General features: G+C 33.2%; 5 protein-coding genes across 11 annotated transcripts; 2 read left to right on the top strand and 3 right to left on the bottom strand.

The window, feature by feature from the left end:
- Positions 1 to 1,003: 1,003 nt before the first annotated feature.
- On the bottom strand, positions 1,004 to 7,762 carry LOC140437524 (uncharacterized). The gene is made up of 2 exons (XM_072527098.1): positions 7,258 to 7,762; positions 1,004 to 2,944 (listed from the first exon to the last, which is right to left on the bottom strand). Exons 1-2 carry the CDS (start codon positions 7,505 to 7,507, stop codon positions 1,632 to 1,634), a joined length of 1,563 nt encoding a protein of 520 aa, XP_072383199.1. The 5' UTR covers positions 7,508 to 7,762; the 3' UTR covers positions 1,004 to 1,631.
- Positions 7,763 to 8,204: 442 nt separating this feature from the next.
- Slu7 (Pre-mRNA-splicing factor Slu7) lies at positions 8,205 to 17,849 on the top strand. Its single transcript, XM_072527097.1, has 6 exons — positions 8,205 to 8,657; positions 9,412 to 9,602; positions 15,420 to 15,731; positions 15,907 to 16,188; positions 16,461 to 16,608; positions 17,367 to 17,849. The coding sequence occupies exons 1-6, from the start codon at positions 8,340 to 8,342 to the stop codon at positions 17,781 to 17,783; spliced, it is 1,668 nt and encodes a 555-aa protein (XP_072383198.1). The 5' UTR covers positions 8,205 to 8,339; the 3' UTR covers positions 17,784 to 17,849.
- Positions 17,850 to 28,446: 10,597 nt separating this feature from the next.
- Positions 28,447 to 40,415, bottom strand: LOC140437525 (poly [ADP-ribose] polymerase-like). Of its 2 annotated transcripts, XR_011950388.1 has the most exons (6): positions 38,975 to 40,415; positions 37,165 to 37,687; positions 35,912 to 36,726; positions 34,042 to 34,278; positions 32,503 to 32,753; positions 28,447 to 28,824 (listed from the first exon to the last, which is right to left on the bottom strand). XR_011950388.1 is itself a non-coding variant. In XM_072527099.1 (5 exons), the coding sequence occupies exons 1-5, from the start codon at positions 40,272 to 40,274 to the stop codon at positions 32,554 to 32,556; spliced, it is 3,075 nt and encodes a 1,024-aa protein (XP_072383200.1). In that variant the 5' UTR covers positions 40,275 to 40,415; the 3' UTR covers positions 30,017 to 32,553. The 2 variants fall into 2 exon arrangements, 1 of the variants encoding a protein (XP_072383200.1); XM_072527099.1 differs by lacking the exon at positions 28,447 to 28,824 and having other exon boundaries at positions 30,017 to 32,753.
- Positions 40,416 to 48,710: 8,295 nt separating this feature from the next.
- Positions 48,711 to 173,058, bottom strand: Vha100-1 (V-type ATPase subunit a family protein Vha100-1). 5 transcript variants are annotated; one of them, XM_072527100.1, is made up of 15 exons: positions 172,793 to 173,058; positions 167,932 to 168,108; positions 160,674 to 160,802; positions 77,159 to 77,256; positions 68,646 to 68,687; positions 68,194 to 68,320; positions 63,797 to 63,973; positions 63,351 to 63,563; positions 60,903 to 61,193; positions 60,445 to 60,791; positions 57,185 to 57,318; positions 51,883 to 52,118; positions 50,485 to 50,719; positions 49,842 to 50,013; positions 48,711 to 49,542 (listed from the first exon to the last, which is right to left on the bottom strand). In XM_072527100.1, the coding sequence occupies exons 1-15, from the start codon at positions 172,907 to 172,909 to the stop codon at positions 49,437 to 49,439; spliced, it is 2,601 nt and encodes an 866-aa protein (XP_072383201.1). In that variant the 5' UTR covers positions 172,910 to 173,058; the 3' UTR covers positions 48,711 to 49,436. The 5 variants fall into 5 exon arrangements, with proteins under 5 accessions (XP_072383201.1, XP_072383204.1, XP_072383202.1 ...); XM_072527103.1 differs by lacking the exon at positions 68,646 to 68,687; XM_072527101.1 differs by lacking the exons at positions 68,646 to 68,687; positions 77,159 to 77,256 and adding an exon at positions 122,604 to 122,728.
- Positions 173,059 to 173,817: 759 nt separating this feature from the next.
- Positions 173,818 to 209,354, top strand: LOC140436213 (uncharacterized). 2 transcript variants are annotated; one of them, XM_072524909.1, is made up of 8 exons: positions 173,818 to 174,407; positions 177,081 to 177,376; positions 186,473 to 186,754; positions 191,111 to 191,515; positions 195,306 to 195,449; positions 199,522 to 199,682; positions 203,203 to 203,565; positions 209,221 to 209,354. In XM_072524909.1, exons 1-7 carry the CDS (start codon positions 173,918 to 173,920, stop codon positions 203,423 to 203,425), a joined length of 2,001 nt encoding a protein of 666 aa, XP_072381010.1. In that variant the 5' UTR covers positions 173,818 to 173,917; the 3' UTR covers positions 203,426 to 203,565; positions 209,221 to 209,354. The 2 variants fall into 2 exon arrangements, with proteins under 2 accessions (XP_072381010.1, XP_072381011.1); XM_072524910.1 differs by lacking the exons at positions 203,203 to 203,565; positions 209,221 to 209,354 and having other exon boundaries at positions 199,526 to 199,665.
- The last annotated feature ends 31,031 nt before the right edge of the window (positions 209,355 to 240,385 follow it).

Here is a 240,385-nt window from a genome sequence, read left to right on the forward strand (position 1 = left end):
ACAGCATTTATATTTATTCTTCTTTTCAATATACCAATATCCAATCACCAAATATATTATTTAATTTTAATATTCAATTAATACTTCTTCCATTATCCAATCATCATTTATACATAACATAATTTTTAATCTTCAATAATATTTTCTTTATACTGTTTCTTAATCTTGATTTAACTCACTATATTGAACAATTGTAACTGATTGACTGACTCTAACTAACTTTCATACTAAAACTGGCCTCATAGTAACTGTAACTCATAACTGATGCCTTGAATCCAAATCACCGGGTATTTATATCTTTTTCCATGTTCCAGAATCATCTAGCAAGAAATCATATTCGATTTTGTTCTATATATGAATGTTTGAATTTTCTGGAACAATCCATTTCGCAACAAGGCCATCTTTGGTGATCTAGAGAATTCCTTACTTTTTTATCGAGAATTTTGTCGACATTTAGGCTTTTCAGATCAGAATATACACTTAAATCAGTAACTTAACATTCTAATTTAATAAACTACACATTTTAAACAACATATTATTATAACCCCACTTTATATTCGCAACCATTCCTTAAACGTCACTTTATAGAGTATTTTTGGTTGCCTAATCACATGGCTCACTTAAATATATCTACAACATTATAATTACTAAAAAAAAAGTCTTACACTTATTACATGCTAATTTCTTAAAAATGCCCTCACATAAATAATTTTTATTAAATTCTCTAGTATATAACTTCTTAAAATAACCAAATACTTTTTATATCTAATATTATCTAGTATATAATTTATAAATTATTTTCTTTAAACACCAATCATCTCAATATATATATATATATATATATATATATATATATATATATATATATATATATATATATATATATATATATATATACATATATATATATACATATATATATGTATATATATATATATATATATATATATATATAAATAATATACATAAATATTAATCCTAATAATCCTAATAATCCTTTTCAAATAACTTGCTTGACTAAAATGCTTAAAACAAATTTCACACTTATAAGATTTTTCTCCAGTGTGCGCTCCCAAATGTCTTTTCAAATAATTTGCTTGACTAAATTGCTTAAAACAAATTTCACACTTGTAAGATTTTTCCCCAGTGTGTACTCCCAAACGTATTTCCAAATAACTTGATTGACTAAATTGCTTAAAACAAATTTCACACTTGTAAGATTTTTCCCCAGTGTGTACTCCCAAACGTATTTCCAAATAACTTGCTTGACTAAATTGCTTATAACAAATTTCACACGTAAGATTTTCCCCAGTGTGTACTCTCAAATGTTTTTTCAAATTACTTGATTGACTAAATCGCTGCAAACAAATTTCACACTTATAAGATTTTTCTCCAGTGTGTACTCTCAAATGTTTTTTCAAATAACTTGCTTGACTAAATTGATTAAAACAAATTTCACACTTGTAAGATTTTTCTCCAGTGTGTACTCTCATATGTGTTTTCAAATAACTTGCTTGACTAAATTGCTTAAAACAAATTTCACACTTGTAAGATTTTTCTCCAGTGTGTACTCTCATATGTGTTTTCAAACTACTTGATTGACTAAATTGCTTAAAACAAATTTCACACTTTTAAGATTTTTCTCCAGTGTGTACTCTCAAATGTTTTTTCAAATTACTTGCTTGACTAAATTGCTTAAAACAAATTTCACACTTGTAAGATTTTTCCCCAGTGTGTACTCTCAAATGTTTTTTCAAATAACTTGCTTGACTAAATTGCTTAAAACAAATTTCACACTTAAAAGATTTTTCTCCAGTGTGTACTCTCAAATGTGTTTTCAAATTACTCGCTTGACTAAATTGCTTAAAACAAATTTCACACTTAAAAGATTTTTCTCCAGTGTGTACTCTCAAATGTGTTTTCAAAGAACTTGTTTGACTAAATTGCTTAAAACAAATTTCACACTTGTAAGATTTTTCTCCAGTGTGTACTCTCAAATGTTTTTTCAAATTACTTGCATGACTAAATTGCTTAAAACAAATTTCACACTTATAAGATTTTTCCCCAGTGTGTACTCTCAAATGTTTTTTCAAATTACTTGATTGAATAAATCGCTGCAAACAAATTTCACACTTATAAGATTTTTCTCCAGTGTGTACTCTCAAATGTGTTTTCAAATAACTTGCTTGACTAAATTGCTTAAAACAAATTTCACACTTATAAGATTTTTCTCCAGTGTGTGCTCTCAAATGTGTTTTCAAATTACTCGCTTGACTAAATTGCTTACAACAAATTTCACACTTGTAAGATTTTTCTCCAGTGTGTACTCTCATATGTGTTTTCAAATAACTTGCTTGACTAAATTGCTTAAAACAAATTTCACACTTGTAAGATTTTTCCCCAGTGTGTACTCTCAAATGTGTTTTCAAAGAACTTGTTTGACTAAATTGCTTAAAACAAATTTCACACTTGTAAGATTTTTCTCCAGTGTGTACTCTCAAATGTTTTTTCAAATTACTTGCTTGACTAAATTGCTTAAAACAAATTTCACACTTATAAGATTTTTCCCCAGTGTGTACTCTCAAATGTTTTTTCAAATTACTTGATTGAATAAATCGCTGCAAACAAATTTCACACTTATAAGATTTTTCTCCAGTGTGTACTCTCAAATGTGTTTTCAAATAACTTGCTTGACTAAATTGCTTAAAACAAATTTCACACTTATAAGATTTTTCTCCAGTGTGTGCTCTCAAATGTGTTTTCAAATTACTCGCTTGACTAAATTGCTTACAACAAATTTCACACTTGTAAGGTCTTTGTCCAGTCGCAACTTTCATATCGTTATTTAATATTTTTACTTCAGAGAGTTGATAATTTCCTTCATAAGATGAATATTCAATTAGTGTGTCCATAATTTCCATTTTGTGTTCGTCTTGGAGATAACCTAAAATACAAACCAACTATAATATAAATATTTGAGTGTAAGGGAAAATGAATGAAACAATCAAATTAAAGCATAATATAATTTAAGACAGCAGAAGTAGTAAAGCATATAAATATGTTTTAGAAACCTGTGTTTCTGCTATATATATATATATATATATATATATATATATATATATATATATATATATATATATATTATTTATATATAGTTTTGAGTTTCTTGAACCGTACTATATTTAATATAAAATTAGTTTTTTTTTGGGTTTAGGTTCAATAATTTATATTACATGTGGAACTAGATTTTATTTTCCATAGAAATCAACTTTTCGGTAGGAAACCCTTGCCTTTGTCAAGATTCTAAAATGTACGAGATTAAGAACAAACAGTTATTGTAAAATATGTATTTATAACTTACCAAAACGTAAAACGGGACACTGACATTAATGAAATGACAAATAAAGGTTGATATCTGATATCTCATTGTTTACTGTCATTAGTGTATAATTTATTGAACCTAAACCCAAGAAAAACTAATTTTAGCCCTAACTAATAGTTAGCCCTATTGTCTTTTAATGTGTACCTTAACACATTCAATATTTAGTTGAAAAACGGTCTGTATAACCGCCAAGATTGTTGACAAGGTTATGGCACGTCGACTACATAAAAACGAAAGTATTCTATACAGTTGAACTGGTATTGAAGTGGAGATTTCACTAAAGGTACAATCAAATGTAAAAAAAGTCTATCTCAATGTTTATCGTCTTGAATTTTACCTCATTATTGTCTTATCCCCATCTAGGTATTTTATAACAGGGCATCAGAGGCGGACTTCAAGTAAAAATAATAATATAGCAATTTCTTTTCGAGGTATCTATTTTATTGTAAAGAAAATTACATTATTTTAAAACTTATATTCAATACTGAGTGATAACAATAAGATATTTAAACTACACTGTAAAAGTTAAAAATTAATGATTATTAAATATCTATGTTGTTATTCTAATACTTATATTATTTATATTCGAAACATAAAAATACGAGATTTAAACTAAATTAATAATGATAATTATTCTGTGTTGTTATTCTAAGATCAATTCTGTTTCACTGTCGGAGTCATCATTTAGATTAATCACAATGGGCTGTATATTAAAACTTTTCGTAGACAAACAGGAATGTTCAACTTTTACAATATGCTGTACTGAATTTTTCCAGCTTTCAACCAATATATTAGTAACGACTGATACTAAGTAATGATTATAATTCTCATGGCACTGGCTGACGCATACCTGACCCAGCCCTGGGTGGATAGGTATTTAGCAGAACAGATTTAAAAACGTGTTTAATCAGTCATTAATAATCCTTGTTACTGTGCCTTTTATAATAAGAGTATAATTATGTTTCGTCCTTGGGAAAATAATCGCTTGACGGCTATTAGTCATAATCGAAAGCATTTGTCATTAGACGCAAAACAAATAGTTAAAAATGTGTATGATACTTTAATAAGTAGAGGCTTAATCAAACAAGCTGCTGTGGAAGAAACCTGTATACTTACAAAAACGTCAATATCGTCGATAAAGGATATTGTAAACAGTAAAACACTGCCAGGCAGAAAAAAACGTAGTGATTTCCGGTCTCATCGTTTGGACAGAACTCAACAAGATATAAGAAGAAAACTATATTCCCTCTATGAAAACCAGATTGTTCCTACTTTGGATAAACTTAAATTGAAGTTAGAGGAAGATGAAACAAATATACATATTAGCCGTGCCACCCTCCATAGAGTCATTTCTACAATGGGTTTTAAATATCGTAAGATAGACAAAAAACAAGTTTTAATGGAATCACAAAGATTGCGTACTTGGAGATATAGTTATCTCTCTGACATTAGGAAATATAGATTAGAAAACAGATCTATCATTTATCTGGATGAAACATGGTTCGATACATACGATACAGTACAAAAAGGATGGATCGATTCTAGTAGAAACTGACAGACAAAAGCACCTTCAAATAAAGGAGAATGCACAACAATAATTCACGCTAAGACGGATGGCTCCCAAACTGCTTAAGTACTGTTATCTGCGAAGAATATCAAAGACTCTAGCTTGGACTACCACCAAGATACAAGTGGAGAACTTAAAAACTGGTTTCAAAATTATCTTTTAAAAAATATCCCTAACAATAGTGTCATTGTAATGGATAACGCAAGCTATCACAGTCGTCAGCTTCAAAAAGCGCCAAACAGAGCAAGTACTAAAAGTGAAATTCAGGAGTATTTGTTAGAAAATGATATTTATTTTGAATTTAGTTACAAGAAAGAGCAACTACTGGAAGTATTAAATACTTTTGCTATTAAAAAGCAATATGTATGTGACAACTTAGCAGAACAGATGGGACATACTGTGTTATGTCTTCCTCCATACCATTGTGTATTCACCCCATTGAACATATGTGGCACCAAGTAAAAGCAAAGGCAAGAGCGGAAAATGTCTCTCCTACCCTGAGTGCGACTGTCATGGAGTTGATTAAAACTGTTATAAATAATATATCGGTTGAAAGCTGGAAAAATTCAGTACAGCATATTGTAAAAGTTGAACATTCTTATTTGTCTACGCGCGAACCGCCATTGAATCTTCGGAGAAGATTTCTATCTGACAAATTCGTGTTAAAGTTAAGAAGTCAGAAATCCAAGTTATTTGTTAAAATATCCAGTTTAGCTGGTTTGGTTTTAACATCTAAATATTGGGATAAGAAAAAAAATACCATTATTAGTTGAAAGTTGTATTACCAATGTACACAGATATGAAGAACTTTATAAATCCAGTGGAATCCCTTTATGGAATTATTCTTATGAAATGTTTCTTTCTCCAGTTAAGACCCATATTAACGTTCGCTATTTGTGTCAAAACAATATTATTATATAAAAAGAATATTATCGAGATTGTATAGTAAAATGGAAAGAGTATGAAAAAGTTTACACTGATGGATCTAAATCGGAACATGGAGTTGGCTGTGCAGTTTATTATCCTTCCAAAAATATTAAGCTAATATACAAACTGCCAGATATGATGTCAATTTTCAGTGCTGAGGTTATTGCCATAAAATTAGCAATTAATCTGTGTTTAGAACAAGAAGAGGATAAATTTGTCATATTTACAGACTCTAAAAGTTCGGTAGAAAAACTTAATAATATGTGTTTGAATCCTAATTTAAATTACATCCTTCTTGATATTTTGGAATTGTACCAAAAAGTATCAAGTAGAGGAAAACAAATTTATATATCATGGATAAAAGCTCATTTAGGTATAAAAGAAAATGAAGAAGTGGACTCTTTAGCAAAAGATGGTGCGAAAAATGGAAGAATACTTAGATTAAAAATACCAGAGTCTGATTTTATTCCAATTTTTCGAAAGGAACTTAAGGAAAAGTAGCAGATAAAATATAAATGTGGAGACAAAGGGCAGTTTTTTTAAGAATATATAACCAAAAATAAGGGACAAACCATGGTTTGAGAATACACGTAATCGTTCAATTATTCGGATAATAAGTCGAATGCGCTGCAATCATGCACCATTTCCAGCGTATAAACATAAAATAGGTTTTTTAGATAATAATAAATGCCTATGTGATGAAATTGCCGATTTACAACATATTCTTTTAGAATGCCCGTTAAAAAAAACCCGTTTCAAGTCTATTGACCTTAGAGGATAATAGTAATAGTATGTAAAATCTACTAATATTACTTTGTAAACAGTAAATTATTACTTTGTAAAAAAAAGGCTGGCCAGTGCCATTCACTTAGGAAAAAAAAATATTTGTCTACGCAAAGTTTTATTATACAGCCCATTGTGATTAATCTAAATGATGACTCCGACAGTGAAACAGATTTGATCTTAGAATAATAGCACAGCATAATAATCATTATTAATTTAGTTTAAATCTCGTATTGTTATGTTTTGAATATAAATAATATAAGTATTAGAATAACACAACATAGATATTTAATAATCATTAATTTTTAACTTTTACAGTGTAGTTTAAATATCTTATTGTTATCACTAAGTATTGAATATAAGTTTTAAAATATCAGTAAATAGATGTAATTTTCTATACAAAAAAATAGATGCCTCGAAAATAAATTGCTATATTATTTTTACTTGGAGTCCGCCTCTGATGCACTGCCCTGTCATAAAATACCTAGATGGCGATAAGACAATAATGAGGTAAAATTTAAGACGATAAACATTGAGATAGACTTTACAAGGTGTTGTACTTAAAAACCAAAATGACCAATGTATTATATTGCATTACCTTCTTTGATGGTAAGTGTATTTCCATCTTGATCTATTTCAGTCTTTATGAGAAATTCATTTAAAGCTGAACAATCAAAAGTATCATCGCTACTTTCTAGATTTGATTCTTCCTTAACTTCACATTTAAATCTATCCAAAAGAGCATCATCCAAGTTACTATTCTCTATTTCTACTTCACAGGTCTCCTCACTGATTTCTTGTTTTATTACTTCCATTGTTCCATTTGATTTGATTAAACTTAATTTCATATCATAATTTCATTATTTCCACAACAGTGTGTCAAGTCAACCACTGTCAACACAAACAGAAGCTGACAGTTAACCTAAATCAGTAAAAATGCGTCTTTTGAGAGTGGGCAGAGGGCACTCTGATTGTTTTTATTTATTCTGTGCTTTTGGTTCAGTGTTTCATTCAAAGGTCCCTTGTTCCCCTCACAGTTCTGTCAATCTGTCGGTTGTCAATCAGAGATTAAATGTCAAATGTCATTATCACATTTATTTTATATGTTTATAAACTCGGTTCGCTAATCCCAGTCCGAACTGTCTAGTGAATTTAGTAATTATTTTTTTGCGAAGTTAGTTACTTTTTGACAGACTAAAAGTGGCTGGAAATTACTATACAACCAAGCACCCGTACTCATAGCCAATATTAATAGTAAACAAACTAAATAGTAAATAAAATAGAACTTTGCGAATTACCGACAATCAATATTTATTTATCTGCACCATATAATAAATAGTTATGTTAAATTATAACAACTAAATATATATTTTTTAAATATATACTACCCAAAATTTGATGGGTTTAGTATACACTTCGACTATTTAGAATAATTCTTCTTTTTTTAAAGAAAGAAGTCTGTAATAGCAGGATACTTGAGCTATTAATACTGAGAAGTAGGAATTGTTGTGTTGTAGGTTTCCGACAATGAATCTGTCAAAATTTGTCCGAGCTAAGCGAATGGAGTTTATCACTTATTGAATTGTCAAAACTCAATAAGAATGATAAGAATAAATAAAAACAGATGTAGGAAATAAAATTTGTAAACATTTAATAAAACAAATTAACATTGTAGTTATAATGGCTACCAACCACCAAAACCTTCCAATTTCGAGTATTCTTAAATCAAAAAGTGAAGTTGATGATGAACCAAAGAAAAAATCAAGAGAAGATTGGCGTAAAGCCAAGGAACTTGAAGAAGCCCGAAAAGCTGGTACAGCTCCGGCTGCAGTCGATGAAGAAGGAAAAGATATCAACCCTCATATTCCACAGTACATTTCTAATGCACCTTGGTATTATGGAACATCTGGACCTACTCTTAAACATCAAAGACCCCAAGAAGAGAAACAGAAGGAGTACTCGAGCATCGACGAATGGTACAAGCGTGGTGTTGACACTGTAAGTTTAATTTTATATCCAAATAATGATAAAATGTGATATATTTTTAATCTAATAATTTTAGTTTATTTCAAAAGAAAATTTTTAATCCCAATGTTTACAGTATTATACTACTTGTTTTAGTAATATATAAACATTCGGACGATTTTCACATTTGGTCCCATTGAAGATAGCTATAATTGAGCTGTCAATCAAGTTCATAGAACGAAATGTTGGCGCTTGACTGTGTTGCCATGTTTTTTTAATAAATCGGGAAATAGCATGTGATTTATAATTAATAAAAATCCAATAGAACGTTAACAAACTAACAGTAAAAAAGAAATTCTTTTAAAGAATAATAAGAATAATATTCAGGTACTTTCCACAGACATCTGTAACAATCTGGCAACTGGTGGTTTGAGGATTGCCAAATCTATTAGCTTATTATCAAAGGCAAATGCCAAAAAAATGTTGTAATAATTAACTGCAATTAATATGAGAAGAAACGAGTATTTATTCGTTCGTGTTGTATATAAAAAAATAAAAAATTGCATAATTCATATAATAATATAATAAAAATGTATTTTTGAAAGCTTCTCTATTTGTAATTGAAGCCTACAACATATACATTATAAAGACATGACAACACAGTCAAACGTCAAAAATTTGTTTTGTGAATTTAATTCACAGCTCCTTTGTAGCTATCTTCAATGGGACCAAATGTGAAAATCGTCCTAAACATTCCAAAAATTAATTTTTTATTTGTTTGTTGCAGTCAAAAATAGTTACTAAATATCGTAAAGGTGCATGTGAAAATTGTGGAGCTATGACTCATAAAAAGAAAGATTGTATGGAAAGACCTCGCAAAGTTGGAGCCAAATTTTCTGGAGCAAATATTGCACCAGATGAATTCGCCCAGAAAAACTTAGCATTGAGCTTTGATGGAAAAAGAGATAGATGGAGTGGGTAGGTGTTCATTTAAAATTTTTTTTGTTCATAGTATATAAATTATAGTACACTACACATCACAAATAACTCTCTGGTCATATACCATAACAGAGACAATTTGTCACAGTTCTAGTCATTTGTTAATATTAGCATGAAAAGTGAATGCATTAACAGTTTTTCTGCTTAGAGTGACTTCTCCTATCAAAAATCTGCAATGACAATGCATTGTGGAGGAGACGATACAACTTCGAACTTTATAGAATATACTTATAGATATACTTTATAGAATAACCACATATGGTAAAATATATTATTGTAAAATGTATAGGATGTGTAGGATTTTCTCTACCATATGACCATTGCTGTGCTTCTTCATTTCTTTCTAGGCTGGCATCACAACTCCAGGAACATGATTTAGTCTTACTGTTCCCAAAGGTAAAATGCCCTCTTTGATCAGATATATCATAAGAGGTATACTGGTGAACCAACTGCCAAAAACAACTTGTGATATTGATGTTTTGGTATCGAATCTGCTAATTTGACAACCATGTTGCTGCTCATACTAAGATGTGTTGCTGCTGGAGGTACAATATTACTTTGGGAACCAGCAAACAAATTAACCAGGTTTTTTTGGGTTTGTGCTTTTGTTGGTATAATCTGTCTACAGGTAGAAATTCTTCTTTCAAAACCATTTGTAGCCATTATTTGATTTGATTTAGAACAGGTCTGATTTTGAATAATCTGTAATGTCCAGGCTGATCATTTTCAATCATGTTATCATTGTTATTGAAATGCAAGAAACATTTTATTTCTTTGAATCTGTTACAGCTCATCACAGTGCTAACTTTTGGGTGACCAATATTAGCATTCCAATAGTGTCTTATTAATAGAAGTTAAATTATTGACATGTAAATATTAATTCCTATAAATTGTTTTACTTTGTATTTATTTATATTAGCTGGTTTATCTGAACATTGTTGCACTGAGTATAAATTTGATTATTCTGTGATATGCTCTATAAGACTACCAGGAAAGAGAAAATATTGGACCCTAGTTTCTAATTGTAAAATCGAAGAAGGTAAATTTTCAGAACCAGTAAATTTTGTATCATTTTCTGATCTTCTCAGATTACCTTTCACCCAATTATGAGATTTCATTTTATATCAGTCTTTCAGACAAAGGGGTATCATCATTTGAGGAATCTGAGAATGTGGCAGGAATGACAGTTTCCTTGATATTGCTTGGTAAATCTTCACGCTCCTCATTGTCACTATCTTGACACAATATCATCTGTGCCATCTTCATCAGAGGATCTCATTCTTCACAATTAGTACTGTCTGGTAATCGAACTGCACTTATGGTACCATAAAAGAGTTTCGGATCGATATACACAAAAACAATCAATGAGTTCCTAACTTAACGTATCATATATAGGACAAACCCTTTTTGGTTTTTTCAAGAGACGTTTAACATTCATAATTTTTAGTACTTATTCACCTAAGAAGATATATAATATTACAATACAATGAATTTCAATTTTTTTCTCTCTAAAAAAAACGATTTTACCATGAATAACCTCAAGCTTAGAACAATATTTCACGTTGTTTAGAATTTCAACGAGAATGAACTAGAAACTGGGCACGGCTGCCTATCTCGCCGTCAGAATATCTTAAATTCAAATTCATTTATTGATGTAATTCTGCCAGTATCCTAACACACTTTAGTAGCCTAACTTTACTCACGTAAACTATTAGTATGTGCCAGATATGGGCTGCCATACAGCTACAACTAAAATTGAATTAAAACATTAAAAAAAATGATTTGATTTGTTCCATCTATCGCACATAAGGCGGTAAAGTCTTAAAATGTAAGTTATAAGTATTTAAGTATCATCTGGAAAACAGACAACTTCTCCTTCATTGAGTACATAAAAGATGATTCTTCTTTTTATGGTGCCTATCTGTTACAGATGTTGGACACTAACATGGCTATTCTGACTTTGTTGACTGCTGCCCTGAAAAGTCCAGTAGTGGTTAAGTTAAACCATTTTCGCAGGTTATGCAGCCAGGATATTCTTCTTCGTCCTGGACCTCTTTTCCCATGCACTTTACCTTGAAGTATGGTCCAAAATAGGTCATATCATTGTTCATAGAGCCTTATATGGCCCAGGTATTCTAGTTTGTGAAGTTTTATGGTTACGACTAGTTCGCGCTTTGGACCCATTCTATGTAGTACTTCTTCGTTGGTAACTCTGTCTATCCAGGTAATCCTCAACATGCGTCTATAGCACCACATCTCAAATGCTTCGAGTCTCTTCAGTGATGCTTCAGTTAAGGTCCATGACTCCACGCAATATAAAAGAACGGAGAATACGTAACATTATAGTAAAGAGCTTTTATTTCCAATTTTATATCGTGGTTGTTAAAGATTGTTTTCATTTTGACGAAAGCTGATCTTGCCTTCTCGATCCTTATCTTAATTTCTGTCGATTGGTTCCACTGTTCATTTAAGTTTGCACCCAGATAACAAAAGTTGGTGATTTGTGTTATAGGTTGTTGGTTAACTAGTAATTGACCAGTTGGTATCCTATTTTTGCTTATAACCATGTATTTGGTTTTTTTGATGTTAAAATCAAGCCCAATCTTGCTACTTTTTATCTGCCACCCTGGAGACAAGTGTCTGCAGACCTTCAAGACTCTCTGCAAAATGACAGTATCATCAGCGTATCTTATGTTGTTCAATCTTTCTCCGTTTATAAGTATTCCCTCGTCTATGTCCGTTAGCGCTAGGTTCGTAATGTGCTCCGAATATGTATTGAACAATAATGGGGACAATATACATCCCTGTCGCACACCTCTTTTTATCTTTATGTCGTCTGTTAACTGATCCCCAACTCTAACAGCTGCAGTTTGTTCATAATAGATATTGTTTATCATACGGCGATCTCTGCTATCTAGACCAATTGAATTTAATATTTTCATCAGTTCGTCATGTTTTATTCTATCAAACGCTTTCTGGTAATCAACAAAACACACATATATATCACAATTCACGTCTCTACATCTTTGAAAGAGAACTTGTATTGCAAAAAGTGCCTCTCGAGTACCCAATGTATCCCTGAAGCCGAATTGTGTGTTTGTCATGTGTTCTTCACACTTTTTATATATTCTTTTATGTATAATTTTTAAAAAAGTTTTCAGGAGATGAATCATAAGGCTTTTTATTCGATAATCTTCACATTTTTTGGCATTGGGTTTTTTAGGGATTGTTATAAAAGTTGATCTTAGCCACTGTTGGGGTATTTTTTCACTTTGGTATATACTGTTGAAGATCAAGGTAAGTCTTTTTACTTCGTCTTTATCCATAATTTTCAAAAATTCTGAGTAGAACTCGTCTGGTCCTGCGGCTTTTCCTTCCTTAGTGTTGTTTATAGCAGCTTCTACTTCCGCTTCGAGAATAGGTGGTCCGGTATCGTCATTTTTATTTTGTGTGATGGTGACATTCCTATCGTCTTCAAATGTTGTTGTCACATAGTTCATCCATGTTGTTTTTGTTTCTTCAATATCAACTATTGGATTTCCTTGAGCGTTTGTTAAGTGTCCCGGCCTTTTTGATTTATAGATGCCTGCTGCTTCTTTGATCTTTTTGTGGAGGTTGAAGGAATCATGTTTACATTCCAATATCTCGATTTCTTCACACTGCTCTTCCAGATTTCTATTTTTAGCTTCTCTGGCAGCTTTTATATCTCTTTGTCTAGAAATTGATATGCAACGTAGTCTTTCCGCTTGGATTCTCTTCTTCTGTCCATCATCTGTAATATACCGTCGGTCATCCATGGTTTTTTCTTCTCTGTCTTTTTCGGTCGCAGGTATTGGTCTAATATTTCCTTTCCAATGTTTTCTAAGTGGTTTATTTCTGTGTCAACATCATTAACTACTTCTGACTTAGATATGTTGTTTTTCAGATATTCCCGTACTTCTTGCTTTATGTCATCATCTCTTAGTTGTTTGAGATCGTATCTTATAGGATTAGGTTTGTGTTTTTTTTTTAAATTTCAGACGAAACTTAGCGACAAGTGGGTTATGGTCTGACCTGCACCAGAGTAGTTTTTCACTGATGTTATTGTTTTTGAATCTTTTATTTATTGAAATATAGTCAATCTGGTTTCTTATGAAATTTTCTGGCGTGTCACCGGGTGAGCGCCATGTGTACAACCTTCTGTGTGGTAATTTGAAGAGTGTATTGGTGATTATCAACTCTTCTTCCGTAGCAAATGTGAGTAGGCGTTCTTCTCTCTCATTTCGCTCACCTAGACCCCATGAACCTACTACTTCTACCGTTACCGATTTTGGCATTAAAGTCACCCATAACTAGCGTTACTTCATTGATTTTACTTAGGACTTTCCTTAAATCACTAAATAAATCTTAAATAAAAAGCCTCTATTCGTCTGATTTGTCTGCTGTGGGTGCGTATATTTGGATTGTGTTGGTTTTTGCTGGGAATAAATCCAATTGAATGAGCATGATTCTCTCGGATATTGGAACAAAATTCGTAACGTATTTCTTTATTTAAAATTATTCCGACGCCATGCTTATGTTGACCTTCTGTGTATTTCCAGAGTAATATACTTGGTGCTCGTTTATTTGACATTTTCCGGCATCAGTCCATCGCATTTCACTGATGCCCATTATATCGATATTCAGTCTTTCCATTTCGTGGATGGCATTATAAATTTTGCCTGCTTCGTACATAGTCTTGACGTTCCAGGTGCATATTTTAATAGACTGTTTAATTTTTCTAGGCGCATCCTTTCCTTTTACTTGGGGGTTTCGCTTGCTAACGACCTGGGAGGCTCCGTGGTTCTGTGTTGTTATTCCTCCTCTGCCGGATCTTGCACTCCGATATACATGATCAGTAGTCTTCACTCTCAAAGCTGTAGCCATAATAGATGTACAAGAGATATATCCATATGGATCTTTAATGTAGTGGTGTCTCCTTGCTTTCTACATCCTTACGCCGTTGACCTAGATCTCGGTTTATCCGCCTTTAGGGCCAGTTTCCCAACCCTAGGACAAAAGAGTGCCCTACCACTTACCAACTCATCCGCCCGAAGCCGTTGGTAGGTAACTGGGGGATTGCTTATAGCGGCAATCACTCGGACGTCAGAGCCTCGTTTGTTATCTAGCAGGATGCACAGGATGACCAAAATCAAGATCATCACGCGTGCAGTAAAATATGATACCATTCCTTTAAAAATTAAGTACTACTCCATCTGTTCTGTTCCCTCTGTGTTCAGTTACTTAAATATAACAATATTATTTTCAACTCATCTAATAACAATTTGACATAATCTGTGTAACAAAAGTGGAATACCACAGTGTCAAAAGTTTTTCCAAGCCTCAAATTGTGGTTATCTCAATATTTTAAAATTATATCTGTTACTCTATATAAAGCATGTTCTGTACTTACATTACATTTAAAGGCAAATTATGTCTGTTTACAAATGCCATTAGTTTACCCTTTACACATTTTGTATGATTTACTATCAGTGTTTATTAGTAAATTTATTGTTTTTCTCCTGTAGCTTGAGTTATAAACTCGTATGCAGACTTAAATATCAAATCTTAATGATTTTATAGTGAGTATCTCTCTCCCTATGGTGGTGCCCTTCCTAATAGATAACTGGGAACATTTCTGTGTTTTTTGGCCAATAATTAAAGGTGGCTGATTGGTTAGATTATTTTATAGTCTAAACCTAAACCTTAATAACTATATTAAAATAAAATGACAATTTTTACTATATTATTAATATTAAATAATATATTGTTTTACAGGTATGACCCATCTGAGCACAAAGCTGTAATAGAAGAGTTCCAGAAAGTTGAGGAAGCTAAAAGACAACTGAAGGCTGACAAATTAAATGCAAACGAATCTTCTGACGACGAAGAAAAAGATGAGGACAAATATGTAGATGAAGTAGATATGCCTGGTACTAAAGTAGACAGCAAACAGAGAATTACTGTAAGAAATTTGAGGATAAGAGAAGACACTGCCAAATATTTGAGAAATCTTGATTTGGGTTCTGCTTATTATGATCCCAAGACGAGATCAATGAGGGAAAACCCTAATCCTGAAAAAGATGCTACGTAAGTATTGATACTGTATATAAGTAAAGAAACAAACACTCATATAGTATTCAAGATAGTATTCCAACAGGGATTATCATACATTATAATTGTAAAAAAATTAAAAGTCATAAAAACAATACATCTTAGTCAAAAAACAACATGATTTGTAAATAATTAATATTAAATGTTATAGGTACAGTGGAGAGAATTTCGTTCGTTTTACTGGTGATACGACCAATCATGCTAAGGCTCAGTTATTTGCTTGGGAAGCGTATGAAAAGGGTGTGGATGTTCATCTTTTAGCTGAACCAACAAAATTAGAACTACTCAAAAAAGAATATGAGAAAAAGAAAGAAGAGGTTAAATCGACAATTCAAAGCAGTGTGTTAGATAAGTACGGAGGACAGGAACATTTAGAGGCACCACCTAAGAGCTTGTTGTTGGCTCAATCAGAAGTTTATGTGGAATATTCAAGGTAAGTGTAGTTACAAAGTCATTTTATATATTAATGTAATCATATCTTGATTAGTTACATGAAAAATATTCAAGACTACTAAAGTGTTTTTAAAACAGTCTAGTATACAGAGTAATCTATTTGAAAACCAAAGTTCCTTATATAATCTGAAAATCGAAAATCTGAAAACAACGCAAATATTCTTATTAAAAATTAAACACAATATAAATAAAATGAATAACATTTATTTCCAAATTTATAAGAAATATTTTTTTATTGTCTATGTTTTTTAGATCTGGTAAAGTCATTACTGGGGCGGAAAAAGAAGTCATTAGATCCAAATATGAAGAAGATGTGTACATAAATAACCACACATCAGTGTGGGGATCGTATTGGAGAGGAGGACAATGGGGGTACAAATGTTGTCACTCCTTCATAAAGGTAAAATAAATATTACACAGTATTTTTTCTATGAACGGAAATGTCCTTTTACATGATTTCCGAATGTAAAATACCACTTTTTCTATTGATGCTCTATATTGATAATATGTTATATTAATTGTTGCAATAAGTATTTAGCAACAAATAACAATACTTATCACGAAGGCACAAGAATGTCATCGTCACCATGCAACAGACAGAAAAATATTAATGTAGTGCAGGGAAAGGAACATTTCTGTAAATATCACAAATGATAGTGGCATACCTTGTGTCTGTAGTGGTATCATCCATGGCAGACAGATTTCCACGGTGTCAAAGCCTTGTGGTAGTATATAAAAGTCATATGTATTAGGATATTGCATTCCCTGGATTTCTTGATTCTAAATATTTGCAAAATTGTCTACAGTGCCAAAGCCTTCTATATCCAGCTTGATCGACTGATAGATAAAGATCAAGTTTTGCTGCAAACGATTTTTTATTCTTGTTACTAATTTATATATTTGGAACAACAGACTTGTGGGTCTGTAATTCTCTATGTTCACCTTATTGTGGCTTCTAGTACACTTATTAAACATAGTTTTTATGTTTCTTGTAATATATTTTCTGCCATATTCAGCACTTCCCAGCTTAGAAACCTACAACCGATGAAAAGAGAGTTTTGTTCAATACCACTTGTTTTGAACATCTCAGCCAAAATTGACATTTTTATTATTTACATCCGTTCTTCTAATTTTTCAAATGTATTCTTTGTTTTTTAGAATTCCTATTGCCTAGGCGAGGCAGGAAAAACGGTTAACGCTCCTGTAACGCAAGATATTCCAACGGATCAAGACGTTGGTGAAGCAAGCAGTACAAAGGAAGCCGAGATATCAGATGGTGAAAGCGAAGATAGTAGTTCCAGTAATTCATCAGAAGGTGAGAAACTGAAAAAGAAACAGAGAAGATTAAAGAAAAGGGAAAAGAAGGCAAAGAAAAAGGAGAAGAAAGCTAAAGAAAAGTTGAAGAAAAAACAGGAAAAAGAAATGGCCCCAGAAGTAGAGGAGCAAATAATGTTGGACGATAGGAAAAGGCCGTACAACAGTATGTTTGACGTTAAGAAACCCACAGAGGAAGAAATGGAGGAATATTATAAAAGGAGAAAGAGGGATGAAGATCCTATGAACAACTTTATGTAAATAAGTAGTGTCTATGTAAAAACTAATTTTTCTTAAATACAAAACACAGTAAAAATCTATATAGTTTTACTGCATTTTCTTTTTGATTCCAAGATGATACTGAGTGACACAAGAGTATTCAAATTATGTATCGTTATATATTGTCATTTAAGAAACATGTCAATGACGTTAGTGAATGAATATTTTTGACAGATAATGTGAATAAAAAACAAAATGAATCCCATAAGAATGTGGAAAACTGGAAAAATAAATTGACCTATTCGAGCGTTTTGCATCAAAACTGAATAGTACCAAGATTATTAGGATCAGTCCATATTTTTTTCAACAAGACTTGTTGAATACTGAACGATGGCCATTTCTTAAAACAGGCACGACAGAATCAAACAAAAATCTAGGAATATCTAGAAATAACAGGCTGCCATACGACAATGAAAGCTAGTGTGATTCTAAGTGGGATAAGTTATTATTATTCCCAAAAACAAAAAAATTGCATAAATAAAAAACTAGTAGATACAATATAAAAAAATTTAAATTTTTGTTTAAAAGAAAAACAATATTTTAACTATAATTAGAAAACGGTCAAGTCTATTTTTAAACGCGTTGGTAGAGGGGACAGAGACAATGTTGTCACTAAGGTTTTTCCAGTTCTAAAAAACTACTTGGTAGAAACTTCTGTCTTGATCTTACAGAAAAGTTCTCTTTTTTAAGTTTAAACTGGTGACCTCTGAGACGTTCGTCTTGATTTATGGTAACATTTCATTGAGATTTCCGAAATTGATTGAGTGTAGAATATATGATGTTTTACTAAAATGCTTTTATTTTGTCACACCAAAAGTATTGTATGCATATTTATTTTGATATGAATGAATATGAAAAATGCAAAATAAAACGTTTTAAGATGCACAAAACGGTACACAACAAATTAGCTATAGTATCATGTTTGCCATTACACAGTAACAAACAGATTTCGGTCTAATAGTCGTAATCCTTTCTCCACGGGTGGTAACAACTAAAAACAGATATATTCGTTATTTCCTCCCCTTTCATTTGCTATGTCGCATGTTACGATTCGATCAGTCGTTTATTTTGTACTCATCCAGAGGCCTTCTTTAAGTCAATACATCCAAATTTGTTTTATAGTAAATCTATTTTTATCCATAGTCCTCTATGACATCCCGTATGTCGCTATATATTCATTAATAACGAAGATAAGGTGTAGTGCCCTTTTGTCAGTCGCTTTGTTTGTTTTTTTCCATCTTAATATATTCGTTATATAGTCCCCTTTCATTTACTATGTCGCATGTTATTATTCGATCGGTTGTTTATTTTGGATTCAGCCAGAGGCCTTCTTTAAGTCAATAAATCAAAATTTGTCTTATAGTAAATGTATTTGTATTCATATTGCCCTATGATATCTCGTATGTCGCTACACGTTCATTAATAATGAATATACTGTGTAGTTCCCTTTTGGTAGTCGCATTTGTTTTTTCTATTTGAATATATTCCTTACATCATCAATAACAACGGAGATATGCTGTAATGCCGCCGCTGGAGTTTTCGTTACGGACAGACAGACAGAATAAGCAAATTATATGTATTGATATTGTCCTGTGATATCTAGTATGTTCCTCTACGTTCATTTATAACGAAGATAGGGTATAGTGCCCTTTTAGTAGTCGCCTTGTTCGTTTTGTCTGTCTTAATATAATCGTTATCCTGTCCCCCCCCCTTTCATTTAACACATCACACGCTCCAATCGAACCAATAACCACGGAGATATGATGTAATGCTGACGCTGGGGTTGTCATTACGGACAGACAAACAGAATAAGCAAATTATATATGATTGTGTATTCATTCAACATACTTCTTAAGAACAGTAACTCTTTAATAATAAAGTATGTGTACTTACACTCTATAATAGACTTTTGTTGACAGTAGGTTGGAAGAAAAACTAGTACACTACAATTAAGCTATAGTCTCGTGTTTGCACCTCCTGACGATATTTGATTAATATTATTATGCATAAAAGACTCAATTTTAATTTTTATTTTACAGTCAATACATTTAATGATCCTCAATTTTTTCATTATTTTGAATATAAATATTTATTGAATTTTATATAGAAACACTAACAATTTTATTGCAAACCTTTGTTCATTGATCAGCCATTTTTTTAGTAGGTAGTTTTTTAAACAAACTTATTTTTACCAACTAAATAACAGTAATCTAGTAAGCGTAGAAATTAAGAGAATAATATACCTGGCGAACAGAGCTTACTTTGGACTAAAGCAGCTCTTAACATCACACATAATTAGGAGAACACCAAGATACTAATATATGAAACTCTTATTAAACCTGTCCTGACATACGCGTCAGAGACATGGACTATGGTAAAAAGCTACGAAGAACTGTTAGGCCGCTTTGAAAGAAGAATACTTAGGCACATATACGGAGGAGTACAAGAAAGCGGAATATGGCGCAGGCGCTACAATTTTGAATTGTATCAATGCTATGAAAAATGCAACATCATCCGGTCTATTAAAATTAATAGACTAAGGTGGCTAGGACACCTTGAAAGAATGGACACACAAAGACAGATATTATATCAAGAGCCAGTAGGAACCAGGAAGAGAGGTAGACCAAGATCTAGATTTAAAACTCAAGTCGAAGATGACTTGAGGAATCTAGGGGTCAGAAATTGGAAAGCCAGAGCGAAAGATAGGGGGAATGGAGACTAATTCGTTAACAAGCCAAGACCCATACAGATTTGTAGAGTCAAAGATGATGATGAAACTTAGTTTTACAAATTTTTAAAAATCGCTACTGACTATAGATATATAGAACAATTATTCAAAATTTTTTTGCGCAATAATTATTTTTTACAGAGTAATCTTGAAAATCAATAGGAGCACAAAATTTTACGTGTATCGTCAACCTATTAGCAGGTCTGGAAAATAACAGAGAATGATGATATATGCAACGTTATATAAAAGAACTGTCTTCTTTTAATTTCATGACCGTTGTCGATCATTGGATATCATGTTAGATATTATAGTCGTTATGGTGACTTTATTGATAGCAGCTCTAAATAATGATGTAGTCCATTTTCCGTACCAATGTCTTTCGGCCATGGTGTTCTTCTTCTACGAAGACCACGTTTACCTTGCATCTTTCTCTGAATGATCAGATGCAAAAGTTTATATGTTTAGATGCATATTTTTCAGGGTGTCTCATAATGTTACCGAACTATTCCAGATTGCATTTCTTTATAATATTGACCAATTGTATTGTTTGGTTCAGCCATCTAAGGACCACCTCATTTCTAACTCTTTCGACCCAGCTTATTCTTAGTAGTCGTCTGTATATCAACATCTCAAAAGGCTTCCAAGCGTTTAAGCATAGCCTCATTTGGAGTCCACGTTTCCACTCCATACAATAGCACTGAAAAGATATAGCAATATGTCATTCGAATGCGAAGGTTAATATTAAGATCGTGACTGCAACGTACGTTCCTCATTTTTACAAATGTAGCTCGAGCCTCGGGCTGGTTCTATTCATCTTTTAATTTCTACGGTGAGATCCTAGCTCTCATTAATATTACTGCCGAGATACACGAGTTTCTCTACTCTGTCCAGTGCGGCATCTCCGACTTGTATACTGTCACCCTGTTAAACCGGATCTGGTTTATTTTGTCTTCTCGGCAATTAGCCAGCACTAAGGTATAGTCGGCATGTCTAATATTTTTTATGGTTTCATACACCATTCACAATAATACCTTCTGTTGTTTCCTTCTTCCTTAAATATTTCCTCTCCGGAATACAAGTTAAAGAGTAGAAGACAGTCGTGTATCACTCCTTTTCTTATATTTATTGCAAGCATAGCTTTCTTAACGTGGGCTACGGATGGAATTCATGGATGACGCAGAGGTGTGGTTTTATAGCTATCACATTTACTACAGGTATCTGTATGAGATGCATGGAAATTGAAACATTGTTAGCGACAACCGATAATATCTTTCAGACGTACTTTTATATCTACATGAAAAAAATACAGATTACGACAATTTTGCCTAAAATCAATACTAATGTCTAGAGCCCACTACTCTGAGCTGCGTAATGTAGGTTGTCTATTATGAATTTGAATCGGAGAACAGGCAATTTTAGTTCTATCATATAATGATTTAATGACTCCCTTTTTAACATTTATGTTGTGATTTGATTTATAATTTAGATATATGTTGATAAATAATTTTTATATGACTGTGCTGAATAATGTATTTCGAAACGGGGAAATTATTCATTTATAGATATTACAAAGAAAAGGTCTCTAAAACGTTTTTGAGCAAGCCAAAAAAATCACATTATAAGGCATGACTGAATCAAATATGTAGCACTTTTTTGTAGATGTATTATTCAAAAATAAACTGAAAAGTTATTACTATAAACAGGGATCTGTATAGCTGTGGCTATGCTTGACTTAAATAAAACAACAATTAGATAAAAAAAATCACAAATTTCATTAAAATTATCTATATTTTTTAAATGTTAATATAATTTGGTACATTGATTTGTATATTAATATTTTCCAAGTAAGTTTTTATATAAATAAATAGTCTATATATAAATGTACCATTAGATAAAACTTTGAAAACAATTAGGACCAAATTACAAAATGATAGATTAACAACTAGAACCAAATTAAATGTATCAGCTATAACGGAACTGTTGACATTATCTACTGACAACACTTATTTTCATCTAAACAAAGATTTCTATAAACAAAATTTTTGGGCTGTGCTTTAAATCCATTATTAGCTAATATATCGATGGAAGACTTCAAAACAAATATTCCTAATCAAAATTTAAAGCCCACAATACGTTGGAAATATGTAGATGATCTGTTGGACACACTTCTGATTAATATAAATAAAAGATAAAAAGGAGGAGTCAATAAAACTTACAATGGAAAAGAAATAAAATAAATCGTTGCCTTTTCTGGATGTTTTAAGCTCAAAGGAAAATAGTGAATATGGGACTATGTATACAAAAAACCAACACATATATGAACATATATCCAAATTATAAATCAAATCACAACATAAATGTTAAAAAGGGAGTCATTAAATCATTATATGATAGAACTAAAATTGCTTGTTCTAATGACAATTCGTTTTGGAAGAAAAATAATTATTAACATCTATTTTAGTCAAAAATGATTATCCGATGTCGGACGTCATGCGCAAGTCTGTCAGTAATTTCCACGATTCAAATTCATAATAGGCAACCTACATTACGCGGCTCAGAGTAGTGGGTCAGGCTCTAGACATTAGTAAAATCAATGAGTGTACTAACAGCACAAACTTTATAACTTAAGTTTAAATATAAATTGTGTGCTTATGTTACACTTTTCATCAGTACACGTAAATATAATGCCACTTACCTGTATTTTCTTAGTCCTATGGTAGCCATTCCTTCAATCCTGAGCCAGCATAAACACTAGGTTCACTATTATTTTAACTTAACACATTGGAAACGTTGTCAGCCGTACTAAACAGTTGTAGCATTTGCAAATTCTTTGGATATGTATTGAAATCCCCTCGTATTTGCTAAAGTAACGAGGAATACTTTCAGTGTATTTCTCTTTACTTTTGTACGTATTAAAACATCGAATTCTTTCAATTCATCTTAGCGTCACCGAGGTCGAAAGTAAACCATTTTAAAGTTTGTTTATATTTCACAAGATGCGTATATTTTGTCGGTATTCTTTGATCGAAGCCTCTTTTAGATTTTGCGTTTCCGTTCCCTTTGTAAGTGTTTTGTTTATACCAAATAAAGCGAATGAATTTAAAAGATAATTAGATCACTCTCGCTGAGGCGTTGTCAGCGTTGACAACTGCTTGCAGCGTTATGTCCAAATTTTTCATCGAATTTGTAATATCTTCGTCCTTTTTTTATGGAGAAAATGTGTACAGTTAATAATAGCAGTTTAATGTGTTCAATGTGTAGTTGAGTTTAAGTGAGGTTTGGAAGAATCGTTGTTTCCATCCCCGTTTTGTTTCTCCTTGGTTGTCATCCCAGGTTTTTTGGCAGTTTGGAGATGAATTTGTTCGTGTGTTCGTTAAGCAGAGGGTTTAAGTCCAGTTTCTACCCCCAGAAATTCCAGTGAAGCCTAGTTCTACCCCCAGAAATTCCAATGAAGTCCAGATTACAGAAAATTTAAAGTAGTTTAGTGAAAATCCAGGTAACTTTTTGTGTTTAATTTCAAAGTAAAGACAGACATTTTTTAGTAATAATGATTGCTTTCATTATTTGAAAAGATAATTTTTTATTTCTCACAGTTTATAGCAGAGAAACATTTGTAAGTTTTGTAGCAACAGAGTTTGTAAATGAATAGGACATATGTAAGCTTTTTTTCTTTATTATTTTGGTATAAATTTTTGTAACTATTAATATAGTATTTTTTTTGTGCCATCTGTATTTTGTAACTGTTTATGTCGAGACAGTACTAAATGTTTGATTTATTTCTCTAAACCATTTTTTTTATTTATTAAAAAAAGTTTATAACCCCTTTTTGGAGTTTCATTTAAAAAGATATATTTTTCATTTCTATTAATTATTTCAATAGTTACAACTAGTTGTTGTAATCGTTATACTTGTAACCGACTGTAAGCGGCGTCCATTTTAAATTGCTAGGTCATTCCTTTGTTTTTTTGTCCATTTGTTCCAGGAGATTCATATAAGTACCCCTTTGTTTCATTTTTGTAGTTGTCCCAATCCAATCCCCCTGTTTCATTTACTTATCCACGATCCCAGCTCTCCAAACAAACCCTGTGTGCCGTTCGCCTTAGTTTCGTTTATTGTGCTTGCCCTTCCACCCCAATAGTTTCTGTCCTCAACTTTCAACCCCCATAATAATACCGTATGTGGTAGGCAAAATATTAAGTTACACAGTCAATAACAACATCCAGAAAAACTGCCACTTGACTGATAGAAAAGTGGTGTAAGTCAGACTTACAGTCTGTCCCAAACCCTTCTTTCAGTGCGTCACTAATTTTGACGTCATATAGGATTCTAAGAATGTCGAGAATTGTTGCATGACATTTTAGTTAAATTTGACAGTTGCAGGATCGTAATCTGTCTTTTTCTAATTGAAAATAATTTAATGATTTTAATATTAGTCTTTGTTCTTTCTCGATATATCTCGGCATATTTAAAATATTATTATTATACAATAAATAAATACAAAATTAAATTTTCACTATAAAATGTCTGAAAATACTTATACTTTTTCCATTGTCAATTTGCCAAGCGTCGGCTTTTGAGGTTCTTTGATGTCGGTGCCGACCATTGGCGTGGAAATTAAGAAAAGGGATCAGTTATCAAACGCATATTTCAAGAAAAATCATATAATTTTTATTAATTTTTACATAATTATATTCAGGAAAATTTCTCAATTTTTGGGCAGAAATTGTTTAAACAATTTTTTAAACAAATTCAAAATATCACCTTTTGTGCTCCAAAAAATATTTTTTAGGTTTTTGGGTGACTCTAAATAAGATCTATGTCATTTTTCTCAAAAGTTAATAGTTTTGGAGATATAAGCGATTTAAAATCCGAAAAATGCGATACCTAATATGCATTTTCGAGGCTTGAAAAATATGTAAATGAGTATTTTTGAGATTCAAGAGTATCTAAACTAAAGTATCAACATTGATTTTGGTGAGAAATCGGAGCAATATTTTCCGTAGCAGAAAAAGGTGATCTTTTGAATTTGAATTGTTTCCGGCAAAAATGTCCGGCACCCTTCAACCTTCGATTTGTTTAAACGGGGCATTTTTGAATAGGACTCTTCAAAGGACAGAATCAATTTTTTTTTCAAATGGGAGCGGGCTCACAACACCGAATAAATAACAAATTAATTCTTTCAAATTAAAGCTTGTTAATTTTAGTGATTTATAAGAATATTGGACTTATTATTTAGTTTTTACATAAACCATAATATTTTTTTACAATTATCTGTAAATAATGGCTCATTCTGTCAGAAAATTTTAAAACATTGTCTATCCAGCAATTAAGATAGTCAACTGAAATTTAATTTTTAAACACGGCCTACTGTTAATGCACAAACAGGGTGAATCTTCAATATTTTGCTTCGAGTTAGAGATATCTGAAAAAGTTATTTGGAAAAGATGTTCCAAATATTATTTTAACCCCACATAACAAAGTTTTATGTCAAAATTCGCACTTTTACTTTTTTCATTAATTGAAGAGCTTATTTCCAGTGTCTTAAATCCAAAATTTCGATTTTTTAAATTTTCTTTTTTTAAACTTTATAGATTTCTTCAAGTCTAGAATAAAGTTATATGTACCAAAACAACTTCTTATTTACCATTTAAAAGTGCATATGAAAATTGTAAAATTGTATAATTTGTATGTTAAATTTGTATGAAAATCTGTAATTTCATGGATTTCATTATATGGATGTAAGACACTTTGGAAATAAGCTCTTCAATTGTAGTCAGGATTCTAAAACGGACAGTTGGCTGTCCCGAGATGCATCTTTAGACAGCCAATTGTAGATTTAGGATCGAGATTACAAATAATACTGAAAAACTAAAATTGCGAATTTTGTCATGAAATTTGGTATGTGCGTTTACAATAAGTGGAACAACTTTTCCAAATAAGTTTTTCCGATTTCTCTAACGCGAAGCAAAATATCGAAAATTTACCCTGTTTGTGGATTCGCAGTAAGCCGCGTTTAAAATTTAAATTTCAGATGACTATCTTAAAAAAATGTGCACTAACAACATGTATGACTGTGCAAAATGTCAAATCTGTATGTATTTTAGTAGCTGATATATAGAGTTGTCTTCATCTTAAATGCGACACACTGTATAATAATGAATACTAGTGTTCAAGATGCATCGCGATAGCTGTAAAGAAATTAATTATAAGGACTGAAAAGAATCGTCAGTGTGCCTGTAAAATTGTAAACTGTTCGCTGAATAACGTCTTTTGCAGCAGTGTCAATCCTACCCAATTTTTTATTTGGTCGCTTTCGTTTTAAGGAATGATCTGTAACAGTGCCTAATTTAATAATTGTATATATCGTCTTATACCCGATTTTTGTTAATATATGAATTCTCGAAACAATTGCATTATCAGCCATCCCAATATTTTCTTTTTTTAAACACTCATACATATTTAAAACTATTCTTTGGGATTGTACGTGCAAATCTTTATTTTTTAATTCCGGGCTGTCATTAAAATCATTTTCATTATTTATTGATAACACAGAAGTTGATGCATCTTGATCATTCGTTTCAAACGGTCTCCAAAATGCCATTCTAGAAAAATATAATATTACTTACCTTATAAACTCCATACATACTCCGCCTGTGATATCTGCTTCCAAATAGGAATATTTTATGGTGTCACCGAGCCAGACACACAGGTGTTGATTACGATTTATCGCTTTGCGATGCGCTGTTGTCATAATGCATGACTTTAAAATTACTGAATGTAACTTTAATATAACATATTAATATATCTGCAATTTTTCATGTTTCCAGGTAAGGTATAAAATCAATGAAATTTGGAAAAAAATAATACAATTCTTGTAACCGTTTTTGAGAACTTGGATTCTTAAAAGATGTCTGATTTCTTAAAAGTCGATCATTATATCTATAAGAGTATTACCGCTAAATTCACCAACATGGCAACGTCAAGATAGATCGAATGTTCAAATTCTCTCCAGACTACCTACTCTCCTACAATGTTGCCGATATTCGAAAATTACTTAGAGCATAAGTAATATATAAACGTTCACGGTTGCTTTAATTCATTAGTGAAGAGTCCATGGAAATATTAGTACCTAGTTAATTAATTTATAGATATATTTTTTGGGAATATGTTCATATCATTTTTTAAGAGTGTCGTTCTTTGACTAGCAATTGAATAATAGCGGATAGAGAATATTTTTTAAATATAACCTTAGGAATTTTAGGAAATATGTCTGACAACCTTGATTTGAAAGGCGGTCTCTTTGATACCAGAATCAGACATGTTTATGTTGGAAAATTATTAGTGGATGTACTATACCTGGAATGACAATTATCATTTTATCAATTGACATTGTGAAAGTACTGTCACGATCGAGACAATCTGCAACAAATTATATTTATGCGTATCATTGATTGGATATCTATTTAGCGTATTCTAAACTCCAACCAAACTCCTCCACAGACGTTTTTTTCTGTCACTTCTAGCTTAATGTGTTAGAGAGAATTCGATCAACTATGACGCACTGAAAGAAGGGTTTGGGACGAACTATACATTACAGCCTCTGTATGCTTAACCACGATAGTCATACATCCATGCTTACATCACAATTTAATTACGATATGAGTGGTTTCGCTTGCCGATCAAACCGGAGCTGCCATCTATGAGACAAGAGAAGACGTTTGACCCATTTTTCTTGCAAATAGTTTTGAATATAGACAAAACGAATATGAGCATAATAAGTAATGACAAATAACTGACTTACCACCACCACTTTTATTTTAACCGCTTCAACTGACAAGGGTCAAACAATTATGGAATTATGTTTCAAAATATAAATACCGTGAGTGTGGAAAGGATTTAGTAATCTAGTCTGTTTTTTATTAAATTTATTTATTGTCGTATCATAACATGCATATCAACAAAGAACAAAACTACAATAAACAAAACTATAATAATAAGACATATAAAAGATGAACTAATATATCATTATTTTACGTTATAATTAGGTACATTAGTAATAACAGTAGAAATTATAAAAAAAAACTGTTTCGTAAACAAAAACACAATAAAGAAACGTATCATGTATATTTCGGACACATTTCAAGAGATATTGATGTCTTGAAACTATTGATGGATGAAATAAACTATTAGTTTACTGTTTGCTAACTGGTGTCAGTTGTGAGGATTATTGGGATGTTGCAGAAGAAACGTCAGGAAGAAATAATTCCAAAACACGGAATGTTTATCCCTATAAACCTTAAAAACAATGATAAAAATAATAAACTCGATATTAATCATAATACAACAGTATAACATACCATGACTTACAACAAACTTGAAACTACATAAATATAAAAGTACAGCCATGTATTGCACAGCCATGTATTGCACAGTCAAATAATATCAACATTATAATATTTTAGAACTATAGACTATTTCTATATAAACCAGAATTTTTAAGTTGATATAAGCAGCAGCATATTGAATGAAATATTAACATCATTTAAATATAAAAATAAGATTAAACTATGTACTTATTACAATTAATACACAAGAATTTTAAAGAGAAAACGTTTAAAATAATACTATAAGCTGCGATGTTTTCCGGCAGGGATATTTGGAATGGATGACACTGAACCTACGTTCCCATCTTTTACCGTACTCTTCGTCCCATCGTCCCTCAGTCGACCTAGCAATGTGTCGTTTATACGCTCAATATTTATAACAAATCAAAACACATTAACAAATAAATATCCCATTATAGAAATGTAAAAATGATGGATTTCACGGGAAAATTTATGATAGGGACCTGTCTGGTAACTTACGTAAGTCATACGGAGGACATACTTCACGAGAAATAGGTATCGAGGTAAAAAGTCAAAACAAGAGCCAAAGTTTTTTAAATATACTAGGAGAAATTTTTGTATTATTGTGTTATAAAAAACTATAATTGTTAATTTGAATTTTTACCAAGTTCAAATCCATCAACTGTCACCCGAGATAATTGCAACAATTGTTTTGTATTATATTCAATAAATGTTACTAAATTTTGCCATAATGGCCGTAACTAAGATATAACACCTTGATAAGAAGGCTATTATCTGTCTATATAAGTGTGCAAAATTTCAAACAGATCGGTTTGTAAATTAAGGAGGTATTGTTAAACGTTTATTTAAGATATCAAAAATTTAAACACTGATTGCTGTCTACAATATGCTTCTAAAGTTATTTAACAAAGAGCAGTTTATTCTTAAATGTTAAGAGTGTAAGGAAAACTGAAAAACAAATATTTTGCAAAAAATATCTTTAAATAAGCCGTTAAAAAAGTGATGTTGGTTTACTAACAATATATGTCTGCGCAAATGATGGATTATGGCGCAAAAAACAACGTAATGAAAGAAAAAAGCAAACTCAGATTTCTTACTGGAGAAAAGATCTTGTATGTAGCCACTGCCAAATTTCTGATTGTACAATTTGCATTAAGATACCTACACATTGTACAATTTGCATTAAGACATCCTAAGAATGAGCAGACAAGAACATGTATTAAACAAATGAACGGGGTACTGTGTGATAGACAGATTACCAGAAATACAAAGAAGAGAATTTATAACACCTTGGTACGCAGTATAATGACCTATGGAGCAGAGAATTGGGTAATAAATAAACGAAACAGGTCCAAAATCACAGCAACTGAAATGGAGTTCATGAGAAGAAGCTGCAGAGTGACAAAAATGGATCGCATCAGAAATGAGGAGATAAAACGAAGAATGGCAGTAGAACAAGACATACTCAGCTACATCGAAGAAAAACGTTTAATTTGGTATGGACATGTGAGAAGAACAGATCATACAAGGTGGATAGCAAAGATTTCGGAATGGAGCCCAATAGGAAGGAGGAAAAGAGGTAGACCCCGAAGATCATGGAGGGATGAAGTGGACGAGGCCATGGAAAGACGAGGCCTTAGAGATGGAGAATGGCAGAACAGAAAGGACTGGAGACGTTGGCTGAAAGAAGGAAGGCGGCGACAGCTGTAAAAATCCTTATATAGATAGATAGAAAAATGAGATAGTCGAAGCCCTAATAATAAAATCCGCATCTTAAGTGTTCTTTTATAGTTACACGACCGAGGTGCCGTTTTATTAAACAATTGGCACCCAACGATCTAGATGGTTGCTTTATTGGTACACGCTGGCGCCCAACGTGGGGCTCGATGGTTTATCTAAAGACAGTTTTAGCAAAAATAATTTGTTGTTTTTCTTCTTCTTCAAGTGCCCTCTCCGCTACGGAGTTTGGCAATCATCATTGCTATTCGTATCTTTGAAGCTGTTGCTCTAAATAATTGGTTAGATGTGCACTGGAAACAGTCTCTTAAATTGCGCAGCCAAGATATACGTCATCTCCCCACGCTTCGTTTGCCCTGAATCTGTCCTTGGATAATTATATATATATATATATATATATATATATATATATATATATATATATATATATATATATATATATATATATATATATGTATATGTAAAATTGAAAATAATATTGGTTTTGCTCTTAATATATTTCAAAGTATAAAATATAATAATTCAAAATATTTCAACTGATAAACTATAAAAGATATTTCGAAGAAATGAAAGTCCATTATCTTTGGATTACCTGTAGTAAACAAAATTTAAAGATATGCATAAATTATTTTCTTTGTAAAATATATTTGAGTGAACGTAGTGAAATAATCGAACAATGCGAGTGGATTTTCCAAATAGACTTGTACGCCGATACGGTGAATAAGACAATAGAATCGAAATATTTAAAATTTATAATTCTCCGTTAGTTTTTAAGAATTTGTAGAAACGATTAGCATGTTAATAGTTTTTAGGAAAGTTATAATTGTAGGTAAAATTGTTGTTTGTTATCTAAATGGTAGATGGAGATAAATATGACGAACTTTGATTGGCGGAGATTGGAAAAAGTGGGATATTTATGTAGGAATGAGAGTTTGAGAGTCTGTGAACAGACTGATAACTACAAAAGTAGATTATTTCTTGAGATGTATTACATTAACAAAAATAAAAACACTTTAAATTATAAAACGGACACTGGACAGTTAAGTAACATATATTGTAACATATTGAACAAAATTTATAAATATTCAAAATAGCCAACATTCATCTTAATAACAACTAACCTTAATAATTCATCAAAGAAATATTATTCTTCTTACTTTTCTTTTATTGTTATTTTTATTTTTACATTTGAAATAATTTTAATTTTTTATCGTATAGCTGTAACGAACGTGCTTAAGACAATTTAATCTTGACATACAATTTTTCAAATACTTCAATGTCATTTTTTATTTGCGAAATCTTTTAAATTCTGTAAGTGTTTTAAAATGTATTTGTACGCCATTTTTTGTAATGTTCAAATTGTTTTAGTTTACTCCTGAAGAAGCTGTTAAATAAATGGCGAAATATTGAGTAATTAAGAAAAAAGAAAGATTTTTATTACAGACCACTTTACCCGATAATTTGACGTATTTATAAATTATTTTTTGGTCGAAATAATCTTTTCTAATATATATGTATATATATATATATATATATATATATATATATATATATATATATATATATATATATATATATATATATATAAAGCTTTATTATCAAGATTTGTTACAAAAAATGGTTTTTTTGTAATTATCTCGGCAAATTGTTGATGGATTTGAATTTAAATAATAAATATTCAAATTAACCGTCCTTTTATAACACAATAACTTCTCAATACAAAAATTGCTCGTGATATAATAAAAAAATACTACAGGTAAAAAAATACATTTTCGAAATTTGGCCTTTGTAAAAAATAGGTACGATCTGAGTATTTTGATACGTATTTTTCATTAATTATGCCCTCCTATGATTTAAAACTCATAGGTACCTGTAATATTTTTTATTCATCAATCTATTTTTCTAATCTGTTTTTTTCTCACTAATATACGGGATGTTTAAAGTCGAAACGCATCTTCACCAAGTATTTTATGTTCACTTGCGCTACATCGTAAACAATGTATTCATTGTAGAGCAAAGAAGATGTAGCTGCTGCTAGCTGATGGACACCTTTTCCAGTCGGTACCACAATATTACCAATTTTTTGGACATAATTTGGATCAGGATGAGTTCTTCCTAAACCTGAAATTAAAAAAAATAAATATGGTTAATTGATTTGAATACAAGCTATTATTTCTAAGTAAATACAAATGCTAAGTTTTATTTTTCCAGTCAAATCTCGATGCTTGTAACACGCTGAAGAATAAATTGTATAATTTGTTTTATCATTACTTCGAATTACTTCATCCCATCGAAGCCACCTTCATCCCAAAAAACGAGTCATCATATCAGATAAGATTTCCTTAGTAAATTACTTACTGAATATTAGATTAAAATAATTTCAAATATTGGCTTCATTGAATTTTATAGGGGTGAAAATTTAAATTCTTTTTTAAAATATGCTGGATACTGGCACGAGACAAATTTAGCACTTGTGTATGTTTGCCAAGTGAACGCCGAGGGTTACGATTCACAGCACGTCGAACTCTCTCAATATTGGGAGGAGTTCGAATAGCTTTTATTCTACAAGGCAAGATTGTGAGTAAGAGAGGCCCTGGACGTAGACGTACATCCTGCCTGTCCGACATTAGGAAGTGGACTGGTCTAACGTAAACAAATCTATTTCGAGCTACTGTGAATAGAATAAGATGGGTTAATGTGGTCGCCAACATCCCTAGAAGATAGACACATTTAGAAGACACAAGAAAAAAAAAAGATAGACAACCTGACACTGAAGAATATTGGAAAGAGTTTAAGAAAAAAGTAATAAACTCAGCAATAAAAACCATAGGCAAAAAAAGAAAGCAGGAAAGGGTGAAATGATACAATTAAGAATTTTTGATGAAACACGACGGAAAATAAATAAAATGTACTGAAGTGAAAAAAACTCGAAAATGATAAGATACAGAAAATTAAAAAAAAAAACCTTTAAAGGAACGACCTAAGAGCAGCTCATAAATATCTTCGAAACAAGGAAGAATATATATATGAGAAGAATAGAAATTCCGAACAAATTTGTGTAGAGTCCCAGAAGGACAAATACCTAATTAGAGAACCACCCAATATTTAACAAAAATAAAATTAGTTTGGAAAACCCATTTTCAAGATCTGCTAGAAACACAATTTTACTCTTAAGGAGGTTAAACAAGCAAAACTGGCGCAAAGAAACAAAAAAGTGCCATGCTGTGTAAATTACGTATGAATACAGATGCATTAAAATTATAACTAACATATGGGCAAAATTAGTCTAATATAGAAAATAGGAGACAAACTTAAATGTGAAAATTTTTGCTGTGTAATCTTTTTATGCTCATCTTATAAAATCTTAAAATTGTACAAAGAGTTAACAGATTTAAACTAAATAATTTACCTCTGCAGCTGTTCATTCCTTCAGGTAACTTTCTAATGTTATCTGCATCCAACCTATCGTACATGTTTCCTAATGCGACATCACAAAGTAATGCTAATCCTATGGGGTTTAGTCTGTTAGCAAAGCAGTAATTGGCTGACTTAGATACCATATCAGCAAAGTAAATACCTTTTCCAAACATTGCGCCACTGTTGGGAGCTTCCGCAGGAGCTATTCGAAGTCCTTGCGATAAAATACCTAAAAGAATTTAAAATGGTATGATAATATAAACTATTTTCAGCTATAATTGAAGAGACTGAGAAGAGAATGACACACAAAAAATCTATGTGTTCGTATAATGATATGTGTACTACTTGCGATAAGCTTTTCTTTACTCCTTAAATCCGTTACAGATGAAAATGAAAGAGCAAACCTTGATAGTGAAAAATTTGAACATAAACAATTAGCAGAGTTCGCTTATCAAGAGAAAAAGAAAGATAAACTGGCATGCAAACTTAATCCAAATTTGGTGGTCTTCAGTTTTGACCTACAAAAATGTTTACCCACTCCCTACTTTAAAAGCAGCATTTCATTCTTTAAAAAAAATTGTGGACTCTGAACCTTACCATTTTTGAGACGCAAGGAACTCAGCTAAATGCTATCTATGGAATGAAACTATAGCTCAAAGAGGTGAGCAAGAAATTGCTTCGTCTTATATCTACTTAAATAGTTTTCCCTCTCATATAAATAAAATCATTATGTATAGCGACTGCTACCCTGGGCAAAATCGAAATATTTTACGATCAGTTATGCTTCTTACCGTTATTAAACATTCCAAACGTCAAGGAAGGGAGATTAATATTTATCACAAATTTCTAGTACCCGGACACACTCACATGGAAGCAGACACTATACATGTTGCAATAGAAAAAACTAAAAATTCTACTACTGCAAAGATAGATATTCCTAGAGACTGGGCTAACCTTATTCGACTAACACCCAGAAAACCACCCTTTTTTGTTCATGAAATGAAGCAAGAAGGATTTCTTTGTTTTAAATCATTATTATCTGGCAAATTTAAGCATTAAAAAACCAATAGTCAAGCACAATCAGTAGTGTGGTCTAAAATAAGGCTTATTTACTATTCAAGTGAAAATCTTGATGTGACGAAATATACAAAACTCCTTTACCGACGATGAGCCTTATAAAACATTGAGGTTATTAAGAACAAGAACTAGAAATTCTGGAAGTACTCCTTTGTTACCAATTTCTGATATACCATTGAGCATACCAGCGAATAAATCACAACATCTGAAGAACATGTTACCTTAGGTTGAGGAGATTAGTCGTCTGGATTACCTTCAGTTTCTTAATACTTTAACTACATCACTAACTGTAACAGATAACTTTATTGCAGATGAGGAGTACGATCAAGATAATGAGATATAATATTAGCATTGTAATCCTACTAATTGTGACCATGTTTTTATAAAATAAAAATTATTGCAATTTTATTATTCCTTAATTGGGCCAAAGTCACACTTTGGTTTATTTTTTTATATTCTAAAAGGGCCAATGTCATATTTGCTATAACAAAAAACAAATGTGGGCCAGTTTTACTGATTCCAAACATTCCGTAATCGATGTAAGAACGACAAGACAAAAAAACAGTGTTGTACTATAAAAAATATTAGTAATAACTATGTAGATTATTCTGTACAAGAATCTTCCAAAGCAGTTTCCCAAAAACAGCATTTGATGACTTTGGCCCTTTTAGAACCATGCTCCAAGCTTCGGTTGTATATATTTTATACATCTGAAACAAACCAATTCCAAAAAGGGAGAAAGGTATTAAATATCAAACAAATTTGTGAGCTGTAACGGGACTTACCTGCAAAGTTTGTCACTCTGGAACCATGCCACAAAAGCTTGTGATTATGCATTTGTGAGAATTTGTTAAATCTTTCTTCCTCTCCCTGTCTTTTTATGGTGTAAACTTCTTCAACAATCAATTTGTATTGATTATGAGTAACTGTATGTGTAAACTTCACGTAATCTTGAATAATCCGAAATTCTCTAGAGTTTTTATCAAGTATGCCGATTTCTGTATTTAGTCCTTTGTAGTAGTCGTCTACACCTTTGTTTGCAGTCTGCATTAAGTTATATGCGATTTCAAGTTCCAGTAAACTATTCAGCATTTCGACTTTTTTTTTAATAATATCTTCATTATCCATTACTGGAGGAGTACCCAATCCAAACGAATGAGGGATAAACGTAAAAAATCTATTAGATGCATCTATGAATAGGGCACGGTCTGCTTTAGCGGAGACTAACGTTTGTAGCTCACTTAGAACCCCAAAAGCTTTCTCCATTTGAGCTTTACTCAATTTTCCCAATGGCATCTTCTGGGTGTCTAACTCAAATTCCAGCATGAGTTTTTGCATAGCATTTATGTCAAATATCATCTTAAGTAAGTCTTGAACAGAAGTTGGTAAGACAGAAGGCGTTTCTGAAATTTCATACTTTTTAAGATCTTCAGCAAAATCGACATCAATTGGATACATCATATTGGGCTGCTTTTTAAAGTTATGTCTATTATCCCAATCGTTTCCGGTTTTTTTTTTGTATTGCTCAACAAAGAAATTCTTGGCTAAGTCTAATGTATAAAAAGGCAATGTTTGACGATCTCCAATATTTGTACCAATTCTAAAAGAAAGTAAATGAGTATATAGGAGTAAAACAATTTTAGGTAAGTTTAATAGACTTTTCGGAATGTGGAACGTTTTGTAATGTGTCAAATAAATGTATCATCATTTTCTCTCATCTTCCATATTCATCGGCCTTAGTAGTGGACCCATGCGACTACTTCCTATTCTCAAAAAATAAAAATAAAAAAAAAACTGATACAAGAATAGACATTTCCTACGTTTTAGGAAGTAAGGACTGCATAGCTAGAAGAGTTCAAGAACAACTTTTTTAAAAAACCTCTTATAGCATAAAATTACTATAAAGTGGTATTTATACCGCTTATATCTCTCTAGATTACACAGAAAATGTTTCTGTGTATTTAACAGTGTGTAATTTACAGAAAATTTTAACAGAGTATTTAAAAATTATTGGTTTATTAGTAATATGAATGCTTACCTGCCCCAAGCTTGAAATACCCAATAGGAATGAAGTGAGTCCTGTTCAAGTAACTGCAATTTGTGGTAGCTGTTTTTTCCTAGCTGAATGTCAGTAAGACCTAACACAACTGTATACTTTGTATCACCCTCTTCGTATACATGTGCACGATCTACCAAATTTGATTCAGGATCAACAGCAGAACCTCCCTTCAGTTTAATAGTAACCTTAGCTGGCCCTGATTTACTATAAATACTTTTGTATTGAACAGTATCCTTTTTTGGTAAACGATCAGTAGGATCTGAACCCCACTCGCAAATGCTTTTCTCTATAATTAAGTCAGCTATTTTACCAACATTGTTTTTGGCTTCATCTAGAAAATCATCAGGCACTACATGAATATCAAACTTCTCTGCTTGTTGCATTCGCATGTTCATTTTCTCCACTTCTTGTGTAGTGGAAATAATGGCTGCCACTTTCTCATCAATTTTTGTAATAAGCTTTCCACCCATGGATAATATTTGTTTTTTAATTTCATCTTTACCTAAAAACCAACATTATATCATATACACTGACATGACCAGTAATGTTGCCTCCATATTTCTATCGCCCATCAAAAAAGTGGTATAAATGTTTAAGAAATTCTAGTAGCTGCTGTCCAGGGACATAGATGACAGGAAGTAACAAAGCAATCAAGGATTGAGTACAACACAGCATAAGCCATCTGGAAACATACTTTCATAGATAGATAACAACTAGTGAAAGTCCATCAAGAAGTCCAATCGGCAAGCACAAGAGGCTCAGAAAGGAAAATGTTTAACTATCTATTGAAGCAAGGCATAAGCCCAAAAGAAGATTGATAGGAAGAGCTAAAACTCATCTGCACAGGAGTAGAGAGGTCTATGAGGTAAATGATATCTTTATCCACAATATGCTTCTAGCTAGAAGATTGCATATCATTAAGTGTACAGAGCTATCTGTGATTTACAATCCAATAGTGACTGAATGAAATGTTGAAAACCTCTACCAGACAAATATTACTAATAATTATTGCCTTCAAGAGATGATGGTACCTTCAAAAGATATCAAATCAATGGTGACAATTAAACATAATTTTTAAATACAGTAGACTCCCTCTATAACGAGAACTGAAATGACAGACTAATTACCTCATTATAAGCCGATCTCGTTATATCAGACAATCATAATACTGTGCATACATATGAATCTGTAGTTTTCTAAACCATTAACTTCCTATAGTGAAGCCATTCGGAGCAATATAAGATGTTAATAAATATTATTTGAATGACGTTTTTTAAAAAAAGTTATTTACTTTTATTGTCAATGAAATATATTAAAACATAAAAGAGTTGTTTAAAATAAAAAGCTGTACTTATATTTTTTTCCAACTACATAATGTATAAATCGTATTTTCAAGGATAACATAAACTATTGCTTCTGCAATTTTAAGAACTCTGTTATTTTTAACTGCTTTAAATGGTCCAGTATCATTCTATCATATATTTTCTAAAGATGTGAAACAGTTGTATTTATTCATTGTAAAGAAGTTTATTGCGGGCTGCAGTTAAGTTTATTGAGGGGCTGTTTGAAAAGGTATTTATTTATAGCCACGACCGGACTAAAAACGTAAAAAACACGTTTTTGGATCTTATTTTCTCTCGTTATAACCAAATTTGTTTCGCTATAGACGGTTATAGTTCAACAGAAATTTCACGGGACATCTAATGTATCTCGTTATAAGCGAAACCTCGTAATAACCGTGTTCGTTATAGAGGGTGTATACTGTATTATATAACACAATATGTCTCACCTTTTGGAGGTTTGCCCACAATAACAAAAAGCATGTCATACAAAGCTGGAGGTTCCTTGTTGACTCTTGGTTTGAAATAATTGGTTTCATTTTTATCACTTGTACTAGGCAATTCACTTATTATTATTCTAGTTCTTGGCTCATAAATATAATCAGCTAGTTTCTTTGTTAAAAGTGCAGCCGGCACTGTAAACTGTTGTCTTGCAGGTTCTTTTTCTGAAGCATCACACTTTGCCCATTCTGATAATCTACCTGAGCACATATAACCACCATTTTCAAATACAAGTTGGCCTTTGCACTTTATGCAAGGGAGTAGTGCTCCAAATGTCATTGCATCTGCTAGCCTATCTAGCATCGCTACCTTGTCTTCAGGCACAACCTGTTTATTAACTTCCAGTAAACTTTTTAGATCTTTTGCTGTTAATTTACTTAATTTATCTCTATAGTCAAACATAATCTTATTTTGAGCTTTGTAGAGTTTTTTATCATCCTTGTTTAATTCATTTTGAGATGTGTTTGAAGTAGTAGATTCTATTTTTACTTTCTTTATTTCTGGATCATCAGGATTTACAGCATATAACTCTTTTAAAACCAAATCTTGATCCTCTGGTTTTAAAACCTTAAAGCCTGGTAATTTGTCAGCAGCTTCAAAATAACCCAAATCTTCCCTTAATGCAACAAAACAAGTAACATGGTGCCACATATCCTGCCCATCAAATTTTTTTCCAACTTCTGTATCATAATTTTTCTTAGAAATTCGTATTTCATTTTTAAGAATCTTATGAAGACACCCACGGCACATAGCTCTTCCAGATTTTGCATATTCTATTTTAAAGTCTTTTAACGCTTTCTGTTTTTGTTTAATAGCTATACCAGCGCCTCGTTTCTTTCCTGTAAGAATTGTATCCGGAAGAATATGAAATGAAGATGATTCAACTCTTTTTTTTATTTTATTTTGATCAGATATTTTCAATGACTCAAAATTATAAATATCAACGGTGTTTTTTGGTCTTTGCTTCTTGAAGAAGCATCCAAAATCATACCAGTATTGGACTTTATTATCATCTTTTAAATCTTGAACACTGACACCAAGACGTAAAGCACCTTTTGGAATTGTATTCCAGCATCCTCTGCATGTTACGCTTGTAGTAGAGTATTCTGCTAGGTATGGATATTTTCTGCTAGCAAAGGCTGCTGATGTAGATTGGTGTTGCTTGAATGGGTGTCCCCTGTAACTCCAGTTATAAGTATCAGACATATAATCGTCATTATCACTATCATACCAGTTCCAATAGCTCATTTTTAACACAACATAAACGTAGAAACTAGAAATACCACCTAGACGTTGAAAAACTAAACACTGCAGAAAAAAATTAGTTTAAGTTTAAAAAAAGTAACGTTTTTTTTTAAATGTTTATATCCTTTGTTTGTAATTGTATATTCCCTCTAAAATAATGACAATGACATTGACAGGGTTCAAATCTTCTTTATAGTATTTCTGTTCTGTGGTATTGGCCTGGCTCTGGCAGTTGCATAAGTAAGCAATCAAAAAAAAAAACAGAAAGAAGAATAGTACTGGCACAGAATAATAAAACAACATAAAACAATCACAGTATGCCCACTCTGCTGTCAAGATAAATAGGTGGAATACGTGCAAGTTTTAAACCTCAGGATGGACATGGACATGGATAAGACAATTTATATTTAAATGGGAATAAGCCACAATTAAAGGTTAAAATACGTTTATTAAAATAAACGTATTTTAACCTTTAATTGTGGCTTATTCCCATTTAAATATAAATTAATTTAAAATGCCACAAGAAAATAGCTTCAGAACAAGCTTCATATGGATAAGACAGTAGTAAAGGGGTTAATTTTAACAACGAGCTCTATCAACTGTATAAGGAAACACCACTGTCAGACTTCATTAGAATACAAAGATTGCAATGGGCCGGACATGTGATACGAATGGGAGAGGATAGGCTACCAAAACGAGCACTGAACGCCAGAATGCAGGGAAAGAGACCAGTTGGAAAGCCAAGAAAGCGCTGGGAAGACACAGTAAGCAGCGACGCACAAGCACTTTTAGGAGTCCGTGTATGGAGAAGAGCAGCCACAGACAGACAAGGGTGGAGGCAAAAAATAAAGGAGGCCAAGGCTCACTTTGGGCTGTAGTGCCGTAGAAGAAGAAGAAAGGGGTTAATTTTGCATTTTGCTCTTATTGTGCTAAACATATAAATGTTAGTTTTGGTACTGATGCGCTGTTGATAAACACGCTAATAGCAAAATCCGGCAGAAGTATAGAGAAAGTGCCGATGAAGTTGGCTATAAACGTCATGTCAAATTTGTATTTGCGGTATTGCCATGTCCTTATTATGTATATGTTTTATGCCTCAAATATGCTTTGAAACAGTACATTTTTATTATATTATTTTATGAAATCGGGTATTTTTAAAAAAAATTTAAATTTATATGAAACACGAACGAATGAATATTTGTTTTTTTTTAAATAAGTTGCAGTTAGTTATTAGAAAAAAATTATAATTGGCCTTTGGTAGATTACCAAATAAACTTGGCAAAACTGTCAAGATTTTGAAAACCCTAGTTGCCAGATTGCAACAGATGTTTAGCAGATTTCAATTTTATGACCATTTTCTTATAATTTTGGGATGAAATAATGAAATTGTACCTGAATACCGTCTTGTTAATGTATTAGCTAGTTACTGGAACTTGTTCAGATCGTTACTACATTTAAATAGTGTGAATTTGTGTATTTTATATACAAAATTTAAATTAAAAATAATGCCTACAACAATTGTTGAACCAGAAAGGGTGTTAAATGTACAAAAAATGCGGGAAGAACGTTCTAGTTTTAGCGATTTCAGTTTTATAATTGCGTTTGACGCTTTAGTGTGGTGCGTAATTTGATTAAAAATAATATCCTTAAATTAAAGTTAATTTAAATTATAATAAATTAAATTTAAATTAATTAAACTTGTTTTAAAAACTTGTTTTAAAAAAGAATGTTTAGTAACATCACAGAATACTGATTAGTATTCTGTGGTAACATTAATTAATATTATATCGCATATATTTCGTGCTTTATTTGTGATATGGCAACACCGGCAAATTCAAATCTGTCCGTCATTTGTAGCTAACTTCATCGGCACTTTCTCTATACTTTTTTTGCCCAAAAGGCATATGGACATGGACAACTGGACAAGGCTAAAGGCATGAAAATCCCAACCAAAACTGTAATTTGATCGTATTACCATCAAATAAGTGTCTATATTCTTTGGTATTACTAATAAAGCTGAAGATCAAAGAAAAGGTAAGTCATAACGTTTATATATTTGAATTTTCAGTTTGTTATATTTAAAAAAAGATTTAGCTGAAATCAGATTATGCGCTTTCCTTGTAGAGCATAATCTACCATTTACAATTATGGATCATTTACCCGATCTCTTGAAAACTATGAATCCAGATGTGATTAAGGAGTTGAAATGTGCTAGGACAAAAAGCCAGAATATAGTCGAAAAAATAATAGTTATAGTTTTGAGATTTTATGTGAAGGTTTAGGACGAAAAAATTTTTTTCTAATAATAGATGAATCAACTGATCCTTCCACCACGAAGCATTTACGTTTAGTCGTAAGGTATGAAAAAAACTATGTTATTCAAGATTACTTTCTGTCTCTCATACCACTAGCCTCAGCAGATGCAAATACTCTTTTTCAAGTTGTGCTAAGTTTTTTTGTTGAACACAATATTCCTTACAAGGATAATCTCATTGGTTTTGCATCTGATGGAGCTAATGTTATGATGGGTACTAAACATTCTTTCATGACTCTTTTAAAAAATGAAATCCCTGAAATTTTTATCATGAAATGTATATGTCATTTTTACCACTTGAGTGCATCTTACGCATGCGAAAAATTGCCAAGATTTGTTGAGGACTTAGTGCGAGATATTCATAATTATTTTTCTTCAAGGCCTAAACGCATTTCTCAATATAGAGAATTTCAATCATCGGTTATGTTAAATTTCATAAAATATTACATCCGTCCCAAACTCGCTGGCTTTCCGTACATGCTGCAGTATCACATATATTGGAACAGTATAATGCCCTGAAGTTATTTTTCACAGATGCTGTTCAAAATAACGAATTACTTGCAGCTGAAAATATCTTAGTTAAACTTAATGATGTTACTACTCTTTTATTTGTCATTTTTATATTTCGTATTACCCTTATTTAATAACATAAATAAAGAAATGCAATCACAGTCAATAAAATCCATTTAGTGTATTCCAAAATCTGTTCAACTTTAAAAACATTGTTCGACTGTTTTTTAAAAAGAGCAAGTATTTTGGACAAGTCAATCGAAAACATTGATTTTAGAAATTCTAGAAATTATTTAGATCTTGAACAAATATATTATGGCGCGAGAGTACAAAATATTTTTCATAATCATACAGATTTAACTCCAGAACAAAAACATTTATTTCAATTGAGATGTCTTGACTTCTACATTGAAAGTTGCAACCAAATTGTTAAAAGAATGCCCTTAGAAAGCAATAAGCTAAAAGAACTGTCTCTATTATAGGTCCCGCAAAAGTTAAATCTGGTGAAATTTCATCTATTGCGCATATGTGTGGCTTATTCCCTGGATTAGTCCTATCCTCGACCTCTACCAATATTCCAATGCAGGCAATGGCGTTTTCTCACTTAAAAGTTTCATTTTCAACCTTCTATCTTTGCCACAGTCCTCAGCAAATGTTGAGCGAATATTTTCTACTGTGAATATACTTAAAACCAAACAGAGAAATCGGTTATAAACAGAAACAATAACAGATATTTTACACGCTAAAAGATATATAGCTGGAGAAAACACCTGTTATAATTTTGAAATTGGAAAATCACTAATTTACAAAATATCAAGATCGTTGGTATGAAAAAGAAAATGAATAGGCTTTACTGATCATTTTTTATTTTGTTTTTTAAGTTAATAACTCTATTTCTCTGTTTTGGATGAAAAGTCTTTTGTTATAAATCATCTTTATAGGAATTACTCAGTTAAGAGTTTATATTTTAATCAGTTTGAGTTTATATTTATATATTTTTTTCTTAATAAGTGTTGATTGTTTTAGAGAAAAGTGTCTGATTTGTTTAAGATATAATATCTTCTGTTACTGTATTTATTTATTTTACTGTTATTTCAATGTTTCATTTAGTTTGAGATTATATTATATGATTTGAGAATTATATTATATGGTTTAAAATGAACATGACAAATAAAGTTTTTAAGTCCTCTTTTTTTTCTCTCGTCTACTTATACTTAGTAGAATCCAGACCTTAATAATATAAATATGTAGTATATGTACTCAATATGAATGTGACAACAGAGATAAGCCTTGTACTTCCCACTTCGTTACTGTTAAATGTTACTGCCCATGGTACAATGAACACATTATATTCATTGTACCATGGTTACTGCCAGCCAAGTGCCAACGTGCCAGCAGTGCCAACCTTCTCGTTTTAAGTTCACTATCTCGGTTCTCATTTTTTAATATTAAGTGATTTTATTTTTAGTCAGTTATTTAAATTAGTTGTTTATTCGACTAATTATTGATATTGTACTACAGGTTGAAATAAACTCAAATGTAAGTAAAAACATTGTTATGTTAGGTGTAGAATTTCATTATTCTCAGTATTTATTAGGTAATTTTTAATTCTTTTGTTATATTATCCCTTTGGGCAATGAAATCACAGTTTTTGCGACAACTGTGGGTTTATTCTCCAGTTAATATCATAATAGTTGAAATACCACAAAAGCTTAACCCCTTAACGTACACATTAATTTTGAAGTTATGGTCAAAAAATAATCGAATTTTTTTTTTAGTAAAAATGTTTTATTTTGGTTATAATTGAATAAAAAAAATATTTTCAATGGCGTAAAACCTTTACTTTTCGTGGGGGGAGGGGTGTACGCAAATCCGTTGAAATTTAAAAATTTTGTTTAGACGAAATACTTTGAATAGGTAAATAGTAGTATGATTTATATGAACAATACAAATATTCCAACATATTTTATTGACACACACACACACACACACACACACACACACACAATATTGTATTTTAGATGAATTATAATGAAATTTAGTAAAACAAAAAATATACACATAACTCTAACCTACCGAATATTATATGCAAAATTTACTTACCAAACAATATAATATGTTAAAAATAAGGCACAAATTAGTTCAAATGCAAAAAACAATAAATATCGACTTCAGACGACTTTACACCGGCAAGACAGAAGGCTTGTATCAAAACAAAAGTTCGACAATAATATCGGTTATAAATGATGATGACTGCAAATTGCAAGTTAGGAGATAATAAATATATTTTAAAGTAACTCAATACTGACTGAGTCATCTATTTTATAATAGAAAAATAATTTAGATATATGCTTACATATGTCTCTTTATACAAATATCCGCTTTGCAAGGCTTGAAAAATTTTATGGATAAAATTTAACCGGCGCCCGTGTCCCAGACGAGCGCGTACAAAATTACCAGTAAGGCGCGCCCGTGTCTGAGACGGGCACGTACGTTAAGGGGTTAAATATATTGTTCTTTTCATTTACAGATGCCAAGACATTGTTGTGTACCTCGATGCAAAAGTAATTATACAAGCATTCTGAAGTTGGAAGGGCCTGTAAGCACATTTTCTTTCCCAAAAGATAAACGATTATGTAATAAATGATTAAAAGCTATCATACGAGACAATTATACCCCAACAAAATCTTCTGTTCTGTGTGCTTTTTTCATTCTGAAGATATGGTACTTCATCATTCATGGAAAGACAAAGAGTGCTGTGTCTGAAAAACTAAAATATCCAAAATTGGAATTAAATGCTATTCCTAGGATTTTTCTCAATCTTCTGGCATATATAAAACTATGTAAACCTATAGACAGAAGTGATCCATGTGAAAGACGACAACATCACTTTGATAGAGAGAACCACAAATTGGAACAACTGGAAAAAGACTTTCTCAAACAAGATTTAATAGGCTCTTTTGATAACTTTATTAACAAATGCAGCATGAAGATTACTTTAAATGAGTAGAATCAAAAAGGGACAAAGTCAGTGTATATTTTTATTTTTTAAACATTGAAGAATGTAGTGACTCGTATGACATTGGTCTAAAAATTTTAAGTAGTGTTAAAATTTCTAAAAATTTAAAAGTTACTGTATATACCTATAGATGAAAATTTGTTTATATAGGTTTGGTCTGACTCCAACTCTTATCTTACTTTAACGTGGATAAAATAGTGGGTAAGGTGCCACTCAGCCCCTGTTTTTAAATGACAGCCAAATCAATATCGTTAATTCTGTAATATTTACTAATTTTAAATTACAAAAAAGAGCAATTTGTTATCTATTTGGTCTCAAAACATATTATGTCATTGCTACTTTAAAAAATCACAGAGTTGTGATGCTTCCCTCTTTATATATTTTAGAAACTGTTTGTTTGATTCACAACTATCTAAAAATTTTTCCTGAAAGACCTGATCATGGCTACTCCATTAGAAGTTCTGGTTATGATGTTTATTTACCGATCTTGTCCTCTGAGTAAGTAAAGAATTCTATATAATCACCTACCGGGACAAATTAAATCCGCAACATCTTTCACCAAGTTCTGTAAAATGACAAAAACCTAACTCTCTGAAAGACCATATTATTCAGTCCATGAGTTTCTTAATGAATAACAAAGAACCAAAATATTAATATTTTGTACATTTACATTTGAGTATCAATAAAATTAATGAGACATAAAAAGTAGTGCACCGAGATAGAAAAGTATCTGTTAAAAGTTTTTTTTTATACTTTACAAGAATATTGTAATTCATAATGATTGATTTATGACTCTCCTCTATGCGTTTTTTATGGCTTGTATACTGAGTACATATCCGTATTTTCTGTTAATCTCTTAGATAATACCTACAATTAATTAGAACTCTTTAAATGTTTACTATTCCTATACATTTCTAACCTTTGTATGGAAAATAAATATTATTATTAACAGGTCTAACTTATTTATTTCATATTTTCCTTTTATTAAATTTAATTAAAATTTCTCTTATTTGTGCAATGTTAAAAAGAGATCCATGAATTATTATTTAAAATATTTCGGGTTATGAAACGGACCACCATTTCTCCTTCCTTCATCATTGACAAAATGAAGTTTCCGTTCTACATAATGCTGTCTAGCGTGCAGCCTAATCCTAGTAGCTTCTTAAGAGCGAACGAATGAAAAGAATACCGCTAGGGTGCTGGTCCCTACCAGTCGTAAGAGGCGACCAATGGGCAGCGGCTGTGTCCAAGTAGCTCTTCGGAGCGAAAGAACGAACCCAATACTGCTAGGGTGTTGGTCCTTACCGATCGTAAAAGTCGATCAATGGGGTGGAACGCGATAGTGATCCACCGGGACCACAGCAACGAGCACAGGACGCGATCTAGTTCTTATGTCACGTATGTAGGAACAGTAACGTGGCCGCCGTTTGAGGTGTCGGTATGGGGGCTGCTAGAAGCGAGATGAGTCCATAAGTCGCACTGGTCAACAGGTTGCGTTCCTAGTATCCGAGACGAACTCGTGTCCCAATCTGAACGTGCCCGTAGTAGTATATGAGTTGTAGAGGAGTAGGCTCCTCAGCGGCAACCTGCCGAACGTGCTTGGTGGTCCGTTATTCCACCAGCGTGCAACTGTTCGCCTTCTCAGGGATCACGGGCAGCGGTATGTAGGGCAACACAGGTATTGCGAGTAGGGTGGAGCCCCACGATATGGCTATCGTGCCACTCTCACTGGAGACGGACTCGCAGGACATTGGTTCGGGTTCTGCCAGAATAGGATAGACTTCCTCTCGGAAGTTAGCAATACCCTTTATGCATCTACTCTACCCAAACGTTAGCATATTGGGTCGTCAACGTCCGGGGGTTCCCGGCCTTCACCAGACGGGGATAGAATCTTCGTTATCCATTTGTGTTGACACGGATTCCTTGATGGGTAAGGGGTCCAGGATTTATTGGGATCCCTAGGCTTCGAATCATGCCCGCTGCGCAGATGTGTTCTGTCATCGCGGACGCGTGCTGCGGGTCTGCGCATAGGCCAGAAGATCGCGTAGTGTTTAAGATCATAGTGCTCCGATAAATACAATGACAATACGATAATGTCTTCCCATGACCGCCAACCAGCGATTCCCTAACAGAATGGGCCTGGGCACTGGTGTAACCGACAAGGAAGCGGAACGGCGATTTTGCTAGCACGTTAAAAGTACTAGTACGAGTCCATCTCGTAAAATATTACATTCGAATCTTTGTGGACTGTGGGGGCTCGCCAGCCTCCCTGGTGCGGTCGTAACTATGACTCTTGTAAGGTGGCAATTTATCAGCAAAATGATTTTGCAAAGTTCAGACCAATCCCATTGTTTAGAAAAATTCCGAAATCGATCTTTATGATCATCGTTATCAAGGTAGGGAGAAAGACATTCTGATTTGGATGCGTTGATAGGAGAGATTGTTAGGAGGTTTCCAGGGAGAGGTAGTCACATTTTATTTTTGCTCTTTTATTGTTACTTAGCGGAAGGCGCATTCCATGCTGCATGGGATTTAGCAAAATATGCAAAAGAAATAAATCAAAATAAAGTCACGTTTTCAAAATAAAACAACAATCTTAAAATTGTACAGTTTATTTGAAGCATTAATAAGAACTAGTTAATAATTTATAAAAAAAAAAAAGATTAACATCTAGATGTTTGTTTACGGAAATGTAGCATACACGATAAAACTGATTTAAACCTAAAAACGAGACTTCATATACATGTTTTTAAAACATTATCCTAGATTGTTGCCACAGAACATCAGCAACCTTATTTAAATTGATTATTATTATTATTAGATTATATTTCATGACTAATGTTTATTATAAAACGGATCATGTTCCTTCTAAAATGTAATCAAATAGTGTGATTTCTTAATTCCACATTTAACTAAACAAATATTAACATTCTTCTTGGAAATTTTAAACTACAATACTTCAATCCTCATAGAATTCGAACCCATTAATAGCTCGTCAAGGCCAAAATGAGCCATTTTGAATTTTTCTAATCTTTTACTCAGTCAATCTCAGTTGTTTGAATTATAAATAAATTGAAAAACGTAAATGAACTTATATGATATGAATAACGTTCGTTAATTAAATGTCAAATGAAAAGAATTTTAAAAATCAACCATTAATACTTTTATGAAAACTCAATAACTGTTTTTTTTAATAATATGAGATATTATTTCTATTACACTTAACGTATGCTACAACACATGCTTATGTATTATATTGAGGGTATATTTTTTGATAAGTACACACCAAACATGGAAACGTGATTTATATTGTATAGTTTGTTTAAACTTCCTCCTTAGATTGGGAAGCAGAATCGAGAATGATTTCGAACGAGAACGGCTGAAAACCATAACCAGTACCTTTGTAAAACTTGCTTTGGAATTCCACCCTGTAAGAATAAGAAAATAATTAACTAAATAATTTAAATTGTGATTAAGTTGCATTCAAAAATAAGAAGAAGTGATTCGAACCACTTGGTTTATGTTGACAGAATAGTCATTAACCCGTTATTGAACCAGACAGTACTTGGGTATTTTATTATATATATATATATATATATATATATATATATATATATATATATATATATATATATATATATATATATATATATATATATATATATATATATATAAGACGTTTTTATATTATATTTTATTGTAAACAATGTTGCGCATGCGAACTTACCAATGTAAACGAAGAGTATGCAGGAATGCTGATAGTCCTTCCATGAGTACCAATATAGAGACGGTGAGAACAGCCCAGAAAGCGAATATTACATACAGAGCTACTCCTCCGGCCCACCCATCAACTTTCAGCCCTTTGCTCAAAACCATCAGCCATAACACTTCAGAAAGTTCTAAAAATTTTAAACAAATATAAAGTAAATATATATATATATATATATATATATATATATATATATATATATATATATATATATATATATATATATATATATATATATATATATATATATATATATATATTTATTATCTGTACCATTTGATCGGATGATGTGCATTTTCACTACTTTACAGGAGAGCGAAAAAACCGTTTATGGGACTTTGTGTTTAAGATTTTACCCATGAATTAGAAATTTTTAGAACATATAAAATACGTGAATTTTACCATAAGCACTTACAAACTCTAAACTTAAACTTCAACACATATAGATTTCAACATCCTGAAAGCTTGCACGTTTGTGTTTTGTAATTTGGAAACTGTAAGTTATAATTGAATGAAAGCCATGTATCTATGGTGATTATGATTATTGGACATTGATTGTGTGATATCGATAATAAAAAATCTTTAATTATTTGACACTTACGTGAATGGGCAAGAGACAAAGCCCACAATCGAAGATAGGAAGCAGTATGCGAAACAGATCCCAAAACATATTCAATGGTATGGATGGCTTGGTGAATAAAGATTTCGCTCATAGGTTCTTCTTCGTGGTCACCATGTCCGCCTCCACCTATTGCTGGTTGCTGTGAGGTGTTGTTGTGCATTGGTTGCTCGGCGTCTCCATTTTCTGTAGCTGATTGCATCTGTTGGTGAGTTACCTGTAAGAAAATGTTGAACGTTAATAACACTAGTATTTATATTAATGAATTAAAAATAAACCTATATACAGACTTGAATTTTTTAGTGTCGAAACACTTTTTATTTTGTCAAACCATAGAACATTGATTTTTGTTATTATGGTGCCATCTCCCGGCGGGCGCTAGCAATAATTACAGCAAGGTTTATCTTTGATGCTACCGCCCTCAACAACTCAATGGAGGTGCAGAAAAACCATTCACGGAGGTTTCTTAATCATCAGAATCTTCGTCTTCCTCTCGATATCTTTCCTCATTTTAGCCTAGGAGCCAGAGGGAGCTGAGTATTCACTTGTATGTCCCCTCGGTACCTTGACGTTTTTTTATATTTATTTTTTGGTGCTGCGTAGATTCGATTTTTTGAGGGTACCAAGCTGAAAACCCAATAGATAATTCGTTATTAACAATTTAATGGTTTAAATGATTATATCTCATAAACTATTAGTGATATTTAAATTTGCCAAAATGAAAATTGTTTATTTTGAAAAAATGAACAAAATGGCGTTTGGTAAGCTTTGATAGGATTTTTGGAACCGGAGTTATAACAAATTTCGTGAACAACAATTGCAAAATAAGTATTCGATGGGTTTTTTTTAAGTATAACGTAGCTTTTATACGTGCCATTAACTTTCAAAACCCTCTAATTTTAAAGTTAATTTTTTTAAATTCACAAAAGCTTTTTAAAATTACTTTATTTTTATTTCACTAAAAAGTGGCGACTAAAATTAATTTTTTTATAAGAGTTTTTAACGAAATTTCTTATAACTCAGGTTCTAACAATCGGATCAAAATTCACCAAACGCCATTTTGTTCATTTTTTTAAAAGGAACATTTTTTATGTTGGTAAAATAATTTAGGAGATGCAATCACTTAAACAATTAAATTATTAATAACAAATCTGACGGGTATTTATTTAGGCTGGTACGCTCGAAAAATCGGATCTACGCAAAAAATTCGATTCCATTCCATTCTATTCGATGTGTGTGGTCGCACGATTTGCGTTTCATTGTGTTTCTTTCGTTTTCATTTTGTTACACCTCTGTGCGATCCATTCCGCGATCCGTAGCCCGCGAAAAGAAAGCTATGCTTCAAAATAATAATAATAATAAGTGTACAAAGTTACTTACAGAATACTGTTGTGTACGTTTGCGTTCTTGCATGATGACTATTGGTTTTGCCAACAACATCCATGGTATACAAATCATAGCACAGGCAAATAAGAACTTCTGGAAACCTGACTGTCCTGAATACATGTTGTAAGTTTGACATCGCTTCTCGAAGGGAGTCTCTTTTTGAAGAATCATGTTAATAAACGTAATCAGAACGTTTGGAGCACATCGAGTACCCAATTGGAAGGCTTCGTCTGAAAAATAAAGCATTTATATCTATTATTAAAATTCAGTTGTAATTTCACTTTTCATTGCTTTAAAATTTACACTTCCCCCACTGTTCTCCGAGAGGCTCGCTCAATAACCCTTTACGTTTAACACCTTCAGCGCCACGCTAGTTCACAAAATTTTCATTCTGCGGCAAAATGTTTTTTTGGATGAATAGAGTTTTTTATGTTATTTTAGGGTGACTGAAGCAATTTTTTTATTTATTTGCAGTTTATTTTTGTATTATTCAAGTATGTATCATTTTCGATATACTGGCCTAGCATAAAGTGTTTCGAAGATTTTCGCATAAGGGCCATTTGTATCAAAAAAGATACGCACAACTTGGTTTTAATTTATTTTTATTTCTTTTCAGATTCTGACTGACCAACTTCTTTGCTTAGAACATTAACCATTCTACAAACACCAGTGTTCGCCTGTAAAGATAAACAATTCGATAAAAACAATAGTGCTGGAAAGTAAAAAACAATTCTATGAACAAAACAGTGTTATTGTGTGTGTGTATAAAGTACTATAGTTGTGCTTTTACTGATTTAGTAGACTTTGATTAAGATGTATTTCTCAAGTGATGACTTTGACAATGATCCAGACTTTGAACCGGGTTTAGATTCAAGCTGATAGCAACACCGATGACATTGATCAATGGAATCAGCCGTCAAGATACAAAATGTCTTGGCATATGCCTACTCACGATGATCCTCCGGCTATTGAAGTTGCAGTACCTTGGTCCGGTATGAAAGAAATTTATGCAGAAATTCTAGCAGATGCCGATCCCATAGATTACTTTGAATTATTTGTGACTCCTGACATTATAACGAAGATACTGGAACAGACCAACTTGTATGCAACGCAATATCTTTTGTCCACAGATATTTCTGATCAATCACGCCTACATGGGTGGCAACCAGTAACTGTCGAGGAAATACGTTCCTTCTTAGCACTTATTGGTTGGATGGGTTTGATGAAGCTGCCTTCTATACGAGATTATTGGATAAGCCATATTGAATTATACAATATACCTTTTGGCCAGATGGCCAGAAATCTCTTTGAAATTATTCTCAAATTTCTACACTTTGCTGATAATGAATCTTCAAACAAAGAAGATAGATTGTATAAAGTTCGCGAAGTTATCGATATGTTTATCAGAAACTATCAGAAGGTTTTTACCTCGGGAGAGAAAATTTGTGTTGATGAGAGTCTAGTTGCTTGGAGAGGCAGGTTGTTCTTCCGGCAGTATATCCCAAACAAGGCCGTATGGCATAAAAATATTTAAACTTTGTACTGAAAAAGGTTATACATATAACCTTCCGGTTTATTGCGGCAAATCGAAAAACTGAATCCGAAGTGCCAGAAAATACAGTTATGGTTTTAGCCAAAGATCTCTTGGGCGATGGTAGAACATTATATACTGACAGTTATTATACCAGTATACCTCTGGCTTATCGACTGAGGAAGAACAACACCCATTTGGTGGGGACGATTAGAGCAAATAGGAAATATATGCCACAAGACGTGATGTGTGCCAAACTAAGACGAGGAGATTTCTCAGCCAAACAAATAAATTACGGGATCGTTGTTGGCGTGATAAGAGGAATGTTCGAATGTTGTCAACAAAGGCCTCGACATTGAAAACGCTCCCTAATGAAAGTCATCATCATCATCATTGGCTTTTACAACTCTTCGTGAGTTTTTGCCGCGTTTACTATTGCCTTCCATTGATTCCGATCCTGTGCTATTATTTCCCATGGCCTACTTCCATCTTCTCCAGGTCTTCCCTGACTGCGTCTTTCCACCTTTTTCTAGGCCTTCCTGTCGATCTTCTACCATCTGGTCTTTCCCAAAACACATTGCTAATCAGTCTGTCGTCATCACTCCGTACCACGTGGCCTGCCCATCTTAATCTATTGGCTTTTATGTATCTTACGATGTTTCCTTTACCGAAGAGAGTCTCTATTTCATTGTTGTATCTGCTCCTCCATTCATTTGTCACGCTGTCCCTGCAAGGACCATATATAATTCGCAGGATTTTGCGTTCCCATACTAATAGCTTATTGATTTCTTTCTTTCTCAATGTCCATGTTTCACTTTCATATGTCACTGCTGGTCGTATTATGGTTTTGTACATTTGGATTTTGGCACGCCTTGAGAGAAGCTTTGACCTCATTAGATGTTGAACGGCAAAGAATGATTTATTCCCCGCCAGTATTCGTATTTCAACCTCCCGTTCTCCTGTGTTTTCACTGGTAATTGTTGCTCCTAGGTATTGGAATTCTTTGACCACCTCAAAATTATGATCGTTTATGGTAATGTTTTGTCTTATTCGCTGTCGTTCCTTTTTTGATACGACCATGTATTTAGTTTTTTCTTCGTTTATTTTCAGGCCTACGCTTAGTGTTGCTTCTTTAAAGTTCGATACTATATCCTTAACTTCCAGTGTTGTCTGTGCTACTGCATCTACATCATCTGCAAATGCGAGAATAATCTTTGCTCCTCTGGCAGTTATGTCTGGTTTGACTCTGGTATAGATTTTTCGCATTGCATATTCCAATGCTAGGTTAAATAGTAATGGGGACAGCAGGTCTCCCTGTCTGAGTCCGGTGCTTATGCCGAAAGCCTTAAAAGTTTTGCCTCCTATTCTAATTTGTGCAAAGGAATTGTTGACACACATTCGCGCAATCATGGTCAGCTTCTTTGGTACGCCTAACTCCATCATTGCACTCCACAGTTTTAAGCGATCTATGGAATCATATGCCTTCTTTGAAATGAAAGTCGAAGGGGACGAACTATTTAGAAACCAATATATATTTTTAACTATAACAATGGTAAGTCTTCCATTAATGTTAGTGATCAAATGGCTGCGTATTCCTCTGCATTACGGCGGTGCACGAAATGGTACAGAAAACTTATGTTCGAAATTATTTGGGGGACGAGTTTGGCCAATGCTCATTTCCTGTATAATGAGAACACTATTCGTAAGAAGCTCACTATAAGGGTACAGAAAACTTATGTTCGAAATTATTTGGGGGACGAGTTTGGTCAACGCTTATTTCCTGTATAATGAGAACACTATCCGTAAGAAGCTCACTATAACGGAATTACGTGTACAGGTTATAACTTCAATGCTTGTAAAATATTCTCCATAAAACGTCACTATTGTTGGCCCATCTGGAACCATAAAACAAGAAGTGCATCATCTAGTAACAAATGTCCAAGATGGCAAGAAAATCAGAGGGCGTCGTTCCGAGTGTTACAAGAAATACGGAAGGATAAGAGTAACAAATACTAAGGGAAAAAGTGTAAGAGCATCTCAAGTAACCACCAAATGTTCTGTGTGTGACATTATTTGTAAAAAATAATGCAAAGCACTAAATATCATATCAATTTTTTCTAGTTTAATACATATATCTTTATTTTTACTTAAAGAATTCGTATATTTTTGTTACTTATTTCAGAATAAATATAATTTTTATAACACATTCGAGTATATAAATAAAAACAATAATAATATCTAAATATTAACTGATTACCTATCTACAAGTGAAGAAGACATAGAAGATCTACAGATTGATGACAACGTAACAATCAAAGGAAAGGATAAATTCAAATACTTGGGGTTTATAATCACGAAAAAGGCTACAACAGAGGAAGAAATTACACAAAGATTAGGACAAACAAAAACAGCAATCCGACAACTTAACTCAGTATGGTGGGATATACACTTAAATATGAAGAAAAAAACACAGATTTATAAAACATTAGTGCGAAGTATTATGACATATGGGGCTGAAAATTGGATCATAAACAAGAAAAACAGCAGTAAGATAGTAGCAACAGAGATGGAATGCCTGCGAAGATGCTGCAGAGTAACAAGAATGGATAGGACAAGTAATGACGAAATAAAGCAAAGAACATCAATAGAAACAGACATACTAACATATATAGAACAAAAAAGACTAAAGTGGTATGGACATGTAAGAAGAACTAGCGACAGCAGATGGATGAAGAGAATAACCGAATGGAGCCCCATAGGAAGGAGGAAAAGAGGACGACCCCAAAAATCCTGGAAGAACGAAGTAGACGACGCCATGAGTAAGAGAGGCCTAAACGATGGAGAATGGGACAACAGAGAAAGATGGAAACGGTTGAGCGAGGGAAGGCAGTGAATACTGTAGAATCCCTAAATATATATATATATATATATATATATATATATATATATATATATATATATATATATATATATATATATATATATAATTTCTATTTACATACAACCTATCTTTTCATGTCTAAAGCCAAACCCAGTTATACCAGGAAATTGGCTCAGGCCATAACATTATTCTTTACATATAAAAACTTGAGAAAGTGTGTCCTTTTAGGAGACACAACAGATCGAACACAACGAGCCATGTGTATCTTTTTCGGTACACATTTTAACTTTCCATTATTGTCTTACAGATTTGGTGTTTAGTTTTCCTTATAATTAATTTTTAACTTTAATAATTTACTTCGTATATTTTTGTAAATTATATTTATTATATTGTATTGCTAATTTTTTTTAGAATTATTAATTTTTTGTAACTTTCTGGCAAAGCAAGACATTTAACTTTAAGCTGTCGGTTAACACAAGATTTCCTGTTGTATTTTTATTTATTAGGCTTTTTCATGTTCCGCCTTTTTGGCGCGATTTTCTAATTAGCTACTACCACTGTAGCTAACATCAATGCTGCTACCATTACAGTTAACATCAATGCTGCTACCATTACAGCCAATATCAATGATGCTGCTACTAAGCCCACATTTATCTCCATGTGAAGCTACAACCAGCTCTCTTCCAGAAGTGAGAGTACACACCTTAGAAAGAGCTATCGAAGCTGTAACAATAAAATTAGCATCTTAAGTGTCATTTTATTGTTAAACAATTGGCACCCAATGATCTAAGTAGTTGATTTTTGTTACACACTGACGTCCAAGGCTTTATTCTTACATATTGTTACAACCAATTGATTTTTAGAGTATGATATTTAAAACTTACCAGTATCAACTTCGTTAGCGTAATAAAGGAACCATTTAATGAACATCAGGATAACCATGTAGAAGAACAAGAAAACGAGGAAGATCACTTGGGGGATAAATTCTGCTAGTGTGCTGAGCTTGTCCTTAAAATACCTGCGAAGTTAAAAATTTACTATTTTAGCAATTAAGACATTTCAATTAATATGTATATATTAGTATGCTATTAATTCTCAAACTTGTCTATGTATATACTTAGAGTAGTCTTTGCATCAATAATAATGTTACGATTTATCCCACAGAAAAGTCCCTTGACAAAAAACAAGTATTAAAATTCTTGAATATTAGAAAGTAAATACAATGTCTATTGAATTTAATAAAGAAATGGATACGTCTGGACCCCTGCATGGTCTTTAAAAATGGAAAAGCTAAAGGAAAAGCGTAGACAAGGAGAGAAAGAGGAAAACGAGAATCGTAGGGAGGTAACGGAGAGGAGTAGACAAGAAGATGACAAGTAGAAAAGTAGAGGTAGAACTCATGAATAGTTTATCTCAAATTGACGAAAATTTTCAGTTAGAGGTAAGTCAAATTATCAGTAGAATAGATAAATTAGAAGAACAACAGAACGATATGAAAACCGATTTAGAAAACAAAATGAAAAAACAAAACGATTTAAAATTTAATTTAGAAAGGAAAATGAATACCCAAGCTTTATTATCTAATGTGGAATCAGTAACTAATGTCGAATCTGAACAAACATCTTCATCATTTTCCATAGTTGAAACAGGTACAACAAGAACTAGCAAAATTTTAAAACCACCTCGTTTTAAATTCGAAGCTACAGCTAGAGCAACTGGCTGGACTGAGAAAGAAATGATGGCTTCCTTGGTAGTGTCGCTTCGGGGACAGGAAGCAACCGTCTTGCTATTTCTTCCCCAGTATGCAACCAGTTATACCTCTCGCGTTCAAGCTTTAGAGACAAGATATGGCCAACAGCAACTAAAGCAGGTTTTCCAAAGTCAGCTGATAGTTCGATATCAAAAGGATAAGAAAAGACGCCAAGAATTCGACGCTTATATTAAAAGATTATTGTATTTGGCGTACTCTTATGCACCTAAAGATTTTGTGGAACAAATTGGTAAACAGGCACTCATAGATGGACTACAGGATGTTGAAATACAACAAGCTCTCCGATTAAAATACCACAAAACGCTAGATGAAATATTAAACTCAACCCAGGTGTAAAAAGCAGCTAACAGCATTTCCAGATCTAGCCCAAAATTAAAAGAAATAAGATTTCGAGAAAATGAAGAAGTCCCAACAACAGATAACCAACAACCTACTTTATCACAGATGTTTAGCATATTACAGAATCTTCAACAAAAATCTCAAAATCAAAACATAAGATGTTTTAATTGGGGAAGAAAAGGGCGTTTGCAAAATAATTGCAGAAGCCGATCCCAGGCAAGGACAGATCGCCTAGATCGACATCTAGAAGCCGTCACATAGTCCTATTAGAAATAGGAGATATATGTCTCAAAGAAATCTATTTCCCACAAGTGACCATAGAAGTAAAAAAGAAACTCTGGAATCTGAAGTTGCATAGTTGCAGGAGCAACTAGCGATGAATAAAAATGAACTAAAAAGTTAAGAGAACAGGGCCAATTTTGCAGAATGAACAATTACAAGAATTCCAAGATGCTTTGAACAAATTACAGGTTCAAAGTCAGTGTCAGCTTAAAGAAAAAAGAGAATGTAACCGAAGAAGTAAGTCTCCGGAGGACTACAGTTAATCAAGAAGAAGATAATCAGACTTCTCTGAAAAACCTTAAAAAGAGTAAAAAAAATGACAAAAGTCATATGAGAATGGTTTAAAAATGGCGTAAGACCTATTTGGAAGGAAATAGCCAAATAAAGTGGAACTATAAAAGCGTACTGGGCTCAATAGGAATCCAATCTACTACTGCCAAAATCACACATTAAAAGTGTTTTGCCAGAACTTCATAGCAGCCTTTTTGGTGGATATTTTGGAGTCAAAAGAACACTGGTCAGAGTTCGAGACATATTTTACTGGATAATTTGTCGCCGAGATGTAGAAGATTGGTGTAAGAAATGTGATTTATGTAAAGGTAGAAAAGGCCCTAGAACAAGAAGTTGTGACAAAATGACACAATATCTTTCCGGAAAGCCTTTTGAACGACTTGCAGTGGATATTCTAGGTCCACTAGACCTAGATTCGTAAGATTGGTCCCACATAGAAAAAGTCCATTGACGAAAATTCCTGAAATGTTTAGTTCAGTGGTATTTTGAAGTTTATAGTTGTCGTTCAGTTAAAGTTGTATTAAGTATTGTAATATTGTTGGTTTTGAATAAAGTTATTTGAAAGAAGTGTAACAATACAATGCCTAATCAGTCAGCAAAACACCAGCATGTTATAGTGATTTCAAGATGCTATCATCAGACATGAGCAGGTATGTAAAAACTCTAGATGCAAAACCCAATTATTGCAAATGACTATTGTCATTTGAGGTAGCGACAATCATGTGCCAAATGAAACTTCCAGAAAAGTTTTCTGTATTTTATATTTAGATATATGTAGGACAGCATATACACCGTAAATACAACGCTTTTGTCAGTGTATGTGTTGGGTTTTGACTCACATTTTGGTTAATTATTAGGGATATTATTTGTTCCATACTCCCCTTCTTAATTTTTTTCTGTTATATTGCGAAGAACGAAATTGCACGTGCTTGCAATTTTAATATTCATATTTTTGAGTACAATTGAAGCAAATTAAGGATTCTGTGAGGACTATATAGTGCACTGATATAGAATGGTGCTAGTTAGACATCAACCTGATGGAAACCAACACGAGTAGTAATTTAATAGAGGATATCAGCAGTAAGGTAACTTATCCATTTCATATATATCCACTTCCAATAATTTTCAGCCCTCTCTATCTATCTACACTGTGTGTTCGAAATATTTAGTCTCTGGGAATGAATCTGTAGATATCTGCCCACTTCAGAAAACTTTTCTGAAAGATCAATTTTGCACACGTTTAAAGGGTACCTCAAATGACAGAGCCACCAGCACACACATCTACTACATTTTCTAGAATATCCATTTTTTACATGAACTATGGTTTATATTTAAACATTTTGCAATAAAGAGCAGATGTTAAATAGATTTTCATCAACCGTGTTTATTTTATAAAAAGAAATTAACCAAAATGATCATAAATCTATAAGTACTGTTAGCATAAAAGTGACATTTACTTACATGTTGTTTAAAAGACTCATTACGACACCGAACAACATGTGTAGGATTCCCAAAATAATGGAAATCTTCATTTTAAACGAATTCTGGAAAATAATTTTGTTCTTGGCCAACTGCCAAACGGGATCCATTCCGATTGGATAAGGTGTTCCTGCATAGTTCTCTGTAGTTTTAGGGTCTAGAACGTATAGACCCGGTTCAAAATATTTCGATATATTTCGAATTTCCCAACTGGTTCCAAATAAGTTCAATGATTTTGCGAAACAATCGTTGTAGATGAAACCCGTATACATCGAGAAGCAACCCATAAGAAGAATTATATAACGACCGCCGAAGAAGATGTTCCATATCTGTAAAAAAAGAAATGATGTAATAAATGGGATCACACATAGGACACTTATATGCAATTCGAAAATACAATATTGGAAATAATCAACAATTTTAAGAGTTATCATGCTTACCTCATTATCTGACTTTTTCGCAGCCAGAGGTTTTTCTTTGAATACCATCCATGCACCAAAGACGGCCATTAGAAGACCGTGACCCAAATCACCAAACATCACAGCAAACAAAAATGGGAAAGTGATAATTGTGTACGGCGTTGGGTTCATTTCTCTATACGAAGCGATACCGTAAGCGTCTATTAGAGTTTGGAAACCATTTGTGAATTTGTTCGTATGATTATATGTTGGCGGGTCTTCGGCGGTGTCCATTCGATTTAAAATAGGAGGCACTGAACTGCCACTTCGTTCCTAAAAAAGTAATAATAGCATATAATATATATATATATATATATATATATATATATATATATATATATATATATAAACATGTGGTGTAAATGGTTGCAGCTTATTACGGTGGCATAATTAGTACGAACAAAATTTGTATTTTTAAATAAATATATCTTTTAGAAATCGTAATCTGAAATCATATTTAATATTTAAAAGTAATCATTGTGATTATTTGATTTTTATATTTGTTTTCATGTATTATGGGTTGCATACTAAATAACGACATTTTCATTTCATTTTTATTTTGAATCAATAAGTATTTAAAAACCAGAAATTAATGGTATTAAAATGGTTGTAACAAAATGTATTGCTTAAAATAGCTTTAAATTGAACATAGAAGGAAAATAAATCTCCCTTCAAGAAGAATTCACAATATTAACAGATTACATTCAATTAGCGGTTTGGAAAATTACAGCAATGATAAAAAATAAAACAAAGTGATAGCTTCCCAAAATGGATACTTAATTTGAGAAAGAGAGAAGTAAAGAAAAACATGTCAACAAAACACTAGATTGAATAAGGCTAATAAAAATTTAAAAAACATTTAATACCTACCTATTAAAGCTATTATAAAGCTGAAAGAGTAAGAGGACTGTTGGAAAAAATGAGTATCGAAATATACACACACCAGCCGAATTTTTATAGACAGTTCAAATAAATTTAATAAAACGTGTCAATATAAGAGGATAGATTGATATTAAACTAGCCTTTGATAGATGGCGCTACTTGATACCGAATTGGTTTCGGTGTTGACATTTGCCATCCATGACATGACGTCTTTCAAAATTTTAAGTTTTAAAAACGATTATAACAGCCGCCAGAAGCAAGCAAATTTTGTGTTTTCGGAGAAATGGAAAAAGTCGAGTATTGTTCGGTGATTAAGTTCCACCACAAAAAGGGTAAAACGAATGTGCAAATCAAAGCCGACCTGGACGACGTTTATGGTGAGGTTGCACCTTCGTTAGCAACAGTAAAATTTTGAAAAGATGAGCGTCCCGGGAGGCCAAATGAAGTCACCACGCCGGAAATGATCAACAAAGTCCATGACATGATTATGGCAGATCGTCGAATTAAGCTCCATGAGTTAATAAAGGTCCTAAACATTTCCTGAACGCGTACACATCATTCACCATCATTTGGACATGAAAAAGCTATCCACACGATGGGTGACGCGTTTGCTGACGATCGATCAAATGCAAAAACGTGTGACCACTTCGGAGACGCTTTTGGCGATGATACGGCGCGATCCGAAGGATTTTTTCCGTCGATTTGTCACCGTTGATGAAACCTGGGTGCATTATTACACACCGGAAACCAAAGAACAGTCGAAACAGTGGCGCAAACGCGTCGAAGACCACCGAAGAAGGCAAAGAGTGCACATTCGGCTGGCAAAGTGATGGCGACTGTTTTCTGGAATGCGAAGGGCATCATCCACATCGACTACTTGGAAAAACAATCAATGGTGAGTACTACGCAGCCTTATTGGATCGATTCGATGCCGAATTGCATTAAAAACGCCCCGGTTTGGAACGCAAAAGTGTTCTTTCACCAAGACAATGCACCGGCTCACCGATCGGCCGTCGCCATGGCAAAATTACACGAATTGAGCTATGAATTGGTTGAACATCCACCGTATTCCCCAGGTCTTGCCGCCAGCGATTTTTTCCTGCTTTCAAACCTAAAAAAATGGTTCGGATGACGCCGTTTCGCAACAAATGATGAAGTCGTCGCTGAAACTTCGCCTATTTTGAAGAGCTCGAGCAAAAGTACTATTCGGATGGGATAAAAAAATTGGAACATCGTCTTACTAAGTGTATCGAGCTAAAAGGGGACTATGTTGAGAAATAATTCGATTTAATTCCAAAAAACTTGTTTTTTTCTATCAAAGGCTAGTTTTATATCAATCCACCCTCGTAAGTGTGGCATAAAAGGAAATGCAGTTTGCACATTATTTCTTGACGGATTTCTCACCATAGAGCCATTTTGCAGGACAGTAACAATGATAAGAACCAAATACAAACATTGTTGACATATGCGCCACAGGTAATTAAACAAACAAAAAAACCAAATACATTTTTACTTTTCAATTCTATCTTTTAGTGATAAGATACTTACAGTTCCACGCCTTAACGCCAGTTGGATATTCTCCAAATCGAGTACTGGCACCCAACATTCTGCAATCAAACATTTTTGAGTAACATCCAAATTAAATAAGTTCAATGTGTGGTAAATGGCCTTTATTTTCCTGACTTTAACGAACCAATTTTTAATATTCTTAGCAGCTGCTACAAGAACTCTGTGACGATGGTCTTGAGTTTGACCTAAAACCTGCAATAAAAAAAACATATAATAATTTTATAATTGTCACGATACTGTGCAACGTTTATTCAGCCATCCACAGCTTCAACGTATATAGGAATAAAATAGTTTCAATATTTGTTATAAATGACAGACGTTTAATATTTATATAGTTAATGTAGTTATTTAATTTAATAATTTAGTTAAACAAATTTTTGTTTGTCAGAACAATAAATTTTATAGATATGCAAAACCATACTCACAGTATTGAGATCTTCAATTCTTGTCATGACACCCATAGCCATCTCTCTGCGATCGGCAGGAGCTTCTGGGCAAGGGTAGAGTGTAGCTCTGAATCCTTCGCAGATTTTCTTTACTCTCGTCTTTAACTGATCTCCTTGGAAGAAAATTATGAATACCGATTTGTAAACTTGATCTCCCTAAAAATATATTATATTAGCTACGGACTTAAATTCAACTGTAGCTGCAGGTATATATTAAATCTAATATAGCTCTAATTAATAAACACTTGCACAAAGATATAATACGATCTTATATAAAATATTCTTGGTATGCATAACGTACATTTTTTATTGTAACTTCGTTACAATAAAAACCACACAATACACCAGTACAATAAAAATTACAATACACCAGTTCAAAGTCCGGAGTCTCATCATAAAAGAGATGAGAAAGGATAATAGACGACTAACACAGCTCTAAAAAGCTAGGGTTCATCTGGCCGGGATGATAGTATCCTATAAGGAATATACGAGTAGATCAAAAATTGTCAACAGCTGAAGACATAATTTTGAAGGGCGGAAGAACCAATCAGAATAGGTGAATCTCATAAATGGTGGTAGACAATTAATCTAGAGGACGGAAAGTTTGATCAAAAATTCCATTGACACACCAGGGTGGATTTTGGGGCACTGTACTTGTACTTCATCTTTTATAAAAATAGTTAGCCACAAAATACAGTCTCGAAACACATACGGAAAACGTGAAAACAAATCAGACGACAAAAATGTATTATCTACTGTAGAAGTAGAAATGCTCTTGCTGAAACTTGGAATAAAACGTACAGAAATTATAAATATGCACAAAAATAAGGTATAGACATTGGAGAATACGCAGTCAATTGTAGTGGGATATCAAAAAAAAAAAAATCACAGAAGGAACTAGCGAGACAGATAGTGACATCTTCATTAATGAAGGTTGATTGTAACCATTACAAATTGTGTTTAACCCGGTTCAGTCCCGAATGTTTTTAGCCAGGATATTTGTCGTCTACCAGAACCCATTTTTCCTTCGATTTTACCCTTCTTAATCAGCTGCAACAACTCGTACTTATAATTTCTAAGTACGCGCCCCAAATATGCTGTCTTTCTCCTATAATGGTGGTCACAAATTCTCTATCTCATCCCATTCTGTGCAACACCATTTCGGTCCATGGTATTTTCAAAATTCTCCTAAAAAGCCGCATCTCGAAAGCTTTCAGCATTCTCATTAAGTCAACATTACCAGTCCAAGCTTCGGCACCATAAAGAAGAATAGAGTGGATAAAACATTTTACCATCTGATATCGGATTTGCAGATTGAGCCGTTGGTTACTCAGGAGACTATCATTTATAATAATACATGCCTCCACAAATGATCAAACGACTCCGGTAAGCAGACTTGTTTGAAGAAATTAGGAGGGTGAAATACAATAAAACAGAGAATACCTACATATTACTGAGAGTCTTTATTGACCGAAATGACTCGAATTAATAGGAGCCAAATGCTAACGTACAAAAGAGAATGATAGAATGATATAAGGAGAGAGGATAATAAAAGGACAAATATAAATAAACTAATGGCAATCTAAATAAGACACACATCAAGAAACTACTGGACATGAGAACGTTGTATTATTGTCCACGACATTGGATTTTTTACGTATATTCGAGACTATAAAACATTTATGAACAATTGTTTAATGCGTGAGTTCGGTTTTTGGTGAAGATTCCGACAAATTCCAAGCAAAAAAGTCTAGTCTAAACCAAAGAAAGTATTGCGTTGTCAGAAGATAACATCTAGGCATGGTAAATATTTGTATGGTCAAAAATTCATACTACGAACCGATTATACAGCTCTGAAGTGGCTTCGATAATTCCAAAATTCAGAAGGTCAAGTGGCAAGAGCGAGTATAAGAATATGACTGTGACATCCGGCACAGTCAGGCAAAAATCCGTTTAAGTGCTGACATTCTTTCAAGAGCCCCATGTAGCACGAATTGTAGCCACAAGTTAAATAATCAGCAGCCCAGACGAACTGCTACACAGGAAGACTGACTTTGAATGAAGAACTTATTAGGAGCATGCCTGACACACAGATGTAGCTGTTTAAGATTCTTCTAAATACCTGGGATCACATTTAGACAAAAGACTGGGTTCTTCCTGACTGGCTTTATAACTTGAGGTGAGTCATCGCCGCATCCACTATAGCCCTCCATCTTTTACGATCTTGCGCTTCCATTTCCCATTGTTCTACCCCACTCCTAAATAAATCAACTTCGACATCATCCTTTCATCTTTTTCTGGGATGGTCTCTCAAAAAACACTGTCTTTAGGACTCTGTCTTCCTCTGTTTTACCACATGACCTGCCCATCTTATCCGGTTAGCTTTTATATGTCTCCTCCTCGAGTTGTGAAAACCCCTCTCTCACGTCTCTTGTAGAATAAGCGACTTCTAAGGCTCAATTGAATAGCAACGGTGATAAGAGGTCTCCTTGTCGAAGCCCTGATGTTATGATAAATGGCATCGATGTTCTGTTTACTATCTTTACCTGTGCATATGAGTCCGTCACGCACATTTGAGTTAGCTCCATAATTTTATTGGTATTCCCATTTCTAGCATTGCTAGCCATAGTCTACTTCTTTTTATCGAATCATATGCTTGTTGGAAATCTAAGAAAATTTGGTGTACATTTCGGTTGAATTCCCAGTTTTTTTCTCATATTTGTCGGATCGTAAATATTTGATCTATTGTTGGCCTTCAAGCAAGAAAGATAGCAAGATAATTGATAAAACTTTATACGCTGTGTTAATAAGCGATATGCCTCTATACTTTCGAAATTGTTCTTTATCTCCCTCCTTATGGGTATTATAACGCTTCCATTCCATTTCCTAGGTATTTTCTGTTGTTGCAATATTCTCAGAATAATGTCAAACAAATTTTGATGTAAATATTTCCTCCATCTTTTATCAATTCTCAAAACGGTTCTCAAAAGAGACTGGGTTGGAAAAACCGTATAAAAAAGAAGAGAGAAAAACTAAATCCCAAAATTAGAAAATTCTGTTAGATGATAGGAAAAAAAATTTAAACTATCCATCGATAACAGGATTAAAGTAATCAAGGGTTCTCAGAACAGTTATGATGCTCAATCGTACGTAGGAAACAGTTTCATCCATACAGACCTGAAGTGTGAAAGCAGAGCATAGTGCGGTTTAATGAACACACTAAAGCTATGGTTTGTTAGAACAGTGAGCGACGCATAACTCACAGTCAGTCGAACGCCGCGCACGTTCGTCAAAATCGAAGGAATGCTTCTCTATGATAACGGTTTGCTAGGTTCTGCTTAGTTGCGCGGGCTGCAGTGCGATAGCAGTGTACGTCGACGGTGTGCGCTAGAATCAATTGCGATTTGATTTGGACGCAAACGTTCAGCTGAGCTTACAGCGTACACGTCTATATCGAAATTATAATTTTTATATAGTTATTATTATTGTTATAATTAAGTGATGTCTTCTGTTGTAGGGTTTTTTAGTAATATCATTACTTATAAATTGTAAGACAGTTCCAAATAAATCTCTGGAGAGACTAAAATATTCTCGAAATTTTTCCTCATTTTGAAACGATATTCTTTCGACTGTTAATTTAAAAGCACCTTCTGTATTACGACATTAAAAAATTTCGTTTACATTTTTATTTCTTTTATTTAGATTTGACATTATCAACTCTTCTTCTTCTTCCTCTTCCTGGAGTAATAAAATTATTGCGTTAAGTTTGCGAAAATTCAGTTTTCTAAACGTATAACCTAGAAGACAAACGTGAAACTAATTTCTAAACTTGTTTTAAGCGCGAGATCTAACAAACCGACTCACCCAAAACTGCAGTGAGTCGCGTACAACAGATTCTGCTTTACGTGTATGCCGTGCGCTGCGCACTATTCGAACAAACCGTAGCTTAAAAGCGATATTATTACTGTAACTAGGCTAGACTCTATAGAAACAGTAAAGAATGAAATTATAGCTCAAATGACCCCTTTTTAATAATTTTATAAAATAACTGAACACTGATCTATCTGCTCAGATTGTAGTAACCAGAATATCTTGTGTGAAGGATTTTATTTATTTAGTATATTGTTACGCCAGCTCCTTGCCTATCGAACATCAGTCCGGCGTTCGATGATCTGCAAAGCACAAATCTAGCTAGACGTTCGTAGAATAATTCGAACATTCGAGGCGAGACGTAGGACATCGATAAATTTCCAGGCATTGAAGGGGACCATATAAATACAGATAAATTAAATTATAGGAGTTAGTCTAATATATAAATTTGTAGCGTTACAAATAACATTACAATGTTGTTGTGTAAATCAATATCGAATACTTACACTTGTTGGATCTTCTAGGGGAGTCTCGATCTCAGCTTGTCTCAAGAAGACGTTCCCTCTGCACGCTCTCCACAGCATTCTTTCGAACGCCGGGATCCTTTCTCTCAAAATAACTCCAGCGACGAAGCTATATACATAAAATAAAATTGAATATCTGTCTTTATATAAATGAAAAACTTAACAACAAAGAATGCAAGCTGTACAAATATACAAATATAATATCGATATAAAAATGTTCCTATTTCCGAATTTAGATTAAAATCTGTAGTTCTCTCAGCACATGACGGCAATTTAATTATAAACATTAAAGGTACACAAAAATTTAGCGGTAGGTAAGGAAATAAGATGCGACAGTACAATTTGGCAGCATTAAAAACATAAACTTAAAAGTACTTTTGCTAATATAAAAAAAGTATTACACTAGCTAAAATAAAAAAAAAAATAATACTGACCATGGGAAGTATTCCTCCGAGTCATACTGTTTTTCCGGGAAACTATTAAAAGTATGTATGTTATAGAGTTTATTACATCAAGGATATCATTTTGTGCTAATGTTTATGAATGTATGAGTGCAGAGAATATGTGCAAGATGAAAAACAAAGCTATTTTTGGCTAGCGGTATAATGAATTGTAATAATATGTTCAACAAATATCCTACAATGGCAAGTTATTGGTAGCTGCTGTATGTATCTTCAAAGTATTTTATTTAGCTTTAAGTGTTAACATTTTAGATAAACTTGTTTGTAATAATTATTCATCATCAAAAGTCATATCAATTATAACAGAAAATGAAATTACCACCACAGGATATGAAACCGAAATTATACAAGGAAATTTATTAAATGTCTTTTCTCCAAGACCATTAGTCAATATAATAATTCTGAAAGCAATTTTAAAAAATACAAATAAAAATTTGGGAGTAGAATATTATTCTAAAACTCTTGGTTCTTATGTGTTTTTCAGCCTATAATAAGTGACATTGAATATACTATAGTTTGATATTCCAAGGTAGAAATAATTAAAATCTTTGTTAAGACGCTCTTCCGTAAAAATCGAAGATTTTTTATAAAGTAAAATTTTTATTTTCAGGTTGTTCTAGTTATTAGTATTTTGGAGATGCAAGGATAAGTTTTATAACAATTAAAATTACCAACACTAAAGATTTAGAATCAGCAATACTAATTGGAAATTTGTTATACCAAGTAAATTAGTAAAATTAGTTCAAGCTACCATGCGTCACACAAATGCGAAAGTTCGAGTCCAAAACCAACTGACAGATCCCTTTCAGATAACAAGGGAAAGGGATGTGGGCTGGCTCGGAATCTGAATGTAAATCCAAAACATATATTGTTTAATAAGTATAAACAGACTGCGAAGTACGCATATTATGTAAATTTGATGGGCCGAACCGTGAGAGACATTGCAACACTTTATGTGGAACTTAAAAAAAAAACGCAAAAGTAATTACATAACATGTAGATAAAACTAGAGCCCTAATACAAGTAAAAAAAAACTAACCTTACAAAATTAGATAAAAGATGAGGCAAATATTGAAGTTGTAAAACAGCTCACATACCTGGGCGAACAGATAACTAAGAACGACAGCGAGGAGAAGGAAATACGGAAAAGGATAATACTTGCTAACAAAGCATACTTCTCTCTGTCGCAGGTATCTGGATCCAAAGACATCCATAGGGAAGTAGAGTTCAAAATATATAAAATCATCATACGACCAATAGCCACATATGGCGCTGAAACCTGGATCACGACAGAAAAAACAATAAACGCTTCTTAGTGGAACTATAGTGAGACGTGGCGTGGGCCAGTGGGAAGATCAAGAAAAAGGTGGATATACGAAGTGGGAGAACAGCTGAGGAAAGGGATTCTTGGGGGGCGAATGCTGAAAGAGGCCAGGGTCCGACTTGAGCTGTAGCGCCGTTGAAGAGAAAGCAAATACTAATTGAAATTACCAATACAACAACTACAAAACCAACAGAATTCGCAATCAGGCGAGATTTTTATACTATCGTAAAGAAATATTGGCTTCTGAGCAAAAAGTGCAAAAATAAAATTACACAACAACCAATAACGATTAATAAACTCGCCAATATGCACAGGGAAAAATATTTTTGAAAAGCAATAAAGTGTTAGTGTTTTATTATTTAGAAATGCAATGTGTATAAGCGAGGTCTTATTTAAATTTAATGTACTGGCACAAAGATGTATGGATGTTAACCAGCCTTTACATGTATGTTTCCTTGATTGCAACAAGGCATTCGACAAAGTCAGACAACCACGTCCAACAATTACTTTGAGATAACAATCTGGATATGGAAGACATTAAAATAATATCCAGTATTTTAATCAAGTTGGTTTTGTAAAGATTGGTAATGAACTGACAGATAAAGAAGAAATACAACGATGGGTAAGGCAGGGATTCATACTTTTTCCGTTGCTCTTTAACCTATATCCAGAAGAGATAGTTCAGAAAGCACTAAAAGAAACATCAATTGGAAAATTAAAGTCAACGAAGAACCTATCAATATCAGATACGCGGATGATACGTTAGTATACGTAGAGTCGGTTAAAAAATTGCAGGTTTTGATCGATAAAACTGTAGATAGTACCGAAGATAATATAATAGCGAAAAATACGAAATTCAATACCATATTAAAGAAACAATAAGAGAGGTTATGGGTTAAGGACGAACTCAAGGCCGAAATCAGAACGCAATCTAAAGCAACGATTATAAAAAAAATCAAATCAAAAATAGGAAAAGCCCCATCAACATTTAATAATATGAGAAAAATGCTTTGCAGCAATGATCTGAACTGGCAATTCAAAGTACGAATACTGAAGTGTTACGTGTTTTCGGTTTTATTGTATGGAATGGAGACATGGAAGATAAAAAAATATATTAGCAACAGAATAGAAGCTTTTGGGATGTAAACTTATAATGTTACGAACAACGACGTTTTGAAGAGAATAAAAAAGGAAGAGGTTTTGAATACAATTGAAACAAAGACATTGCGGTATCTTTGTCATGTCATGAGAGGGCAGAGAGATATGTGTTGTCGCAGATCATTATATAGGGAAATATACTGGTAGAAAAAAATATAGGAAGACGACTATTTTCTGGCTAAACAATTTGAGAGAATGGTACGTTGATCTGTTTAGAGTAGCAGTATCAAAGGTAAATATAACCGCAATGATATGAGACCTTCTTAAAGGAGACGGTAGTTAAAAAAGAAGATTTAATATTTTTTCTATTCTAATTATATTTCGCCCCTATATAACCTAAATATTTTAGAGCATTTTGCGAGAGGTTTCTGTAGACCACAGATTATAAAAAGGGTATAATATAATATAAGCTTATCAGTTTTTTAGAAAATCCTGATGACGAAGAGTTTTAAGTGTCAGCTTATCAGCTTTTTAGAAAGGCATACTGACGAAGAGTTTTATTGTCTGATCAGACTTTTAGGTCAAACTGACGAAGATTTTAATTGTCAGCTCACAAGTTTTTAAGAAAATCATAATGACGAAGCATTTATTTGTCAATATTATCTCAATAAAGATGGCAAGTAAAGACAGGTATACTAAATATTAAGTTGGATCCGGCTTTTTAAGATACATTCAACAAAACCCTTTGAACTCATAACCCGCTCCTTTATGACTTTTAAGACTAATAATTATTCTATAAGTAGGAAGTAAGTTATTAAAATCAAATTCTAAAGCAATCTAATAAATAATTTGAACGAAAGTAAATTCAAGGCAAGAACGTTTATGCTGTGTAAACAATAATTGATTATGCACATTTACATATCCCATTACCGATCCAAGTTTGTTTAAGATAAAAGTAAATTGTTGTTAAATAATTTACCACTCAATAAAATTACCAGACTAGCGCTAATCATTTTGCGATAAAGAATTATCGATAATTTAAGTGAAGTTTGAAAAATTATTGCAAGGTTAATAACGCCTTGCAAATATTCACATAATGAGAATAATGGAAGTGAATAATTAGTGGCAAACAGAAAAAAAACACAACAAGGAATACATGTTCCTGCAACGAAGACCAGAGGATGACCAAAGAAGAGATGTTGAGAAATGGTTAGACTAGATATTATATACCTATAAAGATATATGCATAACATATGAGAAAAACAGGTAATTATGAAAGGTAAACATAATGATCATGATGAATGACACTTTATTCCTACAGCATTCCAATCAATGCTGATGGATGGAAAGGAGGACTGGATGCTACACAAGTTTGGTTTCCTAAAAAAGCAGTCAACTGTCCAACAAATACATATATGTTAAGCCAAGAAAAAGTCGACTTAGCGTTGGACGGAAAAGTACTCTACATCAGTCATTCATATTAGCAACTGGCTGAGTTTTGCATTCAGATCTGTTCTTCAAAACTAAAAATATCTGCCCATAACTTACATAGAACTACTAAAATCCTACATGGTTAATAGATAATTCGTATCGTATAGCATGAATCAATGAACCAACATTCAAAAACTTCCATATAAAAGGTAGTGTATCGCAAGGAAGTAACCTTGGACCACTTCTTTATGTACTATTCACTACAGATCTACCAACAAACAGACATACAGTTTTAGAAACTTTTGCTGCTGATACCGCAATACTAGCATATCATATTGATCCGGAGTCGCTTCAAAGATTCTACAGGACCACCTAGAAAACCTTCAAATATCGATCCATAAAAGGACAATAAAAATAAGTGCAACCAAGACAGTTTACGTCAACTTACATGGAATGAATATGTTATCGACAAAAGAAAACTAATTATCAGTATAATCTTAAAACTGTATTACAAACGAATTTAAGTTTATGTAAGCACCATTTGGGATTTTTGCTTGCAATGTTGCTTCCTGGTAGATGCAAACCACACGTTGCACGACGACTGATGTATCTTATGTCAAAGATAAATAAAGGACAGAAGCATCCAGCATCATGGCAAACTAGAAAATCACAGCAATAACCTATTCCATCCACTTCTTGAACCTAGAACCTTGAACATAGAAGATATAGTCAATAGAAGACTAAAAAGATGCTGACCAGCAGACTTACGAAGGTAACAATGTGGACCTGCCGCTAGAGAGTATTCATCACGCCATTATATATACCTAACGCTATAGTTATCAAATTAGTCTATAGAATGTTTCGATTGCTAAATTTATTATTAAAACAAAACACTATCTTTACCAGTTTTTGATTCCTAAAATATACGGAAATACGTAGTAAAAACAATCAATCGCCGCACTGATAACAGCTATCCATAGACCGACCATCTTATGGTTTCTATATCTGACTAAATGAGAAAGTTTATCTGTCCAATCTGGTTTCGATCTTTTTATACCCGGAACAAATCACTATGGTATTGCAAAGCATAACCAAAATGACATAAAAGAGGATATGAAAAACCATGGTGGAAACAGCGTATGTATTGTGAACCTTAGATATGCTGAGATTTCAAAAAAGAGAGATCTTAATAAAGCCTCTTACAGTACAAAAATATCTTAAACAACTTAATAAACGCAGTTCCGGATATATGGAATATATGAGTGATTTTAAAGGTTCCTTAATTTTAATTAAATTAAAATATCGATGTCCATTGTACCCAAAACAAGGTTGTAGCATATAATTTAACAATATCTGAGATTAACTTCACAGCAGCTACCAATGATTTTTTGCACAAACGTTGAGGATTTTTCTCGAGCACATGAGGTTGCAGTGTGTATATTTTGGCAATAGTATTATTCAAATTTTTATAGAAGCAAATATATTTATATACAAATAATACTGAGCCCCCTCTGTTGAAAATTACATCTCATAAACAGATTTGTAATAAAAACTTTCTTTAATAAATATACATTATTATCAAAATTCAAGCAAAATGTGTAGCAAGATTCGTAAATGAGGCAGGGAAAAGCCAAAAATCATATGTTTTAATTGCTCGTATAAAAATCAATATAACACACGAATTAACACATCCTCGTGACTTTAAAAAGTCGTTAAAACATTTACGAGGATGCTTCGTCTTCGCCATGTAATGTACCTACCATAATCAACCGTTCTCTAAATTTGTAATATTAAATCTTGCACTTCATATCTATTTAAAGAAATCATTTTAAAGACAGTATAAAATGTAAGTCAGTTCTTCCTCTAGTTCGTGGATTTTAGTGTCTTCGTTCATGGATCTGATGTTCCTACATTTGTAGGATGTATTAACGCAGATAGCAAAACTTAAGTGGAAGTTCGCTGGACATATCATAAGACAGAAAGACGACAGATGGAATAAGATGATTATACACTGGAGACCATATAGTTACAAACGAAAAAGAGGAAGGCCACAAATGCGATGGTCAGATGACTTGAAGAAACACGCAGGCCAGAAGTGGATACAAACTGCCTACAATAGAGAGACGTGGAAGAAGGAAGAGGAGGCCTATGTCCAAAATTGGACAGCAAGGGCTGTATAGATAGATAAAATGTAAGGAGATAAGGAATAACAAATAAGGGAAAAAATTCAGAAAAACTGAAACTGACTGAACAGCAGCGATTTCTTTCTCAACATAGTTTCCTTTTAGCTCAATACACTTTACCCATCGATCCTCCAACCTCTTTAATCCGTATGAAAAATACGTCATCTCGAAAATACTTTTTCAAGTTTGAAAACTAAAATAAGTTGCACGGGGTCAAATTTTGAGAATACCGTGGCTGGGACCGCAGTTCGTAGCTCTTTTTCTTCGCTAAATGGGATCGTTTTTCCTGCAATTCGGCATGGTAGAGTCCTGAGACCGTTTTGTCCTCCAGGTAGTCGATGAAGATCGCAGCTTGTGAATCCCAGAAAACGGTAACCATCAGCTTTCCGGCCGATGGGCCAGCCTTCGTCTTCGAAGGACGTTCACCAGCTGAAGTCCACTGTTTTCACTGTTCCTTGGTCTCTGGTGAATATTAGTGGTTCCACGTTTCTTGGATGGTCACGAAATGACGCAGAAACTCCTTCTGATTGCGCTTAGACAACGTCAAACACTGCACTGAAGTGGTCTAACGGTTACGTTTGTTGTTCAGAGTGAGCAAACGCGGTACCCATCGCGCCTACAGCTTTCTCATGGCCAGTTAATATCTAAAAATTATCAAGGCGACTTATTAGTGGACCTAAACCTGGTCATAGAGAAAGAAAAATCTAGCCAAACGCCAGAAGCCTTAATTCGTAACGGAAAAGCTTGCAGCCAATCCATTTTCTATTCGGCACAAGCAAAAGTATGAAAATATCAAAGTGTTAACTTTAATGGTTGTACATGGGACGCATGTGGTGATTTTAAGATGGGCTTTTACTAGAAAATTCGTATTTCTTCTGTTTACATAACAGCCAAGCTGATGACGAACCTATATTCGACATAACAATCGAGTGGTTGGTAACAATCACGTTAGTTCTAGAAAAAGAAAACGTTGAACTGTTAATTTCCAGAGGAAAAAATTTTCATAGACACCTCTATATATTAAATTGGGTCTTGCCAAACAAAAAAAAAACGCTACAGCATCATCGAGATTAGAAGAAAGTTCAACTTTTGATAAGACAAGCGAAAACTTGACGGGCACTTGGGAAACGAATTTTTGGGCAATAGAAAATTCTCCAATTACAGAATATTAGTAGATATTATGTTGAATATGTTTTAGAAAATGCGGTGTCACAGTTCTTGAAATAGTTTATGACCGATACATACAGGGTTAATTTTTAAGGAAAATTTTAAAGTCGTGAGTGACTAGCAGGGGGAAAGGTTTCACAAAGACGGGAAAATCATGAAAAAGCGACACCAAGACAGCATAGTGGCGGCGCTGATAGGTGGCTACATTTTTTGGAATCTATTTAGCATTAATTTATGTAAAACTATCTAGAAGATACAAAATATGTCAAAACTGTGCTTTTACATATTTTTTATTACGTTAATGTATTAAAAGTTTGTTTTTTTTTAACATTTTAAAAGTAATCAACAAAAAATTCAATACACAAAAAATCATTTGTTCCGTAGTATTATGAATCTTTAAATTACTTTCTTAATCTGCGCAAGAGATTACAATCCATAGCATTTATTAACATATGGTTTTTAGATTTTTCATGCCTCAATTAAATTTTCGAATTGTTACACTTTTATATTTACAGTTATATTACATGACATGATTAATCTTTAATATTCCCTTATAACTTTGGCCAAGGTAACAAGTTAGCAGATTTTTTAAAGGAATTTGGATATTTTTCACATCCAGACATTGCTTGTTACAAAGTTGAATCCACAAAATCTGAAAACCGGAGTTTTTCAAGTTTATTGGATTCAAAATCTATATTTTAGATTTGGTGGACTAAAAATTGGACTTGGAATAAAAAGATACTTGACTTAAAAAAAGAAATAACATATTAACATTCCAAAGGAATAGATACAGTTTAAACAGTCATATATCAGTCATTTGGGAACTCCCTCTCTTCCAGATTCACAACTACTTACTTTTAAATAGGGAAAATACCATAAAGTAATTAGGCACCCACGATTTTTTCCATATTACTGTCATTTTTATGAATAAATTATTGAAAGTGTTACACCCCTTCAAAATTAAACGTAACGCCTATGTCTCGCGAATGTGTCATATTTTTTAAAATCATTTTAAAGAAACGCATTTAAGAAGTACATTTAACTTGGCAAATAGTGGTATCCGAATTCCTTAACGTAAAAAACTGCTAGCAATAGTACAGTGGCCATAATAAGTTACTAAACGAGAAAATAAGTAATAAAAACATAATATTTTCAGTTTTATATGGATGGTTAAGGTAAAAATGAAGTTAAAGTAAGGATGGTGTTACAGGTCTGTATTTAAAGAGAAATCTGAAGTGATCGTGATTCATTTAGGTCGATTAAAGTGGAAAAATGATACGTACCCCAATTGGACGGGGCCTAAGGCGCTTTGTCGGGCAATAGAGTCGTCACTAATGAGGGCCCTGGTCATAGACTCAGTGGGGTTAACACCCCCCTCGTGCTGCTCAACAACACACAACACAATTAGCTAACCCTCTGTATTGCTACCACACACCCCGCCACTGTTTTCGATACACTTTTATTATAAATATTAGTAAACTATGCCAATAAGCTTAAATATGGTTTAATCAATATCACTTACATAACATAAAAAATTCACTAGGTAACACTGCAGCTAGAATTATTAATATTTTAAAGTAAGTAATGAATTATAATATTCATACTATGTCGATTATATGTATGTCTAATTGAAATTTGAACTGAGGATTCCTAATTTGTTCGTGGCTACGTAGCTTGCTCGAGTTACAGTACACAACAGTTTACCTTTCTGTTACTGTAACGAAGAGTAAAAATTTTGAATAAGACTTTTAAAAATTACGGTTTAAATTAACATGTACAATACAAACCAATGCAACAATAAATTAATAAATTAAGATCAAGTAGTGTGACAAAAACCATTGTCATCAAAAATGTTCACTATTATCATTTAGAAGACGGTTTTAAGACACGAGGGATAAGAAACACTTATTTTTTGACGATATTTGTCTAATATCAAATGAGCTGGGACAAAGAAAACATATGCTAGTCCACAGTCAATAAAGTAGGGTTCTGCTTAATATGCCTTCTGCATTGGTCAAGTTTGACGATCATTTCGGCGAAGTGCTGTATATTTTGTACTGTTCTCAATGAAGGACTTGTCCATATGCCTGTCCAATCGCTTACATTATTTAACTACAAGCATTTTTACTAACCTTTTCTTTCAACCTTCCCTTCCATAATGAGAAATAGTAGCATAAAAGTAGTATTAATACGTCTTACAATTGTTGCAAAGACAAAGTGTATTAGTTAAAATGACTATTTTACAAAATGTATTACTAGAGACTAAATAATTACACTCAGATGCAACGGAGATGAAAAAAAAAACGCAAGGGAGAAAATTTTGGCCAAATTCAAAGTATTTAAATTTTTTTATTTTTAGCCCATTTTGATGATTTTTTTAGCACACTGTGTATAAATTTATAAATTTTAATTTGGTATAGTCAGTTTTTTGATAAAATTTTATATTTGACTTATTGTACGGGGTTAATTAAAACGTGGTTTTATTATCCTAACTTGGAAACATCCTGTGGAATAATTCCGTTTGCGAATTATCGTAAAACCTTATTTTTAGATTGCAACCATGTCTCCTAAGCATTTTGTTTTTTGTTTTATGTCAAAATATGCCTTGGTTTATTTTTTAGAGCCAAATGAATTTGCCCCCCACAATTTAGGTCTTTTTAAATTATGATTATTTTGTGAGTTATTTTGTAATACGACAATATGGCTTTGGTGACTGTTATCAGTATGTCATATTGACACTTACAGTTTGTTTACCTATGATTAATCATGGTTCTTAGTGTCGAAGATTGTGCGAAAGCCGTTGCTCTAGTTGAAGATGGGCGGAATTATGAATATGTGGCTAGAGTACTACGCTTAGATGATCGTTTTATATGAGTCAACGCTTTGCGGGATCGTCATTTAACATCAGTGCAAACAAGAAATCAGCTTCAAGAGGTTCGAGGCAATAATGTAAGTTTATTTACAATTCGTCGAAGATTACATGAATTTGGTTTGCAAAGTTGCAGACCAGCAGCTGGGTCCAAATTACTTCCACGGCACAGGGTGGCTGCTAGACTACAATTTTCCAGGGAACATTTACATTGGAATTTAGGACAATGGAGTAATGTTATTTTTACGGATGAGTCGAGATACTATCTTCACTCACCAGATGGGAGAGAACGAGTATGGCGTCGAATTGGAGAGAGAGATTTGCGGAATGCGCTTTCAGTTCCCGCGTTAGCCATGGAGGGGATTCGGTGATGGTATGGGCAGGAATATCCCGAGAGGCTCACACTGAATAGGTATTTATTGAGGGTTCGTTGATTGCACACCAGTATATTGAGAAAATTTTAGCGAATCAAGTAGTAACCTTTTCTCAATATATCGGCGATGATTTTCTATTAATGCAAGATAATGTGTGACCCCACTCTGCAATGTGTGCCATGCAATATTTAGAGGAAGTTGGTATTAATAAAATGAACTGGCCAGCGTGTTCGCCAGATCTGAACCCAATAGAGCACATTTGGGAAATGCTTGGTATAAATATTAGAGGTGGCGAAGTCGCACCAGCCTCAATTAACCAACTTCGCTTGGCTCGAGAATAGGAATGGCAAAACATCCAGCAAGATAATATTCGCATCCTCATAGACAGCATGAGCCGACGTGTACAGGCAGTTATAGAGGCTAGGGTAGGCAATACAAAGTATTTTTTAGTAGTTTTTCTTTGTTATTTGCGTACTTAGGTTAGGTTACATTTAAGTTGTTTTTTTTTCATGTTTTGTTATCATTGTTCATTAAAACCAAGATCATGTCGTTGCTTTTAATCATTATTTAAATAGAGTGCTTCTGGGATGTCGATATGACATTCCTTCGATATCAGTCACCAAAGCTCCCATCGTCGTATTACAAATTAATACAAAAGATAATTGTAATAAAAGTCGTAAATTGTGGGTAACAAAGTCATTTCGCTCCTAAAAATGAACCAATCCATATTTTTTTTACAAAAATACGCTAACGGAGTTATTCCACAAGATGTTTCAACTTTCGATTTCCATCGAATAGTGGAAAAACCACCTTTCGATTAACCCCTACAATAAGTCAAATACAAAATTTTATTAAAAATTCACTATACTAAATTAAAATTTATAAATTTTTACAAAGTATGCTAAAAAAATCATCAAAATAGGGCTAAAAATAAAAAAAACTGAAAAACTTTGAATTTGACCGAAATTGTCTCCCTTGCGTTTTTATTGCGTATTAACGAATTACCCACTGTAAAACAACGTTATTGAAGATAATTATTTTTTATACTGAGGTTTATCGAGTGGTAAAAGGCAATTTAGTAAGTGCATCGCGGTTGTTTCATTTCATTCCATATTTTCTATTTGTTTATCATCCGAGAAAGTAAGAATAGTTTATTTAGATTTCATTAATTCAGTCAATTTATATACATAGTTTTAAGATTAATATATTTCTAAATTTTATATAATACACCTTTTGCGATTTATCTCACTTCTTTCACCTGAATTAGCTACAATCCACCACCATAGAAATATAAAGTTTTTAGTAATTCTAGCTTAGATAAAGTATTGCATAACTGCATTTTTACTGAATCATAATTTTTCGCTTGGTACTATCTATATTTTTACTAAGACCAGAAAAGTCCTTCTTGAAGTCGTCTAATCAATTGATTTGTTGTGTCTAAATTTGGTCTTCTATTGACTTTTGGTTGTTGTCCAGATTACATTCTAAGTACTTAAAATGCCTTTATTTGCCTATTTGTTTCATTATACGATTACTATACCAACTAGAATTTTTAATTTCACTAGAGACGTGCGATAAAACAATAAAAGTCATTGTTTTTGTTTTGTGTGTGTACATTTTCATTTCATAGATCTCAAAAATGAATTATTGCGAACAGTATTGTTATGCCCCTTGCCTTACGACCGATGTCTAGTTTAGATGATTTTCGAACCAAGATGCTGACGACCTAACGTCACGAATAACCTGCCCTAAACTAACCTACTATCGACTGATCTAGATCCCAAGTAAACGGTAATAAGGTGCATACGTTCCTGTATCGAAGAGGGTATCCCAAAATCTAGAACCATAGGCGTACACTATATATAGAGAGCGATTTAGATTACAGGATCACTCGAAACCATAGGAAAAATCCTGGAAAAAAATCATCTACAAAAGACTGATGAAGCATGCAGAAAGGAAAAGAATAATCCAAGAAGAACAATTCGGATTCAGAAAAGGAAGGAATTGTGAACTTCAATTAGCAAGAATAATCAGCGACACGAAGATAAGATTCAACAAGAAACAAAGGACAGGACTCTCCATACTTGACATCGAAGAAGCGTATGACACAGTTTGGAAAAAGGCACTAATCTACAAAATGGACAAAACTGGGCTTCCTCACTATCTAATCAATATATGCGATATTTATTTATCTAATAGAACTTTTCAAGTTTCAGCGGATCAAAAGAAGTCAACTATACAAGAAATCCAGGAGGGGATGCCCCAAGGCAGCATATCACCAATATTATACAATATATTTGTTTCAGATTTACCAACAGACCCAAGAACTTCAACAGCCCTATACGCGGATGATACAGCAGTGTATGCAACCGGAAAAGACGACAGAAGAATCATCAGGAATATGGAAAGCCACTTAGGAAAAATCACAGACTACACGGACAAATGGAAGATAAAAATCAACGCGGAGAAGACGCAGTTTATCATATTTACACAGGAAAAGAACCCACCAGCAAACGAAATCACAGTAGGAGGAAACAGGATCCAGGCAACAAACTCAGTCAAGTATCTAGGAGTCCACCTCGATAGGAAACTCAACTTCCGGTTGCATACACAAAAAACTAAGGTAAAAGCCAATGCAGCTAAAAAACTAATACTCCCTTATATTTTCAGGACCAGCCCACTATCGAAGGCCAAGAAGATTCAGTTATACCAGGCCTACGTTAGATCGGTGATGTTGTATGCAGTTCCAGTATGGAGTTCAATAGCGGAGACCTACTGGAGGAGACTAGAAGCCACAGAAATGTCATGTTACCGAATAATAGATGGATCAACATGGGAAGACAGAATCACAAATGCAACCATCAAAGAAAGGCTAACGAACAAGTTACTTCTTCAACCAGGCCACAAGAAGACTCCGTAAGACCAGGGACATCCTCGAGAAAAACAGGATCCAGAGGATGTACAGAAGTACCCATAAACTGATCGACCATCTGATCAGGGTCTAGCCGGGTGGTTGCCGAAGAACAACCAAACAGGGCAGTAGGTACGATGCCAAAATAAGTACCTACAGAAGAAGATGACAGGAACACATCAATAGAAAATCAGGACCCAGAAGGAAAAACAATCAGAAGCAGGCGGTGCAAGAGCGGGACGTCGGAAAGAAAAAATGAAATATAAATTTGAAATGTCACATATTATTAAGGCAATAAACGTTTTTATTTTCTTTTTTATTATTATTTATTTCAGGATCAGTCTGAAATATTGTATCGTCAAGTAATAAATAAATAAATTGTACTAGAAATTTAGCTGGGTTTTAGTGTTGGTGTAAATAAATTAAAAATGGTGTTATTCTAAATAATTTAAGGATAAAAACGTTCCAGTATTTTCAGATACACATCTTGGTCATATTTTGTTTAAATTTCGCATGATGTTTTCTGTTATATTATGCCTATATTATTGGAAAAACACAGCAAGTAGCAATCTCTCACTGTTTTTATCTTCCATGCATGTATTCCAGTAGGATCTAATATTATTGTTGACGTGTAAGCTTTTAATTGCATTTATCGGTATCTTGGACTACCTGTTTTTTCCATAACGAAGTAGTGAAATTTGTACTTGATAAAGAAGTTTTGAATGTTGTGTGTGTATATTTCTTAAATCGGTCTGGGTGAGAATGAATGAAAAGCTTTCTATTATCAATTAGGAGACATACTAAGTGATATTCCATCAGAGAGAGTCATAATAGGTGATGTAATACATGGAGAACTAGGCTTTGGAACTAGAAATGAAGCTGGAGATGATGTTCTGGAATTAGCAACATCATTAGATATGGCTAGACATGTATGAAACAACTAGGTTAGGACAGTTGGAAACAACTAGATCTGACAAAGAGTGATAAATTTCACATGAAAGCGATTTAGAAAAAAAAACTGAAACAATGGAGACAAGCCCTTGAGTTAAGAGGTTTAAAACTTAGTAGGAAAAAAACATAGTATTTGGAATGTTTATTTAAAGATGGAGTTACTACGAGTACAAACTAAATGATATCTTTGGATGGAAAGTGATCGCGAAAAGTAATAATTTTAAGTAGTTAGGTACTCGGTATTAAGTAATGTGGAAGTAGATGGAGATGCATGCAGCACAATTAGAGGAGATGTATGAAGTGTAAGGAAGTGAATGGTGTGTTGTGTGACAGAAAGATTCCAATGAAACTAAAGGGAAAATTATATAAAACAGCCATAAGACCAGCTATGACGTACGGAACTTAATGTTGGGCAGTTAAAAAGAAACAGGAACAACGAATGCATGTGGCGGAAATGAGAATGCTTAGATGGATGAAAGGAGTGACAAAAAAAGACATGACATGTCGGTAAAGGGGATTGGTATGACTCAAGATAAAAAATTATGGAGAACCGTAAGTAGGGAAGCCGTCCTCGCATAGTGATAAAGGCAAAGGAATGACGAAGCAAGGAGTATTTCTATGCTTTTTTTTTCGAAGTTTACGAAACAAATTTTCGTTTCTCTATTAAACTCTTCACGTTTTTTATTATTTGTTATAGTGTAAATACTCCAGCAACAATTGATATGCCTTTTTTAGAAATTTTTATTGCTTTATAAAATTTTGGCAATTTGTTTTATCGACTTTCTGATATATTGATATTATTTTAGCCTTTTCTTTATCATTTGGTAGCGTGAATTCTTCTAAAATTCAGTTCCAGGATTCTAGCATAAAGCATACACAGCTTCCTGCAATAAAGTATAAAAATATATCGCTTAGAGTATTTATTACATCCATATTTTGCCTGCCAATGCTAAACAATTTGATTAAATAACAAGTGTGAGCTCTTAATCTAAATTATGTCATAAATTAAACTTTTTTTTATAGATTATAATTCAATATATATTTAAGAATTTAGATAAAATTGTATCTACTATATCATTTGTCATAGTAAATATTTATTCACCTCTTACACACTTTTTTTATGTCATTGAATATATATGGCCATTCATAAATTCTGAATGTTTTTTTTTGTACAATTTTTTATTTCTGACTGATTTATTTCCAGAATGAATCCAATATTTATTGATTATCGTCAATAATATGTTTTGACATATCTACACTTGGATAAAAAAAGGTATTTAGAACCAAAGATAGACAATAAATTTGTAATATATGGGCGAAAAACGATAACTTTGATATCAAAGTGGTATGCAACCCAGAGAACTGGGAAAAAAATCACCAAGGGAAGAATTCTACGAACAACTATAACAAGCTTCTCATCAGAATTAGAGATGTAATGATAATAATTATATTAAATCACGACAGAAAGGTTATGTTAACAATAATTAACGAGTAATAATCCTCGCTATCAAAAATTAATGATAGTTTATGCTGCAACAAAAAACTCCATTAAGACTTATCGATTTAATAGGTATCAATTAAATAGATGTAGGAGATCAAATCGTGTATTACAGCGTATGTGTCCCAAAGGAACTATATACCAAGTTTTAAGACCCTACATCTTCTCTACCTGGGCTTATCTGTAACTTTTGTGATCGTTTACCAATTGATCATAAATTAAATTTTCAATGTTCTTCCTCGAAACTAGAGGATTTGATTTTCCAAATTTCAAGACTATTGGACTTTTGCTTCAAGACTTATCGCACGGACATTCAGACAAACAACGACGTTCCTCTAAAATGTGTCCCATCTAGTAACATTTCATCTTAGCTAACGCTGCAATTGCATCATGCAATTTTGTTTAATTGCTCAAGTCTTAAGTTCTTATTTTGGTCCTTGGCATAACTTCAATGTTGCCTGTTGTATTTTACTATTCGTTACTTCTTTCGATTTTATTCATTATCGATTCAAATGTATTTTCCTCACTTTTCTTCAAAGTTTATAAATTCTAAAGTAATTTATATTTGAAGTTGATCCAGACGGATAGTCTGCGTTTTAGGCATATACAGAGTCCACCAAATGTCTGGAAATGCCTAATTACCTCTTAAATGGAGGATCCGAATTTTTTACAGCTATTTTGCAATCTGAAGATTTGAAATTTAATGATGATGCAGCAATAACTGCAGCTGATATTTAGAACCTAATGGCTACCTGAAAATATCTAGAACATGAAAGTATCTACATCTAACCACTACATTCTACTAAAATCCTGTCCAGCTACTTAAAGACAACATCGGAAGCCATATTTAGGTATCATTTAAAAATCTTTATGTAAAGCTTATAGACAAAATTTGCTTTGTGATGTTGTTCGATTTTAATTTAATATTAAAAGTTTCAATTTTTATAGTTTTTTATGTACAATAAATATAATTAGTCAATATCTTAGTTTATTTGTCCTAGCCAAACTTATTTTTCATCTTTACTTTAGCTCCCAATAATTGGAAGTAGTTATATTGTTACCCATTGGCACTCACCGTTTCTGATGGGTCAGTGCCTCGTTAGTACTTAATATTGCAGAAAGACGAATACTCAAATTCAGTCTGGAATGATGTTAAGATAGAGACAAAATTTAGAGGTAAAGAAAAACTTTCTTTAAAGCCACTTTCACGTGGCTTCTACAGATATTGATACATCTCTCAAAGATACTACGTAATGATGGTTATTGAATAAGAAAGAAGAACGAGACTGTGTGTGTGTGCTGTTGGTTTCTTTTGACTAAGGACTTAATCCATGGATTTACGAAAAGTAATAAGGTAATGTCGTGTTCCATGGTTATCCATTATCTACCATGGTTCCATCATGTTCCATGGTTAAGTCCATATTAGCTTTTGTTATTGTTGGATCACTGGTAATCATCATCCGGTTTGATTTTAAGCTGGTGAAATATTAAAATCAATTTTGTTCTTATCAAATAGCTTGTTGGAAGTAAATCACAATTAAATTTATTTGAAAGTTTGCCAAAAAAATTCAAATTAAATAAAACAGAGATGCCTTCGAAAGAAAGAATAACAGGGTAAATGTGACTAAAAACCAATATCGAAGATAAGTTCTATTTATACGATTGTTTTAAGACTAACAATCATGTAATTTACTGAATTTTGGGTAGTTTTTATATGATTCCTTGACAACAGTAGATAAGGGCACTTGGATAATCTGCTTTGTGAAAAATAGTGATGTACAACAATTTTTTTCAGGCGTAGCCACGTTTTACTCCAGTCGAAAATGCCACTGAACCTCTAAAAATCACACGAACAAGCTGAATTTTGCTGAGAATGTCAATTTTGGGACACCAAAAAATATACAAAAAAGTTTACCACTCCTACCTCCCGGCTTCCCCCTAAAACCCCCAGTAAGTGAGGATAATCAATTTACCAAGAATCTGTACATTGAGATAATTTTTTGTGTAAAATATACCGTTCTCTCAGAAAGAACACTTGAAGTGACCGGCGATTTTGAATGTCAATTCTTCTTCTTGTACCCTGAGCGATTATAGTGCGTTTGCTATCAATAAATCATAAATTGCCAGTTACACGCGCTAAATCAATTTTAAATAAAATTTTTATCAACTCGATCATCATCATAGCCAAGAAACTGCACGGATTTTTTATATATTGATCAGGTGATTTTGATTTGTGACATACGTATTACTTTTTCCAGAACCTGATTGAACAGTATACAGGAGAGAGGGTCTCCATGGCGCAGCCAGTTATTTGTTTTAAAAGGTTCAGACAGTTCCCCTGGATTGCTGCCTTGTAATCTATAAATATGTGATGAGTAGCTATGCCATATTCCTGTTTTTTCTAAAATTTGTCTCAGGGTTGCAATCTCGATCTGAATTGTCGATTTACCACCTCTGAAACCAGCCCAGTATTTTTGTACATGAATCTCACCGAGCCAAAAAAATGCGAGAAACCAGAAAGAATGTAAATGTAAAAAAGAATGTGATGTAATGGCTGTATGTAATTTTTAGTAGGAGATTTTTCATCTTTATTAGGGATATTATTAATCTTTCATTTTTTCGCTGTCTTTTCCTTTTTTAGTATCTCCCAAAGAATGACTATACAGTGTGTAAAAGCCAAATGGAATAAATTCATTATTTAGGTTACTGTACATATTTATAAAAAATCCCGAAACACGTCAAATTTAAATTATAACTTGACATTCTTTAACGTGAAAATGCAACTCCTACCTTCAACCCCCTTAGAATGACAGGTACAACCCACAATTTTTAAAATAGGAAGTATAGGCCTATAGGTATATATATTGTGATATATCGTTTGAAAGGTCTTTTCATTCTCCATTCAAAAATGTTGTCGCTTTCAAGTTTATTAAGTTTAATTAAGATAAAATAAATTAAAATCATGTGGTTACCGAAATTCGCTAAAATATACTCAAAACTTATTTCCCGTTTAGGTCTTGATAATGAGAAAGTGAACGAAAACCATAGCAATGTGGTTTTTAGATGGTAACCATTAAAAAACTTTAAAGAATTTCCGTGGCAACGTTATTTTAACACGCATTAGTAAATTGTTTTATTTAAGTTGTCAGTATTTTAATTTAAGTAAAAAGTTCGTTCAATTCAATTCTGAAAAATGGTTAGATTAACGGAAATGCATAAAATAACAGTTTTACAAATGATTGGTTACTGAGATAACACCCGAACACAACAGGAAGTAACTCGCCTATTTCATGAGAAATTTCCTAATTTACCGCCTATATCCCAAGGAACAATAAGTAAAATAGAGAAGCAGTTTCGCGAGTTTGGTCATGTAAGGCAGATAAAAAAAAAGCAGCTGCCAATGCACTGAGTGATGAACTCAAATTAGATGTGTTGCTTGAGTTTCAGGCAAATCCACATACATCGAGTAGACAGGCATCCACTACATCCAATGCTAGCCATACATCGATAGTAAACATATTAAAAGAAAATAAATTGCATCCCTATAAGATGATACCTACTCAGGAGCTCATGGAAGACGATTTTGATAGGAGAACTTTTTTTTGTAAGCAAATGATGGACATGTTGGATAACAATATTATCCAATTAGAAGACGTTATGTTTTCTGATGAGTGTACTTTTTCACTTAACGGTCATACTAATCGGCAAAATTGCCGCTACTGGGCCACGGAAAATCCTCACTGGATGAGAGAAGAACACACTCAATACCCTCAAAAGGTTAATGTTTGGGCAGGGATTGTAGGAAACAATATCATTGGTCCCTTTTTCATTGAGGGCAACTTGAATTCCAACGTTGGCATAATGTCCGGCAGTACCTCGATACAATATTTCCCAATCGGTGGATAGGGAGGCGAGGATCGATTGAATGGACAGCGCGATCACCTGATCTTACATTATTAGATTTCTTTTTAAGGGGATATGTGAAGAGCCATGTGTACAAAACTAAACCTTCTGATTTAAATGACTTAAAAGAACGAATAACGCTTGCGATTAGGTCGATCACGCCTGTTATGTTAAATAATGTTAGAAGACAGTTTTATTTGAGATTAGGATGTTGCCAAGACGTTCGCGGTGAACATTTTGAACATCTACTTCATTAACATTCATAGTTCTTTTTCGTGTTCTACATTTTATTACGTTTTGCATTACATTTTAGTTTTTGATTGTATTGTAGCGAATTTCGGTAACCACATGATTTTAATTTATTTTATCTTAATTAATCTTAATAAACTTGAAAGCGACAACATTTTTGAATGGAGAATGAAAAGACCTTTCAAACGATATATCACAAGCCTATACTTCCTATTTTAAAAATTGGGGGTTGTACCTGTCATTCTAAGGGGGTTGAAGGTAGGGGTTGCATTTTCACGTTAAAGAATGTCAAGTTATAATTTAAATTTGACGTGTTTGTTTGACGTAAATAATGAATTTATTCCATTTGGCGTTTATACACTGTATCTACGCTATATTCATATTAAACAAGACATACAGTTAAGACAAAGACATGTTTTATTTAAAAAACCGGCTTTTATATGAGCATTTACTAAGATTACAACATTCTTGATTAACGTATTTCAGTATGGTTAGGTTAGGTTCTTTCACTATTTTCCTATTTCACTATGGTTAGTACTTTTATTTTGTCTACATTCAATTTCTGACATTAAGGTTTATTTTAGTTCAAAGATTCTTCAGTTTGCATAATGTAGCAAATGCAAATTAAAAAACATATAAAAATAGATTTACAGGTTACCCAAACTTCATACGTGCCTAACCTTGTATTTACCAAGGTAGTCAGAGAATCCCCAAATTTACAAATATTTTCAATAATTATTTCTTCTTAGAAACCATTATACAAAATAATTAAACCAATACATTATGTTTCAAAAAAGTGTATCGAAAACAGGCATGCTTTTAAAAACTTTGAACAGTGTAAAGAGAAGAATAAAATTAACAATAAGCCATCACCAAGCAAACAAAAATAACGAAAACAACACCTAGCATGAGGACTATCACTAATAGTTTACTATTTGCATAACTATTACATATACCTAGATACTAATGAACAATATTGCAATCGCCAAGTAGGCTATTCTTGTCGCCACGCATCGTGGATGTACCAATTGTTGTAATGCACGTCACGTATTGTTGAAAAAAGGCAAAAAGATTGCAACATTGTTTCGGACTATCTAGTTTTTGTCAATTAAGCGATGAAAAACATTAAACTAACATAATATGGATATGTATTATTGGTAGTAGACTAATATGTATAAAGTGACTAGATTGCTATTGAAATTATTTACTTATAATTAAATATATACCATATTAACTATTAAAATAAAAATCAAAAATTGTTGTGTTCATTTATGATGAATTCGTTACTCATTTTTTTTAAATAAATTATATATTCAAGTTTTTCATTTAGTTGCAAGCTGCATTTTCCAATTTCATCAAGGTATAAAATGAAATGACCTCATTGTACACAAAAATGAAAATAATGTTAAATACGTATTGGTATATAGAAAAAGTGGAGTATATAAGGTATGACAACACAAACATATATACTTAATGCAAATATGCAATCATAAATTATGAATAGTATAAATTTTCGACAGAATGACATCGTTATGTTTCTTTAAGCTAATGAACGAATATCACGATTAAGTAGTAATTGACATACTCCATTTACTTCAAACGTATGAAGTTGACATGTATATAACCCACTCTTGACTTTAAAATATATTAAATAAATAGTTCATGTTCATTTTAAATAGTTTGGTAGTACTCCAAAGAAAAGAAAATGGAAAAGTCTCCGGCTGTCTTTAGAAGCTCGTCGTTGATCTGCAAAAGACATTAATGCTTTTGTCAAACCAACTTGTTTTCAAATATCGGACCGAACTATCAGAAGAAAGTTCTGTGAAAATGGATTGCGAGCTCTCTCTGTTCAATCCTAATACCCCGGAGGGAGTGTAGTGGTCATCGTGATCGTCGGTATTGTCCGTCTCCAAAAATCTCTGTCTCTGATCATTTCTTTTAACTCAGGCACAGATCTTTTGATTATTCCTATAATTTTATTGATCCATCTTGTTGGGAATCTTCCTCGTGATCTTCGGCCTTCTATCTTTACTTGAATAAAAAATCTTTCCATGTTTTCTGTGTGTCCTTTCATAATATGTCCAAAGTATTTTAATTGTTGGAGACGGACTTTGCTGACTTTTAGCTCATTTAAAAGTGTAATATTTGTCCTGTGGTCGGTCCACAGAATGCGTAACATTCTTCTCCAACAGAACATTTCAGTGACGTCTATCTTTCTTCTTTCCGCTTGTCGTAGGTCCAAGATTCAGATCCGTATCAAGCTCACTTTGAGATCGTGAAATTTGAAAGTTCTTTCATATTTTGGCCATCTTTCCTACGGCGACATTTTCTAGATCACATCTACGTTTTATTTCTTCCTGTAGTGACCCTGTGTTTGTGATCATGATCCCAGATATAAATATGAGCTCACAATCTCAAACCAGTCAATCGTAGGTGTGTGGGTGATTCTTGTCTATCCATTATCATGATCTGTCTTTTTGCGAGCAAGAACTCCTAGAAAGAAGTCGTTCCTGAACAAAAAACAGATGCGATAACGCATTGGTTAGGCTTTGACATACAGAGAGTGGACAGAACAGAGTAACGTAATTTGGAGTGATGAAACCAGAATCTCGATCTTTGAGAGTGAAGTTGGTTTGCCGCCGACCGAGGGAAGACCTCTTGTCCCAGTGTACTACGGTCACTATGAAGCATCCTGTGAGTGTCATGCTATGGGCTTGTATGGCCACTAAGGGAGTTGGACGTTTAGCATTAATAGAGGGCAATATTAATAAAAAAAAATACCAGAAAGAAATACTTCAAGCCAAACTACCAACTTTCAGAAATTAATTTGAAGATGATTCTCAACAATACCTATTTCAGCGGGAAGGAACGCTTTGTCATACGGCCAAGACTTTCATTACTGTCCGTCCCTGGCCTGGAGATAGTCCCGATTTAAATCTAATAGAAAATCTATGGTTAAGATTAACAAGAGAGAACTGATAGAAGCCAGAATTCAAAACAGGTTTAGAGTTATTACACAAGAAGATTTGTAAAAATAAAATCAAATATACTTTTATAATAGTTTGTGCAAGTTCAGAAGTAAGTAACAAGTAAGTTCAGAAACTTAATCACTTTACTATAATCTAATGAACTTTTAAGATAACTTGATAAATCACTTTGAAGTCATTCCAGATAGTAGAGTGGACAGTTAACAATAATGTGTTCGACTATCAGAGGAATATCGCAGACATAGCATAGTTTTTGATGATCTTTCTTCATTAAATGCTGGTAGAATACCCTGGTACGTTCTATTCTGATGCAGTGTTGTTTTCTTGGTTTTGGATTTTGTTTCTGCAGTCTTGGTCATAATCGGCTTCATTGCCGCCTTTAAACTTTAACCCTTGTGTTTGATCGTAGATGTGTATTGTGTCGGATTGCATATTTAGGACCATAAGCCTAATGATCCATCTGCTGAAGCTGTTTTTAAAAGTCATCCACAAAAGAATTTACCGGAAATACGAAAAACAAATTTCGCCCAATCAGTTTGGATTTGTGAACGCCGTTGGTACGAGGGAAGCTTTATTTAGCGTGCAGATATTGTTTCAAAAATGTAGAGGTGTCAGCTGTGATGTTTTTACATGCCTGATTGACTACAAGAAGACTTTCGATAGAGTCAGGCATGAACAAATGATGGAAGTGCTGAAGAGGACAGGGATTAACGGAAGAGACTTAAAAATAATAGCTAACCTGTATTCGAATCAATCAGCGGTGCTCCGAATAGATGGAGAATATACAGATCAGGTCAAAATCTTAAGGGGAGTGACACAGGGGTGCATAATTTCACCACTGATATTCAATCTGTACTCGGAGCACATTTTTGAAGAGGCTCTAAAAGATATTAATGAAGGCATCTCAATAAATGGAGTCAAGCTCAATAACCTGCGGTATGTAGATGATACAATAGTGTTTTTCAATACCATAGAAGGGCTGCAAAACTTAATGAACAAAATAACGGAAACAAGTAGAACATGTGGACTGGATATAAACACCAGCAAAACCAAGCTAATGATCATCAGCAAGGAAAACATAACTGGAGCAAATCTGTATGTGAACCAAATGAGAATTGAACGTGTCTCACAGTACATCTACTTGGGAACTATAATCAATGAGTCGTGGGACAATACCCAAGAGATTAAATGTAGCATCGGAAAGGTAAAAGTGCATTCCTGACTATGAGCTCTGTGTTCAAGAGCCATGACCTCACCCTAGAAACAAAAATAAAGCTCCTTAAATGTTATGTGTACTCAGTGCTTCTGTACGGAGTAGAAACGTGGACATTGAACGCGGAAACTCTATCAAAACTTCAGGCTTTTGAGCTATGCTTATACAGAAGGATTCTGAAGATACCATGGACAGACAAATTCACCAATGAAGAAGTACTGCGAAGGATGAACACAACCGCGGATTTGATCAACATCGTGAAGGGCCGTAAGCTGCAGTACTTGGGACATATAATGAGAAATCAAGGCAGATACAAGTTACTCCAATGCATTTTGCGAGGTAAAATTGAAGAAAAAAGGGCCCCAGGACGAAGAAGAATATCCTGGCTTGCTAACCTGTAAACATGGTATAGAAAGACCTCAACACAGCTATGCCGTATAGCAACCAACAAAGTCATCATAGCCAAAATGATCGCCAACGTTCGGAACTACAGGCACCCTAAGAAGACGAAGAAAGTCGAACAATTTCTTCTTCCTTATCTCCATAGCTATGAATCGATATGCAAGTAGTTATAATGTTTGCACTTCTAGTTTGCTTTTTATGAGATTTTTGGGAGTTACCACAATCTTTGTTCTATCTGTTGATATTATCATGTTAAATTTTCTTGCTGTTCCAATAAAACTTATCAGGGTTCGTCTTTTATTTTCTTGGCTAGTGCTTTAGTTGCAGTCTGTGTTGTTTTAATTTTTAATTTTGTTTTTTGACGTTATGCTGTTTATTGTGGTTCGACGTGTGTGTATTGGACGTTCTTTTCTTTGCAAATTGTTGAGTTTTTGGGATTTATGTTTACTGCTCTTGCTCTTACGGCTTCACATGCTGCTTTTTTTTTAATTAGTTGCTAGTTTTTTCTATATCGTCTTCTTGTGGAGAATTAATTTATTGGTGTTAGATATAAACAATAAAATAAACGCTAGGCTTTAGAAACTTCGATGGACTATACTCACGTAGTAGTGACAGCTAAATGCAAATTGTTAAGAAGAGTCCTAGATAATACAGTATAGGGCGGAGGACAAAAAGTATATCACCGAAAATATGGGAGAGTGATGTGTCAGCGACCGCGCGAAAGCTGACGGGAGTCAGAACTTGGAGACGTGCGGTGAGTCATCGGCTATGTTGCTAGGAAACAATTACAGGCGTTACATCAAACAATGATGTAATTATTGAACAAACAGGAAGTAAGCTATACCAGACGAATAAATATATTCTTACACTAGTAGATTAGCTACGTTGGTGTCTCTGTAGATAGAGGGAAATCAATGTGTTAGAGAGAGAAGTACCTTTTAGGTTAGTAAGAGTGAGAACGATATCCGTTGACGTCACAAGTCCCACCCCAATATGGCTGCCGCCAGAAACTCGCCATAATTTAGAACTTATTTTTGTATTTCAACTATTATCCGTTAGTCAGCGCCAGTAATTCGCCATTATGACGTAATATATCTGCAAACGTCTTTATTTCCTCTCCGATTTTCGTTTTTAATGGACGATTGTACAAGTGACATAATATGTGACATTTGCCATAGAACGTGACAGAATACGTGATATTTGACATAAAACGTGACATATTTTGTCAGGTGTGGAATCGTCCATTAAAGACGAAAACAAGGGAGGAAATAACAAAGACGTTTGCAGATATATTAAGTCATAATGGCGAATTACTGGCGCCGACTAGCGGATAATAGTTGAATTACAAAAATATTGGCGAATTACTTGCGGCGGCCATGTTGGGGCGGGGCTTGTGACGTCAACATATATCGTTCTCACTTTTACTTACCTAAAAGGTAGTTTTCGCTCTAACATATTAATTTCCATATATCTATAGTGACAAAAACGTAGCTAATCTACTTACATTTACATAAATACTTCCGATATTGCCGAATTAGGAGATAAACATGTTTGGTGGTTAGTTTAAAGTTACGACTATCTTTATAAGACACCAATAATAAAAGTGAGTATTCACTCAAAATAGAAATTCAGAATATTGTCAAGTCAAAAACTATCACCAAGTAAGTTTTAAGCTGGAACAAACAGTATCGCGGAACGGAATGGAATCAAGGAAATTGAATTTAAAAGCATATTAACTAACTATTATGAATCGGAACGGAATTGTTTGGATCGCATTCGATTGAGCGAATTTTCCCATAATTTCGCGGACCTCATCTATTCGATAGGACGTTTACGAAGACATGCAACACATACAGTAGGTTTTCCTGGAAAGAATATAATCTGCAACGAAATATAAAAAATACTGATTTTATTTTACCACCGTTTTGTGTTTGTAGATTCATTAAAATTGATGAAGAACTATTAATCAATATAATTCACAAACATTACACAATAAAGCTTAATGTATGTAAATGGAATAAACTTTAAAAATCAATTTTTACTTTTATAACTTTCGAGCTAATGTGCGGGCATTCAGAATTTCCATTCCATTTCCTTTCATTCCAATCCGCGATAATGTAGAGCCTGCTTTTATGTCTTATTTGATATTTTAAGAACTGATATGATTTCTTTATTAAAATTAAAACCAAACACACTTATTTTCAATTAAATTGCTTTATATTTAATTTATAACACATAATTTCAATAGCAACGATAAAAAAACTAATTTACATTGAGATTAACATTGTCCGCATGGTATCAATAACAAATAAACAATAAAATACAGAAACCATAATAATATTTTACTTTTTACATTCGTGTTTTGTTTATTAATGTTCAAAAACTAAAATCACAACGAACACTAAGCCGCTACCGTTACCTTTATAAGGAGAAAAAATATAAATAGTTCATGGCGATGCCTGTTATTTAGAAATAATATCAGATTAAATAATTTTAAATACGATAAGTCAAACATACAATTTTTATTAGGTTAAATCCTAAAAAAACGGAATTTTATGTGCAGTTTGAATTTTGTCAAAGTATTGTCAGGCAAATGTTTATACCACATTTTCAGTCCAAGACCAAGTCTTCATCCAGTCATGCGGATTTTACTGCAAATAAAGTAGTCATAGTGGATAGAAAACGACGACCTACAAAATTTTAGTTTTGTGACAAATCACCTAACAGAGACAACATCTCTGGCTCAGTAACCGCATTAAGGTTGCCATGCAGAGTATCTGTTAATAACTTTAACATCGCACCAACTTTTTAACAAAGATGTAATTTTGAACAAATTTTGTACCATTTTAAGAGTTTGTACACAAACATCTAGCGGCTTGACTCATGTATACTTGGTAAATGCACTGATGATGGACTAGTAGGTCCAAAAACGTTCTGTTGTGATGTAGCCCGAAAGGGTCTTTTACAAAGGATTTAAAAAAACTTTTTTTGTGATTTATGGTACACAGCCAACTACAGGAATTTTATTTTCCTTGTGGGGGTTATACATTATTATTGTTCAACATATACTCTGAGCAAATCTTTCAAGATTGTAGAGAATATTGAAGCCGGAATTTGAATTAACGAAGAACGTATCAATAACATCAAATACGCGGACGACACGGTGGTCCACTAACAGTTATGAAGCCTTCCGCGTGAATGGAATAGGACCACAGAAGTAAGTCAGCGATATGGACTTTCACTGAACATTAAGAAAACAAAATGTATGATGATCTCTAAGAAGGAACAGCAATTTAGACGAATCAGGGTAAACGGTTAGCGAATAGAAAGAGTAAAAATATACACCTATCTTAGTACTAACGTCAATAAAAATTGTGACCATTCTCGTTCAAATATCTTTCTCGTCAATGGAGTTGTGTAGCATTTTTATCATTGCGTCATGTTTTACGGTGTCAAAAGCTTTTTCATAATCAAGGAATGTTATGACTATATCCTTTCGTTGATCCATGCAGTTTTGTACAAGCGAATTCGAGCAGAAAGCTGCTTCACGTGTACCCAGTCCGCTCTTGAAACCAAATTGTGCCTCACCGCTTAGATCTTCCAGCTTTCTGAACATTCTTGTGTGAAGGATGCGACGAAACACCTTAAGCAAATGGCTCATTAAACTTATCAGTCTGTGGTCTTTGCATTTTGTATTTTAGGGATCATTATAAAGGTTGAATAAAGCCAATTCGTTGGAATGTGCCCGGTGTTATATATGGCATTGAAAATAGTTACCAGCATGTCGATGTTATCATCTTCCAACATTTTTATGGCTTCCGCAGTAATTCCATCCGATCCAGGGGCCTTGCCTAGTTTTGCTACTTTTATAGCGTACTCCACTTCGGAGCGAATAATGGGAGGGCCGGATAAATTTTCCGTGGGTAAGTTAGTAGTTGGCAGATTCGGTCTATTATCCGCAAAGAGGGACGAAGCATAGTTTGCCCTGATTTTAGCTAGTTCTTCCTGGGTATAAACGTAGCTTCCTTGATCATTCTTCAGGCGAGTCTCATGGTGTTTCTTGTATGTAAATTTCTTTGACCTTTTTATGTAATCCAAAGCTGTCTCCCTTTTCTTGTAGTGATTCCAATTCTTCACAACGTTCTTTCATCCAGCTTTCCTTTGCGTTTTTAATTCTTGCCCTTATCGTTACGCAATTCTTGCCCTTATCGTACGGAAGCAATATTAAGAATGCAAAAAGAACAAGAGCTGTTCACCACAATAAAAACAGCCAAATTGAGCTACATCATAAGCAACAGAGAAAGATAATGATTGCTGCAACTAATTTTACAGGGAAAAATAGAAGGAAAGTGAGAACCAGGAAGGCGAAGGATTTCCTTGCTGAAAAATCTACGTATGTGGTTCAACACAGCAAATACAAATCCTTTCAGACCAGCAGTGTACGAAGTACAGATTGCCATTATGGCCGCCAACACCTTAAACGGAGAGGCACTACAAGAAGAAGAATACATTATGATTACGCCCCAATAGGTCAAGCATTTAATTTATAAATTGCGTGACACAGTGAGAAGAAAACACTTTTGGAAGAGTGGTCACTAGTTCCTTCATCTCGATAACGGGCCAGCACTTTGTATAACAGTTTTTGGCAATATAAAAGGTTACACAGTCTTGCCTATCTCCATTCGGTTCAATTCAGTTCAGTCGACGAAAAATATGTAAACACTAGACGAAAGTCGTTAGTACAAAGAGGACCAAGGAACCTCAACTAAGTGTTAGTAATACTGCAACGAATGAAGGGTATCAATTTGACGCCGCCGTGTCACTTGTCCCTTAATAGAAATAATTTTGTAGGAAACCCGTTAGGCATAATGATAAAAAATTTTCATTCAAATTGCGTCGGTGAACAGCTAACGAATTTGTTTTAAAATACAATGGAGCTATAATAGAATACCTCTAACCTAACATATAATTTACAAAACTTCAAAAATTTACAAAAATTTTTAAGTGAACTTAATACCTGCACGATTCTTTCAGATTTCAATTTGGATAATCTATTTAATTAGTTTTAGATCAAAAATGGAAACTTTTCGTGGAAAAAAACTAATCTGAAAGTGTCCTTATGAACTAGATTTCTATATGATTTTCCAAAAGATAAAATATAAGAATCTAATCATTAGAGAAAAGAACATACTTATGGTTACCGCTAATAAAAAATAATTAAACCATTGTATTATATCCATAAACTTGTACCCTATTGAATCTATAAAGAAACAATTCAGACAAACAATGTTACATTTGATTTGGATTAAAAATAGTAATGACGTACTAGTTTTCCTTCAATAGTTCGAATATATTTTGGTATTTATGATTGTAACAAGCATCTCTATTCATCCGTGAAAAAAAACATTAAAATAGTACGTGTCCTCGATAATTTTAACCAATAACCTTATATTTCATTGTTAGTAAAAGGTAAGCCAATATTATACTGTAGAAAGAAAAGCGTATGAAATAAGAGCTAACACTGTTTTTGTAGCGTAGTAGTGTAGCCCAATTAGGTTTCTACGAGACATAAAAAGGATATAAACAAAAGCGAAACTAAAAACATAAAGTCCACAACGCTTGCTTTCAAACGTTTGATTATATTCTATTAATTCTAAATTCAAGTACATACCAACTTACAAAAAAGCAAATTAACAGTACAGTCATTTAAAACAACCCAAGAGAAAACCACATGTACATAAAGAGACATCTAGCCTATAGTAGGGACAACATCGGTGTGAAAGAAGCAACCAAGGAACAGCAAAAAGGAAAAAAGGTAATTAATGCACCAGTTTTAAGAAGTTCTCTATCCCACAAAACTGGAAAAGTATTCAAATAGACAGTGATGAAATAAAAGGAGTGTTTACAAAGCATATTTCGAATTTTTGTTCCTATAAAATGTTTACAAAATTGTATGTAACTAACCTGCAAATATAAAAATTCTTAAAAACATGTCAAATTTTTAATTTCCATTTGTCTATTTCGGTAAAAATAGTAAATATGAAATATATACTCAATATTGCCTTTAACTATTGCAGTTACCGGTACTTCAAATAGTTTCTTAATCTACAGATATTCCGCAATTATTTCGGAAAAATCAATTGTCAGGTTAGAACTAACTACGACATTGTTGGTTACTTTTTAAGACGACAATTATTAACCGAAAAATAAATCATTTGGCCAAATTTTTACTTAAAGAAGTAAAATACTTTCTGAAAATTAAATAAACACAATTTTAAAACTTAATGACAAATTCGTAAATAAATTTCACAGATGCAGTTAGATTTAATAAATTAACTCCCGGATTTAAACTTTCAACTTTCGCTGTTCAAAATTGTCATGTTACACCAACTATATTTTGTCATTTGTTAACTGTTATCTACTATCCCCCACTTGTCAGCGGTCATCAAAATAATTACACCAATTGGCGGGCATATACAAGGTGCGGCATTAGTGCGAGGACGTCCAATTACTAATTTGTCGTAATAGGTACGAAAAAAAAGTTATTTAGGTAAACGTTGGAGCATAGATAGAATCATACTTTGAAACAAATATACACGCCAAATTGACAAGGTGGAACAAACTTATCTTTTTTTTTAATGGAACATCCTGTATATATTTACATTTTTGGTCTCTTCTCGTTTTTGCAATATAAGGTTTTACAGTATTAATACGTTTTTTTTTATTAATTTCATAGCAACATTAACACCCCGTAGAATTGTAGCCGTCATCTAATACCCACATTCTCTGAAACGTTCAACGGTACTGCAATTACATCGACAAAGCAGGGTCCGATGAAATAATTTCCAAGAACTCCAGTCCAAACATTCAACGACCATCTTGTTTGATTGTAGATGAGAATGTCGTGCGGATTGGAAGTTGAGTAATAGTGGAAATTATGTCAGTTTACAGTATTATTCTTGTGGTAAGTAGCTTCATCTCCAAATTAAACATATTCGAAGAAATATGCATCATTCTGAATTTGTTGCTGCGCCTCCCAATAAAATTCTCCTCTTTTATTATAGTCATCCTCATTAAGATTTTGATGCAATTGTGGATGACATGGATGGCATCTTATTTTTTTAAATTTTTGATACACTAATACCACTAATTTCAAAAGCACTTACAATTTTCCTCGTACTAATATGCGAACTCTCAGAATTAAATTTAAAAAAGCTTCTCTTCTTGATTGTCGTCTATTAAGCAATTGCTGATGGTAACTTCTTTTTTTTTATTTTTTAGGATTTTTGATTGAATATTTTCAGTGCTTACATAATAAAATTTCACCTAATTGTTATTGCAATTAATGTTTCTCTCAAAGAAACATGAATAACTCATAAATTAAAGTAATTAGGTATAGGGAATGTTTAGGAAATAATAAAGTACCATAAAATAACATTTCATTACAATACTAAAATATAGGGTGTTCTATTTAAGAAAACTCAGAAAATACTCATTCCAAAGTTTCTACCAATCCTATATAACAAAATTAAATATTTAGCTCTGTTAATAATTCTGGACAATAGTAGACTATATTGAAAATCGTTTGAACATAAATAGATTTCTTCATTTCTCTACAATTCTACGGGGTATTAATATTGCTAGATACGAAATAAACAAAAAAAAACGTAATTATCTCTTAAACTACCTCGTATAACATTGAAAAACCTTATACTGCAAAAACTAGACCATCCAAAAAAAAGTTCAAACGTCCAAAAATGTAAAAATATACAGGATGTTTCACTAAAAAAAAGGTAAGTTTGTTCCACCCTGTCGTTATACTGTACATTTGAAAACATTTTTTAAGTATGGTTCTATCTATGCTCTAACTTTTTCTTCCGGATCTCTTATGACAAATGAGTAATTCTATTTCCTCGTATTAATGCTGCACCCTGTATATAATTTTAGTAAAACAAACATAATTGACACCTCAAGGTCGAGATATATGTCAAATGAAAGCCCTCAATGAGTAAATCAATTTTGACGTATCCTCTAATTTTTCTATCAAGCAATTCCTGACATAATCTAAAAAATCACTTTATTATGTACCTTGAAATTCCGTAATAACCGAAACAATCTTAACTAATTCTTTAAAATAGCCAGCTTTAAAATTCTGCTTTTGAAATTATCCGGATATTTTCCTTCAATTTTTGATAGATGACCATTTGAATATCCACGAACAATGAAATCATTTTACCTATTGAAAGCAAAGTGACAAAGTGATTATTTCAAATCATACTTCGACTTTCAAAAATTGTAGTAGATACCTGGACAACTTCAAAAAACGAAGTTTTCGTTGTTTCTATTTTAAAAAAGTTAACTAATGTTGTTTCTAAGGGAATTCGGTTTTGGAATTGGCAAGTAAATAGTAAATGCATACAAAGGTACAGGAATTATTGTATTTTTTTAGATTAGTGACGAATGTGGTTTTTTTGAATTACCTCGAGAATTAGTCAATAGCAAAATTTGGAGGTTATACCTACATCGATCCAATATCCGAGAGCTTTTATTTGGCATCTACTTTGACCTTGTATAAAGATTGTATTTTTTTACTTACAAATTATAACTGACATATTTCATATTACACATTTATTTGTATCATAAATTTTTTATTATAATTGCACATTTTGTTCTAAAACTTGGCCAAATTCATTTACATACTCGGTTGTTAAATTTTAACCACTAACATTGAGGTTAATTTTACTCAATACACTGAATATCTTTTTTGTTCTTGCCTCAATGTCGTCCTGTCGCTAGTTGTTACATCCGCTACGTAGAATCGCATATTGTGCTGGAAGAACGACAGATTTTCAAAAAACTTATTCGGTTATAGTTTAATTTTGTTCGCGTTGCTAATAATCTATAATAAATGAGAGAATTTTAAATGATATACAAATAGTAATAAAGCTTTGAAAAAAATGCAGTTTTGTGATGTATATTAAAATTAAAGTACTTGCGGGCTCTTTCATTTTATTAAATATCTTACCATATATAGGTGGCTATTCACTTTATTAATTTCAGTATTTCAGTACAATATTCTGAAAATAAGACAAAAACTTGGTTGTACATTTCACGTTCATATTCGATGTACCTATCGAGATGTATGTATACGTGGATATTCATTTGACCAAAAATCTTTACAAAAACAAAGATGTTCTTCAAAAAATTTACAGACTCGAGCTGTCCGCTGAATTCGTTGTGTTTCCTTCGGTATAAGGATAATGTCCGCATTTTGTTCAAGTGAATATTCACTTTAAAACATATCTGTTTTGTTACTACAGGCGGCATTTGTTCTAAAATAACTTCATTTGGGTAAATCGTATAATATGATCCTATTTGTTTGCTTAATCACTTCGAAATATTAGAAATGATAATTTCACCATGCGGACATTTCAAAAGGTAAGCTAAATTTTTTAATAAACAATTTGTGAAAAATTATTTTTTTTTCTTTTCGTTGCTATATCTCGGCAGCTATGCATTTAAGAAAAATTTTGAGAAGACAAAAAAGTTTTGCAATTAAATTTCTTATAAGATTTCAAGTTAAAAAAATAATTATTATTATTGCAGAGTTGGCAAAAACCATTAAAACAATTGTCAAAAATCAACGTTTTTTCAATAATCTTTTTCAGGTATTTAAAAGTCACATGCAACCTTCAAAATTTAACCAGAAAAAACTTTTGATTATAAAAAAACACTGGACAAAATTTCAGCAGATGGAATTCAGAGACTATGGAATTTTTTAAACAACTGTTCAATTTTTAAGCTAATAAACAAAGAGAATATTTTTTTCAATTTTCAATTAACATTGTTTTTCTAAACTATATCGAAAGTTCAGTGAAAGACGCGAATTAGAAAAAAAAAATATTAAGAGTAGTTCCAAAATTATGATCGATAAAAGTTGACCGGCATTTACAACGATAGTACGAAAGTTTGAGGTCTGTTTTTTAAACAAATGCCTTTGTTGTGCCAAGTACTTACTAGATACAAATTTTCACCTTTTTTTGTTTTGTGCAACCTGGTAAAAATGGTGATTTAAAACTTTAAAAATACAGAAAAATCGACTAGAGGCAGCGGTGGGGATAGTAATTTCAGCCGTCTCAAGAATGACATCAAGCGACGCGTTTAAAAATTTCAATTATTTCAGTGGGCCAATTTTGAACTAGGGTCCCGTGATTTAAAACTTAGATATTATACTTTTAAAAGCGTATAATTATTTATTTTTCATGTTTTTAGGTATAAATGAATAAGTTCCATCAATTACAGTTTTTTTTTAATAACAGATATGCACGTAGTCTTAGTTAAGAATAATGGAACTACGGAATTATTGCTTGTGGCTATCTTTTTCTTCATGATTTAACTAGGTGAATGTCAAGGGAATGGTGCGGTGGTATGAAGGCATTATATGTGCCTAATAGAAATTTGCAGGACAGGCGAATATTCCTAACAATTGATCGCCATTTAAGAGAAACTGGGACTTTACAAAAATAAGTTTGTGGTAACAGTGGTAGCGCAAAAAAACGTGCAAATGATAATGCTATTCTAGACCTATTGATGAGGACCCAGAAACAAGCATAAGGTTGATAGCTGCTGAATTAGCGGTATATCGTATGAAAATGTGGAGAACGGTTATGGAACAATTACTTCACATCTTCCATGTAACCGCAGTTCAAGAAGTACTTTCACAAGACTATTCCAAACATATAGGATTTTATGGTTTGATTTTAGAAGAAAATCGAGACGGGATGTAAAATTTATAAAGAATATTTTATAAACCGACGAAGCAATCTCTTGTGCGTCACAATAAGAGTAACTTTAAAGTAAACTTTTGGGCTGGAATAGTTAGTAATTATTTAGTAGAGCCAGTATATCTTCCCTATAATTTAAACGGAGAAAATTATCCAAAACAATCTGTCTCTATACTTGAAAGATGTACAGTTAGCGAACAGACAAAGTATGCTTTCTCAGGATAGTTCTCCACCCCATTATATACAACAACAAGGTTAGGGCATTTTTATTTCAACAATAACCAGTTCTTTGGATAGGAAGAGGCACGATGCATCAATTGAATGTCCACCGCGCGGTCCAGATATTAATCCAATGGATTTTTGAATTTGCGGATTTATGAAAGATTATGCTGCTAATGCGATTTATTAGCTGCTAATGCGAAAGGTCGAGGTCATTTTCATCATTTTTTAAATTAAATTAATATCTTTTCTGTTCCTAATTGAAACGCAATGTTCGTAAAAATGTAATATTGCATTTAAAAACGTGGCTGTATCTCCTAAATTAGTGATTTTAAAAACAAATACTACAAGAAAAAAGTTTTAAAATCGGTATTTCGTTTTATTGACAAACGTTTGGAGACCCCCTCTACACATCTAAAAAATCGAACAAAAAAATATTTTCACTTCGGTTTTATTGGCAATCGCATATTAACACATAATATATATTTTCATAAAATAGTTTTAAATCGTTTTGAAGTAAAAAAAAAATCGGTTTTATTTTGTATAACACCTCGTAAAATTTTCTGGGTGTAATCGACTTATTTTCATTCCTGAAAATCATGATATAATTTATGATCGACATGACAACAAATAAATACCCCAAAAAATATTTTACTAAACTGAGCGAATAACCATCGTAAGAATGTTACGTCTAGGATTTGTCAATATGGCGTCACGTTTTACGTTTGATGTACTTTAATCTAGGCTATAAACAGATTAGTTGACATATTTTGTTTCAATAAATGATTGCAATAAGTTTATGGATTATTTGCTATAAATTATAGGGCGTAAAGTATGATTTAGTTCTAATCTTATATTTGTAATTTCTATGGCACAATTTTAAAAAATGGATAATAGAAAATATGAAGAGATTATTACAAGACAGACTTATTTATTGTGAAATAAATACTACATACATAATATATCGGATGTCTCAACTTATAATTTTTATTTTTTTTTTAATTTTATTTAACATTTTTCATAAAATGAAAAATGTTCCATCATAGAAATGAAATTGCAATAATTTTGATTGGGCGCATTCAGTACTTTATTCATAATCTATAATATATCAGAAAGAAAAAAATAAAATCTGCAATGTACGTATGGAATTCAGTAGGAAACAAATGTTGGGGCGACTCTCTGTTTTTATGCGTTAAATGTACGGAAATGTCTAGATATCTGAAAATATTCCGCGTTTATACGACATGACAAATTTAAAGATTACTTTTGATGACTCTTAACTCAATGTTTTCCGTTGTTTACAAAATGATATATTGTCATATTTTGTAACGATAGCAACCAAAGAGTTCAACGGTACAAAAAAAAATCGGTTGTGTGTAAAGTCGGTTTTACGGGCGAAGATTTTACGTGACAACGTCTTTTTCTCGGTAGAATATTTATTGATATGAATATTATTAAATTGCACAATAGGAACAAGGAATTGAATGAAAATAAGAATTGCACAAATTTTAACTATAGAAATATATTTTGTTTACTAAAACATTGTACATGTAAACTTAAACTTAACTAATTTCTATTTGAGTGATTTTGTTGAGGATAGGACGATGATAGGAGAAATATGAAATGAAAGGAAGTGTTTCTGCTGTAATGTGTCTTGAACGCCAAGAACGCTCGAGAAAGACAGAGACACAAGCACGGAAGCACGCACCGATTCAACGCGCCTAATTCTCTAGTGCTGCGCTCAGCGGACCGATCATGTTTGAGTGGGAGAGAGACGCAAGGCATTCGCCGGTCCGGCGGTCATCTCTCTCGTTCGGTGACTCACTGTAACAGACGTGAGCGGGCGTTACACTTTTTCATGAATGACTCCGAGCCACAACCTAATTTAAGACGTTGTCACGTCAAAACACTGGACACGAGATCTTACAGACGGGCAAACGCGGACCACTTTCTGGTAATAATAAAAATGAGCGATCAGATGGAAAAAAGTTGTACTTTGCCGGTACAGGCTGGGAACTACATTATCAGAAATACCTGATAATAGCAGTTAATAAAATATGCCGTAAAATAGAGTTCAAGCGAATGCGTATGTAGCAAACCAGTAAGAAGAACAAAAAGGAAATAAGTAAAAAGTTTAAGTTAGTGCTGATTACTTCATCTTTAATGATGGTGAAAGCACAATTCCTTGTAAGTTTTTACCTTTTTTTTTATAACCTGCTATAGCAGATTCAATCACAATGCTGAATATTTTCTGATGGTGAAAATACAAAAATATAGCTATCAGTATTTTTATTTTTTGCATATAGTGTAGTGTTTCGATTTTTATGCGGTACATCCCTTAAATTTTTAGTATATTTGAAACATTAGGAAAAATACTGGAGAAAATCATCTACAGAAGGCTGATGAAGCATGCAGAAAGAAGAAGAATCATTCGGGAAGATCAGATCGGATTCAGAAGAGGAAGAAACTGCGGACTCCAACTAGCAAGAGTCATCAGCGACACGAAGATCAGATTCAACAGGAAACAGAAGACACGAATGTGGCCATCCTAGACATCGAGAAGACATATGACACGGTCTGGAAGAAGGCACTAATCTACAAGATGGACAGAGCTAGATTACCTCATTACTTAGTTAATATATGCGACACATATCTAACTAATAGAACCTTTCAAGTTTCAGCCGACCAAAAGACGTCCAGAATTCAAGAAATCCAAGAAGGGACGCCTCAGGGCAGTATACTCTCGCCCATTTTATACATTTTTGTCTCAGACCTATCAACAGATCCAAGAACAAGTACAGCCCTCTACGCAGACGACAAGGCAATATATGCAACAGGAAAGGATGATAGAAGAATGGTCCAAGACATAGATAATGACCTCGGAAGAATAACAGAATACACCGAAAAATGGAAGATCAAAATTAACCCGCAAAAGACGCAGTTCATCATGTTCACTCAGGAGACAAGTCCATCAGTAGTAGAAATATCAATGGGAGGAAACAGGATCCAGACAAGTACCTAGGAGTCAATCTCGACAGGTAACTCAACTTCACGAAGAACGCTCAACAAATCAAGGTAAAAGCAAATGCTGCTAAAAAACTAATATTTTCATATTTTTTAGGTCCATTCCACTAAAGAAGGTCAAGAAGATTCAGTTATACCAGAGCTACGTTAGATCGGTTATATTTTACGCTGTCCCAGTTTGGGAGCTCTACATCGGAAACCAACTGGAAGAACCTAGAAGCTACATAGACGTCATGCTACAGGATCATCGATGGATCAACATGGAAAGAAAGAATAACAAATGCAACCATCAAAGAAAGGGTCCAGTACACACCACTGAGGGAGGTGGCTGAGAAAAGGACAAGATACTTCTTTCACCAAGCCACAAGAAGACTCCTTAAGACCAGAGTCATCCTCGCCAAGAACCGGATCCAGAGGATATTCAGATCAAAACATAGACTCATCGACCATATGATCAGGGTTTAGCCAATCTAGGTTGGTTGCCGAAGACAGCCAATCAGGAAAGTAGGTACGATGTCGAAAACAAGTATCTACAAAAACAGAAGCCAAGAGTCCAGGACATAAAAATTTAAGATCCGAGAGGAAGCAGTCCAACCAGTAGGCGATGCGGAAGCGGGACGTCAAGAAAGAAGGCTACGATATCTTAAGTTGGAATATCAGGTGTGAAATGTTAATTATATCAAGAGCAATAAACGTTTTTATTTTTATTTTAATTTGTATGTTTGAATAACCTTTGTTTTACAACACTAAATTGGTACTTAGTTTGTAAGAAGCGTCAACTCACACAACTGCATATCATAATAGGGATGTTCACTAATTTTTAAATATTGTTAAATTCAATAGGTTATAACATATTAAAAACATAGCAAACATAAAATTGTTTAAAAATATATATTTCTTAAGATAAATCAATTCTTAATTTCAATTCTGAGGGAGGCTAGAAAAACGGCTCCTCGCAGCGAGGCTACGGTGTGTGACGTCAGCAGTCGTATCGACAACTTGTTTTGTATACGTATTTACGAAGTGTGACCAGTTCTTTAAGTATTTAATCACTGATAATGGAGCCAAATAAGTGGTGTTTTGTTCCTGGATGTCTAAATACATCTAAAAACAATTCTGAGAAGATTTTTATTACAGTTCCAAACAATTTAACACCATATTCACTTAAAATTGTCAAACCACAGGTTTTTATATCTGTACCTCGGAGGGATACAACACTATGTCTATTTTTTTCAATTTTGACACTTTTACAGACTAATAATTAACTTTTATAACTTTATTTAAAGGAATAGAGCACTAGGTCCTACGCCATTTGCTGATAAAGAAAGTGACCTTTAAAAGAACACCAAGTCCATTTTTACTTAGAGAGGGATAAAACACCATGTGGACTTAATGTTTTGTCCCTCTATGCATTTATGGTGTGTTTACAGTGGTTTGTTACTAATAATAAGAACAATGAACCATAATTCTAGTAGGAGAAAGATTCTTGAAGTATCTACTAAAAAGTTCTGCGAATTCTTCTACTGCATTTACAGGTAAGCTTTTTATTATTTTTAAATTATTAAAAAACAGAACCTCAAAAGGGTAATGTAGTGATTTGATACCAACCTTAGACTAGAAATATTATTAAATCTTTTGCAACCAATATTATACGCCTTGTTTAATTTCAGAATCAAATAATACACCAAGCAATGATGTTTTAAATGAAATGCATATTATTAGAGATGCCTTGAGTTTTGATAACGAAGATCAGTTTGATATAGACAAAAGTTCTGATAAACTATTCGTAGTGGAAATGAAATAAGATCTGCATTACTAAAATGGGCAGATACCGTCATTCCTGACAGTAACATAGAAGAAATCATACTATGGTCTTACAAATGTTACAGCCAGAATAAAAATGTTAGCATTAATACTTGTTTAAACAAGTAAAAATTATCATCCGGAAGTTTCTACTAAAGAGTAATACCCACATGGAGGCGGACACTGTCCATGCGCTGATAGAGCGAAAGAGAAAAAACTTAACATTCCTATTTACACGCCCTGGGACTGGCAGCAGTTAGTCAGACAAACCTCAATGAAATATATCGTACATAATATGGAACTAGAAGATTTTAAAAATTTAAGGTCTTTGTATGATGTCAAAACATCTTAAAATCCGCCTTTGATTAATAGAAAAGAGACATTAACAAACAACAAGTTCTTCTGTCAAACTATGTTTAACTGCAAGTTAAACGAAACAGCATTGGAACTCTGTTTTTAAAAATTAATTTTCATGACGAAAACCAGGAGATTGTCCTTGTTAGATTTCGAAAACGACACCTTACCTTGCCAAAAGATTTGCAACTGGTATCACAAAGTCCAATACTTATATCACAACAAAAGTATAACGATCTATTGGCATTACTGTCAAATGTTCCTACATTGTACCATGATTTTTATCAAAACTTAAAGCATACCTACTAGTAATACTAATAGTAACTATCCAGAAGGAGACTTACTTGAGGATGACTGAGTGGTTTGTACCTAAAATGCCATTTTTACATACATATTTGTATTTGTAAACGTAAATTGTATGGTTAAATAAATTTTGTCAGTAAAAGTCAAAGGATTGTAGTTGTTATTGAATACCCCATACTAATTCTTACAGTACAATAACTTTATTAGATGGATACAACACCGTGTCCGTTAAAAGGGTTAAAAAACAGGAACAAATTTGTTTTTAATTATAAAAAATGTATTATGTAAATAACAATAAACAGAATGTTCTATTAAAATATTGTTTCGATATCTCAATAAATCCATGCAGCAATAATACTTTTTGGTGAAAAAAAGTTTAAAACTGCTCTCCTGTAAAGTTTTAAAAATGAACATAGTGTTGATTCCTTCCAAGGTACCGATATTTGCATTTTATTTTTTTTCTAACTTGCATAATAACTGCCTTTTCTAGTTTTTCCCTCTCTTTGTAGCAAACACCACTTATTTGGTGTCATTATCACTGTATAAATACTTAAAGAACTGGTCACACTTCGTAAATACGTATACAAAACAAGTTGTCGATACGACTGCTGACGTCACACACCGTAGCCTCGCTGCGAGGAGCCGTTTTTCTAGCCTCCATCAAAATTAAAATTAAGAATTGATTTATCTTAAAAAATACATATTTTAAACAATTTCATGTTTACTATATTTTTATATATTTTATAATCTATTGAATTTAATTAAATTTAACTATATTTAAAAATTAGTGAACATCCCTATTATGATGACCAAGGTAAATTTTAATCTTCCTTTCTTTAAATAGCCTTTCTTATTGAGATCATCTTTAACACAATGTTTATTACCAGTTTTAGCAGGTCACCGAGAGATGTTAAAATTTAACATTAGATACAGCTCTTCGATTGTAACGTAGCCGGTGGGGCTATTCTTTTCTGCGTCAAATCTACAAGTATTCTAATGAACGCGCAACTTGAGAAAGGGGCTTATTATCGGCCGCGTTAAGATCGGTGAGCTGTAAAGATGTAAAAAGGTAATAATTTGTAATGGGCATTTGTTTGTAAGTAAATCGACAGGCCAAAGAAACCTACAGAATCTGACAATAGGAGACTATAACATCGAAAGCGTGAAAAATTTTACATACCTAGGTTCACTAGTTACCGCAGATAACAATGTCAGTGAAGAAGTTAAGAGAAGAATACATATCGCTAATAAAACATATAATGGACTAATTAAACATCTAAGATCTAACAACATCACAAGAAAAACCAAATGCAAAATATACAAGACCCTGATAAAACCGGTCCTTGTATATGGATCAGAGACATGGACACTATCGAAAAGCGATGAAAACCTATTAAGCACATTTGAACGAAAAATCCGTAGACACATATATAAGGGGGTAAAGGAAAATGACATATGGCGCAGAAGATATAACTTTGAACTGTACACAGCATACAACGAACCCGAGATCATAACATCCATAAAGATCGGACGTCTGCGCTGGATGGGCCATGTTGAACGAATGTTGGAGACTGAAACACCAAAACATATTATGAGGCAAACACCAGTAGGAAGAAGGTCAAAGGGAAGACCCAAACTTAGATACATGGAACAAGATCTGAAAACACTTAAGATTACCAACTGGAAAAACAAAGCAAGGAACAGAACAGAATGGCGGAAAATCCTAGAACAAGCCAGGACCCAGAAAGGGTTGTCGAGCTACTGATGATGATGATTTGTTTGTAAGATGAAACTGATAATGTCCAGTTAAATTTATGTTTCAGCCAGTAGTAAATACAGCTGGTGGATAATTCTTTAATTTACCTCACAATCCTCCTTTCTTTTGGTAAACAAGAAATAATTTTGGCAGGAATGTAGATAGACCATATAAAGTATAATTGTTTCTAGTTTTTTTTACTATGTATGTATATTGGTTTTAATGTATATTAACATAGGCTAAGCACATTTGTCATTTTTGTATCGTTCTTAAAACAATCTCGCATTTAAAATATCGAGTTTTCCTTGTCCTTCGAAAAAAGATAAAGTGGTGCCCTTTATTTTTTCTTTTTATTTAGTACCAAATTCTGTCTACTTTCCTTTCAGTTGACACGTCTCAATTTTCCATTTTTTTTTTGTCTTAATATACCTCATGCTAGACCCACGTCTTAAAGCTCGCCGTTGTGTCCTTCAAAATACCTCAGTGCCGGTTTGCAAAGTGAACATACTTAAACCTGGAATTCTTCATTTCTGTTTTAGTTCCAAGACTAAACGTCCTCTTGGGTAATTTTTTATGCGACCCAAAGTTATACCCAACTTCTGGGCATCCGCACTGTCCACCCAGGTCTATAGTACGTTAAGAGGTCCCTACCAGAAAAATTAAAAATGTTTTGAATTTACTCCCACTTCCAAACCAACATAAAAATCCAATCATAACTTACAAATACTAATGTCTAAACATCATCCGAGAAGATTATCAACATGGTCTTCGCTTGGAGGACGATACCAGAACCTGTCACTAAACGATGGAGGAGCTCAATAACCAACGCGAAGACAAAACCAGCTGCAGACTGTGGTTCCGATTACAAAATATTACAAGCAGAATTTCGCATTAAACACAGTAAAACAATAACAAATAAAAGACAAAAATTGATTCCAAAACAACCGGAAAAGTTTGGAGAAGCATTAGTAGAAGCTGACCGACCAGTGACTGCAGGATACGCTGACAAAACGTGGGAATACACAAAGAAATGGATCACTGAAGCCATCAACAATACTAATCTCAAAGACAAGACAGCTAGGAAAAAACATTGGATGACTGAAGAGAAATGGCACATCAAATTCAAAACAAAAAGAAAACCTCAAATATTGAAATCAGAAATTGAGGCGGCAATTAAAAAGCTAAAATTCAGAAAAGCAGAAGGAGAAGATGGAATAACAGCTGAAACACTCAAAGAAATGGGAGAATTAGGGACGGAAGAAATGCTTAGAATTTGCAATGAGATCTGGAAAATCGGAAAATGGCCAAATGACTGGGGTAAACTCATGTTTATTCCCATATATAAAAAATGTTCACCGACAGATTGCAGTAATTACCGTACAGTAGCATTGATATCACACGCGAGCAAATTACTTCTAACCATCATCAATGAAAGACTAAAATCAATTCTCTTACCACAAATTCCCCAAGAACAATGCGGATTCGTCCCAGATAGAGAAACAAGAGAACATATATTCTTAACATTCGTCAAATTATCGAAAAATCTCGAGAGTTTAACATAGAAACATATTAATGCTTTGTTGACAATTCCAAGGTCTTCGATACCGTAAAATGGGATAAAATGTGGCATATACTTAGAGAAATGGGTACGCCAGAACATCTAATCTATTTATTACAAAAACTATATGTAAATAATACTGCTAATGGTAAGAGTTAATAATGTGGTTTCGAAAAACTTCAAATTAAAATCTGGAGTTCGACAGGGATGCATAATATCCCCAAGTTTTTGAGGTATGGTAAGGCGATGCAACGAAAGGAGGAAGAAAAATCAAAAACCTACGTTATGCTGATGACACTATTATATTGGCGTCACAGGGAAATAGTCAAACAAATTACATGACGCCACTGCATCCTTACGAAGGATAAAAGATAGAGGGGGCGGACTATTTGGTATATTAAAAACCAAGTTGGTTGCATATAGGCAGCTTAATTTCTAATGGAAAACCGTAAAAAATACGTTTTTCCCAGTAGTAATAACGATGAATATTTATTAGATTTCGGTTTTCGCCGCTGTTTTAGTGACCACTATGGTCTTACCAGGCAAAATTACTTTTCCAATAATTAAAAATAGAGAGCCAATAAAAAAATACAATTTTGAAAAATATTTTGACATGTGGTGACAGTGAAGACATTATTTGAAATAATAACTTGACCACAAACAGAAATGGATAGAATTTTCTTCCCAGCATTAAAAAGGATCAATATTCAATAACGATCTTGACATTCGTCATCGTTTTATTGAGCATTATTGTAAGTATCAACGAAATTACTTTTCCAACAATTACAAACAAAGCGTCTATAAATAAAAATAAAAGTGTGGGATTTTTTTGCGATTGTGACAATAGTGTTTTTGTTATCTGAATTGTCACGACGGAATAATTTGTCTACAAACAACATAATATACAGTGAACATAATTTCACACAAATAAATTTGCTATAATATAATGGTTTGAACAGTATGAGATAAGTAGGGATATTATCAGGGCCAGAGCAGTAAATTACGTGAACTATTAAACTAATTCAATATCAGTTAACTGTACCTCAGGGATTTTGGCTTGTACGAGTTTGAAGATAATAAAATGTTTTACATGTACATTTCCTGAATTTTTAATTATTGGATTATTTAACATTCAATTATTTTTGTTGTTTTTTCTTCTTGTTCGTTCTTCCTTTCGTCAGCTTTTACTTTAGGTGACGGTGATGAGCAGGTGCGTAGTAAAGCTGCGGTTTTGTAGGACTATTGGCTGGAACGAGCCGAATTAGCGGAACTGTCTCAGACGAAATCCATATTACAAAGAGAAAAGTATATGAGCTATATCCACCGATCTGTTTAATAGATAAAAATTATTTGATATGTAATGTATGTTAAAAATTATAAAAAACAAGAGGATCCCGATATAACTTTGTTCAGACTATAATTAATTAATAATTAAAAAATAACTTTTTTTTATAAATTCTACTATTAGTGAGTTTAACAAAACATTTAACACTAACGGTAAGTACAAAGCATAAGTACTCAGCCACAGCATGAGGACAAAAATGTTATCAACTGGAGAAAATATTGGATTAACTAATAAAGATGATACTTAAATAATAAATAATAAAGATGATACAGTCTTTGCAAAATCTTAAATAATAAAGATGATACAGTCTTTGCAAAAAAAGCAAAATTGAAAATGACACAAAAAATTTGGATAGTATCATAAAAGGAATAAAAGAAACGATGAATTCATTTGATGATACAATTGATCACTTTGTTTAATATTTGGACTGGCAAAGCTACATCTAAAGAAGTTGTCGATTTCCTGCTAAATGTCAAAGAAACTGGTAGTCAACAAAAATTACAGTTTATTGCAAATTGCTCTTTAATTCCTGGAAGATTTGAGAGACCTATAAAACCCAACAAAATCATCATTTTTGTTTCTCAAAACATCACAAAAGTTCTCATGACTAAAGAACCTTTGGACGACTTCTGACAGTTAACATTATAAGAAAATTATCTAGAACATTGCTTGACTTTTCCACTCGCACCCATGTCGCCTGCACTTTTTTCATGCACTGGTGAAATGTTGAAAACTCCTAAAGGACATTTGCGAAAACTTCGAAATCAATTTGGCCGCTATTTGTCACCCTCAATCAAAGATTCTGAACGTCAAGCTCAAAAGAAATTCGATATTCCATATAAAATTTAAGAACCTCAACAAGTTAGGCCTAAAAACTTTTTGCAAAGCCGTAAAAACTATCGTTTTAAAGAGGCACTGGTACGCTTTTTGGATGATTATTGGGATAGTAAATATTTGCTTCGAATTATCCAAAACAAAAAAATATTTGTAACCGTTAATCATCAGTGCTACTCGTATCAAGCTCACAATAATTACATTAAAAAAACTGAAGAAGCTGATTTTACATGTTCCCACGAAGAAGCGGACACGCGGATTGTTTTTCACGCTCAATTGCACCTGGATCAAGGACTTTAATTAGAGCTTGGGATACTGATGTGTTGGTGATTTTGCTGGGAAAGAAGCATAAAATTTCACAATCCGCAATTTTCCTCTTCAGCAACTAAAAGTTATATAACCAACACCTTAATTGCATCAACTGCATCGATTTGGCTCTGGGGTTGGGTTCAAAATTATGTCAAAGTTTACCTGCTTTCCACGCGTATACAGGTGGCGATTACACAGCAGAATTTTATAATACAGGAAAAATTAGACCATTCGAAATATTTTCTGAAAATTAAAGGTATTTTCATTTTTATGAAAACCTATGCTGCAAAAGAAAACAACAGACAGTTTTTGAAAAAAAAAAAAAGTTTTGACTCCAACACTATACTATCATGCTGGAAATCTTTAAAACAAAAAATTTTAAGAACTATTTTTGTTAATAATTCCATGTGGCTTAATGCAACAGAGTCGGAATGTACAAAACTCCAACCTGAAAACTGTAGTTGGTATTTAGATGACTATTTAAAACCAACAGGATTCATTGGAGGCCAAACGCCTTTGAAAGTGCAAGACTTTTCCAAAATGACGGAAGATGTTGGCGAATGTAGCGAAGGCAATAATGAAAATTTTAGTTCCGATGAATCAGAAGTAGAATAAAAATCACTAATTGGAATCAATGTTTTACAAATTTAATATCTATATTAATGCTTTAGAATAATAAAATTTTTGTACTGAATAAAATATCTTTAGTCATTTTTTAATTATTAATTAATTATAGTCTGGACTTAGGGGCATATATATAGTCATAACGTATGTCCCTAAAGTTTTCGGAAAATTTTAGATTTAAAAGTATTATTGGTAGGAAGCATTGGATCAAGTTGCCATTGGAAACCAAAGTTAGTAAACAACTTAAACGATATAAACAATGTTAGTTTTGACAAATACGGTTCGTTAAGATGTCATAAACGTCATATTCGTCAAGAGTGAGCACTCATGCTCGGGAACAGAGATTAATTCAAAGTATGGAGAACCACTTAGGAAAGTCGTTGCGAAATGTTGGCCGAAGATATAATGTTTCACGAATAACTGTAAGTGGAACAATTTGCCGATAAAATTTTGGTATGTTGTGCCATCTGAGAAGCTGGTGTTTCACAGCCGTTTATTGGGCGTGTTCGCGGTCAGCTCTCAATGCTGACAATTACGTTGACAGATGTCTTACAAAGCTTGTTTAATTTATAAATACTCATCACCCAATGATGAAATTATTTTGGCCCGACCTAGCGTCATGCCATTAAGCTAGGAGAACGACAGATTGGTTAACTGCTCAAAATATAAATTTTGTTCCCAAGCGCGACAACCCTCCAAATGTGTCTCAGGCGAGGCCTATAGAAGAGTTTTGGACTGTTTTGAGTCGAATGGTGTATAATAATGGCTTCTTCTTCTTCTTTGGGTGCCGTGTCCGTATTCAGACGTTGGCTGTCATCATATTTACAATTTCCTGAAACCTTTCTCTGTCGGCTGCTGCGCGAAATAATTCTTCTACTGTGGAAACACACCATTGTCTAATATTACGCAGCCATGAAAGTTTCTTTCGACCAATCCATCTCTTTCCTTCCACTTTTCCTTGTATTATAAGGCGAAGTAGATGGTATTTAGGTCCTCTAATTATACGGCCGAAGTATTCTGTTTTTCTCCTCTTTATGGCGTTTATGAGCAGACGTTCTAAATTGATCATTTGAAGAACATTCTCATTGGAAGTGTGCGAAACCCACGATATATTTAGGATTCGTCTATAGCACCACAATTCGAATGCTTTTAACTTGTTTAGCATTGTGGTTTTTAACGTCCATGTCTCACAACCATACAATAGGATGGACCAACCTATGGATGGAATAACCACACATAACATTTCAGGACTTTCTTATGAATATTCATCGACAGGTTTCTGTTGCATAAAACTGGTTTCCAGGTCATAAAAGCCTTACGTGATATTTCGATCCTGGTTATTATCTCTTCATCAGAGTCACAATTTACATTTAACCAGCTGCCAAGGTATTTGAAATGATTTACCCTTTCCATCTCCTATAATTCGATAATAATGGCTGGGAAGCCCAAAATGAAGATCAGCTAATGCGAAGAATTTTGCAAAAATTTCGTGAGATCGACTTCGAGAAACAGTCCAAAGGATTATTGTACATGCAGGACTAAATTTACGGACCTCTTTCTGTTCTATAAAAATATATAAACCTTACATATGCAGACTTAATTTCCTGTATTTAGTTAAGAAAATAAACTTAATTTATAATTACAAAATACATATTTATTTTTTTCGAAAACTTTAGGGACATCCGTTATACGAAATTATATGGGGCACCTCTTGTTTTTTTATAATTTTTAACGTAATTAAATTACCTATCAAATAATTCTTAACCATTAAACAGATCGGTGAAAGTCTTTCTTATATCGGATCTTAGACTATATACTTTTATAATTTTTTAATTTGCTGCTCTAAACTGCAGGATGTTGTTTGATTCAGTTGAAGTCAGTTAACGGCACATATTTGGATCTTGAAAATGTTTGAGGTATTTTTCTTCCATTTTGAGTAAACGCACGTACGTTTGAGTCGAAATTTACATGGAATTGAACGTCGCAACGGAAACCGAAAAGTTGGCGGATTTAAGCGGAACTTAAGAAAGCGTTTTTCCTCTCTCTCTCCCTCTCTCTCACTCCTATGAAGCTAATCAGCCTTCCTTTCTTTTGGCTAATAACTAAATAATTCTGACAGGAATGCTAATCCATGCTGACCATACAAGTAAGTGAGTTTGTCTCTTGTCATTTGACTATATATGTGTATTGATTTTCAAGAGAGGTATATCATATTTGTCGTATTTTTCTTATTCTTTCTTAAACCAATCTTCTTTTACCATGTAAGATCACCGACAAATTATTAATTTTTTTTTATTCCATATTCCCGGTTTAGCTCTAGTAGCCATCATCTATTTTTTTCTCTCTTCATTTTTTTTGGTTTATGTGCTAGTAAGAATTTCGTAAGAACCACCCCCACATCATTTCCGACTCTGAGCAACGCGTCCTCGTTCGATTTGTGTACCTCAAACATTGTCAATAGTTTGTTGTGTTATAGTGTAAATCCAAAATTGTACCAATGTATGTTTTTGAGATAATTGGAATATCTACTAGTATTTATAACAGCTCAAACTTTTGATATTTGCTATTTGCTAGTCTACCAACTACCGAAATAAAGGGATACACTAAAAGATTAAAGCTAATCAGATATTACGTTAGCTCTGTTATTTTTTCATCTTTCAAACTGTTTATTCTTATCTACGAGTAAGTGTGTATATTATAACCAATTATTTCCCCACTTGGCTCTTTTTATTATATTTTAAAAGTTGTTTGTAAATCTGTTTTAGTTTGATGATTACTATTTCATTAAAAAAATGTATAAATCAAAAATAAATTTTACTTGGCTGCTAGATACTTTTTCATCGCAAATATTTCAGGAACTCTTGATATCTGGCCAACAGAAAATCTTGTCACTGAATAAATAAACCACTCGCACCAATGTTGTGTCTGGGATAAAAAATAATTGTTACCTAACCAGCTTGCTTGTAATATTCTACACACATTTTACTCATTAGCAGTTCATAACAGTAGAGGGTATTTGAAGATATAAATAAGAACATTTTTGAAATGTTGATTGTAAATAATCTAGATACATCACAGAAACAGTTGTCCACCTGAAGCTAGTCAAATGTGGGACTTTTTGCATTAGCCATAAAAAATTACTACTCGTCAAATACAGAGTGTTTCAAAAAAAGGTAACCCCGTCTCTAGGGTAGGTAAAAAACTGAAAAATAATTGGGGTTTCCTTAGTAAAAAATTTTTGTAACGCCATCCGTTTTCAAGATACAGGGCGTTGAAGACAAAAAAATTACGCATTATTTACGATTTTGACGAAACTACTGGCAACATTGTAATGAAATTTTATATGAATATGTTTTGGAAGCTGATACATCCCATGAATTTGTTTTTATATCTGATTCTCATAGAGGGCGCTAGTTACACGGATCGTACTAAGTATTAGTCAATATAACTTTTTAAGAGTATAATTATTAATCAAAATTTCAAGTACAAACATCATTCAATTTTACCCGAAAAGGTACTCTTGGTAAAACTCGATACTGTGTACCGTTTTCGGAATATTTTGATTTGAAAATTATGAAGTAATAATTGATGCTGGTATAAAATAGTTAGTAATTAAACAAAACTCACAAGAAGAAATTAAATTAATGACTAAGAATATAAAATAAAATTCAATTACAGTAAGTGTTCAAAATGCCCTCCGTTTTCGCGAATACACAAGTCTATACTTTTTTCTAAAGATTCCATTAACCTTCTAAACGGTAGGGGATCAGCTATGATGTCATTAAATTGACGTTGAATTCTTTCTTCCAATTCTTGGCGTGAATTTACCTCTGTAGCATAAACTTTTTCCTTAATATACGACCAAATTGCGTAGTCCAAAGGGTTAAAATCACATGACCGAAGAGGCCAATAATCGGAGCTTCTGCACCTCTACCAATCCATCGATTCGGAAAATGATTACTCAACCAATTACGACACCTTCTATCAAAGTGTGGTGGAGCTCCATCGTGCATAAAAAATAAAGATCTTCGCTTGTTTAGCGTTAAATCTTCCAATATCTCGAATAAGGAATTGTTTAAAAAATCAAGATACATATTACCATTTAAATTTCCAGGTAGAATATGATAACCTATTAATTTGTTACCTAGAGTTGCTGCCCAAACATTAACTTTAAATGAGTGTTGGTAATGTGATACCCTTTTGACTCGTGGATTCTCATCACACCAGTAGTGTGCATTATGGGAGTTAAACATACCTTGTCGCGTAAAGGTGGCCTCGTCCGTAAAAAGAATGCATTTTAAAAAATTTGGATTGTGGACCGTCCTTTGTTGCAATGTTTCACAAAAATCTACTCTAACCGGTAGATCATCTGGCAAGAGCTCTTGGACTTGTCTGTAATTATAAGGATGTAATTGCTGCTCTTTCAGTATCCGCCAAGTACTTGAAGAAGAAGTATTTGTTTGTCTTGCTATATTCCTTACGCTAACTGTTGGATCTTGATCAAGTAAATTTAAAATATTATTTTCTTTATTAATTGTTCTTGTTGTTGTTGGTCTACCAGAATTTATTTTATTTGGTCTCACATTCCCAGTTTCTCGACAACGTCGTTCAACGGCTCTAAATGTTTTTTACTTGGTAAGTTTCTTCTAGGGAAACTTTTCTGCATAACGTGTCACAGCTGCACCAGAACATCCTAAACATTCGCCTAAGGTTAATAACATGTCAGTGTATTCAACATTTGAGTACATTTTGATTTGATTTTACAAATAACAAGGTTTCAAAACTCTAATTATTGTTGATTTATCGTCATAACAATCAATAAATGTCAGATTTCCATGGCACACTTGGAGAAAATAGAGGTATACCTATTAGAACTTTATCATTACTACCAGCATCAATTATTACTTCATAATTTTCAAATCAAAATATTCCGAAAACGGTACACAGTATCGAGTTTTACCAAGAGTACCTTTTTCGTGTAAAATTGAATGATGTTTAAGTTTACTTGAAATTTTGATTAATAATTATACTCTTAAAAAAGTTATATTGACTAATACTTAGTACGATCCGTGTAACTAGCGCCCTCTATGAGAATCAGATATAAAAACAAATTCATGGGATGTATCAGCTTCCAAAACATATTCGTATAAAATTTCATTACAATGTTGCCAGTAGTTTCGGCAAAATCGTAAAAAGTGCGTAAATTTTTTTTTCTTCAACGCCCTGTATCTTGAAAACGGATGGCGTTACAAACATTTTTTTACTAAGCAAACCCCAATTATTTTTCAGTTTTTTTCCTACCCTAGAGACGGGGTTACCTTTTTTGAAACACCCTGTATAGCTTGAGACTTGGTACTTACGATATTGAGCTCCTTTTCCGATGCGCAGTGGAGAGCAACAAAATTTATCATTATTTCCTGATCGCTGAAATCGAGATGCTTTACCGTTTGCGACAAAAATATTGTTTTTTTCTTTTGCCTGTAGGTACTGGAAGAGCTGTTATCGTGATTCATTTGAGTTTTTTTTAATTATTAACATGGATTTTCAATCACCATTAGAAGGCAAAGTCGTGTTTCGATAAGCGAGGTAGGTAATAGAAAATGTAATTTTATTCCTCCTACTAATATAATTTCCCGTAATTTTGCTGCGCATCAAGTGGGCGTACCGATTTTGGTGAACCCTCTTCAAAATTTGGATACCGGCTATTTATCATTGAATATAGCGGTGTTTTGCATTGAATTTAATGGTAGGTCATTAATTATAGAGATATGTAAAAAGAACATCATAGATGTTTATGATATATATATGATATGATATGTATATGATATTTATGAAAATAGTTTATACTGGTATAAACCTTTATAGTATAGTTTAAAAGAAAATTGCTTTACCTAGTATTTTAATAATTACACAAAACATAAACTGCACAAAACATTCTGATACAAACTCCAAACAATAAATTCAGAGGCGAAACCGATTTTTTTCAATTTATGTTAATAAAGTTAATTAATTACAAAAATACTACATTTGCAGAAAACTGTAAACCTATTTTTTATAATGGGGTAAGACAAAAGCCTAGTGCCTAGTACATTGACATTATTTTTTTGAATAGTTTTTAAAACGAAACATTCAAAAATATATAACTTTAAATCACTTATTGTTTCAAGCCATAGTGGCCACTGAACTATTTTTTGCTAAAAACGAAATTCCTAAATTCCTTATTTGTTTTTCCAGTCATATTTCTTTGAACGTGGTACAACCATTATATTTATATATAAGAATGTAGTGTTAAATGCTAAATGCTATACATATTATACAAAATATACCATTTTGAAAACTGCATTTTAATTTCTTGACTAATACAAATAAAATTCTCTCATCTTTTATAAACCCCTAGGCATTTTGACTAATACGAAACGGTTATATTATCGAAAAATATTTATAAATCAAAGAATTACCCTAGTTTCAGGGCCTGCCCGCCGGCCCGAAGGCCTTCTTCGCCCAATAGGGTGACCTGTTCTTCTTCTCGCGAGGGATCGGCCATCTGCGGGGAAGAGCCACACGACGTGTCAGCGCGTTCAGCCTGGTTACACACGAACACACATTGCCTTCTACCCTAATCTTTACTATCGTACTTTTTTCTCTCTATTTTATTCTTTGCTTTGTAGCGGATATTAGTAATCAAAGGACAAAAGCTAAGCTGACCCAGTTATTAGAAGCAGTTAATGGCAATAGACTATAAAATAAGAGGGTACTTGTTCGGGTTAAATCAAAATATGATAAAAACATAAATATGTAAAACCAATGTATAACTGAAAAATAAAAAAAAATATTTTCGAATGTCCTATTATTGTATACATTAATTTCCATAGAGGGATACATTTATTTACAGTCCCATATTAACAACATGGCTAGAGCGCAATTATCAATTAAACCCAATTAAAATTAGTAGTGGTAGTAATTAGTCGAGAGGTTAATAAAATGTTTTGGTTATCAAATGAAAAACGATCAAAGCAAATTAGTCCATTTAAAATAAAAAATAAGCATTACATTATATCAATGAATGATATACCGAAACATCGAGAAACTTCCTGTTCAATGTAAAAATCTAATACAGTTATCAGATCCACTTTTATTAATTACAATTATATCTAATCGAGTAAGTTCTAGACAAATGAACTACAATATTCTACAATAGGACATTGACAATGACAAAAAAAAATAAATAGCAAATCTATATATAGTGTGACCCCATTAGATCGGAAATACCCGTGTAAAATTTGAATTTAACCGATTACAACCTTTTTTTTTCCAATAAAATGTCAAATAATAAATTAGAAACAAAATCAGAATTATACAAATTTAGAATGAAGATAATAACCAAAAATTAACAAAACACCCGCATAGATCAAGAAAATATCACGTATAGTTTTTATGCAATGAGTCGTCACTAACCATGTACCAGCAAAGATACCAATAGGTAATAAAATATTCAGCAACATCAATTATGGGCACTTTAGACGAATATTAACACAAAAAAAACTAGAAGCATACTTAAGATTCAGACCATTAGGAACACAGACAGCTTATGTCGACTACAAAAGTGTAACACCAAAGCAGCTGGGGAGCGACACATGCTACACAGAAGAAAATATGGAAAATAATAAAAAATCACCTTATTTAAAGGGGTTGAATGCAAAACAACAATGAAAATACAGATTATCCAATTAAGATGCAAATATAAATTGAAGTCAGTAAAACACTAAGCCAGTTAAAAAATATAAAGCCACCAGACCAGTTAAAGTTAATTGCAAGAGACTAAGTATACCGATGCCTATGTTGAAGAAACGAGATAAGCAGAATCCCTCCAATTATAGAAGCATAAATCTGCTGAACAGAATTCTAAGCTTTATCACGAAAGTGAGAACTATCACGAAAGTGATTCACATTACCAGAAGAAAAATAAAAATTTAGATCTGGAAAAGTTTGGAGTAAGAAGTGTCCAGTGAAACAGGTCTAAAACTGTAAGACCTCGGTGGCAAATCTATGAACGGACTTTGACCTACCTATGAGTTTCAAAATGATCGTGACAGATCTGACACAATGAACTCACACTCACACACACACTCACTGACACAAAAAAAAGTTCTCAGCGTTCAAGTTTTGCTCAAAAAAGAAATTTCCAATAATTGGCTTCAGTGCCCCACATAAGACGTTGACTATTTAAGATTATCGGATTTTACATTTTATTTCATATTAAATTATATTAAATATTATATTAAAAGTAATCTGTTATACGGAGCGGAAACTTGGAGAATAACAAAAAAGGTTGGGGGCAGTCGAAATCGACATCTTTAGGAGGTCAGTTGGAGTATTTCGCAGATAGAGAACTCACAATGATGAGATAGACGACGAATGGGAGTTGAATAATGACAGGTGTGGAGGGAAAGCAACGATATGATACGGAAATGTCAAGAGGATAGAAAATACAAGACTCCCGAAAAATATTATGGAATGGGTTCCACCAAACCGCAGAAGCTGGACCTCAAAAATCCCGGAGAGAAAGAATAACTAAGCCAATGAACGTAAGAAAACTTAGAGAGAGTCAATTGAATGACTTGTTGAAACCGATTATATACACAGGGTGTTTCATTATTAATTGGAAAAATTTTAACTGTAGATTTCTGGGTTCAGAATATTAAGGTTATAATCTAAATCACTTAAATAAAATGTGGCTCCTTATTGAGTTGCAGGGTGTTCTATTTAAAATTATAAAACTATTGATACCCCGTATCTACTTTAAAACTATTTGCCATATCCTTGTCGTACTGTACTGTCGTTGATCCCTCCCAAATTCTACACCATTGGCGGAATTGTTATTTTAGCACAATTTTTCGATTTTCCAATACTTTCTATGTAAATAATATATTCTTCATTTGTAATGATAAATTCATTATTTTTCGAGATATTTGAAGTTAAAAATGAAGCGGCACAGTTAGGCATTTTGATTAATGTATTAATTATGTCGGCGTTTTTGGGTCATAGGATTGCATTTATTACTCAAATAAAATTTTATTCGCTATTAAAAAAACATTGTGGATGATAATTTAAAAAATCAAAATCGTAATTTTATTAAAAAAAAATATTTTTACCGAATTAAGGCTTAGAAGCCGAAAAAGCTTAGATTTAACTGGAGAAACAGCCACATTTGGGATATTGAACATTCCCATCTATTTCGAGAGTCACATTTTCAACATGAATTTAAGATTAATGTATGGTGCCATATATTTGAAGATAGTTTGTTGGGTCCTTATGAATTACCAGCAAATTGGAATGGTAATTCTTATTTACAGTTTCTAAAAACTACACTTTTCGACGATCTAGAAGATTTGCCACTTAATCAAAGAAGAGATACGTGATTCATGCAGGATGGAGCAATTTCCATATCGTTGGATTGGTAGAGGTAGTTCAGATATAGCAAGTTCCGTGGCCGCCTAGAACACCCGATGTAATCTCTTATATTTTTATTTGTGGGGGTATATGGTGACTGGTGCACTCACAAGAATTAAATAATCGTCAATCCCTATAAAGGTTTAGTTAAATGTGATATTTTCCTGTTAATAAAATCGTTCGTTTATTTAGATTATCACAAAATAGTTCTTTTTAGAAACAAAATTTGTGTTTAAATGTTGAATGCATCTATTCGTTTCAAGAAATTTGAATAAATATCATTTTGTTTTGTTATTGATAGCGATTAAAATTTCATTTGCATAATAAATGCAATCCTATGACCCAAAAACAACGACATAATCAATACATTAATCAAAATAACTGTGCTGCTTCATTTTTAACTTCAAATATCTCGAAAACTAATGACTTTATCGTTACAAATGAAGAGTATATTATTTACATAGAATTTATTGAAGAAGAAGAATCGAAAAATTGCGTTAAAATAGCAATTCCATAGCAATTCCCAAATTCTACGCCAGTGGCGTAGAATTTGGGAAGAGTTATCCTTTTACTTTCCCCTGTCGTACGCCTCTGGTAGTAGCAAGAAACGTTTATTTAACATAATTTAGTAGGGTGTACAGAATCTTCACTACCCGCCAAGTATGACAATGATATGTCAAATAGTTTTAAAGTACTGGGTACAAATAGTTTTTTGGGTTAAATCTTAATATTTTGAGCTCAGGAATCTACAGTTAAAATATTTGCAATTATTAATGAATCACCCTGTATAGTTTCTTTTTCATTGAGGATTATCCGCTGCCCAATAGCTACAACTTCGTTTTTAAGTTGTTTTAACTTCGGGAGTAATGACATTTTGGTTACAGCTATTTCTTAGCACAATATGAATGAATTGGCGCAATATTTTTTTGATTTACACTAACACTCGTTCTCTATTTTCGATTGTGAAAAAGTATCATAATAAGCCATGAACATTTGAATAAACCTTTTAACATTTATCCTGAAGTACATCTTTAGTTACTCGATATTTGAAAAGTTAGATTGAAAACCAGTAATAACTTCAAAAATTTTACAGTGATGTTTCCAATCAAAAATGGGTCACACTGTGTATTGAAGAGTAGAAAATTAAAAAAATAAGCTGTATCTTAATGGTTATATGAAAGTATCCACAAGAAAGGATATTAAAAGCCCTAACATTATCAGAAACGATGAAAATAAGAATTTCTTTATGGAAATGTTGCATGGAAAATGTATAAATAAAAACCGCAAAACACAGAACAGCTGATTCATCATTATCACGATGATTATAGCCCTTAAAAGACTTCGACCTTCTCAAGCTTTCTGCGTCATTCTGTTCGGTCCTTAGCTTGGATTTTGCAGTTGGCAACACCGATCTACTCAGCATTTTGTGTTATCCCGTCTATCCACCTCACCTTTGGTCTACCACTGTCTTCACTTTTCCACCGGTTGCGCTGTTGAATCTTGTTCATCATCTTCGATTCCGGGGCCTGGGCTACATTGATTATATTACTATCTTTTCCACTAAACTTATGATTGTAGATAGTTCAAAGTTATATCTACGCCTCCATATTTCGTTTCCACAGACTGCTCCGAATATTTTGCGTAGTTCTTTTCTTTCAATGCCTCTGATCCATATGTGATACCGGGAACTAAAGTCTCATATGAGTTTTTGAGACATAGTTTTATTTTGATTAAACAGCTGATTAGGAGCTAAGAATAATGCGGAATAGAAACAAATAATAAATAAGATGTAACCCCTTGTCTTTTGACCACAAAGGAGAAAGACAGCACATTTGGGGCACATATTTAGAAATGATAAGTTTGAGTTGTTGCAGCTGATTATGAAGGGTAAAATCGAAGGAAAAAGGGGTCCTGGTAGACGACAAAAAGCAGAAGATAGAGACGAATTTGCAATGGTTATAGCCTACCTTCATTAGTGGTGTCGGCACTAGGAGAAGAAGAACCCTTTTTCCCATAAATTCCTTATTAAAAAGACGAACAAATAAGAAAAGAAGAAAGACGTACATAATTGATTAAACATTCAAAACAAATGTCAAATAAAAATAAAAGACAATGGACCACCGAAATGGAAGATCTTAAAAAAGGAGAAGGATCTTATCATTTTGTCGAATACCAATTTTTTTTGTTACCTTTTGATACGAAGCGTTCAACGTGGAAAAATCTGAATACAAAAGGTTGTCGAGTAGCCAGTTTCTGAAAGATAAGCTAGAGACAAAGAGGGAATAGTCCGATGGAAGATAGGCAGATCAGGCATGATTGACAAATATATTATTTTTTCTTATGACAAAAAAAAACTTGGGAAATAATGGGAAACGTTAAATTCCCAAACGTAGAAAGACAAAATATGTGAAACATTATAAGAACACCATTGAAGACATGCTAAGAAATAGAGGTGGTATACATAGCAAATTCTTTTAAAAATGTTCAAGTTAGAAACAGCGCTGCGGGCCTACAGCCTACACTGTATAAAAATGAATATGTTAATTGTGTTAAAAATAAATTATTATTTGGTTTAACTAAAAATAAAAACAGAAATACCCTCTTATTTTACGTTGTTACGAAGCGTTAGACAAAAATCAGAAGCTCTATAATTGGCCGATTAGTAGGCTGGAACAAATTCGATACATTCGAACCATTGTACAGCGTCAGAAGCCATTTCCAGTTAAGTAGTCTTATTGCCAATTTACCACTTTGCACACAATTATTGGACGGTTTGACAAAAACTATAAAATCTATGAAAACAATTATTAGAAGGGTCATTAAGTATTTGGTAACGGCATCGATAATTTTTTGCAGTGTATAAGAATGTATTTTATCAATTTAAATAAGAAATGTTAAAATAATAAAAAATTGTACAAATTGACTCATTAGATAACAATACCACTTATTTACGTGTCATAGAAATACCTGTTTTTGTAACTATTTAGCACCTATAATTTCTTGGACCTCATAAATCACAGTAAAAATATTTCGACGAAGAATATAAATATTTGAAATATTAATTAGGATTTGTTAAAAATATATATATAAAAAAGTGAAGTAAAACCATTTCTAAGTTTTCTTTACAATAACAGAAATGTGATAAAAAAGGGTAATGAATAAGACTTTTTTATGATAATCCAAAAATTAGTTGTATGTATCACCATGTTGTCCTCCCATGAACGATATTCAATGACTCCAATGGCCCTACAGTACAAATTGAGCTTTGGTTTCCTGTAATTTTTGCCTTCAAAATGGACAGTTCCATATCGCTTGGTTCCAAATGCTTCAAATTTTGCGCTCCGTTGCTACTTCATTCTCTCATCTTTTTCATATCCTTCATTTTGGTCTTCTGCACCATAGAGCTTGGTAATCTGTCGTCATACAGCCTCACTAAAACTAAACGACCAGCCCATCGAAGTCTCTGTTCCGAGTTCTAGCGAACTCTGAGACAGATTTTCCTTTGAACAGAAGGAAGAAGGAAAATCTGCATTCAGACACCTGTGACTCACCCAGGGCTGATGGACAATACATATCTCCTGATGTCCTGCTATCACCCGCTTACCATTCTTTCTCCCACACATTTATCGGGAAAACCACACCCACACGAACCAACAAAGACTTTCAACCCCCTGTCTTAGCGAGACTGCCATCTCTCTTGCGACGTCTGTCTCTCATTCACTCCTATTTCGGCCTGCGACAGTTCGAACCCTACCGAGGTGCTACTCGCTCGTTTCAACATTCTGTTGTGAGTTCCCTCTCCTCTCGTTCTTTTGAAGAGAGCAGCTCCCTAATAAATTTGTGGATCCGTGTCCACCACCACTGATGCCTCATCATTGTCTCCACCATTTCTCTCACGGAATCAAACATTCTGCAGTTACACCCTCTTTCAAACTTCCTCTCTCATCCGCCCAACGCTCACACTCCAACACCGTATGTGTCACAGTATCCGAAAGACCACAGTAACGGCACTGATCGCACTGTGCCCTCCTAAACCTGAAAAGGTAGATACGGAAGCAGCGATAGCCTGTGAGCATTTGCGTCAGATAAATCCTGCACGTGTAGGCACATGTAAAGGAACACAGAATACATCAACCATCACAGCATTCTCTACCACAATCTTCCTCTCGGAAAGATAACCAGCGACCACATTTCTCAGATACCCAGGAAAATTCCTTGCTTCCAAAGAGCTCATTACGTGACACCACAGCAATGTATTAAAAGCATTTCAGACGTCAAAGAGAATCAGGATAACCCATCGGTGATCAGCCCCAATGTCCCGTGCCGCCCGACGCACATCGGTCACCGCATCCACTAGACTTTTACCCTGACAAAAACCATACTGTCTATCGCAATCACCTCCTCGATACGTGCACGTAGCATTCTGTCATACAACTTTCCGATGCAAGGAAGAAGGTAAATATGACGATATTTTCCTGCCTTGAATTTGTAGGAGGACGAGCCTCGAGATTTTCCAGCGATCCGGAAATGACTGAGCGACAAGAAGAGCATTTCATTGCTTCAGCAGCCACGTGGGCTCCAAACGAGACAGACGTACAACCGCCTCAGGCGGGACACCTGCCAGACTTAAGGAAACCCCCAGCCACAGCCAGTTTATCCAACGTAAAGGGAATCCCACGCTCAACCTCGACAGCTCTCCGCACACCATGTCACTGTCCTTGGACCCTTCTTCTCGGCTCAGTTATATCTGGATCTCGATATTCCATTTTTGGTAATCGGTTCAAAGATCTTGGCATTTTTTCTTTAAAAAATTAATTTTCTCTTAATGCTTGCTATCACCACGTTATACATCCATACTGTTGGTCTGGTTATGGTTTTCTAAATATTAATTTTCGAAGCAGCAATTCAACTCCTAGACACGTGACTTTCTTCACTACTTCAATTTTGTCTTCTATTCTATTCCCTTTTGCTTTCTATTCCCCTTGATGTGCTCTGTTAGTATTTTTGTCGTTTACATTTTTATTTCTAGTCCAACATTGAGCTATCTTAAGACATATTCTAAGAACCAAACTGAACAGTATTGGAGCCGACCTATCGCCTTATTTTAGTCCTTTGATTATATGAAAGCTGTAATTAAGTTAATTCTGTATGCAGACCTCTAATTTTATTAGTCGGATATATTTTGAGGTGATGTTGAAACTTTACAGGATTTTAGATAAGAGATAAGCCACTCTTTATTGCGTCATAGGCGTGTTCAAAATCATAACACTTTACATTTGCTTCCTATTTAGACTAACTGCATTTTATATGTTGATTTTATATGTCCATCAGGTCATAAGATTTCAACAAAGATACTGGGCTTTCATATGCACGAAAATGAAATTTCATATTAACCTAGACGAGCAGAAAAGAAATAAAGGATTCCTGATTTAAAAGGAAAAAAATGAGATGCTGTCCATGGGATATCTTAAAGACATAGCTGGAATCTTCCAGAGCCCAAACAATCAAACAAGAAATGACATTGAAAAGAAACAAATCGGGACTATTTTAGATACACTAACAAGGTTAAGATATAAACTCGATAGTGTAGATCAGGAAAATATCAGTAAGTATTGTTATCACATAAGATATTAATAAACGTTAATGTGGGCATCTTTTATCCCATAAAATAAGGGATTCTTCTAGACTAAATGAATCTAAATCAATTCTCTCCTCGTTATAGTGTCTACCAATTTCAAATTTTAGTCTTCATCAATAGCAAAATTTACTTTATTTACCGAAAGAATAATCCTACGTCAAATAAAATCAATCGGAATGAAATCTGCTCTTATTTTCTATCTTTTCTCATCATAATTATCGGTTCTAGTATTTATGCGAGTCACTGGGTGTTTCGTAAAAGGCAATAAGGTTAATACCAATTGGTTTGCTTCTAGCAACTACCTAGGCTATTTGTTTCCTTTCCTCTCCAGTAACTTTCTCCTCCATTTTCTTAATTAAGTTCATCGTTCTAAGCTCGTCATTTAACCATCTAGTCCTAGGTCTTCCCCTCTTTTGTTATTTTGTCTTTTTCTATCTTTTTGTTTATTGAAAATGTCCAAACCGTACCATTTTTAGTCGATTTTAAGTCGGATTGATTAGGTAATGAAATTGTACAGTTTACACATGAATATGGAACTCCTCCCAATATAACCATATACAATGTTGTGATTATTGTTAGACAAGATCATTGTGATTAGACAATTTAAATATATTATATACACTACCTCTCTTTTATTTTGGTAGAGCTTCTTTGCAGTACCTTTAACATTTGCAATTTGAATTCTCGACAAAACTTTTGAAGAAGAATCCAGTACTGCTAAATATGTTAATTGAATATTTTTTATATCTATCGTGTGATGAGGAAGTTTTAAGCTCTTGATTCAAGCGATGTGATTGGAGTTGTTGAGCCTGGTGGAATTTTTAGCAATAGGCTTATATCTTGGTGTAAGTGATAGAGGTTGATTGGGAATGATTCAGATTCATTCGGTATGAAAGACGCTTAAAATGAAATGATTACAACTGTCCTCTAATTATCTTGATCATTACAGTATTGTTGAGCTTGAAATGGATAATTCTGATACATAATGAGATTAAATTTGTCGCAGTTAATAACTGATTAGTCGATCGATAAAAATGAAATGATTGGTTTAAGTTTCGCGTACCATTTACAAATGACATGGAAATAGTTAGTTATATGTATGTATTTTAGGTTTAGGTTATTATTTTAATCATAAGCTTGTCATTTTTTAAACGAAGATCGGTAACTTAAGCTGATGTAACTAAGAGAATATATTGTATATGCGTGTGTATACAAGGTTCGATCAAAAAATTCCAGACATAAAAATAGAAGCATTTTCCGTAAATAATGACATAATTATTCGACATAATTTATTATTATATATATTAACTACCACTTGAGTTATAACGAACAGTTCATATAATAGGTAAAAAACGAATTATTACTTCTCTCTAAAGGATCAACGTAGAAAGAAGATTCATCAGTCAAAATATAATTACTGCCTATTGTTCACTGTGCTTTTTGATTCATTCTGAACCCAAAAGTCTCGGCCCTTCTCAAATTCTCTACACCATTTTGTGGTATCCTGCGTTACCCGTCTATCTATCTAAATAGGTTTGGTTTATCACACATTTTGCAAATCGTCAATATCTTAGTAGCATACTGGTTTATTTAAATTGCACTAGATTCCCTGTCAGATTTTGATTTTTCGGCTGGTAGTTTTGAAAACTTCACTACAAACTGAACAGTTTCCATTCGTTTGGTTTCTTATGAGTCAACGAGTGACCATTAACCGCTGTTGACCGATGGCGAATCTAAACTCAAAAACGACCGCATTAAAATTAAAAAATTTTGATCTTAAATACCGTTGTTATTTATGATCCCAATTTAGATGTTAGACAAATATAAGGAATGCCATATCAGATTAATTTACATCATTCAGATTTAGAATAAAGTATCACTTTTACATGCTGTGTCACATAATCCTTATTTCTACGCTGTGCTTTAGCGAAGTCGAGAATACTCTCTTCTAGAGTTTCGGATGTTCGCGTGGATTCGAACGCCACCGTCGTCCGGTAAGCTGTTTCATTTCGAGAACATTTCGCTCTTATTATATAAGCCAGCGGAGGTGGGCATTAGATAATTACTACTGGCGATAATACGTATCAGCGTGAATTGTTTTGTAATCGAAAATAATTTTATTGTAATATTTATAAGTGAGTTTTGTAGTCAAATAAAGTTAGGTTCTCTGAACCCACAGAACAAGGTAATAATATTACACAACGGGAAACAAAATGATGTTGTTATTGTCAAGGTTTAAAACACTCTATCGTCTAGATTTTAGCGGATGTATGTCACTCAATGTTTACATACTAGCTAGGAAGCAAGCTTGGTTCATTCCCTATAATTTTTTCCTTTTAATTGATATGTTGATTCGCTTACAGTTACGTTATTGAATAAAGCACTACGTGTTCTTCAATGTCGTCATCTAAAGATTGCTTCAATTCATTTATGATTTGACAGCTGTCCTATTGTGACAAGGTCAGTTTGAGTACATTTGATTAATTCTCAAAATGGTTTTAAAAATGAAAAGTGTAAGAACTACAACCTTAGCTCTTTTACAAGAGTTGGGAAAATATCAATATGCCACGTGAAGATTAAATGTTAGTTTTTTTACTATACGGAAAATCCAGCAACAATGTGAGACTGCCTCAAGAAATCGATTGTGGATTTCAAAAACCGATGAAAGAATTCGAGCTGGAGTGTATGGAGGAAAAGCCTAGGTAATCACTCCACTATTTTCCAAGCAGAAATTTATGCTAGAGATCTGCCTACAGGAACTAGTAAAGAGGAACTGCAGGGACAGATCTATAAAAATTATATCGGATAGCGAATCGGCATTAAATCGGAACTGTCTTTAATAGCAAGAAGCACAGCCAAAAGAACGATATCGGACTGGGTGAACAAATGAAACGTAACCACTGGTACGAACAAATAGGTCTTCAACGTTCGAAGACTTTTATACATGAATCTTCAAAGAGGAGATCCAAAGATCTACTAGATATGAATAGGAATAATCAATGAGTAGAACTGACAGAAAATGCATATTGCAGATTTTTTTAGGCTGAAGATAAGATGGCGTACCACTTTCTGTGCGACTGCCCAGAGTTGAATAGAATAAGGCTCAATAAATTTGAGCATTATCAACTAGAGCTCTACATAGAAGTATCACCAAAGGTCATAATAGACTTTGTTAAAAAGCCTGGGCTGAAAGGAAACCACACGTGGAAGGGCGATTAAGCTTGCAGATCAGGCAATGGTGCAACGTTGCTTAAACTTCACCGATGACAAAATTAGCATTTTATAGTCAACATCTTAACTGGAATGATGCAGGTGGCAAACCGTTATGTTTACGGATGAATCACGCTTGTGCGTACATATTCCGAGTGGTAGAAAGCATATTTAGAAGCGAAAGGATTTATGGAGTGTACTTGAAGCTCCGCTCTGTTACGGGAGAAGCTAGCTAACAGTATGGTTCGGAATATCAATCGGAGGTCGTACTGAGCTAGTTTTTGTACATGATGAACCACTGAGAGAGCAAATATACATTATTGAAGCCGATGTGTTAGTCGATCATGTTGTCCCTTGACCAAGTTTTGTTTTTTCTCATAAAATGTGTATAAATCCTGCATTAGTTGGAAATGTAAATGGTGTGAGCTAGTCTGGTATGATTTTCCTTCCACTTGTCCAAAGTGTTGTCAAAATTGCGACACAAATAATAAAGTTATTAAGATCAAAATTAATTTCAACAGGTGTCTACTTAATAAAACATTTAAAATTGTTGCAATATTATTATAACTTGTTTGAATATCTCTAGGTTGCTCTCTAATAACATTTGTGTAGAATATTTTTGATCAAACCATGTACCAAATCACGAACTGCTATAGTGGACACTGATGTCAAAATGAAATATACAATTGTGGTGTACTAAATAATTATTTTTAATAGTAAATCGTGGTTAAGTTCTAATTACAAACACGTAGATTCAAGTTCCGAAAACTTTGGTTTTTTTTAAGTTTTTTGTAAAAACTAGTACACGGTAGACTAATTATGTAAACCTGCTATTAAAATCTTTAATTTAAATTTATATCCGATTATTTTTAATATAATGACAAACTTTTAAACCAAATTTAGACGAAAAGAAAATGATGAAGTTACTGAATGTTAGTATCAATGTATTATATTATCATTTTTAAGGGGCAGTGACAAATACGCAAATTTTAAGCCTACGGCAAAATTTCCCATTTAGGTAACAAAAAAAAATTAAAATATTCTTGGAATCTTGAATACAAGCTCAAAATGTTTTTGGGATCTATTAAGGTTTTAAAGAGAAAACGCCAAATATTTTTAGAATAAAGCTTTTGGAAATTGTTACTGAATATATAATAACTGTTGATTCAGAAAAGTTTTATGAAAGACACAAGGAACATTTTATATAAATAGTAGAATTAAAATGTAAAATGTAAGATGTAAAATAATCTGGCACACTGAACACACTACTCTGGTCAAAAAGTATCTCTAAACAGAAAAGGATACAGCTAGATTCAGATACTAAAAAAACGCAAGGGAGAAAATTTTGGTCAAATTCAAAGTATTTCAATTTTTTTATTTTTAGCCCTATTTTGATGATTTTTTAGCACATTGTGTATAAACTTATAAATTTTAATTTGGTATAGTCAGTTTTTTGATACAATTTTATATTCGACTTATTGTACTGGGTTAATTAAAACGTGGTTTTATTATCCTAACTTTGAAACATCCTGTGGAATAATTCCGTTGACGAATTTTCGTAAAACCTTATTTTTCGGTTGCAACCATGTGTCCTAAGCATTGTGTTTTTAGTTTCATGTCAAAATAGGCCTTGGTTCAATTTTTAGAGCCAAATGAATATGCCATCCACAATTTAGGACATTTTTAATTATGATTATTTTGGAGTTATTTTGTAATACGAGGTGGCTTTGGTGACTGTTATCATTATGTCCTATTGACACTTACATTTTGTTTACCTAAGCTTGGTCATGGTTCTTAGTGTTGAAGATTGTGCGAAAGCCGTTGCTCTGGTTAAAGATGGACGAAATTATGAATATGTGGCTAGAGTACTACACACGCTCTAAAATCCAAAGGGTAGTGAAATGTTTTATACGAACTGGAACAAACAAGCGTAAAGCGGGAAGTGACAGGAAGTGCAAAACTACCGCTTTAGATGATTTATATGAGTCAACGCTTTGCGGGATCGTCATTTAACAGCAGTGAAAACAAGAAATCAGATTCAAGATGTTCGAGGCAATAATGTAATTTTATTGTATTTACAGTTCGTCGAAGATTACGGCACAGAGTGGCTAGACTACAATTTTCCAGTGAACATTTAAATTGGAATTTAGGACAATGGAGTAATGTTCTTTTTACGGATGAGTCGAGATACTGTCTTCACTAATCAGATGGGAGAGAACGAGCTATGTAGGGGGTTTGGGCAGGGACATGAATATCCCGAGAGGAGCACACTGAATTGGTATTTATTGAGGGTTCGTTGACTGCACACCGGTATATTGAGGAAATTTTAGCGAATCACGTAGTACCATTTTCTCAATATATATCGTGTCACGCAATATTTAGAGGAAGTTGGTATTATTAAAATGAACTGGCCAGCGTGATCGCTAGATCTGAACCCAATAGAACGTTTGGGACATGCTTGGTAGAGATCGCGAAATCTCACCAGCGTCAATTAAGGAACTTCGTTTGGCTCTAGAAGAGGAATGGCAAAACATCCAGCACGATGATATTCGCAGCCTCAGACAGCATGAGCCGACGTGTACAGGCAGTTATAGAAGCTGGGGGAGGCAACACAAAATATTAAGTTATTTTTTAGTAGTTTTTCTTTGTTATTTGCTTACTTAGGTTAAGGAACATTTAAGTTATTTTTTTTTAATTTTTTATTATTGTTATCATTGTTCATTAAAACCAAGATCATGTCTTTGCTTTTAATTATTATTTAAATACAGTGCTTCTGGGATGTCGATATGACATTCTTTCGAATCAGTCACCAAAGCCCCCATCGTCGTATTACAAATTAATACAAAAGATAATGGTAATAATAGGAAAAGTCATATATTGTGGGTGGCAAAGTCATTCCACTCCTAAAAATGAACCAATCCATATTTTCACATGAAACAAAAAACATAATATTTAGAAGACATGGTTGCCACCGAAAAACAAGGTTTTACGAAAATCCGCTGACGAATTATTCCACAGAATGTTTCAAAGTTAGGATAAAAACCCACCTTTCGATTAACCCCGTATAAGTCAAATACAAAATTTTATTAAAAAACTCGCTACACTAAATTAAAATTTATAAATTTTTACACAGTGCGCTAAAAAAATCATCAAAATAGGGCTAAAATTAAAAAAACTGAAATACTTTGGATTTGACCAAAATTTTCTCCGTTGCGTTTTTTTTTTCACCTGAGTATATACTCGTATAACAGTATTTTTAAAAGAGTTGTACTTTATGGATGTGTATTCTGGGCACTCACTAAGAGAATGGAGAACTGCTTGTTCTAGAAATGTATTTTTGGCACAGATCAGCAGGTATATGCAGAATGATGCACATAACAAATGAAATAAGACAAATTATGGACAGAACAAACACCATCATAGAAGAAATCCAGCAAAAACTGTATCAGTAAACTGCATTTGGTACAGACATGTACAGAGAATGTCAGACCATCGCCTACCTGTAGAATATCACATTTCTATAATTATAATTAAAAAAAATATAAAATACGTTAAAACCGGTTCCATGGTCAAAATATATTTACCTAAGAAAATCTAGCAGATTTACATAGTAGTCATAAAACTGAATCTATATTTGTTTTTTCTATCGCCTATTTAAAAAAAACCCGTACTTAAAATTTCATCATGTAAACAACTAGTTAATAATATATTAAATATTCACGTAACTAAAAAAGTATGCATACAGTATACATTTCATACACATATTGGGTCCCTCCACCGACAAATATTAGACAAAAACAACACGAAAAATACTGGGTGTATGTATAAATCATTACAATATTAATATTTGCATAAAAAAGGGCAATGTGGTACCAGGCTGACGAGCGTCATTTATAACAAAAATAAAAAAATCCAATAAGCAGCTGTAAACTGATTGCGTTAGTAGTAAGAGAAAATTGTTAGATAATGTCATCACCAACCCTAATTGACTTTATACATGGGGAATATTTTGAAATTTCGAAAATATTACGGTAAAACAACTCTTTGCCAATTATAAGAACTATGTTATTTGTAAGACTGATTTATTTTTGTTTAACTACATAAATATTAACAAAAATTCAAAACATTCTGCAACGGTGGCATTAATAAGTAAAAATAAATCAGAAAAAAATATTATCTCGTGGTAAATGTTTTTGTTATGTTATGCCAATATCGATTATATTAGTGTAAGTACCTATTAAATTAGTCATCAAACAATTTTTCATGCTTGGCTAACTTTCATTACTCAACAAAATCATTAAGTAAAATTTAACCGTGTTCAGGACTTTCCAAGAGTTTGACGAGTTTTTCTATTAATATAACAACTATAGTAAGAAAATTTACACATTTTCTGCAGAACAGTCTTTATATTTAAAATGAGACTAATTACGTGTCTTAATTATTATAAACAAAATGCTGCGAATTAAAAAATCCCTGATTTTTACCTAATCGTCACAGAATACCTGTTTTGTTTACATTCGTGTTTTTCAGCTTTTAAAATATGAAAAAATACTATTTACTATTTTTATTGGGTATAACAAACAATTTTACTTTAAAATAAGTTTATTGTGAGTTTCGATTTTCCCTTCGGAAATCAATATGAAAAAATATTTCGTCTACAAGTAATAGTTTAAAGTTATTCTAATTGTTTATAAGGTAAAAATAACAGTAACTTTAAAAAACGATTTTTGGTTATAAAAATGGTTTTTTTTTTAACTTTTTTTGCAGCATGTTAAAAGTACCTCTTTATTTTTCATATAGTCCCGTAGAATTACTATATCTTCATTATTTTATGTTGTGTTATTACAAATAAATGACTTATGGTATAAACAATCTGTATAACATTTAAACTATAGTCTAGGATCCAAGGGGAAGGTTGAGTGTCCCCTAGGTACCTTGAGGTCTTTTTTATATATTTTTTAGTGCGTATATTCGATTTTTTGAGGCTGAAAACCTGTCAGATAATTTGTTATTAACAATTTAATTGTTTAAATGATTGTATCTCCTAAACTATTAGAAATATTTAATTTGACCAAAATGAGAATTGTTCCTTTTGAAAAAATGAACAAAATGGCGTCTGGTAAACTTTGATCTGATTGTTAGAACCGGAGTTATAACAAAACCCCCTCACTTTAAAGGTAATTGTTTCAGCTTTAAAAAAAACTTTGCAAAATTACAAGATTAAGAAATTTAAACAAAATTAAGCTATAAACTTATCGCTAATAGAAGTTATAGAACAACTCAGAATGAACATTTTAATCTTTGGTAAATGTTTCATGTTAATTTGTGACCAAGATATGGAACTTTTAATTATGCGCTCTAAGACGCACGGTCGCTCGCAGCGAATAAAAGCCATTACTTTAGATGCAGATATTACTTCATCATTATAAATAAGAAAAGTTATAGCAGTTTATAGTTAAAATTTTCGTTAAAAAGTTAAGAAATAATTTGTTTATTTATAAGAGTTTTAAACAACATTGAGCTACAAACGTTGGCAGTTTGGTTAATGGAAGTTATACAAAAATTCCAAACGAACATTTTAAGCTTTGGTAAATGTTTCTTTGTTAATTTTTTGCTGAAATATTGAAAATTGATTTAAGCGCGAGGTTAACGCGCGCCCGCATTCGCTGCGAGCTGACCGCGCGCGTCAGAGCGCGTTATTAAAAGTTGCATATCTTGGACAAAAATTAACATAGAAACATTTAGGTAGCAAAGCATGAAATGTTAGTTTTGAGTTCATCTATAACCTCCATTAGCCATATTTTCACAGTTTATAACTTAATTTTGTTTAAATCTCTTTTGAACTAATTACCTAATTAATAACTTTTTAGTGAAATTTTTAATGTTTGTTAACTTGTTTAATAATAAAGATAAAGTTGTTTTGCGAAGTTTTTTTAAAGCTGAAACAATTATGTACCTTTTTTTGAAATTTATTTGGTATTTTGAAAGTTAATCGCATATGTATGAATGTTAAGCTAGACTTGGAAAAGCTCCATCGAATGTCGTATGTTGCAATTCTTTCTCACGAAATTTGTTATAATTCGGTTCTAACAATCGGATCAAAGTTTACCGAACGCCATTTTGTTCATTTTTTCAAAAGAAACAATTTTCACTTTGGTAAAATTAAATATCTCTTAATAGTTTAGGATAGACAATTATTCAAACAATTCAATTATTAATAATAAATTATCTGAAGGCTGAGACCCTCGAAAAATCGAATCTAAGCACCAAAAAAAGTCAAGGTACCGAGGGGGATATAAAAGCGCATACTCAACCCCCCGGCTCCTAGACTTCTAATTGATGGTTCGAGCTGAAATTTTGAGAGCTTGTTAAGCACTATAAGATCCCTCTTAAAGAGCAATCACAAACGTGTAAGGTAATTTTTACAAAAGTTATAATAATTAACAATTTTGCTTTATTTTGCTGTTTTTGGAGCAAAAAATTAATCAAAAAAAAATTTAGAATACGCCATTTTGAAGATTTTTCTATCTCTTAACAGATAAAATGTTTATATTTAAGTATAAATAGATGTTTTTTAATGAGAGAAAATTCGAAAAAATTGCATTTTTCGCAACAAAGCCGAAATTTCTGCTGAGAATGTATAGTTTCTCTTATTTTGGGTATATATTAACGGAAAAACTCATCAAATACCTGGCTATTGCCCTGAGAAATCCCTATTTTCTTAGACAACATAGTTTATTTTATTATACACTCTATATAATTCCTTGTAAATATTGCTAGTGGATTTGTAATTATATATGCATATACTATTTGTAAAATAAACTTTCATAAATAGCTCAATACTCTCAACTATTATTATAATTATATATTATAATAATAACCAATATATACTAAGAAATGAAGATAGATGTGTACATCTTTCTTTGGGGCAGAGTGAAATAAAAATATAAAATTTAATAAACAACTCGGCGGCTTCACTTCAAAATATAAAACCGGGGAAATTTTTTTTTCTGCGTTTTTATTTATCAGTTATTTTATAATAATGTATTCACAAGGAATAATTCAGAGTACTATATCGGACACAACAAAAGAACACATTAATAAAATTACTAACAATGTTATTAGAGGAAGCACTTCCTTATATTTCAGTTATACTTATATGGGCTCATTGTTAAGATTCAACAGATTCACTATATCTAACAATCAATATATTTGCATTTAATTAGAACACTGTAGAAAAAAGTGGCTTTTGAGTTGAGTTCTCAATATATTTTAACCTTTAAATATTTCGCTCAAAAGAGGCCCATTCAATTACAAATGTAACTTAAGGGTAATTAATTTTGACATGAATACGAAGTAAAAGGTTTATAGTGAATAGTAATGGAAGCATAATCACCTGGAAATTCCTCAAAGATTAAAATGGGATAATTGGAGTTGGCTATTCATTAAAAAATTAAATTATAAAATCCAAATGGATTATAATGAAGTTCAGAGCGTTTTCGGACTAATCTGTCAATCTTCAGTGAACTTTTTGGAGTATTTGCGTAACTAATCGCAAAACCAAACAGTGGTTGGTTTTACATTTAAGAAAACATACTTAAAAATATTAAATTATACGGCAACGAAAATTCAGATGTAGAAATTTTACTTCAAGTAGGGACTTCTGGTTCCCGGTTAGTGATCCAATTACATTGGCATATTGCCGTATAATTGAATACTTTTAAGTATGCTTTCTTCAATGTAAACCCAACCACTGTTTGGTTTTGCGGTTAGTTACGCAAGTACTCCAAAAGTTAACTGAAAATTGACTAATTAGTCCTAAAACGTTCTAAACACTATTATAGTCCATTTGGATTTTTTAATTTAAATTTTTAAACAAATATACAACTTACAACAGAAGTTTTTTACTTCGATGTTCGAGTTTTTCCTCAAAGATCTTCGAGAAATAGCCTTCGTTGGATGTAGGTCGCTTCCACACTTTCCATGCTTTTCTTTTATATTCTGCTAAAGGTAATGGAATTTGACAAGAGCCATGACTTGTAAATAACGGGTAAACTTGTGCACTGCATCGGCATGACTCATAGCTCTTGTTAAAATCCATTACCTCTACTTTCATCCACTTTATCCCAACTATTTTTCGAATATCATTAACCCATCTTAGCCGTGTTCTTTTTACATTTGTCTTTGTTATATGCAATCTCCATTTCATCACCTTGATTCTTCCCGACCAGTTCTACCTTGTTAGCCGGCCGGTCTATTTTCACTTAAGACTAACAATTCTTTCGATTACCTTTAGTGACCTCTAGCTGTGTCTCTAATGTCTGAGCTTTTTATTCTGTCTGTTAAGGATATTTTTAACATTGATCTTTCCATTGGTCCCTCAGTTACTATTAGACTCTCTGACGACTTTTTTGTCAGAGACTTGGTTTCTAGTCATATTTGGTTATCGGTAATATTGTTTTAAACCTTTTTTTTTTCTATTTGAATTGTCGAATACAGGCCTCTCCCCTTTCTCGCCATTCATCTCTGTTGTGGATGATGAGTTTCACATTGTCCCACTACTCTTTTGATATCGTCGCTCCAGCGCATTTGAGTTCTTCCTCTTGGTCTCTTCGCTTTCTTACGGTAGCCAGTTTCCAATTTCTTTGTTCCATTTTCCATCTTCGAGACATTCGTTGTGTCCAGCCGATTTCTACTTTAATTTAGCTTCCTGCTTCGCGGTGTACCTTACTTTTGTTTTGTTCCGGATTGCTTCGTTTATTTGTCGATCTATAAGTGAGATACCAAGCATCTGTCGTTCCATGGTTCGATAAGTTTGGCACTTTGGTTTTCCTTGAGGTATGTGATATATATGTCATTTCATATTCTTGTGTTGTCAATGATGTTATTCGGATTATTGCTTAATATTTTGATTGTGTTTGGACTCATGTGTAGGTCTATTTGTTGTGATGCTTTATTTAGCTCGCATATCAGGAACTCCAGCTCTACGATGTTTGCGCTTATCAAAACCACGTCATCTGTCAATTTAAAATGTTTAAGAAAACTCTCCATTCTAATTGTTTGAAAATATTCTATGGCTAACGTAAAAAGGATCACCTTTTCACTCCCGTTTCGAATAGTAGTATTTCTGTAAATATCACCAATAAGAGGGGAGTATCTTGTCACCGTCTATAGCTGACAGAAATGCCTAGAATTCGATTTTAATAAAAGCCTTTTGTAAGTTCGTGAGAGTCATGTGTAATTGAATGATGTCTTTCCTGGATTTCTCGATTATCGTTCTAAAGGTTCGCAGATGATCCACCGTGCCAAAACCTTTCTTTTTTCTAAACCATCAAACGACTGATTACTATTTGTGTTAGTAATTTATACATGTGGAACCAGGGTCTCCTGGATAACTAATTTTCAATATTCATCTTATTGCTATTTTTGTGCAAAAGTATGATCTCTGCATTCTTTCACGTTTCGGGTATTTTGCCTTGTAGAATGTTACCTCAAATTTTCAGCGTTTCCGAAGTTACTAGATTTTCTACCGATACTTTTCATTCTACTTTTGTTGTAATGACTAAGAATATTGTTTCCGAAATTTTTGTTTTGAAATCTTCTGAAAGTTAAATATCTGTTTCGTTTTATAGGCTTTCGGATCTTTTCTTATTTTTTTTACTATTTATTTGTTAGGTTTTGTTTTTTTTTATCTCTACGTACCTTTTTTCGGTATTCTATCAGTGTTGTAATTTTTGATATCACTCTGAATTGTCTCTGTGATAGAAAATTATTGTTGGAACAATAGTTTTCTAACCACAAAAATTATAAGAGAGAATTAACACAACAGTAATACAGAACAGTATTACTTTGTTCTCTTCCTTTAGTTAGCAGGGTTTGTGTTCTTCTTTTTCTTCCTGTCTATTTATTTATTCTAACGTGTATCGTTCCATTTGCACATAGTCTCTCTTACTACTTTCCACTCTTTGTTGGGCATTAATCTTTCATCTCTTCCTTTGTTAATACTTATTTAATTAGTCCCCGTTGCACGTGTTCAGCAAACTTTCACTGATGTGCAGATTTCCTCTATCCTATATATTTACCTTATTGATTAGTATGTCTTTATACAGTTTTCTTATTTGACCAAGGTAATTTTATTACGATACTTGTTATATTTTATCGTGAACATTACTATTTATTTATTTTTGACTATGTTTTATTGTATTTCATCTTGCATATGCAAGGATGGAACCTTTTCCGTAGCAAAACACAAGGAAAAAATCTCTTTTGTTTGTTTCGGAACGATCTATTCGAAATCACGTAGCAGAAACTTCCAGATATGCCCTGATTTATTTCTAGTGAGAAATAAATCTTGAAACCTGTTACATAATCTCAAATAGACTTTTTTAATTATTTACTTAATTTATAAATGTATTAAAAATTTCTGATACGAAATATTCCAGAAAAAAATTTCTCTAAATCATTTTATATACCTGGAAGGCTACCCTATCCTTTCTGTATAAAAGTTTGTGCTCTGTACACACTACTGACATTTTTGGGGACCGTAGGTTGAAGTCAACCTAACACTAAATAACTGATGAACCCCAATAAGCTGAAATATATTAATTTTTATTATATATTAGTGACCGATATATTACTTAAAAACTTAAAAACTTATCGTTAAGTGCTTAGCTCAAAATTTGAATAGTTTGATTAAATATGACTGTTAATATTGACAAACACTTTTTTGCTGATAGGTTCCTACACTATATTTAAAACGAAATCATGTATAAAGTCTTCACTACTTTCTACGTTCTATTAGGTTAGCTAAAAGAAGACAATAAAAGAAAGTAGAGACAGTTAACACAGCAAAAACATTTACGTTTGTTGTTGGTAAGTTATTGTTATTATTATTATTTGAAATGGAAAATAATAACAGAAAAACAAAACATACCATGCAGGGTAAGATGCTGTATTTATAAGATTGTTAGAAAACCAACCTCACATCTCTCAGAAAAAGAAAAAAAAACAACTTTGTATTCACTTACAAAAAAATGAAAGGCTGATCGCGATTATTAGTCCTAGTTTGATTCTCAATCTGTATATCGGCCGTAGAATTCGAGTTTGTGAAATGATGTTCCTGATAATCCTATCGAAATAACATATTAGTGAAGCCATATAATCACAAGCTCTTAAAACGTATACGCTAAAATCATATACACTCACCGACAAAACCTCAGTTTTAATTTCTATTGTATTGGTCAGTACTTGTAATAATTGCTCGTGCTAAAAATCTTACAATGAATTGTTTTTTAACAACTTCTTATAGCCATAGTCGTAGGTGTATTGTGCATTTAAACTATCTATATAGTGCGCATCTAGTCTCCCCCTCCTTAAGGTATTTTCTGAACTATAAAACTTAATTAATCAATTTCTACATAATCAAACTAAGAGACCTAAGTTCAGTTTTTATGATATTTCAGTGACAACTATTAAATTGGGGTACGGGCACCATTTTGTAAAACTATTTTAAATGGGATCATGTGGAAATTAATGCAAAATTTGAAAGGCTTCAAAGCTTATACGAGCAAAAATGTGCGATCTCATTTGATTTCTTATATTGATAATACATGGAAAGATAAGAGACGGAGTATAGGAAAAAGGAGAGTGATATGGTGGACACATTTATGGGACTGGTTTAGAGGCAGTTCAATAGAACTCTTCAGAGCAGCGGTAGATAGATTAAAGATAGTAATGATGATATCCAACCTCCGATGGGGAGATGGCACTTAACCCTTTTCATCCCAGTGGTATCGCTGTGAAACTATCGATAAACAAATTTTTACTGAACGTCCCAACGGTTCCACGGTGAATCTACGTGTATATTGTGTAGCCTGTAACCATGCTCATTATACACAAAATTTAACAAGGGTCTATTTTCGCGGATTTTTCCGTTACACCCCGTCGATCAACAAACAGTCACAGAGAAGTTTATGTATAAATTAAGTTATTGTTTGCGTGATTGATAAACAATAAATATTTATAAATAATGGCTGGTAAGTTATTTATATTATAGATATTATTATACAGAGTGTACTGTGCATGAGTAGAGATAATTTGGTTTTAAAAATTTCTGTCCAGATGGATTTATACAGGTAGTTTCGGCTGAACTGTGTATTTTATTTTAGGTAAGAAGAGATAGTTATTTGGAATTAGAAAAAATGACAGATGAACAATTCAGTGTATTTTATGAACCAATTCCATCTAATCAAGTGTCTGTCATCTCAGATGCAGATGACGACAACTCGGATTATGAGAATGAGCTTACAGAGCATTCTGAACATGTCAATATATAAAATACACTTATAAATCCTGTAGCCAACGACCACAAAAATTCTGACAATAATCCCGGTACGTCGTCAAACCATCAGAGGTACTTCCACGACAGCAGTGACGACGAACCATCGACAAACTACAACAGTGCCTCCTGGAGTAAGAATATTCAAATTCAACCACTTGTTGAATTTACTAATTTTTCAGGACCGGTAAGCATACCAGATGATGCTGTTATGCCATATCAAATATTTTTATGTTTTTTTTTCGGAAGATTTATTGGATGAAATTGTTTTCCAAACTAATTTATATGCTACAAAAAAATTAGGTGGGGTAACCAATTTTTCTCCAATAACTAAAAATAAATTAACAAGTGTTTCTAGGCCATATACTAATGGGGATAAAGAAATTGCCATCTATAAAAGATTATTGGTCTTCAAATGACGAAGTACGGGACCTGTACATTTCCAGTAAAATGTCTCGAAATAGATTTTGGTAAATTTTGGGCACATTGCATTTAGTGGGGCAGTGGGGCACGAATATAGACAAGCAGCCTCACGTCTTAAAACACAAACCACTCCGCTTACAGTAGCAAACCAAATCATGGAAAAATACCACATTGTCCTGTCGGAAGCCGCCCCATTCCCAGCGCAAACCACACTGGCCCGCTGTCTACCAAACACAGAAGTACTGCTTGAAAACCATAACGACCCGAAGCACTTATCGTCAGACATTGCCCTAAGGAAAGCCGCCCTAGAGACGATACACACCAAGTACCCAGCACATGAGTGGCTCCACATCTACTGCGATGGATCCTCGATGCCGGACTCGGGAAGAACAGGAGCAGAATATGTCTCAACGTTCTTCAAAGGCTCTATAGCTGTGGGTGCCCCTCTCACCAACTACGACGGCGAAATTGCTGCTATACACGAAGCTGCAAAAAATCTTGAGAATTTCCAACACCCCCAAAAAGTGTGCCAAAACAATATCTTGCCGCGTCCAACTATCGAACTTGATGGATAAAGGGTGGCTGATTATTCTACAATGGATCTCTAGTCATGTCGGTGTTGAAGGAAATGAAGCGGCGGATGAACTTGCAAAAGAAGGCACTACTCTTTCACAGCCCCCTAGCTTCCAATCGTACACATCAGCAAAGTCCACCATTAGAAGAGGAATCAAAGCGAAGATAAAAGAGCAGCAAATACAAGCCGGTGCTGGAAAATCTTGGGCCCACCTAATAGAGTCACCAATCCCTCGCAACTTGCCGAGACCCATTAGTGTAGCCGTGTTCAGAACAACTACGGGGTATGACTACCTGGCCTCCCATCTACATCGCATCGGCGTCCGCGAAAATGACAACTGTCCATTATGTGATCAGCCCCAGATGGATGCTGCTCACCTTCCAGAGTGCCCAGCCCTGAAAACAGACCCACCCGAGGAGGATGCAGATCGCCTACGAGAAACGGTTCGTCTATACTGGTCAGCGCGCCACCAAATGGCTAACATGCCAAGGGTTTGCGTTGGCTAGTAAGTAAGTAAGTAAGCATTTAGTGGACAATAGGACTGAAGTAAAAAAAAAGGAGAACCTGGGTATGATGAACTATTCAAGATCCGACTACTTTTAAATAAATTATCAGAGACTTTTCGTGAATACAATGCACCTACACAAAATCAATGTATAGATAGATGAATCCATGATACGATTCAAAGGACGATCATCAATTCGTCAATATATGCCTCAGAAACCCATAAAACGTGGGTATAAGGTGTGGGTTAGAGCTGATGAATCTGGATATATATCACAATTTGAGATATATACCGGTAAAGTTGGTAACGTCGCAGAGAAAAATCTGGGACAGCGTGTTGTCATTGATATGTCTAGATGTCTTACTGGAAGTTACTCAAACATTTATTTTGATAATTATTTTACCTCCTTACCACTTGTGCATGAATTGAAGAAAGCCAACATATAGGCCCGTGATAGGTACTGTGCGTAAGGATAGGAAAGGATTACCTAATGATTTCACTTCTGGTAAGGAAATGGTGAGAGGGGGATTCGATTGGAGAAGCAACAAAGAAAATATTGTTTCGTTAAGTGGAAAGACAGAAAAGGTATATACTTCCTTAGTCATTTTCATAGTCCTGCAGATAATTCTACCGTAAATCGTAAGCTGAAGCATGGGTCTGTTGCAGAAATATTTTGTCCGCAATTAGTGAAGAACTACAATGCTCACATGGGATATGTAGACAAAGCAGACATGCTAAAGTCATGTTATGAAATAGACCGAAAAAGCAAAAGGTGGATATGCGTATATTTTGGTATTTTCTAGATGTGGCACTAGTAAATTCATATATTATTTTTCGTAAAAGAGGAGAAGGATCTGTACTCACACTAAAAGATTTTAGGTTAGCTGTGTCACGGGGACTAATTGGAGTCGAAACAGTTAAAAACAGAGGCAGGAAAAGTTTGGAATCTCTCGCTAGTAAATTTAAAAAATGCGTTCCACTAGAAACCAGATTGACATCTGCTGATCAGTAGGTGGCAATGCTCTACATGTAATGTAGGACTTTGTCTAAATGACAAAAAAATTGTTTTGCGTTGTACCACAAACAGTGACCCGGTGTCCCAGTAGTTTCGTGATGAAACCACCAAGTTTTTTTATAACTTTCTGTAAAAATACCAACAAAAAAACCTTTGGTCATGTTTATAATATATCTGTAAACAAGTTTGCATTCAAAATTATTAAAAATGAGTTTGAAATTTTATTTTGGGGCTCAAAAGATTATGGAAGAAGTAGATGTGCAGAGTTCTACGACCAGTATGTCGGTCCATCTCAACATGTCACTACACTTGTAGCTTCTTCAGGAATAGGGTTTGGCTGTGGGCCACAGTAATTCAAGTATTCAATATATACATGGACGAAAAAAAATAGCCGGGGAACAAATCCAATATTTCACATAATTCATACGTTAGTTTATGTACCCCTTCCCCAGCTGATGATTTTAGCCTCTGTACCCTTTGACAACGTCAGTTAGCGTATATAAACAGTCAACCGAGCTTCTGAAGAATCTACCTAGAAGTGTAGCGAAATGTTGAGATGTTAGATCTTTTTTTATCCATCATCGATTTCATCGATGTGGGTGACAAAGTAGCACATATCCATTTTGATATAGAAAAATATAAAATATATTTGTAGCAACTACTGATCTACGTCAGATCTACGGAGTCTATCAACTCAATTTTGTGCAATTTTCGGCAATCACTAGGATGCTATATATACTATAATATAAAATCTATGTTACTCATAACTGTTTGTGCTGCGATTATAGGAAGTTACGTAAAACACTTCATTGCAAGGTACTTAGCCAGAGATAATCACAAAAATTCTAACCAAAATACCTAGTCTAAACCAAATTCCATTATAGTTTGTTAGTGAATCATTAGAACTAATAAAAATGCGATAGTTGTTATGTAAACAGAATTAAAATGTAATCAATAAAAAAATTTCTCCTAAAATGATAACATATATGATAATTTATAAGTATATTGTATAAGGTTTAGTGACGTACTTTAAATTAAAATATTTCTATAGACAAATATACAGTGATTTAAGCTACACGTACATCAAGAATAATATATCGTCATATTATTTAATTCAAAATTATCAAAGTAAATAAATGTAACTATTTACCAAAGAGTACCAGGTAATAGTATTTGACTTTAAGAAAAACTTATAAAAATGTAACAGCTAATCCAGTCGGATTAGACGAAAAAAAGGGCTTAACCTTGCATGGCGAGCTACCTCAAATTTTATTATTTTAACCTTTAGGGGAAAGGTCAATAGTAGTGTAAATTTAAAATTGAGACTGAATTCCGACGTCGCGTTCGCGTTAGCCGCCATCTTGAAATTAAAGGAGAACCGTTTTTGCTCCATATCCCCATTTTCAATTTTTCGACAAAAATGGTAAGGACTGAAATTGCTGTAAATGCGATTTCCTACAATTTCTTCTTTGCAAATTTTTCGTGCGGTGGATATTTTCTGAGTTAAGGGGGAAAATAGTGGCAAAACATAATTATTAAATTATCTCGTTCATTATTAACTTTACGACGTAAATGTATATGAACAAAAATGGAGAGAATTATATTTTATACAATTTTAATTTCTTTGATTTTTTGTGCTACAATCAACATTTAAGGTCCTACGCCTATGACACGCCTAACGGGACACAAGCGATTAACGAACCATAGGCGTTGACGTAATCAGCAGCAGACCATATGCAGGAAAGAACTATTTCATGAACAAAGGCTCAGTTTGTCAATCTACGCTCTTCAGAGTAGACATATTGCGATCAAACTGGAGCAGTGTTTTGTGTGTGGAGAAGCTACAATCGAAAATAATATCACAGTGAAAACGTGGTCTTCAAATTGTTTTATCATCAAGGATTATTCATGATGATGAAACACACAAGTGTTTGCTCGAAATTGTTGATATCGTGGTCATGCATTAAACGTGCCAGAAAAGTTATACACACAAGAGGCTTGTGGAATTGTCACGTAGAAGAAGTACCGACGCATCTCGATTATTATCATTATCAACAACATCAACGTCATCGCCAGTTGAATTGTAGGCATCACTAACATTGGGTTTTCACATGCACAAAAAAAGTCGATCCAGTAGCGGAAAAAAAGCGCCACATAAAGTTGTGGCGTAGAATTTTCGTAATTCGCAACCGTGAATTTCTCGATACTTTTACAAACCATTAAAACAAGCGCAACGACGAATTGGGACGAGAAATAGCACGCATCGAGAATGTTGATCTAACGGCTGTTAAAACACGGTATCATCGAAATTGCTGGATAAATTTAAATTTTGCGCGACGGGTGAGGCATAAAAAAGACATACAAAAAAACAATGTTCAATAATTATACTTAGTCAAACTGCCCCCTATTACTTGTAAAATATCGACGAAATTGTAAGAAATCGCAATTGCAACAATTTAAGTCCTTATAATTTTGTTGAAAATTTGAAAATGACCGAGATATTGAACAAACAGAATCTCTAAAAAACCAGTTTCCGCAAGGTCTTACGCTCGCGCCTTTACACGTAGCAGCTTAAATATTGATTTTAGTGAAACAACGAAAGAGATCAAAATTCTATTAAATATAATTCTCTCCATTGTTTGTATTTACGTCGTGATATTAATAATAAACGAGATAATTCAATAATTATGCTTTGTCACTAATTTCTCCTTTAACTCGGAAAATATCGACAGCACGAAAAAATTTGCAAAGATTGAAGAAATTGCGTTTTGTAACAATTTCAGTTCGTATCATTTTTGTCGAATGTTAAACACGGCGGAGATATTGAGTGAAAACGGTTCTCCTTTAAATTCAAGATGGCGGGTACCGCGGCGGCGGAATTCAGTCGCGGTTTTAAATTTACATTACTGTTGACCCGTCCTAAAGGTTAGACGAATAAAATTTAGGGTATCTCGCCATGCAAGGTCAAATGACCTCCCGACTGGACTAAGCGTGAAATAATACTACTTCTGCGTGACTATCATTAATCTTAAAAGTTTTTCCATCGAGTTCTTGGACACAGAGTGAAATATATTTTGGACCACTAGACTTAGAATTCATGGAGAATCAGAAGAAACTACTAATATTATAGAGATTATTGAATTGAATGCAGGTACAAGTTGTAAAAAGTTTTACAACTTGTACAATGTACAAGTTGTAAAAAGTCAGAGGCTGTTATGGCTAGGACATGTCCAGAGACAAGGAGATATAAAAGCAACAAAGAAAATGTTACAATGGAATCCGAAAGGAAGACGAAAGAAGGAACCAGAACGATGACGTAAAAGACGACTTGAAAACTATGGACGTAAGCCAATGGAGATAAAGGCAAAAGAGAGGTCGACTTAGACAGACAGGCGCAGACCCATTCAGGATTATGATGCTAAAAGAAGAAGACTTGGAATTGCCAAGGATAATTACTGATAGGATGTAAGATGTAAGAAAAATACCACAAAACTGGAACGAAAGTACATACGTAGGTCATTCAGAAAGTAAATAACTAACACCGCGATTTCGTGGGCGCCAGTTACCACTGTATGTCGCATCGGTGTGAGCCAAGGATCACGTGTATTTGTTCTATAACATTTTGAAATAGCCCATTGAAAATCCAGCCAAATGTGAAGTATGCAGAGTGATTCATTTTGTGAATGCCAAAATGTTCGCCTATCGACATTTATATGCAAATAACGACTGTTTATGGTGAGAATGTAATGAACAAATAATATTCAATGAGGAAATGGAATGTTGGATGTTCAACCAAGAAAGAACCGGTGCACTATGAAGAATGGAGTGATCAAAAAAGAAAAACCGAATCTCAACACAAGAAAACTGATGGCAACTCTTTTGTGCGACAGTAAGGGTTTAATACACGTAGAATTTATTACTGAGAGTGAAACAATAAATTCAGAAGCCTATTGCGAAATCCTCCAAAGACTGAAATGTGCAGTAGAGAATAAATGACATAAAATGTAGTCGATGAAGGGGTTTCTGATTCACCACAGTGGTCGGCCGGAAGAAATTCAACGTCTACAATGTGAAATTTTCTCGCTCCTTCCAATTATCCTCTGTTCCCGAAACTGAACGAATTCTTGGATGGAAGGGAGTGTTGGAAAAGACGAAGAGCTAAAAGATGAAATCATATCCTGGCTCAGGCGTTTGGCGGTAAAGGACTAGAACAACGGCATCGAAAAACTGATTTCACGATACAATAAATGCCTTGGCAATCAAGGCAACTACTTTGAAAAATAGCCCAAGGTACTGTGGCTTTGTAAAGCAAATTTTGTGGTAATACGAAAACAGGGGACAGCGATATGAAATGCTAAGATTGATAATACAGGGCAAGATAATAGGAAGACGTATAGGAAGGAAGAGAGTGTCATGGTTGAAAAATTTAAGGGACTGGTTTAGATGCAGTTCAAAGGAACTCTTCAGCGCAACGATATATAGAGTAAAGATAGTGATGATGATATCCAATATCCGATTGGGAGATGGCACTTAAAAAAAAGACCAACGTAAACCAACTAAAACAAATAGGCAATCCTTGAAAAATCATGACGGTACGTAAGTACAAACTGAACAAAGATAACAACATGGTGATTATTGCCACTATGGTAAAGAGTAAAGAATAAACAGAAGGCGCTGGAAGCAGAAATTATGGACCTTTGTATTCTAATTAACTGTAAATTGTAATAAAACTAATTTAAACAAAGCTTCTATTTTCATGAAACACTTTACTAGGTGATAATATTGTGACATATCTTGTAAACTACTGCTAATTATAAATTGATCGATAATGATAAGTCAAAGTGGCAAAATCTTGAGATCGAGTGGTTCTAGAGTCTAACCAGATATCGGCGGAATAAATGACATAATTGAACCCGTGCTTTTCGATATCTCCGTATAGTACGTCAATACGGTAACTAAAAATTAAAATTTGGTGTTACTATAGAAAAACTTTGCAATTCTCCAGTTTGAGTAAACAAATAAAGGCAAATGTCTTGCTGGAACTCTCCTGATGCACTTATTCAATGTACTTATAAAGTTATCTACAATTTTATATATTTTCGGTTTTCTTTTGATGTACACTAAAGCGAAGAGCACCATCGAAACAAGAAATTTTATATGACTCCACTACATACAGAAACATTCGTTGTCACATATACGGGGTGTTTACAGAATTAATACATAAAAAAAACAGAGCCGTCCCTTGGCCTGTAAAAATTATTATTAAAAACATATCAACCAAGCGATTAAAATAATTTGTTAAAGCTGTTAGAAGAAAAATCGATTAATAGACCAGTCGCAAATGGATCTAAAAATGAATACATCAACAATGAACTTGTTTTTCTTTGTGTTACCGAATTTATTTTTTTTGGTGTGAGCTTTTCGACTATTCTACAATTACAACCAATGTTGATGAAAGCTTAATTTGCTTGTATCTTCCTTTATGATGCTCCAATAACTTAAAGTATAATTAATTTTTTTATTAAATTCTGTTCTCTAAGCGGTTGAGTAATGCTATAAACCAATACCGCTGAGACGAGAACAACGACTTTCTAGGCCCGGTATTAGAATGAATACACATATAGATTGGAGATTGCTTTATACAATTCCGCATACGATGACACTTCGATAACATCCATAACCAATGCCCTGAGAAGTAAAGGAGTCGAGGAAATATGTTTGAAGTGGATAGAATCTATGTTCATGAATAGATTGGTAAAAAGCGAGAGACCTTAATAGCCCGGATCGACAGAGGATGTCCACAGGGAGGAGTTCTGTCCCCATTGCTGTGGAATCTGGTGATGAACGGACTACTACGAACTTTAAAGGCAAACGGTTATAAAACAATTGGATATGCGGATGATTTGGTAATCTTCTCGCAAGGAAAGTGCAATACATGAAAGTCAGAAATCGCATGAACGAGCCCTTCGAACTAGTGAGACAATGGACTTATAGAGAGGGTCCCCACAAATCTAGAGGGATTAGTTCCTCTAAAGCTACAGGGACAAGAAATTCAGCCAAAAGGAGAGGTAATACAAGAAGAAGCAAGATTGGGGGCCTACAGAATAAAACAATCACTGAAACTTTGCAAGGAAGGGCCGGGGCATATTAGTATCACAAGAACTGTGACGAAGGATATTTTTAATGAGAAACCAGATCACATGACAAAAAAATACAATTTTAAGAATTTATATAGGGTGTCTATTCCATACAGGAATGTATGGAGAAACAAGGAGTACTATAACCAACAGGGTAAGATATGGTATACAGATTTATCAATATATGAAGCTTTGATAATAATCCTTTAATAATAAGTGATATATTTTAATAATGCAAAAAAGCTTTCTTAATATCGTTTTTACATTTAGAAGAGGACGAAGGCCGAAAAACTCACTGGTTAAACATTCAAAAACAAAAAAAGAAAATTCTTTTTAGAAATTGTTCGGAAATTGATTAAAAAATACTGAAATCTACCATAAATATATATTACTTCATATTAGTTAATACAGTTTTAAGCACCCTATATATGAGAACCTAAAACGTTCTTTTTTATACAATAGTAGCAGGATTTTTCTAGGAGAGCTGCTAATACGATAAAATAATTTAATGAACGGTTAAAAATGTAAAATACTAAATAAAATATATTGGGGATTTCCATAATAAGAATGATCCGTGTGATTCATATACAGGTATTTCACTACTGGAACGACTGTTTTAAACAGAAACAAAATATTGCAAATCTATTTAGAATTAACCAATTTAAAATCAACTTTGATCAGATAAAAGGCATATATCGAGCACAGTTTAATTAAATCTTGCCCAAGTACTTTCGATCCCTAGATCATCTTCAGGGGCATTTCGTCAATTGTGGCCTATCCGGCAAGAACAAGATGTCATAAACATATAATTGTACATTACACTACACTACAAATAGACAAACAAACACTTTAAAATAATTTAAGGAAGGCTACATTGCTTGAAGAAGTCGGAGACAGAATGACAGATTATATACGAATGACATACGAATATCCGAAATTTTTTGTGTATTCAAATAAATCAGCGCACACTTTAAAGAAAAGTAAGACATCGAGTACCGTGCCGAAAACTCAATGGAATATTTTTGTGGTTAGTGTATAGCCGTGCGTTCCTTGGCGACACCACAACGAAACGAAATCAACCGAAAAATCTAAAATAGTTACCTAAGAGTAACTGCTAAACATTCCTCTGGTGGAATAGAGTTTCTAAATATTGTACATATTTTGTTTTGTGAGATTAGTCTTTACAACAGATAAGAGTTCTTAATATTTTTCGTAATTTATTTAAAAGTGTTGATACATTTTTTTAGCCGGCATTAAATGCAATGGAATCGAATGGAATTGACTCAAAGTTACTTTGGAATACTTGGATAGTCAGGCGGCATCAAATTCACTGGAATCGAATCGGATTAACTCCAAATTAGTTTGGAACTCTCTTCAGAATCTAATTCGGATCGGAAAAAGCAACAAAGTAAATTACTCTCTGGGTGCCTGAGCATACTGGTATTGAAGGGAGCCAAAAAGCGGACCTACTTGCCAGGGGAGCAACAAAAGAAACATTCATAGGACCAGAATCTTCCGTTGGCATAGCAAGAAGCACAACCAAAACGATACCGGATTGGGTGGAACGGATGGTACGAACAAATGAGCCTCAAATATTCGAAGGCTTTTATACATGAATCTTCGAAGAAGAGATTCAAAGATCTACTAGATATAAATGGGAATGATCGTAGGTTCCCTAACAGGAAACTGTTGCCTCAAAGGGACATATGAATAAAATCGAACTGACAGAAAATACGAATTACAAATTTCGTCAGGCTGAGGACGAGATGGCGTAACATGTTCTGTGCAACTGCCTAGGGATGGATAGTACAAGGCTCTAAGATTTAAGCATTATGAAGTCGAGCCTTATAACTGCGTAGAAGTGTCACCAAAGGCCATAATACACTTTGTTAAAAGGCTGAGCTAAAACGACCACTTTAACTTAAAGATGAGCCACAATAGGCCTCTTAGGTCGAGTGGAAGGGTGGTTAAGCTCCCATTCTTATTTAACCTAGTCTAACCTTTCTATGAGCCCGAAACGAAAAAAAAACGAGATAGGTGTTTCACGAGCTTAAAAAAAAGTAGTTCGCGCTTGCAGCGTTGGCAAATAAATGGCCAAGGGTTATTTGTTAAAATTAAGCATTTTACCATGATTTCGTTAGAGAATGGTAGAACCGTCGAAGCTGAATGGTATACAACAGTTTGTTTGCCAGAAGTGATTGATGAACTAAAAACAACCAGAATCGTCGCATACACTTGCATCAGGATATTGCCAGCTATCGCACGGCTTTTATAACATCTGAATACTTAAAGGTGAAAAACATAAATTTGTTAGGCATTCTGCATACAGTCCTGACTTGGCACCGTGTGATTTCTTTGCGTTCCCGAGAACCAAAAGCAAACCTCGCGATAAACGTTTTAAATCACCAGATGAGGGGGTCGGAGGGGGGCAGATTTGTGCTCTTTGTGCCAATCACGTATCACGAAAAATTAGCAACAAAAATTGCTGAGATACAATAAAGCTAATTCTTTAATTTGAGAAGCAAATTTGATTTTTCTCAATATATTTTCCTACTACAATTTGTGGAAAATTTTTAATGTACGCCTCATAATAGAAGGGAAATTAATATATTACACGTGTGCTTTATGCCTCAACATTTTTGTCCGTCAACATGTTCGTTATATTTTCCACTTATCTTCAAACCAAATAGAGTCAAACCAGAGGTAAAAATATAACAATGTTCATAACATTTCAGATTTTCAGACACTAAAAAAACTGTCAAAACAATGTTAAGTAATCCAGTAAGTTAGAGCTTGCTATTTTTCTTCGACTTCTCAAGTTGATGGAACGTAGATGAACTTTTTGGTGGTATAGATCCGATTAAAATATGTGAGATCAAAGCTTAAAGCGAAATGACCGCTTGAATCATTTAAGTTTCAATGCTTGGGTTGTAACCACATAATAGCAACTTAGCAGTTCTTATATTTTGGATTAGAAGAATAAGAAAAAGATTGAAAGAAAGTTTTTCATAAAAAAGCGTCCGATCTATAAAACCAGGAAACAAATAGAAATATGAGAATATTGTGCAAATAGTTTTATTACTATTAAAAAAGTTTATTTATAGATTTTCTCGCTGTACTCGGACAAATTTTATGTGTATAGATTATTGCTAGTTCAAGATCAATTAGGTTTCTACTGTTTACATTTGAATCTTTTCGACTTTATTATTCAAATAAAAACTATTTGTTATTAACAAACAAATTTATTTTTCAAATATCCATTCTATTTGCGGAGGTACTTTAAATCCGTAAGTATACGTTGCCAAGATGTATCTTGTTCAAATTGATCTAAGGCAAAAGGATATCTTTATGCAAGGCATTTGTATTATAACCAAAAAAAAAAATTCTAGATAAAAACGCAAAAACAAAAACGTCAAAAATAGCAATCATTAAAAAGTTTGCTTTAATAAGCAGGAAGCCAGCGAAAAAAATTGGTTGCACAAATCCTGCTAATATTGTAACATATCTTTAAATACAGCATCTTCAAAATTTCTTAACTAAATCGTCAAAAAACTTACATCAAATGGAATAAAATATAAACATCGATAATTAGAAAAAAATAAAACTACTGATGATCTAAACAATAGGTAATATTATGTGTTAAATATGTAATATTCATTATATACAGTTTTATACTTAGAGCATATCAAAATAATTAAAAAGCCATTTGAATTAATAAAATATAATTAAATAGGTACGGGAGATTAAATTTTAATTATATAATGATTTAGAATACAATGGCGAATTATCTGAGGATACAAATAACCCTACATTGACGTTAAAAATACGTAATGTGTAAGCGCTACAACAAAAAACAAAAATGTATCTAACTATAAAACTATTTAAGTCTACGTTAATTATTTTTCAAATGCATAGATTAATGACATAACCAAAGTATCATATGTTTTGACAGTTCCTTAATAGTTCAATTTGAAGATTATAACTTTTACTCAAATGTCAATGAAAATCACCATTATTCAAATATAACTGTTTTTTACTTAAAATCACATTTCACTGATTTATAGAAAATAGCATTAGAGGCTGCCATAGAAGAAAAAACAACAGTGAAATAACACATGAATAAGAAAAATATGTCTCTAATATTGTCAATGTATGAATAATAGTATTAGTTCTAAAAAAAATAAATAAACAAAACTAGTGTCCAATAAAACAAAACTACGCAAACGCAAACTTTTTGAAAATTGACGTTTTTTGCGACAGTCGAGTTTTGTTTTTCTGGTACAGCTCGAAAGCGGTAACATCAAAGGGTTTCGACATGTTGTGAAGAGAAAGACTGAAGTATGTTCAGTGGAAACAGTCATCTTGTGTTTTCTGCTGTTGCCTTACTAGTTTGAATACGCATTTTGTACCAAATTAGTTATTGTTTTGGGGCAGAGAATTTCTCCACGCGTTTTAATGAAACTTATCGGATCCTGTCTGAAGGTGGTAAAGGTTCCAAAGAGCAGTAGACTGGTGAAGAAATTTGTACCTTAATAGAAGCCTTCCGGGAACATAGAAATTTGTAACTGTAAAAGTTGTCCATGTTTTATTGTTAGATAGAAATTTGTAGTATGAAAATGGATTTGAATGAGGAATTTGGAACAAGAAATTAACAGAAAAATTAAAGAAGGAATTATAAAAAAATCTGATCAAGGACAGCTTTTTACTCCCAAGTGATTTGGTTATAACGCAATGAGTTTTAGGCATGGGGAAATATACCCTTTTTTCAAGGACTGCAGTATTAGCCAGCCATAACTAAGAATACTGTGGTTTAACTTCGTCGTGAAAACTAGTAGAAAATGACCAAAAATAAAAACAACACTCGAACAAACTCGCTTTATGGAAACAAGAATTTTGGGTTTGTTCCAGTTTTGTTTTTGTTTTTTAAAATCAACTGTCCGTTTAGAGGAAAAGCGTCCTAAGAGATCTAGATGACACAGTTATTGAACGACATTTAAATAATGATCAGTGATTCAAGTGGTTACAACATTTTCCGCTTTTCGTTGATATCTAAGTCCTCTCTAATCCCTAACAGGTAAATATTCTAATTAACGTAGACTAATCGACATATGAATATTACATCATCAACACAAATCACAATTACATTAAGTCGATTCAATAAAAAAATATCTATCATGCTAGGTGAGCAAAATTTGGGATGGTACGAAAAAATAGAGAAATAGAGAAACAATAGACTTACCTCGTCAAAGAAAACTTGCGTCTTACGTAGGATTTGTTTTAGTTCAGTCAGTTCCAAGAAGTTTCTTTTGAGAGCTTCGGCGTTTTGGTTCACCTCCCGGAGTTCATTTTCAAGCTTTTCAAAGGTGGCCTAAAGATAAAAAATTTAGTTACGCCATGAAAAATGGGGGGAAAATGTTATAGAAATTGAAGTCAATGGATATGAAGGAAAAATACAATACTTAATGTTTATTTAATTATCAATTGTAATGCAGTGGTGGCTTCCCTAATTAGATTTCCCCATAAGTTTTTATCTTGGGTCATACCAACATCAAGTGGAGAAAGAACATGACATACTTAACCCCAGACATACATTGGCATGAGGAAGCCACTTCTAACGTCTTTGAACTTGAAAGTCCTTATCATTTTTTTCATCATTATTTTACTGATGATCTTTATGAAGAAATGGCGACATACGAGTCCCTTCCCATATCAGTTGGCCCACCTATGGAATTTGCAGTTTAAGTCCATTACCATAAACAAATTATACTCTGCATGTTTTTATAAGTTCCCATATTAATTAATATGGCATTTTTATTAATATTTATTAAAAACATTACCCTTATGGTTTTTTTATTTATTTTCAACAATAAAAAAAATCATTAAACCTTGGCTATGCATTCACTTATACGGGAAAATCCAGAGGGAGGCTACGGAAAAAGACATCAAAACAATAATATTGTCAGTTAATGTCAAATGTATTTTGTAGTATTGTAAAGCTTTTTGCCGTTTGTGGATTGTACAATGGGTCGAGGTAAAGTTATCAATGAGAAAATTTGTTCAATTAAAAGGACATTAAAACGCATTATAGTAAAAAATCGACGAGCAAATGATAGGGATTTAAGCGTTTTATGGAGTGACGTTATTGGAAGACATGTTTCTAGATCAACAAGTCACCGAGAGACTCACAAATTAGGATTTGGTACTTGTAAGTTTTATAGTTGAAAAAATTAGTACGAATTGTTTTTATTAAATTTCATTTTATTTTCATATCACAACAAAAGAAAAATAGACTAAGATGGTCAAAAGAGCATAAAGATTGTACTCAGACGCAATGGGATTCAATACAATGGAGTGAGGAGTCAAGATTTAAAATGTGTGTTGGAGACAGTAGAAGTCGCGTCATTCGCAGGAAAAATGAAGCTGTTCATCCCGACTGTCTGAAGAAAAAAGTCAGATTTCCTGCATCTGTCATGATCTGGGGCAGCATGTCGTTTAAAGGTGTGGAACAGTTACATTTTATCGATGGGATTGTAAACTCGGACAAATGTTTGAATATTTTAGAAGAATCTCTTTTACCGATTATGGAACACCGTTTACCATCAGCGGGAAGATTTTGTCTTCCAACAGGACGGAGCAGGTTGCCATACCTCAAAAAAGAGTTTAAAATGGATTGAAAACCATGTCATACCACTTCTGGAATGGGTTTCTAAGAGTCCCGACTTGTCCCCGATAGAGACTGTGGCGCGAAATAAAAAAAAACTTTTGAGAAAACATCCTGCCAGGTCCGTCAACGAATTGAAAGAAAAATTGCAAGAAATATGGGATTCGTTTACATTAGAATTTTGTCACATCTTAGTAAAAACTATACCTCGAAGAATTGTGGATGTCATTAAAAATAAAGGGGATTCTATGCGTTTTTTTAAATTTATTATTATTCTGTTTAATCAATAGTTTCATTACGTTATAAAATATTTTCTATAATAAGGATATTCAAAAATGTTCGATGCATTAAAACTTCTAAAATTTACGCTGCGCTTTTATTTTTGTTTGTCTAAAATTTAATTTTCTTATCAATCTAACGTTGGGCCAACTTGTATGGGAAGGGGTTCGTATACTAATTTGTATGCTGCCACAAAAGACAATAGTTTTTCTTACTCTTCAACTGAGGAAATGAAAAGATTTGTTGGCATGCATATTTTGATGTGGAACTTGGACTATTCTAGAATTAGATGCTACTGGGAAACTAAACTACAAATTCCTATGATTGCTGATAGTATGCCTGTCAACAGATTCTGTAAATTTTACCAAAATTTACATTTGAAAAAGTGAGGCAGACCGTGAAAAGTGAGGCCATTATATAATTGTATAATAACGAAATGCCTTTACTTTCCTCTATAAATGCAACTCTGCATAGATGAACAGATCTTACCATTCAAGGGACAGATAAACATAAAACTATATGTTAAACATAAACCGAAACCTTGTAGTATTAAAATGTTCGTATTATGCATAAGCACTGGACTGTTGTATGATTTCATAATATATCAAGGAGCGACTACAGAATTGAATCAAACAGAATCGCTTATATTTGGGTTGGGCGGTTCTGTGGTTACGGCTCGATCAAAAAGAATAACCGCACCTAATTTTCAGCTGTACTCATCATCATCATCATCATTCAATCTTCGCTTATCCACTGCTGGACATAGATCTCCCTCATAATTTTCCATCTATTTCGAACTTGTGCCTCTTGCATCCAATTCCTATGACAACGTTTTAGATCGTCAGTCCAACGTGTTGGTGAACGACCTCTGCTTCGGTAGGCATCATCTCTTGGTCTCCATTCCAGTATCCGTTTTGTCCATCTATTATCTGTCATTCGAGCCACGTGACCTGCCCAGTTCCATTTCAGTGTTGCTACTCTCTCTACTGCATCAGCCACTCCTGTTCTTTGTCGTAGCTGGCGATTTGGGATCTTGTCTCGTAGTGAAACGCCTAACATAGCACGCTACATCGCCCTTTGACACACACACGGATCTTTTGAACTGTTCTCCTTGTTATGGTCAACGTTTCCGCACCGTAAGTTAACACTGGCAAAACACACTGATTAAACGTTTTTCTTTTAAGGCATATCAGCTGTACTATGACAACTATTTTAATAATTATAATGTATTACAATATTTAAGAGAAAGGCACATTTACGTTTCTGGTACAGCTAGAGTTGATAGGTTCCAGATATCCACCTTTTTTGTCAGATAGCGAAATGAAAAAGAAAGGTAAAGGATCATGCCAACAATTAATTAGTGGTGATGGAGAGTTCATTATGACAAAAGTTTACCAACAAACCCGTTACAATGGCATCCAACTATATGGGCATTGGCAAAAAAGATGAATGCGCACGGTGGGATAAAATCCACAAAAAATATGTTCAAGTACAACGATCTTAGTGTGTTGAATATGAACAAAACTTGATACTTCTACAAACTTGTCAACAAAACAGAGTTGCAACCAATGAACATCAGAACGAATGGAATAGAGTTAGAAAGAGTCCACAATATTACCTATTTGGGCGCCAATGTTAACGATAACTGGGATATGAGCAAAGAAATAAGAATACGCATTGAAAACGCCAGAGCCGTCTTCTATAAACGAAAGAAAATTCTCATTAATAGAGATATTACATTAAACCTTAGATTGATACGCTGCTACATATTCTCCACATTGCTGTATGGCATGGAGAGCTGGACTCTTACAGAAACCCTAATAAAAAAATTGGAGGCCTTGGAGATGTGGATTTACTGACGAATATTGCGGACCGAATAGGAAATGAAATAGTTTTACACCGAATGAAAAAGAGCACAGAAATAACAAAAATCATAAAAATTCGAAAGTTACAATATTTTCGCCATGTAATCCAGAGACAACCTTCTACACCTCATAATACAGGGCAAGATCGCCGGAACGAGCGGCCCAGGTTGAAGAAGAGACATCCGCTAATCTGTTTCGGTACATTTCGTAGAGTAGGTTATATTAAAAGGTAATATGTAATAGTAAAGGTAATATTTAGCAACGAAGCTCGCATATCCAGTGCAGGAATATTTAACTGACACAATGAACTACATATACTGAAATCACTCAGATCCTCACTTGGTTTAGGAGATCTAGAGGTAAGGGAGATTCGGTTTTAACGTTAGTGTTTTGTCAAGCATAATAAATTAGTTTATCATATATTTGATGATAAATGATAAACTAACTGCTATCGGATATATGGGTAGCTTAAAAACGAATTTAATAACATTTTTGATGAGAAATATTTGGTCGAGAGAAAAACATTTTTATTTCAACAAGATGTAGCACCTAAATCCACTATATCCTCCTGATTTTTTAATTCGGCGATTTTTAAAAAACAATATTGATAAAACTGACTTTAATACTAAGGAAGAATTATTACAAAGCATTCATGAAGCATTTAGAAAAATAAAGCCAACGCATATACTCAATCAACTCAAATGTAAATTATTATTATAATAAAACGGGGGGCATTTCGAACATTTATTATAATTTTTAAATTTTTTTTGTAAAATGAATTCTAGTTGTTCCGTTGTTTATTATTGTTGTTTTTATGTTTATTATAATGGTAATATTTTTGTAAAATTAATTCTAGGTGTTAAGATTTCCATTTTTTAAGTTGATTGATCTTATTTCTGGTAAATAAAACTGTGAAGGATTATTATCCGCGTAATAAAACGTGAGAATGTGTTACTGGGCGATTTGTTTCGAAGTGTCTATAACGTGATGTCAAAAAAACAATGTATTTGCAGAGTAGCTCCAACGACTGAAAATAGGTATGTAATATGTCACATCAACTGAAAGAGAATTAAAAATGTAAACGAAAAATGTCAAAATTTATAGGGTGTCCCATATAAAAAAATAAGTTGATATTATATTTCCTTAATGAGAACCCCTTAAAAAATTTCTTGTAAGCCACTAAATTCTTCCATAATATATCTATAAAAAGTTTTAATAGTTTTTTAAAATTTATCTTAATAAAGAAGATATTTAACCTTTTCGTTTTCGACATTTTCAATAGTCGCCCTGTATCTCACTAATGTGGATAGCTATTGATGATTTGATTGGGCAATAGTTTCTTTAATGAAAAAAGAAGTCATGACATCTCAACTACTTTTTTTCTATCTCTTCTAGTTTTCGGTATACCCTGCAAAACATACCAATCTGGGACACCCTGTACAGACTCTATAAGAACCCACATATATAGTAAAAATAGTAAAGAAGGTATGGCCACGTGCTAAGAAGGCACCCTGGAAATCCCTACTAGAATATCTATGTTCCAAAACCCAGTAGGATGTAGAACTAGAGGAAGATCTAGACTAATATATATCTTGACGACGTGGAAGAGGATTTTAAAACAGTTGGCATTCGAGGATAGAGGGGAAAGGCATTTGATAGGGACGATTTAAAGGACGTTCTGAAGCAGACTAAGGTCGACAAACTGCTGTAGATCCATAATGATGATTATATGATATGATAATTTTTGTATAAACCTCTTTTCTGTATCTTCCTGAGATATCTAACTCCGCATTATCGAAGTTAAATACCCTGGATATTCTAGTGTTTGTTTTTTTTTTTAGAAAGCAGACCAACTAGATTTACTTGATTAATTTGAGGTTTTCGACCGTCGCTTGGCAGAATATTTATATTCCAAGATAATGTCTACCTCCTTTGTAATAATTGATTAACATATATATCATTTTGTCTCTATATGTCTCAAGGTAATTAAAAACCAGCAATTCTTAACAAAAATTTGACATTAAATAAACTAATAGCTCAGAACACCTCATTATTTTTCAAACGAAAAATTGAAATATTTACTCATTGCAATATAATTATCGGTTTACAAAACCAAAAGCAATTATAATAAACTTTGTCCTTGACTGTTGAAACTTTTTGTCTAGACTTGACTCACTATCAAATTAGTGATGTAGAAAGAGTTTATAAAAACAGGTGAATTACAAATAAGTTTAGTCAATAGTGTATAATACCTATTTTATATTGGTAAGAACTTTCATTCAATGATGGTCCAACTTGGGCAACTAATTTCCTACGTTTGACGTAGGAAATACTGCTCCCAGTATTAATGAATAAAAATGATCAATAAAATAAAGTCCATGTCACACTTACAAAATCAAAATTATAATCACGTCCGTGAGAGATGACTATAAGTTTTTGTCCACCAAATTAGTAAACAAGAAAGACTTTTTTAGCAAAGAAGAAAAAATGTAAATTTAATATCAGATGGAATATAAAAACAACATACAGAATAAAGAGAACAACCACTAAAACACTTTCACAAAAATATAGTAGGTCTCGAAACAATATCAAAGAAATTATATCGTCAGAAATAGAGTTGGGCAGCAAACATTGTGAAACAGGTGATCGATAAGCAAAGAGGCTAGATAATGCCAAAAAATTATTCACAAAGAGTAAAAGCTAGATAACAAATTTTATGAAATCGAGCTAATTACTCGAGTCGTCAGAGACGAAAATGACACCGAACCTCTAAAAATCATACGAACAAGCTGAACTTTGCTGAGAATGCCAATAGCTGAGATAATTTTGAACAAAAATTGTTTTTCTGTAGAATAAACTGTTCTCTTAGAAACAACGCTTGAATCGACCGGTGATTTTCAATGTTATTTACGCGAGCAAAATCAATTTTAAATAAAATTTATATCAACTTGACTGTAAAAATTCGATATCTTTTGACCAGAGTGTCCTATCGACAAAAATCAAAACGCATTGTAAAGGTAGAGAAAGCAGCTTTCGTGTGCAATGTTTGCATTTTGTCGCAAATGAACTCAGTTTCTATAAAAGTGTTAAATAAATAAACGTTTAGCGATTTTTACCATTTTTTACGATTGAAAACACATGATGTGATTCGAAGAAAGCTAGGTAAAAATTGAGTCTAATATCTTAACCTCGGGCAAGGAAGTTGTGGGTGAAAGATATATAAATAAAAATAAATTGTTCCCAAGCCGAAGAACTCCATGGTTTTGTACAGAAGTGAAGAAAAAATGTAAAGAAAAGAAAAAAGCTTACCTGAAATACATGTCAACCAAAACACAACAGGCATACCATAATTACAAGACAATAAGAAACGAAGCACATGTAAAGTGTGAAACACGCTTTTCGAAAGAAATAGAACACGATTTTTGTGGTCCGCAAAAAAAATTTGGCGCTTATAATAGATCAAAGAACGAAGGTAAAGGAACTATTACTATAATAGAAGCAAAACACATAAAAAAGGATACATGGATTGACTACCTAAACAGAAGTTGTTCTCAGTGAAGTGACTAAGGTTTTTAGCATAATAAATTAAATAATAGTCATCAATTATCAATACTACGGTTGAGTTATAAGACGCATTCGATATTTTTCATTTTATCCATTGACTTAACCTGTAATCTTGTCCTAAAACTTACCTCCAAATCAATCATCTCTCTAGGCTGTGGAGCTTCGGGATTTTCCCCAGTATCCAGCATGGGGATCCCATCCTTTTTAATCTCTTTTTCGAGATACCTGAGTTTCCTTTCCATTTCATCGCATCGGCGAACTTCATTAACAAACTTACGTTGGAAAGCATTTACGTCAGGATTTAGCTGTGAAAAAATATTGTTTTAGTACCTAAATAAAATGTAAAATAACAATTTTAGAGGATTTGAGTATTTTTATACAGTTTTAATCATGAAATATAAACTATAAGTAAGTAGGTACTAGGATTATAATTTCATTGTAACTTGTAAATTATTCAAAATTATAGAGGTTTATGGTAAGTCATCAAACTGGGCCAAATTATATGTTCAGAAGTCAAAAATAATAATATAACAATCATGGGCTATAGGCATTTCTGAGCAATAGGGTTAATGAATATTGGCTATGCACACATGTGTTTGTTTTTATAATAATTTCCAGCCACTTCCAGTTGGGTCAAAATTTAACCAACGTAACCCAAAAATAATTACTAAATTTATTAGACAGTTGGGATTGGGATCAGTGAACCAAGTATACTAATATAACTTGTGATACAGAACATATCAATAATAATGTATGCCCTTTAACAAAATTTTGATTACTTTGTTAACTGTCACTTGAGATTTATTTATTTTGAAGTTTTCTTTATTAGATCATCATGATCAGTAGCTCGACAACCCTTTCTGGGTCCTGGCTTGTTCTAGGATTTTCCGCCATTCTGTTCTGTTCCTTGCTTTGTTTTTCCAGTTGGTAATCTTAAGTGTTTTCAGATCTTGCTCCACTTGTTCCATGTATCTAAGTTTGGGTCTTCCCTTTGACCTTCTTCCTACTGGTGTTTGTCTCATAATATGTTTTGGTGTTTCAGTCTCCAACATTCGTTCAACATGGCCCATCCAGCGCAGACGTCCGATCTTTATGGATGTTATGATCTCGGGTTCGTTGTATGTTGTGTACAGTTCAAAGTTATATCTTCTGCGCCATATGTCATTTTCTTCTTTATTAGATGTTGTATAAATTTCACATACAAACATTTATATAACAATAGCGGAGTCCGAGCGGGGAATACCAAGTCTGAATCTTCCAAAAAGTGGAAGACCACATGCATTTATTGCACAGAGGTGAGATTGGTAAGAAGTGCAAAAAACCAGGTTGTAATGTCAGTGAGGAGACTGGATCACAGATCTTCAAAGAGTATGATAGTGTTGGAATTGAGGAGGAATAGTCTTAAATATAGAAAGTGATATAAGTGCCCCAAATACTCTCAAGCACAACTCCTTCATATAACTGTTTAATCAAACAATAACATAACCTTAAAATATGAACATTCAAATATCTTAATACTTTGATATTCTCACCTCACAAATTCACAAATAACAAATAATACAAATCGCACGGAATGAATGTTCATAACCAAAAGTCCTTATTTATTCTTCAAACAATTAAAAAACAAATATTTTCATCTTCTTATGCCACTACGTAGTCCACTGAGGCGGGTACACTTTGCCAATGAAAAAAATTATTATTTTAGATGACGACAAGTATTTATTTCACTGCCATTACTCCAGAGATACCCAAAACTGACTTCGACAATACCACATACCTTCTGTTCCCAAAAATGATAATCCTCCAAACTTGCCACAAACTCATCTAATAGAGGATTTTAGGGCTTTACTGTCTAGTAAGATTTATCATGGAGGCTGGGAAGCCCAAGATGAAGAACAATTAAGAGGGCAAATTTACGAAAAACTGAGAGAAATTGATCTGAATTCCGCTCAGGATCTCATACGAGTCATTTGAAGAAATTGGCGTCTGGAGAAGCAGAATGGACTGCTCCACATAATTAAATAGCATAGTTTAGTTAAGTATTGGGTTTTAATTTTATGACTTAACTATATAAAGTTTACATAAATTTCTTCATTACAAAAAAATCTGCTAAATTTGTGTGCCAAAATGTTTAGGACATACTTTAAACATACGAAATATATTATTTTAACCCAAAATGGAAGATTACGGGATACCTAACAATCAGTAGATACAAAGAATTGGTGTTTCTATTTAATCTAATTAATTATTATTTTGTTAATAAGTTATATGATTTGCCTTTCACAATGTGAAAGTTTTTCTAGACATGCAGCATCTAGAAAATATTGACAGTTACAAACAGACCAAATGTAACCCTTAGAAATTTATAACTGTTTGGAACAAACAGGTTCATTTTAGCCAAAACTATATACAGATTGTACCAAAAGTATTAACCCTAGCAGGAAGGTGAAATTTTGGTTACAGTTACAGAAAATCTTGTATTAATAACACTGGTAAATTATTTGCAAGTACATACATAAATAAAATTCAGAATCAGAATTTTGAACAAAGAAACAATATTTATTTGTAATTATAGGTATCAAAAAATATGTCAGCAAAATATACTCAGCAAATATGGTTTTTACAAACATTTAAAATATCATGTTTTACCCATTGAATTTACACTTTGTCTCGAGCTTGGAGACAGCAGCCAATTTATCATATATCTAGTGGTAAGTCTTAAAAGGTGATATTTTTCCCCTGATTTATCATCTTTCTGATCTTTTTATGCCTATTCTTAATAAAATTATAATGTTCTATTATTCTTAAATTACACATAATGTATCCTTGATATGTTGCATATTACCTCAATGAAAACTGTATTAAGATGTATTAACTGTTTTTTTATTAAGGTAGATACAAATTTTTTATTCACATTCACTGTTAAATAGTGTTGGCCAAATATGGTCCTGCTGGTTCTCTCCTTGTCTCTCTTTATTATGTCAAACTAAGATTTTTCTATAATCTGTTCCAAAGTTTGTAAGTATAGCATTTATCATTGATCTTTTAAAAAGGACTAAAAGAAAAATTTAGGATTCAATGTGTAATGTGAATGTATAAATCCAGCTTTGTTCTCTCTGTCTATCCTTATGTTATATATTTACCTCCTAGCTGTTGCCTGTCTTGTGTTGTAATAAAGTCGATATGAAAGAGGCCTTAGTATGAAAAGTATCCCTATATTATGTAATCCCTTGTTGGTACTAAATATTAACAAAAAAAGAATAATTGATCTTCCTCCTCTAAACCCATTTCTCCTGGTATTTCTTCTACATAGTTTTTGATTTTCTTATTTATTATATTTGCCAATATTTTGTATAAATAATTTAAAAAGTGTAATTTGATCTATAGTTTTCACATAATTCTTTATCTCCTTTCTTGTAAACCACTGTAATGATTTCAGTGTTTCAAGTATTGTGTTGTGTATCCATACTTGTTTTATCAGTTGGTACACCTACTTGTTCTGCTTAATTACTTTTTTTTCTTCTTAAGTAAAAGTATTCCTTCCACTCTTCTGGTTCATATTCAGTTATCCCTTTCTTGTTTTTCATTCCTTGCTCTACCCATTGAATGTTATATTCAGTTTTTTTTATAGAATTTTTTAAATTATTACCCACTGTTAACTTTTATATCTCTTCTACTTCTTTATATTTCTCTTTCTTTTATAAACAGCTTCTGTTCTGTTTCTTGCTATTTTATAATCTTGTTTTTTGGATCTCATCTATTTTTTGGCATTCTAGATTACTCACTTAATGGTATTATCCTGTATTGGCTTTTTTGCTCTGTTACACACTCATATAAGTTTATATGCTGCTTTTAATATTTGCTTTTTTATTTAATTATTATAATTAATTTTTATTTATAAAATATTGAGTTATTTTAGTTGTCTTTTTATGTTCAAATTTTGTTGTTAGGAATCTTAAGTTTATTATTTCTGCTAAATGTCATGTCTGATGATTTTTTAGTTCTTTCCCTTTTTGTTTTTTCTTGTAGGCCTTTTGACTTATATCCATATATGTTCATCTTTTTCTTGTTTATATCTTGGTTTATATTGATTCTTTTAGTTTTCACATTTTTTGTTTGTTTCTCATGATTTTTTCATTGTCTTTAACTTTGTTTAGTTGGATTAGTTAGTTGGATTAGGCAACCCTATCTAAAATATCTCTAAATAAATATGGTCCTACAAAATTAATTTTTAGGGGATAATTGATATCAAAATATATATTTTTCATTTAAGTATTTTAGATTAGTAAAATTTAAAACAAAAGACTTTTATCTATTTATAACTATTAAGAAAGAAAAATTCTGATTTTAGCAGGACATGTCATTTTCATTTGGACTTGGACTAACTAAAATAAGTGTTAATTTGCAGTGGCATGCATTTATTTTTGTAAATTATTAACAAGAATAGTGTTTAAAAGCCCTTGATGGTCTTATACCCTCATATTTTACATCTAAACATGGTGTATCTTAATTAATGTTGAAAGGGGATTCTTTTACATTAAAATTTTCATGAGTCATTACTAGGAGGTGTTTCTGTTATCAAATAGGTTGTTATTTTTTGTGTAATTTATATGGCATTTCTTACAATTTTGTATACAACTCCCCAGTTTTCACTATAAACATTATCACAAGCCCATAAGCAGTAAAAAAATTGCTAGGAAATTTTTACAACCTTTAACAGGTTTTTTAAGTAAATGACTTTTGGATAATTAGATTACTAGACTATCATTACAATGTTTTAATTTAAATATTTCAAATAACTAATGTAAGCATGGTTCAGATTTTGAAGTTATCAAGAAATGAAATATACCTTAGGTACACCCCTATTCTTTCTTATACAAGGAATCTTTACTTCCTAACAAATAATGGTAAATGCAAACACATTTTGTATAGAAACATTCAAATCATCTAGTTTATACATATAGGTACTTAAATAATGGTATAACATACATCTCTGAATTGTACCAATCCTAGTTCTCCCAGTTCCGAAACACAGGCGTAAGCAGCCTCACTTTGCAAGAACAGTTGGCATAATGTCATTTCCGCACTTCGAAATAACGACCCCATTTCGTCGACCTTTTTAAACACTGGACCTTCAAACTATAATACAAATTGGGATAAAATTTAGTAAAATTTAACTAGCACTAAAAATACTCAAACATACATCCCCTATTGGCCCGTAGCCGAATGACAATGGCCTCGACATCGACATGGGCATATGCGCGCGTACAAGAAAGTTTCTCTCGAGCTTGCGCCTTTGACGTTTACTCTTTGCGCTTGGCACCGTTCTTGAGCTATTGACGTTTACTATACCATAAGCGTAGGTTCAAATGGGATTTCAGGAGACTAATCCATAAAAAAGTTGAAAATTTCGCAGATCAACTTAGGGCATCTTTATATATATATATATATATATATATATATATATATATATATATATATATATATATATATATTTATACCTATGAGAATATTTTTTTATGTATTAGTGTCGTATAAAATGTTTATATTGTTCAGCCGTTATATTTGTCATTTCAATTCTCATATTTTGAATGTAGGTATGCATGTTATTTATATTTCAGTAAAATAGACATCACCTTTTTTTATTTTCTTTATATTTAAAATAGCACAAGTACCCGATTTAGCCCTTATAAGAGCTTATTTTTCTTACATGTCAGTTAATTATTGCTCCAATTTTTCGAATCACTTTTGGTTCTCTCTTGAATGTTTTAGATAATTCAGGTAAGTTCTTTTTTATTTTTTCTTGGTAAAACTGTTATATAGCCTTAATGTCATTATATTAAGTGATTCTTTTACGGTGATATCTAAAACAAATATTACTATAAAAACTCTAGACACTATATATTTTAAATTTGAAGTTACAAATTGATGCTGTAAAGATGATATAACCTTTATTCTTATTATGTCTATGGATCTATGGATATAACTGTCAAAATAAGTCTGGCTACCTAAAGTATATGACACGAAAATTAAAATCTATAGTTCTAAACCAAACGTATCTCAGTTAACCTGTCCAGGTCATTAACATTTCAAAATTAAAGTAAAACTTCAAAAATGAATCAAAATTTAAAATCTTGCACTCAGCATTCATCAGATTCTTCAAGTAAAGTTTATAAAATTGCAAAATCCCGACTTCGAAGTTTCAGAAGCGTTACAAGTAAGTTATATATGGCAAGAAAGAAATTACAACCTGTCGTAAATGATATTTTAAAAACAGCTTCTCAGAACTCAGACGTAAAACCAGGCCAACAAGGGAAGTCTTACTACTTGACTATAGATCAATATAAAGATGCCATGTGGGCCGCTCGGTTATTGAAAGAAGTCGAAGACGTCCTGAAGTTGGATAAAAATAAGAAACCGTCTTTTAAAACGCAGAGTTTTACCTTTGATGCCAAAGTTAAAGTGAACAAAGGAGGGAAAATATATATAGATACACCTATATTGCTGCAGTTGATCGATCTTCACAAACTTTTAGGAGATATTATAGATTTTTTGCAAGAATTACCTCAAGATGGAAATGATACTTCTAAAGAAGATATTGTTGGTAAATTTGGTTTTATACATGTCTAATTTTTATATCGTTTTAATCTACAAATATTCTACCAGATTAGACCTTAGTTGCAAAATAAGTGAGTTTAGTTTAAATAAGTCAATGCGAAGAAAATTTATAAATAATTAGCATTCGTTTTCTATCGCCCAATAAACTACTCGATTCGTTTATATTTCATACCAACTACTTCAGACCTCAAATCTGTTAGTCCATTGAAAAATTACATTGAGATTACATTTTTGAGAGGACCCAATTTTTTGAGCTTAAGTTCAAGTTTGTGGGGTCGCTTGCCTTGTCCCCCAGTCGCAGTATATCTTGGAAAAAGTGGGTAAAAGGTTTTCGTGTTGTATCTCATAAATTAGCAATACTACAGAAAATTTTATCAAACATTATTTGTAGCAAATTAAATTTTCTACAACCTTATATCTGCTACTTTTTATCGTAAAATTAAAAATAAAAAAGTTGTAAACAAAAATATCTAAAAAAATTTGAACATATTTTCTTTTGGACAAAGACATCATCATCATCATCAGTGGCATTACAGCTTGTTATGAGCCAAATTCTTCTCCAGAACAATCTTCCATTCGCCCCTGTCTCTGGCAACTCTTCTCCATGCTTTAACTCCGATGGATGATAACTCTTGATGGACAAAGACATCAGAGCAATATTATAAAGGGTTTTCAACAAATAATTTTCACTACAAATGTGTTTAATTATATTAATATTTCTGGGTTTATTACTCATAAGAATACGATAAAAACAAACCGTTTGGCTTAGTTTTTTATTATTCATATAATTTATTATTTTGATACATCTTAACCATTTGATACATCACGGAGTGTAGGCTTTTACGGCCGGTGTTTTGTAAAGGTGCATTGTAAAGGGTTTATAGGATGTGATTCGGGATTATTTTTTTGAACGTTTTGTCTGGATACTAGGTACACTATGTTTATTGCAAAAAGGAATAGACATGATGGTATGTGATACCTATAGAGACTCACTATGTCTAATATATTGTGCAGCAAAATGTTTACCTACGTCTAATGAATAGTTGAGGCATATCGCAGTACGCCTTTCGACGTAATAAATCAACAAATTACCAAATCTTTACAGTGAGACTTCAAAGTTAGATGTAGAGTTCCGTCACATATTTGTGGATTTCAAAGCCGCGTGTGACTCAGTAAATAGGCATAAACTGTTGCATCTTATACTGTTAAACTAATACTCACTGCTACATATTACATAGTCAGAGTCCATAAAGTCATTTCAAGATCCTGCCAATATAATGATAAGACTAAGACAGGAAGACGGGCTGTAATCCATTCTATTCAACTTTGCCCTGAAAAAAGTAATTAATACCAATGGCATAATATTTCATATTTATGCTTGCATTTGAATGTGATGAGGCTGACAATTTTCTGACGTTACATAGTAGTTCTAACTTTCATAAAAATCTCAAACAAATACCTGGAACAATGAAGCACAACTCTTTGTGGCCGCTAAACGGTCATATCGAAAAAATTATTTTCGATGAAGGATGTGTTGCATCTCTGTTTCTCTTTCTGAATTACAAAGTGTAGGGAAGACATAAGCTACAGATCTTTTCCATGATGATAGAACAACATTAGTATTCTCAGAAGTTCAACGAGCTTTGAAGATGTTGAAAAGCAATAAAAGTCCTGGACCGAATAATGCTTACTCAGAAGTAGTGAGGCATGTAGATACAAAATACTTAACATACATATTTAATCACATATATAATACTGATTAAATTCTAGGGTTTTTAAATGTTTAATCTTGCAGAAATCTGGTCACTAAAAGTTAGAACATTACACTACATTGAAGGTTATATGGATTGTCCGAAGGTTCCTAACATTTCCTAGAATAATAATTAATGATATGGAACTAGAGGGTGTGGCACCTTTATATATTTGGGATCGTTACCGACTTGAAATAACAATGACAGCGAAGAAATTAAAAGAAGAATATAGTTTGCCAATAAGTAGTATTACAGCCTGATGGGACAAATGGTCTCAAAGTTTCTGATCCATATGATAACACTGGCCATATTAATGTTACTATAGATAACTGATACAAACGTGGATACATGCATAGAATTACCAAAACGCTTAAGCGTTTCGAGTGTAAAGTTATATCGATGCAGTAGGTAATATAACTGAGTATGTAGAAATTTTGGGGAACCTCACCTTATGAAATGTAATAAGGTAGTACATCTTATAAGTATATGGTATATGAAGACGGTATGTGGTGTAAGACGACGGGAAGACACGGAAGTGAATGGAATTTTAAATGGATGATCGTTCTAAAAAAGGCTACGGCTCATAATAAGTTGTAACACCAATGATCTTGCTGACGAATATTTCGCATTTAACTGTGACACATATCAAAGACGATAGGACAACCATGGAGGTAAGAAACCACAATGGTGGTTTCTTACCTCCATAAGGACAACCATTGCCACTGTCTTGATCTGTGAGCAGTCGAAAGTGGTCGCCTTTTAAAATGTGAACTATAGTTGCAGATTTGACATCAAGAAGAAATTATTCCCGATGGTAGTCTGTAAATCCCAAACACAATGTACCATTACATTTCATATATGTTTGATATAGAAAAAATAATTTATTTTTAATAACTTTTTTACCATAGATCACAAGTCCTCGCAGTCAAAGTCTTTGACAATTTCAACAGGAAGTTCTGAAGATTCAAGACAATCTGAACCAGAAAAAATTACTAAAGAAATATTAACAACATTAACAATGCCTTTAAGCACCGATTTTGTAGTGTTGACAGCAAATAATACGAATTCCAAAATTAAAATGAGTCCATCACAACAGAAGCCATCAGCATTAAAAATGAACACAAAAAATGAATCGAAACCAATTTTAACTACATCTTCGAGGTTTACCAATACTAATAATAATAATAATAATAATAAGGAAGAGGTATGTATAAGTAATTGTATAATTTTAAGCTTTTTGTCCAAAAACAAGTTAACGTATCTATTAGGTATAAGCAGTGATTCTGTGATATTGTAAGTTTAATAGTATGATCAAAGCTCTGATAATGACTCCTCTAATTAGCAATGGTTTGGATTTGCAAGAGAATATTATGGGTTCCATTAATGGCTTTCTCTAAAAGTCGGTCTTGGCCTATAGCCTTTATACGTTTCCAGTCAAGTTTGCACTCTACACAAATGATTTAATAATTTACTGTCGAGGTAGATACTGTTGCCACATGCAAACTGATTTAAAAAGCTACTGAACAATTGCTTAAATGATCTTGAATCTTCTTCTTCTTGTATGGCCTATACGTTTCGGATGTTGGTGACCATCATGGCAATCTGTATTTTGCAAACGGCTGCTCTGAAAAGATTTGTGGTTGTTGTGTTGAACCACGCACTTAGATTTTTCAACCAAGAAATTCTTCGCCCTCCTGGTCCTCGTTTTCCTTCTACTTTTCCTCTAAGAATTAATTGCAGCAACCCATATCTTTCGCTGTTCCTCATGATGTGACCGAGATATTCGATTTTGACGGTTTTTATTGTGGTTAACAACTCTTTTCCTTGAATAAGTCGCAATAACTTTTCTGTTGAGATATCAAAGGTCATTAAGTTTTCTCGCAGGATGCCAGAACTATAAATTCTAAAATTACTGTAAATGGTACTTCACCTGTTGTAAAGATAATGAAACTTTTCGGACTCATTTTCGTCACTAAACTTACTTGGAAATGCTGTCTAAAGATCTTAAAACTAAATGCATGACAAAGCTTAATATTGTTTGCTTAATAAATTGTCAAATCATTACTGTAGTGCAGACGAAAAATTCCTTGTTAAGATTTATAGATATATTAATCGTTCTAAAATAGACTATTGTAGTTTACAAGGAAATCCAACGTACGATAAGGGCAAGAATTAAAAACGCAAAGGAAAGCTGGATGAAAGAATGTTGTGAAGAATTGGAATCACTACAAGAAAAGGGAGACAGCTTTGGACTACATAAAAAGGTCAAAGAAATTTCGAGTATATAGAAGAAACACCATGAGACTCGCGTAGCTAAAATCTGGGCAAACTATGCTTCGTCCCTATTTGCGGATAATAGACCGAACCTGCCAACTACTAACTTACCCACGGAAAATTTATCCGGCCCTCCCATTATTCGCGCCGAGGTGGAGTAAGCTATAGAAGTAGCAAAACTAGGCAAGGCCCCTGGACCGGATGGAATTACTACGGAAGCCATAAAACTGTTGGAAGATGATAACATCAACATGCTGGTAACAATTTTCAATGCCATATATAACACCGACCACATTCCAACGGATTGGCTTTATTCAACCTTTATAATGATCCCTGCATCACAAAGAGCGACAAAATGCAAAGACCACATACTGATAAGTTTAATGAACCATTTGCTTAAGGTGTTTCTTCGCATCCTTCACACAAGAATGTTCAGAAAGCTGGAAGATCTAAGCGGTGAGACACAATTTGGTTTCAAGAGCGGATTGAGTACACGTGAAGCAGCTTTCTGCTTGAATACGCTTGTACAAAACTGTATGGATCAACGAAAGAATATAGTCAACATTCCTGGATTATGAAAAAGCGTTTGACACCGTAAAACATGACGCAATGATAAAAATGCTACACGACGCTAACATTGACGAGAAAGATATAAGAGTTATCCAGAATCTCTATTGGAATCAAAAAGCACGAGTGAGGCTGAACAAATCAACCAACATAGAAGAATTTGAAATTTTAAGAGGAGTGCGACAGGGGTCTATTTTGTCTCCTATGCTCTTCAATCTCTATGTGGAGAACATTTTTGCAGAGGCACTGAGTGTGAAATAAAGGTAAACGGGTTCCCGATAAATAACATTCGTTACGCCGACGACACGGCGATAATAACAGACAACGAACATGATATGCAGTTGATGTTAAATAAAATAAACACCGTAGGAAAAATATATGGCTTGAAGATAAATGCTGGAAAAACTAAACGCATGGCAATAAGAAAAAACGCACTTTTAAGAATACAACTGCAAGTAGATAATGCTCCAATCGATCAAGTAAAAACATTTAAATACTTGGAATGATGATGAATGACCAATGGGATCCCCACCAAGAAATAAAATGTCGAACCGAACAAGTAAGACAAGCTTTTATCCAATTTAAACCGCAATCTTTCCTTCAATCTCCGATACAGGATGGTTAAATGCTATGTATGGTCCATATTGTTATACGGCATAAAAACATAACCGTTAAGAGTACCTTCCATTAATAAGTTCCTTCGCAATGTGGACGTTGCGAAGAACGTTCCGCATACCATGGACAGATAGGGTGAGAAACAAGGAAGTCTTAAGAATAGCAAATACTGAGAGAGAACTACTCAATTTGATCAAGGTACGAAAAATTGGATACCTCGGCCATATTCTGAGAGGAAAAAAATCCCTCAACTAATCATCTAGGGAAAGATTGAAGGCAAGAGAGGAGTAGGTCGCAAATTAATGTCGTGGCTACGGAACATAAAGAACTGGGCATGAATAAATAACACTGGCGATCTTTTGCATGCCGCAAAAGACAGACGTCTGGCCTTACAATAATTCGCCAACGCACTATAGGTGCACGGCACTACAAGAAGAAGAGAGTTTAGTAGTTGTATTGTAGTTAGATAGCCAATCAGATATAAACTTCTAAATTCCATGCACAACACTGAGCCACGCTGAGAGTTTATACAGAGAAGCCAATGAACTTCTTCCCTGACTATGAAACCACCAACTCTGTTCCGAGTTGTCTCCTTTCTAAAACATAAGTAGCGAGCCAGATGTTTGAACTGGCTTAGTATGAAGACTTGGATTAAATAATCCTTCGTCGAAAACAATTTCTAAGTCGAAGTGGTAATAAGAAATGCTTGATTAGTTTAAAATAAACTTAAAATACTTTGTTTATACTAATTGAAATTACACTGTCAGGTTGGTGAGGGAACTGAGATGGGATGCAATTATACAATGTCTATCCCACACGGGAACCGAGAACGGAATCATCAAATGCTGTTCTAATCCAATAATTTATAGTAGAGAAAAACCTCCAAATTTAATATTTTCAGCGTTTGTAACGAACTTTTACGTTCCAAACAGTGGCTTAAATTCCAGAAATAGACACTGTTTCGATACATTTACGAAAAAATGCATAATATAAAACAATAAAACTGAGAGATTTATTGCTCTTTTATGAGTTCCGAAAAACAATAAACCAATTTTGACCCACTCCTTGATAAATATTAATACCCGTTTTTCTAATGCAAGCGGTTTAGATACTAGGAAAAAACATTTTATGACCAGTTGTGGTCGTAAAAACGAATCCTTTTTACTGGTTTTTATATTGAGAAAGAATCAATTATTATTGATGATATGTTAAGACTAACAAACTCCTTTTGAAATATTTGTGTCGAATATCTGCTGATACAGAAAACATAGCATATTATTTAAGATCTTATATAAGTAACCTTATTTAAGTAAAGATCTCTTAAACTCCCATTCGACTATTAAACTTCAATCTCTGCTACAGCATCTCTCACCACATCTTAGGTACTAATATTGATGTTTCAGTCACAACTCCAATATGATTTTCAGTGAAACCTCCCTAGAATAAATTAATTTTAAATAGATTTTAATCTTTTATTAGTTATAATAAGTACAAGTGTCTCAATTTCCAATTACTTACAACAGTTTTGACTTAATTGTTGAGTGTGCTGTAATTTCAAATACAGATCTAACCAAATCTTGCATTCCTCCGTTTTTTAGCTTTATCCATACTGCTGATTTTTTCTCTATTCTTCAAGCAGTTAACGCATTATCGACAGGAAATGAAAAAGTAACAATATACACTGACTCTTTAACGACTACTCATTCTCTTAAAACTGTACCTATATACTGATCATTCAGACTATTCACTCTTCTTCACAGACTCCCTGAATAATTAAACTCTTTCCATAGTTTAATTATACAGGGAGTGTCCATTAAAAAATAATAATATACCTGAAAATACCTGAATGCGAAACTCGCCAACTTTCTTCAAAACTGCTTCTACTAATATTAAGACTGAAAACATACAATTATATCCAGACTTAAAGTTTTTTTTTTAAATACCATACAGAAGTCTTAGCAAGCCCTTCTTCTTCTTATTCAGCATTAAGTAATCCAACTTTGGACATAGGCCTCCTCCAAATCAATCCAGTGTTTTCTATTTTGCGCCACTTGCTTCCAGTTGTGTCCTCCGATCTTCTAAATGTCATCAGCCCATCTCATTTGTGGTCTTCCTCTGCTTCTCTTTCCTAACCATAGTCTCCATTTTTGTATTTCGTGGTTCCATCTTTTATCCTTCAGTCGGGCATTGTGTCCTGCGAAGCTCCATTTTAATTTGGCAGCATGTTATCCTGCGTATTTTACTTTGGTTTTGCTTCTAATCCATTTGTTTGTTTTTTTGTCTATAAGTCTCACCCCGAGCATTGATCTTTCCATCGCTCTTTGTGCTTTTACTATTTTATCCATATTAGACTTGGTGAGTGTCCACGTCTGTGAACCATACGTGAGTATAGGGAGGATACACTGATTTACTAACCTTATTCTTCTGGTAATTTCGGCAGTTTGATTTTCTTTGTTAACTTTTATTATCTGTCCCAGGTAGATGTATTCGCTTACTGTTTCTAAATTTATGTCGTTCAACGTTATTTCTCTAATATTCGGTGTATTTGTCATTATTTTTGTTTTTTCCGAGTTCATCTTAAGACCTACTTTTTCCGAAGCTTGAAATAGTTGCGTCATCTTGGTTCTTCGAAACTTGTAGCGAATATCTACCCAGTTAATGTCTTTGAACACATCTTCCAGTCCAAGTGTGAATAGCTTTGGTGAGATAACATCTCCCTGGCGGCGAACTCCTGTGTTGATTGGTTCTCGCATCTATTTGTATTTTCATTGTATCTTTCTTGTAAATATTATGTATGAGCATTCTGTATCGGAAGTCTATCCTGCAGTTGTTCATAGCTCTCTCTATTGCCCAAAGTTCTATGGAGTCGAATGCCTTTTCATAATCAACGAAGCCAATGTATAAGTTCAAGTGATATTCATTGGCTTTCTCTATTAGCGTTCTGACTGTAAGAAGATGATCCGCTGTACTGTAACCCTTTCGGAATCCTGCCTGCTCTACTGGTTGATAGCTGTTGAGATTCGACATTAACCTGTTAGTTATTGCTCTCATAAACAATTTCTACATTTGGGACAGCAGGGAGATTGGCATATAGTTCTTCAGATCTCCCCTGTCTCCCTTTTTGAAGAGAAGTATTGTCAAACTTTCATTCCAATCATCTGGGACTTCTCCTCTGTGAAGACATTCATTGAAAAAATTTTTCAATTCTTTGAGAATAGTTTCACTCCTCTCCTTCAACATTTCTACAAGTATTCCATCTGGGCCCTGAGCCTTATTGTTCTTTAGTTGTGCAATAGCTTGTTTTACTTCGAAGGATTCTATGTTAGGGAGTATTTCTGAGTTGACATTTGTTATCTTTCTCTTAAGATCTTCCTTTGCAGTGTTATCTGGATTCTTGTTTGAGGAATATAAATCACAGTAAAATGTCTAAGTAACTTTTAGGATTTCGTTCTTTTCTCTTATTTCTGTTCCATCTTTATCCTTCAATGAGATTATTATAGGCTTTCCTAAGTCTTAAGCATTTCAGGCCTCGGTTCTTTTCTATTATTTTTTTACCTTGTTTTCAATATAGATCCTTAAATATATAGATCCTTAAATCTTCCTTTACTCCCTTCTTTATTTGTTTATTCAATTCTTTGAAACCATTAGTGTTTCGCTTTCCTTCGCTTAGAAATGTGCGTCTCTTTTCCATCAACTGTCTTGTTTCATCACTTATTCTGTCTTCTTTATTTTTCGTTTTTCTTTGCAACAGTCAGTCCTCCTTTCAAGAGTTTTCGTTGCATTGAGACCACTGATGAAAATCCCTTCCAAATTTCATGATATCCACCTCACTGTCAACAATTTTGAGTTTCCCTTCTTGATACAAAAAAAAAACAAAATTTTGATTCATCGACACAAATAGGACATACAAGACTAATTCATAAACTTCTAATCACAGCTCAAGATTCATCTTCATGTGCAAACTGGTAACATTCTATGCATTAAACATGTACTTGTAGACTGCACTTATTTCAAATAACATATATATGAATCATCTGAGTTAAAACCTTTAAAAAATATTGTATTTAACTGTAAAAATATCACCATTTGAGAGTAAAAGTAGAATAATATGGATTATTAAAAGAAAATGGAGGCACCTACAAAGAAATTTAGTTTTAAAATATCTCAAACAATATATTTGAAGATAGAGAAAAGTAGCATATTAAGAGTCTAAACTGTTTCTATAAACCATCTTATATGTATATACTAAGAAATTAACACATTTAACTCCATGTGTACGACCAGATTAGTGCACAGCATGTTTTTACCAATTTTTACTATACTGTATGTACCAGTTTGGCCTAGATTATCATTGTGTAAATATGACATTAGTATGCCCATCAATGTTCTGGGGCTCAACATGTTCAGTATTATAGAGAGATTAAAGTTTTCATCCACACATTTGGTGTTGCTTATATTTTTGATCACAGTGAACACATATTTCAAAGAGGTTCGAAATGTAATTTGTAAATAAAGGGACATAGTAAATTATATATTGTGTTATAATAAACATATGCCATAGGTTTTAGGCTGTTTCAAGTAAACTAGACTATTTACTGTAACTATATTTTAATAATTAAAAAAATAATGATATACATATCACATAATTTTCTCCCATTTTCACTGGCAATACAGTATATGAAAATGGCAGTAGTTACAATAATTTTACTTACAGTTTATTATTCTAAATATTTAAATAACAAGCATTTAAACAATAAAATTAAAGATTTTTTTAGTATTATCAATTTTATAATAATTTTTGGATTCAAGTTTCGTCCATAGTTTCTCCTGTTGCTGATTGTATTTCACTTTTGAGTTCTTTAATGACCTTTGCAAGTAATTCAGGATTAACGCCAGATTCACAAAGTCTTACGCAAATCGCCAATGTCTCCGGTTCTAACCCAGTACATAACAACCTCGATAATTCAAGTAGACTTTGAAAAGTCTCTTTAGCCTCTTTGATAGTTGAGACATTCCTGTTTTTCATGTTGAGAATTTTTTAAATACGTTACAAAAACAATTTTAATTTAGATTTGTTTACTGATTGATTGTCGGATTATATGACATATGACATAGGTGAATGAAAGTTGACAGTTTTGACATTCCAACCCACTCAGTGGCTTAGGTAGTAGGAATTTTTTAAAGGATTTTATAAAAGACATAAATGTGATCCCAATGTTATTCCTCTTCTACTAGGTTGTTGAAAGTTGGCTGTCTTTATTAGGTCAAATAATTGTTACATAGTATACAATACCTCATATTTTCATTTACGAACACTTCCAGTACTTTTCAATTGCAAAAAAGAGTATATTAATATCATCGCAATAACAAGCAGATCTTATAAAATTACCTATAGAATAGTGATTAGTAGTTTTTTTAGGATAAGCATAATTTTATCTCCACTACAAAGTAACTAGTTGTTGATTCAGATTATAGTTTAATTAATATCAATATAAATTAAATTCAAAATTTAGTTCTTTTTGTGATTTTAATAAAGGGATCTTCAATAAAAAACGTTCCTAATTATTGTATGCAACCAGTAACGCAGATTTACGAATTTAGTGTTGCAGCATGAGACAAAAACAAAATTCAATATTTTTTCTATTTTTATTCTTATATATTACCTAGAACTTTAAGTCTAAATATATATGTGGAGGAGGACAAATGAGACTAAAGCAAATAATTTTTTTTTAAATTTTTGTGTCACAACTATACAGGTTATTATTGACAATGGAACAATTTCATTACAATATATATTACAACTTAAAATAAATTAAATTAAATATCATGATAAATGATAGTCAAGAACTAATACACCATCATATTATTATGTTAATACTAGACTTTTTATGTTTTTTTACCTAGATTTAGTTTTCGTTAAAAATCTAGCAGGTTTTGAAATTCCTGTTGTGGAGGATCACTTTCAGTTGCTCTTGGATACCATATATTTTGTTCGTTTATTGTTTTAATGGATTCACTAAGAGATAATATGCTTTTAAGGTGGTTCTTCTGAAGCCATCAGGTATCCATGAATTAATCTAGTACCGCTGATTCTCAGTCTACGGATACCTAACAATTTTTTGAGATTTGGGTGTTTATACATTACATATACCACTGAAAGTGGTATCTCAAAATTGCACAAAAATAGCTGTGATGAACAGTTCAGCTAGCAGGGGATATGCCATGCAAGAAGGACTTGCATTGCATTAGACTTACATGGCCTAAATGTAAAACTACTTTAAGAGTGTCACTTATCAAATATATCCTTCTGTACTGACTACAATCTTTCTGATTTGTTCTGTTAACCACTTCTCTTTTGCTTCTTTTACCTTTCCTCTTATTTTTTCTGCGGTGCTTTGTATTTGGTCTCATTTCTTCCCCTCATTATTTCGTCTTTCTTTCATAAGATCTATTATTTCCGAAGCCATCTATTTCTGTTCCATATTTCTTCTGGAGTTAAAGTATATTTATAAACTTTTTTGAATTTAAAAACTGAATTTTGTAAATTGAATTTAAAAAATAATTTTGTATGTTAGTCCACTTAGATTTACAAATTTGCTTCGGCTTTTTGGTTACGCATACAATTTATTCAAATACTCTATATATACTTACATTAAATATCTATAATCACTAGCTTTTTTTAGGATACCTAATGAGTAGAGAAATGGTTTTATTTTTATTATAACTATACATTTTTCTTTTTAATTACGAGTATATGTTGCTTCTGTTTTTGATATATAATTTAGATATTATATTTATTCTATCTTAAACCTATACTGTTATTATATTTATTTGTATTTTGTAGGTGGTAGACGCAGATGGAGCAAAAAAAATTATTGTGAAATGTATGGCTGATTTGGATAAGGTTCGTCATTTTCTCGAAAAAGATTTTTCCGTCCAGTCTGTGAGAATTGAAAAACCCAAATCGTATTCAGCGGTGAATGCGGCAAACGGTGGTAATTTTACACAAAACGGTGAGCCACTTTCGGATAAAGAAGAAGGTTACGAATATGACATGCACGACGGATGCTGCTGTATGGATTCATGTCCTGGTGATCAACCTTTGGAATTTACATGGAAAGAGAATGTAAGCAAATAATTTCCTATTCATGTTGCAAAACTTTCTACTAAATAGCGTATTTTGTATTTTTCCTTTTATTTGATCTTCATGTGATAAGTTCCATTGAAAATGGCCATTGTATGGAATCTAAGCTAGAGTTAATTACACCCAAAAATAAAATGTTACGTTAGTTACATTACGGTATATAAGATGGATACTTTGGTATTACGAGGACGTTTTAAATGGTTTAAGAACGTTCTGTTGGATAAACTGCAAGGAAAATGAAAAACGACGATATCAAAAATCCGAATTGTGTACAGCGGGTAGTGATCCAGTTGGTAAAAAAGGGCATCTATGAAATAGTAGAATGTTAACCGTCTTATGAAGAGAGTAGTCATTGATACTTCAGGACCGTTCCTAGAAATGGATACTGAAAATAAATATATCGTTGTGGCAATGAATTATTTTATAAAATGAATTAAGACTAACTAATAGGATTCTAAGGTAGCAGATATATTGTATAAATAATTTTTCAGCAGTTTTGTCGTTTACGCAAAAATCCACTTAGACCAAGAGCAAAATTTCATATCAATTATCAACATTTTTACAAAACGTTGGCTATCTGATTGGTCCCGATAAGACCAGAATTACATCTTTGATCAGGATGACAAACTTTTGGAAGAAAACTAGGCATGCGAAATGTACGTCAACCAGATCAAGTTAAGTATGAACATCAAAAGTTGTCCACATAGATCATTTCATCCACACAAAAGTTCTTTGATCGTTGCTTTACTTCGTGACCAAAAGATCGTCTATTGAAAGAGAAAGCTACGAAAACATATAGCACACGTTAAATTCTTTTATAAAAACTGTATTACACTATAACATAAGAAAATTAGCTTTACCAAAGATAGGCAATGGGTTGGAATACCTACATTGGGATATTGAGAAAAGCATCATTGAAGTGATTTTTCCAAAGACTGGCATATACATTAGGTACCACGTGTTGCTTTACTCTAAATGGATCCTGCTCTTCAAGAACAGTGGATTGTTACTAGTTCTTTCAAGCTTGTGCAGAGCTGGAAACACCTGTTGCTTTCGCCATCGAGAAAAGATGTTGTAGACGTCTGATGGAGAAGCGAAGCAAAGCTAAGAAGGAGGAAGTGAACCAATTTCGGGTCTGAAACCTGACTTTTATTCTAAAATATTTATACGACGTTTAAATCAATGTAAATAATTCGGACCGTAAGTTTAATTTTCGTTACAAATGGTACCCAAACTAAAGAACCTCAATATTTCGAATCAAGTTCAGAGCAAAAGTCAAAAATTACAGAAAATAAATATCATTATGTAGTTATAAGCAACAAGCCCAATATACACCCCTATACAAGTGGTTTACTATATTAAAGAGAAGCTAGATATCAAGGAATATATATTAGATGTTATGCCCTCCTTAAAGACGCCGTCACAGCGAGTGATTCTTCATTCAAAATAGGTATAAAATCTAAAGCATTCATTGAGATATTATTTAATAAGGAAATTTGGCTACCTGGTAACTGGTGTAAACATTAAATGGTCTGTAGAATCTTCATATTCCGAACCAACGCCTTCATTTGAGTCAAATATGAGCGGAGCTCCGTTAGCTTGGAAAATCCAAATACCATTTCAAGTAACAACAAAAATTAAGTAAAAAACACTAAAATATTCACCGACAAGCATTCCTCTGAAAATCTAAACGAGTACTTCGTTAATGTGAGTAAAAATATAACATCAACTAATTTGCCACAACAAGGCAAAATTTTCTCGCTCGACAATTCAAAAAAGGTCTCGAATTCATTCTTTATAATGATACCATTAAAAAAGGTACATTTCCAGAATGCCTAAAGACAGCCATTATTATTCTTCTTCATAAGGGTGGTGAGAAATCTAATGGCTGCAACTAAGTATAGACCTATTGCCTTAATACCTGCACTAAAATTATTGAGAGACTTATAAAAGATCGACTCATCTCGATTGTTGTTGAAAACAACATTTTATCACAAAATCAGTTAGGCTTTTTATCTAATAAATGTACCAGTGATGCTATGTCTGGGCTACATGAAGTTTACCAAGCACTAAATAATAATGTTTTACACTGCCACTGCTGCTTTTTGTGACTATCAAATGCTTTTGATTGTGTTAATCACGACATATTGATAAAAAAATTAAATTTCTACGAAATTCGAGGTATTTCTTTAAATTGGTTCCAATCTGACTTGGAGAATTGGAAACAACTGGTTACAGCAAATGGGACAAGGTTTAGTATTGGGTCCTCTACTTCTCCTGTTCTTTCCTTTTCTTTTTGCTGATGATACCAGTATCACCTGGAGCAACTCTAATATTGCAATTTTTCATGCAACTGTAACTTCTGATCTACTTACAATATAAACCTGGTCCGACTCTAATTTACTCTATTTTAACGTGGATAAGACAATAGCATTATCCTTCAACCCTTACTTTCTAATACCAGCCAAATCAGTATTGTTCAATCACAAATTAACCCCTTAATTTGTAATCTCACATTATTCTTAACTTCTTAATCTATTATAGTTTCACCGTGTATAAGTGACATTGTGAAAATGATATCGAGTAATATTTTAATAATTAAAGTTCATTCACCTGTTAATGAATTGTCAAATAATATATTGTTTCTAATTGAACTTCCTAAGTGTTGCAATGATGGTCTAGATTAAATTGTAATGTAAGCTAATAGTTCAAAAGTTGGTTAGTATCATAGAAGCAATAACCTCTGTGCTGAGGTGTGAAGTATTTGTGAGATTATAAATTGGGGATTTGAGCTCATTTGAACACAGTCAATCATAAGTAGTTACCTAACGAACATCATATTGTGTAATTACCAGTAGCTGTCAATAAATCAACACTTCTACTCCACAACTTCAACCTTTTATTATACCTATCATCGTCGATCGACCAGAAGCGGACAAAGGGGCGTTTACAAACCGATTCGAACCTCAAAGCTACGTTCGAATCTTTCCAGTATTGTTGATTTTGTAAAATTTCTTGGTATTTTTATAGACAACAACCTTAAATAGTCTCTTCATATCGATTTGTTAAGTAAGAAACTAGCCTCAACCTGCTATCAATAAGATCTGTTTTGAAGGAAATCAATTTAGCATCTTCCAAAAAGTCTCGTCTTCGATATGGTCTGCCTTTTTGGGGTTTTAGTACAGCTGCCCAATCTGATGTTACTTTTAAAGTACAAAAGGAGTAATATGGTATTTGTTTGGCCTAAGAACAACACATTGCAGAAGCTACTTAAAAAATCAAGGGATTTTAACGCTTCGCTGTTTATATATTTTAGAAATTGTTTGCTTAATTCGTAAACACCTACATGTTTTTCCAGCAAGACCTAATCATGACTACTTTACCAGAACTTCAACCCTTTATGTTCATTTACCGACCCGTCCACTGAGTAGTAAAGAAATCTGTATTATATTCTGCAAAAAAGCTATACAACCATCTCCCTTTAGAACTTAAATCTGCAACGTCTTTCCCCAAGTTCCGTAAAATGACAAAAGCTTGTCTATCTGAAAGACCTTATGTTTCAGTAAAAGAGTTTCTTAATGAATAACAATAGAAAGTATTTTTATATATTTGGGTACCATATGTAGCAACTTCAACACATTAGTTCGTAAGGTTTTATTATGCAATTTGCAATTTATTTAAATTTTGCTATGGTTTGTTTATTTTATTATCATTTATTTTGTGATATTGACGATTTATGTAATTTCAGTAAATTGTAATTGTTATTTTCTGACTTTTTGTAAGCTTTCTTACAGTCTATGAAATTGTACAATTTTCAGTGACCATAAAGCATATTTTTAATTCTAATTCTCTAATTCTAATAGAAAACGGGCGATTTAGATGCTTGTGGTAAGAAATTATCGTAAGGATTTGGTTATTTCTAAGGTATAAATTTATTAATAGGAAATTCACATCGGGAGGCTAAAGGTTTTGAGGGAACACGAAAGTAGAATGCTAGGGTTTTCCGTTCCTGCAAGAAACCTGACAGTGGTTTAGATGTTGTTGCGAAAGTTGGATTTGTCTGACTGAGAGTGTCTGTGATTGCTAAAATTTGGATGTTATATTTTCGCAGGATATGTATATGCATAAAATAGAAAAAAAAGACAGGGGAGGAACTAGTACTAGTATTCGTAGACTTGAAATCTGCATTTGGCGCAATAGATAGAAAAATACTTGATAAATTTTTAAAACAGCTAAAAACCCCGATTAAACCAATACAAGTAGTAAAATCAATATATGACGGGTGGTAGGGGTGACAATAGTCGTAGAATTTGCTTTTCAATTTAATTTATATTTTAGGGAGAAACTGGAAGTAAATTGGTAATATGTATTAAAGGAAAATCGGAAGAAGACGGCGACATTCATGTTGTTATTCGGCAGTGTCCTGAATGTCTTCATGGCGTGATGACCGATGATAGTGAACCGTGCGATCCTTATATACAAGATGAAGATATTCAACCGGTTGAACCCAGTGTTGCGTCATTTAAAGAACCAAGTAAAGTGGAAGTAGTTCCTGTTCCACCCCCTCCTCGAGATCCGAGTCATATCTCTACTCATGAACCTTCGGAGCAGAAAATTGTAAAATCTGAAAACTCCCATCATGTCAATGTTATATTTGATCCTGACGACCCACGTCGTTCTATAGTTCAGGGTCCTAACATTAGACTTAACGATACAGTTAATTTACATCTTACAACCAGCGAGGTGAGTTGATTTAAATTACAAATACTTTTTATTATTTCTATGTTCTATGTTCTAAGATAATCCAGTCGTCAGAGACAAAAATTTCACTCTAAAAATTATACAAAGAAGCTGAATTTTGCTGAGAATGTCAATTTTAAGACTATACAAGTCTACACACAGAATATGCAAAAAAGTTTACGACTTTTACCCCCCGGCTTAGAAATTTATACGCCGTAACATATCTAAATAGACAAATCTAAATTTTTGTTGGCTTGAACGGCATATAAATTTGACTGTTCTACAATGTAATGTAGAAGTTATCATTGAAAAAAATATTAAAGAAAATTACTGATTACTGGGTCTTCAGAAGACGGTATCACTTTTCCACTTTTGAACCCTTAAATTCTGCATAATTACGATTTTTAAATTCAATATTTATTCTTGGTTCTTTACACCCCTTAAAATCATTGGTAACATCGAAAGTTGCTTCATCTTCACTTGATGATGAAGCATTCATATTTTTGTTTGAGGGTTTTTCGAGCTGGTAATCTCTGTCTGCTACATAATCATTTGAATCCTCGTGTTCTAAACAGTCGCAAATTGTAGAATTTTTACGTTTACTACGTAGGGGCTCGTAGTGAGTTACTATGCCTATTTTGCCTGTACCACTTCCAGACGGAGTAGACGGCAGTATTGTAGACGAACTTCTGCTAGAAGATCTTTCTGATGGTGTGTCAGGTTCTACTATATCCTCAGCATCTGAGTCCCCTTTAATCTCGGAATGTTCAGCTTGATCATCTGTTATTTCATGTAACATTTTGGCTAACTGTTCAGTTGTAAGGCCCCTCTTCCAATACTGTATATCAGAATAGTTTTTGGATATCTGAAAAAAAAACATGCATCTTGGAGTATTGTAGAAAATATTTGCTGAGCGCAAATAGATTGGTTCGTAATGTATGACAAAAATGTACAAAAATGACCATTATGAAACCAATTTAGCATATTTGTGATGGTTATAAATATTTATATTTGAGAGGAAATATTGAGGTTACATTTTTCTAAAATATCATACTCAAAATAATTTTCAATTTTCTTTACTTTTGGTGTATATTTTTTTATTCTGAAACTATTGTATAGTATCCTTATATTGGTAATAAAAAACACTTCAAAAAACACATTCAGACACGTTGATAAATAGGTAGAAAACTGATTTGTACTACTCATTTACTCTGGCGAAAATGTGTGGTTCAAGGGTAATACCAGAGATACTTAAAGTGTTAAAATCTATAGCATAAAATTGCGGTTTTGAGTTTTGACAAGTGACATTACAAACGATCTAAACTGTTGAGAACTATTATTCTCGTTTTCGTGGATGCATTTCTCGTGACGTGCGATTGTTTGTAATGTAAAAGTTTAAATTCTCTGACTGGTCAATGAAAGTGATAAATTTTATCGGTTTATTTTACACCAAAACTGCCAATGAAATTTTTTGTTCAAAATTGTCTCTACATTTTTCGTTACATTTTTAATTTGAATTATTTTTTTTTACCACGCACATATTCTTGGTAAATCGATTTTTCCGTTTGTTCCCCGAGGCGGAGGTGGTTTTAGGGGGAAGCCGAGGGTAGGAGTAGTAAACTTTTTTGCATATTTTTTTGGGTCCCAAAATTAACATTCTAGCTTGTTTGTATAATTTATTATTACAATATATGTTATAAAATATCTTGAAGTTATGAAATTTTTTATCGGGATAGAGCTCCGAAATAGATAATGGTTTAAAGATTATCATCCTATTGTTTCTTCTATTGATTATCATCCTCTCTTCAAAAAGAGACAAATCGGACCCCAAGACTTACAGAGGAATTAATTATTAAATTAATTTAATAAACACAATACTAAAATTAACATTTAAAGTGATAACAAATAAACTGAATATATATCTATAACACTAGAAGAAGAATAACAAGATTTTAGGTCAGGAGATCATTCACCGAAGTTTTATTTATAATGAAGCAAGTGTAAGAGAAATCATTAGAATACAATAAACCGGGATATTTATGTTTCGTAACCTTAAGAAGGCATTTGACAGGGTCAATTAAAGAACGTTACCCATCGCAAGAGAGATACCACCACTAATAATAAGAACGATCAAAAATACCTACCAGAACAACACAATAAAAGTAAATGTAGAAGAAGAACTAACTGACCCAATTGAAGCTGACAATGGGATAAGACTGGGGGATTTCCTGAGACATCTATTATTCAACCTGATCCAGCGGCGGGCACACGGGAGGGGCAAATGGGGAAATCCCCCTCCCCCAACAAGGTCCGGAATTAAAGAAAATCTATTATTTATGTCTTTTATGTCGTATATGTTTATCTTTTTATGACTTTTGGTTGGTGTTTCATTGGAAGTTCCTTCTCTAGATCTGTCACTGACCTGATCATGGATGAAATAATAAAAAAGTAAGAGAAAAATTATACCAAATGGGAGGAAAACTACTTAAAATAATCGGCTATGCAGATGACGCCATACTAATCTCTCAAAGTGAAGGTGATTTACAACGTATGCTGCACCAATTTAATATAACCACCAGAAAATTTAATGTTCATTTCCCCAAAAATACATGGTTATACAGCAAATCTATTAAGATGTAAATTAGAGCTGGAGGGTCAGATAATAGAACAAGTGATGCAGTTTAAATAAATATCTAGGCATCACACTTTCTAGCTATTGAAAGCTTCAACCATAAGTGGAAAATCAATGGCATGAAACAATATAGAGAAATAAAAATATCAAGAAAGAAATGAAAGCCCGAATTTACAAAAGTCATCAGACCAATAATCACATACGCGGCAGTAACACGACACGACACAGAGAGAACAACAAGAATGCTAGAAACAGCAGAGTCGAAAACCCTTAGAAAAATTGATCCTAAGATATTATGGGACAGAGCTAGAAGTACAGATTGACGAGGGAGATGAAAAGTAGAGAACATCAAGGACTGGGAAAGAAAGAGAAGAGTAGAGTGCAATGGAAAACAGAGTAATAAAAACGGAGAAAGACGGTTACTCAATAGAAAGACTATCAGTGGAAAGACCACGAAAACGATGCAGTGACAACTTACTGGAGGCACATTGAAAATCAGACAGAGTCATGTCTACACAAAAAGACGTAGAAGTTTTAGAACTCCGCTATCAACCTTTCGAACCATCGTTTTGGAAACCTTCAGGTGGTCTCCATGGTTTTATCCCTTTTCTTAAATAATAGATTGACTGCTGAGGAGTATTATTTATGAAGGATATATTACTTTATTAAATAAGAACTTCAATATTTTTTATTCCAGTTTTTTGACATGAATTTTTTTTTCATTCTTTTCAAATATTTTTACGACTGTCCTCTCTCCGCTATTTCTCCGTCAATAGTAATATCAATTATATTGTTAGGTATATTATTGTTTTTGCAGATGACTATTCATTTCGTTTTTTTTTTGTAATAACTTTTAAACCCATTGGTCTACTATGGTCTGATACCGCTAAAAAAAGTATCATCAGCATATCTTAAGTTGTTGATAATTACTCCGTTGACAATTATACCTTCTGTTTTCCTCCACGATCGACTGCCAAGGAGATTGTTAGCGTCCTCGTCCACATTCCTCTCTCGCTTTCTCGGTCTTCCAATACGTCTCTTCCTTCCGCTGTATTCTTGCATTCAATAGTTTTTTTGGAAGTCTGTTGTCTTCTATCCTAAATATTGTATCTGATTTGCCACCTGTTTCTGCTATTAATCAATTCATTTTAATGATTGTAGTGTAATCAAGACCTAATAATCTCATTATCCGTGAAACCAAAAGGGGTGAAATCAAAACCAGTTATAAATATTGACGATATACTTACTGATTCACAAACAAGCGTTGAAAAATCAAAAATATCCGTAAACCAATCAAATTCTAAGGTAAGAAGCTTTTGTATCTTTTATATTTAAATAATAAACTTATCGCTTTCAATAGTATGCTATATTAGTAATAAGTAACTACAGAAGCAATAATTCAATACACGCGGACTAAAAGGTAGTGATTAATGCAAAAAATCAATCCATAAAAAAGCTACTAGGAAAAATTTTCAGCAAACTGTAACGATCAAAAAACAAAAGGAAGGTTTCAGATCCCACTAGTGGGAGCGACTTAATTGTGTACCGTATAAACAGCTACCAGGGTTGGGCTTTGGAAGAATGTGTCTAAGGGAAGATGAGAAATGCTCTGATCTTTGGCAACAGGGTTACACAAAACACGATACTAAGGTCCAGGCTTCAGTCTGGTAGAGGTGTCTTGGTAGAGCTTCGACAGAGCTAGACTACAAGTGGTACGCGAGTAACATAGACAAGAGAACACGAAAGAGAAGAAAATTTTGAGCACCGCCATATCTTTGAAAGAAATAGGGAAACCTAATAAATGAGGGAAAGGAAAAGAAAGACGACGAGAACGATAACATGAAAGATACAAGACGATTACTACGCAGTAATAAAACAGTAGATAAAGGGGTAATTATGTCCAGCGGTAAACGCTAATAATGCGACACCATACATTGATACATATAAAGATAAACTAATAAACTCAAATAATAAATTATACCTGAAAGAGATAATGTTAATTACGGTGAAATAAATAATCAAATACGTATGTCGTGAAATAAAAGAATAAACGTTTGATCTAAAAGTGTTATATTGATTAACTTCAAAAAGATAATGCGCTGAACAAAATTAGTTATATGATGTAAAAAATATGACAACAAACAAAACTATGAATATTCTTAAAGTAAAACGATAGTAAAAAAAACAACGAGAAGTATATGCTTAAAACAAGAAATAATGTAACATTATAAAAACAAATAACAAATACATGTAAAATATTTAATAAAATTTACGATGTACAGTACGGTCGCGTTAGTCGCGCGACTCCCCCCTGCGTCCCCCACGATTGAATCGACATAAATCGACATGAATCAAAATGACGAACATCGGTTTTTACTTTCCTTGCCAACCTAAATATTATTTAGTTCTGTTTATGCTTTCGTATCACGATTGCTCCACGTAAACACGTGACTTTGATTATCGAACAAAAGACCAAAATTCTCAAGTTGATTACGGACATTCAGAAGAACAAAGAAAAGATCGAAAAGTTCGTCGGCGAAACGAGAAGCGGTCCAGGAAAGAGGAAAACCATCAAACCCCCCGAATATCCGAAGGTAGAAAGTGCGTTGTCCATGTGGTTCCTACAACAGCGGGGAAAGCATGTTCCTGTGAGTGGTGAAATGTTGTGTGAAAAAGCCCGTCATTTCCATCGTGAAATATCACCTAATCACCAAGATTTGGACCGCATGTAAGGGTTGGTTGGACAACTTCAAACGACGTCATGGGGTTAGACATCTTAAAATTATGGGTGAGAAACTTTCGAGTAATGCCGACGGCATCGAAGCCTTCCGAACTGAATTTAAAGAACTTGTGATTAAAACAATTTGACAGCTGAGCAAATTTACAATGTAGATGTAAGTGGGTTATTTTGGCGCATATTACCAGACCACAAATTGGTGTCATCTCAAGAAAAGAACGCTCCTGGTCGAAAAATTATGAAAGAGTCTTGTGCAAATGCTTTAGGGACTCACAAACTTCGTTTGCTTGTTGCGGATACGGCTGACAAGTCTCCTGCATTCAAATCTGTTAATCTTCCGTATGGTATAGAGGGCAAAAAAGTGCATGGGTGACAAGAGATTTGTTCTTGGATTGGTTCAAAACTGAATTCGTCCCTGATGTTCGTCGTCATCTCGCACGTGTGATCCTCCCTCAGGAGGCAGTGTTGCTGCTGGACAACTGCTCTGGTCATCTATCCGCTGATGAACTTCGTAGTGAAGATGGTAAAATTTTTGTCACGTTCTTACCACCCAACACGACAGCTATGATTTAACCAATGAACCAGAATGTCATCCAGAACACAAAACTGCGCTATCGAAAAGCTTTACTCTCTAACATTCTTGCTGACGAGCAAAGTGGAACGGATCTGGTAGTAGCTTTGAAGATAGTTAATCTTAAGGACGTCGTTTTCAATTTGGCAAATTGTTGGTCATCCATTTCACAACGTTTGATTCAACTTTCTTGGAAAAACTTGAGCCCAAACTTAGTGGCTGTTGACGACTCTTCATTCAATGAAAAAGACATTATTTTAAGCCACCTTGTTGCTCAGCTGGCTCAGGACAACACGACAATAATGACTGAATTTGAGGTCCGAGAATGGGCATACGGTGGCTGTGACAAAGAAATTGACACCCAAGGAATGCTCAAGGGTAAAGAAATTGTAAGGGCCATTCAAAATGAAGAAACGGAAGATGTATATAACTATATACAACGTTAACTCTGAATGTCCAGCTTTGTAAGCTTTTTCATATTTTTAACATCACTGACTGCTACATGTCTTTGTAAGGTAACACACTTTGGTTATAACTTCTCTATGGATGTTTGGTTTCATATTGTTCTTTTTAGATGAACTGATGATGCTTTCTGAGCAGAAAGCGAAACGTCTTCAATAAATAGATGAAGTAGCCATCTTCTTTGTCTTTTATTTCTCCACTTTGACCGAAAAACCCACCACTCTCCGAGTGTACCTTAGTTTATATATATATATATATATATATATATATATATATATATATATATTTGTATAATATATTATTTTATTAATATACATAAAGCATTTTCAGTCATTTTCATTGTGTTTTGCAGTTTTTCTTCTCCCAATAAAAAAGTCATAGGTAATCCAAACGGAATCGGAAAAACGGTTTGTTCGGATGATCGGCATCGTGACGCGACCGTACTGTATATGCAAAAATTAAATGCAACGGTAATATTCTGAAGAGATTAAAAAGAAATATTTTAAAAACTAGTTATGCCAATGGTTATTTTAAAATTATTCTGAAATCCACTAAATGAATTTAATAATTGTTCAACCTTCATAACACGTAATGGTATATAAATACAAGTAAATAAGACAAATATATTCATATAAACTATACAGTAAATATTATTACAAGTATTCTTTTGCTAATTATCTTCTTCTTCTTCAAGTGCCCTGTCCGTTGCGAACGTTGGCTATTAACATGGCAATTGCTAATTATCATCGTACTTATATTATTAATTGTGCCTCGTCAAAGAGAAAAATAAACTATTATAAATATTATAAATCACTGAAATTGGGATCAATAGTGTCTCTAATCATAAAACACTTCAGCTTAGGATTGACAGATAAAGCGGCAAAGGTACTTACAAAATACCGGGGTGGATATCTGCGACCAGGTAATCAAACAGGCGGTTTTCATACAATTGGGATCGGGCGATTTTCCCAACCATCCTCTACAGATAAAGAGGATGGTTGTGATTGCAGATGGGCGCTAATAACCACGCAATTTAATTGCAACAAGTAAAGACAAAATACGTGTCACATTAAGCGACAGGCAATCTCAATTACAATAACAATAGCGACAAGACCGCGTGGCAAACATAATTGACATTAAGGTCTATAATGATAATAGTAGTAGTAATTTACATAAACTAGCGAGATAGGTACAATATAGGTGGATAATATAAGTAAAGTCATAAGATAGATGAAAAGTATAAGAGAATGAACTTACCGGCTCCATGCTGGAACATCTCACTCGTTCGGAAACTGGTATACAAGTAAATTAATAATTGAAATATTCTATGAGGGATTCAATTTTCATCTAAGAAGGGGGATTTTCGATGACCATGTTAGATTAGCCCTACAATAATTATGAGTACGCACAGGGAACTTGCGTGATCCTTTACATAAATTTCTGAACTTAATTATATTCCAAATGCTGTCAATACCGGGAACACTACCGTAGCAAAACTAGTTTGACTTTTCGGGTTCCATATCTGGCTTTCCATCAGCTCTAGTATTTGAATCTCATGATAAAGGAATGCTTATTAATCATGTTCTTAAAATATAACTTTCTTTAAGGTAGCTGAGAAAGTAATTCCAATATTCCGCACAAAAATTTGTTCATCCATGGAAATCGACCTAGATCATATCAAAACAAAATTGTATACTACAGATATGCAACATCCTAGTGAAGAAGTTCAAGCAAGGTTAAATGATATTGGAGTTCACAATTTACTCAGGTATTTAGTTGTTACAATACTATTAATTAAAAATTATGGAATCTCCTTATAGCTCTAAAGGATTATCAATGAGATTCACAGTCTTTTTTTATGTCTATAGTTAATAGCAACTAGAGTTAAAAACATTGTATAAACTAATGCATTGATTGACTCGGACACTTTTGACACAAATACGTAACTCATTCTTCTTTAACAACCGCGTTCTCATCATGAATTGGCTAACATTAACTCAGTTCGAACGGTATCTACTGCTTTTTTAAAGTGTCATACAATTGACGAAGATCTCTCTTTCACTCGTAATTTTTATGTATAAAAAATTTTAACAGTTCGTATTTAAAATGTGGCCAAAATAAGCCAGCTTCCGTTGTTGTATAAGAAGGAAAACTACAACTTTTTTATCTATTCTGATAAGGATTTTCTCGATTCTTACTGTATTTAAACTACATATTACGCCAGCCCTTGCTACGCTTCTGATCGAACCTTCGCGATGTTCTGAGAAGCTATCGTTGTCCTGACGCCGAGAAAATTCCACTGGGTTTTGGAAACGTTTCAAAGAGTGAGGCGATTATATATAAGGGAGATTAGAACTTATGGAGCTAAGTATAAAAAATATTTTTGTACGGTTAAATAAATAAACATTATAAATTCATCATGTTTTAGTGTTAGAAGACTTTAAATACATTAAAATAAACATTACATTGGTGCCATAAGTAGGATATTTAAATAAATTCTATGAAAAATGAATACGAGACTTGACGATTTAAAAGTGACCGCTTTACGACGAGAATTGGAAGATGGAGAATTAAATTCTTTCAGAAAAATGTCTGAATTAGTACAACGGCTGAAGAACGCCCTAGAAGAAAAGGTCTTTAATCCGGAAACGTATGTATTTGAGGACAAGCATGCTGATGTCGTTTCGTCGATTTCGAAAGTTTCTTCCGTCATTTTCAAAGTTTCTATATTGTTTCTTTATAACATATAGTTTCTAACGATTTTTCTTCTCTGGAAAGCAAAATTTCTGCTAACATTTCTTTGGAAATCTCTAAGATCACTTCTGAGATTTTTTCTCTTGGCGATAAAATATCTTCATTGGAAAACTAAGTTACTGCCAATATTTCGACTTTTGAAGAAAAATAAAAGATATTGAAAAGAAGATGGAGGAAGCAAGGACAGCAGTCAGAGGAATTCGATCAATTACAGTAGAGACAAAAGACGAGGAGACGAAATGTAAGTTGGAGCCAAGGCCGACATTTGAAGGGAATGGAGGTTCTATTCATGTTAAAGTCCCAATTTTCGACAGAAAATCTTCGTGGAATAATTACATGAAATAGTTGGAATCATCTGCAAGAACGAATGGATGTTTCAAAAAGAAAAGGCTGTAAACCAAACTGTTCTTTTTCGAGGAGGTGCCTTCAGACTATAGCCGTAGAGGAGACAAATGATTTCGAACAATTTAAGAAAAGACTAAACATGTGATTTGGTCACGAACACTTGAAGTATGTCTACCAGTCACAGTTCAAAAATCGAAGACATAAACGAGGCGAGGCACTTTAAGTATGAGAGATAGATATTGCCAGGTTAGTGTGGTATACTTATCCAACAGCTCCTGAAGACGTGATGGAAAAGTTTGCTATTCAAACATTTATTGATGGTCTTCGTGATGCAAAGAACATTGCGATTAGCTCATTATAAGACGTTGGTCGATGTCTTTGCTGCAGCCTTGAACACGAATCAGATACGCAGGCCTCTGGCGGATACAGTAAAGTTAGGACTGTAAAAGAGAAATAAGATGAACACAAATTTGACCAGATTGTTAATCTAATGAAAGGCATACAAGAAAACAAGGACTATAGGGTGCCGGAATTGTGGTGAAATGAGACATGTACGAAGTTCATAGTAAGCACCCTAAGGTGGCATATGGAGGTACCAGTACAGCAAGATATGGTGTTACTACTGAATAAAAGAAATATCTACTCGCACTTCTAGATAATTACCCACTGGTCCACACTATTCAGTCAGTCAGGTCAGTATTAAAGACGCACAATGATTGACATCCATCTTTCGAAGGAAGTTTGGCCGAGTTGCAAAACTTCAATGCCAACTACCAGCAATCGGAAAAGTTTTGAAACTCCAAGATGTATCACGTTACATTTTCTATGTGGTAACAAAACACATTGCCCACGACCAACCCACCTTCCAAGATGTACGGGAAACATTTCTTCAATAATTGAAGGAGCACGTGCTAGAGTGCAACGTTCAAAAATTAGCCAGGCCAAAGCTAGAATGCCACCAATTGAATTGGAGGGTTTTACAAAATATGGTAGAGGAAGTCTTTAAAGACATCAAAGTCCAGGTACTAATCTGTTGCGATCCGCATAGTTACCGATGTGAAGTGGCGTCACTTGCTACTTTTATACAGTTGGGGGTTGTAAAGGAAAGCCCAGTTAACGATACCAGCATTCAGTTCCACTCCCGACAAGGTTCCAAAAGGAACAATCTCTTAAGGAGTTGGCAATGTTACGCCAAGCCCTGGCTACGCTCATATTATTGAACATACTATGCTCTTGATCGACGATTCGATCTACAGCTATAACGCCGCCGAGAAAATTCCACTGGGTTCTGGAAGCGTTTCGAAGAGTGAAGCGAAAATTAAATGAGAAATTTAAATTTTACAGTTAGTCATTTAAAGATATTTGTGCGATTAAATAAAAAAAACTTTATAAATTCATTCGTGTTCTAGTGTTAGTGTTAGTTAAATAAATTAAAATTAACATTACACCGGATAATAAGAATTGTCCAATTACAACTCATCTCAAATATCTCTGGTTTCTTTCACATAGGTCAGTCAGATACAACACTTCTAGGCTGTGAAATAAAATGCTTAGCAGATAAACTGGTTTCATTCTGGCTGATAATGCTGCCTTTTCGGTACTTGTATGAACCTCTTTCATAATATTTCAGTTTTCATTGAATTGATAAGAAAATGTTTGTATGATTCAATATGTTCTATCTATTAATCATTCCATTGCTAAACTCCGCTGATTTTTTGTTTTTAAAAATCACTATCCATAAAGTCACTGCTCGGTGTGACCGATGCAAATGTGTCAACCCTAAGAGCAGGATAATAAAGCCATTATAGTTAACGAGTCAATGTCATTTTTCTAGTTTTATTGGGACCGTAAATAAACATTTCCAGTTGCATAATTTTTTCCTATATATATATATATATATATATATATATATATATATATATATATATATATATATATATATATATATGTTTTTATGCTGAATCCTAATCTGTTATCAGTTTTTCTGTATCTATTATAGTCAGAGTTACAATTGGCCGCCTTAAACCAATTACCACAAAAAAAAACTTACCGCAAAACATTAAAGGATCGATTTCTTTTTAATTTATACTTTTTTTATTGCGATCCAACTATAATAGTCGCTGTTTATTATTTTAAATATAAATGATTTTATTAAACATTTAAGTAAGACCTACTATTTTTTCGTTTAGGGCTAGCCGTCCAGCAAAATGTGGAAGAATAGCTGTCCTAGATGAATTTTCGAACAAAAGTATTCCTTACGCTCCCAGTCTTCGATCTCTTCCTTTAGATGATACCGACATTCAGTTTATAAACCAAAGCTTAAATATGAGTATAAATAAAATAAAACATTCAAAAATTTTTCTTGGAGAAAGTCACATTGAATCCGAGACTGATCAACGGCTTGAGAGATAGTATCAATTTGATACTTTATATGTATATTAATAATGACCAAATAGCAAGTTTTCTATTTAAAAGGAAAATTTTAGGAAAGTGGTTGATCCAAAGGATGTTAAATTTATGTGTACGTGTAGGGAGAATCTGTGAAAGGGCAGGTATGTTTAATTTGTTAAACAGCTTTAACTGTTTAAGCTAAAAGTTACAGGAATTGCATTACCTACTAAATTACTTGCTCACTGTTTTCTAATAATATACACATTATTGTGAGGACGTGAACTTTTGCGAGAACTTTGAATATTTGAAGTGATTTTTTTTTAAATTATTAGTCGCATTGGTCTTAGAAAATAAATTTACCTATTCTTTACATATAAAGTGATTTATTACTCGTTTTAGCAAAGTTTTTCTCTCAGACTTGGTATGTATGAACTAAGAATAACAAGTTCCTTTAAAATCTGCAAAAATATAAAGGGTGTCCCATTTAATTAAAAAGTTAAGGGGATTTAGGGTGAAACCCAAAGTAGAGTAACAACAAAAAATATGGCGTCAGATGCGCTATGCGTCATTATACTTGTGTGTTAAGTTTTATGAATAACGTCTTTTTTGTTTCAAAGATATTTAGTTGGTTCCATACTTTATCCCAACCCTGTATATTTCTTTATATGTTATTTATTGGAAGTATTATATATGTACACAGTTATTTGTTATCTACAACTTATTCCAATTACTTGCAACTAGGGAAAATCAAGTAGTTTGGTAGGTACTGTATTATTGTTATTATTAAGAAGTATTATTTAACTTGTTCTTAGTTGTATAAAATCGAGAGTTTCAAAAGATAATTGTATAATTCCAATAACTTGTCATCATATTCATTATCGTCGTGGCATTTAAACCCTGTCAGATTGTGGCAAATGACTGGATTTCTGAAATAATTTTCCTTTAAGCGCCGTAAGCTGCGTATAGTTACGTCGTACGTTGTGTCTGTATCAGTGTACAATAAGAAACATGCAAGCAAGCAATTTAATTGAACCCAGCCTGAGACTTGTAGACCCCTCGAAATGCCGTTCGGGTGTTACAATTCATTGGAGCGAGGTGTATTAATTCGTGTAAGAACAGGAATCACTCCACCGCGTTCCAATGCTCCTCTAATGCTTCAATGTAGTACTCTGATGCGTGATAGGGGCACACTATCAGATAAATTCTCTTCAAGTGGGAGTTCTGGGTACCATGGTTCCCTAACCGATCAATGCAGGTTAGCGTTAGGCAATTTATTCCTGCTATCTTCTTGTGACTTATCCGCTAATCTGAATTGCTTGCTTGATTTTATCAAATTTTATCAAATTTAAACCGCTACTATGTAACCGCAATCTTTCCTTCAATCTCCGCTAAAGGATGGTTAAATGCTATGTATGGTCCATATTGTTATACGGCATGGAAACATGGACGTTAAGAGTACCTTCCATTAATAAGTTGTACCTTCGAAATGTGGACGTTGCGAAAAATGTTCCGCATACCATGGACAGATAGGGTGAGAAACGAGGAAGTGTTAAGAAAGGCAAATACTGAGAGAGAACTACTCAATTGGATCAAGGTACGAAAAATTGAATACCTCGGCCATATTCTGAGAGGAAAAAAATACGCAATCCCTCAACTAATCATCCTGGGAAAGATTGAATGCAAGAGAGTAGTAGGTCGCAACCAAATATCATGGCTACTACTTAGCCCTTTATGCCAGACTCTATCGAATGCTTTGCTTACATCCAGGAGGGCTACTCCTGTGTATTGTTTATTGTTGAATTCGGCTGCTATGTACTTAATCTAAGTATTTGTAGCTCGCTGGACTGGTCAACTCGGAAGCCGAACTGAGCTTCTGGGATTAGTTCTAGCTGGTCTGATTCTGCCTGGATTATGCTGAGGTTGACTTTTTCCGCAATCTTGCTGATTGCTGGAAGTAAGACAGTAAGATACCTCGTCTATTATTTGTTATATAAGACGGTTGTATCCAATAAGGGCCGTATGCCGCGTACAGCGTTACGCCACATGTCGCGTTTGTATGCTTTACAGCATTTATTGAAGACTGCCGCCTTAATGTATCTATTATAGTTTTGTGCATTTATTATCAGTCATTTCAAAAATTTCAGCGGTTTTATATTGTTTCCTATGTTACTTCGTCTATATTTGATCTTATCATGTTCTTTTCTATCAAAGATATTGTTTCTTAATTGTATTTTACTTTACACTTGAATCTTACCTTTTATACTGAATTTTTTATATACCTACACGGCGCGTCTTTGGAAATTAAGAATTAGAATAAAATCAAAATCAAAATAAAACAAGACAGTATGAAACAACTTTTCATAAATATATTTTATAAATAAAGGCTGACCCAAGACATTTATGCAATTTAAAATGGCCTGTACTCATCTAGGCATACTTAGAACCAGTAATTGTATAAACTGTTGATCCTAAGCTTGCCTTCTTCTTCTTCAGGTTCCTTCTTCTATCGGAGGTTGGAAATCATCATCGCTATTTTAATTTTTAATTTAGGTTAATTCAAAATTAAGTAATACGTACTTCTCGCCCCTCATTATATGAACCAGATATTGAATCTTTCTAATTTTAACAGTGTTTATGACTTCACATTCTTTCTTCATTCTTTGTAACACTTCTATATTAGTTACTTTTTCAGTCCACGATATTCTGTGGATTCTCCTGTAGCACCACATCTCAAAGGAGTTTAATTTTTTGATTTCAGACTGTTTTATTGTCCACGCTTCCATGCCGTATAGTAAAGTAGAAAAAACGTAACAACGTAGCATTCTTGTGCGGATCTCTAGATTAAGGTTACGGTTGCAAAGTAAGTTCTTCAATTTTCTGAACGTGTTTCTTGCCATTTCTATTCTAGATCTGATTTCTTTTGTTTGATCTCCATCTTCGGTTAGCCACGTTCCTAAATATTTATATGTTGTTAGTCTTTCGATCGTTCTATTATTGATGATCAGGTTATCTACATTTTGTGATTTTTTTGAGAATATCATTGATTTCGTTTTCTTGAGATTCATTTGCAGTCCGTACCTTTCACATGCATTGTATACATGTTGTATTATGTACCGCAGATCTTCCATGTCACTTGCAAATATGACCGTATCGTCCGCATATCTAATATTATTAATGCTATTTCCGTTGACCAAAATACCTTCCACAATATCCAATAAAGCTTCTTGAAATATCACTTCATTGTAGACGTTGAATAAGAGTGGTGAAATTATGCACCCTTGTCGAACTCCTCTAAGTATACTTACTTCTTCTGTCAGTTCTCCTTCGACTCTTATTCTTACTTTCTGATTTTGATACAGATTCGATATAATTTGTAGATCTCTACTATCTATGTTTTTGGTCTTAAGAATACTTAAAAGCTTTCATGTTGAACTCCGTCAAAAGCTTTTTTTAAATCTATGAAGCAAGCATATATGTCCTGATTCATATCCAGACATCGTTGTGTCAGAACATTGACTCCGAATAATGCTTCTCTAGTTCCAAGACCCTTTCTAAAACCCATCTGTGAATCACTTATATCTTGTTCTAATTTCATGTGGATTCTGTTAATTATGATTTTAAGGAAGGTTTTCAATGTGTGGCTCATCAATGCAATTGTCCGATAGTCATTGTAATCTTTAGCATTTGTGATTTTTGGAAGCGTTACAAAATTTGAGAGAAGCCATTCTTTGGGTATGTGTCCCGTCTTGTATATGGAGTTAAAAAGGTCTACCAAGACATCAATATTACCTTCATCAATTATCTTCAATAGTTAAATTGGTATATTATCGGGTCCTGGAGCTTTTCTACCTTTTGTGTGTTTTATGGCATAAATAACTTCCTCTTTCATTATTTCTGGTCCCGTGATTTCTCCGTTAACTTCTGATTGTTCTACTTTTTGGTCATAAAATAGGTGTTCAATGTATTCTTTCCATCTACGTAATTTTTCTTGCGTTTCAGTTATAGTGGTACCATCTGCATTTGTTAATACCCCGATTGGTTTGTTACGATTTCCTAAAATCATTTTTTTAACCTTCTTATGGGTGTTGAAAGTGTCATACCTTGCCTCACATTCCTCAATTTCTTGACATTTAATGGACATCCATGTTTCCTTAGCTTGTTTTATTTGTTTATTATTTTCTTGATATTTAATTTTATTTTTGTTTTTATGTATTCTTCTTTCGTCCATCTTTTCGAGAAGTTCTTGTGTCATCCATTCTTGTTTGGCAGCTTTTTGTTAATGTTTTCCGTTCCACAGTCTCTATTGTGTTCTTTATATTTTTCCATTTTGTTTCAATATCTGTAGTGTTCTTATTTTGTTGTTTTATTTCTTGGATACTCTGCTTTATTTTATTTCGAGTTTCTTGGTATGTATTTGGTTCTCTTAATTTATCAATGTATATTTGTGGTCTAGATCTTTTCATTAATGGTTTTCTCAATCTTACATCCATGTTTGCTACTACTGGGTTGTGGTCCGAGTTTACATCTGCTCCAGGGTAAGTCTTCACTACTGTAATAGAGTTCTTGTACCTGTTCCTTATCAAGATATAATTTATCTAATTTCTTATAATTCTATCTTTGTTGTCTCCAGGAGCTTTCCACGTGTAGAGCCGGCGATTTGGTAATTTAGACATTGTATTCATAACTACCAGTTCTTCTGTTTGGCACATCTGAATGAGCCTTTCACCACACTCATTTCGCTCTCCCAATCCATACATTCCAACATAACTCTTCCTCTGCCCACTTTGGTATTGAAGTCACCCATTAGTTTCAGAACTTCACGTTTTTTTGTTGTTTTCATTATTGTTTCCAATTGCTCGTAGAAGTCTTCTATTTCTTGTTCCTCCTTGTCAGCTGTTGGTGCATATACTTGAATGACATTCCTTTTTCCCATATTGGTGTTAATTTGTAGCATTATGATGCGATTCGAAAGCGGGGTGAAACCAAGTACGGATTTATCTATTTCCTTGCTTACCATTATGGCCACACCATATCGGTTTGTTCTATCAAAATATCCACTATAATATATAGCTCCGTTTATAGTCCGTTGTTTTCCAGACCCTGGCCATTGTACATCGCTTATTCCCAGAATTTCGATATTTAATCTTTCCATCTCTATCGCAGTATTATCTACTTTACCTGATTGTAGTAAGCTTTGTACGTTCCATGTTGCAATTCTCATATTTCCTTTTGTGATATTTTTTAGTGTTCCATTATTTACATCACAGGGATTTCGCTGGCTTACAACGTGGGAAGCCCTGTGGCTAACTTGTGATTTACTTCCCCTGCCGGATCTTGGTTTCCGCGGCCCATGATCAGTAAGGTTACTCATTTGGTTAGTGCTAGCCATGATGATTGTACTAGAGATGCTTTTGTGAGCCTTTACTACAGTGGTTTCCCGTGGCCTTCTGTATTTCTGGCCTTCTGGTTCCTGGTTCATCCGCCTTTGAGACCGATTTCTCGATCTCAGGACAGAGTACCCTTCCATTAACCAGCCTAAGCTTGCCATTCTTCTCTAAAGCCTCAGAACGCTTTTTATAATGGCTGTGGATCACTATGATTAAACAGTTGTTTAAGACGAACCCATACTTGTTGGATGGTTTTACCGAATAAATAAGTACCGGACAAATCGTAAAGATGAGATTTTACTAGAACTTTATAAAAAAATTATTTTAAAACAAATTATATAGGGATAATCAAAATATTTACTTCAAAAGACGCGCAGTGTATTCGTAAGATATAAAATTTTAAATTAATCTTATTTATATTATTTTTAGCTGTGAATATTGTGATGCCTGCTAGTCTTGTAGTAAAACCAAGTAACGTTTTATGTTTTGTTTCATTAATTTGTACTGAGGTTTTATTAAAAATTTTTAAATTGAATTTCTAATTGATTATAAACAGTGTCGGCTCGTAAATTGAGGAGTAGCAGATTAAAAATAGAAAGGTAGATAAATTTGGAAAACACTATTCTACCCAGTTGGATTAACCAAGTTCACAGGTGGTGTAATTAATTCATATACCGCACAATTTAAGGTGAGACTATATAATTGGCTGCTTTTGTGTTCTGCCGTTAATATTCATTTATTATTATCTTTTGCTTAACTGTTTTTTGTTTTTTTGTTCTAGTTTATGATTTACCATTTTTTATTTAAAATAAGTTTATTTTGAGGTTTCGATTTCTACTTCGGAAATCGTTTTCAAAATACAAAACATTTAAAAAACGTCAAAGATAGACATATTTTAAACTTAAAATGTGGCCTATTCCCATCAAAAGTAGTAAATTGCACTAAAATGCCACAAGAAAATAGCTTCACAACTAGTTTATGATATTGTGTTTAAGATAAATAAACTAATTATACTGATGAAAACGTTAAAGTTGTTTCCGAAGAGGAGAGACTCACTACAAAGCTATTCACGGCGGTGTTAACATTCATATAAAAAAATTCTATTCTTCGTACATTATAACATATAATCGACAAGACTTTAGATAAAAATTATACAAAATCTATACTATAACCAGCAAGCAAATGTCATAATCTGCTTATTTGTATACTATCCCTGTTAAATTTTTCACATGCGAAAAACCATGTCATACTTTTCGCTGTATTAATTCCTATCATTCTCTACCTCAATTTTAACATCATTACCCCCACTACAACCCTTCCTACTCTCACTTCAACCCCACTCCCTTAGAAATACAGACAGTTTTAAAATAGAAAACGAAAAAGACTCTCTCTCGACTGTTGACTGCTACTAGCAACAGACGCCCTAATAGTTACGCGAAAAATACCGCGAATCCTTTATTGAATCGTAAAGATAACAAAAGCAAATATGCTCTATCTCTTGATCTTAGTGTAAGCCTGTAAATACCGCGAGTGTGTGTGTAATCAGAAATGCTTCTGGATTTCATTTATTAGAGTTTGTTTTAGCTTGATATCTTTTTCCATTTGAAGTAGTTTTTGTAGGTACTACTAACTCTTTGGTTGCTAGGATGTGGTCGATTTCATTTTCACTGTCAGATGGATGTCTCCAGGTTGCTTTATGTTTTCTTGGCTGCTCAAATTTTGTCGATTCTGAAACGTTCTATTGACGTTTTCCCACTCCATTGTCTCAGATTCTTCAACCAGGACGTGCGTCTTTTCCTCGGTCCTCTTTTGCCTTCCACCTTCCCTTGTATGACCAGCCGCATTAATTCATATTTCTCGTTTCTTAGTATGTGACCAAAGTAGCTTATTTTTCTTTTCTTTATAGTGTTGAGTATTTCTTTATCTTTTTTCATTCTTCGTAGCGTTTCCGCATTTGTTATGTGTTGTGTCCAAGATATTTTCCACATTCTTCGATAACACCACATTTCAAAGTTAATGAATTTTTTCTCTGTCGCCTCTGTAATTGTCCAGGCCTCAACTCCATACAACAAGACAGAGAACACGTAGCATCTCAATGCCCTAGTTCTAATTTCGATTATGAGTTTTCCATTGCATAATATTGCTTTCATCTTATTAAAAGCACTTCTAGCTGTCTCAATACGCTGTTTTATTTTCGTAATTCATTTAGTTCGCAACCTAAGTACTGATATCTGTGCACCCTCCCTAAAAGTTTTCCTTTAGCATAAACATTGTCTTCCTCAATCCTGTTCTTGCTTACCACCATTATTTTTTGTATTCAGTGCCATTCCATACCTACCGCAGTATTGGGTAATGCGATCAACCAAGATCTGTAGTCCTTCTCTGCTGTCTGCAAGGAGTATTGTGTCATCTGCGTATCTAAGATACTATATCGTATCTATATAGCGTATCTATATAAGATTATTCAGAAGTGCTCTGTTAATATATATGCCTTCATTTACGTCCTCTAATGTCTCTTTAAACAATTCTTTTGAATACATATTGTACAAAAAGGGTGTACATATGTGAAATTATGAATATAATTTCAGTTGATGAGGTCTGTATTACATAGGGCTGGTTCAAATAAATTAGGATATGTGGTAAAAGGTTACACAGATTATAGCAAATTATGTTTATACAAAGTCTTACCAATTCTTCTGCTGCACATACACACACTCGCGATATTTAGAGGCTTTTAGTCGCGGTTGTTCTTCATACGGGGAAACTGTCCGGTTACCGGTTTATGAACACGTGTTTCGCGGTACTAACACTTAGATCACGATATAGAGCACATTTTTCGTCTATACAGGATTTAAATAGTATTTTCGGTATTTTTCGCGTAACTATAAGCGAGAGAGATAATTAGAGTGGAGAAAAAGCGTGGTAAGTCTGTACCAAGCGATAGATAGCGATAGAGAGATTCTACGTCTGCCTAGTAGGAGTCAGCAGACGAAAGAGAGGACGACTGTTTCTAGCAACAGTCAGCAGTCAAGAGAGAGTGTCCGTTACCATCGAGAGACAACAGGGAAGAGAGTGTGACTTTCTTTGCTATCTTACAACTGTCTTTATTTCTAATGGAGTGGGGTTAAAATGTGAGTAGGAAGGGTCGGAGAACGGGAAATAATTGTAAAATTGTGGTAGAATGGTAGCTAGTAATACAACGAAAAAATGACATGATTTTTCGCATGTGAAAAAATTGAACACATATTAAAAAGTAAAGGGGAAAACACACATCCTTGTCTTACTCCACGATTTATAGGCATTTCTTTCGATTTTTGTTGGTCTATTCGTATTATCTTTCTGATATCGGTATAGATTGGCAATGATTCTTATGTCTTCGTCATCTAATTCTGTGTTCTGCAGTATTTTTGCCATTCTTCGGTGTTGGACTTTGTCGAAAACTTTTTCAAAGTTGACTAGACATATGAATACGTCGCAATTGACATCTCGACATCGTTCGATTAGTTTTTGTTTAGTAAATAATGCTTCTCTGGTGCCAAAGCCTTTTCTGAATCCCAATTGGTTTTCAGCTATTCTATCATCTAGCTTCTTATAGATACGTTCGTGTATCACTCGTAATAGAATATGGTTCATCAAGCTAATTGTCCTGTGCTCTTCACACTTCATTGCGTTTGATTTTTTTCGTATTGGAATGAATATTGATATTAACCATTCTTTCGGAATCTCTCCCGTATAATAAATGCCATTAAATAATTCTATTAGTGTGCCCAAAAGATTTTTTGTTAATATTCTTAAGATTTCTGTAGGTATTTCATCTGGTCCCATGGCCTTTTCATTTTTTATACGTTTTAACAATTTCTCAATTTCGTCTTTGGTGATTAGTGGCTCATTTCTTCCTCTTGGTTCATTGACCTCAATTTTCTCGTCGTCTTCGAATAGCTCTTTTATGTATTCGTCTCATCTGTTTATTTTATCTGTACATTCCGTTACTATCTTGTTATTTTTATCCATGATATTTCCGATACCCTTCTTCTTGTATATGCCAGCTCTCTCTTTGATTTTCCGGTGTATGTTAAAACTGTCATATTGTTTATCTAACCTTTCTATTTCTTCACACTTTTCTGATAGCCACAGTTCCTTAGCTTCTTTGATTTTCTGTTTGATTGTTTTGTTAATTTTTTTGTACTGTTGTTCGTTTTTATTCTTGTGTGCCCTTATTTCCGTCATCAGTTCTTTTATCTGTCGATAGGAAAGTCATATTTAGTATTGCTGCGCGTTGACAAATTCTGCGGCCGTTGTCTTCGAGTATAGTACCTTTTCCGTTTCCAATTAGGTCTTTTAAGTATCCTTCTTTCCCCAGTTGTGCGTTTGCGTCTCCCAGTATTAACAGCATGTCTTTTTTGGTATTTCGTCGCCTGCTATATTTATGTTTTCATATTACTCATCTTTTTCTGTTGGATTGGATGTTTCTGTTGGAGCATATATATATTTATTAATGTTATATAGTATTTTTCCATTTTTAGTCTCAGTGTGTCGATCCTCCCGTCTATCGGATTGAGCTTTGATATGCTGTTTGTGAGATTTTTATTTAAGTATGCAAAACCCCACTCCATCTTGCCTTGTTTGTTATCTCCACTGTACATAATTACATATTCGTTTTTTGTGATTACTCCTGTTTTTTTCCCATCTTCCCATGTACAAAAATGTCTATTGTGTATTTTTTTAGCGCCCTTAAAAAATAAGCTACTACGCATAAGCTTAGTTAAATTTTTGTATTTTTTATCTATTTTAACACCAGTATGATGTGCACGCATTCTTTTGGTTTGCTGTCAAACCAAACAAATATTTTACTCATTTGCTAAAATTAGTATTGATTTCGTAATAGATATGTCTCTTCTCCCCTCCCAATTGCCTACCATATTTTCCTCCCTTATTTTTGCAGCCAGGTAATCCGCTTAGGAAGTCTTAGAAATTGCACGTAGCATTTGAAATTAGATACGTTCATAAATTTAAAAATAATACATTCGACGCCTGTGGAAGTAGTTATATATAGGTACAGTTCTGGCTTCTAAACATCTGCCGACACATCTGGCTGCACAAACTTCCGACGAAACAGATGGGGTGGCACGTGCCCACCGGAGGGAAGAAACAATTGTTAATCACCGGACAGAATCGTGCACTTGTTTTTAGAGAGCTTGTCTACAATTGCGACTGAATTTCCACTTGAACTACGATAATATCGGTTGACAAATGTTTTGGACCATCTTTTTTATTCGGTTGGGTATAAATATATAAAAAGCTTAGATCAAAAGAAGATACTTTTTATATTGCCTTTTCAGTTTTTGTTCCTATTTACTTTGTAACTCTAGATTTGTTAACACTGGTCCCTTTCTCTACATTGTATATACACATTTCGAAGTGTTACTGTTATTGACAAACTTTTATTATCATTGTCAAATCTCAACTCGATATAAAATGATAGTAAATACATCATAGCATCATTTATCTGTTGTAGATTCTAGAGTTTTATAATCTAGATCACCCTGTCATATTTTACTTGTCATTACCTTGGCTCCATCGGTACAAATATCGATGCAATAATTCCAGTCGAGTTCTTCTTCTTCTTTGTGTTCCATCTTCTATCGAAGGTTGGAAATCATCATGGCTATGCGGACTCTGTTGACTGCCGCTCTGAAAAGTTCTGCATTACTACATTCAAACCATTCCCTTAAGTTCTTAAGCCAGGATATTCTTCGTCTTCCCACATTTCGCTTTCCTCGGAAGCGAGTTTTCCTCCAGTCGAGTTAGTTTTCTAAAAAAACTATGTTAACCGTATTAAAAATTTCTTTTTCGATTGTGTCAGTAGTCAACGATAAGAACATGAGCAAGTCCTCTTCGAGTGAATGTTTATTTTTTCTTTTTTTTTCTTTCTATTTTTTTTTTTCTTTTTACCCGTAACTCCAATTGAAATAAAAAATACAATCGATCAACTAAAAAATAAGCCTAGTACTGGTATTGATAACATATCTGTAAAAATAATAAAACTGATAAGGGATCATATATCGATTCCTTTATCCCATTTAGTTAATCTCTCAATAACAACCAGCCAATTTCCATCCATATTTAAAATGGCAAAAGTTATTCCAATCTTCAAAAAGAATGCCCCTTATGATATTTCAAATTATAGACCAGTATCTGTCCTTAGCATAATTTCAAAAGTAATAGAGAAGGTTGTATACAACAGAATGTTAAATTTTATAGAAGAATACAATTTATTAACTCCAACCCAACACGGCTTTAGATCAAAAAAGTCAACACTCACGGCTGCATGCAGCTTGTTTGAGCGTATTTATGATGAATTAGATAGTAGAAACCACGTGGCAGGACTATTTTTTGATCTATCACGTGCTTTTGACTGCTTAGACATAACATTTATTCGCAATAAATTATATAACGTTGGTTTTAGAGGGATATTTCTAGAATGGATAATAAATTTCTTAAGTGACAGGAAGAGTGTTGTTAAGATGAAAGAATCAAGCTCAGAACCATACACGACAAATAAAGGAGTACCACAGGGATCCGTGCTGGGACCATTATTATTCCTAATTTTTATTAATGACCTACCAGATCACATAAGGGCACTTATAATATCAATGTTTGCCGATGATACCTCGTTAATAGTCTCTGCACGTACACTAGAGGAATTAAAAATGACAATGAAGACTGTTGTTGACTGCTTTATACGCTGGTGTAATACCAACAGACTAATATTAAACATTGACAAGACGCAAATTATTTATTTTCATTCATACAACTCATCTAAATATGACTATATCTTAACCATCCACGATAGAAACAATATGTTATCTTCCACTCACTCTACAAAGTTTTTGGGTGTATTCATTGATTGTAATCTCAAATGGTCAGAGCAAGTGAATTCAGTGAACATGAAATTGAATAAAGCTTTTTATGCTATATCTAGAATTAAAAACACACTACCCATCTCGGCATTAATGAACGTTTATTATAGCCTTGCTTACAGCCACATGTGCTACAATGTAATTTTGTGGGGGAACTCAGTAGATAGTAACAAAGTGTTCATTAACCAAAAAAAAATTATCCGTAAAATTTTTAATTTGGATTATCAACAGTCTTGTAAACCAGTTTTTATTAAACATCAAATTTTAACTTTCTACTGCCTATATATCTATAAATGTTTACTTTATGTCAAAGAGGAAATCAATTCATTTCCAGTAAATTCAGACAATCACTACTACAATACAAGAAGTGCTGAATCTTTACGAGTTCCTAAACACAGAACATCCAAATTTCAAAATTGCTTCAGATATATGGGACTGACCTTATACAATCATTTGCCAAAAACTGTGAAAGAAATACCACTTATCTCTAAATTTAAAAAAAATGTTAAAGATTTACTCTTAAGAAAAGCATATTATTCTATAAATGAATATCTTGAGGACAAACTGCAATAGCTTCATATTTTACTTGTAAAAATGTTATTTTATATATTTTATGTTTTGTCAATTTTTTTTACACTGTGAATATTGTATTATACACATTAATGTTTTTTATACCAAATTCTGTAGTGACGTATCCTATACATTTATTTTGAATGTCTTAAAGGATCAATAAAGATGACTATGACTATGACTATGACTATATGGATATCGCACAATTACTAGCAAGATGTCCAATTCATCAACATCAGTCGACTCATCCATTTGCAAGACGAATTAGTTATTTTGAAGTCGTGCAACCAGTTCTTGTTTTACGTATTCTGCAAGACATTCAATCCGGCTCGAAACCGTATCCAGCAGTAGAGATGCAGTCTTTTTACTTATAACGGCAACAGGAATAAGTTTTGAACAAGTCAAATCATAAAAAATTATATGTTTATTTTGGTTTTTCTACACACGCTGTTTATTAGCTGTTAATTAGAACCTCAAATCTAATTCATCTGCTGTCGCTAGTTCTTCTTACATGTCCATACCACTTTAGTCTTTTTTGTTCTATATATGTTAGTATGTCTGTTTCTTTTGATGTTCTTTGCTTTATTTCGTCATTACTTCTCCTATCCATTCTTGTTACTCTGCAGCATCTTCGCAGTCATTCCATCTCTGTTGCTACTATCTTACTGCTGTTTTTCTTGTTTATGATCCAATTTTCAGCCCCATATGTCATAATACTTCTCACTAATGTTTTATAAATCTGTGTTTTTGTCATCATATTTAGGTGTCTATCCCACCATACTTAAGTATGTTAATTTGTTGGATTGATATTCTTGTTTGTCCTAATCTTTGTGTAATTTCTTCCTCTTGTACCTTTTTCGTGATTATAAACTCCAAGTATTTGAATTTATCCTTTCCTTTGATTGTTACGTTGTCATCAATCTTCTATGTCTTTTTCACTTGTAGATAGGTACTCTGTTTTCGCGAGGTTAATATCTAGGCCAGCCTTGGTATATTCTTCTTGTAGTTTCTTCATCACGTAGTTGAGGTCGTCTTGGTCTTGTGCAATCACTACTTGATCGTCTGCTAAGCTTAACGTATATAGGTATTCGTTCTGTACCGACTCGCATGCCTTCGCATTTTCTTTTCCATGTAGTCAAGGCTTTTGCTAAGTATATTGTGAATAGGGTTGGAGATGTGGAACAACCCTGCAGGAGACCTTTTGTTGTGGTGAAGTCTCCTATGATTCTTGTTCTCATTTTAATAGACACTTTATTTTCTTTATATAGAGCTTCTGTAGCTTCTATGAGTGCTGTCTGTATTTTTTATTTGTACATTGCCTCCCATAGTTCTGACCTTGGTACAGAGTCATACGCCTTTCTCAGGTCCACAAATGCCAAATGTATATCTCTATTTTTTGCTTTTTTCTTTTCCAACAGTCGGTCCAGTGTGTCTATGTGGTCTATGCATGATCTTCCTGCCGTGAAGCCTGCCTGATCCTCTCCGATATTGCCTTTTATCGCTTGCTCAAATCTAATAACTACACAGAAAATATTTATATAACAATGACCTACATAGTAAACTATAAAATCGGAATGTGCACGGCAAACAAGGTCAACAATAATTAGAACTTGTCTTCATCATCGTCCTACCATAACTATTTTTAACATGTAGTAAAAGTGAACCAATGTGTTAAGTTTGTTAACGAAACAAGTAAGAAGATTTTCCATTCTACCTAGCTGCATGCTGACTAAATCAATAGAGTCCTTACTTCACATAACATACATTGTACTACATTTACCATACATGGATTTATTAACTTTTTAATGATATTGGGGAAATGCGGTAACTAACCAAATACGACGGCTCCGTGGCCTTTACATTTTCAGGCCGAGTCGCATACGTCATAGTATTTTGGCTTCTTAGTAGCTGTGCTTTACTCTTGTCTTTGAAGTCGGGATGCACAGTTTAGAAATGTCGGCGCATGAACATTAGGAATAAGTTTGCTCCACAAAATACAGAGAGGTGATCTGTAGGAATTGAAAAATTCGAGATTACTTTATTATTCGTCATACTTTCGTTTTTATCGCTCTGAATTTGACATATGATTTTATTTTTATTGCAACACCTTTAAGCCAACGTCCCATTCTTCTTTAACATTAATTTGATTTGGCTTATTTTGTGACAAATATAATCTTTTCACGCACGAAAAACAAGACCTTACAACTACTACGAGCAACCCAACCGAACATAAAAAACTGATCGTGGTGCAAGTAAATTTTGCCGTATTCTTCATTTATTAATTCTCTGTGCCAAACAATCATCCTTTAATATTACACAACCGTCGTACCATTTGGAATTCCCCAGAAACACTTAGCACAGCCAGACAATTTTCTCCGAACTACGTGCCAACGGAAAGGTAAATCGATTGCTTTCCGGGAGCGATTTGTGGCGTATGTATTTCGGTGTAATAGGTCAAACACTTAAATAACAATATATTAAATTGATAAATTTATATCTATTAGTAGGCGTTTCGTTTTGGTAGTTTATTTTTATCTTCTTTCACTTTAATACATGTATTCATCTCATTGTAGCTGCCGGCGAAGCCTTATCGGAAGCTTTGTGGCACACTTTTAGTAACGGTGATCTAGATCTTTCGATTCTGAAACACCTCTGAATTGGTAATATGTATTATACTCATCGAGCAAAAAGACAAAAGAGGGAATCTAATCGTTATGAAAAGGAGACCAAAAAAGTGGCCTCTGATGGCGGACATATCCGGAAATGCGAATGCGCCAAATTTAAATTTCATGACACTTCACAATATTCATACAGTGGTGTAGGGGTTCTAATTTATCTATTTATTTGTTATATTACATAATATTAATATTACATAATATTAATACATAATACACTTTTTTTAACACTAGAACATAATAAAGTTTTAATTAAATAATAACAATAATAGTCTAAAATGTGAAACAATTGTTAAAAAACTTCAATAGAAAATACAAATAATCTTTCATGTGACAGTTGGGACAAACAATAACATCAGCAATAACATAACCCAACTAAATTTGATTTCTTAAACAAGGAAAGAGTCTTCTTCAGTCAAGATTGCATTTCCTGTCTAACAATATTTTTGCCCCCACTACCTTTACATTCCCTCTTTTGTCTTTTTGCTCGATGATTATACTTTATTATATGTTTTATTAAAATTGAGCTTATTTTTGGCGATTTGTTTTTAGATAATCTTACTATTCTGTTGCTACATTTAATCAAAATGTTAATTTCATTCCATTCTCATCTCTTTTGTTTCCATTATTCGTTTTATTTTACTGACGTCAGGATTTTTTCTGAGTATACTTCACAGTAAGGCTCATGGTTATCTTCTACACTTTAGTTTTCACTAGCGGACCAACTCGACATCGAGTTTTTTAAATGAAATTTTTATTTTGCGAGAAAAATATACAATATATACAATGACCGGAAGTAAAAATATTTTTATCAATAACTCAAAAACTATAAATGATAATTTCGTGAACTTACATTTTTGAACTCTACGTTGAATTCTATATTGATTTGACTAATAAAAACGAAACCGGAAGTCGACCTCAAAACCGGAATGCAATTTTTAGTTCAACAAATGTCGACATGGATATCATTTAGCAGTTAATTTTGCATGCTGATCACGAATCCGGTGTCAGATTTGCTCTATCTTGAGGTTTTATGCGCGTTTCGGGTCACTTCCGGTGTCGGATCGCAACAGGAAGTACATATTTAGATTTGTCTCGACGAGATCTTTCGATCCATATATACATTGTGGGGTCTAAAACTTAAAGTAAATTTTAACTTCCGGTCATCTCAAAACCGGAAGTGAATTTTTGTACCAAAAGTATATCTTGACAATCTCATACGTAATACTAATAATATTCCGAAAAAATATTTTAATTATCTAATATGGTTTTTGAGTAAAGTGGTGGACAAGAAAAGGGCTTAGCGTTTTAGTATATAAGATGTCTATATCAAAATATTTATTTCCACATATTATATTCTACAAGCAGCGTATCACGTTCTTACTTCATTTTCCGTGTCATTTCAGCTGGAAATATCTATTCCTAAATGTAGGAAGCCAAAACAAATAATGATAAGCGTTCCCACAAATCTGCTTTGGTTTTCCTACGTTGGTCATTTTTGAATCTCTTAACACATGTTATCTCATTTTGGCATCAATTGGTGCCTCCCGTAGACTTACCCTTATATTTCAATTCTTAATTTTATCCTTTGCTTATGCTTTGCTGTACTCATCCATTTAAGTACTTCCAATTTCCGCCACATGCAAATTTTATATAATATTTCCTATAGTTTCATTGGAATATTTATGTCATACAGCATACCACTCGCTTGTTTCCACTTCATCCATCCCAAATCTAACAACTTAACTATACTTCATGCATTTATATCTATTTTCCCAGTACTCTTTGATGCCGATTGTAGGTACCTACTTAAAAGTGTTAGTTATCCCAATCATTTCACCGTCTAAAGTTATCTTTTGATTTGTATTGGGAGCCTCATCTGTAAATAAACATTCCGAATCCTATTAAGTTGTAAACCTCTTTGTCCAAGAGCTTGTCTCCACTGTTCCAGTTTTTGTTTTAAATCCTTTTCAGATTTTCAATGTATTAGAATAAAAATAATGAAAAATAAATAGAGATATATCCGACATGGAGCGAGGATGTATAATACTAGGTAAGCTACCAAAAGATCATATGTAAAGCCATGGAAGAAAAAGAAAATCAGGCCGATTAATCAGCATATGGTACGATGATATTAGAATTACAATAAGCAAAAAATCAAGACACATGGAAACATATGAAGTAGATGTAGGTCCAAATGAGGATTAAAGAAAATACTGAAAAAAGAAGAAGACAAGGAATTTATCACGATATTAGTATCATAACGACAGGAAAGAATATTTATTCTTCGGTTTATACTTGAGTAATTTATTCGTTAATTTAAAATATAAAACTAGTGACAGAATAACAAAAATGCAGACTTTTCCCTGGACGTATTGTTTAGACTAATTTCACACATATAAGCAATACCTTAAAAATTTCAAGCCGTTTTGACACAGGTTTACCAGTATTTTGTTAAAATATCCGGTTTTCGAATGCAATGTACTGTATGGTGTGGAATTCTTTTCTTTAAGAAGTCGTTCTACTTATTGTGTACTACACATAAAAGGGTCCAGGTATATGGCCTATTGGCATTTTTCTTTTTGGCAAATCAATCGTTCGTCTTACCTTTATTCACAGATTAAAATTCTATGGTTCTCACAGAGATCATTCTTGCATCTACCTACAATGAAACACACCTATGACGTAAGAGTCGGTATTTGCCAATATAAGTAGGAAGTTACTTAAAAATTGTTTTAAGTCTTTTTATATAGTCTTTGACTACAGGAATTTATTCATTTTATTTAGTAGGTACATCATTATTAGATGTGCAAGATGGCAATGCAATTTTTCAGAGTTTTTCAGAATTTATATCGCAGTTCCTCAATCCAAATTGCGATGGTTCTTTCTGTACTTTGTAATAATACATCCCTGGAGTAATATGAAAATTTGGCGCTTAATTTTGTATCATAAATTATAGATTTTTTTATAGAAACTTCATTCTTCTTAATTACTCATGCAGTTGATTCGCCTAAATTAAAACGTTTTACAATTGCCGTAGGTCCTTCTCCTTTTTCTAAGCGATCTAAAATTGCAATTATCGTTTCCAACGAAATTAATGTTTTTTTTTCTCCATTGGGCCAAATAAAATCGTAAAAAAAGAAATAAAAAAATTAGACTTACGATAATGAGATGGCAAAAACCTCTTCTAATGAAAAATAAAACTTTACGACACTCACTTGAAGTCTTTCAATCCGAAAACCGTGCTGCTTAATATACTTCAACTTGGAATCAGCAAAATTTTAAACAACTTAGTATAAAACTAAGCACCGCTAAGAGAAAAATGAATTTAAAAAAATAACAGGTTATATCTTTCAATGCGAAACTCGCAATGATGTAATAGGGACATCATGTAGCAAGGGAATCCCCGAATTGCAAAGCCTCACTTTACTGACATCTACTAGATGTGAATAGTTAATATTTAATTATAATAGTTAATAATAGAAATTTTTGTATGAAATACAAATCGCACAACTTTAAAATAGCATGAAAAAAATCTGGTTCTTTCAATTTGTTAGTATTTATTTGTGTTTTTAAAATTGTCTTTGGTGTTTTTAGTCTATTTTCACACTACTGGATTGTGGTCCGAGGTTGAATCTGCCTATTATAATTTATATGATTATGATCTCTTATACATAATTATATCTTTGTTTTTTCCAGCGGCAAGTATAGTGCCTTCAATTGAGTGATTTAAACATTATGTTAATGATGATTAACTATTCAGTTTACATTTGAATCATTGTTTCACCCTGCTCATTTCGTTCTCTTAATTCATATTTTCCAAGCTAATTCTCTAAACTTCCTTTGCTCATCTTGACTAAAGTCACCTATTACACATTATATTACTTTCGTTGTTCAGTTTTTATTGGACATTCATGATTCTAATTGTTCGTAGAAGTCATTAATAGCCTGTCTGTATTATGTTATAATATAATCAGTCTAGCTATCTAATCAACCATCAACGTTTACGTTTGTGATTTTATTGCTTACTTCAAAATTAAAATTATTTTGTCCTCAATATAAATTGAGTGAATTTTTATTCACTCAATTTATATTAAAGTCACACTCACACAACAGAAAAGGATTTAAGGCAACTACAAGACAATGCAGAAGTCAGAATGACGACATATTAACAACAAGGAAAGATGTATTGAATAGATGGGCAGAATACTTTAACCAGGCACTTAATATAAAGGAAGAAGAAGAAAACCTGAAAGACGGAAGAGATGAGGTAAGAGGAATAGACGAGAGGTAAGAGGATTCAACAACGATTCTTGAAGTTAAATATGCAATTAAAAAACTAGCCAGAAACAAATCACTCGGAATAGATAATCTCCCAGCTGAACTATATAAAAAAAGGTGGCCACGATACCATAGTTGCATTACAGCAGCTTATAAAAGAAATATGGACACAGAAATCCCTCCCCAATGATTGGAATATTGGAATACTTTGGAGGAATTACGCTTCTAAATGCAGCGTATTGTTACGATAAATATGAGTCATATTTAACCTGTAAACATTTTGTTATTCTAACTTGTGTTCTAGTATATTCTCCGACCCGCTAGAAACCTGTTTGGCGCTCCCTTCCGTTCGAGAAAGGTCAACACAGGTCTCCGAGGGGATTCCAGAACAACGGCTCTTTAATATAAATAGAGGAATTCTCATTATGTTAGTTAGTCTGAAAGTATAATCGAGTCGAGTTTTGAAATGTAACGCGCGTATTGTCGGGATAAATAAATTGTAATAAATGTTGTAAATAAATTATATAATTATAGTGTGAAATAAATTAGTATGATATTGTACAAACAAAGACTTTAATAAACTAACTTTATTTATTATAAAATATTCTAAAGTGTTAGAATATTTTATAATAAATAAAGTTAATAAATTAGATTAATAAACTCAGTTCAGTATAAAATATTTTCCACAGTACTATGTCACCGTATGGCACCATGTGCAGAACGGATAGTAGGAAAATACCAGGCTGGTCTCAGAGGTGGTAAATCGACAATTCATCAGATTGCAACCCTGAAACAAATTTTAGAAAAAACACTGGAATATGGCATTGATACTCATCACATATTTATAGACAACAAAGCAGCCTACGACTCTATGAATAGAAGAGAAATACTCAAAGTAATGGAAGAGTTAGGAATACCAAATCAGTTGGTAAATTTAACAAAACTTACTCTTGAAAAAGTTGAATGTAGAGTACGAATTTAGGGGGAACTGTCTGAACTTTTTAAAACAAATAACGGGCTGCGCCAGGGAGACCCTCTCTCCTGTATACTGTTCAATCTGGCTCTGCAAAAAGTAACACGTAAGTCACATATCACAACTATTGGTTTAATATATAATAAATCAGTGCAAATCCTTACCTATGCTGATGATATCAATATTGTTTGGAGAACGGAAAACGCTGTACGAGAGACGTATGTAATAAAAGAATTAGCTACAAAAATGGGTTTAATAATAAACACTAACAAAACGAAGTATATAAAACTAAGCACGCAACCACAAATCCTACGGCCACTTGTTATAGAAAACGACGTCATCTAAGCAGTGAACGAATTTGTATACTTTTATACATATATAGCCAACAGCTGCTATTTTTGGCTCAATCTCCTCCTTAAATCCACAATTATATCGGGAAATACAAAAATAAAACTCTACAAAACAATAATGCGCCCAGTCCTAACGTATGGTTCAGAGACCTAGACTCCAACAAAAAGTAATGAAAAAATGTTAGGATGTTTCGAAAGAAAAGTGCTGAGGTGAATCTATGGAGCAGTGAATGACAATTGAGTGTGGAGAAGGTATCGTAAAACATGAAGATAGGACGTCTGAGGTGGATAGGGCATGTAATGGATGGAACAAAATGAACAAAAAGACCCAGAACAAGGTTCCTTGATAACATCGATGAAGACCTGAGAAATATGGGAATATGCGCTTGGCAGAGAAAGGCGATAAATAGGGACGACTGGAGAAAAACTCTTAAGTAGGCTAAGACCCACGCAGAGTTGTAAAGCCAGAATGATAATGATGCATTTTTATTTAAATATTGCTACGTGAGCATTTTTTACTCTGATTTTTTTAGAGCTAAATTTATCTGATAGCTTAAGCAGCTTCAAAATCACAACTTAGGTAAGCCATTCATTTTCTTCCTCAAATAATAATTAGAACAACTAAAAAGTTTAAACGATTTTTGAGTGATATACTTTATTTCCTGGGCTATTAGATATGCTTTGAAAATAAACTTTGTATTACGGATCTATTACTTTGGATTACATATCTACGATATCTATTACTACTAATATAATGTCATATTTACCGGTAATGTTTGTACCACACTGGAATGTTGTACTTAGAGAAAGCAGTTCTTATATTTATTTATTTTAAATATAAATATATCATGAGCACATATGTTAACTTCCGCTTCCGTCAATTTTTCTGTTTAAAATAATAAATTTTTCTTCCAGTTTTACACCAAACAAAGTTAAACACGAAATAGGTATCCCTCTATTTATAACTTAAAATAACTAATGAACTAAAAAAGAGTCTTAATGTTTTTAAACACCAAAGGTAGAAACAAATATACAGGGGCTCATCATCGATTAAAATATAACACATAAAGAGAAGAATGAATCATGAGAATAGAAATGGGGCTTATGTAGGGCGTTAAGAAAGCTCAGAAAGTTTGAGGTTTTTTCCAATCACGACAAAAAAAAAACGAAATATATAAAAAAATCTAATTAAATTAGTGTGTAAATTAAAAAGAACGTGGTTTAGCAACTTACCCAAAATAATATACAGTGTGTCCGTAAAGTATAGAATAAATTCGATATTTCCTTTTTAAAAAAATCTAAAACACACCGATTTTTAATTTTAATGTTCTACGTTTTACAATAAAGTTTCATTATACAAGATGATACACATTACAGTAATGACATCATCAGTTCTTTTTTTTAAATATAACACCCTATATTTTAGGACATTTGTAGATCGATGAAAATGAGCTGATTCCAAAAAAGTATAATACTGGGGTCTAACGGATATAATTTGAAAGATATGCGCTTAGAAAATTAATTTTTATTGATTTCCAATATTAATAAATTATAAATAAATTATATTAAATAACTTGAAAGTAATCCAGCAATTCTTACATTACTTTATCTTAAATGTTCAAATTGTAGCCCTTGTTGTATTTGACAGTAACTCAAACGTTGTACAAATTCTTGTAGAACCTTGTTTTTGGTTTCTTGAGAAATATTGTTTTTTTCTTCTTGAATTGTTGTTTTTAAGTCTTCAATATTTGCAGGTTTCGTTTTATGAACAACATTCTTCAAATTACCCCACATAAAATAATCCAAAGGATTGAGGTCTGGCAACCTCGCTGGCCATTCAATATGTCTTTCAATTTACCTGTTCTACAGCATCTCCAACATCTACAGCATAATGCGGAAGCGCACCATCCTGTTGAAACCATAAACTTTCATCAAAACCTCCAGGATTAATTCTACTGGAGAATAAATTAACTAAAGTAGGTACGAAATACCCCTTAAACACTGAAGATATGCTGGCCCGTTTAAATTACCTTCGAAAAAGTAGGGTCCGATGATTATACTGCCCTATTAAGAAAGAACCCGTATCTCCACTATAGCGAGTTTTGAGAAAAACGCGATTAAAGATTTTTGTTTAATCCCTTGTGCTTTTGGTACAATAATAACACAAAATCATTTAGGGTAGAGTGTGTAGCATCGTAGTTCACTTTTTTCAAAAAAAAATTGCAAAATTGCCATATGGACATTAGTTATGCGACATACGGGCTAACAAAGCAAAGAATTATGTCAAGTTTACTTAGCTAAAACCACGTATTATCCAAATTTGTCTTAAGCTTGGTTTTAACTATGTAATTATTATAAAATTTATATAACTGCCTCGAAAGGCAAAACGTTTAAATATTTTAATAATATTTTTTATGAACATTTGTTGAATAAAACATAAGTATTTACGAAAAACGTTTATTTAAAAATACAAAATGAAAATTATTATTAATCGGAAGTTGGCAATTCTTCCCAAATTGATGGCGGTTCGCCGGTATAATTTGACCTAAGTTTTTTAATATTTGTTCTTTTCTCTTCTTGGCAATCCCAGAAGGTGTGGGGTCATTTGTGGCGTCAAAGCATAATAGTCATTTTTGGCGTTTACGGGGAAACTATTTTCTTTCACAAAATATTTAGAAATGTAAAATACGGGTTTTTCTCTATGCGAATATGTTATATAAATCATAATTATTCATATGGTGCAAATATCCCAATTTTTCAAATTTTGGAGATACGGGGTTCTTTCTTAGTAGGGCAGTATATTTCTTACAATGCCAACCCATACGTTTACCTTTTGCAGATGTGTATGGTGTTCCCGCATCCAGTTGGGTTTTTTTTGCTCAGTATCTACAATTCTGATGGTTGACCTCGCCATTTAATGTGAATGTAACCTTATCAGAAAAAATAATATTTTGAACCAAGAGTTTGTTTCTGGATTATCTGGATCATCCTCCTTTAATTCCTGTACAAGTGTGGATCTAAAGGGGTTCCATTTTTCAAGTTTTATTACTTTGTGTACTGTTGTTTTGCAAACATCGAGATCACGACTAACCTTACTAATAGAAGTGTGCGCATCTTCTTCAAAAGCAAGTAGAACATCTAATGTTGTACCATAATTTACAGAAGGACGCGGACGACCTGATTTGCATGCATTTTCAACCGTACCAGTTTCTTGAAATTTCTTTTCAATCTTACTTACTGTTGACTGCGTTATGGGTCTTTCTGGATATTTATCATTAAATAAATTACACACTTTCATCTGAGTTCGCGATTTGTCTCCATACCTAATCATCATGAGTATTTCAATTCTTTGCTTTACACTCAAATTCATTTCTACTTCAAATTCATTCTAAGCAATAATACAGAACATTCACGAATTAATACAATTATTGTACTACTTAATTATTATTGAACGTTACTAAAAATAATTATATTTCATTAAAAACTAGTAGTAGGCTACTTTTTGCAATTGATAATAAATAATAATTTATTTTTTAAGCGGATATCTTTCAATTTATATCCATTAGACCCCGAGTGTTATACATTTTTGGATTTATCTCATTTTCACGAAGTTTGTTTTGCATCATAAGTTTGTTTGCACGATTATTTTTTTAGTGATCTATTCGCATTCATCATCAAACCAATCGTGCGCGGTGTGAGACCTTCTGTTCCGAGTCAATCTGCTGCTTGCTCATGATTCTTTTGAATATGTTCTATGGCTTACTGGATGTTATGCTCTTATCTACAGTTATTTTAACTATTTATCTATAGTAATCGTCGTCTATCGGGGCTTTGGGGCGCGCTCGACCAATCATATTGACACAAACTTTTAGCGATTGATGAATACTACCCATCAAAGCGCTATCTTCTGTAACGTGTCAAAACTCCAGTTACTATTTCCGGTCCAATTTTCGTTATTTTGTTATAACATAGCGAAATCCTAGGTCACCCTGTACACAAATATTACCTTTTAATTCTCATCAATATTTTCCCATGAAAATACTTTAAGACTCATATATTTTAAGTAAGTAGTTAGGTACATAATAAAAACCTTTTTCAAAAATACCGCTCGAGTGCTATAATACAATTCCCGTTTGAGATGTTATTGTCCTTTGTGATATGTTTATCAAAACGCTGTTAAATCTACCCACTTCGCTATTGCCGCCGGTCTGTTGTTTGCAAATATAGTAAATATTATTTAGAAGTTTGACCGATACACGTAAGGATCCGTTAGATGTAGTTCAAATGTAGACCAGCCACCAATCCAACGCGCGCTTCGATTTCCAATCTAAAAAAAAAACGGAGCTTTGACATTTCTCCTCTCTACTTTTCCGTGGCGGTATTTTACGAGTACCACCATTTTAACGGGTTATAACTTTTTACTTCTTCTCTGTATATGCCGTCTATAACATGGATTATAAAATTTTAGATCTTTAGTTAGCATGTTTTCAATTTTCAGCTCTTAATGTTAATAGATAATAGAAGTATGACTTTAAGAATAAAATGCTATCTTCGTTGCTGTTTATAAGCTAAAAAGTCAGCCCTTTTTCAAACTGTTTTTAAATAAAAAATTGAATAAAGTGTTGCAGTTTTTTTATGCAATATAAACTAAAATTGAAGCTTCAAAGAATCGATTGAAATATACAAAATACCTATAGAGTCACTGTTTGGGCTAGTATAGTTGTTTAAATAATCGCTCTCTGATTATCAATAATAATAATTAATAATAATCCTATAATAACTTATAAACTATTTGGTTGATCTGTTTGAAATTTGGCATACTTTGATAAATCATTAACTGCCACAATTTTGAGCAGTTATATTACATGTCGTTGTGCAAAAAACAAAGTTATTAATATTTATAAATTAGTACAAAATAAGAGTTTTTTTAAATTATCTCGGCCGAATATTTATGTATTTTATATTGGAAACTCTTAAAATGAAGAACTATTTATGATCTACAACTTTTATTTAAATTGTTATTTTCTCTATAATGTATAAGAACTTTTTATAGGCAAAAAACTAAGTTTTTTACTTTTTAAGATTGTTAAAAAATTAAATAAAACAAAATTCGCCGTATGTCTTCACGGATTTTTCATCAGCTACCCCTCATATACGTTTTAGAACATTCAAATATCTATAAAATTTTTTCACCTTTTTTTCTTCCTTGACTGGGGTATTTTCTAAACTAAATTTGTTGGTTGTATTATTTCTATAATTTTATTTAGATATACACAAATATCTCATTACACAAAGGAAACCTTTGTGATCATATCAATTTCAGAGTTTTATATCCTTAAATGTTTGTTTTCTAATTCGTGCCTATTCAGTTTCAAATCAGATTAAACATATACGGATCAGATAATATGAATTAAATTAACACTGACCTAGACCTAGAGAAACACCAGTAGGTACCCAATTTTATCGAAGACTATTCCCTAGTTAAAAAGACTTTTGTATTGTTTTCTCATCCTTGAGACTCTTTGTCAGCATCATGTGTCTACCTGTTTCTGAGATTTGTTTCGTACCGACAATAAGGTCGAAAGGATCACTTATGGAACAAATAACCCTTCTTTCATCCCACAACACAATGTAATATTATCTTCGGACCAGATTCCCACACTTAAGTTTTTACTGTTAATTCTGAACAAAAGGTCAAACGGCCTTGGAGTCCTTTGAGAAAAATGCCCATAATCGAGGTATTTCAAAATAAAATATTAAACCATTTAAGAATTAATTGATGTATATAACAATTGATAAATTTTTATAAACTGTAATATAGGAGGTAGCTTTGTTCATGTTAAAAAATAATATTTATAATCAGAGATGTAATTCCAGCTCTTGTAGGTATTCGACTTTTCATATATTGGGTATTAAATGTAGTTTGCTTTTATATATCAAAGAAAAGGAAATACAATGGAATGGTTTAATCAAAGTATTTATTTATTACTTGCTTAACTGAAGAGATTTCGAAAGCCTAGGGCTTAAAAGTGACAATCTTATTCTCCTTCTTGTTCGCTTCATGTACTCGTATTAGTTACTGTTACCTGTTACAGTAGAAGATAGTCGTCTATTGCTGCGCACCTAAGTTTAATTCAGGATATTGCAAAAACTTAAAACATCTAAGTTTCCAACTTTTTTGAAGATATACTTTGAGACGAAATTTCCAATTAGTGCAACGCGCACAATTACCCAACCTATTCGGCTAATGGTTTGCATATATAATAACTGTGCACAATAATAGAACTTGAAAATGATCTTCGAAAATGTAGTTTATTGAACGTAAATATTAAAGGTACAAACAAATATAAGAAAAAAGATAAGAAACCGAGTCACAAATATATCCTTCTGGACTCTCTTCTACTGTACACATGCCATGAGTCCAATTACAACATTTCGAACACTTGTACCATACCTCGTCTTTTTTGCTACCATCACCACATAATATACAGAAGTTATTTTTATCTGACAAGAGATCGTCCAACTTATCATCATCGTACAGTTCACTTTCTGACATATCTTCGGAGCTGCTTCAAAAATCTTCCTTTTTGTACCTTTTTTCAATCTCATGATTTTTTCTTTGCCCCTTTGTCCATTTTGACGTTTGTTTAACAATATTTCCTTTCTCTTCTTTTTTCAATTTTCATATTAAGTTTTTCTTTGTTAGGCGTTTCTGTTATTATCTAAGATTTTTGTTTTCTTCTTTGTTTGGAGTGGTTTCGGAAGCGGATTCAGGTTTTCCAAAATTCTGCTGCTGGATGTCCTTGGAACTGCAGCAGCATTACTTTTGTATTAGAGACTTGAGTTGGGTTGTCGCTGGAAGAGGTGAACGAATGTGGTTCATCATCAACTACAATAGGTAAATGATAAGTTGCAGCTAAAAAGTCATCATCCGTGAATTTATCTTTTTAGAAAGACCAAATGCCAGCTACCTAAAAGCCTGGTTGTGCTTTGTGCATTGTAGCAGTATGCACGTATGCTTTAGTAAATATCTCGGCCAAATCATATTGAGTTATTCTCTCTGCTGTCAATAAGTGATAGTCACAATACCTGTTGAATGCTGATGTGAGAGGGCCAAAAAAAGTTATACCCAATGGATGGAGCTTGTGTGTAATGTGAGGAGGTATTCTTAAAAGAGAAATATCATGGTCTCTACAGTAATTAAATATAGGAAGAAAATGTGACTGAAGTGGTTATCCAAATCAAAATGACTGGATCATCTTTCGACGATTTTACGGTGTTTTTGAAATGCTGAAGCCATAATAATAATATGGATAAAATAGTAAAGGCACAAAGAGCGATGGAAAGATCAATGCTCGGGGTGAGACTTATAGATAAAAAACAAACAAATGCTGCCAAATTAAAATGGAGCTTCGCAGCACACAACGCCCGACTGGCGTTGTGAGGAATACCACAAATGAGATGGACTGATAACATTAAGAAGATCGGAGAACACAACTGGAAGCAAGTGGCGCAAAATAGAAAACACTGAATTGATTTGAGGGAGGCCTATGTCCAAAGTTGGATTACTTAAGGCTGAAGAGAGAGGTGAGAAACCATTCGTAAAAAAGATCTTAATTACTCCAGCCGCTTTTAGAACAAGAATAAATAGATTTGGATGGATCATTTTTTGGACGGAACATCACTGGAGTAGGGTATGTCTCGTCTATAGACGTGAGGTACTCACTATGAACGTGTCTCAACGTTGCAGGTAAGTCTTCTACTTCAATCGGGAGATGCAATTTTTTTTCTCGCGACGGAGTTTGGTCTAGAAAAATGTCTACTGAAACATTCTGGGACACGTTGCTAAGACCAAAATCGCGCAACATGTCTATTGGTGTGGACTAAGCTTTATGCTATGAAGCAGATATGTTCTAGCATATCCGCAACATGTTCGTTTAGTTTACGAATTCTCATAGAGATCTGTGTGTTTGATTCGGAGTGACATGTTTTCCACACGTCGCATTTCTACACGTCGTAAATATATAAAACACAAATATAGTCTAATTTTGCGGTCAGCCTAATATAGATAATTAATCGTTCAGCAAATACGACCTATTCAACCTACATAAAAAGGTTAAAGGCAGAGCTGCAAAAAAGAAACCACAACACAACTCTTTTAGATACAAATGGAATTACTATGATCACGACTGACGAAAAGCTAAAACGATGGAAAGAATATATGGAAGAGCTTTCGAACGACGAAAGAGGAAACCTACAAGACATATCTTTCGAGGACAAAGAAACAAGTATAGAAATTACAAAGGAAGAAATATTGTACCCACTAAAGAACACCAGAAACGGAAAAAGCCCAGGGCCAGATCAACTGCCTATTGATATCCTTAAAATAATAGAAAACTAGTACATGGATGTCCTCTTAAAGCTTTTTAATAAAATTTAGTAGTCGGGTATACCCAATCAATGGTTGACCTCAACATTTATTTGTCTCCCAAAAAAAGAAAAATGCTAGAGAATGCACCGACGACCGCACCATAAGCCTGATTTCTCACACACTTAAAATGTTTTTAAAGATCATCCATAAACGCATTTACCAAATACTTGATATGGATTTTGAAGAAACCCAATTTGGATTCCGTAGAGGCGTAGGTACCCGTGATGCTCTCTTTGCATTTAACGTACTAATCCAGAGATGCTTGGATGTGAACCAAGATATGTATGTCTGTTTCATTGATTACAACAAGGCTTTCGATAAAGTCCGCCACAAAGAGCTAATAGACGTCCTCAAAGCAAAACAATTACAATAAAATGACCTTCGAATTATAACAAATTTATATTATAAACAGCAGGCACACATACGCAATAATGAACACACATCAGAAGAATTCAAAATTAAAAGAGGAGTGCGACAGGGGTGTGTATTGTCACCACTACTATTCAATGCATACTCTAAAGAAATTATGAAAAGAGCTCTTGAGGGAGAAACAGCCGGAATAAAGGTCAATGGAACACCAATTAACAACATTAGATATGTGGATGATACTTTCATAATAGCAGACAGCCTACAAGACCTCCAAAAGCTAATGAACAAGATAGTTGAGTATGGAGAAGAATATGGATTGTCAATAAACATCAAGAAAACTAAATTTATGAGGATATCAAAAACCCAAAATAATGATGAAAGCCTGATAATTCACGGTAAAACTTTGGAACAAGTTGAAAACTAGAATTGACTTGGCACAATAATTAATCACACAAACGATTACTCCAAAGAAATCAAAGTTCGAATAGAGAAAGCACGAACAAACTTCAATAAAATGAGAAAGGTACTTTGTGCAAGAGATCTGAAATTAGACTTGAGAGTTAGGCTGGCAAGGTGTTATATTTTCTCGACTCTGATTTACTGGATAGAAGCATGGACACTTAACGTGTCGACTACTAAAAAGTTGAAAGCATTTGAGCTGTGAATGTAAAGAAGAATCCTGAAGAAATCATGAACCGAGCATGTAACAAATAACGAAGTCGTGAGAAGAGTCAACAAAAGAATGGAAATATTAAAAACCATCAAGACACGAAAGCTGCAATACCTGGGGCATGCTATGCGTAATGAAAGATACTTCAATATACTTCAATTAATTATACAAGGGAAAATCCAGGGCAAGAGAAGTGTAGGAAGGAGAAGTATCTCATGGTTGCGTAACTTGAGGGAATGGTACTGATGCACATCAATCGAACTATTCAGAGCGGCAGCCACTAAGATCAGAATAGCCATAATGATTGCCAACTTCCGTCGCGGAGATGACACGTAGAGAAGAAGAATAGTTCAGTGTTAAATTCCTAGAAAGCATAAAAAGAGCTGACTCTGAACTTTAAAATTGTTTTATCCATTTTTTTTTCAAAATAATTGGCATAGTTCTTTCTTTCACGTCAGTTTTTCAACCATTTGCGTATTAGAGCACTAAGTTTCTTCAAAAATTTATATCGACGAGTTTGATGTAATAGTTAATAATATTTCTTACTGGTACCATTTGTATAGCCAAGTTTTTGAAATTTATTAATATCTTCGAAGGGAACTGTTTAAAGCCAGTTGCAAAGAAAAATAATAAAATTCCTTGTTTCTGGAACAGTATGATCTCTTGAAACAGGATAACCAAAAGTAAAACTTCAATATCTATACTTGCGAACTTCATATAAGACAATATTTTAAGAATAATATGTTTTATACCTTTATATCCCTTTTCATAAATTTTTTGGTAACATATTAAGTATATTTCGAAACCATTGACCACCAAAGAAGTAATTTTTAAATGTCGTAAGAGGTTCTGGACTTTGAATTATTGTTCCAAGAGGATCTAAATAAGATCTGGGGGGAAATATTGATATGATTTTAGATAGAAACTAGGAATATAGAAACGATAGGAATATAGGAGAAAAATTGGTTATTTAAAGTAACGTGACTGCCGGAAATCCACAGCCCAGCATAATTATTCTGCTTACCGGAAAAGAAGAAACAGTCATTGATATCAGTGAATTCAATTTGTCCTGATTGAAAATCTAGTGTATATTCAATAAGCTTCGTATACCTTGTCTTTAGTAATTTTCTTGTTATAATTATCATTCTTTTCATATCATATTTTCATATTATCATATTTTCGTAACTACACGTATATCAACATTTAACGTTTACTTCTCTTTTTGTATACAATCCCCACTGCGACAGACAATGGGGGTTGTAAACCCTCATTTTTTACGGCAATACCATACAATACCACACAATTTATCCATCTAGAAAGAATGAGTTATTAATAATTTTACAAATATTTTTATCTTAAACTTCTTTGCTACAGTGACGTTCAGTTGTTACTGCAGTTTTTGTTATTAAACTTCATATGTATTGATATCACGTATTGATATTATCATTTTTCAGGTTTTCGTTGTTGGATGTCAACTGACTCAACTGACTATTTCTAGAACGTTTTTGTCAAAATTTCATATTTTTATTGTAGTTTTACTAATTCGTATTTTTATCTCGTAACATGCTCAAAGTAATACCCTGAATTTATTTCTGAGGATTTTTTCGTTCAAAAGGTAATAATTCATTAGTAAATCAAATCGTTTGTATCGTAGTAACGCAATATATAAGATTATGAATGAGTATTATCCTTTCGAACCTTGAGATGGTTCACACAACCTCTCTTGCGGAGGGGAGATCAATCCAAGAAAAAAACATCATTTGGTTCATTCTTATAAAAAACATGAGTGACATTTTCATACGAATTTTAGTCATTTAATGACTTTCTAAAGTACAAATTTGTACTTGATAAACAGCTTATCTGGATCAGTTTCATCACCTACATGAGTTTCTCGAATGGTAGCCACGTCAATGTTATTTTCTATCATGATTTTAGATGGTACCTCACACTTTGATCCGCTGAGTGTCTCTGTATTTAATTGCAATATTCGAAGGTTTGATCCAACGCTTTTTTGGTATTGCGTTGTATTTCTAAATAAATAAATAGCTTCTCCGAAATTCTTAATACATAGATAATTAAACTTTAATCAAATGAAAGGCAGATATCGAACACAGTTTATTTATTAAATCTTGCCCAAGTACTTTCGCTCCTAGAGCATATTCAGGGGAACTTCGTCAAATTTTGGCCTATCCAACAATCTATTGAGAATGTCATAAACACAAAATTATACATTAACACTACACGACACAAGGACAGTTTAAATTTTTTTTTCTCTATTCTCTCTCCTAATGCCAACCAATATGTAGTTTCGCCGTTTTTTAAAATTTCAAACTGTTTTTCTTTGTTTCGTGTAATGTTAATGTATAACTTTATGTTTATGACATTCTCAATAGATTGTTGGATAGGCCAAAATTTGACAAAATGCCCCTGAAGATGCCCTAGCAGCAAAAGTACTTGGGCGATTTAATTAATAAACTGTGCTCGATATATGCCTTTCATTTGATTAAACTTAATTTATTCGAGCATTCAACCTTATATCACTTCACATAGATAATTTATTGAGCCTCTAAGGTTCTCCCATCAGAACATCTCTTCGCCATACTTTCTTATTTAAAATAGTTGGTGTTTTATTTATTTGGTCACCTTATGCAAAACAGTGCCATTCTCAAATTAAGCAAGGTGTAAAGACTTGTATGTCTTGAATCACAGGAATAGAATAATCCATCCTGAATTGTGGCAACCAAAGTTTACATTTGCATTATCCGCACAGTAATTGGTAAGCCGTTTGATATCAATATTGCGCTCTTTCAATCGTGTCACTAAATTCGTATGTATGGCTGATGCAGTTTCCTTTGGATCTTCATAAAAGTCAAGTACACACGTTTTTAAATTTGTGGTTGGGCTATAGAATCACCATCATCAGCGAAAACATTTTTGTGGAACCATGATTGGAGGCATCAGTTTCGACGGCCTCTTGAGTCGATGCTGGACCTAAAACGTTTTGTGCAATGTCACTTGCCTTAGTTCGTCCAAGTGCCAATTTATCAGCTATTTTAGCGACTCTACCAAAGTATGGTCGAGTTTTGTATCTCAATCGAGTGAATTGAATGATAAACAATGCTTGACCGAGTGGTATGTCTTAGTGACTTCAGCTTCACTTTTTCTTCTTGAGTGCTCATTTGATCGGTTTTTAAAAACATTTTTAGCGATGTTGATAAACTGGCACTTCTTTCTCTTTTTTGGTGTTCATTACATTTTTTGTGTTTTTCTATATCATTTTTGCCACCATGAGATATGCTAAACTCTTTTTATCACAATATATAAAGTGCGCTAAACTTATTATTTGAAACGGATTTGATGAACGAGTAATTTTTCGTCCAACCTTCTTTTTTTTTCGGAGTTGAAGTTGAAGCATTGGTTGTTACTTCGGTATCGATTTCCGGATCACGCATTATAAGGAAATCTGAAAATAAAAGAAATCCGGTACCAACAACCAATATATAATATAATATCGTCAAACAAACTTTAAAATTACTTTTAAATTATTTTTTTAATTATTTAATTCATGCACGCACCCACAAAAATGTGTCAATAAACCAGGAAAAACCAACTCAATAATTTAACCGAAAATTCCTAAACGGAAATCGTTAAAAGCAGTTAGTCCATGTGGTGAGACCGCTCCCGTCTGAATAAATTTCTGATTCAGTTTCTTTGAGGATTCCTATTGAAAAATATCCAATTTAAACAAATCTGAAGGGTGTCGTGGAAAACTTTGAGCAGAAATTGTTTAAACAATTTTTTTAAATAAATTCAAAATATTACTTTTTTTGTTCCGGAAAATATTTTTTTTATGATTCTTGGGTCACTTTAAATAAAAAATCTCAAAAGTTGATTGTTTGCGATATATAACCGATTTAAAATTTGAAAAATCCGAAAGTACGCATTTTTGAGGCTTGAAAAATAATTTTTTCTATAATAATAATTGTATCTACATTATAATTTTTGAGGTTAGGTTAGGTTAGGTGCATCGAGTGCATTCTAACTCGATGGTTAGGTGTCTAACATAACCTAACTTAAGGTGGCTAAAGTAAGTGTCTAAATTAAAGTTTAAATATTTAATTTCAAGATTCTGTGGAGTAATCGAGTATTCGGCTTAAAATTTCAGTGAACGCGCAAAAACGATGTTTTAAATTGAAATAAGCCCCGATTACTCTACATAATCTTTAAAGAAATAATAAATTATATCTAAGTTTTCAAGCTTCGAAGATGCATATTTTCGCATATTTCAGATTTTAAATTTCAAATAACTCAAAACTATTAACTTTTGAGAAAAATGCCAAGAAAACTTTTTTATTTAGACCTACCCAACAAATTTAAAAAAAAAATATTTTTCGGAGAAAACAGAAGTAGAAACCTTTTTTGTTTAGAATGACCCAAAAACCTAAAAACATATTTTCCGGAGCAAAAAAATTGATCTTTTATTTGTTTAAAAAAAATGTTTTAAACAATTTCTGCCCAAAAATTTTGGGTTTAAAGGGGATATTTTTGAATAGGAATCCGCAAAGAAAGTGAATCAAAAAAATTTTCAGACGGGAGCGGTCTCACCACATGAACTAAGTTGAAGTTGCGTTAAAATATAATGTAGTATAATGTAATGTATACTATATTGTGTATAATGTAGTATATAATGTTTAATTAAATAATTGTATGTTTACTATTGCTTACCTGCAAAGAATCTCCTAAATACGATTTAAATCTTTGCCTAAATTTATAATACACAAATACACAAACGAAACTCACAACGTGAACAGACGATTGATTTCTTCTTCTTCTTCATGTGCCTTGTCCGTTCCGAACGTTGGCAATCAACATGGCCACTCTAACTTTGTTTACGGCAGATCTGAATAGTTCAGCAGATTACAATCCGAACCATTGCCGCAAGTTTTGGAGCCACGAGTGTCTTCTCCTCCCTGGACCCCTTCTGCTGTCTATTTTCCCTTGAACGATCAGCTGTAGTACTCTATATTTATTATGTCTCATAACGTGACCCAAGTATTCCAACTTTCTTTTCTTTATACTTATTCCTACCTCTCTCTCTTTACCTATCCGGCGTAGTACCTCTTCGTTGGTCACGTGCTCAGTCCAGGATATACGTAATATACGTCGGTAAGCCCACATTTCAAAGGCCTCTACTTTTTTTATCAATGTTGCGGTCATTGTCCACGCCTCCATTCCATATAACAAAACCGGGAATACATAACATTTCTGAAGTCGAATTTTGAGAGGTAGGGTGAGGCTTTTAGAGGTGAAAATTTGCTTCATGCTAGTGAACGATGCTCTTGCCTTTTCTACTCTTATACGTATTTCCTTCGCTTGATCCCAATTTGAGTTAACTGTTGTTCCCAAGTAGATGTACGAATCCACGTGTTAAATTCTTTCATTGTCTAATATCAGTTGCTGTGGTGGTTGTTGGGTTTTGCTTACTAACATCCATTTGGTTTTTGTGATATTTAGTCTGAGTCACAGTGTCATCAGCATACCTTATGTTATTAATTATTTCTCCATTTATCTTTATACCTTCTGTGCTTTCCTCCAGCGCTGTCTTAAATACTTCTTCTGAGTATATATTAAAGAGAATAGGAGACAAGATACAGCCCTGTCGTACCCCTTTCTTGATCTCAATTTATTGGTCAATGTAGATCCTACTTTCACTTTAGCTGTTTGACCCCAATAGAGACTCGCTATTGTTCGAATGTCTCTGTAGTCGACTCCGATCTTATGGAGAACTTCAATTATCTTTTCGTGCTTTACGTTATCGAATGCTTTTGCGTAGTCTATCTAGCATATGTACACGTCTTTGTTCATATCCCTGAGTACCTGTAGACTAAAAAGTGGTTCTCTTGTCCCAAGAGAATTCCGAAATCCAAACTGCGAATTTCCAATGTTATACTCCCATTTTTTGCTTATTCTGTTGTAAATAACCTTGGTGTATGCCTTCGAAATGTGGTTAATTAGACTTATCATCCGATGTTGATCACAAGACTTTGCTTTTGGTTTTTTCGGTATGGCAACAAAAGTTGACTCTAGCCAGTCTTCAGGAAACTCCCCGCTGTTATAAATATTGTTAAAGAGTCTGACGAGTGAGTCTAGAAATTGACTGTTTGTTTCGCACAGCATTTTCAATACTGTGCACACAGCAAGACGATTGATGAATGACGAATTTCAAATTTCAACAAAGAAGCACATTGCGAAATTCCTGGAATTCGCGGAGCAATCACATACTTGTAAAATATTTATCAAGAGCGTGTGTGAAACCTGACACTATTTTTGGTACGTTTTATAATATTGAGTTGCT

The sequence above is a fragment of the Diabrotica undecimpunctata genome, chromosome 3 (assembly GCF_040954645.1).
Source record: "Diabrotica undecimpunctata isolate CICGRU chromosome 3, icDiaUnde3, whole genome shotgun sequence".
NCBI lineage: Eukaryota > Metazoa > Arthropoda > Insecta > Coleoptera > Chrysomelidae > Diabrotica > Diabrotica undecimpunctata.

Bases quoted from the DNA above. Each gene is read 5' to 3' on its own strand.
- Slu7 (XM_072527097.1), top strand. From the start codon at position 8,340: ATGGCTACCAACCACCAAAACCTTCCAATTTCGAGTATTCTTAAATCA. The intron at 15,732-15,906 runs GTAAGTATTGAT...TAAATGTTATAG, and splicing joins AATCCTGAAAAAGATGCTAC to GTACAGTGGAGAGAATTTCG. The intron at 16,609-17,366 runs GTAAAATAAATA...TTTGTTTTTTAG, and splicing joins GTTGTCACTCCTTCATAAAG to AATTCCTATTGCCTAGGCGA.
- LOC140437525 (XM_072527099.1), bottom strand. From the start codon at position 40,274: ATGAGCTATTGGAACTGGTATGATAGTGATAATGACGATTATATGTCT. The intron at 36,727-37,164 runs GTAAGCATTCAT...ACTTTCTTTTAG, and splicing joins GTATTTCAAGCTTGGGGCAG to AATTGGTACAAATATTGGAG. The intron at 32,754-34,041 runs GTAAATTATTTA...TTTTAATTTCAG, and splicing joins AGGAATGAACAGCTGCAGAG to GTTTAGGAAGAACTCATCCT.
- LOC140437524 (XM_072527098.1), bottom strand. From the start codon at position 7,507: ATGAAATTAAGTTTAATCAAATCAAATGGAACAATGGAAGTAATAAAA. The intron at 2,945-7,257 runs GTAATGCAATAT...TTTGTATTTTAG, and splicing joins TACACTTACCATCAAAGAAG to GTTATCTCCAAGACGAACAC.
- LOC140436213 (XM_072524909.1), top strand. From the start codon at position 173,918: ATGAATCAAAATTTAAAATCTTGCACTCAGCATTCATCAGATTCTTCA. The intron at 174,408-177,080 runs GTAAATTTGGTT...TTTTTACCATAG, and splicing joins TTCTAAAGAAGATATTGTTG to ATCACAAGTCCTCGCAGTCA. The intron at 199,683-203,202 runs GTATTTAGTTGT...TTTTTCGTTTAG, and splicing joins GGAGTTCACAATTTACTCAG to GGCTAGCCGTCCAGCAAAAT.
- Vha100-1 (XM_072527100.1), bottom strand. From the start codon at position 172,909: ATGGGGTCGTTATTTCGAAGTGCGGAAATGACATTATGCCAACTGTTC. The intron at 160,803-167,931 runs GTAAGTTTTAGG...TTTTATCTTTAG, and splicing joins GAGAGATGATTGATTTGGAG to GCCACCTTTGAAAAGCTTGA. The intron at 57,319-60,444 runs GTAAGTAAATGT...TTAACTTCGCAG, and splicing joins ATGAGTCTTTTAAACAACAT to GTATTTTAAGGACAAGCTCA.